Raw genomic sequence first — 239,882 nt, forward strand, 5'->3', positions numbered from 1 at the left:
TAAAAACTTGATCGTAGATAAGGATTGCAACTTTGAATTGAAAGTGATCTGAGCTTGACAAAACGATTTTGAACTTTAAATGTACTAAACCCTGTGGTATTGACAGTTTTGATGGGAGATTCTTGCAGCTCACAGCCACGGTCAACTGAATTTTCCATCAAATGATGTTTTCATCAGTGTTTTTCCACGTTTATGTAAGACAGCCACTACCCCAAAAAAGTAGAAAGCAATTTTCATGACCAAACACTAGACCATTTGGTATTCTACCTGCAACTGTAAGGTAAGATCTCTTAATGATGACCGGTTAAAACATCTTGATCAGAAATTAATTGTAGGCTCTGTACTTTTACCGAGTTTAGAGCAGATTTTGATATTATTGATCATGAGTTACAGAAAAAAAAAAAAAAAGGGCCCTCAGGTTCAAAACTACATCAGTAGGTTAAACCTCATGAGAAGCTGCCTATCAAACAGAAATCAATGTTGTTTTGTCTGATGGCACACTATCAAACATTACTCGAGGTTGACTTGGACTCTCTTTTATTCCATCTTTGTGAATGCCATACATATTTAAAAAATATATGTACGTATATAGGTACAACAATATTGGCAAATAAGACGACTATGAATGTCCTTGCAGAAATGATTGCGGGCTCTTAACGGAATCAATTTGGATTTCTAACTGGGTTGATGAGAACAAGACTCCAAATATGTCATAATGTCTGATTCTAAGCTGTGCCTCTCGGGAATACAATATTGAAAAGAGAAATGTTCACACAATCACCTTTCTTTAAAATAATCAATGAGGGTAAACTATTTTGTGTTTCATGGGGAAATCACAACTTCACTCACTAATATGAGGAAATGCCACAAGTACACGGTAAGCACACATACTTGTACCACGGCACTGGGAATGGCGTATACAATCAATTTCTTTGATAACTGGTAAAACTACAGCATATTTATGTAACTCTTCATAAAACAGAACTTGCCGCACAATTTTTTTTAATTTATGCCATGTGTGTATGTTGCCATGTTCATCCCAATTGTCAAACAATGACATCAGCTTTGTATTGGCGGCCGAGCATTTGTTTTGCACTCGGACTGGGGAAAAAAAAAACTTTTAAAATAAATATTGGTGCATCTCAATGCATCACGCAAGACCAGCCAAGTGCATGGAGCTATCAAATTGAGTTTTCTGGTAATGTGCCATTAGCCATTACAACCAACAGAGGTCGCGCCAACAACTTGCATCTCGCCGTCTGCCTCAGTGACGTCATCGACCCTCACAGCAAGGAAAATGGCGTCCGACTCGTCTCGTAATCCTCCTCCTTTCCCTGCAAACGACGAGCCAGAAGAGGAACTGTCTGACTTGGTAGATGGAGACAGTGAAGAGGGAGAAGATATTTTCGTCAATAATGTAAGTTTGCGTGTCCTTTTTTACCTAAGTTGCCCAGTCATTGATAACTGGTTGCAGCTATGCTTAGCTAGCTGACTTGTCTCAATCTTGATTTGTCTAATTTTTGCCATCTAAAATAATATCTCTGCTATGTTGCCAATGGTGGTAATCGTGGTAGTCCACGTGACACTGTAAATGTAATCAAAAATCCAAGCCAGGGCCGCGACCGACTGATGTGGTAACCTCAGATGAACTTCCCATGATACGTGTGAGCTCGAACTCTTTAACTTTGACTTTGGTGGTTTCTAATGGCTTTGATTCACAGAGGGCCACCCTCCCCAATATCCACGTTTCTAAAGCGACGCTTTCAGAATGTCTTTCTGCCCTTGACATAGGTGAACACCTCTGTGCAGACTAATAAATCCATGAATCGCGGAGTATATCAGCGAGGTAGCGAGCTCCCCTCCGGTGATGCGAGCAGCCGCACCAGCGCCCAGTCCAATGGAGTCCACTCTGACGAGGACGACGATCTGTTTGCCGGTAAAAGCCCTCCCTATCCTTACAGTTGATATTATCTTTAAAAAATGAGAAGACAAAAAAGGTGATGTTGGTTTCACTAATCAATGTCACGACAGTTTATTTTCTTTACCTTGCATTTCTCAGTTTACAGACAGGACTCACAATGAGCTTTGCGTAGTTAAAGAAATAGTTGTTTACGTTTATGAGCCACAACAACACAGTTATTACAAGGACAAATTACTCAAAGCAAAAGTGATCCGAACTGCATCATAAAATTACAGAAGAGGCATCTTTCACTTCTGAAGGAAGTTCATTCCACAAATTGACTGACCTCGAAGGACTGCAAGGCTGTATCACATTTAGTTTTTGATCTCTTTTGAGGAACATTCAGACAAAGGCCATAGGCGTGACCTTGCAGGACAATAAAACACGTAATCCACAAAGTATGGAGGTGCTTGACCGATCAGCGCTATGTGGTTCAGTTCAAATTTGGACTGAATCCTAAAATGATCACAGAGGCTGCAAGGATGAGATAAAGAGGGACATTTTAGAAAATTAGAGTGATGAGGCTCAATCTATGCGCTTGAGACAAAAATTGGCATTCTGAGCAAACTGAAGATGTTCGAATGAAGTTTTGTCCATGTGGATGAAGAGAAAAATCAAGTCTTTTCACCAGTGTCATCAATTTTAACTATCTGTATGTATTGCTTATTGTCTTAATTAGTTGTGGTTGGATTTGCGTGCGAAAATATGAGTATGGTAATGGTGAGATGGTGGAACAGGTCCTACCTAGTATCTACCCTTGGTGGAGTCTTTAAATAAATAAATCACCCTTAAAAGGCATTAATTTTCTCTGTTCCAGGATTTTCTGGTATTCTTAATTATCAAAGTGAATAATATTAATGAACAAAGACTAAAACATTTTTTTTAAAAAGGCTAATAGGGCAATTTTTTTTTTCATCCAGGTAAAAACTATGCCTATGATTGTCTTTCAAAGCATTTTGATAATAAGTTATCCCAAACTATTTTTTTGCTAAGTATTTTATTAATTGTATCTAATTTTCTTTTATTTCTTTACCTTGCTAACCCTGCAACTGCTATAGAATGTCATTACAGTATGTGTAGTACATTGAGTTACCTCATGTATGGAATGCTCAGTCAATAATTCACACAGTGATGCTGCAGAAAATTACAAAATGTCACTTAATTGTAAAGTGAAATTATTTACAGAATTTATAACAAGTCATGCATCTTTGTCCATCTATTTATGCCATCGACTAATGACAAACAGCACAAATAAAGTAAATTCTGTTAGAGCAAAAGGTTTTATAATTGGCATGCGTCCACTTTTTGTCACATTTTCTCTTTGGTGGTATGCCGTAAAATTATTCGAACTTAAAATATGTACCTTGTAACAATGCACACTTGGCAATTTGAAAATTCCGATGTCTTTTTTAATTTGATTGTTTGTTCAGCCCAACTAAACATTAATTTCAGATGGCAGGTAATTCACGCCTCTGAAAATAAATTTGTATTCCAGGCAGACCGTTATATAGTTATTTAGATAATTGGACATGAATTTCCTAAGCAAAAGATAAATAGTCATATTCGAAAGGAGCATAGCCTGCGGTGCTTAAAAAGTGTGCATTCAATTGCTCCAGCCAATTGAATGAAAAATGCTGATGATGAACTTTATTACCATTGTAATTCTTGTTGAGCAATACACACTTGTCAGCACGTGAATAGAGCCTGCCGGAATGTGGGTGTATAGAAGTACTAAATCTGACAGTCTACCAAACATTTGCCGTCCAGTTTCCAACCGACTTGCGGTGCAGATGAAGTCAAGGTGAAATAAAATCTTTTGTTCATTCATGATCACATTCTCTGCCTAGTTCACCTGCATGGCTAATGAGTTCCAATGCAAGAGCTCTATCAAAGTATTTGGCCTCAAGAAAAATAATAATGCTCACTTTTTTTGACTGTCGGACAGGTATTAATTACAGTTTGTCCCACTGGGTAATGTGTAGCTGCAGGGATACTTTTATGTGCGGATCTCATTGCATTTCTTATCAGGAACAACACTTGCAGCTGCTTCAAAGCTGATGAATATGACATCGCACAACATAACTAGTCATCCACTTTTGTTCGGGCATGCCTTAGCAAATCCAATTATGTGTTAGGAATAGAATATATTTTGGTAGTGTATAAGTGCACTGTGTCATCTTCTGAAAGGGTTTTTTATTTTCGTCTTTCAAAATTGCAGTGCAATGCAATTGTGCAGCACTGCAAAGTCAACTAAATAACGTGCTTTGTTAAGACTGGTTTTGTCATTTATTTGTAGACGGACCGCGTTAGTTTTTCCAGAAGTAGCCAATGATGTACCCACCATGTAACAAATCCTGTAATTAAAGCGAAAACACATGAAAGGAAAGAAGGATGTGAAATGTCTGTCATTGAATAATCAACAGCACAGACACCGAACGGGTCGGTCAACCGTACTTAGCACTGTGCCAAGTGCTGTGTAAAACTACCTTAAGGCGTGCACTTTAATATGCACAAAACATACAAATCTATATTTTTAAAATATTATCTAAATGAAATCTATTGGAGCAGGCAGCAGATTCTGGCACCAAATATATTATGGTATATTTTTCTGAACGGGTTTTGTTTTGTCAATGTTGTTCTGTTCAGTGAATCAATTTTGTCTGTATTTTTGGGCAAGAGAAAAAGACTCCTTTTCTTTCCGCAGATGCCCAACTAAGCACGGACAAGTCTGGCAGCTCTGGCCAAAAAGAGCTCTTCAGCTCCTCTGGGTCACGTCCAATATCCTCGTTTTCTCCAAGCCCTGCTGACATGCCAGCCCCCTCCTTGGAACAGGTACAGGCCTCAGCCCTGCAGGATAGCAGGAAAAATTAATTGCCAACACGCTTTCCCAGTGCCCACTCTCCAGTTCTGTACTTAAATTGGCAAATGTATTTTAAGAACTGGAAACTGACAACACATGTTTGCAGTTGGAGGAGGAAGAGGAAAAGGATACTTTTGACGTGGATGTGGCTGTCACCAACCCCGAGAAAGTCGGTCAGTGTTTTTTTTTTTAAGACTATTTATTTCTGTGTGTGAAATAGTGACCTTTCAGCAAGTCTGAGCAAATGTTTGTTTTTCTGCATCCAATTTGCTTTGTTTCCATTCTCCCAGGTGATGGCATGAATGCGTATATGGCCTACAGAGTATCTACAAGGGTTTGTAGCTCTATGAGTATGTTCATGACTTCAAGTTGTGTGTAATAAATATCTTGAACAAAGTATCTTCGTGTGGCCCTCCAGACCTCCTTGCCCATGTTCCGGAATAGGACCTTCTCTGTGAGAAGGCGCTTCAGTGACTTCCTGGGACTCTATGAGAAGCTGTCAGTCAAACAGTCACTTCATGGATGCATCATTCCACTGCCACCAGAGAAAAGTGTTGTAGGTGGGCCTTCTTTTTATTAGATGATGTTGAAAAGCAGCTTTGTCACAATGCTAGTTTCCTTTTTTGTGCTTTATTTCCCTTAAATTAGCGTCATCCATGTCACCTCTGCTTCTTTTAGTAACCCAAAAACATCAAACCTTCTTTAACCTATTAAACATGTCTTCCCACAATGGAAATGCTTAAATCAAGGTAGCTGCCTCTTATAGATCAATTAGCTCAGTGCAGATTATGTAAACAAAATATGAGTGGTGTGACTACTAGTTTGCCATGTACCATCAATTGAGTGAGAATTCCATTGACAGGAATGACCAAAGTGAAAGTGGGGATGGATGACCCGTCATCAGTAGAATTTGTGGAGAGACGACGAGCCGCTCTGGAGAGGCAAGATGTGCACACGTTTGATACAGTGATTTTATTGAAGGGCATAAGTAGTATGCCGTTTTCATTGTTGTGTGCGCTCTGGGTCTTGTTTCAACTGATGTGTTCTTGTTTTGCAGGTATCTGCAGAGAGTTGTGTCTCACCCTTTACTGTTACAAGATCCCGATGTGCGAGAATTCTTGGAAAGAGAAGATGTGAGGGTTCTTTGACATGCTCTCCTACTTTTTTTCTCTTAGAATGATGAAAGTGGAGAATCTATGTGCTTGTCTTTTCAGTTACCCAGAGCATCAAACACGCAGGCGCTGAGTGGAGCTGGCTTCCTTAAAATGATCAATAAGGCGTCGGAAGCTGTCAACAAGATGACCATCAAGATGAACGAATCCGACACTGTAAGGGGATGTGGTGTGTAGATGCGAATAGCTTTATTTAGAGGTGAAAGCACCTCATCACTTGAACCACAAGCTTAGATCAGTGTCAAGAGTCCAAAATTACTCATTACTTATGTAGTGGATATGGTAAAGACAGCCTGAATTTCAGTATATTGTGCAAATGTCCCAAATTGAGTCACTGCTAAGTACATGTCAAGAACTATGCCATTCTAAAACTAACACTGGCTATATAGTAGTAAGAAAGAATGAGAAGTACTTTTACGTGTATCCATCCATTTTTACAACAGCTAATTCTGTTGATGGTTGTTGGGAAACTGGAGCCTATCCCAGCTGACTTGAGGCAATAGGCAGACTCAAGCCGGGGCTGGTCGTCGTCCACTTACAGGGCACATTGAGACTGACTCACTGTCACTGAGTGGGAACTGAACCTGCATGCTGACAAATATTCCCGTCCGGTCGATAATATGCATTCCCGGTTGGGGCATAGCTGCGCCGCTACAACCATTAGGGCAGAAAACATTCGGCATCGGGGCGGTTGGAGTTGCTGACAAATTACAAAAAGAAATGTATATACAGGTCAAAAGATAATGCATCGCAAGACATTTACTGCAGAGAGTACAATGGCGATTTGGATTTGGATGTGTTCAGTTTGGGCAGATATGCTAGCTTCATCCTGTATTCCAAAACCATGCATGTTTGGTTCATTGATGATATATTGCAAAATTGTCCTTAGTGAGAAGCTTTCTATAGCTGTGTGTGCCCCGCAATTGGCCAGTGAGTGAGCCATGAGGGTTATTACTACCAACAGTCTCGTTTGCACTGTACCACTTTGAGATTTGGTGTCAAATGTAAAGTGCGTTATAAATCAATGTTTTTATTAAAACCGCCACTCGTCCAAAGCCAGCTAGGCTTATACACTAGCATCAATATTGAGCATAATGGGGTTGGAACTTTCTAGACTGACTTGTACTTGAACTTCTGTTTTGCATCAAACATTTTTTCCCTGTTGGCAGTTGTTGAAATATGAGATTCATTTCTCACTTAGTTTTGCGACTTGTCTTCTTTTTCAGTGGTTTGAGGATAAGTTGCAAGAGGTGGAGAACGAGGAGCAGCAGTTAAGGAAGCTCCATGCTGTGGTGGACTCGTTGGTCAATCACAGAAAGGGTGAGCCACATCTGCATGTCTTGTCAGGAATTCATTAAAAAGGGTCAACAGAGTTAAAAAAAAAAAAAAAAGGGGATGGGGGTGCCCAGATGTTTCACGTCAGTCTTCTGAGAATTACAGAGAATTACACGGATGTTCTCACCCACCAACACCAGAGCTATGCGGAAACACGGCAGTATTTGCCAAAAGTATGGCCATGCTGGGGAACTCTGAAGAAAACACCGCTTTGTCCCGGGCACTTTCCCAGCTGGCAGAGGTCGAGGACAAAATGGAGCAGCTGCATCAGGAGCAGGCTTCCAGTGACTTCTTCATTTTTGCCGAAGTGCTGGCTGACTACGTCCGTTTGCTGGGTGCTGTGCGGGTAAGACAACTGGGCAGTCTATGAAGACTTTGGCGTAGGCTCAGGAAGCATGTCAAAGTTACATATTTAAGCATATAAACAAAACTAACTCATCCAGAGATAGTGAAAATAAAGGTTTGGTTTTCCAACCTTTGTCAATGTATTGTGTACTGTGTTGCTAAGAAAGATAACTTTGCCATTTTCAAACCGGTTCTTGGATATTAGGTGTCACGCTGGCTTTTGTCAACCACACTCTGGCTGTCCACAGGGCTGTTTTGACCAACGCATGCGGGCGTGGCAGCGATGGCAGGAGGCTCAAAGTGCACTCCAGAAGAAGAGAGAGGTGGAGGCAAAGCTCCTGTGGGCCAACAAGCCGGACAAATTGCAGCAGGCCAAGGAGGAGATCGCTGAGGTACGCACACAAACAAGTTGTGTCTTTATGACTTGTGAATAGCATATATGCTGTATCATCACTGATTTCATTGTGTGTTGTCGGCGTGTGCGCAGTGGGAGGCTAAAGTTACACAACACGAGAGAGATTTCGACAGAATCTGCATGACGGTGCGCAAGGAGGTTCTCAGGTTTGAGGTAAGTGTTTCAATTGCCTTGCTTTAATGGTCAGAAACAGCATTACTTTAATTAGCAAGGAATAGAAAAATCTAATTCATCTAATTTTGCATTTGTAGAAAGAAAAAAACAAGGACTTGAAGGCCCAGATCATCAAATATTTGGAGTCGATGCTTCAGTCTCAGCAAAGGGTAATAACATCAATCATTTATTTGGCTTTCACTGTTTTGTTCCGTATTGTAAACCATCTTGTCATTCTTCTCCTATTTCTATTCCAGCTTATCAAGTTTTGGGAGGCTTTCCTTCCTGAAGCCAAGGCAATAGCTTAACGAAGGAGGATGGACATTTTTTTACAACCCATCTGCCTTTTCTGAACATGTTACCTCTACCACAAACTGAGAGGACCATTTTGAGACACGAAACAGACTTCCATCTGCTCTTGTATTCTCGAATCTTGTACAGTTTAATATTGATGCACTGCATAAACCTTTGTTTATATTCCCCAGTTTAAAATGCAATGAATGAGATTCAGGAAAGATGAGCCAGGTCATAGTATTTGTAAAGAAAACATAATTAAAAGTCTTTCACAAAGAGGGAGGCGTGAGTATACAACGTAAATGTTTACACTGAGGTGCAGATTGAGAGTAACACTGTTCCTAGTTTACATTGAAGGTCAAACGTATGACAGACATTCCAGTGTAGCCATAGATGAATTGTCAGATTATGTTTTGATGCAATTGAATGCATTGCACTGGGTAGAAAATTATTTCTTAAGTCTTAAGCCGCTATTGACGGGCTCAATTAAACACCTAGCGCATTGCTACTGGGTATCACATACGACCTATGTGAGCCGATAAATGTTAGAATAACAGGGTGACAATCTTGTCAGAGCAGTTATAATTGGAGGAATGACAAGTCAGTCACAACTTTGTTCGGACTGGATGAGGAATTCTTTGTCAAGATATTCGTCTTTTGGAGCTGATGCTGGCGCATATGGTTAAACTTTTTTGTGTAAAGCAACATATGCAACCGACAAGAAATCGTCCAATCACTATTGACTTATTAGTCAGAAAGCATACTTTGGTCAAGACATGGTATTGATACACTAGTTAAACAGTTGGTTTTTGCAACTTTTGTGACTTGGGTTTTTCTGCCATATTTCCATAAGAGTGTGCTTTACTTTTGTAACCACTTTGCATTAGCACGTGTTTTTTTGGAAATGCTATACAGATGGTTGATTTAAAAAAAATAAAATAAAACATCAGGTTACACTTAGTGTGCAGTTTTTTTTTGTATTTTTACTGAAGTCATACTGTCAATCTAACAGTGGATGATGACTAAAGCTGAGCAGCAGCATTGAGCATTGGGTTTTAATCTGAAGAGTGTGGACAGTCTTCCAGCATATCAAAGGTCTTCCCTTGGGCCACATGGTGGGTTGTGCTCATAATACCTCTCAGAGGCAACCCAAACAGACGCCTGAACAATTAACCTCAACAAGTATGTCCTGATGCGGAAGAGCAAAATATCTATTTTGTGGCCCTCCCAGAGATTGAACTTCCCACCCTGCCATATCTGTTGAATTTGTTTTACACTGAACTTGTATATGTCTTAAGCCATGTTGCAAGAACTTAGTCCTGTGCTACCAGTAAAACTTGCTCCCATCAGCAGAATAATGTGAAATGCCAAAATTGATGTAAATATGAATTCTGCTTTCAGCTTGGTCTTTCCAAACTGGTACTTTACGTGTGTTGAATAGAAAGAAAAAATACTACAATTGCTAAATTAAGAAAATTACATTACAAATTAAATTCTGTTAAGACCACCCTGTAATTTCCAACAATGGCCGAATCCCGTGCGTTTTCTGAATTGCGATTATGTTGTGCGTTGACTTTTTATTTGACGACTTTAGCTACGTGAACTGGAAAAGAAGGTGCAAAGTGGAAGAGTTTGTGAGCAAAATAAGACAAGCCTGCCATGTGGCAATGTACACTGTTAAGCCCGGGGCGACTCCTTTCGTCACGACCCCTCCACTCACTGATTTGTCATTTATTAAAAAACCCAGAATCACTAAATCAGTGTTATGGAGGAAGGTGACAGGACATCCCAGGTTGTATCCACAACTAAATGAACTCGTATCCGTGTGACCTGGAAGTGTGCGTGTGGAAGCGGGCGGTGCCGTTTTTCTACATCCGGTGTGTTCGAACCTCACTCCAGCCAGCAGCGAGCGAAGGCGGACTCCTGAAGAATAATAGAGAGGGCTCCCACTCTGTTGCTAACATGAAATATCAGCACCAACAAGTAACACCGAGAGCCTTGAGTCAAGACTGGCTCTAACATTGCGAATTCGGCAGCAACACATCTTACGGCGCGTGTCCTTTTCATCTGGCTCTATCGCAACCAAGGTGAGCCTGTTGTGTTTGTTCGCGGTCAGCCACAAATCCGGAATTTGTCGGGGCTTTTGCTTGTTCGTTAAGATTTCCATAGCTGATGGGGCTAATTTCCTTGTTGAGCTTGGTGCAGCTGTCACTCAGCCATCAGTACATGTTAGCGAAGGCGTTTACGACAAGCTGCCATTAAGGCTTATTCGAGTCTTATCGTTCATAAACGCGTCTCGTACGCACCGTGAAAATACGATTTAGAAATAGGAGTAACTCGAGGTTTCTCCACATCTCTTGTTTTGGAATAAATTGGCCCAGACGATGTGGCTGGCTAATGTGGCTAGCGTTAGCTGTGCGGCAGGTTTGTCAGGTTTTCTGCTGGCGAGCTAACTTGGCTAACGGTGTGTTCGTCCACTAATCGATGTGATGACCACCAGCACCAGACTGAGGTTGGACCCCCACGGATGGCGACTTGCTTTGTTCGTCAAGCATTGGCTCGTTTCCTTGTTTTGAACCGCGTTCGGACCCTAAAGTCTCTTTACCGCTCAATTCAAGATTAACCCTCGCAGCTTCAACAAAGCGCTGCATCTCCAAGTATTGTTTTGGATGGTCCGTACGATGCAAAGATAAGATAGCACATCGTTTGTTTCTATCATCTCGGGGCCTCTACTCGATGTGGTGGCTTTTGCTGGGGTTGAATTGTTTAATTGAATTGAAATTGCAAGACCTCACCTTGCAATCACACTTAAGTCGATCCCCATCGTTTGCCCACACATAAGAAAAACGAGGAAAAGAATTGCAACATGGCATTTGTTGTGCTACACTTGGAATTTGAGCTCACCTTGGGCAAAACTTCCTTTCCTTTTCCACTGGTAATGTTAGCTGACTGTCACAGCAGGAGTGTGGACTATTGGCAGGCCCCCTCTCAGGCTGCTCTTTCCACTGAAGGTTAAATCACTCTACTCGCAGCCTTTGTTTTTATGTGACAATCAAAAGATGCCAACAGATTAGTTAGTTGGTACCTCAGGGCCTTATTGCCTCGTCACTGTTACTGAAAACGTTCACTTGGGTACTAGTAATAATAATCCATCCGTTTTGTATAGAACTTCTCTTAACGTAAAAATGTTCACAATGCATTTTAATGCAATTGTGTTGTATGTTTTAACAGAAGACATGTATCCTGATTTGTCAGTGTTTCATATTGTTGTAAAAAAAGTAATAATAGTAATACTGGCTCAAACTCAATCTTGTTCAAAACGTCGTAGCTCGGCTTCTGACCAGGGCAAAGAGATCAGAACACATTACTCCAGTGCTAAACACTTGACACTGGCCCCCAGTCAGCTGTAGAGTAGATTTTACAATCATTTTACTGGTCTTTAAATCACCAAATGGCTTAGGTTCCAAATGCATTAAAGAAATGCACATGGAATATAAAGCCAGAGGGTTGTGAGGTCAGCAAAGTCAGGAGAATTAGTGGGGCCACAGCGGTCAATGCAAACATGGTGAATCATCTTTTAGCTGTTTTGCAGCATGTAAATGGCTAAGCTGTCAACAAGAGTGTAAATGTGTTTGAATCCAATTTAAAAACTATGCCCCCATGTTCTATTAGAGCACTGTACATTCAGTTGGTAATTTTAGTAAATTACATTATTCGTTTCTCTACATTGCTTTTAAATCTCAAATGTTTCAGTTTTTCAAATGTCTTTCAGTCTTTTGCATTCAAATATTGCATTTACCCTTTAAATACTGTCCTTACGTAAATGTTGTTTTGTAACTATATGAAACTCATTGAATTACCGTGTGTATGAAATGGGCTCTATAAATAAAGCTGCAAAACTGTCATGTCATCAAAATCACCCAGAATGGATAAATCCACAAGAAAGGAATTGCACATGGGTTTCGTTCAATTATCAAAGTGACCCATTTGTTTTGACTGACTCGTAATGTTTTTTTGTTTTTTTTTTGCCTCTTTTACTAACCAAGCATAGATAGAAAATAACATAGGCGGTCACATTTTCACCCACTTCGCTGTCCCTAATGGCCAGACCCATCTCCTTGAAATCATCACAATTGGTGTAGTCTTGTAGTTTTTGAACAATGCACAAGCGTGAATCATTAGTTAAGTTTGACTATTGTTCAGCAAAATATTTTTGTCCTGAGTATTCTTTTGACGAATGCCATCATTTTGCATGGTGAAAGACGTAGCCGATGATACCAAGCGTCATCCATAAAACGGGAAGTCCATGGCCGCTATCTTATCTGTTATAATTTACTATACTGTCAAGACAACAGTTTTACGTACGTATGTATTCACAGATTTTCCATGATGCTTTCCTTTAGTTGAAGTGGATGAAACATGTTTGCGGTATGTAAGCTGTTTGTAACCTCAAAATGTCATGAGGTCAAGACCACCGACAACCCCTGGGAGTGTGCAGACATTAATTTTATTAAAGCTATCTTATTGTTGCCTCGCCTCTCGCGCATTATGCATCCAAAGGTTTATTTGCTCCCGTACAACCTTGTCTGGAGTTCAATACTGGGGATTTCCCCACCTTCTATCAAAATGAAAGAGCCCACAGAGCCTTTAGGTAACCACAACGTTTAGGTAAATAAGATGAGCATGTCACAAAACAAAGTCTGCTGCCTCGATTATTTTCATGGAAAGCACGTTCAGTACAGGTATACTCTAATATGTCACACAGCACATTAAATGGAGTTACCATGAAGCACAAGCAATATTGATACTCCAAGCCCAAATGGAACAGAGTTGTCCTTAATATGAACCCCCCCGCCCCCCCACATTTAACTTTGTTCGATTGTAACGTGTGTAAATGAAGACGGCTCAGTTTGCTACATGTGGCCTAGCTGTACTCAGTGCTCCAGGCTCATTCATCGGGGAGTGGCCTGGCTCGGCAACGTGCCCAGTGCAATCTGGTCAGTGAAGGCTTTCTACCTTTTGAGCAAGACAATTGTTTTCTCGCTTGCCATGGTGCACCAATATGTACATAATGGATTCATTTTATTTTTTTTCCCAGCAGTGAAGCTCTTAAGCGAATGCTCATGCAAGCCCCGGTATCTCATTTGTATGTTTTGTAGAAACGTCCAGACATGTCTGAACATGTTCAAATGCAGTGGTGATGCAGTTATGCAATATGAATGGTCGCAAAAAAGTCAAATTTTCCCTCCCTTAAGCCCAGAAATACATTTCTATTTAACTGTCCCACTGGTGTGTTTTCCACAAATAGATCCTTAAGGGAGACTCTGCATTATTGTGAGTCTGTCATTATACTTTCTAGCACCAATTTTTAGGTTTAGTGACACTGATGAAAGGCACTTGAAATTTACATTCCATTGATTATTTTCATTCAAACGTGTCAGTTTTTGTGTTTCTTGAATGTCATTTAACTTTTTAATCTACCTTTTGGCTCCTTCAGAAAGCCATCAATCGTTAATTAGTTTGTGTCTTTTCTTCTAGAATGATTGTTCAGAGAAACCAGTTGGCATACAAGGAACGATACACTCAAGCTTAATATTAAAAACAAATAAATAAAAGTAAATTAATTGTCAGGAATGTTCCTAACAACCCAAAAGTCCTTGACTGGGTCATTTTTCACTTTGTCAATGTGTATAAAATTAAAAATATTAAATGAATGACATGAAACCAGATTCCTTTTAAAAATTTTTAAAATCCTTTAAATTCCTGTTTCCATAGCTAAAATGTGCACGGTAAAGATTCCACTCCCCCCAAATGTAAAAAGTTTTGGTGTGAATCTCGGGCCTTTTAAATACATTTCTAGCATTTTTAGTCAGGTTTGTTTTCACAATTTTGAAAATTTGAATAAAAAATATGGGTGGATAGAAAACCACTTAGTGGTTAATTCAGCGTGCTCGCTTGGAGGGTTTTGCTTGCGTCATCACAACATCCTGTTTTGGCCATGTTGTTTCGGACTGAAACCCAACACTTTTGCATAATTTTATGCCCCAAAATTTCAATCGCTGAATTCTTGGTGCATCTCTAAATAATACACTGACAGTGAATTTGTGATTGAAAGAATACCGATCTACTAATGTATTGTTTGTTGGAAGGCGTGCAAATTCAAGGTTCTTCATTTTTGCAGGAACCATACAGTGTTTAGTTGCTTTTGTATTGTTCATTTTGAGTAACAGTATAAATAATATGTAAGAAAGAAAAAAATATTTTTCACCCTTAATCAAGAAAATAGTGTCATTATTTCAGCTGTCATTAGGATGTAGTTCAATTTCTGAATAGTTTGGTAAACGAAAATATTTAGAAGCCATGCAAGAGGGTATATTATGTCTAGAATTATTTTTTTAAATAAATCACATCTTGTAATGTCTTGACACTGTTATCTGTGGTGAATACAACAAACAATGCAAAAGTCCTTTGCAATCAGACTGGATGTGTGTGGGTTGGTCATTGTTAGTCCAGCTGCAATCCTCTTTTCGGATTAAGGTAGTTCACTAATGATTGTTTACACAACAGGAAGAGTTCCATCTTGCCAATGGTATTTACTGTAAACCTGTTTTAGAGCAACCCAAGTCGGTTCCTGGTTTTACGTAATAGTAATATTGCACGGTTGCCCTTGAGAGCAACTGGAGGTGTCTTTAATGCTGAGAACTGTGCAGGCAATACCGAGCATGAGTCATCCGGAAGCCCACACACACAAATACATGGTACTTATCTGCAACAGCCTCTCCATGCGCAGGAATTACAACATTGTCATCAACCTTTTAGTTAAATTGACATGTAGGCTTTAATAATTAATGCATGTGGTAAACTGTCAAAATTTCATTAACATGTCCCACAAACAAACACTGGATGTTTTTTTTAATCTATCAATTTGAGATGACACTGTATGATTGCTTGGTCTTTATTTGATTCCTGGTGTCATAATTATATGTGCATCTGTGCACTTGATGTGAACAGATGAGCCTCCATCAATGTCCCTGGGAGTGGACAGCGTTTATGTAATTGTTTACATAATATTCTCCACAAAACATGGCCCGTTTGGCCAAGGTTGTGGGCGGAAGATGATCTTGATAGTCACTGTTGGCTGGGATTCTTGCACTTATCTCAACAGCACCCAGCTGACGGTAAACTACGCCGTCCTTATCGGGCATTGTGCTCTTGTAAACAGTGATTAGTCCAGCCCGTAAAATTCACAACTATACTGTTTTTACAATTAATTTAAGATAAAGTGTTCATAGTTTTTACAATCCCCAAATTGTTGAAGGAATGGGGGGGGGGGGGGGGGGGGACTATTTTGGTGCTAGATGAGGAAAATGTTGTGATTACAGAGTTAGGAGAGAAAACGTGTTTAGCAGGCAGTAGTAGTCTGCCCAAGCTAGATGATAAACTTGCTACCGCTAGATGCGGCAACGTCTCTCCTCGACCTTCCCAGTCGTACTACTCGGCTCCAGATAACATAAGCAGCCTGGCAAAGCTTTTAGCTGCCATTCAGTTATCACAATAGCTTAAGAATCTGTGAGTCTTGGTATTGTTTTTGCTTTGTGTGGAGTACCCACTAACCAGTATGCCTTGCTTTCTTTTGGATTTTATATAGAAAATAAAAAAAAAATAATAATATTAGTGTTAGGAAGTTTATTCTTTCCCAAAGTAGTGGTATTCATTATTTGCATTCACCCAACTCTGTATTTATTTTCATAACAATGGATGGGTGATTATTTTAATTTTGGACCATTTCACTCATCTGTTTTATTTTTTGTTCTTTCTAATCACTATTTTAATCTTTTCTACGGAATCTTCTCTTTTAGGGTTTTGACCTTCTTACCTCCGGTGATCAATGTTGAGGCCAGAGTGAGGACAGAAGAGTGTCCAAACCAGCTTTTGTCTCATGATTGTGTGTGCAACGTCCAGGCACTGCCAGTGACCAGGGCGGTGGCTGTGGTGGGCCCAGCCCAGGGGGGCTTTGTACACGTCACTCCAGGCCCTCGTTGAACTGTGCCGCTTACACCATGGAACCACAGAGAGACAAATATGGCGAGCGGCCTGCCAGGAGTACTAAAGTTTCCCAGGGAAGTCGCATTGGACACTCGTCCCGGCCGTCGGGCTCCTCAAGCTCCTCTGGGGTTCTCATGGTGGGCCCAAATTTTCGTGTAGGCAAGAAGATTGGCTGTGGAAACTTTGGGGAATTGAAGCTAGGTAAGTTAAAGAAATGAGTCATAGCAGTCTCTCTTCTGATAATTATTTTTGCAAGCACAGTCAAAATTCGGAACAAACAGACATACGTAACTTTGTGGTGTGGATGTACAAATATGAAGATGTAAAATCAGAGTTGGGCACCAAATTGTTTTGTACCTTGTGTGATGTTCTGTTGGTGCCACAATTTATTCTCTGTGCACATTTATTTTGTTAAAATGGCAACAACATTTCACAAGGCAGAATAACATCAAACAGGCAACAACATATGAATCAACTGTGTTCTTGTGTTTGTTACATCCTTATGTGCATACATATAATAACATGGTGAGATGTCTTTTAACATTTTTTCTCTCCTCAGGTAAAAATCTCTACACCAATGAGTATGTAGCTATTAAACTGGTAAGTTGACATTTTCTCTCTTTTATCAAAACTCGGGTATAAATGGTTGTAAACAAGATGCATCTTAGTCATCTTTGGGTTAAAGTCTCACCACCTTTAGTAATAAGTAACAAGAGTGCAAGTGTTTATTAGTAGATAATACAGTCAGATCTCTTCTCATGCTGCACCTTATTACTTGATCAAAGAAACACGGTTGCTAATATTAGTCTGTGCCATTGTTGTCAGGCAGGAAACATGTTTCATTAGACAAAGGGATTGCTTAATGTATACACAGATGTTACCAGATTCGTCACCACTCTTTTCATACGCGCTAAATTAATGTTACCCAACAAATGATATAGCAGGGATGCTGTTAAGAAGCCTAGATGCTGGCAAAGTGACTCATCTGTTATTCCACACAGGCTGAGGAAATGTTAGTGTTCAGCTCATCCACCAAAGTAGCTGGTGCAACATATTTGGGCAGAGTGTTGCCTTTCCAAATATCAGTGGACAGTGAAGTCCATTTTTCGTCTGCCAAATCTTTTTCGCTCAGTGTCAGGTTAATAAAATTAACCTTGAAATGTCAACAAATACATTTGGATTACAACATAAAGGACAGTGTCGGGATTATTAATAGATAAAGGTTTAGTGCTGTTGCTTATGTTGTTGAGTTTGTAGCCCTGCAGTATATTTGGCAAATTGTATATCTGTCTAAGTCATGTTGTCACCTCAAATGTTGATAGTATGTTTTTGTGCTCCCTTTTGTGTCAGATTGGACACACATAAGGCTGAGCCAATTGTCCCCTAACAGGATAAAGCATGCCCCTCCCCTGCCCTCCCCCATGTACCTTGCCAGCCGCCATTCACAGTCTTTTTATATTAAGCAAGGGAGTAGTAAGGCCATATTGAAAATAAATAAGTGACTTAAGCCCTTATCTCGCTGAGTGGATTGGTGAGTGTTTACGCACTGCTCCAATGTAGATTTTTTGCATCGGGGTTGTTCAAGGTTGCAAACGGTCACAAAGACATTCGCCAGAGATGTGGCAAGATGTTTATTCAACTGTATGTAGGAGTTAAATTTAATTATATAAGTATTGTACTATCATTCACTTTTCTACTTGAAATATTTATTCTCATAAAAAAAAATGTTTCACATGAAATCACAGGATTCTCCTAAATTTGTTCTTATGTACGGTACTTTTTCTTTAAATGTGTAGCCCATATATGGTACTACTTTATAGAATCCTGCAAGTTGGTGATAATAAATCATATTCGTGCCAAACTATAATTGATACAGTGCACTTCTATGCAGTGTGCTTGTGCACAAGCAGCAAAATTACACTGATTTCACCTGTAATGTTGTTGGCATTGTCTCAGACTTACTTTGCCTGTTGTTTTTGCACAGGAACCAGTAAAGTCAAGGGCACCACAGTTGCATTTAGAGTACCGGTTTTACAAAACGCTGGGAACTACAGGTAGGTCAAACCAACAGACTTGGCTGGTATTTTGCCCTTCACTGGTTTATTTGATGTCATTTGATAAGCTGATTGTATCATTTTACACAGTGGGTGATCGGTATCCTTGTGTAGCGAAACAATCACATTGGAGGCAAAATAGGAGTTGTGTGCAATTAAAAAAAAAAGGGGGAAGAAACTTGTGGACCCGACTATACAGTAATCGGTCTTTATATTGATTGAAATAAAGTATCTCTTTGACTAAAACTGAATCTGGTACAGCCACGTGTCTGCAATCCCATAAGGAATTTTGATAAACTCTGCTATGAGAGGAAATGGATGGGGACCATTTAAATAATAGCTGCAATTTTAAAGAATTTTTTTAGTCTGAAAATTTTACAAAATTATAGTAATTTATTGAGAATACCACGCACTTGCCTAATACATGAACAGTAACGCACCCCAAAAATTGTCCCTCAAAAGCTGATTTACCTTTTGCACTCCCATTATAGTCTCTCCTGATTTGCAGGTGTCTACACAAAAAAAATATATATCTGCATAGTAATTGTACAGATTTGAATTTGCTATTATTATTTGCACAGTAATTGGACAGATTTGGATTTGATGTGTTCAGAAAACACTGGCATCACCGGAGCCTTTGTCAAAGCTATCGCCACTTCCTGTTATGAGACGCAAAGCCATCTCGTGTGATCACACTTGATCTCACAAAAAGCAGCAGCAGAATGTCGAAGATATGCGCCAGTGTTAATCGTGTGGCGAGATCGTTGTATCGTTGAGCACTGTGGCAAAAAAGGCTTGCTTTGGCAAATACTTCTTGCCGTCTGGGAAACCCACTTTTATACAGAACATGGCATTGAGCATGTTTGTTTTTATTTTTGGGTGTTTTCGCCTCCCTCCAACTTACCCCTTTTCTAGACCGTAAAGTTTTCGTATTACATTGTGTGTTAAATGTTACCTAGTCAGCATTTATTGCAGCCTGGCGGTCCTGCAAGGGAGATCTTCCCATCTGCGGTTCCCCTCATTTCTCCCCACGGGGGTCGCGGGCTGTATTACATATTACGTTACATATTGTATTGGAATGAAATTACACTTGTTTGTTTTATTTTTAATTTTTTTTAAACAATCCCTAGATTTCACCTGTACAAGGTGATAAATCTGTAGTTTCGGGCGTATTCGTGTATAATACGCTCACGGCTCACCCTCGATTTTCTGTGGTTTGTTTGTTTGTTTGTTTGTTTGTTTGTTTGTTTGTTTGTTTGTTTGTTTGTTTGTTTGTTTGTTTGTTTGTTTGTTTGTTTGTTTGTTTTTCGCAAAAAAAGTCTGTTCTTAGAATTAGGGAATTTGTATACAAGTTAGTGTTGGAGAAGGGGATAAGAGAATTTGCGATGCTCAGTCTTTACATTTGGAAGCTTATACGTTCTCACTATTGTTTTTGTAAAGCTGAGGAAAGGAAAAGGGCAACTGTGTGGAAATTCATTAAATATTTACAGAGTGGGTCTGCCTTTCTTAGTACTAATCTGACTCTCGCCTCTCCTCCAGACAGGATAATATGACATCATTGCAGCTCCAGATTCTACACAGTCGATTCTGTTGTCATCGTGCTTGTGGAGCTTTCAGAATTAATGTGCATTGACACATGGCCAGTCAGGAGTTATTTTCTGTCTGTAACCAACTGTCATTGGATACTAATGATGATTATTATCAGTGATCAGTTCACTTATCAGTAATCACGGATTTTTAAAATTCTTTTCAAAACCCGTGAGGACTATTTTTCCATGCAAATCTGTAAGTAATTCTGCTACCATGTCGTCACAAGACTGCAAGATTTGGGGTAATGGTTGAGTGAGTATTGTTTAAGGTCAGGCGCACTGTGACCGGGTGTTTGCAGTCATGAAACATAGTTTCTTTGTCACTGTAAGGACAATTTGAAAATCTCCTGGATTCATGCAATTCATATTGAAACAATTAATGTGACAGATGAAAGAGATTTTGTAGACTATTTTGATCACCCCGTTTGTTTGTTTGTTCGTTTGTTTGTTTGTTTGTTTGTTTGTTTGTTTTTCTTTCCTTCACAATAATGCAGCCTTTTGGGGACTTTGATTATGCAGTTTTGTGGAAAAAATATTCACCCCTTAAACTTTTTAAACCCAATTTTTTACTCTAATTTAAATGTTTTTTAATGTGCATTTTATTTGACAGATTTGCACAAAGTAATCCTAAATTGTAGTGTGAAATGAGAATTTCATAAATATGTAAATAAAATATTTTATATTACAATAAAAAAAAAAAGAAAATTGTAATTTGCTTATGTATTCACCCCTTTATGAAGTCCCTAAAAAGCACTGATCCAATTACCTTTAAAAGTCGCAAAAGAAAAAAAAGTCCACCTGTGTCCAATCTAAATGGTAGATAATCTCTCAGTACACCCATGGGCCGTGGACAAAATTGTTGGTACCACTCTGGTAATGAAATAAAAAAACACAGGTCACAGGAAAAAACTTGAATATTACACAGTGATAATAAACACAAATATTATGAAAATTAACCAAAACCTTTCTTTTGAACTCTGGTTTAACAAAATTTAAAAAAAAAAACAAAGTCACTGGCCTGGACAAAAATGATGGTAACCCCAAGAAAAGATTGTAAATAACAACCAAGGTGTATCTTCCAACTAGCATCGCCGGTATCTTCCAACTCTGGTTCTCTGTGTGAATTGTTTTCGCAAAAGCTTTGTACATAGTAATAATGAAATTTTCTCAGGAGGTTTGAGTGTCTATCCGCCCATACACCATTATAATGCGTCTATACTCTGTACATAGAAGGTATTGGACTTTCTTTTGCAGATAATGATGGGTCTACTGTCTTGAGTTTTCGTTAGTTCTTTAAAAGTCCAATGTTTTCTGTTGAATAACCCTTCATCCACTTACATATTTACACTATCTCCAAACCGACACATTTCAGGCCTCCCACGGACACGGGGTGCCTGTAGTTCAATTAGCAACCCACAGCATTGGATAATGGTGTCCAAAACACAGGATGGAGCACGGCATGACTCCTACTATCTCCATATGCTGGCAAGAGCTGCCGTTCATTCTGTAGGACAAGTTAATTTGTAGGCATCATTGCTATAGACCACTGCATGAACACAAGTCATTAATGAACATTAATGACTTTAAAAAAAAAGATACTAGTTCACTCAAAATTATACAGTTGCAAGAAAATAATGTCGGGTTCCCTCGGTTTTTGCGTGAATTGCTCCTAAAATGTGATCATATCTTCATCTAAGTTCCAACAAGAGAAAACCAGCACTTTGCTTTTCCACGTTTAACAAACAGTTGCATGGGTAGAGTGTTGCATTTTTTATTTTATTTATTCATTTATTTTTATTTATTTTTTCCAAAGACCGCAGTGTGTTACTAAAGTGTTTCCACAACATAGCTCATCAAGAGTAGATCCAAGAAAAGTATGGGATACCAAAGTTGTCACCATCCATCCATCCATCTTCTTCCGCTTATCCGGGGTCGGGTCGCGGGGGCAGCAGCTTTAGGAGGGACTCCCAGACTTCCCTCTCCCCAGCCACTTCATCCAGCTCATCCCGGGGGATCCCAAGGCGTTCCCAGGCCAGCTGAGAGACATAGTCTCTCCAGCGCGTCCTGGGTCGTCCCCGGGGTCTCCTACCGGTGGGACATGCCCGGAACACCTCCCCAGGGAGGCGTCCAGGAGGCATCCTGATAAGATGCCCGAGCCACCTCATCTGGCTCCTCTCAACGTGGAGGAGTAGCGACTCTACTCCGAGTCTCTCCCGGATGACCGAGCTTCTCACCCTATCTCTAAGGGAGAGCCCGGACATCCTGCGGAGAAAACTCATTTCGGCCGCTTGTATCCGAGATCTCGTTCTTTCGGTCACGACCCATAGCTCGTGACCATAGGTGAGGGTAGGAGCGTAAATCGACCGGTAAATTGAGAGCTTTGCCTTTTGGCTCAGCTCTCTCTTCACCACAACGGACCGGTACAGGGTCCGCATTACTGCCGACGCTGCACCGATCCGCCTGTCGATCTCACGCTCCATCCTCCCCTCACTCGTGAACAAGACTCCAAGATACTTGAACTCCTCCACTTGGGGCAGGATCTCATCCCCGATCCGGAGAGGGCATTCCACCCTTTTCCGATCGAGGACCATGGACTCGGATTTGGAGGTGCTGACCCTCATCCCGACCGCTTCACACTCGGCTGCGAATCGTTCCAGCGAGAGCTGGAGATCACGGCCTGAAGAAGCCAACAGCACCACGTCATCTGCAAAAAGCAAAGACGCGATGCTGAGGTCCCCAAACCGGACCCCCTCAACGCCTCGGCTGCGCCTAGAAATTCTGTCCATAAAAATTATGAACAGAATCGGTGACAAAGGGCAGCCTTGGCGGAGTCCAACCCTCACTGGGAACGAATCCGTCTTACTGCCGGAAATGCGGACCAGACTCTGGCATCGGTGGTACAGGGACCGAACCGCCCTTATCAGTTGGCTCGGCACCCCGTACTCCCGAAGCACCCTCCACAGAACCTCCCGAGGGACACGGTCGAACGCCTTCTCCAAGTCCACAAAACACATGTGGACTGGTTGGGCGAACTCCCATGCACCCTCGAGGATCCTGCCGAGGGTGTAGAGCTGGTCGACTGTTCCACGGCCAGGACGAAAGCCACACTGCTCCTCCTGAATCCGAGGTTCGACCTCCCGACGGACCCTCCTCTCCAGCACCCCTGAATAGACCTTACCAGGGAGGCTGAGGAGTGTGATTCCCCTGTAATTGGAACACACCCTCCGGTCCCCCTTCTTAAAGAGGGGAACCACCACCCCAGTCTGCCAATCCAGAGGCACTGTCCCCGATGTCCACGCAACGTTGTAGAGGCGTGTCAGCCATGACAGCCCCACAACATCCAGAGCCTTTAAGAACTCCGGGCGGATCTCATCCACCCCCGGGGCCTTGCCACCGAGGAGTTTTTTGACTACCTCAGTGACTTCGGCCCCAGAGATTGGAGAATCCGCCTCAGAGTCTCCAGGCCCTGCTTCCTCAATGGAAGGCGTGTAGGTGGAATTGAGGAGGTCTTCGAAGTATTCTCCCCACCGACTCACGACGTCCCGAGTCGAGGTCAGCAGCACGCCATCCCCACTGTAAACAGTGTTGACGTTGCACTGCTTCCCCCTCCTGAGACGCCGGATGGTGGACCAGAATTTCCTCGAAGCCGTCCGAAAGTCATTCTCCATGGCCTCACCGAACTCCTCCCACGCCCGGGTTTTTGCCTCAGCAACCGCCGAAGCCGCGTTCCGCTTGGCCATCCGGTACCTGTCAGCTGCCTCCGGAGTCCCGCAGGCCAAAACGGCCCGATAGGACTCTTTCTTCAGCTTGACGGCATCCCTTACCGCCGGTGTCCACCAGCGGGTTCGGGTATTGCCGCCACGACAGGCACCAACGACCTTATGGCCACAGCTCCGGTCGGCCGCCTCAACAATGGAGGCGCGGAACATGGTCCACTCAGACTCAATGTCCCCCGCCTCCCCCGGGACGTGGGAAAAGCTCTGCCGGAGGTGGGAGTTGAAGCTCTTCCTGACAGGAGATTCTGCCAGACGTTCCCAGCAGACCCTCACAGAGCGTTTGGGTCTGCCAGGTCGGACCGGCATCTTCCCCCACCATCGGAGCCAACCCACCACCAGGTGGTGATCAGTTGACAGCTCCGCCCCTCTCTTCACCCGAGTGTCCAAAACATGCGGCCGCAAATCCGATGACACGACTACAAAGTCTATCATCGAACTGCGGCCTAGGGTGTCCTGGTGCCAAGTGCACACATGGACACCCTTATGTTTGAACATGGTGTTCATTATTGAAAATCCGTGTCGAGCACAGAAGTCCAACAATAGAACACCGCTCGGGTTCAGATCAGGGGGGCCGTTCCTCCCAATCACGCCCTTCCAGGTCTCACTGTCATTGCCCACGTGAGCATTGAAGTCACCCAGTAGAACGATGGAGTCCCCAGAAGGAGCGCTCTCCAGCACCTCTTCCAGGGACCCCAAGAAGGGTGGGTACTCTGAGCTGCTGTTTGGTGCATAGACACAAACAACAGTCAGGACCCGTCCCCCCACCCGAAGGCGGAGGGAGGCTACCCTCTCGTTCACCGGGGTGAACCCCAATGTGCAGGCGCCCAGCCGGGGGGCAATAAGTATACCCACACCTGCTCGACGCCTCTCACCGTGGGCAACTCCAGAGTGGAAGAGAGTCCAGCCCCTCTCAAGAGGGCTTGTACCGGAACCCAAACTGTGTGTGGAGGCTAGTCCGACTATATCTAGTCGGAATCTTTCTGCCTCGCACACCAGCTCGGGCTCCTTTCCAGCCAGAGAGGTGACATTCCATGTCCCAAGAGCCAGCTTCTGCAGCCGGGGATCAGACCGCCAAGGTCCCTGCCTTTGGCTGCCGCCCAGCTCACATTGCACCCGACCCCTTCGGCCCCTCCCACAGGTGGTGAGCCCATGGGAAGGGGGACCCACGTTTCCATTTCGGGCTATGCCCGGCCGGGCCCCATGGGCGAAGACCCGGCAGCCAGACGCTCGCCTTCGAGCCCCACCTCCAGGCCTGGCTCCAGAGGGGGGCCCCGGTGACCCGCGTCCGGGCGAGGGAAAACAAAGTCCATTTATGGTTTTCATCATAAGGGGCTTGGGTGAGCCGTGCTTTGTCTGACCCCTCACCTAGGACCCGTTTGCCATGGGTGACCCTACCAGGGGCATGAAGCCCCCGACAACATGGCTCCTAGGATCATAGGGGCACGCAAACCCCTCCACCACGATAAGGTGACGACTCGCGGAGGGGCAAAGTTGTCACATAAAATCAAATGTTTTGGTACCACAGCGCATCTTTGGGACTGCGCAAGAGTTTAAGAGGTGGCGCTTTTCCATAGTGTACTTGAACGCACTAGTGAATACACATCAACACAATGATGTCACTCAGTAGCTGCCATTTGGGTTCTAACAATTTGTCTTTATATGTTTTAGCTGAAGGTGTGCCCCAAGTCTTTTACTTTGGACCATGTGGGAAATACAATGCCATGGTTCTGGAGCTCTTGGGCCCGAGTCTGGAGGACCTATTTGACTTATGTGACAGGACCTTTTCATTGAAGACTGTCCTAATGATCGCAATCCAATTGGTGAGTTCTTCACTATTTCAATTCTATCGGTGGCTATTATGAATTAGTACTTGTATGTACTTATATGTGTTTAAAGTTTGTATTATGGCAATTAACCCTGAGGTTTACCTGTGATGAACCCTAGTGCATGGTAGATCTCATTGAGTTTACTTTATTAGGTGGGGAAGCTCATCCATAGGGAAACAGACTAGCACGTATAACTACTTCTTTGAGAGATTTTTGCTTTCATCCTCACTAGTGTCTGGGTCAGGGGGAACTAAGTCCGGTCCTCAGGATTCCTGTTGTTACACTCTGATTTTTATCCTTTCTCTACAGATATCTCGAATGGAATATGTGCATTCTAAAAACCTTATCTATAGAGATGTAAAACCAGAAAATTTTCTCATTGGACGGCAAGGGAACAAAAAGGAGCACATTATCCACATTATTGACTTCGGCTTGGCCAAAGAATACATCGACCCAGAGACCAAAAAACACATTCCATACCGGGAGCATAAGAGCTTGACTGGCACTGCCCGCTACATGTCTATCAACACGCATTTAGGGAAAGGTATGCTATCACAACTTTGGAGTTTATTTTGAAGTCTTCTAAGCAGTGGTTCTCAACTGTTGTCATCCTGGGACTCGCATCTTTGTGTTGTTACAAAGTCAGGACACACTTATGAAAGTTAAGAGCAGTAGGGTATTTTTTGTTTGTTTGTTTGTTTGTTTGTTTGTTTGTTTGTTTGTTTAAAAAAAGCCTGTGATAATACATGTTCGGCATATGTTCTTATTAAACACTGTTGCAAATAGATTTGACTATTCCACCCAAAGCGTACTGCTTGCAATGACCCCTGCTAGCCAAAGTCGGAGCTGCACTGTTTAACGGCGTAAACTAGTGACTAGACCAGTCATTTGCCCATTTCCTGTCGCTTACCTAATGTTTTTTAAAAAGAGAACACAATACAAATACAATTTGTATTCTTCTGTATTTTTACGAGCTGTCCACAACCCACTCAAAATTTGTAAACGACCCACTTTTTGTTCCCAACACACCATTTGAGAATCATTGCTTTGAAGTGTTTCATGTTAGTTAGTTTGGCTCCTGAAACTAGTTTATCAGAGGAAGTTAATAATTTTTTTCATATAGAGCAAAGCCGACGAGATGACCTGGAAGCCTTAGGTCACATGTTCATGTATTTCCTTCGTGGGAGTTTGCCATGGCAAGGGCTCAAGGTAACATATAAAAAAATTTTCATTTTGTTTCCATATTGTATTCATTGGAACGTGTTTTTAATTCATTCATCCACTGTGCTGATAAAATCAAGTTGTAAATATAGGTCTGCAAATAAAATGGGAGATTTTGTTGGAATCCATTTAAGTCACTGGTTATGAAAGACAATATCCTAAACTGACCCAAACACCGTGTCAGCTGATCAGTTCTTCTGAATTTTGATTCATTGTACCCAAAATTTGGGATAGTTAGCACAAGCAAGGCTCATAACGGCATCAATGCTTGGAAGGGAATGATGTGAAGAACAAATAGTCCTTAACCTCAATCCCGTGGATCTCTTTTGAGGTATAAACTTGAAACCAACCTCAAAAAACAATTAAGAAAAATTCCCACAGACAAGAGTGCAAAAGTTAGACCAGTCGTAAAGTGAGTGGGTGTGGCGCTATATGAACACTTGATTTCCCATCCAACCATCATTACGCTGTAGTACAGTAGTCATTAGAACTGCTTCATGTCACGTGCCGTGTGTTTACTCTCCCGCAGGCTGACACACTGAAAGAGCGATACCAAAAAATTGGAGACACAAAACGAAACACTCCCATTGAAGTCCTGTGTGAGAACTTCCCAGGTATTCTGCTTAATTGCTCAGCATAATTGACAGTTTTGCAGTATAATACAAACATCATACAATGTATAGCACAGCTGCAAGTTCTGTTAGCCATCTTGAATTCTTAGCCCTGTGACGTTGTTTCATTCAGAGGAGATGGCCACCTACCTGCGATATGTAAGACGGCTAGACTTCTTTGAAAAGCCGGACTATGAATATTTGAGGACTTTATTCACTGAATTATTTGAGCGCAAAGGATACACCTTCGACTACACGTACGACTGGGTTGGCAGGCAGATTGTAAGTAGCACACGTCAAATGTGAACGAAGGAAGATCAAGTGTGATGCATGTTTATGAGTTGTCTTTCCTCTAGCCCACGCCAGTGGGGTCCGTCCATATAGATTCGGGGGCATCTGCAGTCACAAGAGAGAGCCATCCTCATAGAGACCGGACCTCAGCACACCCACCAATAAGAAATCAGGTATGAAAGTATGAAATCTGGGACCCTTCACACTTCAGGTTGGGCCATTCAAGTGTACAGATGGCTCAATTCAGGAAATATAATGCAATAATGAAAGGTTTTTGTAGACCTGTGGTGAATATGAGTTGAGGGCAATGAATGTTCGTAAATCACTAAAGCCACCGACAACTACTAGTATAACAAACAAAATTGCGTTTTTGTTAGATATACACGACATAACAAGCACTCAACAGAGGAGGCGATTGAACGTTTTAAGATAAATGCGGAATGTGCCTTGAATGCCAAAGTGAGTGCATACCATCTCAATTGTATATGTACAAGTTTTTGAACAAACAAACGGGCTATTGAGGAATTGCATCTTATAAAATGTTCTATTGCAAATGGTTTTATGTGAACACAAAGCTTACCGTAATTTCCGGACTATAAGTCGCGCTTTTTTTCATAGTTTGGGTGGGGGGGCGACTTATACTCAGGAGCGACTTATATATGTTTTATTTCACAAATTTTTACTTGAGCATTAAGACATCACTTACTTACAAGTATAGTTGACCACTTCCCATGTTATTTTTAGTATAGTTGATCACTTCACATGCTTTTATATCTTTATCTTGAACATATTCAAAACATAAAAAATAGAGAAAACATCAAATAAAGCAATTAACACTTTAAAGCACCATATCCAAGTCCACTGTCTGCTGTATGTACACTTGCTCTATTTTTGCTCCTCTTATATTTATTATTATTATTTATTATTATTTGGCCCGTTCTCAGCTCTTTGTTTGTGTTTGTCACGTTAGCATACCTATCGTTTAGCCTGTTGTTGCTATTTAATGAATTGGAGTGACACCGATGGTTTTATAAACATGTTATTCATGTAATAGTTGTCCTTAATCACTCTATATGTTACGTCAGGCCCGTTCTCAGCTCTTTGTTTGTATTTGTCACGTTAGCATACCTATCGTTTAGCCTGTTGTTGCTATTGTTTAGCCTGTTGTTGCTCGTTCATGACTGTTTTTGGTGTGGGATTTTGTCGAATAAATTGCCCCCCAAAATGCGACTTATACTCCGGAGCGACTTATATATGTTTTTTTCACTTTTTGGGGCATTTTATGGCTGGTGCGACTTATACTCCGGAGCGACTTATAGTCCGGAAAATACGGTATATGGTATTTCTGTTAAATAGCTCAGTTCAAACCAATTTTAAGTGGAAGGCAACCCCCAAATTTTAATGGCAATAATATGTTCTGTGCAGTCCAACTCGTCGAAACACGGTGTTCTGATTAATGTTTACTTTGTGGAATATGAATTAAACAGGAAAACAATCCACCTGTTTTTATCCATTTCAGGGGGCGGCCATTTTGCCACCTGCTGTCAATGTGATGTCATTTTCAGTCAACAAGTGACAAAATGGCCGTCCCCGAGATAGCAAAACGGGTTGAATTTGCTTCCACGAATGCAATATTGAGTAGAATGCTGTGTTTAGAGGAATGGGGCTCATACAACATATTATTGTAATGGGTGTAATTGGCTGTTGACTTCCCCTTTAAGTATGCATTTCCATACATATAATGTGACAGGAGTATAGTTTAAAAGTACACTTTTGAGTGGCATGGATTAAAACTAATTAGATTGCTGTCATAGATTTACATCAATTCTTATTTAGTTGTCAGCTCTGTCATTGTTATTCATGGGTTCAGTACGATTTTCTATTTGTTTTGTTTTTAGTCAAAAGCAACAGTTTTAGACACGTTTTTGGTTTTGGGCACATTTGTTTGTTTTTTCTGTCTGGCTATAAGCCTTGCTTGGTTTGGTTTGACGATTATTTTATTCTTCAATTTTCATGGTGCTTTGCATGAACCTGGCCTGGCACACTGGAATACCCATCTTTCCTAATGCAACTATACCATAATTCCTCCCTCTCTCATTGCACTCCCAAACCCACTTCTTCTCCCTGTCACTTGGCTGGCATCCCCGACTCCCGGGCAGACAGCAGTCTCTGATCGACGAGGAGCATGGGAGGTGCAGCCCACTCGCCAAGCAAACTCCTCCTATCTGACCTCCCACCTAGCAGCGGACAGGCACGGGGGCTCAGTGCAGGTATGCACCCCTCACCTGTTCAACCAGTCACACCCCGTCCAGGTCTGAGGCCCTGAATCTGTCTTGCAGCACCTCATTGGCGTTGTCACATGCTCAAGTGGCCTCTATATGTTAGAGCACATTTCTTTTTCCCATTTGACATTCTGATAAGTGAACAGAATTCAAATAATTTTAAATTTTATTAAAATGCTTTTGATTTCCTGAGTTATTTGTCATCAGTGTTATAAAGGAGATTTTAGAGGTATTTCTCCAATTTAATTTGTCTCCATAAATTGAAACGAAGTCACAGCTCAAAATTGATCATAAATGATGTGGTCTTAGACATGTTATGGTCTTGTCACTCTAAATTATCTAATGATTTTCCAATTTGGTAGATGAGGTGTCGAGACAGATATATGATCATGTTCGTCTCACAAACCTTTGGTCCTCTGGCAGGGGAATGTTTTTTTTTTTTTTTTTCTTTTCCCCCCCCGCACCACCATATGCATGTTGCCCCGCCCCACAAATGGTAATTATGCCATGGAACAACAGTCTTTGCTCTCAGGTCTCGCTGTACTCTTCATGGCATCTTTGTCTGCCTCATGAAAACACGAAGCTTCATGCATGGCGAGATTACCTGAATTAGTGCATGTGCTCACGGTCCTTCTGAAATGGACTTTAAGAGGAATATCTATCCCCTGTTAGAGTGGGTCGTGAAAGGAATGGTGACAATCCATTTCACAATGCTGGTTGACGGCCAATTTGTGCCGATTTCAAAGCAATTTTGCCATCAGCTACTGCGGAATATCATTATGGGGTCAAACTGTTGATGTTTTACGAGCGCACAAGCCACTAAAGTATTTATGTAAGTACAATATTTAAGCACACCTAATTTTAATGATTAACGAGAAGGAAGTAATAAGTAATGTTACTGATTCACCTCACGCTACGACTTTTCTTAATTTAGAAGTACAAAATGAGATAACCTTTAATACAATGACTAAACACTTTTGACAGTTCTTCTCTTAACACCTCTTGTAAAGGTTGGTTGTTCTTTTGAAACCAATGCAGGGAAAACTATAAGAAGCTAGCTATCAAGCGGGACAACCTATAAAAAGCTATCTAGCTACCTAACGTTTTATATTTTTGTGCAAAAAATACATAATTTGTTAAAAAAAATAGTTAATTTGAGCATCTCAGCATCTAGCAATCAAAACAATCATGCATATGTCCCCCAAAAATCTGTTCATTAATGCAGAAATGTGTAGTTATTTGTATTCATATCATATATGATGTGGTGTGTTTGTGTTTAAAATGCTTTTAAATCCATCAGTACTTTACAAAATGTCACTTGTGTGTTCAGTTGCACAGTGAGGCACACCAGACTGTTATCATGAATTAAAACCACTTCCGGAACTGTATCAAATCTTGGCCACTCTGCATAATACATTAATGTAGTCTGTCTTTTGTGCTATTGATGTGCGGCTTGCCCTTTGGTCGCAATGTTGCATTTTCTTCACACGCTGAAATATTGCTGCAGTTGTTGTCTGGTTGAGAGTACAAGCGGACAGATGTGATGTGAAGACGTGTGTGTACTGCATGTGCCGCAGGTGGTCAGCTCAACCAACGGGGAGCTGAACGCTGACGATCCACTAGCAGCTCATTCCAATGCGCCAATCACCGCCCAGGCAGAGGTGGAAGTGGTGGAAGAAGCCAAGTATGTGTCATGCAGCCGCACCTCTTCTCTTCCATGTCCTTATGCTGCCCCCTCTCTTTCCTGCTCTTCCTCTCCACTTCTTTTTGCTGCTTTACCCTCGCTGCCGTTTGCCGTGCTGTGGAATTGTGACATCCTTTATCTTAATACGACCACGTGTATCTCCTTTCTGTCTGTTGCTCATCTTTGACTATTTGTTTGTCTATCAAATTTTCATGTGGTTCTACTTTTTAAAGATGTAATGCGTCAATCAGACTAAGGTTCTCATTTTGAGCCTCTACTACGCTTTTTAGTAGGGATGTCCCAATCACAGTTTTTTTGCACCCGGGTCTGAGTCACCTGTTTTTCAGGACTTGCTGAAAACAAGTCCCGATCTGATATCTCGGCAATGTATTAAGAAGGGAAGAAAAGCCCATCCAGATTGTCGTTTGTTTTTTTAACAATAATATCCCATCATGACAGATTTTATATGGCTAGTAGAGCAGTATCTGCTAATTCTCGTGGAAGCTCACTGAAAAAAAAGAATATAAAGTAGCAAATACTTATCTCCCTGTAGCAGTGGTCCACAAAATACTAAAATCAAAGGAAAAGTCAACCTAAATAAATAAACTGGGTGACCTCCATTTCAGTAAGTTACATATGACAGTGGCGTCTCAACCTTTCCCAACTGGCCATGAAAGATTCAACAAAAGATGAATTACTTCTAATAAATCACTTTCATTTGCAGTCATTTCTATTTTTGTCTAATGATGAGACTTCCTTTATTGGCGTCACTGTTGGCAGCTACTTTGATGGCCCTGCAAGCATGTCAAACCCAACAGAACTCGTGCTGTTGCCAGTTAATTAACAGTGAATAACAGTGAAATGACGTTGCGCATCACCATTTTTTAGAAGTTATCATCTGACCTTATGCGATATGCCTTTGAACAGTGGTCCCTAACCACCAGTTTGCCCTTTGGTACCCGGCGTCACCTTCCCTGGCATTTAGTTTCTGCTCCACCAATACTATAAATCAGGGATTGTCAACCGATGGTCCTCGGCTCTCTAGTGGTCTGTGGCGGTATTGCAGGTGGGCCGGAATTGGAAACAATTTATTTTTCAGCTCACGTTTTTAGTCATTTACCCATCCTAATTATGTCAATGTAGCTGAGAATCACAAAATAGACATACAGATGCAAATAAATAAGGTGGCCGTCAGGGGATCAACAAAACATTTTTGTTTTCAAATTCTTCAAAAAATGCTGATAAAGTTTCTTAACATGTTCCCCACGTGGGACTCGTGCAAATGTGGAAAGAAATTCTCAGAAGAATTGGAAAATACTCAAGTCATTTTGGTCTGGCACCTGGATGGGTCCAAGTGTATTTCAGGAGGACCAGTGCCCCCGTGGCCACCACTCTAGCTCCGCCAGTGTTCTTGACTGCATTTTAATGCGGAAACGTTACACCCAGTACTGTAGTGCCAGTATGTCGCTTTTTTGGCTTTTCCCTTTATGAGTCAGACTTTAAGGTCAACGATAGACCAATTTTTAACATTACGTATGAAACCTTGACATTGCACCAGCATTTACCGAGATGGGGGAGTACATGGTAGGGTTGGAAGCGGGGATTATGTCATCACAGGAGTGGTCGTGGTTCATTTCAGATCTTCACGAAGTATTAAAGACTGAATTAATGCAAATGCAGTGTAAACTTAATCACTTTTCTATCAACCTCCATCTACAGCTCACATTTGAAATGTTGAACTTGGCTTGCGTTTCCTCCATGGGATGTGTAGGAGATATGACGATAGCTGCGTCACCTACATAGTCAGTGTGACATCATGGCAGCAAGACAGAGTGGTTACCTGCTATTGAATTCAAATCGACAAGAGGAGCTGGGTGTGTGGGTGAAGGCGTCTTCTCATTCCATCCTCCATCGACCAATGGGCAGACTGCAATGCATCTCGCTCCCACCATTCGAGTATCACTTAACTCCTGTGGGTACTGAATGCAATACAATATGACATGAACTTCCTGAGACATAACAAGCGATCCAGAACTAGCGAGTGGTCTAGTTTTCCCCACTCAAGGCTCCCTCCCCACTGTGCTTGTCTGTTAATGTGTGCGAGTGTGTGTGTGTGTGTGTGTGTGTGTGTGTGTGTGTTGCATGCGCTCTGTCCTCCTCATCTTGTTCTTGCTGTAATAATCTATCTTTCTTTTGTCTTTACACTCTTTGTTCTCTCTTCTGTAGCTGCGTGAAAATGCTCAACCTGTGGTGAGTCCCTCTCTGCTCGTCCACCTCAGCCTCATGGGACAGGGAGTGGATCAGCTAGGCTGGGCCCAACCCACTCGTTGGGTTTTGAATCGGAAATGAACTCATTAGAACGCCGTGATATGTGGCTTAGATCCTGGCAAAGCAAGGAGGGACAACTTTGAAAGTGACAGATTCAGATAGTTAACCTGATCTTTCAAATAAGAAGGACCCAGTCATGTCATAATCGACAGCATTGTTCTCTGTGTTATTGAACCACTGGCCCATCATGTCTTGGCTCTTTGTGTGCACCCCTTCATATTCTTTCCCCGGGACCAATATTTCTTTCTGTATGCTTTTGTTTTGTTTTTTCCCCCCTAGTAGTTAAGTGTTTCAGATAATTGGAAGCAAACGGGCCCAAATAAATATTGGAATTTTTCAGCTCACACTACAGGGACAAAAGTGTTGGTGCTTCAAACTGCAACATGCGGTAGTTGGCTGCTCGTTGGCAGCTATATCAGCCTTGTAGTTGGACCTGAAGTCTGGGTTCTATGCTAATTCTTACACCAAAGTATAAGCATGGCAGTCAACCCCCATTTTTTTTAGGATGCTCTGTGCAGCTCAACTGGTTGAAACAGTGTTATGGTTTATGTTTTGTTTGTGGAATATGAAGTAAACAGGCCAGATCCATCTGTTTTTATCCATCTCAAGGAGCAGCCATTTTCCCCACTTGGTGTTGACTGAAAACGACTTCACAGTTGTCAGGCTCACCAAATTTCTGAAGTTGAACGGTGATTGGTTGTGGCCTGAGACCAGGCAACTCTGATGTCATTCAGTCGATAGGAAGTGGCAAAATGGTGGCCCCCAGAGCTAGATAAAAACGGGTGCATTTGCTGCTCAACTCATATCCCACAAATGCAATGTATTAATCAGAATGCTGTCTTTAGACTAGTGGGGGCACGTACAACATAACATTATAAAGTCAAAAATTGGGTTGATTTCACTTTAAATGTAAGGTTCTTGCCTAACAACTGAGTATAAGCACTCTTGCCTGTGTTGTATCATTTGCCTAAATGTTAGTTGAATGTGTGTTTCTGTCCGCAGGTGCTGCTGCTTCTTCAAACGAAAACGGAAGAAGAACACACCGCGACACAAATGATGCTCTGCGAGCAGCCTGAAACGCTCCGGCTCAGTTGATTGTTGCCGACAGAAATCGGTGAAATTCCATTCAGAATACAAGCGCAAGAAAAGGAGAGCTCTTGTTGGCAGCATATTCTGAAAGGACCAGTGAAATGTTTTCTGGACTTTTTTTTGTCATTTGCTGGGAATCATGTTTTAATTTTTCATCCAGGATGTGCGGGGTAACATTTTGTTGGAACTTTTGCCAAGCATAATTTTGGTCAAGATGCATTTTTCTCCTTTCGGCATCTCCCCCCTCATTTACTTTATGATTGGTTGTTTCACTCGCTAAATGGCATTTTCATTTCCACGCCGCTCTTTTTGATGATAAATCCCATTTTGGGTATTCTTGATGTGGGACTGAATGTAAAGCATGACACATGAGAAGTCAAGAGCCTAAACTGCTTGCATTAGCTCCTGCACTTTCTGCCTCCAAAGAGGTGAGCCCCGAGACCAGAGGGCACAGGGGGAGAACACGCACACACGCCGCCTGCCCTGTGCTCCCAGCGGAGAATCGCTCCGGCTCCGAGGTCAAGTACCCCTCTCGACACACTACAACCCTCCAAAAATCTTGTCCTGGTTTTTGAACACTCTGAGAGGCTGGAAGAAGAAACTATTTATGATATTTATCTCTCCGTTGCCACCAGTTTTCTTAATAATTCTCTCTCCCAACATACACGCTGAATGTATATGAACCGAAAAGTAAAAGACTTCGGAGCATTTATGTCATTTGTCTGCGCACGGGTGAGACCAAAACTAACGTGGAGAGACCACGTGATGTTCTTGAGATGGCAAATGATGGACTCTGCACCAGTAGTTGCTTTGGAGCTTCTCAACACTACTGTTCTCTGCCTTAACCCCAAACAACCACCTCACTTGACTTGTGTAAAGAACGCATCCTGATCTGATGGTTGTTAGATTAGCAGCAGTTGGAGGGGTTAAAAAATGTATTTCAAAAAGGATGGCAAAATGGGGCAAAAAAAAAAGCCCAAATTTGTGGACTGTGAGCGACTGATGGATTCCCGCCCGACGCCCCCCGCACTGCAAAGCACTGCTCGATGATCCCGACCGACTGTTGTCAACTCGCAGAGCGATTGTATCCGCATCATTTGTGTTTTGACGTAGTGTCGCGGAGGGCTGCCTTGAACGTCACCTTGCCTATCCTCCGAACACAGTTTTTATTTTTTTATTTCATGTCTTGCTAATGTGAACATTTGTAAACTCAATTGTTTGTTCAATCCAAATAGCCATGAGTAAGGAAGTGGTAGCAACATGTGGAAAACAAAAAAAAAAAGCTTGAGATCATGACTGCACTACTACATTTGTTGACCCCAGCGTTCCTCCTTTGTTCATTCTTAAATCATGTGTTTGACATCAAGTGTGTGCCAGGTTTCCGTAGAGGTGCCGGCAATGCACCGTCATTTGTCTTTTTTTTTTTTTCTTTCTCCTCTTCTTCAAAGCAGTGTGCCATGCCCCATCCTCTCGCCACCGCTGCATGTACGTACACATGAATCCACTCTCACTGGAGTCCTGGGTGCAGTTTTAAGCGGAGCTGCACCCACATCTGTTGGAATACAGTGTGGTAGATGTTGGTAATTAATCTCACTGAATTCATATATGCTTGTTGCGTGTATTTACACTGTATAGCTTTTGGTTTTTGTTCTTAGCCCTCACCACTCACGTGAGGCCTAAGTGATGTTATTGAAAGTACTTGAATATGAGCATCTACGGGACCTTTTCTAATAGTTGGAAGTCTTAACTGAGGGGAATAGGTTATTTGAATGCAGGTATTCAATTCCTTCCTTTTGGGGACATACTTGTGTCTGTTGACTGTGCTGAACAGCTGATGTTCAGCTGGAAACATTTTTGACCTCTGACTCCAATGATGCCACAGTGGCATCAGGCAGGGCCTCGACATTGGGCTTCTTGAGAAAAATCGAACATGGTTCCTGGTAGTGCGATAGATATCCGGATTAAATAGCCTTTCATGTTGCTTTGTTTCATGTTGCCGCTGAATTATGGATTCCCCTGGTGCCATTCCTGAGACTACTACTACAAGTCCATGCCTTTGACCTGTGCCAGGAACGTGGATTTTATTTTTTAATCATCTCATTCCACCTTGTGTCCTTTGTTAAAATGTTTCCACCATCATTTAAAAAAATAAATCCCTGCGCCTGGTAGCTGAATTCAGTTACCAGGAAGTGTTGAGCGAGATCTAGGAACAGTGTAGTCACATGTCCACACAGTTTTCTTTGCTCCTGCCTCTTCCTTCTATTTAGGGTGTTGCAGTTTTTGACGGCCTTTTTTATTTATCCTTTGCATCTGTGGACCTCCTGCAGTGCAACTGTATGGTTAGTACGCGCATGGCTTATCCAGGGATGACGTGCTCCGTCTCCTGTGGAACACGTCTATTGTCGGCTCTGTGAGACGTTATGGCTTCCAGTCACCTATATGAACTTGGGAGGAAAAGACATTCCATTTACTTTCCGACCAATTAAGTTGAGCTTATCCTAGGTTTTGTTGCGTTGGACTTCAGGTTGTGCGTGACATCCAGAGCTGTGGTGTCAAAGATGTGTAAAACAACGCTAAGGATGGTTCAAGTGAGTATGAATGGCTTACTTTTTGGGTTCTCTGGCACTTTTCCTCGTTGCTGTACTGTACAATTGTCTTGGACTTACTGTGTTTTTCTTTGAAGAAGAGGGTGACATTTACTGCAATGTTGTGATGCTTATTTGAGAATTGTAAATTGTACAGACTTCGTAATTGTAGTCTTGGTTCTTTCTGTTGGGATTTCATATAAAGGCTGTAATCAATTATTTTTTTCACCCTGCCTTTCAAACTGGAAAATATAGTTGTACAGCGCCAAGACTTTATTTTCCCCTCGACGCAATCCTCCCCACACCCTCAGAACTATTATTAAGAGAAATCTCAAAACTGTAAATAAGTATTATTGTGTTGAATTATGAATGTCACTTCAAAAATTTACTTTGAGTTAGTCAAAGGGCTTCAAGAGTGAAGGACCCAAGTTTCCTATTTTTATTGTTTCCAATTTTTAATTTGTTGAAAAAGCTTAAGCTCCTTTCTTTCCTTTTTTTTTTTTATGAATGAAATGCCGGTTCTTTACTGGAATCATCTTAAACGATTTGTCCCACATGAAAAAATCACTTTTTATTCCCTCCATGCCTAAAGGGAAGTCCAGTTTGCACCCTTTTTTATGTAAAATAAAACATTTCTCCACCTTTTTGTTTGTTGTTGGTATTCTTTTGGTTATTTACATTATACAGCTGCCTTTGAATAGCTTCTGAATAGATAAACAATTTTATAAAGGATTGTCCATTTTAACCTAATATTTAAGTCAACGAACCATTAGTTTTTTTTCCCAGCATGTGGGAATAAACCCCTAAAACCTTTTGCTGGGAGAAGTCCATCCATCCATCCATTTTCTGAACCGCTTAGTCCCCACGGGGGTCGCGGGCGTGCTGGAGCCTATCCCAGCCGTCATCGGGCAGTAGGCGGGGGACACCCTGAACTGGTTGCAGGGCACACAGAGACAGACAACCAATCGCACTCACACTCACACCTAGGGACAATTTGGAGTCTTCAATCGGCCTACCAAGCATGTTTTTGGAATGTGGGAGGAAACCGGAGTGCCCGGAGAAAACCCACGCGGGCCCGGGGAGAACATGCAAACTCCACACAGGGAGGGCCGGAGGTGGAATCGAACCCGCACCCTCCTAACTGTGAGGCGGACGTGCTACCCAGTGCGCCACCGAGCCGCCGCTGGGAGAAGTATTAGTTTCATTTATTATGCTTTTGGATGAGAGGCTAAAACCTCTAAATAGATCAAATAAATCTAATTAACATTATCACTACATAGAAATTGGATAAACAAATTAGTATACAGTTCAGAGACTTGCCACACTAGCATTTGTGTGGAGAATGCAATTTTCAAAACATAATACAAATGCATCTTTGTATTAGTTAATAACGTGTTATAATGCACATGAGTCTGGTTGGCCAATAAAAATAACCGATAAAAAAAAAAAAGTCAGTGTTCTAATCACCTCTAACCGCACGGGGACAGTGTGTTTTTCAGCCAATTAAGGTAACCGATTTAAAAAAGTCAGTGTTCTTATCACCTCTGACCACACGGAGGCAGTGTGTTTTTCAGTACATAGTGTAATTAGGCCATGTTGTACACTATAAACTTCCGGTTCAAAGTTGATTTCGTCCTTTTAACCAGCCGAAATCATCATGGTGGGTATCTCCTCTACTGGAATCAACACCCCGTAGCAATCGCTCTCAATCATCACCTTCTGAGGGCTCACTCACCGGTGAAAAGCGTCGTTTGTTATACAAACGCCACCAATAATTCCATCTGACACGACATTTTTCCGTTGGCCTGGATGGAGGATGGATTACAAAATGAATGAACTCTAAGGGAAACAGTTAGTCGCTACTGGAAGCTCAAATTCCTCTCACTATTTTAGTGCAGACATCGAGTTTGGTATAGTTAAGTTTTTGTCAGTAAGGAAGCCAAAATTTAGCATTGACTTGTTTAAGTGGAGAGGACGGCTGTGTGCTTTGGGACTGCGCTTGTCTGCCATAGTGACGAGGGTTTGTATTTTGGTTGTCATCAGGGTCGAGTACGGACGAAGACTGTCAAGAAGGCTGCCAGGGTCATTATTGAGAAGTACTACACTCGTCTGGGCAATGACTTCCACACCAACAAGAGGTTGTGTGAGGAGATCGCTATTATCCCCAGCAAACCTCTTCGCAACAAAATCGCTGGGTGAGTTGGAGATGCTCCCCTTTGAATTTTTTTTACTCTCTTCAGACGATTCAGATCTGGGTGATCTGTTGTGGTAAGTGAAAGGGACGTCATTTGCTCCCGACATAGCGCCGTGCAATAAAAGGTAACCAGGTGGATTTGCCAAACTTTACAAGAGCCCCTATTTTATTTTATTTTTTAAAGGGTTCGGTAGTCACTTCACCTCTAGCCCCTGCATTGATTAATTCCTCATCCGACTTAGTATGCCATTTAATGGGTCAGAACATATTTAATATAAAGCGTTTAGTCTAAACAACTTGCTTGTGTTGCAGTTACGTGACACACTTGATGAAGCGCATCCAGCGCGGTCCAGTGAGGGGCATCTCCATCAAGCTACAGGAGGAGGAGAGGGAGAGGAGGGACAACTATGTGCCCGAGGTCCAATTTTTAAGCTTCTTTGTGTAATTCTAAACTTGATTATTGAGTCGCATAAGTCACAATGTGCATATCATCCTCCAGATCTCCGCTCTGGACCAGGAGATCATCGAGGTGGACCCAGAGACTAAAGAGATGCTCAAGCTGCTTGTAGGCGCACACACACTCCTACTGTCTAAAGTTGAATTGCAAGTGACGTTGTGATAGTCAGATGTTGTCTTCTTCTTTGCAGGACTTTGGTAACATCTCAAAGCTTCAAGTCACTCAGCCCGTTATCGGCATGAACTTCAAAACCCCACGAGGACTGTAGAGCCTGTTGGTCTTTTTGCTAATAAAGACATGTCAATGGTGGTTGATGTGCACCGTCTCAATCTTTTCCATTCCCAGCAGCCACGGTCACGGGTTATCCCTATTTTGTTATGGAAGAAGAGGGAGCAACAGCAATGTGTAAATACTCTTATTAATTTATAAACATAGTTGCTCCATCAGGCACAGCTCATTAACGTCATGACACATAGATACAAAACATTCAGACAATCAGGTGATAACAGAACAAATGTCTGCCTTATGAGAATATGTTTATCCTTCTTTTCCCCTTCCTTTTCTTCTCTTCCGTATTCCTGCTTGTGGACAGTATAAAACCTTCTGATCTGGAGTCTGACGTTTCATCTGCTGAAGTGCATTGTGTACTGGCTGCTGTAAAATAACCCAAGATCTTGCAAATAAAGAACCAACTATTACTCCACATCTTTGTTTTCCTTGCTCAATGACAGACATCTTGAACAAAACGCAACAATATACTCATACATATAAATATACTCATACAATCAAGTGTACACTGAGCCATACACACATACAATAAAACACACATCATACTCTCATATGTATATACACCCATACTTCTGGTCACCCTAGTTCAGTCCTCGAGGGGCCACGTTCCAATATGTTTTCCGAGTTACCCTCGTTAAACACACCTGTGTGAAAAGTTCAGTTCATTTTCACGTTCAGCAGGAGCCTAACTTTTCACACAGGTGCACTTAACGAGGGAATCTTGGAAAACATGTTGGAATGTGGCCCCGAGGACTACAGCTTGACACCTGTGACCTTTGACCATATTTCCCTAATAAAGTGGCTTGTTATTTTTTACACTTGAAAATGGTGGTGTACCTAATTGAGTGTCCAAGTGATGTCTCAGATCAAACAGCCAATCAGAAAGTGGGGGTGAGGGCGGGTGTGGCACTTTTCACTTAAACCAGGGGTGTCGACCTCCAGTCCTCGAGGGGCCGCGTTCCAATATATTTTCCAAGTTACCCTCGTTAAAGACACCTGCGTGAAAAGATTTTGGTCATTTTCACGTTCTGCAGGAGCTAAAACTTTTCACGCAGGTGCACTAACGAGGCAATCTTGGAAAACATGTTGGAATGCGGGCCCAAGGACTAGAGCTTGACACCTGTGACCTTTGACCATGATATTTCCCTAATAAAGTTGGTTGTTATTTTTTACACTTGAAAATGGTGGTGTACCTAATTGAGTGTCCAAGTGATGTATCAGATCAAACAGCCAATCAGAAAGTGGGGGTGAGGGCGGGTGTGGCACTTTTCACTTAAACCAGGGGTGTCGACCTCCAGTCCTCGAGGGGCCGCGTTCCAATATATTTTCCAAGTTACCCTCGTTAAAGACACCTGCGTGAAAAGATTTTGGTCATTTTCACGTTCTGCAGGAGCTAAAACTTTTCACGCAGGTGCACTAACGAGGCAATCTTGGAAAACATGTTGGAATGCGGCCCCAAGGACTAGAGCTTTACACCTGAGACCTTTGACCATGATATTTCCCTAATAAAGTGGCTTGTTATTTTTTACACTTGAAAATGGTGGTGTACCTAATTGAGTGTCCAAGTGATGTCTCAGATCAAACAGCCAATCAGAAAGTGGGGGTGAGGGCGGGTGTGGCACTTTTCACTTAAACCAGGGGTGTCGACCTCCAGTCCTTGAGGGGCCGCGTTCCAATATGTTTTCCAAGTTACCCCCGTTAAAGACACCTGCGTGAAAAGATTTTGGTCATTTTCACGTTCTGCAGGAGCTAAAACTTTTCACGCAGGTGCACTAACGAGGCAATCTTGGAAAACATGTTGGAATGCGGCCCCAAGGACTAGAGCTTGACACCTGAGACCTTTGACCATGATATTTCCCTAATAAAGTGGCTTGTTATTTTTTACACTTGAAAATGGTGGTGTACCTAATTGAGTGTCCAAGTGATGTCTCAGATCAAACAGCCAATCAGAAAGTGGGGGTGAGGGCGGGTGTGGCACTTTTCACTTAAACCAGGGGTGTCGACCTCCAGTCCTTGAGGGGCCGCGTTCCAATATGTTTTCCAAGTTACCCTCGTTAAAGACACCTGCGTGAAAAGATTTTGGTCATTTTCACGTTCTACAGGAGCTAAAACTTTTCACGCAGGTGCACTTAACGAGGCAATCTTGGAAAACATGTTGGAATGCGGCCCCAAGGACTAGAGCTTGACACCTGTGACCTTTGACCATGATATTTCCCTAATAAAGTGGCTTGTTATTTTTTACACTTGAAAATGGTGGTGTACCTAATGGAGTGTCCAAGGGATATCACAGATCAAACAGGCAATCAGAAAGTGGGGGTGAGGGCGGGTGTGGCACTTTTCACTTACACCAGGAGTGTCGACCTCCAGTTCTCGAGGGGCCGCGTTCCAATATGTTTTCCAAGTTACCTTCGTTAAACACACCTGCATGAAAAGTTCAGTTCAATTTCACGTTCGCCAGGAGCCTAACTTTTCACACAGGTGCACTTAACGAGGGAATCTTGGAACACATGTTGGAATGCGGCCCCCGAGGACTGGAGTTTGACACCCCTGCCCTAGTTTATATAGATTTTTGTTTTGTCCAGAACTTGTCTATATTCAAAATCTGTGAATAATACATTTTCACATTAAAATATTTCACATAGGTTAGGTTGCCCTCAGACGAGCTTCCATGTAGAAGCTATACATTGTTAGTAATGACTGTGGGGCGCACCTCCTCACAGCATCCCCAATCCAAAATGCCGAGTGTCAAGCAGGGAGGTATCGGGTTCCATCTTATAGTATGACTTAGCCAGGGATCAAGCCTACGATCTCCCAGTCTCAGGACGGACACTCATACCACAAGGCCACTGAGCTGGTTATACACAAGTACATAGTACATACGTACATACATACCGTAATTTCCGGACTATAAGTCGCGGTTTTTTTCATAGTTTGGGTGGGGGGGCGACTTATACTCAGGAGCGACTTATATATGTTTTTTTTTTCACAAATTTTTACTTGATCATTAAGACATCACTTACAAGTATAGTTGACCACTTCCCATGTTATTTTTAGTATAGTTGATCACTTCACATGCTTTTATTTCTTTATCTTGAACATATTCAAAACATAAAAAATAGAGAAAACATCAAATAAAGCAATTAACACTTTAAAGCACCATATCCAAGTCCACTGTCTGCTGTATGTACACTTGCTCCATTTTTGCTCCTCTTATATTTATTATTATTATTTATTATTATTTGTTTATTTATCATTTATTCAATACTCTTATTTATTCATTGTTAGTGCCTTCTTGGTTTTTTTTGTGTTGCTTGTATGCATATGTGTACTATCTCACCGAGGGATAGTGGAAATGTAATTTCTATCTCTTTGTGTGTCTTAGTATATAAAAAAATATATCGACGATAAAGCAGACTTTGAATTTGATAAAACAACCAAAAAAAATTATATTTTCAGACGAAACTGGATGAGGGCGCTCTAAATTTTACCGTTGGCCGTGACTCATCAACTGGGTGGGCTTAAGAAAAATGGCACCAAAAAGAAACTCATATTTTGCAGGTTACAAACTTCAAGTTGTAAAATATGCAGCTGAAAACAGTAATCGAGCAGCAGAAAGAAAGTTTGGAGAACCGTGATGTACCAATGGATTACTATTTCAAGTGACGTCAGTAGCGCGGCGCGCCGGTTGTTTACATACAAACGTGCCCACACAAGGACTACCATCATTAGCGGTGATCATTTCTAAGTGACACGGAGGACAAAGAGTTTGAAGGAATTAAGGATTTGGAGTGACATAGAAGGTTTGAAAAACTATTATGGCTTTTACGCACGCCCGGTCTCTACTGAGTCGGGGGCCGACGCTCGGCCGAGTGGCTGTCCGCGAACGGTGCGCGGGGCTCGGACATGGCCATTACGCACGCCCGGTCTGTCTGGAAGTCCACGCCGCCACACGCTTGGAAGTTTGTTTTGTTTAATAAAGAGCCGTTTACCAAACCTACGTCGATCCTTGTACTTTGTTAACGCTACAATATAGTTATATAGTAGATCTGTGGAATAAAGACGAGGCTGACGTCAGGGCGCACGCGCGGCGATGTTGACAAAGGACGAGGAATTTGATCGATGGATTTAATGGAATTAAAGTGCACGGATGGTTTGATAATATTATTGGCTTGTATTATAGTTATTTAAAATATAGTTTATCTATCGTTATATGAGCCTGTGGAATATTTTGAAGCGCAAGCGCCCTCAGCCGTGCGCACCCATTGTTGACAAAGAACGATCGATGGATTTAATGAATTGGAGTGACACCGATGGTTTTATAAACATGTTATTCATGTAATAGTTGTCCTTAATCACTCTATATGTTACGTCAGGTCCGTTCTCAGCTCTTTGTTTGTGTTTGTCACGTTAGCATACCTATCGTTTAACCTGTTGTTGCTATTTAATGAATTGGAGTGACACCGATGGTTTTATAAACATGTTATTCATGTAATAGTTGTCCTTAATCACTCTATATGTTACGTCAGGCCCGTTCTCAGCTCTTTGTTTGAGTTTGTCACGTTAGCATACCTATTGTTTAGCCTGTTGTTGCTATTTAATGAATTGGAGTGACACTGATGGATTTATAAACATGTTATTCATGCAATAGTTGTCCTTAATCACTCTATTTGTTACGTCAGGCCCGTTCTTAGCTCTTTGTTTGTGTTTGTCACGTTAGCATACCTATCGTTTAGCCTGTTGTTGCTATCGTTTAGCCTGTTGTTGCTCGTTCATGACTGTTTTTGGTGTGGGATTTTGTCGAATAAATTGCCCCCAAAATGCGACTTATACTCCGGAGCGACTTATATATGTTTTATTTCACTTTTTGGGGCATTTTATGGCTGGTGCGACTTATACTCCGGAGCGACTTATAGTCCGGAAAATACGGTACATACATACATACATACATACATACATACATACATACATACATACATACATACATACATACATACATACATACATACATACATACAAATAGACGTATACATAAACTCAGACATACACTTATAATCATTCATATACTCATACGTACAGACATACTACATTCACTTATAAATACACTTATACATTGTTATACTCATACACACGCACATACATTCACTCATATATACACTCATACATTGATTTACTCATACATTGATATACTCATACACTCATACATTCAGTAATAGACTCACATACATACACTCATGTATACACTTATACATATAGTCATACATACAGTCATATTTAGTACACATGTACACTCATACATAGTATAGTCAGACATACGTACACTGAAACATACACTCGTACATACTCATTCATGCACTCATACTCACTCATACATACACTCATCCTCTGATATACTCAAACACTCATACATTCAATAATAGATACTCTTACACATTCATTCATACACTCATACATATCCTCATACACTTGTACATACACTCATGCACACATACACTTATTAATACGCTCGTACGCATATAGTACATACACGTACTATATATACAGTCACACTCATACACTGGTACAAATACTTATACATGCACCCATGCATACGTATAGTATATTCCCATACATATACCCATACACACACCATACATACACTAATACACACACTCATACATACACTCATACACATATACTCATACATACTCATTCAATCATACATACACTCATACCTTCATACACTAATTTATAAAGTCATACATACACGTACAATCATACATACACTCATATTTACACACAGGCACACTCATACGTACGTATATTTTCCATACACTAATATACACTCATATATGTATGTACACTCATACATGTACTCATTTAGGACTTCGGCATCATTTACAATATTGCTTGCATGGACAACTCAGAAGAGAGAAGATAAATTGATTGCTGGTGGGAATGATAAAATGGTTGGTTTACCTGGAACCAAGAGTTTAGGGACCCAGGAGTAGTAGGCGGCAAGCTTATACCAACGTTGGTCAGATGAGGACTACTGCGACAAAGTATTTTGGAACTATCAAGAGATTTGTACATATTTGTCCTAAGAAGGCTGGCATTGTTTATGATTTGTTTTGTATAAGAATATTTCATTAATTACAAAGAGTAAAGTACTTTAATGCATTCATCTTCTGAGGTCCTTTACTCTCACGAGGGTTGAGGGCAGGCTTGAGCCTATCCCAGCAGTCTTTCAGCGATAGTTGGGGTACACCCTAAATTAGTCGCCAACCAATCAAAGGGCACACGTCGACAAACAACCATTTACACTCAGAATCACACCTACGGACAATTTGGAGTGGTTAATTGGAAAGTGTGTGGGCAGTAACCATGCAAGTATGAAGTAAAACACAAATATAATTTTCTAGCGTCCATTGGTTGTTGGTGGACTCTGATGTCTCAAACAAGGAGATCCTCAACTTCATTAAAAAAAAAAAAAAACTACACAGAATTCCATAGTGAAAAAAAAAGACCACCTCCAATTGGTGAACCTGGTTGTGGCCATGGCCCCCCTTTGAGCTACAATGGTTAATGGAAGGGTAGAATTGCTGTCATGAGCAATAGTCAATCATACTAAGCACAGCAAATACATTTCTGTCATGATCAATTAAAACATTATGTCATTGTCTTTGTTTTTATTTCCTCTTGTTTCCTTAGTGTTTCTCATTACAATTACTTATAGGTGCAACTGATGACATGCAGTAAATAGCTGAATATTGGCAGTCTTCTGTTTTGTAAAGGCCATGTAATGCACACAAAAAAAGAGTTTTTTAATAATACATAAAAATTAGAATTGGTCCATATATGAGAAATATAGTTTAGCTGGGTCCCTACGTTAAGATTTTTTTCATTGAAGATTTTAGACTATCCAGAACTTGGACACCCCTGAAACCAATAGTTTTTTAAAATGTTTTTAGACTTTTTAAAAAAAATAACTAAAAGAAAAGTATCTGAAATAATTTCGAGCTCGCCTTATTTCCCCCGCAACGGGAAAGTTTTTTCCACGATTTCGATTTGCGCGGTGAGGCCTTTGAATGCGATCACGTGACCAGACGGCGGCTCCTGAGGCTCGACGTTCAAGTCGCACGTTCACCATATTGACACTAATTAGCACCCTCCTTAAAAACATGATCTGTTATTGCACTTTCTCGTTCTTAATGATTCTTTCGGAGTAGCATAGTCGACGCACAATGGCTTTTTCTTTGGTGAGTATTCGAACAAAACGAGAAATGACAATTCGACACGACTCCCGACTGTCTTCATTACGTTATTTCGGGAGCTTTGGTGTCACCAAAACCTTTGTCTTCTATCCGCCTGGTAAAAAGTGTGTCATTCTCGAAAATGTTTGAAGGCGCCTAGTTTGACTGCCTAGCCTAGCGTGTGCTGCTCTTCAAATGTGATATGAAAGAAGGTTTGATTTGTGTTCGGCACAGAGAAACGATCCCGCCAGCCCCGAGTCGGACTCTCCGGCCTTGTCGACGTGTAGCAACGCGGACATCTTCCGCAGGATGAACACCATGCTGGGCAACGCTCTGGATCTGACTGGCGTGTGCACCACTCCCAACAGCACCAAGGGCAAGGCCGACTTGCTGTGCGGTAAAGTCAGACACATACAGTGCGGCCATTTAGCTCTGGTGGTTGATAAACGCTTCCTTAATAAATCTTTTACACTTGTCAATTGGTCCCATTCGGGTGGGTTTCTTTAAATGTATATTTTTGCTAGCTGTGCTCAGTAAATACTGTCCCAGGCAGTTGAAAGTACATGGCAACACATTTGAGATTTTTGTCAACTGTTCAGGACGTTTTGAAAATGTAATTCTCATTTGTCACACTCTAGCTGAGATGGGTAGACTACCTAAAACTTGGTAAGAATACTGTGACTTTAGAATGACTCAAGCAAAGAATAAAACTCTGTGCTCAAAAGTACTTGAGCACAAATAAACAAATGTTTAGTGGATAAGTAACTAGATAGTAGCTTATAATATAATAAATATAAATCAAGTAACGGTGGAATTCGTTTTTTTTTTTTTTTTTTTTTTTTTTTTCATAGGAGGTTCATCGGGTGAGAACTGCATTCTATGTTCAGGTTAACAGAAAAAGTACCAATCAGACTACAGGCACACAGAGATAGTGGAATATTCTGTGACCTTCAAACTAATGTTGATGCTGTCTAACAGAATTAGTTATTTTATTCACCAAAATGACTAAAGTATCCTATATACATTTTTGTGATACATTATAGGCTTCTAGTAGCTGTTTATAAAACATTTCTGTGTTCAGGTTGTTGACAGAAAAAGCATCAGAGGCTACAGGCAGACAGTTAGTAATCTGTGACCTTCAAGCTACTGTCAATGCTGTCTAACAGAGGAAAGTTATTTTATTCCTCAAATTGAAGTCTCCTATACACAGTTTTGTGATGCAGTATAGGCTTCTAGTTGCTATTTATAATTTTTGCCTTGTGTCATACAATGTAGAAAGTAACACTTTGAGTTAAACATTGTATTCTTATGCCTCAGCTGAAGCAATAAAATAATATAGCTTTAAAATAAACAAATGGGTATACAAACTAACAAAAAAAATCCTTTGCATATCTTACGCAGGTATATAAATTTTAAATGTCACGGACAAAACACTTGGCAAGAAAAATTGAGGGGACCATTTATAGTAGTTGTACTTTTAATGTGCCGTCTGAGCTTTGAGGTATTTAAGATGACTCGTGGCTGTTGAGATTTTGAGGTCATTCAGCTTGGAAATTACTTAAAGGGCCAATCAACTTTGTTCTATGTTGTGTGTGTGTGGCCCCTTCATTGCATTTGTGGAATATGAAGTGGCAAAATACTGTTTTTTTTTTTTTTTTAAATCCATCTCACGGGAGGCCGTTTTGTCACTTGCTGTCAACTAAAGAGAATAGTTGCTCAGGTTTGCGGTCGAGGCTAACCTTTCAACCATTTTAAGCAAAGTCTCAAACGGTTGATTATAAAACAATTCAAGGTAAATAAGATGTTGTCTTCCCATTTTTTTGTGACAATTGAATTTGGTGTTCTGAGAGTTTTGGTAAAATACGTATGTACCTTGCAACAAATGCTGGGAAACGTTAACCTTTTGGTCATCATGACAATAGTGATCATGACTGAATAGCTGATTCATGCTGCATCACACTGGTTTACGGCATTGCAGCACTTTTTGGGGGTACCGATTGTAAGATTTGCCAAGTTTTACATCAGCACAATTTCTTGTTTGTCTGGAATGTCGTTTCAATGAACAATTTACTTTTGAGGTTAGGTAAAAACTTTGCGTTGTGTAACTTGTTCAAACTATTTATTAAACATCAATATACAAAAGTATAGCCACTCTCGAGCCAAAGCCCAGTTAGGCAGTTGCTGAATCAGGGCTGTAGCTGGTGTTTGGATTCTCTCCAGGGAGAGAAAAGGGAGGAGCTGGTGGACATTGCTCTGCTTTTTTTTTAAACATCTGATCTGTCAGCTGCTCCTTTCGAGCGAGGCACTGTCACCCGCTAATTTTTTTCTTTTTCTAATGTGAAAGCGAGACTGTACCAAATGGTTATCAACTTGAAACTTCTCTGCTTTTTTTGAGCATCCTTCAAGTCTAAATACTTTTAAGTCTGCTGAGTCATGATGCCTGCGTGCTCAAGCTCCCTCCCCCTCCCTTGCTGCCTTGGTCAGCTGGCTCAGAAAACAGGCTAGTAAGTGGTAGCTGCAGTGTCGGTGGTCCTCTGCCGCCTGATACCTCCTGTACCGCCAGAGAAGGGGGTACCCACTCGCCGGTACTGCCAGCAATTTTTTTTCCCCCCCTTAAGAAGCAGGGAGGTAGGGAAGGCTGATGTCATTAAGAGACCGTGAGTGCATGAGCAGTCATGTCACATGCTGCTAGGTGGGTCAGTCATGCAGATGGAGATGCATGGCACACGCACGGGGCGCAGAGGCAGCAGGTTAGCTCCCCCGTCATCCAGGGTAGGGCAGAAAACAGACGGTCTCTGCTGTGGCTGTGAGGGCATTTTTGTGGCTGTCTAACACTCTCCTTTTTATTCCTCTCACCTGGACCTTCACCTGTAAAGAGTCTGGCTTGGCTTCAGCGGGCACCAGGAGGATGCTCTTTGAAGGCGTGCCTGAGATGCAGTCGTCCCGGGTAACGCAGAGTGTGTCAGACTTGGGCTTGGGCCTTCAGTCTCTCCGTTTGTCTGGCTGGGACAGACCTTGGAGCAGTCAGGAGACTGAGTCACTCTCCTCTCCCTCCCAGGTTCACACCAGTTCACCTTCAAGTAAGTACAAGCTTTGTTTCCCAGCCATGATGGACTCTCAGACACTCAGTCAAATTGGTGTTTGCTGAAATGTGATAGGAAGAACAGTGTCGCTACAAACTGTCGCATCACGGGATGATTTGGCACTTCAGCTTTGCTTTGGCAGTCCACAAATAATTGACTCCTTATTCCCTAAAAAGCGTAGCAGTGTAAAGTTATAAAGACAATGGCTAGTGCATTTCAGTCCGTGCACAAGTGAATTTCATGCAGTAGTTTGAACCAGGGGAACATTAAATGTCTTCCAGTGACTTGCTGCTACAATTGACAGATTTGTTCCGACCCGCTTGTAGTGCTGAAATGGCATCACGGCTTGTTCCGGCATAACTACATTTAGAGGTTAACTGGGGCCACAACAAAGTGAGGCAGAGCTTTGAATGTCTATAGCTGAATATATACCCCTCCCCTTACTTTCACTATCCCATTGCGCTACATGGTGGTGGTATGTTTTATAAATACCTAAATTTGGATAAAGTACTTTAAACTTGAACTTTCATAGCAGTAATAGTATAATTTTCTTAGTAAAATTGGTTTATTTGGATGACAAGGCATTAGTAAGAGAGTGGAATGCCCCGTTTCTCCATGATGGAACCCTGTGAATCTATCAGAGTGGTAACGTTGACATCATTCATTTTTGCCGGAGTTTGTTTTAATTGATTTCTATTCACTTGATGTCTCATTTACTAAATATGATCGGTGAAATGATGCATCCTGTGCCCAAACGCCGCATAGATGACATTCCTGTGTCTGCTGAAAATGGTTCTGCTTCTGTCTACTTCTCCAGTGCTGGGCATCCTGAACAGTCCCTATAGCAGCATCCTTGGAAAGCCTCCAGCTTACCCGCCCTCTGAGTCTGTAAACATGACTGCTGACTTCCTGGAGAAGTTTCCTGGCATGGCTCGCATGGTGACCCGTTTGGACTCCAGCTGCTTTTTGGATTCGCGCTCTAGCAGCCCTGAAGATTCAGAGACGAGTGGCTTCAGCTCTGGTTCTGACCACCTCTGTGATGTGCTGGTATGTGGAAGCCACACTTTCTCAGTTCTTAAGTTAGTTCTGGTGCACACTGATCTTAAAAAGTGAACTCTTGTAGACCTCACGTTTTTAGCAGTTTTGGTTGTACTGTGGTGTGCCTCCCATAATCCTAACATAAACCCCCTCCACAAACCTTCTGTTCCACCACCTGTTTCAAAACAATCCTCTGAGGCAGAAATCACTAAAGGTCTAACAGAAAAATACCCTTCACTGCCAGATTTGTTATTACAATGTTTTAGAAGAGGAAAGGAGGTGGTAGTATGGCAAGATGGCATTGACTTCAAGATACTTGCATGGGTAATACTTCTTGCTATTCGAGCAACCCAACCAGGATATTTAATTAGGGAAGGGACGACACAAGATGTCTCGAGCAAGTCCTCAAGAACGAGATGAGATTTTCTTGAAATATCTAACATAAAATAACGTCTAATATAATTTTTTCAGGTTTTTGTTTTGCAGACCAAGAAAATGATCTAGCTCTAAAGTACATGTGTGATGGTCACAAGAGTTACAGGCTAATTTTTCAAATCTATCTATCTTACTGAATAATTTAACATTCTTTTTAAAGTGCTAATTTTCAAATGTTGCTTCAATAACTGTTGCAATTGACATTTTCTCTGTTAGTGAATAGAAGAGACATAGAAAAGACATTTTTTATATAGTTCCAAACATTAAACAAATTGTCAGCAAACAGTTTAACTTGTTCCCTGCAAATTTTGAGCGTTTGCCGCATCCACATAAGTGGACGTTCATCACTCAGTGACGTTAGCCTAACGTTACTCTTAACTTGATCGCCTACTAATAACTTCCACCTTTGACAACTTGCTGACTCAATTGAGTACCCAAATAGAAGACAAAAAACAGACAACACAGTGAAAAAGATTGGCAGCAACTGCCTGAAAGTTATTACTGTTTGACCAGAGTGAAAGAGAAGAGGCGGAGCTCAAGCAAAGCTTGCTAGGGAAAAACAAAAGCCGCGGTTGTTTTATGGGTGTTCTGCAACATTTCTGTCACTGCCATGTATAACTTTGGATCCAGCCTTCCTGTTCTGCGACCCCCATCCCCCAAAAAAATATCAACAGCCTGGTTTTTCTTTGGATAAACTTGTAGACAACTTTGGACATTTTAGACTGAGCTTGTTGCTGATTAGGCCCTTTTGGCTTCTTTTTAAAATTAGTAGGGTTAAACAGATTGAAATTAAATTAAGCAAAAGATAATTGCATTTGAAAGAGTGGTACATCTCTGATCTCTTTTCCTTCAGTCCTCTCTGATCTCTTTTCCTTCAGTCCTCTCTGCGGATTTCGCCTCCCCTGCCTTACGTATCAAACATTCAAAAGGATCTGCTGCGACTGGGCTCCCGTTTGGACCCCCAAGACACTAGCTCTCCTCTCACGCCGCCATCCAGCGCGAGCCCGGCCGCCTCTGCTCTATCTCGCCGCTGGCGCACTGGTTCTCCGTGGCCTGGTGTGGACATACTGGACCAGCCGGATGAAACATTTAGCATTGAGAGGGAGGCGCGCCTGCATAGACAGGCTGCAGGTAATTGCACGAAAAACAGGTTGTGTAAACTATGAATTGCATCAACTTAAAACATTTCTTTGCGCAAAGCTGTGAATGAAGCAACCTTCACCTGGAGCGGTCAGCTGCCTCCCAGAAACAACAAGGATCCTCTCTACTCCTGCAAGGTCTTTCTTGGTGGTGTACCGTGGGACATCACAGAAGGTAATTGTTCATTTGCATGAGTGTATACATTACTCTTAAAGTTAAAGTCTCAATGATCATCGTCACACACACATCTGGGTGTGGTGAAATTTGTCCTCTGCATTTAACCCATCCCCATGTGATTTTGATCCATCCCCTGGGGGAGAGGGGAGCAGTGAGCAGCAGCGGTGCCGCGCTCGGGAATCATTTGGTGATCTAACCCCCCAATTCCAACCCTTAATGCTGAGTGCCAAGCAGGGAGGCAATGGGTCCCATTTTTATAGTCTATGGTATGACCTGGCCGGGGTTTGAACCCACAACCTTCCAGTCTCAGGGCGGACACTCTACTACTAGGCCACTGAGCTGGCTTCCAAACAGGCATGAGCGGAGGGCAGAAGAAGTCTAAGATAACTGCAAATATCTGCCTCAGAACTAATCATTTAAAAAAATATTTGATGCCTGGAACCATGTTTGGCCAGTTTTGTTTACCACTGAACTGTTACAGACTCACTCAGTCAATGGGGACTTTCACTGTTGCCTTAAACCAGTGGTTCTTAACCTTGTTGGAGGTATCGAACCCTACCAATTTCATGTGCGCATTCACCGAACCCCTCTTTAGTGAAAAAATATATATATTTTTTTCAAATTCAAGACATCAAAGTCTAGTACTGGTGCACAAAATGAGCCGTGCATGAACATCACCTTGTTCTAAGAACAAAACAAAAACAGTGCATGAACTCAAAACAAATTACAGACCTGCAAATCAGTGTGACTTCTGCTGTTGCCTTTGCGAGGCCAGTTCAGATGTGCGTTATCACGAATTTATTAATCAGACATGTTCGGACTTCTGCAGTGGAGGCTCTGCCGAACCCCTGAGACCGACTCACTGAACCCCTAGGGTTCGATCGAACCCAGGTTAAGAACCACTGCCTTAAACTGCTTTAAGGACAAAGGTTTTCTGTAATTACTGCAGAGCTTGGAGATGGGAACATTACTCCATAGCTAAATTAGGATCAAGTTTAGAGGCGCTACAGAGGACTACAGGTGCTCCAAAGACCGGAAGGATGGGGCTCTATGTGGAGGCTCATTGGAAGCTGTGTGACGGGTGTAGGAACACTTGGCACTAAAATTAAATGTATGCAGGAAGTCTGCGAGTAAACTAAATCTGATGACCGTTACGCAAATGATGAGCCAAAGCACAGGAGGAAAAGATTGTAATAGTAAGATATGTGAACTTGGAGAGTTACAGATGTTGACAGCGTGCTTCCCACAATGCACTAGGCCAAATGTTAGTTGCTTTGGCTGTATAGAAAATATATTGTTCCTTTGGAGTATATACAAAAGCCACACTTTGAGAAGGGTAGACAATCAGAGTGGGACAAAAGTGATGAGCACATAACCGACTACCAAAACAAGAACCAACACGTTGAAAATGGATAACGGGCATAAAAATAGGAACAAGACGTCCAACTGGGATTCTCAAAGTGGAAGTTACTGCCTGTGAAGCGATCACTTGGTATCAGGTGAGTCAATTGCTCTCAGTTTAATCATGGAGATGTAACCTCATTGTGTAGTTCACTATTAAATGTTGTAAGATGTGATCTCGGTGTTTCCCGCGGCTGGGGAGGGTGCGAGCACGTCACTGCTTGCCCTTCCGGCTTGTTTTTTTAATTGTTACTATTGTTAAAGGGGACCGTCTAATCTCCATAGATTTGCCGCTGGTCTGCTCTCCGCCTGACATTTGTCACAAGTGTACCCCACCCCCCTCCCCATGTTTCAGCTGGACTCATCAACACGTTCAGTGGCTACGGTCCTCTGACTGTGGAGTGGCCTGGTAAGGACGGAAAGCACCCTCGCTGTCCTCCCAAAGGTAATGTGGCAAAAGGTAATCACAAGTCGGTAGGCCTGTTTTTTTTTGTTTTTTTAATCAAACTGGTTTTAGGGTGGCACTATGGTGGGCACATTGGCATGGCATAAAGTTGCTGAGTAAGTGGAGCAGCCCTAGCACAACATTCTTTCTCCTGACAAGCCTATTTAGGACTTAATCAGCAAAAGGTACTGGCATTCTGTACTTGAGTAGAAATAAAACTATTTGTAAAAAAAAAAAAAAGAAAGTACAAATACCAATGATGTTATTCCAGTCAAATACCAGTGCATTTTAAATGCTAGGAGGTACCCGAAGTGCTCAATGCAAATTATATTTTGGCATTTGCTGAGTAGTGAGAGCACAGTCCAGTATACATTTTTGTAGAGCGTCTTGTCCCAGAGTTGAAAAGGTAAGCTGCAATATACTTTGTTTCCATGTTGATCCTTCTCTGTGAAGACGAGACACGCCAGCACGCCATAACAGTTCTTCTGGCCAGCAAAGGCAATGCATGGCCATAGAGATGAAGTCTTAGCTTTGGTCTTTTCTCAATCAATTTTAATATGGTTTCCTTTTGTTGAAGCCAAAAGCGCATGCTATAAATAACTTATAACAAAGGCAAACTATGTATAAAGTGACTCAACAGCGTTGTATGCATCACAGGATACGAGCATCCATGGTCTGATCCCCCCACCCTCATCCACACAAATTACTGTACTGGCCACTTAAATGGCCTAGCTTGCATTGCCCTAGGCACACCTACTGTTGGGCTGTGCTTCATGCTTCTATGTTTTAGCAAATTGAATGTTATGTGCATCTTGACATGGAGCCAATGACAAGCTGGCTGTGATGTAGACTAATCTAAATTGGTCATTGTCATGCATTAGACTCTGAAGTAATGACCCTATTTTGAAAATGTAAAATTGATACTGGTGTTGAAATGTAAAAAGTAAAGGTTAAAAAATATACTTAGTGAAGTGTTGGAAACTACTCAAGTATAGTAATGAAGTATCCGTCACTTGCGTTATACAGTACACCGGTGATCTAGCAAATAGAACAAGGTTCATGGTGTCCCTCTCCCACTTTGCACAACAAACCTGTATCTTTCACTTAACGTTAGATAATTTTAAAAAAAATCCACAAAAGTAAATTGTTAGTTTGTTTGATTCTGTTGCCCTGCTGATGTGTAGCTTCCACATTCTAAGTGATTTCAGACTAAAGGTTTGCTGTCCTTGTAGGCTATGTGTACCTGGTTTTTGAGAACGAGAAATCTGTGCGGGCTTTGCTCCATGCCTGCTCACAGGACCCGTTTCACCCAGAGGATAACAGGGAGTACTACTTCAAAATGTCCAGTCGACGAATGCGTTGCAAGGATGTGAGTAGAAACTTGACGTTGACAAAATTACTAATTGTCATACTGTATGCATTTTTTCAAATCTCCCATAGCTTGGATGAACATGAATGAATGAAGATCCAGTTACTAGTTTGCATCCTAAAATGTACAAAGTAAAAGGAAATGTTTGTGTTGAATCAAAAAACAGTTGCAAAATTAATTCTTACTTAAAGGACTATAGAAATGAGCTGTTTGCTGCTGAGGCTGAAATTCCATTAAGTTGATATGGATTAGTTGTCCATTTATTATTGCAGTACTAGATAATACAAAACGGCTGCATTGAAACACTGAAAGCAATTTAGTCAGAATACGATAACGGAACTTGAAATACAATGTCAGTTTAATGCGGAGCAACGAACATTAACAAATGTGACCGTGTTTGAAATACTTGAAAATGTTTTCATTTGATTGCCCAGTGTCCCTAATTATGTGGCGAGTGAGTGCTGTACTGCAAACAGCTGGGGAATTGAGTGTGGGTTCCTTTTAAAAATTCAAGTGTTCTGTTCCTCCAGGTGCAGGTTATTCCCTGGGTCATTTCTGACAGCAACTACGTGCGCTCCCCTGCTCAGCGTTTGGACCCCAGCAAGACGGTGTTTGTGGGCGCACTGCATGGCATGCTGAATGCAGAAGCGCTGGCTAGCATCATGAACGATCTGTTTGGGGGAGTCATGTATGCAGGCATTGACACAGATAAACACAAATATCCGATAGGTAAGATCCTATGGGCTGGCTTGGCGCTTGTATCGCACCAAGCTTGTATTGCCAACTTGAGTCTCAAATGGGAGGAAGTGTGATTTGGAATCCTACGGCGAGTTTTCAGACACAGTGGCACTAATGAATATTCTCCATAAATGCTCCAATGAGGTCTAATCAACATCACAGATTGACATAATCTATTTTAATTTTAAAAGGCAAAAAGCAGTTCGAGTCGCTACAGTTGGCAAAAAAGTAAAGTGCAACTCAAATGCTCAGCAGCTAATATTGAGGCCTTGTGCCCTTCTGGAGCCTCCTGTTGTGTGATGTCCACATGCTGCTCCTGCTGCCACTGTTGTGTTCTCTCATTCACAGTATACATTTTCACAACTCTGATTTGCTACTATGTGGCAATTGGCTAATTAATGGTTGTCTTGTCTGCAGGGTCTGGACGTGTAACGTTTAACAATCAGCGAAGTTACCTGAAGGCTGTCTGCGCAGCATTCGTGGAAATCAAAAGCTCCAAGTTTACCAAAAAGGTGCCACAAAAACAGTCTGGGTGCAAGTCAAATCCAAACTTTTGTCTATCTTTCTCTTCAGGTCCAGATTGACCCTTACCTGGAAGACTCAATGTGTCAGGTTTGCCTCCGCCAAGCCGGGCCATTCTTCTGCAGAGACCAGGTTAGCATTCCGGCAAAATAAAAAACATTTGTTTGGTGGTCTTTGAACCCATATTGAAATGTGGGAAAATGTCTTGTGTGCAGGGGTGCTTCAAGTACTACTGCCGCACTTGCTGGCATTGGCAGCATTCTATGGACATCCTGAGCAACCACCGGCCTCTTATGCGCAACCAGAAGAATAAGGACTCCAGCTAGGAGGGCCAGGAGTCAGTCCCCCTAGGGGCCAGGCCGTAGAGCACAAGCCGTCTGGACGGCTGTCGGCGTGTCGCGCGGGGAACTCCACCAGGCACGTGGGTTATCACTGTTGGAATGTTCACTTTTTGCACTTGCTCTATTTTTGCTGTTCACAGTTGGCACTATGCACCGTGACCTTGTTGGGAGAGACAAGGGACCGTTCACTTTCGAGCATTTTCCTCAAACGCCAGAGTTCGTTGAAGGGTAGGAAGTGGAGGAAAATGCCCCCCCCCCCCAACCCCCTCTTCTTTTTTTCTTTTTTTTTTTTGTAGTTTACATGTTGCATAGTGAAGAGCAGTCACGCAAGTCTCATTGCCGTTCATTGGCAAACGCCATACAGTGCCTTTAAAGTTTTAGTTTCCCCCTCCCCTTCCCCCAGTTGGTGTTTTTTCCAGTGCGAGCCAACTGGTGTTTCTTACTTTGGGAGTTGAATGTTGGGCTTCATTTAACCAGTCGCATTTCAGACTTTTACGCAGTTTTTTACTAATTTGTACACACAGCGGTTTTAAGTCATGACATGAGAAATTTGAACAGAATTCTACCCGGTGGCTGTTTCGGAGAAAACCTTTTATTTCCCCCCAAATCCCAGTCCATTTTTGTTTTTCTGACCGCATTTTATTTGCCCTGCCAGATTTCAACATGAAGGGCACAGTTTGGAAGTCCCACCTAACTTGCTTTGTTGCAGTTATGTCAAATGTGGGTTCCAGTAGTGTTGGATACTGCTACAACTGGTTATCCTTTGTTTCAATCGAATAGACCTTGTGTGAATGTTTTTTGTTTCAACTTTTTTTAATTTGCACTTGTGGAGCGGTGGCAGTGGTTTTAATCACATTATTACATTAGAAGGAGGATGTGGCTGTGATGGAGCTGCTGGCCTCCTGTTGAATGTAAGAACTTCCACTTTGTTGATCGAATTGTCCACCCAGACCTTGAGTAGACTCCAAACGCACACTTTGTAAGCCTCGTCTGCCTTCCTCTTGCGGATGGATGTGATTGCATAAGCAGTGTGCCAAAGTCTGTCATTACTCTTGCTCTTAAGTTCTCTTCACCCAGCTGCTTTTTACAGTTTGCAAAGTCTACCTCATTGTGGTCTGCCAAGTTTGCTGCTTACAGTTGTGGAGTATGTTCAGATTGGGCACAATAAAGGTGTTTAAGCATTAAACTGCACTGTCTGGACTATTAATGGAAGGCCATGCAAATGAGCAGACGCTCTGCTTGACTGCCCACTTGCCGGCTTCAAAACAAAATTAAGTGGTTATTTCCAAGTCTGCCTATTTTAAATTAAGGCTTGGGATGAGTTCAGTTCATCAGCATCATCACCACCAACATTTAACTGTCCTCACTGAATGAGTTGTGGATATTACTGTAGAAATAGGAATATATGACTGATCTGTTGGGTTGCTTTGGAAAAAAAACAAGATGGTGAAAAATTTACTACTTTAATGAGCGACTAAAACTTAAAATCAGAATGAATGCTAGCCCTATTACACTTTTTCCATCTGAATCAATCATCTGCTGATATTGTTTCTAATCCATTCTGCAATGCAATTCAGAGACCACATTTTACTTGTCTAATTTTTATTTGAATATAGGTATCCATGATCCATTTCATGTAGTTGCAAGTCAATGGTTTAAAGCTAGTAATTTTTTTCTTAAATTTAACCCAATACAATCAGTTAAAAACCATCATGGACCTCAATTTCAGATTACGTCATTGCTCCAGTGCATGTACTAGTGCCTGTACAAGTGTATGGATAGACTTGAGTGTATGTGTAGGAGTATATCGGTGTATGAGTGTGTAGTATGTCTGAGTAGTATGTATGTACGAGTTTAAGTATGATTGTGTACATATGAATGTAATACAAAGCACAGCCTTGAAATAAACTCTGAATCAGTTGGAAGCTGTCTGATTTCCTTGGAAAACTCTGCACTCAATATTACTTTTTGTGACAGACATTTTAGTTGATACGGGTAGACGCCACCATAACTAGCAGAAGGTGCATTATCTGTTTTCATCTGGTTTAGCGCTGCTGCTTCTGTAAAGGTGCACTGGTTGACCCTGACATAAATAGTGCACTCCAATCGGATGTTGTAGGAATAGCATTTTATTAACGAAAAAAAATCTAATGCTTTTTTTGCATTCATTCTGCAGACTGAATTGGGCCCCCTGCTGGCCAGCTATTGCCCATGGGCCTTATGTTTGACACGACTGTCGTAGATGCTCACTATAGAGAAAAAGCCTAACATGGCTTAATGTTAGAAAACTACAACCAATCGTAATGATAATTCTCATGCACATCTCTCCATGCCCACCTCAATCTTCGAAAAATCAAAATAAAATATCTTAATATACTAAATGCTTTTATGAAATCATCTGGCTAGATACATTTTAATACTATATATACATTTAAAAACTATACATCTACTGACAGATGATTGCAGTTTACTATCATTAAGCTACATTAAACTCCGTATTACTGTATATGTCTATGGAGACTGTCGGCAATCTATTTTTATAATTTATACGGATTCAGATGAATATATTTTGTGCATCCACTTGATGAAAGAAAACAAAGTCAATATTTTTTTTTCCAGAGTACTTTAATGGTAACCTGTATGACTTTATTACAAACAAAACGACATCAGCCAAAAAGCAACATTCAAGAACAGAACCCCAATTGGCTGGAGGACCATAACAGAATGTTTACATGGTAGAAAAAAAGAAGCCAATTTTTCAAGTACAGCTGAACTTGAACGTGTCATATTTTTGCGGTAATCAGTCTCAACAGTATCACAATCTGTTGAAATTCACTTTAAATGATGGGTCATCATCCTCTTTGAAACTGAGAGCTACTTCTTGGGGTTTCAATCTTTGGGCGGTAGGGTTGCTCGCCAGCCAATCACAGCGCACACGGAGACAAACCATTCACACTCACGCACCTACGAGCATATCGGCGTCCCATGCATGTCTTTGGTAAGTGAGAGGAAACCCACACAGGCACAGGGAGAACATGCAGACGCCACACTTACCGAAGCCAGAATGGAACCCTGCACCTCTGATCTGAGGCTACGTGCTATCCATTGCCGCACTGCCTGCCCAAATTTAGTTTGTTTCTTATAACCAGCTCAAGTGGCCTTGTGGTATGAGTGTCCTCCCTGAGACTGGGAGGTTGTGGTTTCGATCCCCGGCTGAGTCATACTATAAGATGGAACCTGATACCTCCCTGGTTGACACTCAGCATTAAGGGTTGGATTGGGGATTATGTGAAACTTTTTAATGTGAAATGTGAAAATGCATCATTCACAGATTTTGAATATAGGCAAGTTCTGGACAAAACAAAAATCTATATAAACTAGGGCAGGGGTGTCAAACTCCAGTCCTCGGGGGCCGCATTCCAACATGTTCCAACATTATTCCCTCGTTAAGTGCACCTGTGTGAAAAAGTAGGCTCCTGCCGAACGTGAAAATGAACTGAACTTTTCACGCAGGTGTGTTTAACGAGGGTAACTTGGAAAACATATTGGAACGCGGCCCCTTGAGGACTGGAGGTCGACACCCCTGGTGTAAGTGAAGTGCTACACCCGCCCTCACCCCCACGTTCTGATTGGCTGTTTGATCTGTGACGTCACTCGGACACTCCATTAGGTACACTGCCATTTTCAAGTGTATCTAATAACAGGCCACTTCATTAGGGAAATATCGAGGTCAAAGGTCACAGGTGTCAAGCTCTCGTCCTCGGGGCCGCATTCCAACGTTTTCCAAGATTCCCTCGTTAAGTGCACCTGTGTGAAAAGTTAGGCTCCTGCCGAACGTGAGATTGAACTGAACTTTTCACGCAGGTGTGTTTAACGAGGGTAACTTGGAAAACATATTGGAACGCGGCCCCTCGAGGACTGGAGGTCGACAGCCCTGGTTTAAGTGAAAAGTGCCACACCCGCCCTCACCCCCACTTTCTGATTGGCTGTTTGATCTGTGACATCACTTGGACACTCAATTAGGTACACCGCCATTTTCAAGTTTACCTTATAACAGGCCACTTTATTAGGGAAATATCATGATCAACGGTCACTGGTGTCAAGCTCTAGTCCTCGGGGCCGCATTCCAACGTTTTCCAAGATTCCCTCGTTAAGTCCACCTGCGTGAAAAGTTTTAGCTCCTGCAGAACGTGAAAATGACCAAAATCTTTTCACGCAGGTGTGTTTAACGAGAGTAACTCGGAAAACATATTGGAACGCGGCCCCTCGAGGACTGGAGGTCGACACCCCTGGTTTAAGTGAAAAGTGCCACACCCGCCCTCACCCCCACTTTCTGATTGGCTGGTTGATCTGTGACGTCACACGGACACTCCTTTAGGTACGACACCATTTTCAGGTGTACCTAATAACAGGCCACTTCATTAGGGAAAAATCGCGGCCAAAGCTGAACTGAAAGTGAAAAGTGCCACACCCTCCCTCACCCCCACCTCCTGATTGGCTGGTTGATCTGTGACGTCACACAGCCACTCCATTAGGTACGCCACCATTTTCAGGTGTACCTAATAACGTTATGCTTTTGTTTTTTGTACGTGTCAAGAATGTGTATTTGACTACTTGCTCTTTATTTTGGGGGACATCAACACATTACACAACGTATAACACATACATATTGTCATATAAAGCAGTTAACCAAATGTCAGATTTGTTTTCATGCCCAAAAAAATAAAAAGGAATAAAACACCAGACATGTTTTAACAGGTTTTAATGTTTATTAAAAATAATACAAGTAAATTTCAACCCAGCAATCTAATGTGAAATTGCAGTGGATATATTGGAAAAATATATCCAATATATATTGCGTGCGCGTGTACGTGTGTGCATGAGGAGGATGTAGGCAAGTGCTTGCCAGCGAGTGGAGACAATGCCGAAACGAAAATGCACCTTTACGGAGGTATTAAAAAAAAAAAAAATTGCGTCCTTTCGCCAGGGTTATGATGCATGTGAAGCCGAGTGCCTAACCTAAGTGTCCGTCGCAAATAAAGGTTCTGGATTATTCACCAATAAATGCAATTGATGTCAAATTTGCTGGATAAAATGACTACAGTAGATGTAACAAATGCTGCTCACTTGAGAATGAGTCTACTAGAAGTTGTGGTGACATTTTGATTTCACCTCTGCTGAAGAAATTGGTGGTAGGCTTGCGGAGTGTGGTTTTTGTGTGCTTCAAAAAGAACACCCTTCGAAGTCATTGCATTCTATTAGTTGTCCACTAGATAGCAGTGAGAAATCGAAGATTTCTACGCACCGCCTCTGTTAATGAAATTGCCAATCAAAAGTACATTTGAGTCATCCTTGATATTTACATTTGATTGATGTTCTTATTTTGCTTAAGTTGGCAAACTATGCAAAAAGAAAGAACTTGAGATTTGGCAAAGACTTCCATGGCACTGTGCACATAGTTAAGAGACAAAAATGTTGCATGTTTAGAATTTCATATACTTACAATGAAGGCTGTTATTATTCTATCCATTTTCTTCCACTTCAGATCACGGGGTCAGCAACCTAAGTAAAGACGCCTGAGTGCCCTTCCTTTGCATGCAGTTCGTTTCAGCAGGTGTTAGTCAATGTCCTCCCAGAATGTAGTACCGCAGTCAAACAGGAGATGGCAACAGTGATCTTCACTAAAACATTGGAGCTGCCTCATTCGCATTCATGGTTGCTTTTATTGCTGAACTAACATCCTTATTTACTCGGCCAATAAGTCCGCGTTGAAATGTATTCCCAAGTTAGTGTAAAAGCTTTTTAATGTACTTTTTTTAGTGCTCAAATTTTGAAATAAGTGCATTTTCTACATACATTTGAGCATATACTATTAGTGCAAAATAGGAAAAAAAGGCTCCTCTAATGCAATCAGATGTTTGTTTACACACCACATACATTAAGACATTCCTTTAATCTGATGTTTTTGCTCTCATAAGATTAAACCTGCTGAAGTCAGGCTGGAGAGGGAAAAGAAAAGAGCAAGAAAATAGTCCGCTTTCCAGTCACACATCTTGGCAGTACGTATTGATTTCATGTCAATCCAGATCAGTGTGAAAGTCAAGTTAAATGAACCACATCACTTTATATTTCCACAAAGGACAGAAGGGCATTTCCTGGGCAAATATGCTGTCCATAGGAATTGCCTGCAGTTTTGTTTTCAACCCTTCTCAATTAAACTAGATCTCACAGCAAGGTCTTCGGTTTGATCGAGGTCCTGTGTGTGTTCTGTTGCAATAAGCTTACTTTCCTACCAACATGCTGACTTTGGCTCACCAAAGAACGGACCACCAATGTGCAATGGTCTTGTCTATCACACCTTTGATTTCCTGGTGATCAGTCCAGTTTGAATGATCTCAAATCAAATAGGACAGCCTGATCTGGATGATGGTCAGACACTGATGGCAAGTATATGTGCACTCGTCTATAACTTTGAACAGTATCGAGCAAATGTTTATAGTTGGGCAGTATAATTAGGCAGCCGCCATACTGAGAACAGTCCCTGGAGCCATTATGGTTGGTTGAGCAGAATGTCTTACCCAGCTTAGGAGGTCAACCCCACACAAGAGGCAGAAAGACACTAATGCATTGGTGCATTAACAAATGAATAGCCGGATTCATTATTGATACAAACATCTGCTGACCATACAGTGTAGTAAACTGTATGCATTTGCAATCTTCTAAGTGGCTTGTCAGAAAGAAGGGATCACTAAAGAAATGCATTAACTTCTTTTATTCATAAGATGGGTATTTTTGTTTACATCTTATGCACAGCAGATACAGAGACAAACATGTTTCTAAACCACAAACTAAATTCAAATCCTCTTCCAATCCTGCGTCGCTTTTTCAAAACAGCCCCCCTCTAAAGTTTGTAGTCCAGTTTCACATTCTGAAAGATCATTTCACAGCAATCTCATTTTAGCAGAACGGCACATGCCATGTTCAGAATACTTGCATTTATTTTTGGACAAATACCCCCACTTCCCATTAAACAAATTGCACTTTTCTTCCTCTAAAACTATTCCAACAGGATTACAGGAACAAAAATTACCACCAAAAACAAAAGACAACTAAACATTCAACGTATACATGTTCATTTAGTTGCACAAAAACGCATATACACACACATTACACAAAAAGTACAAAAATACTTGTACTTTATTCTGGTCAAATAATGACAATGATATGATCACGGGAATAGGATTGTCAGAACGAGAAGATTCCTTCACAAGGTCCATGCGAGACAAGCCACTGAACAAAAAGCCAAGCTTTGACAGAGCTAAGGCCAAGGAGCTACAGGAACAAAAGGTTTTGCTGCTCAGACCAAAGGAAAGAGGCAACACTAAGAAAATTAGGATACACAGAACTGTTCTAAATTCATGCCAAAAAGACTTGTACATGCAACGTCTTCACACTTCTGAAGGTAGTTGGAAGCCACATTGGGACTCCTACAACTATGGTGTTTTTTTTTCCCCCCTCAGCAACGATGAGCCATGGAGCTTTGACTAGCTTGCAAAAGGTTCTATCAAGTGCTAAGATGTACCGCAAAAAAGGGGGCACAAGAGATTGTCAACAGCAAGATGTTTTTTTTCTACTCTGACTCCCCCCTCAAAAAGACAATTGGCAAGGATATAAATACTGATTCTAATGCACATTTGTCCATTAAATAAACCTGATTAAATTAATGAGCTTGGCAAACCTCACTTCAACTGGACAAAAGTGTGGTTTCCGGGTGCCTGCAGAAAACAAAAACATGTTGGCCCAAAGTAACACTTTGCATGTTCACTACACACACGAGTCTACAGTTAAGTACTGACAAATTTGCCCTGGGTAGTCTTTGACATAATTTGTTTTGTAATAAAAAAAATTTAAATGTGCAAAAAATCTAGAGACATGAATTATTATTTATATATATATATATATATATATATATATATATATATATATATATATATATATATATATATATATATATATATATATATATATATATATATATATATATCGAAAACTAAAGACCCAAACTGGTTTGTATTTCTATTAGACTTTCTATTCCTTTAACACCAGCCTGTTTTAGCTCTTGTTCTAATTTGAATTGACATTTTGCGATCAATTTCTTTGTTACTGTCGACAAGCTTGTATGAGATTATTAGTCACAGAAAGGCGGACCGTGAAATCTGAACAGGGTTTAACTAAAGGTCACTCACCAATATCTAACAAAACTGGCGGGACTTCCATCCAGGCTGAGAAGTGTCTGAGGGAGTTGGGTACCAGCGCATCTAAAGAAACAGTCATGACGAAAATGAGGTGATTCAAAACTTGGATTTAAGGGTTCATTTTTCTTTTCAAGTCAAGTAATTAGCTTATCAGAAATGTCTTGTTTGGCCACAACATAAGCAAAATTCTGAAATCTCAGATTGCAGTTAGACGGCACCCCTCCCCTCTTAACTTTTTCGAATGCACATATTTTGGCTACATTAAGTCAGGAGTATTTGACCAAGTGAATAGCAAGCATTCCTCAGCCTCAAGTGGCCAGCACAAGGGCCCAAGTCATTGTGCTTTGTGATGTAGCATTCCCTTCCTTGTGCTCCAACAATTAAATGGAATTGGCAAACAATTGATTTGAAATGACTCAGATGATACATGATTGTTTTAAGCCTTAGACACTGCCAGCAAAGCAGGGAGCTTAAAACTTTTAGGAAAATGTTAGACTACTAAAAAGCACCTATGACTGACAGAGGTGAAACAAGCTCAGTACTAGTTCAACACTACAGTATAGCAGATCCCTTTGATTTAACAGAGCAATGTCAGAAAGCTCATCATTGATACTGGGAAATACGTAACGAAAGTGAGCATTTTAAATCAGGAAGTGTGCAAGATAGAAGAGAGACACACACCGGTTGGTCCCTCACCTGGGCGTGGAGGGCTGCGGCAGCGGCGGCCGCCGCGGGATAAGTGAAGGCCGCATGAGGGAGGCCAGGGGTCAGTTCTGCTGTGTACAATGGGTAAGGGGTCCACGCGTCCGGTGAGGCTGGGATCAGTGCTGCCCCTGTCAGGTCATCTGAGGGTGTAAACAGCACACGTTGAAATGTCAATGCAGCAAGCCTGGAAAATTGACGTTTTTACAACCACTCTAAGCGGCCAGTCATCTTACTCGAGTGAAATACCCCGTTTCACCAAATACAAAAGAAACATGTTTGTCCACTACCATGTCTAAAACCATTTAGATGACTGTTGGTTGAGAAAGTTAATTCATTGGAAAAGCAAAGCGGCTAAAGAATTGAGATGCATGCATGTGCAGGGTGTGTTAGATTTGTTAAACACTTTTTAACATCAGTACTGCCATGACGGCACTGGCCAAGTGAGAGGGAACGGGAGCCTAGAGGGTGCAGCCGTACGTACAACTTACATGGGTCCCGTGCAATGAAGTGTGCTCCTAGAGCAGGGTGGATATTTGTGGGGTTCGGTGTGGCCATCAGCTTACTCTTTGCCATCTTCGTGTTGGCTTTAGCAAACTCTAAGCGCAGGGTCTGAGGGCTTTCGGGGTCAAAACGGATACCCTGAAGGAGAAACGGAGGGGGACATTGGATCGTAAGGGAGGTGGGCTGAGATTGCGGGGCTTTAGTTGACTCTCGCGCCATCTCCTTTCCTACAACCATGTTTCAATACTTCGGATGTATCCTTCTGATATCCCGTGAGCCCGGCCGGCACTGTTCTGCTCTCACATGGAGAATGCAGCCAATATTCTTCCTGACTGCACTGCACCCAGTTAAGCAGAACAGTTGAGGACGTCAGGACATGCTGAAGGATACAACCTGAAAGTATTTGCAAACGCTTTCATCTCTCTTTCCTCAGAATGAAACCATGAGCTCACATGACTGGACAAAATCCAGCCACAGGAAGTCAGGAGGAGAAGGAGAGATGAGGAAAGGGCCGACGACAAGACCAAGTGGCATCGTAGGGGTGGTTTTACCTTGCTTGTGTTTTTGTGCCCTAAGCGCTGTGCCCACATGCAAGTGAGAAGTCTTTTGAGTGTGTTTGTGTGCGCGCCATCTGCTGTGTCTAGGAGGTGATGCTCATAAGGAAGGCTAGGCTATGAGTGTGTATGTGTGTTAGACACTGCCATTGTGGCCTATGAGTGACAAAAATAAGGTTATTCTACTGAAGATGTGTTCAAATAACACTGAAACGTGGCTAAAGAACACGTATAGTAAAGCAGTGATATGCAAAATTAGGAAAAGCTACACCAGACTAAAAATGGATGTGTATCAAGGTCAAAGTAAACTACCGTAATGCTACAGGATTCTCCCATCTTTCCAAAAAAGTCCCTGCCATTGAATTATGAAAAGACAGAAAGAGTTGACTTGTTGGAAAACGGATGGGAAAGCTCTTCAAAACACTCCCGTCTCTTCTTACATTTGTTAGAACAACAAAAATCAATCATTTAAAAGAGACAGTAATAAATCAGAATACTTGCATTTAGAGCATTTTTTGCAGCTTCGGCTCCAGATCGACTGTCAAATGTTACAAACCCGACAGGCTGGAAGACAAAAAAATACTGAGGGCGTCAAGCACATTTATTTGACAGAACAAAATCAAATAGGAAAGGGAATTGACACAGACCAGACAAATAATGACTAATCCTCCACTAACATTACCAAAAGAGTCGGAGTGCTTTTTTTTTTAGCATCATCAGATGGAGACTCACCTGTTTTGATGTTAACTTAATCAGTGACCCTTCATAACCCTGCAGAGAAGAAAGACAGCCAATTATCCATCGTGGAGTCACATGCAAGGAATTCAGGCATGAAGAAAGAGAGACCTGCTTCTGTCAGCCATCAGCAGGAGATCAGTTTGCAGCCAGCATGGCTCCTGTTGCATTTCTTATGCAAACATTACGACTACTTATTTGAAAAATGTAAGCCCTGACTGGCGTTCCTATTGGGGGAAAAATTTAATTTGTTGCAGAAAATTCTTGACAGAGCATAGTTGTACCGGATATTTTTGGAAAGCAAAAAGTTGCCTGAAACCTCATAAGAAAAGCATACAAGGAGCCTGCAGCCAGTCGGGAGGCACGCGGCAATAATGTCAGAGGAGCTACCGTAACAAAACTTTAGCCATTTCGCAATTTGTTGGAGGAAAATATTTCCCTTTCCAGTGAGCAAGCTGGGTCACACACAGGGTTGGTCGGTCGGTCAGTGACGAGGATTACTCATTTACACATTCCGCAGGATCATCCATGTGCGAGGGATACCACTTCCAATTTGGTTAGTTAGGACACAAGTGGGAGGGCTGTTTTGGAACCGGATGAACACAGCCGTGGATGAACAATGATGCGGCCTCATTTCCATATATGCAAATATTTGGACTCATTACTAGGGAGATTGTTGGATTCCAGCTTGAACAAATCGTGTTAGAGTGCACATCTAGATCAGTGTTTCCCAACCATTGGACCAAGGCATTCATTTTACATTAAAAAACGCAAACAATACGACAAAAATAATAGGGCAATCGCTACTGAATATTTTCCATTTATACTGTCCTTTATTTGGTATTGCTTAGCGATAAAAATGATGAACAATTAAACAATAGCACACAAAAAGGATTAACATTGTACTCTCCAAACCTTTCTCAATTGATTCAATCACTAGTGCAGTTTTTGTTTTCCGGAGTAAAAGCAGACGTTTGCATCTTGTTTTGACTAAACTCAAGATAATCTGTTCTCATGAAAGAATGCAAAAATTAATGAATTGCTGTTGAGGCTGATAGAATATTTGGCCCACTCCAAGGTAAAAAGTAAATCTATACAATTACTTTATTGTCAATAATCGATTCAATTAAACAGATTGCTGAAATATTTGCAGCAACTTATTGTGTTGAATGAATTAACAAAGATAGCGTCACTCCTGATCTCACCATGTAGGTCAGGAATCATTGATCTAGAACGATGAAAGTAAAAGATGTAACTAACTATTGGTTAAGGCAAATCACCTTCATTTTCTTTATTCAGCTGAATCTTATTTCACAGGTTTACAACAAACATTCAACATACCTTGAATGGCCTGAAGAGAAGGTACAGTTCTCGTGGTTTGATATCAACTGGTAGGCCGCTGACAAACAGTGTCCGTACCTGAAATTTGGAGTCATCGTTAAAAAGCAAGATGAGACTTCAGCCGACAATTTTTCACAAGAATAGCTTCAGACAATTGGAACTTTATATTTCCTCTTAAGAACGATTGTCACTTAATGAGCCAAAATCAAATCTGTTAACCTCTCATAGTAGCATGTCAATACATCTATATCTGCTAAACACGGCAACTGTACAAACGAACCGCTCCAGTTTCAAAGAGGCCCTTATAGAAAAGTGTTTATTACAGCATGTTTAGACAAATCCCTTGACAATATTGCAAGTTACTTTTGGATTACCATTCCTCTAACCGGACAATCAGAAACTAAAATACAAAGTGCTGTTCACTTCAACAAGCAGGTCACCCATGAATCAACCCTTAGTGAAAGAACACTCATTGTGATGTCCCTAAATGAGCAAAAACCAAACAAGGCTCCCATCCTGCTAGGCGTGCACAGCTCATTGAAGGCCGATGCCAAGTGAAGCCCAGAGTGGCTGTGGAAACAAACAGTGCGTGGGGCCCATTAGTTCTCAGCTGGTGGGGAGGTTTCTGCTACAATGGGGCCGCCAGAGGAACAGCGCTGGACAACAGTTCTCAGCGTGACACCATTTCCTTCCTCTGACCCCTACCCTGCCACCGCTCGGCCATTTTTCAGGTGCCGCAGCACCAATTTCCTTCTATGCAACAACTAAAAACATGCCTGAGCAGCTGCTATTACAACCGAGGATGAATTAAGAAACAGCCATTGCTTTAGAATATTTAGATAAACCAGAATGCATCCTCATCTTACATATGTTTAACAAATGAAAAATCAACACACAATATTTGTAAAAGCTTCTTCCTTTTTCCCTTGATCTACGAGAGTCACAATTAAGCACACAAACTTTGATTGGGATGAACAAAGGGGGGAGGGGGGGAGGTTCACGAACAAAAGGGCCGATGCAGCGCTCCCCTCCTGCGTGTCTTCATTAGTCCAAACTATGAAACAATTGTTGCTGGCAGCAGGAATAAATCTTCCTATTCACACAGTAGTCAAAAACAGTTTTGAAAGAGATTTTTTTTTTTCTAAATCCTTAAAACTGAATTAGGGATTGAGACGCCGTTTACCCATTAAAAGTCACTATTATACGAGCTGCTCGAAAACGCACGCCTATAAATTATGTTTCAATTTTTAAGTTATGTCAAATACGGATTTAAAGTTAATCGTTCCAGTTTTGATTTCACACAATTTCGAAAAGCAGCGCTCAGTTCGAGAAAAGAAAACGTTAAAATTCCGGAGATATTTATTGACTTGGTTTAATGAACAGACAAAGTGAGGGGAAAAGGTGAACCTGACCTCCTCCTCCATGGAGACATTGTTGTTGGGCTCCGGGTCCGTCTTGAGGCTCATGTTGAAGATGCTGCCGCGGCGCCGAGTGCGTTCTGCCCGGGTGAGAGTGGCCCAAAGTGGGTTGCGGCTCCTTTGACAGTCCGGTGAAGATCGCACAACTCGAAGTGGCGTGGTGCGGGGGTGAAGACGTTAACCGTTAGTTTTCTTCTTCAGAACAGCTTCGATTCGAAAAGGACGAATGTTCGTTCCCCTCCCTAAAATAAGTTAAGGGAAGGGGTGAAAAAAGGGAGTGACGGAAAAGTAAGCAGTCGCGCTAAACTAAAGGTGAGACGGTGGATTTGTGCTCCGTGTGTGAGGGTGAAAGACGGGGGAAAGAAGTGCAAGTAAAAAGCTGAAAGCCTCTCCGGTCACATCAATGCCCTCAGTTGTGGAACTACATTTGAACAGGAGGAACAAGTCAACTTTTCTCCTCCTCCTGCTCCTCAATTAGGTCATCAATTATGTGTGTGTGCGGGGACGCAATCAGGCTGTAGATGCGCCTCAGCTGTGCCATCCGCCCCCACTGCCTCGCCTCGCCCCGCCCTCGTCGGCGTTCCCTCACCCGCTCAGCCAATAGGCTGGCACCGTTGACACTGACACTTTATTATGGACACTAACAATTTCTTTGGGATTTTTTAAAGATCTCTTTTGAGAAAAGAAAAAAATAATAATATAGTCTTACCTCGGAATAATAGAACAAGCGAACCTGTAGACTGAATAAAAACAGTGTAAAAGATTATTTTTATTGCATGACTTCATTTTAGTTAAAGTGCACGTAGTGGTGAATTTAAAGGTAGCATTTTCGTATGTGTAAAATTTAACATGGCATTTTAATGTCCTGTACATGAAGGAAAACTGCAACATTGGTCACAACAGGCTTATATAATTCATCTGACTCTTAGTTTGTCCAATTATTAATGTATCCTAATTGTGATTTCAAGACGTATTGTTCTTTTTGTTATTCTATTATTTTGGATTATTTATGATTCATAGCAAAAATATGAAAATAAAGAGGAATATATTGATATTATACGTTTAGATAATACACAATACAGTATGCTATATTATAAAATAAACAAAGTGTGCACTTTTATTTTTATTATCTGCGCTGTTTCAGAATACAGGACGTGTGCTTCATACGTGTGTGAATTCCAAATTGAAACGTCTGATAATACAAATGTAATGCACAGTGACTTTCCGAGCAGCTATATTAAAAATGATAAAATGACCCTGTATTCCATGAATAAATATTTGTGTTTTACTTAATAAATATAGAGAATGCTCTCTGTACATTCGTTCAAATATTTTCCCAAATGTATTTTTATGCGTTCTTGCGCGCGTACGTAAACACATGTTCGTTCTCTGACTCATAAAATACAACACGCCGATTGAGCTGTCATTCTTTTAGTTCCTGAAGGATAAAAACAATGCTGTTTTACACGAGGCGAAAAGGGCCTGTTTGTGAAGTGACGCGGCCGTGGACTTGAACCTGGACATGTGCCCGACCGGCATGCAGTGTGTTTCCTCCCAACGATCAGCTCGAAAAGGCCAGACAGCTTCCGGACTTTGTGTAGAAACACAATCAGACCTGCAGGACGAGGAGGGGCCGTTGAAGGGACGCATAGTGTTGCTGGCCTTCCGCAAGCATCTCGTCTAAAAATAGGCAAGTCATCATGGATTTAATGTTGTCGATGTGGACGAGTGCGTTCGTGTCTACTTGAGGCAGCTCAAATGAGAAGCCATTCATCACACGTTTTGCAACAAAGATATGCTGTCTAAAATAATTTTGGGGCGCTTTTTATGTTGTGTTTTATAATGTTAAATAGACATTTGTTCATCCGATGCAATATTTGTATAAAAACGTGCAAATCATGCTCCTTGTTTGGTATGCCGTCTGTGCAACTGCATTATAACATGCTGAAGGTTGTTTCTAATGTGTGTTTTTTTTTCTCATTTAACTAGGTTGACGTTCCCAGACATACGACACTTTGAGATTATGTCATTACTTACCATTCTTTACATTGTTGATTATTATGAGAAATCATTACTAACATGATCTTACATCCACTACCAGCCAAAAGAACATTCTCTCTTTAATTTTTATTTTCTTTGAATACATTTGACAGCCAAACAGTATGTAACCTTTTCAAAGGATAACGTGCAAACAATTAATGTCAACTAAATTCTTGCCAAAGGAATTCAATTCTTGCATGTTTTTTTTAAAAAGATTTCAACAACAGTTGCATTTAAGACACACTAGACTACAGCCTTTTGTGATCTATACATGATGAGGTTTCAAAATAATGCCCCCTCTCAAAAGTCACAAAATTATGAAGGTTAGTTTGTCCAAATGATTTCTCATTATTATCACATTAATGAAAGAAAGGCAAGTCAGGTCACGATTTGGAGACAAGACCAAACAAAACCTTCAAAAAATGATCTTGAGTGTTACAATATTACTTTCTATTGCTATTGAATGAGAGTCTGTGTGCAAACCTTTAAATGGCAGTGTAGCTGAGTATCATTCATTGCTTTGAACAAATTTGTTATTTCAAAAGTGTGTAAGTGCTTTCAAAGGGTTGATGACCCCATCATCTACATGCATCTAGCTCTTTTATTTTAACATTACTTACATTTAAGCTTTTAAAGTCATTGCAATGTAGGGCTTCACTTGCCTCACTTTCATTATAATAATTGAAATTTTAATTCTGACCTCATATTCTTTGTTTGGTTGTCTAAAAAGAAACTGAATCCAAGGTATGTGTACATGAGAAAACCCAGAGAAATGGTCTGCAGCTGGCAGCTGTATTGTTTAAAAATGGGAGGGAATGACATCTATTACGCTCTGTTTGTCATTGCAGCAACACTCGCAGCGTATGAAAAATTCAATCTGCTGCAGCACGATCATGAATTTATTCAGCAAGTACAACTTTTACATGGTGGAAGTTTTAACGTGAACCAAGGCCACCGCAAGTAAGACTAATAAAAAGTTGAAGCCGATTTTACATAACAGAATGATCTCATTTTATAAATTTGACAGCAAAATCACAACATGACTCTTAAACATTGGTGGTTCGATATGACTATATTATATGAATGTGTGTGTGAGTGTGTGTGCGTGTGTCTTTTAGCACCTTTAATGATAAAGACTTCAAATCCTACTCAATTAAGTTGGCTTGTCTGTGGCAGTGGACAAAAAAACAGCATGGCGGCTGGCCAGTATGCAGGCATGGCTCCTGGATTTTTTTTTCTCTCCCAGGGCTAAAGGGAACCTGCGCCGATACATAGAGGAGCTGAGAAAATTAATTAATTAATAACTATAGCTGAGAATATCAAATAAAATGCTAACGGGGTTAAACCGGGTCTAGATAGATTTTGGACCGTGCGTTAGCACCCCCTCGCCTATGTGGAAACATGTTCTCATTTGCAAAGACAAACTTTTGAATAAGTTTTAAACGTTCACTGTTTCTCCAACCATGAGATTTTCATATTTGTCGCCTTATGCAACAATGGCAATGGTCCGGAATACATGTAAATACAATTTTTTTTTTTAAATACATCACATATTACACACATATTCTCTAAATTTTGTGTTTGATGAAAGTCTTCTTTCTGTAAGACTTTTGGATCATTAGCATGACAATGTCTTTTGAGATGTACACTATTGAGAACATTGAGAATCAGTGCTATCTTTATCTCATGTACAGAGTGTTTAGGACGAGCGTTTAAAAGGCATCAGTAAAGTGCTGAAACTTTTTTTTTGTCAGCGACCTTGGGTAAATGTTGTTTTATGTTTGTGCACTCGGTGCACTTACTATATGTTTTATTTATGCGCCTTTTCACTCACATTTTGATGAGCCAGTTGACGTCATTGAATGCAAAAGTCAGTCGTCTGTGGTTTGTTGGCTCTGGCGCTTTGCACGCTCAAGACTTCCACAATAGAAACCATTGGAACATTTTACAGATGGCATTATGTACATAATAATCGCAGTACATTGTTTTTTTTAAGTACATGACAGCATTCGGTCCATCTCTGAGATAAGATCTATATAAAAATGTTGTATTTACAAAAGTAATAAATCTCATTTTTGTTTGACACTATTGTATTGTTTCTTATTTCCTAGTAAGTTACAATAAAATTGTGGCTGTAAGCAATACATGTCATACTTTTTCAACAAGATCTGTTGTACATTTTGGATTGAATACTTCAACGCTTATTGAGGAAGATGCCCTACTACTTAAAGGGAAAATGGGATTTAAAATGCTTATGTTAGTTTTTGGCAATGAGGAGCATCAAGCTCAAATACACCATGCTACTTAATTCCTATTTAATAGCATTTTCAGCATTTTTTTTTTTTTACAATGTGTTTAATCAGAGCAGCAAAGAAACTTCTCAGAATTTGCTCTTGTATTTTTTTTTATCTACCACATCAGAGTTTCAGGATAATAATAATGATATATGTAATATATTTATGAATTAAAGATTAGTTTCAGCAACAGGTGGATTTTTTTCTGAAACATCACCACTATAAATTATCACTCAGGCTAAGATACGTATATCGTACGTGTATATCTAAGATGCGTAAGCTTTTATTGGTCAAACGTAAAAGCAAAACATGAAAGCGTCTCAAAACTTACTATAAAAGAGGGAAGATTCAGTGTCAAAAATACATTTAGAGGAATAAATAACTTCTGATTAATATTTGCCTGGCGAGTGTAGTTAGCACATTGCCTTTTCAAGAAAACCCAACAAAAACAAAGTAAACTCATAAATGCCCTCCATTGTATCCGCTGGCTTATCAAATGACTGCAGGAGCATTAAATCACGTTGTTGCCCCCCCCCCCCCCCCCCCCCAACACACACACACACACACAAACACATCCTCCCCACACCACCACCATCACCTCCTCTCGAGCCAAACACGTAAGAGAAGCCAACAGTGAACATTTTGAGAAGCTCTGTATAGGGCTCATGTTTTATTTGTGAGAAGCGGGTCCATTGTCCCATAAGTCACCTCACACAGCACTCTTCCTCTTCACGCCACACTGAGCTTGTCGCACTGAGTTAGAGTCACACGCTGCTAAAGCACTTAGCTTGTGTTCCCCGCGTCCTCTGTGGTAGGGCCAAACATCCATTTGGAGGCCCTGGGAAACTTTGAAGCTTTTCACCCAAACATGGAGCGAGGGAGGCCTGGGACACATTAATGACGTTGCGCCAATAGCTGTGCTGATAAGTCTCCTTCCTCATGAATACATTAAAGCTGATCAGGGGACACATGTACAGCTCTGAGATGAAACAGTCTGATCACTCAGATTCCTTTCTCTGACTGCTGATTCACAGAAAGGCTTTTGATTGCCACGTTTTATCAGCCTGCCATCGAGGCACAACTTGTCACACCTCCAGCAAGCAGCAAGGACAGAAGAAGGGTGACTTTTGCTTGAAATCAATGAAACTCACACTCCATTAATGACTTGTGCACAAAAATTCCGAAGTGGTTATTTCTGTGTACAATGCAAGGCAGTGATGTCTGTAAAAATACTGCGTTTGGCTGGTGACCTGTTTAGGATGATTCAGGGTTCCTCTCACCATATGTCAGCTGGGTTAGTCCCCAGCTCACCTGTGAAACGAAGAAGGACAAACGTTATAAAAAATGGACAGAAGTCATCATCACATTCAGCAAAGTCAACAAAGTCAAGTCGGTGCAATGCTACATGCCACATACACGTATAACAAACTAGCATCAGATAAGTTCCACTTTAGTGCGGTACTTTTGGTATAGAATGGCAACAGACTTAAATAATTAACGCTTTCCTCTCTTTATGATTTCTCTCTAAAGCAGTTTAACCAAACTGTCATCTTCAATCAGGGGCAAAGGTGTGAGGGGCTGTTAGGAGTAGGTATACTCTCAATAAATTATTTATTCCAAGTGACTCATTACAACATTCAGTCATTATAAACAGATGTCATTAGTATTTACTGTACAGGCTATATCACAGGTGGCCTGCGGGCCAGACACGAACCGCCACATTATGTGGCCCGCGAAGACAAATTGTGCATCAAATTCGTGTGTCATTACTAGAATTGTAAATTGTCTTTACTTTCAATAAACTTTTTTTTTTCAAATATTTGACCAGTTTTTACTCATCTGATTTGAAAACGAGTTATTTGTCAGTTTGTTTTGTAGCTTTTACTGTATATAATATGAGGTGCTCATACATTTATTTGGGTTGACAGTCAAAATGGGCCTCCGAAAGAAGCTATGACTTCAATGCGGCCCGCAAAAAAAAAATGAGTTTGACACCCCTGGGCTATATGATTATCAGCACCAGCAGTTATGGTTTTTACCAACATTGTCATATTAAGCTATAAGATGAAGGTTAAAACTAAAAACCAGCAGGACATCTGACATTGTGCTCTTGTCGCGTGTGCGTGTGTGTGTGTGTGTGTGTGTGTGTGTGTGTGTGTGTGTGTGTGTGTGTGTGTGTGTGTGTGTGTGTGTGTGTGTGTGTGTGTGTGTGTGTGTGTGTGTGTGTGTCAAAGTCAAAGCCAAAGCCTCCTTTATTGTCAATAGCTCCGCATGTCAAGACACACAAAGCGATCGAAATTACGTTTCTCACTATCCCAGGGTAACAAGACAGAGTTCACAACGCACATACAAGTAAACAACACAGGAAAAATAAAACAAGAAGATGAACAATAAGAGTGATAGCACGCTAGCCGCTCCCGATCCACAGCAGAGTCCGGAAAGATGACAGTCAACCAGGCCACTGTGAACACGAGCACACAGCAGGCACGCACTGTCCGGTTCGTGGATCTTATCAGGCGAACGCAACCCATCTTGTCGTCCCGCGAACGAACGTACGCCAGTAGAATGGAAGGCACGGCTGGGCGAGGTGGGGTGGCCGCAAGCCTGGCCCGATGTCTCCGCGCTGGCCCCTCTCCCGCTGCCTCGCAGACCCGCTGCCGACGCATCCCAACAATGCTCCAGGACGGTGTGTGTGTGTCTTTGAGCTTTGGCAATGATGTTCCATGTCAATCACATGCAAACCTCACTGGATCGCTAATCTTAAATCAAAGCATACATTTTTTCCCTTGATATCTCATCCAAGACAACTGAGCTAGCCCATGTCATACATAGGATAGCGACATGTTTCTTGTTGCCACTTAACTGTGTCAAATCAATTTTCTTCAAGGTTGCAGGTACCTTTGCTCAATATTCCAGCCATAACACTAGAATTTGAATATTATCTCAAGTATAATCAAGTGTGCAATGTTGAATAAGACTTGCCTCCTCTTAATAATACTTAATATGCCATATCTTATATCAGTCTGGAAATACAACAAACTTGAAGTGAAGTTGAGGATGTGAGTTGTAGACTGCCAGAAAGGAGTTAAAGAAATACTAAACGGCCTTACCACATGTGAGATTGCACATCACGGATGATGTAAACCAGCAAATATGAGCAAGCTGCGCTTGCGTTCAGCACGTTAGGATGAATCATTTGTGGAGAAAACACTCAACTCACACATATATTCCATCCATCATTGACTAGCGAGACCTTTCAGACATACACTGACAACTAAAGTGTAAGAATACAATTTTTTTTTTTTTTTACTGAGGCAAGAAAACAACAAACAACAAACAACAAAACGTGGATCACTAACATGATTGTATGTTTCAAACTTCTTGGCTTTGGAGAAATTAAAATGAAGGATGCGCTTGTCCTTGATCTTGTAACTTGTGGACCATAATAAACATTCAAGTATTTCCTTTGCTTGGAAACATTCCCACCACTAAGGGCTATTTAAGAGGAAATGCTGCAGATAGGATCCACTGGGACCATCTAAACAGATACTCTTTTCTCTTGAGTGGAAACTTGTAGCTCCGCTGAGATTTACCACAACATGGGAAAAATTTACATATAAATGTCACCTATTTTAAAAGACCTAAATCAATCCACACAACAAAAATGTGAGCTGTGCCATATCTTTATCTCATAAAATTACTGTGAACTTGGTGAAAATAAACCCACTCACTACATCCTTCCGAGGCAAAACAGCCTCCACTTCCTGTTTATTTATGTAATATAGGACACAGGGGGTTGTTCCGTTTCAAGCAAAGGGCAGCAGATTCCCAGCTAGCAGACACTGGAGGGATGTGAGACTGCTGTAGACTTCTCTAGGGGACGTTCAGTGGGTGGGAAAACTCAAAATGAGAGAAAACAACATAATGATGCAGAGGAGGAGGGAAGGAGCATAATTACCCCGGGAAATGCTCATGTAACTGTGGGCCAGATTAGATGCCATGGTAATCTGATACATTAGCAATTAGGAGACCAAGGAATATTTTTGCATTTGTATTTGAGTTTAAATTCATTTGTCTGTAGATTGCTTGATAGACACATTTGCATTTTTCTCCTTGTTTTACTAGCACTCTGTTGTGCTCCAGAAAAAGTTCTTTGTATAATGACTGTACAACTTTTGTAAAATTGTGTGTTTGTTTTGACAACATTTTATCTAAAAATTGAACAAAAATGGCAACACTTACAAGTTGAAATATGTTTCTCTAATCAATGGATCTAATCAAAATAACCCTACTCGCTCCACTGAATGAAGCAAATGTCTGATCCAGAGAGGGATCGTGCACAGGGATGGCCAAGGTTCTACCAGGAAATCTCAGGTGCAGGAAGTGCGGCACCACCGACAAATTGACGTTGGACTGGGTCTGCAGGCGCTTAAGACTCAAGCAAATCTCACTGATGTTTGGACACTTGGGCTCAGTGGACGGGATGTGCACACGTTCAGTTGTTTGTGCAGAAGCTGTGGAATGTAAACTATCCGCCACCCACTTGTAAACACAACACTTCATAAGAACTGTGTTAAAAAAGGTTTGTTGCCTAATCAACATCAGCCGAATACTTTGAAAGGCTAATGTTAAATTCCACAACTTCTCATAGCCAAACTTGACGTAATGACTTGGATGCAATCAAAAATAGCGTCATCAGCCAGCTGCTCTTTTTACATGACTGATTTAGTAAATGAAGCCTCTTTGAGTTTTGTCAACACAAACTGGGCCCTTGTGTGGTGCTCGCCGAACATGAAGATATATTCGTACGCACATTGACAGCACCAAACTCATTCTCAGCAGAGATAAATGATTGATCCTGACAGAGCGTTATTAATTTAACATTTTGTTTATATTTTCTCATCAGTACAAGTCTAGGCCACGCTGTTTGTTACATAATGAACACAATTAGCTGTCTTGTTCAACCAAGAATTGCATTTCCCTTTGGATTTAGTGTCCAATCCTATGTCTTCTGTGTGTATGTGTGTGTTGTGTTATAAACGTATATATATATATATTTATTTTTATTTATATTTTTTTTTTTACACCCCATGTTGACCTGCAGCTTTTCTTCAAAAAATCCCCAGTGGTAGCACCCCAGCGCTGCAAAAGAATTGGATTGAAATTAATAAAGCCATTACTAAATTGACGAGTCACGGTAGTTGAAAGAATAATGACTCGTAAATATTTTTACGATGCAATCTTCCTTGTGTTTCACCAGCTCAAGATGAGACTGAAAGGAGATGATCTCATGGGTTTTTAGTCCAAAGCAAAAATAGTAATTGAGCTAACACTTGGTATATTTTTAGAAGCAATAGATTGATATAGATAGATAGACAGAGTCCACACTAACATTTACATTGTACCTCAGTAAATCTTTGCAAGGTAAATCTCCTAATGGCACAGAGTATCAATCACAGGACTCCAAACTAAACATGTTAATCGCACATTCTTCTCTTCCATTTGGAGCAGCACAGAGCGAAGGCATGGTTCTCATCCAATGTACAATAACAAGGCACTTAATAGCAGCGAGACGTTAGGTACGCCATTCAGAGTCACTAAATCAGTACGCGCCATGTAAACACCGGGATTTTGCTCTACTCGCTCATCCAAAAAGTTGACTTTGTGGCATTTGTAATTGATTAGAGTATAGTGAGGAGCATAGAGAATGATCTACCTAGATTATAAAACCATTTTGCCTGTTGAATAGTGAAGTAAAATAGCTTTTCTCTTACTTCTGCAGTGTTTGGTTTATCTCAAGTTGCATTGTTCTTACAAATGTCCTGTTTCGAGAATTAATTTTTACGTACAAAATGTTAATGTTTACTTTTCCCACGAGATGATTCTTGGTGAAAACTGCTCCACACGAGTCTTATTAGATATTAAATGACAGAGCAATATGTTCGCTGTGAAAATTGTATGTTCTTTTCAACTAGATTTAAACTGACATTGAATGCAAAGGAATTGTTAATGAAAAGGTGGGAAAATATGTGGTTGGATTTGCAAGACAGAAGTAGGAGAGCAGAAGCAGTGAGCAGAACTAATTTCATCAAATATTAACCTTGGTTAGAGACCGGCTGGAAAATCTTAGAGGCCCAGTGGGATTTCCTTGCAGTGAGACTTCTCCAAGAAAATGATGGATGACATCATTTTCAAATGTAAAGATGTAATTCATTGTTGATAAATTTGTATTTTATCAAGCCCTAAATGAAAAAAGAAGAACCTGAGAAGAATATCTATTGAAAGGCTGAGATTAGTTAGCAGTAGTCACTTGTAATCATTAAAATTAGGGTGTGTTTGAAGAGTATTCTCAAGTTTTTCACAGTTTACTGCCGATTGCTATGGACTTATTTCCGCCTGTACTTGAATGTTGTACTTGAATGACAGCTGTTACTGTTGCCTTAAAATGTGTGTTGCCTGTAAAGTAAAAGGACTGTGCAATGAAATATTCCACACTGTGAGATGTTTAGAAAAATTCAAAGTCTGAATTTGACCTGCAGCACTGCAGAAATTGCAGTCAATCTTAAAGATACTACTTGACATAAACGATTTCCTTGAAACTTGAAGGGCCCTTTTAAATTTTGGGGGAAATCTGGATACATCAATGAACCTGGAAAAAAACATTTACTATAAAGCAAAAACATGCTTGATAACTAACAAGGGACGAAAGAGAACATAAATCGTCTTCGCTCTTCGTCATAATTTTCTGTATTTCAAATGAGTTGCTCGCAAGTCCACAGACTTCCGGTCCACAAGCCAAGTCCCGAGAGCCAAGTCCTAAAAGCTTGAGACAATGCTGCCCTCCATATTGGAACTCTTTGCTGGGGAACCCCCACTCACCCCATCCTGTGCGACAGCTGGAGATGCAGGCCACGATAAAGCATGGCCACGTGACCATATATGGTTCAAAATATGTTATAGGTCTGGGGGAATAAATGGGCTATCCATGTTACTAAGGTTAGCCCCAAAAAGTTTCTAAGAGAAACTTTTGGTCCCCGCCCACATCCATTGTCTCAACTGGAGCATCCTCTTCTACCCCATTTGGATAAAACTCCCCCTCAAAGCCAATCTGCTGCAATTTTGATAAAACATGAACTTTGAAAACAGCGGGTGGCATTTAAATTATGCAACCGTTGACATCCTCTTAGGAGCTAAAGTAGAGTTTGGCTGACTTGTCAGAGGGAACGGGCCATGACAGGCCTGAGCGAGGGGGAGGGGGTGGAGTGGTGATCATGCATTATGAATGGTGCTAAGTTGGCCTCAGATGCTGCAGCGGAGTGAAGGTGATAGAGAGCGATAGAGTAGTGCCAGCTTATTGGCTGCCTGCAGGTAATGCAATCCACCCCCCTCCGTCAAAAAATAAAAAAATGTTGTCTCCCCATATACGCTCCACCCATTACCGGCCTCGTTTCGCACCACGGGACCTGTTGTCAGCCTAAAACATTCACTCTCCCAAATAAAACCTATGCAGTTGTCTTGCAACACCAAAGGAGTATACCGAGGATGACTAAAAGATTTTAAAAGACTGCACTTTGGCATTTCAATTTGGGTAGGGTTTGTCCCACACTTTTTAAATTTGATTTCAACACGTATATAGTTTTTTTTTTTTACGATTGCCCTGCACAAATATAGAACCAGATTGTTGTCTTAAGGAGGGCAGAGTACCAATCCAAATGTAGATTATGAAGGCGCGTACTATAGAAAAAAAAACTGTGAAAAGGAAGTCTGCTAGTTTTTATGGTTATAGTAGATAAGGAAGCGGCCTGGTCTCTTCCAGAGGCAATGGAGACCAATTAGTGTGTTGTAACAGATTAGGTATGCTGAAAAAAATAATAGCGTTTCATTTTATTGGTCCAAAAAACAGTGCAACAATTTGTTACTGTATCTTATCAGGTACTTTATAATTTTGTCAAGACATCATTTTTTAGCCACCCTTGCTTCTGTAATGGTTTCATCCTTTCTATAAAGTCAAAAATGTTGACACCACTTAGAACTCACTTCAGCTTTTTTCTTTCTAGTGTTGGTTAGAATTTTCAATTAACCTCACATGCATGTTTTTGGAATGTGGAAGAAAGCCACACAACATGGAAAGTCCAAACAGGGAGGCCTAAGCCGAGATTTGAACCCAAAACCTCTTGACTGTGAGGCAGAGGTTTATCTCCATGCGAGTGTTTATCACCTTTCTGATGCATCTTTCTTCACCTTGTGAACTCATTCACCTTGACCGGCTGTCCACATCGACTGCTTTAAGTATTCCTATCAACTTATGTCAATGGGCCTTTGTCTTTGTTATCAGTGAGTTGTGCAGGCACGCTGCAGTCATGCAACTCAAAGTGATTCATATTTTTTCTCTGCTCTGAAAAGTCAAACAAGATTTGTCAGGCAAATGATGAAACTACCTAGTCTTGCTTCACTTGGCACCTTAGTTTTACTGTATATATATATATATATATATATATATTTTTTTTTAATGATCTCATGCACTTCATCAAGAGAATATACTAATAAAGGTGCTCCATTTTGTTATAGTACTATGAATTTCATATAATTATGTACTGTATCTGCACATCCATTGTGCATTTTTCATGGGTGAGCCACTTGCCACGACCAGGATTTGAACCATAATTGCTGTTTCCAATGTCAGCAGTGCTACTTATTGAGCCATTCGGCCATCACCGGCACGTTACATTAAATTTACTTAACTTCAGTTCATGAGCCCAAAATGGCATCTATCTCCAGCCCAATTGTCACCCTCATCTGCTTGGTCAAAATAATTATCCTTTCTTGAGGGTGGATTGAAGAAGACCAAAGATGTGGTGCAGAGGTCAGGGTAAATTGATTTGGGGGGAAGAGGGGTGGAAGTCAATTGGGAAGAGTAGGCGTTTGATGATGGAGCTGTTCACTGGGTTGCCAGTCACTGCTTTTGAATGTGTGTGGAAAAAAAGCGACTTTATGTTCAAACCTAGTCATGGTTGGCCTCCACAATTTGAAGGTAAATCAGGTTGGTGGGTGAGTGAGTGAGGCTAAGTTATGAGGAAGGAAAGCCAGTCCCCAATAGTGACCCCAAGCCAGTGAGGGTCGAAAAATCCCTTTTGGCCCTCTACTAATTCAATGTCAGAAACTGAAGATACTGTTTTAAATTATCTTGTCAGACATGGTGCCTTATAATTTGCAAGAGCGTTTGTTTTGAAACAATAAGGGCCATGATATTGTGAGTATAATGTAATATAACCAAAATGTTATGAATAGAGTGCTCTATAATTGCACCATTAAAACCACAGAACATTAAGATCCCTGCACGATTGCAGTTTGAATGAATGTCACTATGTCGTGCTATTTTGTATCCAAAGAAATATTAAATCTAGATTAAAAAAAAAAAAGATAATTACACCAACAAGCAGTAAGTACCACCAAAGCGTGCCAACAAAAAGACAAGCTTCATATACTTTCCTTAACAGGCCATATGAGCACAGCTTAGTAAGTACTGTTTACAAAATCTCAGCTCCATTTATGGTGAAGTCAGCCAGTGATGTCTTTCAAGCAATTGCAGGCTGCTCACAAAATGACTGTCATGGATGAGAAGACTGCATAAGGGCTCGTTCCCCTGTAAGGTCAGTCAGTTCTTTACAATCCACTGAGTGAATATAATTGTAAAACGGTGGGAAGTGTGCAGTAAAGTGCACGCTGAGAGGGAGCAACACGCAAATTCTTTAAGTTTGACTGACCTCAAATAAATATGACTTATATGGAATCTATTTGGACTGTTCACTTTTTGCACATAATGTCTGTATATATACCGATAGCAGCAGTTCATGGTTTGTAAAAACAATCCGAGTGGACCAGTGACTTTGAGAGTGACTCTCCAATGTTTACAAGTCAAGTTTGCTTGTTGACCTTAAAAATGTTCCATGGATGAGATGAGTGAGTCACAGGAAAAGTTAACTACGTAATTTAAAGACACAGCATTGTTTTGTTTACTGTTACAGTTATTGATAATAGTTTCTCAGTCACCGTTATCTATTGCTATGAATTTTTTTTTTTAACTTTCTTTGCAAAGTTTTCTTTTGTATTTGTGAGGGGATTAAAAATGACAGATGTGTCCCAATGAGGCAGTTAGTACAACCGAATTATTTCAGTGTAAAATTGCGGCGCATACTCATTTAATACTTGTAAATTTTCAAATCTTTAGAAAAATACCTCACCATTACACCTCATTGAGTGCAATTATTGAGATAAAAACCATGCTTTGACTGGTTTGTCCTTGATTTCAATTTATACTGTGCGCTAGTGTGTTTGCATTGGCGCCGCGCGATCAAATAGAGAACAAAGGTGTACAAGCTCATCCGCAACTTGAAGATGAAAATGGCTGGCTGTTGTGTCGTATAATTCCTGCTTGCACTGTGCTCGCTCAGGAAAAAAGTCATCCCTAAACTATTTATATCTACGAATGAATCAAGATAGGAGGGAATAATAACAATTGTCATTTTTAGCCTTGTTTTCAAAGTGTCTTTCTCCTGCGAGTCTAAATAGGAGATGGCCAGATGATCGCGTTGCATTGATGGGGCACTCCCACTCGTTCCTGTCTGGCTTGTCCCCATTCCTCCCCCTTCTCTTTCATTTCGCTTCCTCCCAGTGCCAGTGAGACAACATACTGCCTGCCGCTTGTTTGGATAAGTTAATGCTGAGATGTCAGCCTTGATTCTGATGTATACCACCTGTCTTGGCCTCTGGCTGACCTCGCTCTCCAGCTCCCCCCCTGCAGACATTCCAACACTTTTTTGGAGGGCTCTGTTTACAATACAACAGGCAGCCCCGTGTTTCAAATCTGCATGTACAATGGCAGGTCTTCCTGAAGAAGAGGAGCCTGTAAAAAAGCAAGCATTCCCAAAAATGAAAGTCAGCGTGAGTGTTATGTTTTTACACAATCGGTCTAAAATAGCAAAGGACGGGGTGGTCTGTACTGAGGGGGTCACTCACAACATGCCAAGATCCTCCCACTCAAGCCAAGCTCATGTGAACACCATGACCTCACTGCCTGCGGCCTTTCAATGAATTAGTGATATTGATTTATAGGCCGTGAAAGACCTCAAAGCAAAGGTTGGCGTCAAATAAAAGCAAGTTTTCAACTAAAGTCGTCACCTCAGAGTTATGCCAGGTGTTAATGGCTTTACTACATCAAATTAGAGTTTACACTCACTGAAATGTTCATTTCATCACATGACAGGCCGATGTGAGTGAAACTTGCACACACCATGTGTACTGTATAACATCAATAAACAACTTGGTTTGGTTTTAATACATTTGAATATGGAAATTTCCTTCTACAGGCAAGAAAGTTGGTCAACTATCCAGTTCATCGTTTTCATCTTTTAAAATCTGTTGAACTTCGAGCACTGAAAATAAGCTATATTGTTTTGATTACAAATGACTAATGATTTTACATGAGGCATGTTAATATTCCTAAATGCACTATATAAGCATTTTCCCCAGAACCTCTCTAATTATTAAAAAGGGTCTTTCTCCATTGTCTATTTACATGCAGAAAGATATTTCAGAAATGACATGACAATAACGTGGACCTGATCCTTTTCAACATTATGACTAAACACTATCGCCATCATGTGGTAACTAGAGCACACAACACATTAGAAAGAAACTATTCGACCTGTGTTCTGAAAAGCGTGAACCAGTGACGTATGGTGAGGTTCATGACTGGGGAGGCACTGACGTCAGCCATATTATCAATTCAACTTATAAAAGTGTGTGTAGTTTGTTGGCAGTGGTGTAGAGGTGTTCAAGTGAAGGGTATTAACAGTTTGCATCTCATTGTGCTAACTCAAATGGCATCCAATCATTTTTCTCATTGTGAAAATGGGCTTCAAGATTACTTGTATCTCAAGTCAACTATATTTTATTTTCTTCTTCTATTTTGCTTTGAGCAACATGGAGATTAGGAAAAATTTCCACTAAAGCTGCATTGTCGTCCTGTATTGAAACAGGTGTTTCCTCGCACATTTATCAAGTAAAGGATAAATGACCACAATGTAACCATTTCCAAACTTTTAATGTAAAAGACAAAACAATACAAGGTTCTCTGACATGATGGAATGTCATATGGTTCATTTATCCTTTTCCTTCTGCTCCTTTTCCTTTTTATCTTTCTCAGCCTTGGCCTCCTCAGCCTCGTGTTTTTTGATCAGCTCCTCTACCTCTTTCTGTTTCAGCACCTTGATCTTTGTTTTGCCGTCGTCCCGTGTTAGGGTGGCGATCTCCACTGAAATAGGAGCGCAATCACACCAAATGTGAAATACTTTTGTTTGCGGGGAAACCTTAAATGGTGTATGTTTTAGGTGTGGGTGGTTTGCGCTCACCTTTCTCTGCAGAAAGCTTGCTGACATCCATAGTTTTGTTGAGAACTTTGACGGCTAGTGCCAAAGCTGAGGAGAGGGTCATTTCTCCTTCTTTGTAGTCTTGCTTCAACATGGAAACTGCAGCCTGAGTGATATAAATGCAGAAAGAAATAAAACCTAACATTGTACAATGTCTCAAAAATGACTCTTCTGTTCTGAGACAGATGACAGTTGAAAATTTGCAGTCATTACAGCGCTGTTGTTGCCGATGCATGTTGCCTTCCAGCCGCCGTAGTTGCCACTGGGGTCACTTTGGTACAACTGGAAGCCGTAGTGTTTGTCCCAGCCCATGTACAAGAGTGACACTCCAAATGGCCTCTTGCCTGCGAATGGAAACCAAAATAAATCTATTCATAAAGACATTGCTATCTGAGCATACAGTGTACATGCCTGGTACATGTACAAAAATTGTCAGTCATTTTTTCCCCCTTATGTGTGGGGTCACTCACATGTTAAAAATCTGAAACTGTGTACAATAACATGGAAGTATTGGGGTGAGATAGGGAAAGAAGGTGTAAGTGACACCCCATACCCTTAAAGATGTTCACAATTCCCTGTTATAATAGCTCAAACCTTGAAAATATCACAAACTATGACCCCTAAAAATAATGAAATACGATTTCAAAATCCTTTTACAACATTACCTTTAAAACTAAATGCAGATCGACTCTCTGACATCAATCCTTATTTATTTCTATTTGATGTAATTTAAGGAAAATTTATAAACACAGTAAGCAAAGAGTAAATTCCACAGGAAAAAAATGAAAAAAGGTGAATTTCTGATAGTTGAACCACTATTATGCGAGGGATTACAGTTGTCCAACTAAGGTTTACATGGGTTCATTTGCAGATGTATTAACAAGTTGTGCAATGACAGACCCTCCAATCAAACCCACTGCAGTCTTCATGAAGATCTGACCAAAGTTCCTACCTCCAAACTGGGTGTAAGCCTGCTTGATGTCACACAGTGCTGTCACCAACTGCTCACAAGGGATTGGCTCTTGGTACTGCAATAAATACCTGAAGAGAGAAGAAAATGCCTGACAACAATGTCTAAGACTTAAGAGATGCAATGTTTGCGACCATCAACATAAGCCTAACCTCTGTGCAATTAGACGCAATTCATTTGTCAGCACATTAGCATCTGATGTGATACCAGCAACACTGCAAGCCATGTCTCTGGAAAAACCACACAAATGGGAATTACGATGACGACATTTTTATCTGTGAACTTTCACAGTGGTGAGCAACAAGAACTCGTGCACTCACTCATTGAGCTTGTAGATCTTCTCAGAGAAAAAGACCTCGTCCAACAGTTTGTGGATGTTACGTCTCTCTGCTGCTAGCAGCACCCCATCGTTTGCCAGAATGCCGAGACATGTTCCGGCATGGCCGATTGCTTCCATTGCATATTCCACCTGATACAGGCGGCCTTGAACGTGGACATTTAATTGAAAAATAAATCATACAGATTCAACATCACACCTTTGCAAAAATCCAAGAGATGAACTACCCACCACAATGCACCAAAACTATTATTAACAAACAAAGAAATGACACTTGCCTTCAGGAGAAAATATGGTTGTCCGGGAATCATATCTGCGAGACTAAACATCATGCAGGAACAGAAATTATTAGACAATCATACAAAAGAACTAATAAAAAAACATAATGATGTAACTTACCATTTCTTCGTCAGCAAATAACTACCCTGCGGATAAGAAATTAAAGGTTAGAACAAGTCAGAAGGTTAGAAAAGGTCAGAGTCACGAGAAGTGATGAGCAATACAAATAGTAACAAATAAAATGGTAACACAACGTGATCAGTAATATTATACAAATTGCTGTAGCAATTTATTAACGGTTTTGAATTGTGCCACATTTGTTATTTACCTAACTAAGGACTTCACTAATCTTTTGACACGCATTTATATAGCGCAATGGTGAACTACTGTGTCTCCGTGTGACAACCAGCTAACAGAATGAATCTGCAATATCGAAGCTAAGCTAACTGGCATGCTACTTCATAATAAAAGTGTACGAAGAAGACAGTCAAACATTCAGACTCTAGACACACAGTCGAAAGCAAAGTTATTAACGCTACTGACAACGTATGTTTGTAGTACCTTCGATGGAAAAGCGTAAATTGTTGGAGTATCCAACGAAGAGAATTCTTGTACTTTCTGTTTGGGGTTCTTCTTCGCGTGGCGCACCGTTGAGAGAGTTGCCGCTACGTTGAAACAGTGGCCTAAACAGCGCCACCTAACTGTGGGAGGACATCCAGGGGACATCCTACGAATTTGTATGGACGTCGAAACGCGCCATAGTCGATCAGGAACCCACCAATGCTAACTCAGTAGTGAAGTCACGATAACTTCATTTGTCTAGAAAAAAAAAAAAAAAAAAACCCTCTATGGCTATTTAGAAAAAAAAAAAGTTGTAACAAGAAACTACGTAAGTACGTAAAGTACGTACGTAAGTAAGAAAGTACGTGCGCCACTCGTAACCTGGAAACAGCATGTATCCCATATGGTGTTCTGCAAAGAAAAGTCAATAGTGACTTCTACATATGCAGTAGAAAAGCAATTAATCATATTAAAAAAATGTTTTACTTCCAAACCAACCTACACTTAAATTCAAATTGGAAAAATGATACCTCCTCAAAAAAAATACATACAAAAAGGGTCAGATCAAGGATGGTGCTAACTCCAACATAGTTTTGATATTCCAAAATATATTTAAACGTTATTTTATTTAGTCATCTATATGCATAACAACATAGGCATGACAAAGAAATGTGTATTAATTTGTTAAATTACTGCCATTTTTTTTTTATAATGAAAGATCATAACACGAACGAAGGATCTCTGAGTCAATCAAGACGGCGCTATACTGTATAATGACGCACAAATTTCAAGTTAAGAAAAGAAGAAAAAGAAGGACGCGTGTCCTGATTGGTTGTGACATCACCACTGTTTTGAATGGAAGCCGGAAGTTGAGATGAGATCGGAGGTCGCCAAGCCACCTTTTTGTCAAGCAGTGATCTCTTCATCTGGTCAATGACGTTACTCTCAGCACATTTTGGTGTGGCGTTTCAAGTCTTTCAGGGCATGGATTCAATGTAAACTCATGTTCAAAGGGGTAAGACTGGATTTCTGACGGCTATGCTAACGTATTGCTAACACAATGAAAATGCTGTGTAGTACGGTTCTGTATTTGGGGTTGTATTTCGATGGTCACCTTGGTTCGAGCATCACAGTAGGGTATCTATCTGCTGTGATACTTAAACCGTGTTTTTGACAACACATGATTAGCGTGAAGAAACACCAAAGAATACACAGTAACAACAGTCTTTGTTTACTTTGCCATATTCTTAGTTTTTACTTATTTTTAGTGGGCTAGTTGGAATGTAACTTGACCGGTGAACTTTCTCACTGCTCTATTCAAAGCTATTTGGACATCAGCCAATGTTTGAGTAAAGAATCCATACCACAGTCCTTGATTATTATATTTATGACATTCATTTCCTCTCCTCATTAGTGTTGAAGCGGGGTACACCCTGACGCTGCAAACAGGGCTTCCAACCTACTGTGCCTGGAATACCATCAAATGCTCTGAATACGTTGCCACTAGATGTCAGACATGAGTCATTCCAATGAGGATGCTCCTCCAGCCAACACCATGCAGCAAAAGAGGAACATCCAGATCATCGAGTGGGAGGACTTGGACAAAAAGAAATTCTACTCTTTTGGCATGTTCATCACCTTGAGCATCAGGGTCACAGTCTACCCGGCCACCCTGATCCGGACTCGGCTGCAGGTGCAGCGTGGCAAATCGCTTTACGCCGGCACCTTTGATGCCTTTGTTAAGATCCTGCGGGTGGACGGCGTTCGGGGCCTGTACCGTGGCTTCATGGTCAACAGCTTCACCCTCATCTCTGGCCAGGCGTACATAACCACCTATGAGCTGGTGAGGAAGTACGTCTCCAAGTATAGCGATGACAACACGGTCAAGTCGGTGGTGGCGGGCGGCTTGGCTTCCATGGTGGCTCAGAGCATCACTGTCCCCATAGATGTGGTGTCACAGCAGCTGATGATGCAGGGCCAAGGGGCGCACCTCAGCCGCTTTCACCCTAATGCCTGCATGGAGGCCGGCAAGCCCAAAACAGTGTTCGGCCAAACCAGGACCATAGTGGCCCAAATATTTGCTGCGGATGGTTTTCCGGGTTTCTACAGAGGAGCCCTTGCTTCTTTACTCACCTACATCCCAAACAGTGCTGTATGGTGGCCTTTTTATCATTTTTATGCAGGTAAACATAAATTCACATTCAAGAATACACTGCTCACAGAAAGTTAGGGATATTTGGCATCAGGTTGTAATTTCAGGATGAATTATAATGAGCCGCAGTATAACCTTCACAATGAACTCAATTTGATCTCCTCAAAACTTAACGCACATTTTATTAATCTATTCAGTGGTTCCGTACTTTTTGCCACCCACTTAAGTGGTTGAAGTGCAAAAAGGGTGTTTGATGCATAAATCAGCAGTCCACTTTCATAAAATATTTTGGCCCAAAAATTTGAGACAGTGAAATGAAACATTTCTCTCATTCACATTCATATTACCAATGAATTTGCTGTTTTTTTTGGAAAATTATTTTTTTGTTACTGACAAACTTCTGCTCTACACTTTAGCCTATTTGTCAGTAAAATGGTTAAAATAAGTAGAAATATAAATATCAAGTTTAAGAATTTTTTCCCGAAAGCCAAATATCCCAAACGTTTTGTGAGTAATGTATGTCTAGTTCTGCATTAAATGAATTGGTCTTCTTCCCAACAGAACAGCTGTCAAATCTGGCCCCCTCTGGCTGTCCTCATCTGGTCCTACAGGCCATGGCAGGTCCACTCGCCGCGGCCACTGCGTCCACAGTCACCAACCCCATGGATGTCATCAGAGCTAGAGTGCAGGCAAGTCCACAGATAACACATGGCTGCACACATTCCAAATGATACAATTAATGCGTTTGTGGTCTGTCCAGGTTGAAGGTCGCAATTCAATCACAGAGACCTTCAGACAGCTTATCAAGGAGGAGGGCTTCTGGGGAATGACCAAAGGGCTGTCGGCCCGGATCATTTCATCCACCCCCACTGCCATCGTCATGGTGGTGGGCTATGAGAGCCTCAAAAAACTAAGTTTGCGGCCGGAGCTTGTGGACTCCAGACACTGGTAGAAACAAGCCATCGCATGCATCATGTCAGCGCTGAGCCAATGAGGGCATGAACTGATTCAGAAGGACTGTAGTAACCATTGGGACACACTCCTGTGCTGGTGAAGAGTAAAGAAGAAGAATTTTAAGATTGGACATAAAAATAAGAATACTTAGCTTTTTTTTTTTTTTTTTTTTAATAATAGAACTCTTAGGAAATGATTGCAACTTGATTTTATTTCCTGCTTCTGAGCATGAACTACATTTATGAGGAGAGTTGTTGTAAACGTACAGCAAATTGTGGGCCTACATTCAAACCTGACGAGATGGCAAATTCCATACAACTGACAAACGTAATATATTTTGTCATTTAAAATATTTTATGGCTTTAAGCATAAAACAAACGGTGCATTTATTGTTGGTCTTAAAATAATCTATCATGCATAATTAATTTTTATTGTATTTTGGTGTTGCTGTTTTTTGAAAATGGGTTGTTAACAGCTCACAATTTGTCATTTATATTTGTGATTTTTGTGCACAATTGTCTAAAATGTTTTTTGGGACAGTGGCAATTTTAACACTACTGTATATTGATGAGGTGTATGTAATCGTGTCACTATGTGAATTGAGCAAGTTAAGAATTTATCATAGGATTTAATGAATGAAATTTCCTATAATGAATTTATCAAGAAATGTGATAACATTTTGAGGATTATTTGACATTTTATTTGGATAATGCATTCTTATGAAAAATGTATATTTGAATTCTGAACACTGCATTAGAAACATTGCAATGTGGTCTCTGATACGTATATTATCTACAGATTCTCTGCACGCTCGCACTTCAACAACAATTCACTTTTATCCAGACTACTGAATATGGTACAGTCCTTATGTTGAATCGTGCCTCAGAAGCCATTAATCATTACATCATGAAATCATTTTTCTTTTGAGTGTCTATGCAGCAATTTCTGCGTCAAAGATACCCTTTGCTAAACTTGAAGTTTTCATTGAGTTACCAAATCTCAAATAAAAACTACTGTGAACTATTTTATGAACCATTTGGGTAAATAATGTTTTTTGAAGGGTTAGGTAACAAGTGTATGACATATAACCAGCCAATTACCCACAGATTTAACAGAAGTGATTATTTAATAACATCTGTCATTTTTTTCATGTTTCTGCAATGTCAATACAACATTATGTAGATTGTGCAGTTATAATTATTGCATTCAGAAAAGTTCAAATTGAGAAATATACTGAAGCACATTACTTTCTAATGCTTCTTCGAATATCAAATTGTAAAATGCATTGACTCATTCTTGCTGAATTCTGACTCCTCCTCGCCCCACTGAGAGTTCAAATGTGTATGTGAAAGGTGATTTCATTTTCAGTTCTCATTCCTCTCCAATACGATCATGAGCTTACTAATGAGTAAGTAATTCATGATGCTGAATGGTCTATCACAAATTGAAGATGGTGGTCTAACAAGTTTGTTAAGCACTGTTTATGTCCATGTTTTGGGAACACATTTCAATAAGTTTGGCTCCTCTAGAGCAAGTACATTTTAAGTGTGTCTTGTACTGTAAAGGTCGAAAGATGCCCTGTGTTGAAGTGTGAAGCACCTTACACCCCCACTAACACAAATTTGGGCTCACAACACAAAGCAGATAATAAATAAATAAAAATGTGAACGTGCCACTATACTTCATTGTGCATTGTTTGTAACCTCGAAACATAAAAAAATATCTATTATTGTAAACAGATAACCAACTTCCAATATATTTTTTTTCTACCTGACTGTGATCCAACCAAATCATCTCAGCACTCTACTGCCCTAACAAAAAAGTCAGCTATCTACCAAGACAAAAAAAATAGTCACCCAATAATGTGTTTTCCCTCAATGCCCGCCAAACCCGGAGCCGTCTATGCGTTTCATGGAGGTGACCTTCATGACACCTAAGCTCATAGCTCATTATGTCAGACAAAAGTCCACACCAAAATCAGGTTCCTGGATGAGTGTCAGTACATCCACTAAAACACCGTTCAATATCTATTGATGTCCATCTTTACTCCACAAATGATTTTGCTCCTTGAAATAAGACCAACACAGAGCAACAAGGGAGGACGTCTTTGAGCTGACACTTCCTGCTGGGAAGACAGAGTGCTCACCGCTCGACTCCACGCGTTATTTATCAAAGCCTGTCTGGAGGAGCGCTTTGTGGAAAAAGATGGATGTTTTTGATGTGTAACGTGGCCGCAGTCTCGAAAAGGAGGAACCATGAGAGCTATTCTCAAGGGGCGGGGGTGAGGGGTTCAGGAGGAGGGCCACATTAATGAAGATTGTGAAATGATGGGAGTGTACTGATGGGATAGAAAATCGGACATCTTCTCTGTTTTTATGTCAGTGTTAGTCATCAAATTACCAGCACATTTGGATGAGACATTCAAATCAAAACCTTGTTTCAAGGGACAAACACATTGATACTTTAATGACACAATTAATAGTGAAGTATGTGGCTGGCTGAATGGGTGTGTGCGTGCGTGATACAAGGGAGGAGGTGCAGGGGGTTTGGCTCTTCGCCTAGGATCATTAAGCACACAAGAGGAGCGGCAGAGGGAGGAGGACGCTTTGGAGGGAGAAGAAACAGTCGAGACAAATACTGACAAAGTCGGACACGTATAGAGGAGAAGAAATGCCCAATTTCGCAGGCACCTGGAAGATGAAAAGCAGTGAGAATTTCGACGAGTTACTAAAGGCGCTGGGTGAGAATGTTTTTCTGAGTAACCTCAGGTGGGAGCTTTGTCAGTGAGAAAGCGGGCTCTTGTCTAATGCTGATGAGGATACTTGCAATACTAGAATTAGACTGGGACTAATTCAACAGTATTATAGTAATGTGTAGTGTTTGAATTTGTTGCAGGAAGTAGAAGTATCAGCTTTTACAATATATTCACTTATTTGCTTTAGATGTCCATTTGTTTACGTTTTACCGCTCATTTGCAGGATGAAATACATTATTATGGACAGTAGAGTTAAACAGGGAAAAGAGGGCCAATATTCCTCTTGTTCGTTTTCTTCTCACTGCATTCAACATTTGCTGAGCGCAAACACTGCACTTCTTTACACTGCGCTTCTTTACAACATAGTTTGTCTCAAAAATGAATTTGTTTCAAATTTGGCACCCTTCTGCTGCTCTATACCTCAAGTATCAAATTTGAGACCATTACAAAAGGGAGTGAGGTGAGGTCATGAAGTTTTGGGATGAACTCCTGTTGTAGTGAAGTTGGGACAATGTTACTAAAACAGAATACAATGATTTGCAAATACTATTCAACCAATATTTATAAAAAAATAAAAAGACAAGAGATCTGATGGCCAAACTGATAAACATATGGGAATGTTTTTGAAAATATTGACTCCTTTAGAATTTGTGCCTGCAATGCATTTAGATTTTTTTAATTTATTTTAACCTACAATCAATAAGCATTAGTTTGAACATTAAATATTTTGATTTGCAAATCATTGAGGATAAGTGGTTCGGATAATGTATTTGGGCTTTCTTATGCAACTTCACTGGAATTGGGGTTGTACATTCACCTGACTTGGATGAAGGTAACGTTGGTTCAGTTCCCACTAGGTGACAGAGTGATGCGTAGTATGGAGTATTTTGGCCAACGCCATCTGGGATAGGCTGCAGTTCACCTGCAACCCTGAACATGGAAAGTTGTCAAATGAATTAATGGCTAGATGGAATAGATAATAATAATAATAATAATAATAATAATAATAATAATAATAATAATAATAATAATAATAATAATAATCAATAAGTGTAACACATTGCAGTTTCTTAAAAACAAATGACATTTGCAACGAACTAGATAATTACCAACAATTTATACAGTTTGTAACCGGTAAAGTAATGATCCCATGGCATCCATTCAATTTCAATCCTGTTTATCCTGTTATGGGTTGCAAGGGTTTGGAACCTCAGAATACTACTTGTCGCCAGTCAGCCACAGGGAACATATAGAGCAGTGGTCCCCAACCTTTTTAGCGCCACGGACCGGATTATTGTCAGACAATATTTTCACTGGTCCACTTTTACGTGGATAAATACAAAATAAAATAGGACCGGCATAAAAACAGTTTTATTGTGGTGCCGAAGGAAAGGACATGCAGGCGGTGTCGCAAAATACTTTAGGAATAGAAAGAACGGAAGTGCGTTACCACATGAATACCGCGTTCGCAACACCCTTTAACCTTTAATTCCATGCGGGAATTATGTATGCGAACATCACAGTATATTATAATAATAAACGTGGATCCACTGTATACTTTGCAATTTTAGCAGCGTCCTCATAACATTGCGCCAACTTTGGATGGATGGATGGGCGTTATTTATGTTTACGAAACCGAGAGAATCCGGTCCATTTTTCAAAATAAAAGATTGTTGAGACTCAGATAAAACGGAAATAATAAAAATATTTATTCTTTTTTGTGCGGCCCAGTACTAAATGATCCACAGACCGGTCGAAACTGGTCTGCGGCCGGCTGGTAGAATACTCCCACTCACAGCATCACTGAGGCGGCGCTGAACCCACAAATGCACTACTACACCATCAGTGACCTTTACTTCTTTGGAATGATTAAGGACAAATTCACACGAGACAACTCGTAAGGTGCTTCGGGACAGTTGGTACATAAAGCTGGTCTGTATTCTCAGGTGTGAACTCAATGCTGAGGAGAGTGGCCGGGGCGGCCGCTTCCAAGCCTCATGTGGAAATCCGGCAGAATGGTAGCCAATTCTACATCAAGACTTCCACCACGGTCCGCACCACAGAGATCAACTTCCTCATTGGCGAGGAGTTCAACGAGGAGACTGTGGATGGAAGAAAGTGTAAGGTAATTTCATAAAGAGTTCAACAAGGAGACTGTGGATGGAAGAAAGTGTAAGGTCATTTCATAAAGATCACGTAAGAGCCATCATGTGAACAAGAAATAAATTGAACTGTCATGGGGAAAAAAATAGCTAGAGACAATCTGCTGAACTGACAGTAAATCATAACATTTTATTTTTTTCCCCTTCCTTACACTGACATTTCGGACACAATCCCAACTGCGCTAAATTCAAATCAGTGTGCTTCATCAGTAGTTCACTTGAGGACAGAGTTGAATGATGTCCAAAAACATAATGTGAGACATGACTCATTCTTACCTTTACAGAGTTTGGTCACTTGGGAGACAGAAAACAAAATGTATTGCAAACAGACTCTATTGAGTGGCAATGGACCAAAAACCTTCTGGACCAGAGAGCTCAGAGGGGATGAACTCATTCTGGTTGGTATTTGATTTTTTTTTTTCGGTTGCTATTATTTTTTTCAATACAGTATTTTGTTCAGATGCACATGAAACAAGTGCATCAGTCCAAGATGATTAATGCAAAGTTTTGACTGTGTCAAAAAAGGTAATAATTTGACAAACACATTACAATGGAGCCAATCCTAGATTTTGAGCGAGAGGCAGGGTACACCCTGGGCAAGTCACCAGACGATCACAGGACATGTACAGTATAGATAAAGCATTCACGCTTAAATTCACACCTATGGAGAATAGAGTCCCTAAAACCAGCATGCATACTTTTGGAATGTGGGACAAAGCCAGATTACAGAATAAAAGGAGAGCGCATGGAAATACACCGCAGGAAAGCAGGAACTGAGATTGGAACGGTAAATCACAGTACTGTGAGGCAACCAATTATCTATTGTGCTGACTCAAAGTTCTGCAAAATTTCAATTTGGACATCAGTGGTTGTCACTGGACCCAAATGCAGAGAATAAGGTTTGCTCTCAATAAATAAATTCATTAGAAAAAGGCAAAAAAAAAAATCTACTGGGAGGAATCAAAGACTAAACTAGATAAGATTGAAAATAACAAACCAAAAACTAGGCATAAACTAAAAAAGGCTTATTCGTCTACACAAGGGGCGAGGCTGATGAGAACAGGAAGAAACAAAACCTAATGAGCAAGACATGCAACCGACAAAAAAAAAAAAAAGACACAATGTGAAAAACTCAATGTAATATAAAATAATAAAAATATTGTAACAGTGGTCACCTGAAATTATTGACAAAAAGGAAATAAATTCATCAAAAATAGTTCTGTCCACCAATTTGTTGCAGTTTAAGAGAAGGAAAACTCAGCTTGTGCTTTCCGAGTAAACATCAGGGCCCACTGGACATGATGGACCAGATGGGCTACAAAATCCAGATGACAAGCTCCTCTGTACTGACTGTGACTAAGCATCAATCACGTAAATATTTGTGAAGAGATGTAATTTGGATCCATGATGTGCTTTCAGCAGGACAAAATCTGTTTTTATTCAAGATAAGGGTGTGGGTGTCCATGTGGAGTATTGGACTGTAAAACGATAGGCACATGGGGATGGATCATTGGGAAAAAAACAAGATTGTTTTAAATTCACAGTGTGAGTTCTACTGGGCAGGAGATGGATGATGTGAAGTTAAGTCTAGTATCACAATGTATAATAAAAAGAACACTAACACCATTTCTAATAGCAGTCATAATATTTTGGAGCATAGTATAGCAGTTTACACATCAGCCTCACAAATGGATGGATTGCTAATAACACTATATTAATAATAATTTAATAAACAGTAATCAGGGAAAATATATTAATACTTTTAAATGCAAATGAATTCATCAATGATTCTAGAAATTATTTAATAGTGACAGCTCAAGTTTTCACTTTTACACCAGTCCCCTAAGATGATGATGTCCAGTGATGAAAACCGGTTTGACACCCAATGCAACAAAATGAGAATTGAAAGCAAATATAGCCCAATATACGGAATCTTCACAATATTGCGCAATATAGTTTAGCATCAGGTCAAGAGTTTCCAGGATAGTAAGCTAAAAACAGAGTTCGCAAGTCATCTTTTTATTGTGCCAGGGTGCTCCCTCTGCTTCCATTTCTACAGCAGACATGGTGGATTACAACCGCCCTCAGTGTGATTGAGGACGGCCAGACTTAATGACCACTTTGAGCCAACCCTTAAAATGATAAGTGGCAGTGTGGAAAAAAATATCGTTATTCTTCATGACGGGAAACTCCTTCTTGCTTTAGATTTGAGAGGAAGAGTGCAGGCCTCTAATGGGCACTTGGAGTTGAGAGAAGAGTCAGGTGAAAATGTGTGCCTTTGATAATCCTTCGCTCTCCTTCACCGTCTAATTGGCCTCATTGATCACGGTGTGGAGAAATGCAAATGAACCCTGACATTAGCTTTACTTAATGCGTCCCAGAGCAACTGGCCATGTGCCAGATGGACTCGTTGGGCCAATTCATCACTAACTCGGGCATCCGTTTGCACGCTCTGCACTGCAGCGTGGCCTGAAATAATGATGTGTGCTGCTGCAGTCGGCCATAAATATTTTCTTCTCTGACTTCCATAAATCTTAAGGCGCTAAACACGGGTGCCTGGGCCACTAATTCTGTATTCCGAACAGTCAGACTGGGAAGTTTTCTTGGACTCAAGACTGGAAATTGGGAAATGCGGTGCAGAGAAAAGGACTTTATCTTGGCTCAGTGATGTTGCATATTTTATCCTCAAACCTGTTGAAGTAGTACCTTTGAACAAGAAACTTAAATTCTTTCCATGATAACGGCCAGTATCATCATCTATCTTAGGCCAAGAGTTGTAAAAAAATTTTAAGATCCTACGGGACCTCTTAAAGGGGAGACATTCTTTTTCCAAGAATCCTCCCATAAACCTGATGCCAAATTCAACATAACCACCACCTGTACCCATAAATGAACATATTAAAAATAAATTTAAGAAAACAGTAAGGTCCTATTCTTCTAAATTGTATTCATTAACAGTAAAATAAATAAATGTGACCATATAACTGTGTTCACAGCAAACCAATTACGTTCCATTCAAACTCAAGTCAGAAGACAGCTGACTTTCAAACTGTTTCTGATTAATCCTACCCAAAAGCTGAGCTGTTCTTGATATTTGTGTATTCACAACTTACAGCACCAAGCATGATCCACACAGCATCAGAGATATCATTTTTTCAAAAGGTATCAGTCAGGAACTGAGTAAAAAAGAAATTCCAAGGAATCAAACATATCATGGACACAGTTATCTAATTAGTAGTTACGCAATAAAGATGGAAAAGATTCAAAATATTCTTGCTTATTTTTTTTTTTACATCAGAAAAACTCAAAAGTATTGATTTTTCATAACCTACTGTATTTTTGTAAATTATACATTGTGAATTATATATAATATATTTATTATATTGTTTGTTTCAGACTTTTGGAGCGGATGATGTGGTGTGTACTAGGATCTACATGCGAGCATAGCAGCAAACTGACAAACATGTAAAACATTCAACAACCTGTCAATCAACAATCTGATCATACCGTTTCACAACTTCTTAAAACACTTGATGATCTGGATGTATCGGCAATATCTTTTAGCAGCATTGTGCATTCAATTTCACCGTATAGTTGTGTTTTGTAATAAATTGGTGAATACTGAAGTAATAAAATGAGGCTTCAATTCAACTTTGCATTGTGTGCACAGGCTGTTTTTTAAGTGAAGGATGCAGTGAATGCATGAAACAAAGGATGAAAAGAAAATGTAAGTATTTCTGTCTATAAAGGATTGTTTAATAACAAACACCTGACTACCATGTACACCAAGAGAAGAGAATAGACACAGTAAAAGATACAATGAATTTGTTTACAATCAGCTCATCTGAACTGTGCGGCGTTTTAACCAAAATACGCACAGTGAATACATATAAAACTAAAACCCAACTGCAAGATAGCTGGTTCGGTATTCTTCACTTTAAAATTGTGGTATATCTTTTTTTTCCTCTCAATCTTTCCTTCAGTGTCAAACTGTGTTCATGTTGTATTTCATTGTAATTCATTCTTAATGGAAAATGTATGAAACCAGAAGTTTACATACGCTATATCAAAAGACAAATGCTTTTTTTGTCCTCATTGTCTGACATGAAATCAGACTGAATCTTTCCTGTTTTGGGGCAATTGCAAATAACGTATTACATACAGTCAGGGGTGGCAAATCGACATTTGGGGAGAAAAAAAAACACACCATTTTGGCTTTGGCCGCATTTGTTTCTACAGGTAAGGTAAATGAGCTTGTTTACCTGGTGGTTGAGTAGAAGCACCTGTGGCTAAAATCAAATCGTGCCAGTCTATTTCCTTTCCAAATCTTGATTTCTCATCTCTGCATACAATCAAGCTCAAAATTATTCAGATGTACCTGAGGAGTACGAAGAATTTCAGGCTTGACTGGACATGTGGCACATTGAAGTTGGAGTGACAGGCTGAAATTCCACGTCCTCCGAAATTATTAATAAAAACCTACTTCTTTCATTTTATCCTACGATAACTACAATCTGAACATCAATGTTAGCACTTTCGGATGAGTTTTATAGTGGGTGGGCGGTCAATAAGAATTAACATTCACAGTGGGGTATAAGTATTGCTGACTGGATTACCAAATACTGGACATGGCTGACATTCAGGGATAGAACTACTATATACAACTGTGAGAGGAGGCATCCACACTGAACATGGGGAGAATTCAGCCATCCATTCGTAAGCAGGTTTCACCAATCTGTCACACAGATACGGATCGTTTTGACAAACGTAAATACAAAGAGCGAGCCGTTGATGGTTCATTTCAATCTTGAAAACTGTACTTTCCAAAACAGATGAATGAACACTGAGCGCACCAGCACAAAATGCTGCTTGGTAACAGTCAATCGTTTTTAAAATCACAATGTAGCCATGCCAGACAGTGTAAAGGTGTAGACAGTTCAGTCTTGAAGGGCATATAAATTAATTGCGTAAATCAAGGCTTGACGTTCACCAGACCACTAACACAAAAGTCCCTAACCCGACACCCCCCTGTAGTGATTTAAAAAAAAATACATTTTGCATTCAGTTGCAACTAGCTAAATACTGCCACTGTGTCATACAGGGCATCAGACATCAAGAATGACATTTAATGGACATCATTTACAAAAAAAAGTGGTTGGCTTGTCCTATTCGAAAAGTTGATTCCAGAGTTATCAGCAAGGGGAACATTCAAAACCTGTTCACTTTTAGAACTGGAAGCAACAGTTTTCTCATTACCCAAAGAGCTTCTGTAGTTCACTCAAAAGATTTTCCCATGGAAAAGAAAACCTTTTTTTCTGAATAGATTTTCCAATATTGAAAAGTATTAAATTGATCTAAATTGAGTGATGAAAAAAGCAGCCCAAAGTTGGCAAAAGAATAGGCAGGGTGAAGAACAAAGTTCCATCCGTTGTCCTTGGACAGTCCTACTTGCGTGGTCGCTGACAGGATCATTGGCTACTATGTTTTGTACTTGACTCGGTACTTGTTAACAGTGAGATAATGCAGCACCTCTGGGTTGCACGTTGTAGTACAGGGCAACAGGCCTTCTCGTCTGTCTCCCACCAGCCAACTCCGGCAGTCGTTAGCCATGTCGCTTGTCACATGCTCTTTGGCCCAGGTGTCCAAGCGGGCTTGAAAGCGTCTGTGCAGGCGTCTGTGAACCCGTTTATGGGACTGCAAGACACATCCATTTAAAAAGAAATAATTATAATAATGAAATGGACTTCAAGTTATAGTATTCAAAATTAAATCGATTAATCAACAAGTAATCGATGATCAAATGAACCGATGACTATTTTAATAATCAAGTAATTGTTTAGAGCCACAGTTTAACTTAAAATTGTCCAAATCTTCTTATTTCAGCCTCTCAATAGTAAATATTCGCTGATTTCTGTAACTGAACCTGTTTCAAAAAGGTTAGTGAGTAGAGTAAATCAGTCACTCTCATGTAATATTGCTTAATTGTGAGTTGTTTTTTAAAACCACTAAAGAAACAATAATTGGTTGTAGTGTTGTCATGATATCAGAATTTCAGTAGTCGGTACCAATACCTGTGATTTACCACGATTCTCGATACTAATTTGGTACCACGGTACAAAAACAACAAAACAGAATCCACTTATTTTTAAAATAACTAATTCAATTAAAACTGCTAAACTGAATAGTAAACTTTATACATTAAAAATGAGCAGCAGTGGCATGGAGCCTTCAAGTCACACATCAATTAAAAACAAGCAAGACTGATAATAAATAACAATATTCAACTATATACATTAAAAAAAGAGCAGCAGTGGCATGCAACCTCTCAAGCCTCAAACCTCTCAAACATTATTTGCATGTTGGCTTCTTCGAATCTATAATTGCTCTGGTTGCATCCGCCTTGAATGCAAAATATTTCCACACACGACTCTTTGAGCGACCTAGCTTCTCAACAAGCCGGCGTGTTGGACTTCCACTCCCACCTGTTGAAGTCATTGTTATGAAAGACCGAAAGTTTTCTTCTTCAGCGCTGCTGACTGCTGCTCCATGCTGCTCGCATGCGTATACTGCCTCCTTCAGTTTCGGCAAGAATCAACGTAGCTCGCCGAGTGAAAAGTTAAATATTCGGTAGTCGGTACCACAAAAAGCAGGTATCGACGTATTTTTTGTGTGTTGGTACCAAATTGGTATCGAAAGTATCGGTTCTTTTGACAACACTAATTGGTTGATAGCGTAATTAGGGGCAACGGTATTGTAATACATTTTAATGCAAAGTGAAATCATCAAACAAATAATTGATAGGATAATAGATCCTAAAAATATTCTACTTCAGAGGACAAACAGTCAAAGAAAATGTATTGCATTTACGTGTGTCAAATTAATGTTTAGACCCGTTTTGTGTTCCAAGGCTGTAGCTGACCCAATATCCAAATGAGAACAAGTGGGACAAAAATAAAAGGATAAAGAAGAAAAAACTGTGAGTGTGGCTCTTACCTGATGAGCGCGTGTAAGTGCAGTGTGCCTGTACATGAAGTCCTCGGATTTGCAGACATACACCATCTTGTAGGAGTTAAGCTTGAACATGCACTCCATCTTCAGTTTGCTCTTGTCACCTTGCAACTCGTCCGAGGGGCCTGTGGTCATCCTCTCCTGTTGCAGCTGTTCCCATCCTCTCTGGCACTTCCTGATTCTCCTCAGATTCCTGAAAGCCAAACAACGGTTGACAGGAGTAAGACACGATGACTCAAAACAGTCAAACAACACCTGAATAGTTAACATATCAAAAGTGCATCCTGTTTACGGGTTAGGTTCAAAGGGTATTTTTATTGAGTTCAGCATGTCACATGCTATTTCACAGCCTTGTACACACTGAAAAGTGCTGTCTAGTCAAATTTGAGAAGACTGTCCCTTTCAAGAACAATGTTTACACCCATGCATTGCAACTCACCAAGGAACAGAATTAGATAGGAGGTCAAATCATTCGGGATATGGGGGATCTATAAGAGCAGCAGAGGCAGCAGTCGTAATATTTCCAATACAGTGACATTGACCGTAGCACAGGGACAGTGAAAATTCGCACGAAAAAAGGAGAACAAGTCATTTTAGTGAGCCCGACACTTTGCAGATACGAAAATAATCACCCCACCGCAATGAAAGTTTGAAATATGTACTTACCGCAGAGAGTATGGGTGAGCGCAGACTGAGTGCATGAGGCTTATTTTTGCATTCAGGGCTCCACTTAAAAAGACAAGACACAGTCTTTCCAGGCCAATTTCGGGTCAAACTGTTAGAAACAAACACTACAGAATTGCTGCCTTGTTGAATACCAATCCCAAATATGAGCGGAGATCACTTAAGATGTTCACATACTGCCACCAACAATGCAGTGTTATGATTATGAGATGAGAACCAACCGAACGAAATCTGAGAAGAAATTGGATCTGTGCGGCCACTGAGGTGATATTTTTTTTTTTTGTGAAGAGGGGCAGAGTTTTGGCTGTGCTGCTGACATCTCATAGATTTAGTGGGGAGGCTGGGCAGGGGATAAAATGATGTAGGCGAGCCCAATGATGAATCATAAATCAGAGAAAGCAATTTGTGCAATGGGTTGAAATAAGGAAAGACAAAGCAAAGCACAGAAACTGGTCAGGTTGTTTGAAGGCCTTTTGAAATGTATATGGTTATGGACAGCCATCTCAAAAGACAAAAAATACTGAGTGCTCGACTTGACAAGACAGGCTTCACATGTGGAACATGAAGACAAACCAGACATTGACAGGCCCTCGTGCACAGCTCAAAAGTGTCAAGAAAGAAATAGACCAACATATGAACATACAATTTAGAGGATCATTTTTATTGACAAAGCCTATTCCTCTTTACAAGTGATGCAGAAAATGTGCTTCACCAGAGTTCAAAAAACAAACTTGAGCACAAATCTCTCAAATGGTGGTAAAACCTCACCCACAACAACAACAGGGTCAGGGAGTGCACGTTCCCAGTCCTTACAAACGTTAACACTGAATTGAAACAAAGGGACGTGTTAGGTTGTTGACAATTGAATTTGCAAACAGAGATGAAGTCACGTACAAGACTCTTGCTTTGAATACAGTTGCAAAGATGGCATGATACGCTCAAGATATTTTTCACAAAGTCCTGATACAATAGCTTTCATTATTCAATAGTCAAAGTCGTGCCGAAGAAATTGTAAAAAACAAAACAATGCGACATGGAGTCTGCCCCATTTGTTTTACTCTGTTTGTGATTTTCCAAACTATGTCGCGACGCCACACACTGAAAATCGTTTCAACTCAACACAAGCAAACTCGTAATCAAACCAAAAGTCTGCACAAGTTGGAATTCCAAGCCATGATAAAGCCAAACCCTTCTTAAAAATCTTTTAACTCATAAATAAAAACCCATTTAAAAAAGGAACTCAATAATTGAATACATAATTCCCTTTTGTTAAAAGAATGACTATGTAAAGTGCAATCTTCCATGAGAGGCAGAGGTCTGAAACTGAACAAGCTTCCGTTGCAACTGTGGCATCACATCTTAACTCTGCCTAACTGTGTTGTCAGTCCATTACCACGCACCAAAACCATAAGAGAGACTTTTTGTTTCCCGATGTGCTATTGCTCTTGTTTGTGAGGAGTTGTTTGGCACATCAACAGCTGAGGATCAGGACGGAAGTTGAACGAGAGCAGACAAGAGGGAGACATGGCTGGGGCCTCACCTGGGCAGGAACACTGGTTTCTGGGCCAAATGCTCACGCAGCTCTGCAGAAGTCGCATCTGAGTTCAGGTATCTGCCCACATAGTCCGACCACCTCTGTCGAGTACATGGCAGAAGAACATTACGACCTCATCTAACGTTTAGTGACTATAAATACTAAATGTTTGAATTCACATACTAAAATGATCGTGCTTGATTATTTGAGTACTTGCCTCTGCAGGCTCATCAGAGTTCTCCTCTTCTGTGTCCAGCAGCTCCATTCCCATACAAACAGAGTCTTGGTTCTTCATAAACATCAGCTGCACCAAACAATAAAAGATGAGAGTTCTGTGTGCATCAGAGAGTATGGACAAGCTTGGGTTTACAGTACCTTGAAGCAGTTCTCTTCAGACATGAGCTGTTCTGATTTGCGCTGGTAGGTGCCCTCTGCTGTGGCCCGGGACGCCTGAGTGAGCAGGGAACCACCCGTGGCTTTATTGGCAACCTCACTCAGGTACAAGTCCATCACCCGCACACATGCGTCATCAGTGACGAGGTGTTGGAGCTGTAAACGACAATGACTTTGCAGTAAGAAGACGCAATTCACCATATTTCCTCGATCGACTATGGGGGAGATTGAGAATAGAATCAGTTGTGTGGCTGCACAGACTCCATTTTTTTTTTTTTTTATCTATTCTTGAGCTACATGTCAATAAAAAAGGACTATGCCAACCTGCCGGACGATGCTCTGGATGAGTTTATCCATTGTGAAGGCAATGTAGGCATGGATGGTGAACATTTCCCTCAAGGAATCCTCATACTGAGCTGGTTCCATGTTACCATCCAAAAGGTTCCGCACCATTTCCAGAAAGACGGAATAATAATCCTCTACTTCAACATCCACTGGAAAAGGAACAAAAAGTAAGTGGTGGACATTTTCTTTCATCACAATATTGTAAAATTGAGTGCGGTTTCAGTACGGCACACTTACTTGGCTCCCTCATCTTAAGTTGGAAGGCTGTATTGTCATTCTTTTCTTTTTGGAGGCCAAACATTTCTTTTTCCCAGTCTCTCTCACGAGCATCTTCTTCAATCTGCTTCTCAGCGTACCCGTAGATTCGCAGCAAACGAGAGCAGAGGATGTGATGAAGGCGCAAGAAGATGTACCAGTAGTTATTCACATAGAACAAGTTATAGGCCTCATCGGTGGCACGCAACTTTTGAGCTGCCATGTTGCTGAAGAGGAGCTTGGACTTTGACGGGTTGCTGCCTGGCAGGCCATTATGTTTTTTGCTGCCATCTAGATCTGCATCCATATCCTCCACTTCCTCGTCATCCTCCTCCACATCAGAGAGCTCGCCTCGCCGGGCGAAAAGCAGATCGGGGATGAAGTGGCGTATGATCTGTTTGATCTTGTACTTGTCATCTTTCTGGATGCCAACTTGTCTCTTGACATGGTGAATAATGAGGGCCGCGGCATCTTCTAGTATTTGACTGTCTTCGTAGGCCAGGTTCATGTGTGGGCCGCTAGGAGGAGGAATGGCAGGATCCTCTGCGGCACGCTCCTGACGCTGCCACACAGCCACAAGTTAATTTCTTAGACGGTCACGTAAATGTTGGACTCATTTTGTGTTTGTATCAATCGCTTACCTCATCATACAGCATTTCTATTTCACTGAGCAAGGTCTTTGAGCGAAACACTTTGGTGTCATTCTGTTTGAAGTTGATGCCTTGGTGGTCGAGTGACTTCAGATAATACTTTTCATTCTGTTCCCGCCAAATTTTGTTGAAGCCTCTCTGGGCTTCTCTCCACTCTTCTTCTTTGATCTTTAACCTGAAGCCATGAACGAAAAGGCAAAGGCTCAGTTCCAGCGCGAAACAAATGTATTGAATTTAAATATTTTGAAAAATAATACATGCTATTAACCTTTTTATCACTATGGGGACACACACAGTTGGGTTCTTCTTAAGACCATCAATGATGTCGTTGGCTCGGTCTCCGTATATCCTCTGAATAGCTTTGCGGTGAATGACCTCTGAAGAGCTGCCCAACGTGTTGTCCAGCTTAAAGCGCAGCTGCTCCTCCGCAGACATTCGCGAAAGCCTCTGTTGGACTGACTCGAGAGCTCGAATCGTGGCAAGATTGGTCTCCAACACAACGTCAAGCTGAGGGGATGCAATTATAAAAAATTGAATGCAGACCCCAAATGGTGAGAAAATGGGCGGCCATTACAAGTTGCGTCAAAACTGTCGAATCATTAAAATAATGAATGAAATTAATAATAGAAAAGGACATTGTTATATTTGGGCTCAGTTCTTTATCTTTATTGCAAGCTACATTAATAGTAATGACCAGGAGGTTGCCTTCTCAGTTTAACTATTTAATGTATGCCAGAAAGATTCAGAAACAGCTATGGCGCTTCCTCTGCGAGATTGCAGAAGAAGGCCTAAAACCCACCTCCAGGATCACTACTCTAATACTCTTGGCCGCCCTCCTGCAAGGGGGAAACTCTGCCTAGCCTGTGTGATAATGTGTGAACTTGCAGTCTTCACTGAGATCAACTCATACGTGTGTGAAAAGACGTCATAGAGAAGGGAAAGCCAGTGAAAGCAAGAGAAGGTTAACAACAAGATAACAGTACAGCTCAAGCTACCAAGATAATCACATGTGCCCAAGAGGCCAATTCTAACGGCACCAAACTTGTATAGTCTTGCAATACAGCATCAAGAAAAGCATGACAAACAGGCACATTTGTCTTGTATTTTAGAAGAAACGAAAATGTGACCATGTGTACAATGGATGGAAAGCTCCTGAGAAGACAATTGGAAATAAATTCATCTTGCAGAGGGAGAAAACTGGGCCTCTTACCTCAAAACGCTCATCTTCACATCTGTAAATGTGCTCTTCATACTGTGTCTTTTTGGAGCTTACAAAAGTCGAATCTTCAGACCATGATGGAAATGACACCCATGTGTCATTCAGAACCTGAAATAGGACATTGATTGATTGATTGATTGATTGATTGATTGATTGATTGATTGATTGATTTATTTATTTAACCTTCACTCTAAAGAGATCAAAACCCAAAAGGAGCTGATGGTCAACTTTTGACTAACCTCTCTACATAGTGGCGTCCTTCCGGTACATTTAGGCTGCTGATAGCTCTTAGGGAGAGCTCTGTAGCTGGAGCCCAGTCTCTTGCAGGACGCATAGTCAATCTCCATGGCGATGCCCTCCGTTGCCCGCTCCTTGGGTAAACTCTCCGCATGGCTCGACTCACCCTGACTTGATTCTCGGTAGCCCAGGAAGTTTTTAAACCATGTAAACAGTTCTGGGAATTTTCTGTCAATTGTGACATAATTTACGTGGAATACAACGTTAATACAAATAATATACTGTAACTCCATATATTGTTTGAAGAATTAACATCTAATTTAAGTGTGCAGCATCATTGAATTCAAGTTAAGTGTTTTCAAAGTTACCAATTAATGAAATCAATCAGAAAGGTAATATGAACTTACCCAAGAAATGGGATGACTAACTGAACCAATTCAGCACGGGAAATCACCTCCTGGTTGAAGATGTGTAAACAACGCAGGAAGCTTTCATATGCCTCAGAGCTCCTGAGAGCTTTCTTGACCTGTTTGCAATGACAGTCAAAAGTACTTTTCATTTTATGCTCACATGAAAAGAAAATACTTAATGAGGACAACCATACTGTTTGTAACAATTTTACCTTGTCAAAGAACATGCTTTCAGTGCTGTTGCTGTGCTTTCCAACTTCGCCAAAGCCATGATGGTCCTTGCCGACTATTTTGGGTTTCTTCTGCAAAACATCAAATAAATACAGCTATGTTAGGTTGATATATTATTTTAATGATAGTCTTGTTGATAGCACATAGAACAAAGCTATGTCATTTTAAAAAGCAGGGATTATATGAAGAGTACATTTACCTTGAGAAGGGGTGAGACTCCCACAGCTCCGGGTTTTTTGACAGTCAGCCCATTGTGGCTTAATTTCTGTTTATTGTTTGGTACTGGTCTCTTTACTGTCCCGCCATGATCATTACGCACAGAGTCTGCCCTGTCAGGTGCAGTTTTCCCAAGCAGCTGAGCAGAGGAAAGAGCATAAATATCGCATTATACAAATGTTGCAATCATTTTACAGGACACATCTGGCTTGGAGAACAAAAAGAAAACGATTTTACAAACATCCCTGCTATTTGTGTATGCTGCACCCCAGAACTAATCTGAATTGGAGTCAAAGACAGCTACTGTTAAAGCTACAGACGCCAATGGGTTTTGGTCATATTAGGAGCTGATAAACTACTCACCATTGAGCTGTTGGCATCAGGCAGGAACTGTCCAAATTCTGACAGCAGGTCTTCCTGATTCTTGAAGAGTCGCGCCACTTGAGTATAAACCTCCTGCTCAGTCAGGGCTGGAGTGTAATTGCCTCCTGCCTCTTTGGCATTTCGCTGCTCTTTCTGCAGTCAATGGGCATTTATTAACTAAGTTGACAAAATATACAATAGTGCTCATACAAAAGGTTGGAGCGCTTCCTGACCTGGTATGTATGCAGGATTTCCAGAAAGGATTTGTAGATGTCTGGCTGACCCTGGAAGCGATTCTTGATCTTGTTGACGTAGTTTATCGCGTGGTTGAATTCCACTGGCTGATTGTTCTGTGGAGGCGGCCCACCAGACGGTGTGCTGCTTACTGGTGTGTGAGACTGAACTGAAGGTGAGCGCGGTGAGGTGTAAGATGGGATGGATGGGTTCGGCTGGCTGGTGGGCGTGTGGACTGGAGACTGCATGGCCTGTTGGAACAAAAACACATGTGGAACAGACAACTATTAGAAAAACCTAGGACATATTTTGTCCAAGTCATGAATCTAATGGAACTAACCTTGTTGACTTTATTTGCTGCAGGCTGGGTGGGGACAGGTGGGGTGACAGTAGCAGTGTGTGGGCCAGCCTGTGGCACAGTCTGGTGCTGATGCTGGTTTAGAGGCTGGCTGGGTGGTGCACTTACGGGGGGGATGTTTTGAACAGATATACCGTAAGGCGTGATGTAGTGAATCTGGCCTGGCGTGGTCACGTTGACCAGATCGTTAGTTTGAACCTCAATTTTATATCCAGGTGGCAAGAAAGTATTGAAGCCCATAATGAGGTCGGGATGGCCCTTGAAGAGTTGCGACACGCGACTGATAACACCTGGAGTGTCTATGCTGTGATTGAGAAAAACGTTTTTTCTTGATTTAAAAAGAAATATATTGATGCAATTTTTTAACATATTGTGTAGATTACTAGAGCTTACCTCTGCGATTTAAATTCTTTCATAATATCCAGGAAATCATTATACACTTGAGGCTGATTTCCAAACTGAAGCTTCACTTGGTCAAGATATGACAAAGCATCTTCAACCTAAAACAGAAATTAGTGCACCAACGTTAATGACTGAGGTTGAAATGACAATTTCTCCATCATTCCCAGTAAATCATAATGTCTCATCACTGGTGAGCTACTTTTAGAACAAGCCCAGGGGGGGTTTACTTATGTGGTCCTTGGACGTTACCATAGGCACCAGGTTGTTGACGCCTGGTATAGTGTATCACGCAACCAAATGCACACACATTTAGCCATTTTCAGATTCGGTCCTCTTTTCTTACCTTCAGACGCTGAAACTGCTGCTGTCCTTGTGCTGAAGTCATGGGCGCAGTTGGATGCACATGACCTTGGACCACCCCAGGGGCCTGGGATTGGACTGCTATGCTGTGTGCATGGGCTCCAACATGTTGTGCAGAACTGTTAAGTCCGTGCCCACTTGTGCTCTGGGGCATTGTCGGCACCTTTTGGAAAAAAAACAGTTTAGACCCGTCTCTAAACGGGAAACTCAGTCAGCAAGAACTTTAGCTTGAAGACATCTGAGACTCAGATCGACTGGGAATGATTGAGTGGTACTGGGTGGTTTGAATCTGAGTTTCCTTCGTGCTCTCTTAATGTTGTTTGACAGCTCTCCCTGGACTTGTGTCAGTACTGGCTTTGTCACATAGTCTATTTTAAAACATATCTGTTAGGGCCAAACAAGTTGTACACTGGTTTGCTTTCCTTGGTGATCATCAACAGCAATTTCAAGTTTCTCTTGTTATCTCGTTGATTACTGGGGACGCTAAAACAATATGTAACATTACACTATTGTGTCGGAAATGTAGTCGACCTGGGATAAAGTGTTTGTTTTCAATCCAAACCGACAGGAATATTATTTTTAAATTTTATCTCAAGTGCCCCCACCTTGACCCAAAATTGGCTCTATCAAACAAAGAAATTATTCAAACAAAGGATTGTTAGGATCGCTCCACTGGTGGTAATGTTGAAATATGTGAATGAGTGACATATTAATAAAAAATTCCATCTGCATCGCACCTCCCTTCCATGAATCTACTCATTAGAATGAGGTTGCCATTGGTAAAAGTAATCTATGGAAATACTTTGACATAAACCATTGTTCCATGGGATTACAAAGCATCTGGTGGTGGCCCTCAAAATATGACTGCTTGCCACAACTTTGTCCTTGAACACCATTCAAATACAAAGAGGAGGGGTTGCCTACAGACATAAAGTGTGGGAAATGGTCTTAGCGGAGCCTGCTGTAGCACCATACCTGGTAACCCTGGGGTAGAGAATACTGGATGCCAGATGATGGCTGCATATTGTCTGTAGCTGCCTCTATCACAGTGGTAGTTGGGGCTAAAGCCCTCTGTTGGAAGCTTTCTGCAATGCCCTGCACTGGGGTATGCGGTTGCTGGGGTGCAAATATGGGTTCCTGGTCCTCCACATGCCTCTTCATTGTTGAAACATACTCAAAGGGGCTACAGGAAAAATAAATAAATAAATAAATAAATAAATAAATGATGAAAGACAGTGTTTAACTTATATTTGTTACTGAACTTGCTTTGTGGAGACTAGAGAGTGGTAAAAATAATAAGAAAAAACCTGATCAGGTAAAAAAAAAAAAAGATGAGGCAGTTTAACTTATATTCATTAGAAACTAATCTTGTTTTGTGGAGACTAGAAAAAAAATGCTGATTAGGTGTATTTGCAAAACAAAAGACAAGTGATCCTAATAAGGATAAGGTTATAACCAGAAGAGAATGGATGAAAAGACAATTGGATAGTAACCAACCATACTCTCATCTGTGCTTTTAGTTTAGTTAAAATGTTCTCTTGAGTATGTGTTCTACCTGAAAATATTATCTGCCGTGTTAGCACACAATACAATTACAATTCTTTATATCATAACACAAAAATGTCTTATAATTTAACAATGGAACATTTTTGCGAATGATCAACGACTGCAAGATAGCTTTCAATTTGGACTGTAACTAAGACACTAAATCAATCCGTTGTCACTATTCATTGGTTACACTGGTGTAGAGAGGCAGAGCATCACACAGAGGCATTTTAAATATTTTACACCCCTCTAACAAAAGAATCTAACCAAAATGTTGTCAACACAGCGTTGTACAATGTGGTCTACTTCAGACTTCGCCAAACTTTTTTGAGCCATGGAACATATTATACATTAGAAAACTCTCACGGAATACCATTAAATAAAACATTACAAAAAGTGAATCATCTAAAACGCATTTACATTACCCTTATGAGCCCTCTTTTTTTTTTTTTTTTTACCTTAAAAGCCCCTTCGGCACCAGCTTGTGGCATCTTCTTTCAGAAAGAGCACAAAACAGCAAATAGGTAAGTTTTCAGTGACTAACAGACGTCAGGTCCTAAAAGAGAAAACAAAATCCACGTGAACATATGAATAATAAACTTTGACTTTTTTAAAATAGGTTGGTAAATACTGTAAATTGAAACAATGGCGATTTTGTCTAATTCAATCACAAACAAATGAGAAATATGGGCATGTTTGAACACAACACTCCCATTTGTATGGATGGCAACAAATGCCATGTAACTGAAGAGCATTTGATTTCTATGGCTATCATTACTTGTCGGAGATCGATACATATTAAGTGACAATGAATCATGGCAGACAGGTGGTTGGGAAAAAGGTTCTTTTTATGTATTATTTTAAATAAACGCCGCTCATATGCATTTCATATTATTGCAAACACCAGGATTTCGAAAAAGTTTCATTTGTTGACGCTCCCTGAGCAGGCAGACGTCAGAGCCTTGGGTCGGTTCGGGAGGGAGAGGACGCGAGGCGAGCACAGTGCCGCTTTGTCGACTCGCTGCTCTGCACCAAATTGGGACAACACGCAAGCGGAGCGCGCGGTGTTGAGGAGCAGGGATCGTGTCAGATTCATATCCAGTCGCTAGTATCGTCGCCCAAAAGGCTCAAGGAATTTGCTGATGAGTTAAATACAACGAAGGTGGCTGTGTAACGATTCCAAAAGCTCCGATTTGCTGCCGTGTCGCTCTTGTTGTTTCGCTGCTGCCGTGAGGCCGATCCTTTTCCCCTCCCCCTCCCAGTAAACGCCGACTTTAACTCATCCGTTGTCGTCGAGCCGACCGCTTTCGCTTGTGATGGCTGACGTTTGCATTCGCCCGAAATGAAGTTAGGTGGCGAGCAAGCGAGTCTTTGCCACTCTTAAGAGTTGGCGATATAGGCGATCACCCTCGACAGAAGGGACAGATGTCGGTGTCTTATGGCAAGTTATCGCCTCCATAGATGACAAACTCAAAAAGACGAAGTGAATGTGCTGGGTCGTTACCCTTGCGCTAGCTTCCACGTTACGACGAGTACAGCGTTAAGTTTGGTTGGGAATTCACAGTGCTGTCAAGTAAAAGGCTTTCACGTTGATATAAACGCTTGGCTCACAAAACTTTGCAGCGCACGCTGTGAACTAGATTGAATCAAAACGTCTTGCCAAGTCCTCCTTTATGCTGTTAGCCTGACAGCTAAATCAAGCTCAGAAGAGCAGTCTTACCTCGTTAGCCTTACTCACAGTAACTTAATAGTAAAAGTAAATGCCCAATACAAACTTCACATTTCAAACAACCGGAAGACAACAATACATAAAAACACTGCCAACAAATAATCGGCAAGCGCTCAAACGCTTTCCTATTTGACAAGGTTATGTAGCCGCTAATGTGCTACGTTAGCACAACAAGCACCCTCACCAATGCAAGCTATGGTCAGCTAACTAGGATACTTAGCTTACCTCGCTGGGCTGCCTCCAGCAACAACGCTGCCACATCAGTGACAAAATTTCCCCCCAGCAAACCTCACAGGCGCATTAAGATGGCAGTGAAAAGACGTACGCTTTTGACTGCTTGTCCACGAAAATCGACAAAAATGAAATAGTCCGCGCCATTAACAACAGGGTATGTATGAAGCGGCGTTCGTTGAACATTAGGGGCGTGACTCTCATGGAGGAAGTTTCCTCCCAGTCTTTACTCTGATTGGTTACTTGAAAAGATGAAAACAAATACATACACTGAAGCGAGAGCCTGGTCAACTTGGAGGGTGGAGATAGATAGATACAAGTGTTGAACTGGTTTTACTGTACTGTCACATGGTGTAGAATTAATAAAAAATATTTAAAAATTACAATGATTCATTTTAATCCCTCTATTTAGCCAAATATGGTAGAATCTGCTCACAGTATGATCCAGAGCAAGCAATGCTGCACTGCAAAGAACAATAATAAACACATGGCTTGTATCACTTAACATTATATAGAGTCAACTCCAATAAGGGATTTATGACATAAAACTTTAAAAATGCTACTGATATTTACTAATGTGAAATGTGGAGATACATTTTGCAATCAAATCTGAATAAAATGGCATCACTCAGACACATCACTACAAATCTTTGCCTTTCTAGAAATAGAATTAACTTGTTTCACAATAAATGGTAATATTTTATGGATCCTTAATGATTGATGAGTTACTTTCACTACAGCAATTGCCATATAAAGCTGTTTCTATAATCATATTTGGGTCTACTAAGAAGAGTTTAGATATTTAATTACCATAATAATAGTAAAATATTAAAAACAAGTATTTTAAATCGTTTTATTTTGTAAATAAGCTGGTTAATCGACTATAAACAGATCAATATATACCAAAAAAGACTTAGAATGAGAATCTTTATTGCCATTGCTTAATTATTTTATTACACCTGTCAGTTAATAATAGTTCAAGTCTAAAACAAAGGGTAAATCAATGAAAAATAAAAATTCCCAACAAAAGGTCCAAAGTAGCATCTGACTAGGCAAAAGACTTTACTGACTTAGTGGCTTTTGTCATAATCAGCTTCATCATCTATTATTCTTGTACAGACAGAGACTATGCTAAATTTCCCATCAAAATTTAGTGAATCAAGGAGTATTGAAGATATATGCAGAAAATATTCAGGATCAATCCCACTGCCATGAAAGAGACTTGCCCTGGAGCTGCAACACAAGAGAGGAAATACTGATGTTGGACACTGGTTACATTCAAGAACATTTTAATTCATACTTTCATTCCAGATGACAGGTAAAATGAAGCCTATTGCAGTTGAATCGGGATTAGAGGGAATGTACACAAAGTCGCTGATGGTGTAGGGGTACACACGCCTGACTTGTGTGCGGTCAGCATGGGGTTGATTCTCACTCTGGCAGTGTGCATGTGGGTGTGCCTGGTTGTTTGTCTCTATATGTGCCCTGCGACTGGCTGGCGACCAGTTCAGGGTGTAGTCTGCCTTTTGCTGGATGGATGGATGGATGGATGGATGGATGGATGGATGGATGGATGGATGGATGGATGGATGGATGGATGGATGGGAATGTACACCTTGAACTGGCCTACCAATTGTAGGGCACAAATAGACATTAATGTCATTCACAGATGTGCGAGACACAATTTCACCATGCTGCGTAGATTTTCATGCTCTACAAAAGATTACAAACTTTTTGTCTCACAAGACTAATAGGTCCCCAATTCCCTCGTCTTATGCTGAAAAAAGGTTAAATGAGGTGCGTATTCAAGTGCATCTTACCACTTGCGGTGCTGGTGACTTCAACTGCAGCACTTGTAAACGTGGCAACACTTGAAGATGGAGCCGGTGTGGTTACTACAAGGCTCACAGGTCCTGACCTGACGGTGAAGGTCTTGCTTTCCACAGACGATCTATTTAAAAAGCTTTGGTTGCACTGTCTTGCGCACTTTTGAGAGGGAAGGGAGCTAATGCACAAATCCAACTCACACTTCACGTACAGCTGTGTGACAAGAGAAAAAAGGAAAGGTTTTTATTTCCCCCCCCCCCACAAAATTACCTTATTACTTTCTTGTGAAGCACACATTTCTAAGCAAACATTAATCAAGTATGTTTCCAAATAATGATAGAGCAGAATTTAAACTAAAATGTATGTTTAGTTTGGGAGTAAGATGACAGCGCTAATAAACAGCTTGATACTAGAAACAAAAAAGTCTGGTATTGAGGGAAATTGGGTCACTCGTATGTCAAGGCATCACTGGAATGCTTAAAGAATGGACAGAAAAAGTGCAACTGTAAAACAAAACGACTGACCATATTTTGTACTGTAACCAGGTTGGACAAATCAAGGCGAAAGATTCTTGCATGGCTTGTTGCTCGAATCTCTTTTGTTGTGCTGGAAGCTTTGCACCTATAAAGAGATGTGATGGACTTAAAAAAGATTCTGTATGCGATTCAGGTATTGTTCATTAAAGTCTCATGTCACTGACCCATTCTCTAAAATAATGCTATTTTCAGCAAAGTCATCAGTCCCAGACTGCACACAGCGTTTGATATTAAGCTCAGCTCGCTCCACAGTCGTGTTGGACAGCAAATGGAGGTCCAGCTCTTTAACCCTGGACCCAAGTTGCGCTTGGAAAGCACGGCTATGACGCACTGGTGCTGAATCCCGCCGCATTCTCCCTGGCAAAAGACCGAGGGGTTTGAATTGTGGATGGTTTGTGTATATAGCCAAGGGACCTTCTCCTGGCAAGTGAAATTCTAGCCGAACATCAGCGTCATCAAAGACTGTTGTGGGCACAGCAATGTTGAAATTTGGGCCTCTGGCTTGGACTGCAGGGATGCGGCAGGCCAATGGGACAATGAGGGAGGGCCGACGGCTGATGATGGAGTAAGGACGGACACTTTTCAAGGTGTTGGTGTAGACCAGCTCTGTACCAGCATGCTGGAAAACAGGAGAGGATGTGTACGTTTCTGGATTGGAACTCCAGAGAATAAAGTGGGATAGATTAAGTAAGTAAAAAACAAAACCCTCCCCAAAAGGATCACGTCAGCCTTTTACCACAGTTTTGGTGCCACAGCCATCCAAAGCAATGCGAGCAGTGAGATGAGTGTCGTTGAAGATGACGGGACAAGCGGGGCTGTTGAGCTGAAGCTCGGTCAGGTTGATGTTACTCAGTGAGGCAACAGGAAGCACCAGTGTCATCTCGGTCTTATTACAAATCAGCTCTGGAGGCAGACAAGATCACGTTTTAAGGTTAACCCATAAACAAGTGACAGTGTTGAAACAATTCAACCAGAAAAATTCATAGGTGGAGGGGAGGGAGGGATCCTAACCTGTCCCATCAGGAAGTGTCCTCATTTCTCCTGCAGTCAACAAGAGCAACAGCTTGAAATATACATTGCTACACTGAAAACAGTAATAATGATAACAATCATAGCCTTACTTTGATACAACCACACACAGTGAGGCTCTGACTGTAAACTAGAAAGAAAAGTGAAGATGAGACCTTTTAACAACCATCCAATTAACGAACCAACTGCTTAGATGTGTTATCTTTCTTTCTTTTGTGAGACTGTGAACATTATTAATATTTGTTTCACCCAACTATATTTGTACTTCTGTGTTGATTTATTTTAGAGTATCTGATTTACAAAATGTGGCATCAGTTCAGTTTACATACCTCATGGAATTGGCAACAAAGCAGATAGGAAGAAGATGAGAGAGAGTGTTTTCCCCACGGACCCAGGACATGGAAATTTGTGACATGGCACCAATTGAAGTGAAGCCATACACAATGAGTCCTGGTTGGCCGACGACTGCTATTTCTGAGACACTGCAAAGCACAATGAGGACCGTTAAAATGTAATTGCTGCTCACAAAACACCAACAATGTGGAAATTAAGAAGATTTATCATCAATGACACTAAACAGATTAAGTGCATTGTCATCATGCCAGTTACTTTTGTCTCATTCCACTCTAATGAGGGTGAGGCCTTTAATATTTGAGAAGTGTAACCTTTGGGTATTCTTTTGAATGAGGAATTCTGCCAATAACTTTTGGAAGAGCTCATATACAAACAACCCAAGATGGCTGACTTTTGGGCTATAATTGGTTCACAAACCATGAGAGTGTCACTACATTTGGAGTTCAATGCATTCCATCAGCGTTTCATGAGACAAGTATCATCTCACAAAAAGACATCACAAATGTACTCCTCACTGTTAAATCTGGGACTGTTAAATTGGAACAAAAGGTGGATTTACAGGTCAATTGGATCTTCTGTGATCTAACTGAAGGGCATTTAATTATACTGCCTGCCAATCTAAAAACTGAGTGATGGGCTCAACGATGCAGACCAATTCAGTCTTCAGAAATAATGTTCGGGCCAATGAAGTGAAAATCGATAAGTTTCCCAATGCGCATTAATCACTGCGTGACATGACACAATATATATTAATAAATAAATATATTAGTAAATTTGAACTGAGAAAAAAGTAAAGTAAGGTTTCTTCCCGGTGTCATCAGCTACCAGGAGGGCAGCTGATTTTTAATAATAATTTAAGATATTAAATTAAAAGTGTAAGTAATTGATGAATGAAGAAGCGTTCAAAAATATTTCTCCATTAAGTGTTTGATGCAAGAATACAATCCGCAACAGAAATAAGGATTGTGACAGACACACCTTTCTTTTTGGGACATGAATTCGGCCGCAAACTTCACATCCTCGAATGGCAGGACATTAAATGTTGCATGCTTTCTTGGGGTCTTTCCTGTTGCCACAGGGTTGCCTGTACAGCTGGAGGAAGACGGTTCCACTGTAGATAAATAAAAGTACATCAGTCACAGTACATAATATGGAACAAGTCTAAAGACAACAACATAGTTTTAGTCTTACTACATGTTCCGATATAATAAAATGGACAAAAATAGGACACTATTAAAGTCTAATCCAATAGTGACAACCAGCTGCATGTTCAAACACACCGGTGAGGGACAGGTGCACCGGAACGGAGCTTAGTGGATGGCTCTCACTGGTTTGGCTCACTTTGGGGGTCGGAATGAAGTCTTCTGCCATCATGTAGATGGAATACTGCCCAACTGGTGCTTTTTCAGTAAACGTCAAAGCACATGCATCCTAGACAAATTCAATGTGAAATGTGCGATAAAGACAGTTGACCAAGATTGAAATGATTAATTTCATTTTTGCCTTTTGAATGACCATTAAAAATGACAGACAGCGAATAATATAAAATAAATAATTATGATGATGAACTGGCATGGCTTGTTTGTCCTTGTTTGTATGTTATTTTCTCAGTAATTAAAAAATGCCATAGTGATTCAAATTGTGAATACTAACTGCACGCACACCAAACTGTACTGCCCTCTTGATCCATTCATTAATCCTATACAAAGTTTTGTTTGTAAATTTTGGGGAAAAATAATCTGTGGCTATTTTGATCAACAAATATCCTCTAAAATAAGGTCATTAATTTAACAAAGCGAGTGGTAAAGTGTACGTACATTCCTTTTTTCATGTAGAAAATCATGCACCGAGTTTAATTTTCAAGTCGTACTGACCTCGTTTAGCTCGATAAAAGAGTGTGGAGAACAGTTGAGACACTCTCCTTGTTCTTCCACAGCAAACCGGCATCGTACCCTGTCACCATCCGGATCTTTCACTGACAGTTGGATGTGGTGAGGGCAGTTCTCACGGGTCCTGCTCCCAGAAATTAAAAGGCATAATCTTCAGAAATCTTACGTAAAGTAGAAAAGATTCCTTTGAGATGATTTGATTAATTAAACTGGTACTTTTCCGTTTTTCCTGATGAATATTTGTATGATTGTGTACATTACCTTATTGGAGGAGGCAATGCAACAAAAGCAGGTTGATTGAGTTTCCCAGAGTTTGCGCGTATATGTGGTCCTGCCTTCACTGATACATAAAAGGTGGTGGTGGAACTAAAAAAAAGAAAAGGCCAGATTCTAAGAGCTGAATATGTAAATAACAATAATTAAAAAATAGGAACATCGAAGCTGGCAGTGTTGTTCAGTCTGTTATTTTTACACTACAAAAAAAGACAGTTGTGTATCAATAAATTGAAAAAAAAAAACAGTGAACGAGGTCTCATACCTCAAACTGATTGTGCTGTTGTAGTTACTGGGGACCACTTGCTCCCATTGGCGAACGCACCATCCCGAGTTGGGTTTGGCGCCACTAAAGGGGGAGGAAGCTTTGTGAAGGGTGCAGTTGTCCCCTTCAGTACACAGTCCAGTTAACGGGGGGCATGGATTGGATGCAATCACGGTAAAATGAGCTCTCGCCTGCAAAAAATCCAAGAGGAGAAACAATGTCAGCTTTTTACAAATGTAGCTTGATGCCAGTACTAAAACCAATACAAAAGGCGAATTGAGCAAATGTTACCCACAGATTGCCCTCCATCACTTTGCAAGGGCACAACGTGGACAGTGAGGCCAAGGGAGGAGGCTTCACAGGCCGGCGCTAGCCAGAGGAGAGCCAGCCTCTGCACCACGATTGCCAATGTCAGTCTGTCAAGCATCTCAGCTCTTCATTCATACAGCATTGTTACAGCTTTAACAGACAGCAGATGTTTTATCAGTTAAGAATCCATCACAGCAAGATATAAGTGGTACTTTGCAGAAAACATGCTGACAATCTAAAATTCACATTAAAAAAAGAAGCTGTCATTTGATAACTGCTAAGCGGTGTTACAAATGCTACAGAATGTGACAATTCTTCTCGTGAAGAAAATGAGTGTTGATGAATGACAAGAATGTAGGGGACAGGTGCAGGCAGGTATTTCTTTCTTTTCATGGGAATGCAAATTGCTACGCCATCAATGTCCACCGTAACGAGAGTTGTAAAGGTTAAAAAAAAAAAAAATTGAAATCAACTCATTAAAAATATACATACATTTATATATATATATATATATATATATATATATATATTTTTTTTTTTTCTTTTTTCTCACAAAGAGTAACTTTTGTTGAATGAAAGCAAGTAACATCAAAATATAGCAAACAGAGTTCGGGGCTCCTCGACAGGTTGCAAGTCCTCGCTGACAGCATTGGAACTACAAAATCAGACTGATATTTATCAGAAAGCCAGTGAGATTAGACCGTGTGTAGTGTGAACAGTCTAGCCTGAGTGACTCCTGATGCCTAAAATGCCAAAAGAAATACCAATAAAAATACATTGTTTTCTACACGTTATCTTTATTATGCTCGTCAGCATATTCCAGCATATGTAACAAATTAAATGAATGATTACCTGTCATCAGCTCCATCATTGGACCTAATAAAGTCTCACCTGGGTTAAGTGAAGAAGTAAAAACTCACACATCTTAACGAAAGGTGGAGTTAAGGAAAATTTGAGGCGATAGAGAATGAAGTTAAACTGGCTGGACCATTGACAAACACTGCATGACAGGAGGAGGCCTTACATAATTGTTTTTCTTTGTTTCCTCACAGTTGTTTGTCTGACGTTAAGTTGTTACCCCACATGAACAAAGTTGATAACGCCTTGAAGAAAAACTATGCTCAGTGAAGGAACTCAAAATGGAACCCTTGACTAAATATTAACGATAAAAAAACATATCGCTTTAATTATGTGATCCAAAACAATTTTATGAGTCATGATTTGTTGCGGCTGAGATCAGAATTTCAGACACTGGCTAACACATTTCACTTCAGAATAGACTCTTGAGATTTCATTGTACTCTGCGTAGATATAAAGGCTCAATGTGACAATTTTTGCAAAGCAGCCCCAAAAGACGCACATAATCTGTAACGAGGCCATTATCCCAGCATTGTGCCTAGTCAAAAAAGATGTGCAACGTGGAGGGCATTTTGTTCTGGGACAATGATTGGTACAATGTAATATTGAGTAACTCTGGGGAAAGTGCACTGCCAAATGTTATTCAGGGTTCTTTCAAAGCCAAAGAAGCTGATTGCTCATGGGGCATGAGCTACAAATCCTGTTTAGAGGTGGACAAGTCTTACTTACACTTACAGAAATTAGCTTTGTTGAGGAACAAAATGTTCATTTTGCTACAGGCCAATTTTATCCCCCGCCCCCACATAGTACAGTAATTCATTTGGACCACACAAATAAACCAAAACAGGATTTTCATAAAAGTTTTATTGCGGTACATTTGACTGTTGAAAGTTGTTTGAATTCCTTCTTTTAAGGATGACTACCAGCAATTATAATTAAAATAGGGTATATTCGACAGTTGCAAGTTGTTTGAATGACCCTTTTTTTTTTTTTTTTTAAAGGATGGCTACCAACAATTATATCTACACGTACATACAGTATTTAATTGGAACACAAGAGGGCAACAATTAAACTGCTTAGAAATCATATTTATTATATTTCTTGGCAAGAAAAACAGAAATTTAGGGATGGGCGGTACACAATTGCTTCATTCATTGATCGTTAATTCAAACACTGGTTCTTCTGGTTAAATGTGTTTGTGATCTAGAACTAGTCGTCTCATTATGTAACTCTGGAATGATTTATCCCCATCTTGTTATGATTCCATAACAGAAGCATTTTATAATTGTTTGGTCACATAAAACTTGGCTCCATCCAAAGATTGGATGGGAGATAGTCTTTCTTTCATGAGAGAGTTTCCTGATTTTGGTCAGATGGATTGGGAATGTTTTTTAGTGCTTTCAAATGTCTCATATGAAAGCTGAGAGTCATGACTCTTAAAAACTTGCATCAATGCAGCAGGATATTGCCTGTGTTTTACTGACCATTCTTAACTTGGAGCATTTTCTCCTGAAATGACAAATTAAGACTTGTGAGCAAACTGTGCAATAAGCAAAGTATTTTAAGTCAAGACTTACTTTGATCATTGTTTCCAGCTTGATGGCGTCCGCAGCGAACTTGCGGATGCCGTCAGACAGTTTTTCAACTGCCATGCGATCCTCATTGTGCTGCCAGCGGAAGTCCTTCTCATCCAAGTGGACCTTTGGCAGATTGCAATTCTTTGCTGTTGATGCAAAATTAAGTCAATGTGGAAATTCCATACTTGGATTGTGAAACGCGCAACAGGCCAGGCTATTGCTAATACTAACTCAAAACCCAAAAATCAAGTGACGGGCTTTGTTCTTTTGTTTCACTTTTTGATGCACAGTGCATATGATATCCTAAGTAAATCAGTTTTCTTTTTTCAAAGGGAATGGTCCGGACTTTTCCACAAGCACAATGAAAGATACTTGCTCTATAATATAACTTTAGCAACTTTTAAACTTACACCCGGCCAAAAGAACTACATACGTCAGTCTGCCACCACCAAAGTGGAACATTGGTGGAATTTGAAGATGCATTTTTTTTTGTTTGATGTAGGCGAGCACTGCAACGAAACAAACACAGCAGTACCTGTGTCCATGGAAAGTGTCTCTGCGACAACGCTGTGGTCCTGACTGAGCTCTGCAAGCAGCCCAGGAGAGATAGTGAGCAGGTCGCATCCAGCCAGGGCTTTCACTTGTCCCGTGTTTCGGAACGAAGCACCCATGACCACAGTGCTGTAACCAAATTTCTTGTAGTAGTTGTATATCTTTGTCACACTCTGAACACCTGGGGGGCGAAAACAAAATATCAGGAGAATGAGGAAGTTAGAGAAAAGAAAACTACAATGACATGGTTTGGCGATCATGTCATCATCAGAAAAGCAGCCAGACCAGATTGGCAATTAACTGCCGCTGTAATTTCAACAAATCTATATCCAAAGCCCTGTTTCCTGTGTTAATGGCAGCAAACAAGTTCCGGTTGTAATCAAAACGTATTCTCCTAGCTACAGAGAAAAACATCTTTTGTGTTTAAAATGTCTTATTTTAACTAGAATCCTACGTCACATTTTGGACAAAGGTAAAATTATTTTTGTGTGATAAACAAAAAAATCCCTGTTGAGGCAGATACCGCATGCCAAACTAGCAACGTGACAGTAGTTTTTAGATTCAAATCATATAATCAATGAATATTGTTGCACAAATTCCATTTCAGAAGTTGGCGGTACTGCACTAGTCATGCCAACTAATGTCATCTCTCATTTTTGTGGAATAGCTGATGCAGCCCAGACACAGCTAGATTCCATCTCCAGCAGGCGCCATATAAATTAAGTTTGAGAGCCTGTCCGCAGTGACCAACATGGGTTCGGAACATCACAAGTATGGTTTTGAAATATTAATTTTAGTTATACATTTTTTGTGTCGACAGGAAAAACATCAGTACCTGGATCTTCATGGGGCTCGTAGGTTTTGCGGTCCGTGTTTTCCTTGTACCAGTCGAAGATGCGCCCAACAAAAGGCGAGATGAGCGTTACCTTTGCTTCTGCACATGCCACTGCTTGTGCAAAAGAGAAAAGCAGCGTCATGTTGCAGTGGACGCCATGCTTGGCTTCAAGCTCCCTGAAACAGAGCATATTTACAAAACACTTGTGACTGACTATCAACATTAGTCCAACATTGGCACTCTTCCACTGGACCAAAATACAGTCTTATTCAATTTTGGCTCCTCCTGTAGGGAGTGTGACAGAAATTAAGCTGATGCAAACATCTCACACTCACTTGCCAGCTTGGATTCCCTCCCATGTGGATGACAGCTTGATGAGCACCCGCTCCTTGCTGATCCCAGCTTCCTCGTAGAGTGCGATAAGCCTCAAAGCCTTGCTCACCATTTCGTCTTTGTCAAAAGACAGTCTATGAAATACAATTGTATTTACAGTTATAATTATTACTCTTGGTATATGGGGGTAATTGTATATCGATTGATAATGACTTAAAAGTCAAAGCAAAACCACAGTTTGCAAAAGTTGCTATGTCGTGTACAAAAGGGAAGCTTGACCTCTCACTCAGACATCATGACCTTAAATGTTCAACACAATTACATTCAAATAGTTGTGTCTAATGTACTGCATGTTCGCTATAATTCATTAAGAGGAAGTGACGAAAGAAAAGCAAGCTACAGACGGCAAGCGAATGTGATTTTCAAGTATTAGCTTCTAGGTTCTCATTTCATAGAAAAATCTGTGCATTTTTTTTCTCCCAATGTTTCAAAAGACACCACTTTTGATTGTATGTGCATGTACCTGGCGTCCACCTCAGTTGAGACCCTGCCTGGGACCTTCTTGAGGATCTCAAGACCAAAACTCACAAACAGCTTGTCCATGGTGTTGGCAATCTGCTCGTTCTCAGTTCTGGCCAGCAAGGAAATAGGCAGGAAGTTTTTTTTTTTTTTTTAAACCGGTTTACAACTACAATCCTAAACATGCGCTATAAGATGTGCAGATTGCACAATTTGAGCTCAAGCTCTAACCCACCCGCCCTTGGCGATCCCGTATTTGATGGCCTGATCCAACAGGCTCTGATAGGCTGGCATTTTGGCAGCGGCAAGGATCAGAGAAGGGTTGGTGGTTGCATCCTGAGGCTTGTACTCATCAATGGCTGCAAGATAATGAATTGGAACAACATTAGAATGTGGATTTTTTTTTTTTTTTTTTGTCCAGTTCAAACGAGTTGACAAAGAAAACAGCACCATCTTAAGTATAAATTTGTCACAGCACTCTTTAAAACCTGCTCGGTCAGTTGAAGCAGGCTGACAAACCGTTTTGATAAGAGTACAAGCGTACAATACTGATCGGAATTTTTTATGCATGGTTCAGTATCCAAATGTTTAATTTATGTTTATGTGAATCAATTGAACAAATGTAGTTTATTATCGTGTTTTCATACTCAAGGGTAAATTCAGTTTCTCACTCTGCCATTTTAGCATTGAAATAGAACAAAAACAGTAACATTTACAAAGAAAAACTCTGTATCAGGAAATAAACGATTGGAGTTTAGTTTTCTTGATACACAGGTCCTAGTGCAAATAAAAGATCATTTGAAGAGCTACATTAACTGGAATCAAACAGCCAGTGATAGTTTTCCAACAATGAAATGTACAAAACAGCAGTTTTGAATGCTGTGTGCCTTCCTCAAATTTCATACAAGTGATGAGCCTTTTCATTCAGCTTGTTGTTTGTCAGCTTTACATTTTGGCAGCCTAGTCAGAGATGCCAACTCTCCAGAGAACAAACACATCCCTGTTCTGTTCTGGCGAGTGTTCTAACACGTTTATTCTTCCAATAATAAGGAAGTATCCACAACATTTTTCAACTGTGACATCACAAGACAGCGGCACAGATATCACATCTATCTGATTGCGGGATCCTGTGTACCAACCACCTTGTGAAAGCATACACACTTGCAAATTCCTACTTTGTTAGCTTCCGGGTAACAAGCTCAAGTGGATAAATGCAAGCCCTTATGGCGGATCTATGCGTAAAAATGTTGTTCCGTCATTTGATATACTATAAACTAAATAGGCCAAGCCAAAGAACATGCTAAACACACACAAATATATACAAGACGGAAACATTAATGAAATTTCAAACACTAACTTTCTGTACAATGTCATAAAATAATCATTTTAGTGGACACCACCGAACAGATATGAGAACTAATAACAGTTTTGGATAATTGTACAATACACAAGTCAGTTTTTTTTTTTTTAAGTGAAATTACTTCAAATTTAAAACAAAAAAAAAAAAAAAAAAAAAAAAAAAGATGTTGCATAGTTTGCAACATATCCTACAAGCCTGCCTTACACCATAAACACAAGTTAAGAAAGTACCTGATGTTTCCACATAAGTAGCCATATACAATTGTCCTACAAAAGAGAACTTCAGTGCAACAGGTAACAAGTAATTAATGAAAGAATTTTGCAAAGAAAACTGGCATGAGATCAGTCTTGAAGATACCACTGCTATTCATAATTGTGTATCGTTTTATTGTCTCATTGTTCAATGAAATTTCAGATTAGTTAAAAAAAAGTTTGCAAGGGGAAAAGTGTTGGTAATTTAAGTTTTGCATAATTGTTATAAAATATTTTACATGTCACTTGGTGATCAAGTCATTATTAAAATAAAAATGAGGAAGAAGCTGGTTGATTCCTAACTAGTGTGTCCACCTAAGACGTACAAACTTGACATTGTGAGTCCCAACCACTAGACACATTAGAGAGCCCTGAGAGCTCACGCGCACCACAGACACTGCTCTGGAAGATCACATGAAAACTAATTTATTTCCTTCAAATTGCATGTCTTTGTTTATCGATTTATGCCAGGGGAAACAACCAACCTACTTGTTGCCATTCATACAACAATAAACATGCCTGGCTTCCAATCTGAATGAAAACATTTATGGGCAAATCATCATTGTTTCAGTATAAATACTTGTGACATTTTAGTGCAACGGTTTGCATGAGCTATTTCTAATGTAAACAATGGGTTTGAGGTCAGTGAAGGATGAATGATCGGTGTATTTGAAAGAAAAGTAGTTTGAAACAACTCTTGTGCACTGTAGTCTGGCGCTGACATTTTTTGGAATAACGTAATAAACTTAATTCAGCTACGGTTCTCTTATGACACAAAAACACTGGTTTTGTTTCCCAAATGCAGTTTTAGTTTGCAAACTGTTATGTCATCCTGACTGTGCAAGCCATTCTGCGTTTGCATCACAATTACGCCACTTATTTCCTCATCAGGAAGTTTCATGCATAGGTCAAGGTAAATCAGGAAGTATAAACTATATAAATGTTATTTCACAAATAATTTGACATTTTTTTATCCACATATACTGTTAAGTTGCAGTATAACGTCAGAGTTGTTGAAATACATGTTTCTTTTAACCAAGCCACGCGAAAACATTTTCTTTTTTTAAAGTGCCTCCATAGCGACGCACAGAACTAGTCCACTTTCAATTCGGTAACCTGACAAATTTAGCAGATTAATCGGATTAATCAAACTTGAACAACAAGTAGATACAAACAATACAAACTTCCAACAAATATTAGAGTTGGCTGGTGGAACTGCACGGGCCTTGTTCGCGCGATACGAGCATGCCTAGCAGTCCCGCTTGGGTTGATTATTTACGCGGCGGTCATTCACATTATCCATGCAGCACTCCTGCCTACTTAATCCAGCACGCTAACCGGCTAGCATTAGCCGCTAGTGGAAGCGCGCATTTTACCGTTAAAGTCTCCCGTGTCGGCCACTACTACGGTGTACTTCTTCAACTGGTTGAGTGCCGACTCCATCTTTCGCCGCTTGTCCGGAGACACACTGAGCATGCTGAGCAGCGACTGTGAGCTTTTTATACACAGAAAACACGTGAGCTCAAACGGAACGCAAGCGTTACGGGAGCGCGCAGCAAGTCCAGGAAGCAGGAAGCAGCCATCGGGTGCGCGCACGCAGCGCAGTCATTAACAAACGCACACAGAGATATCAGCAGCCCCCCTAAAACAAAGAGGCTTGTTATACAATATATACAATTCCTGGGTCAGTCCAATTTTTAACCCAAATTGGGTTCGTTTTAACCCAGAAAAGACATGACGGGAATGAGCCAGCTACATCACTTAGCTTGATTTGCTGAAAAATAAAAAAGTGACTTAGAACCAGAGACTGGATATCTCTGGGTCTACTGTAAAAGAAGCCCCCCGGGGATGCAAAAGACATGAGTCAACAAAGAGACTGCAAGGGGGCACCCAGATTTGAACTGGGGACCTCTTGATCTGCAGTCAAATGCTCTACCACTGAGCTATACCCCCTGCGGTTGGGCCTTCGATTACTTGACAAATAGATTGATGACTAGGAACCAGAGCCAGCTGAAATGGGTACCTGTTGCTCTACTGTAAACTGGGTAGATAACCTACATGAAAGACATGCCTGGAAAAACACAGTGAGGGGGTACCTTGATTTAAACTGGGGGACCTCTTGATCCGCAGTCAATACCACTGAGCTATACCCCTGTGTCATTTAAGGGTTATTTCTTGACAAATAGTGACTTAGAACCAGAGACATTTCAATGGTTATTGCTGGCTCTGCTGTAATAGAAGCCCTTCAAGTGGGCAAATGACTTGTACCTGTGGCTCTGCTGTAAAAGAGGCTCCTCGAGCAGACGACATATACGGAATGGGCCAGTGAGGGGGCACCCAGCGTTAAACTGGGGACCTCCTGATCTGCAGTCAAATGCTCTACCACTGAGCTACACCCCTTGGCTTAATAGCTTTGATTTCCTAAAAAAAAAAGTCACTTTGAACCAGAGACCCGGTACTTCTGGCTCTGCTGTAAAACAGCCCTCTGGGGGGTAAAGGACCTGGGTCTACAAAATAGTCTGGAAGAGGGCACCCAGATTTGAACTGGGGACCTCTTGATCTGCAGTCAAATGCTCTACCACTGAGCTATACCCCCTGACATTGAAAGAAATTTTCTGTCACACACACAAAAAAAAAAGGCTTAAAATCAGCCACGGCTAATGGGTGACTCGGGCTCTGCTGTAGAAGAAGACTTGTGTCTAGAATGAGCCAATAAGTGGGCACTTAGAATTGAACTGGGCCTTCGAGTGCTCTATCACTGAGCTATATACCCTGGCTTGATTTAACAAAAAATAAACAAGTGACTTAGAACCACAGACTTGGTACCTCAGGCTCTGCTGCAAAAGTCACCCAATGAGGAGCAAAGACGTCGATGAACAAAGAGTCTGCAAGGGGGTACCCAGAGTTGAACTGGGGACCTCTTGATCTGCAGTCAAATGCTCTACCACTGAGCTATACCCCCTGACTTTGAACGAAATTTTCTGTCAGACAAAAAAAAAAAAAAAAAACACTTAAAATCAGCCACGGCTAATGGGTGACTCGGGCTCTGCTGTCGAAGAAGACTTGTGTCTAGAATGAGCCAATAAGGGGTCGCTTAGAATTGAACTGGGCAGTCGAGTGCTCTATCACTGAGCTATATACCCTGGCTTGATTTACCAAAAAATAAACAAGTGACTTAGAACCACAGACTTGGTACCTCAGGCTCTGCTGTAAAAGTCACCCAATGAGGAGCAAAGACATCGATGAACAAGGAGTCTGCAAGGGGGTACCCAGAGTTGAACTGGGGACCTCTTGATCTGCAGTCAAATGCTCTACCACTGAGCTATACCCCCTGTGTTCTTTGTCATGGAGCTATATAGCCTGACTTGATTTACAAAAAAATGAATACCTGCCTGTACCTCAGGCTCTGCTGTAAAAGACACCCAAAGAGGGGCAAAGACCTAGATGGAAAAAGAGTCTGGTAGGGGGCACCCAGATTTGAACTGGGGATCTCTTGATCTGCAGTCAAATGCATTGCCACTGAGATATACCCCCTGTGTTCTTTGTTACGGAGCTATATACCCTGGCTTGATTTACAAAAAAATGAACATGCCTGTACCTCAGGCTCTGCTGTAAAAGACACCCAAAGACGGGCAAATACCTTGATGGAAAAAGAGTCCGGTAGGGGGCACCCAGATTTGAACTGGGGACCTCTTGATCTGCAGTCAAATGCTCTACCACTGAGCTATACCCCCTGACTTTGAAAGAAATTTTCTGTCAGACAAAAAAAAAAAAAAGGCTTAAAATCAGCCACAGCTAATGGGTGACTCGGGCTCTGCTGTAGAAGAAGACTTGTGTCTAGAATGAGCCCATAAGTGGGCACTTAGAATTGAACTGGGCAGTCGAGTGCTCTATCACTGAGCTATATACCCTGGCTTGATTTACCAAAAAATAAACAAGTGACTTAGAACCACAGACTTGGTACCTCAGGCTCTGCTGTAAAAGTCACCCAATGAGGAGCAAAGACGTCGATGAACAAAGAGTCTGCAAGGGGGTACCCAGAGTTGAACTGGGGACCTCTTGATCTGCAGTCAAATGCTCTACCACTGAGCTATACCCCCTGTGCTCTTCATCTCGAAGCTGTATAGCCTGGCTTGATTTACAAAAAAATGAACGCCGGTAGCTCAGGCTCTGCTGTAAAAGACACCCAAAGACGGGCAAATACCTCGATGGAAAAAGAGTCTGGTAGGGGGCACCCAGATTTGAACTGGGGACCTCTTGATCTGCAGTCAAATGCTCTACCACTGAGCTATACCCCCTGACTTTGAGAGAAATTTTCTGTCAGACAAAAAAAAAAAAAAAAAAGACTTAAAATCAGCCACGGCTAATGGGTGACTCGGGCTCTGCTGTAGAGGAAGACTTGTGTCTAGAATGAGCCAATAAGTGGTCACTTAGAATTGAACTGGGCAGTCGAGTGCTCTATCACTGAGCTATATACCCTGGCTTGATTTACCAAAAAATAAACAAGTGACTTAGAACCACAGACTTGGTACCTCCGGCTCTGCTGTAAAAGTCACCCAATGAGGAGCAAAGACTTCGATGAACAAGGAGTCTGCAAGGGGGTACCCAGATTTGAACTGGGGACCTCTTGATCTGCAGTCAAATGCTCTACCACTGAGTTATACCCCCTGTGTTCTTTGCCACGGAGCTATATAGCCTGGCTTGATTTACAAAAAAATGAACCCGATGCATGTACCTCAGGCTCTGCTGTAAAAGACACCCAAAGATGGGCAAATACCTCGGAGGAAAAAGAGTCCGGTAGGGGGCACCCAGATTTGAACTGGGGACCTCTTGATCTGCAGTCAAATGCTCTACCACTGAGCTATACCCCCCTGACTTTAAAAGAACTTTTCTGTCAGACAAAAAAAAAAAAAAAAAAGGCTTAAAATAAGCCAGCTAATGGGTGACTCCGGCTCTGCTGTAGAAGAAGACTTGTGTCTAGAATGAGCCAATAAGTGGGCACTTAGAATTGAACTGGGCAGTCGAGTGCTCTATCACTGAGCTATATACCCTGGCTCGATTTACCAAAAAATAAACAAGTGACTTAGAACCACAGACTTGGTACCTCAGGCTCTGCTGTAAAAGACACCCAATGAGGAGCAAAGACGCCGATGAACAAAGAGTCTGCAAGGGGGTACCCAGAGTTGAACTGGGGACCTCTTGATCTGCAGTCAAATGCTCTACCACTGAGCTACACCCCCTGTGTTCTTCGTCATGGAGCTATATAGCCTGGGTTGATTTACTAAAAAATGAAGCCCAAACTACCTGAGGCTCTGCTGTAAAAAGACACCCAATGAGGGGCAAAGACCTCGATGGAAAAACGAGTCTGGTAGGGGGCACCCAGATTTGAACTGGGGACCTCTTGATCTGCAGTCAAATGCTCTACCACTGAGCTATACCCCCTGCATTTCAGCCTTTGATTACTTGACAAATAAATTGATGAATAGGAAACAGAGCCAGTTGTAATGGGTACCTGTTGCTCTACTGTAAAAGAGGCCCCGCACTGGGTAGATAACCTACATGAAAGGCATGCCTGGAAAAACACAGTGAGGGGGGTACCTTGATTTGAACTGGATGACTTCTTGATCCGCAGTCAATACCACTGAGCTATACCCCTGTGTCATTTAAGGGTTATTTCTTGACAAATAGTGACTTAGAACCAGAGACATTTCAATGGTTATTGCTGGCTCTGCTGTAATAGAAGACCTTCAAGTGGGCAAATGACTTGTACCTGTTGCTCTGCTGTAAATGAGGCTCCTTGAGCAGATGACATATACGGAATGGGCCAGTGAGGGGGCACCCAGATTTGAACTGGGGACCTCTTGATCTGCAGTCAAATGCTCTACCACTGAGCTATACCCCCTGACTTCAGAAGCTTTGATCTCCTGAAAAATAAAAAGTGACTTAGAACCAGAGACGCGGTACTTGTGGCTCTGCTGTAAAATTGCCCTGTGGGGGGCAAAGGAACTGGGTCTACAAAAGAGTCTGGTAGGGGGCACCCAGATTTGAACTGGGGACCTCTTGATCTGCAGTCAAATGCTCTACCACTGAGCTATACCCCCTGACTTCGGTTTCATCTTCCTAACAGGCAAAAAAATAAAAAAAGACTTAAACTCAGCCACTTCTAATGGGTACCTGTGCTGTAAAAGAAGCCCCTCTTGAGGCAACAGACTTGTGTCTAGATTGAGCCAACAAGTGGGCACATAGAAATGAACTGGGCAGTCAAGTGTTCTATCACTGAGCTATATACCCTAGCTTGATTTACTAAAAAAATCAACAAGTGACTTAGAATCACAGATTTGGTACCTCAGGCTCTGCTGTAAAAGTCACCCATTGAGGAGCAAATACCTCGATTTACAAAGAGTCTGCAAGGGGGTACCCAGAGTTGAACTGGGGACCTCTTGATCTGCAGTCAAATGCTCTACCACTGAGCTATACCCCCTGTGGTCTTTGTCATGGAGCTATATAGCCTGGCTTGATTTACAAAAAAATGAACGCCTGCCTGTATCTCGGGCTCTGCTGTAAAAGACACCCAATGAGGGGCAAAGACCTTGATGGAAAAAGAGACTGGTAGGGGGCACTCAGATTTGAACTGGGGACCTCTTGATCTGCATTCAAATACTCTACCACTGAACTATAGCCCCTGACTTCACAGCTTTGATATCCTGAAAAATAAAAAGTGACTTAGAACCAGAGACGCGGTAATTGTGGCTCTGCTGTAAAATTGCCCTGTGGGGGGCAAAGGAACTGAGTCTACAAAAGAGTCTGGTAGGGGGCACCCAGATTTGAACTGGGGACCTCTTGATCTGCAGTCAAATGCTCTACCACTGAGCTATACGGCCTGCCTTCAGTTTCAACTTCCTAACAGGCAAAAAAAAAAAAAAGACTTAAACTCAGCCACTTCTAATGGGTACCTGTGCTGTAAAAGAAGCCCCTCTTGAGGTAACAGACTTATGTCTAGATTGAGCCAATAAGTGGGCACATAGAAATGAACTGGGCAGTCAAGTGTTCTATCATTGAGCTATATACCCTAGCTTGATTTACTAAAAAATAAACAAGTGACTTACAATCAGAGATTTGGTACCTCAGGCTCTGCTGTAAAAGTCACCCAATGAGGAGCAAAGACCTCGATGAACAAAGAGTCTGCAAGGGGGTACCCAGAGTTGAACTGGGGACCTCTTGATCTGCAGTCAAATGCTCTACCACTGAACTATACCCCCTGTGTTCTTCGACACGGACCTATATAGCCTGGCTTGATTTACTAAAAAATGAACCGCAAACTTTGTACCTCAGGCTCTGCTGTAAAAGTCACCCAATGAGGAGCAAAGACCTCAATGAACAAAGAGTCTGCAAGGGAGTACCCAGAGTTGAACTGGGGACCTCTTGATCTGCAGTCAAATGCTCTACCACTGAGCTATACCCCCTGTGTTGTGCAACACGGAGCTATATAGCCTGGCTTGATTTACTAAAAAATGAACCCCAAACTTTGTACCTCAGGCTCTGCTGTAAAAGACACCCAATGAGGGTCAAAGACCTCGATGGAAAAAGAGACTGGTAGGGGGCATCCAGATTTGAACTGGGGACCTCTTGATCTGCAGTCAAATGCTCTACCACTGAGCTATACCCCCTGTGTTCTTCGACATGGAGCTATATAGCCTGGCTTGATTTACTAAAAAATGAACCCCAAACTTTGTACCTGAGGCTCTGCTGTAAAAGACACCCAATGAGGGGCAAAGACCTCGATGGAAAAGGAGACTGGTAGGGGGCACCCAGATTTGAACTGGGGACCTCTTGATCTGCAGTCAAATGCTCTACCACTGAGCTATACCCCCTGACGTCATAGCTTTGATATCCTGAAAAATAAAAAGTGACTTAGAACCAGAGACGCGGTACTTGTGGCTCTGCTGTAAAATTGCCCTGTGGGGGGCAAAGGAACTGGGTCTACAAAAGAGTCTGGTAGGGGGCACACAGATTTGAACTGGGGACCTCTTGATCTGCAGTCAAATGCTCTACCACTGAGTTATACCCCCTGGCTTCATAGCTTTGATTTCCTGAAAAATAAAAAGTGACTTAGAACCAGAGACGCGGTACTTGTGGCTCTGCTGTAAAATAGCCCTGTGGGGGGCAAAGGACCTGGGTCTACAAAAAAGTCTGGAAGGGGGCAACCAGATTCTAACTGGGGACCTCTTGATCTGCAGTCAAATGCTTTACCACTGAGTTATACTGACTTTGAAAGAAATTTTCTGTCAGACAAAAAAAAAAAGACTTAAAATCAGCCACGGCTAATGGGTGACTCAGGCTCTGCTGTAGAAGAAGACTTGTGTCTAGAATGAGCCAATAAGTGGGCACTTAGAATTGAACTGGGAAGTCGAGTGCTCTATCACTGAGCTATATACCCTGGCTTGATTTACCAAAAAATAAACAAGTGACTTAGAACCACAGACTTGGTACCTCAGGCTCTGCTGTAAAAGTCACCCAATGAGGAGCAAAGACCTCGATGAATAAAGAATCTGCAAGGGGGTACCCAGAGTTGAACTTGGGACCTCTTGATCTGCAGTCAAATGCTCTACCACTGAGCTATACCCCCTGTGCTCTTTGTCATGGAGCTATATAGCCTGGCTTGATTTACAAAAAAATGAACGCCTGCCCGTACCTCAGGCTCTGCTGTAAAAGACACCCAAAGAGGGGAAAAGACCTCGATGGAAAAAGAGTCCGGTAGGGGGCACCCAGATTTGAACTGGGGACCTCTTGATCTGCAGTCAAATGCTCTACCACTGAGCTATACCGCCTGGCTTCAAGCTTTGATTTCCTGAAAAATAAAAAATGACTTAGAACCAGAGACGCGGTACTTGTGGCTCTGCTGTAAAATAGCCCTGTGGGGGGCAAAGGACCTGGGTCTACAAAAAGGTCTGGAAGGGGGCACCCAGATTGGAACTGGAGACCTCTTCATCTGCAGTCAAATGCTCTACCACTGAGATATACCCACTGACTTTGGTTGCAACTTCCTAACAGGCAAAAAAAAAAATGACTTAAACTCTGAGCCACTTCTAATGGGTACTTGTGCTGTAGAAGAAGCCCCTCTTGAGGCAACAGACTTGTGTCTAGATTGAGCCAATAAGTGGGCACATAGAAATGAACTGGGCAGTCAAGTGTTCTATCACGGAGCTATATACCCTGGCTTGATTTACTAAAAAATAAACAAGTGACTTAGAACCACAGATTTGGTACCTCAGGCTCTGCTGTAAAAGTCACCCAATGAGGAGCAAAGACCTCGATTAACAAGGGGGTACCCAGAGTTGAACTGGGGACTTCTTGATCTGCAGTCTTAATGCTCTACCACTGAGCTATACCCCCTGTGTTCTTCACCACAGAGCTATATAGCCTGGCTTGATTTACTAAAAAAATGCCCAAAATTTGTACCTCAGGCTCTGCTGTAAAAGACACCCAAAGAGGGGCAAAGACCTCGATGGAAAAGGACTACGGTAGGGGGCACCCAGATTTGAACTGGGGACCTCTTGATCTGCAGTCAAATGCTCTACCACTGAGCTATACCCCCTGCTTCATAGCATTGATTTCCTGAAAAATAAAAAATGACTTAGAACCAGAGACGCGGTACTTGTGGCTCTGCTGTAAAATAGCCCTGTGGGGGGCAAAGGACCTGGGTCTACAAAAGAGTCTGGAAGGGGGCACCCAGATTTGAACTGGGGACCTCTTAATCTGCAGTCAAATGCTCTACCACTGAGATATACCCACTGACTTTGGTTGCAACTTCCTAACAGGCAAAAAAAAAAAAAAGCCTTAAACTCAGAGCCACTTCTAATGGGTACCTGTGCTGTAGAAGAAGCCCCTCTTGAGGCAACAGACTTGTGTCTAGATTAAGCCAATAAGTGGGCACATAGAAATGAACTGGGCAGTCAAGTGTTCTATCACTGAGCTATATACCCTGGCTTGATTTACTAAAAAATAAGTGACTTAGAACCACAGATTTGGTACCTCAGGCTCAGCTGTAAAAGTCACCCAATGAGGAGCAAAGACCTCGATGAACAAAGAGTCTGCAAGGGGGTACCCAGAGTTGAACTGGGGACCTCTTGATCTGCAGTCAAATGCTCTACCACTGGGCTACACCCCATGTGTTCTTCAACACGGTGCTATATAGCCTGGCTTAATTTACTAAAAAATGAAGCCCAAACTTTGTACCTCAGGCTCTGCTGTAAAAGACACCCAATGAGGGGCAAAGACCTTGATGGAAAAAGAGACTGGTAGGGAGCACCCAGATTTGAACTGGGGACCTCTTGATCTGCAGTCAAATGCTCTACCACTGAGCTATACCCCCTGACTTCAGAAGCTTTGATCTCCTGAAAAATAAAATGTGACTTAGCACCAGAGACGCGGTACTTGTGGCTCTGCTGTAAAATTGCCCTGTGGGGGGCAAAGGAACTGGGTCTACAAAAGAGTCTCGTAGGGGGCACCCAGATTTGAACTGGGGACCTCTTGATCTGCAGTCAAATGCTCTACCACTGAGCTATACCCCCTGACTTCGGTTTCAACTTCCTAACAGGCAAAAAAAAAAAAGACTTAAACTCAGCCACTTCTAATGGGTACCTGTGCTGTAAAAGAAGCCCCTCTTGAGGCAACAGACTTGTGTCTAGATTGAGCCAACAAGTGGGCACATAGAAATGAACTGGGCAGTCAAGTGTTCTATCACTGAGCTATATACCCTAGCTTGATTTACTAAAAAAATAAACAAGTGACTTAGAATCACAGATTTGGTACCTCAGGCTCTGCTGTAGAAGTCACCCAATGAAGAGCAAAGACCTCGATGAACAAAGAGTCTGCAAGGGGGTAACCAGAGTTGAACTGGGGACCTCTTGATCTGCAGTCAAATGCTCTACCACTGAGCTATACCCCCTGTGTTCTTCGACACGGACCTATATAACCTGGCTTGATTTACTAAAAAATGAACCGCAAACTTTGTACCTCAGGCTCTGCTGTAAAAGTCACCCAATGAGGAGCAAAGACCTCGATGAACAAAGAGTCTGCAAGGGGGTACCCAGAGTTGAACTGGGGACCTCTTGATCTGCAGTCAAATGCTCTACCACTGAGCTATACCCCCTGTGTTGTTCGACACGGAGCTATATAGCCTGGCTTGATTTACTAAAAAATGAACCCCAAACTTTCTACCTCAGGCTCTGCTGTAAAAGACACCCAATGAGGGGCAAAGACCTCGATGGAAAAAGAGACTGGTAGGGGGCACCCAGATTTGAACTGGGGACCTCTTGATCTGCAGTCAAATACTCTACCACTGAGCTATACCCCCTGTGTTCTTCGACATGGATCTATATAGCCTGGCTTGATTTACTAAAAAATGAACCCCAAACTGTACCTGAGGCTCTGCTGTAAAAGACACCCAATGAGGGGCAAAGACCTCGATGGAAAAAGAGACTGGTAGGGGGCACCCAGATTTGAACTGGGGACCTCTTGATCTGCAGTCAAATACTCTACCACTGAGCTATACCCCCTGTGTTCTTCGACATGGATCTATATAGCCTGGCTTGATTTACTAAAAAATGAAGCCCAAACTGTACCTGAGGCTCTGCTGTAAAAGACACCCAATGAGGGGCAAAGACCTCGATGGAAAAAGAGACTGGTAGGGGGCACCCAGATTTGAACTGGGGACCTCTTGATCTGCAGTCAAATGCTCTACCACTGAGCTATACCCCCTGCCTTTGAGCGAAAATTCCTGTCGGACAAAAAAAATGACTTAAAATAAGAGCCATGGCTAATGGGTGCCTCGGGCTCTGCTGTAGAAGAAAACTTGTGTCTAGAATGAGCCAATAAGTGGGCACTTAGAATTGAACTGGGTAGTCAAGTGCTCTATCACTGAGCTATATACCCTTGCTTAATTTACCAAAAATAAACAAGTGACTTAGAACCACAGACTTGGTACCTCAGGCTCTGCTGCAAAAGCCACCCGATAAAGTGCAAAGGACCTTGATGTACAACGAATCCGCAAGGGAGCACCCAGATTTCAACTGGGGACTTCTTGATCTGCAGTCAAATACTCTACCACTGAGCTCAGGATCACTCAAGCCAGTGCTGCTTTCGGGAGACTGAACGTGTGGGAGTGAAGGGGACTCAGTCTGTCCACCAAGCTGAGGGTCTACCACGCAGCGGTTGTTTACGCTAGCGAGACCTGGATGGCAGACACGTCCGACAGCTCAACCATCTCCACCTGAGTTGTCTCCGCAGACTCTTCTGCATTAGATGGCAGGACAAACCAAAGAGTGTGCAAATTTAGCTGATAAAGGCTCATTAAAAGTTTGTGTTTGAATCTTGGTTCAGATCCTTTCTGTTTCCCATGTGTTTGATATTTGCCTTCCTTTTAGTTCGCAGTCCAAAAACAGTTCAACAGAGGATTGGAAAGAAACCCTTCATGCATGTTCTCTGTGTCAGCCCTGTGAGTGATGACAAATAAGTGTCGTAATATTTCACCATGAACAAAATAAGTGGTGTAGAACATGGATGAGTGCAAATAATGAGAATGTTTGGCACCATATTATGGTGTCACAGTCAAGCTGTCCATTGACCTTTCCGAAATGAGGAATGTTTTTTTTTATATATGTTCCACAGAGGGGAAATGCAGCTAGTAAAACAATTGTTCAAATGATTGTGATGAGTACAATTTCTGGTTGTCGTATCCTAAGAGAAACAAATAAGTAGGAACAAGACAAATCTCGTGCAATAGCACTCACACGGAATCGGGTTTATTCCAAAATGGTAATGTTATTCATTTCAACACTCAGGAAGTATTTAATTCCAAATGGTAAAATGGTAAAAAATAATTGTAACATATAAGTCCGACTTTTCTTATGGGAATTCAAACTCTAAGGCGCACGGTGGCGCACTGGGTAGCACGTCCGCCTCGCAGTTAGGAGGGTGCGGGTTCGATTCCACCTCCGGCCCTCCCTGTGTGGAGTTTGCATGTTCTCCCCGGGCCCGCGTGGGTTTTCTCCGGGCACTCCGGTTTCCTCCCACATTCCAAAAACATGCTTGGTAGGCCGATTGAAGACTCCAAATTGTCCCTAGGTGTGAGTGTGAGTGCGATTGGTTGTCTGTCTCTGTGTGCCCTGCGATTGGCTGGCAACCAGTTCAGGGTGTCCCCCGCCTACTGCCCGATGACGGCTGGGATAGGCTCCAGCACGCCCGCGACCCCCGTGGGGACTAAGCGGTTCAGAAAATGGATGGATGGATGGATGAATTTAAACTCTGAGACGATTATGTTCCTTATTCATTCAGACATTAATGGTTCACCATTGTATTCCAGGTCTTAATTTGTCAATCACAACCAAAGATATAATGAAATGCCATCATATCATGGCAGTCGCAATAGTAATGTGAAATCTTTCTGATTTTTAGTATATGGCCAAAAACATATTTTGCGACGCTGAAGGTAACCCGTAATTCTGACCACCAAAATGTTATCTGTAAATCTGCAGTCCAAGTGGATGTTTGGGCCAGATATAACGATTCCCTCCAAGCATTCCCGGTGCCAATATATTGTGTTTGTGAGATTGAGGTAACCTCAGAATAACCCCGAGATGGATGAGCAATTCAAAATTATGATGCCTCTGTCCACTGTTGTAACTGGTTTGGGGGCTTGAAAAATAACTAAATCCCTGAACAATGCAAGAAAATACCACCCACGCAAGATTGTCAATCACTGCTAGGTTAAAAAAAAAAAACATTGTTGTCAATAAGTATATAACATACTGTAATAATGTACATCGAACCTGATGACCCCAACTGAATGTAAAACCCAAATGTATTGTATGCTAAATTGCTGGTGTGCCTGCTTCAGCTGAGAGGTTCTGAGTACAAATGCACTTTTTGTTTTGCTATTGTTGGGGAAAGTGACTGATTTAATAAAACTGTAATATACTCAATATACCCTTGGTATTGATGCAAACAATATTCAAAGGCACACCGTGGAGTAATGTTTAAAATTATACCGTCCACCATAAACAAATCCTCAATACAAGCTAATTGTACCATCCATGATTGCAAATTTCTCATTTCAACTTCATTAATATATTAAAAGTAATTTGAATATAAATAAATTATCACTGTGCATAGTTAGTATTATAATATTACTAATATTGGGGGAAAACTGCAAGTAACTCATAATATAATATGAAATATACAGTATTACAACTTGGAAGAAAAAACTTGCCCAATATTACGCCTGACCGTCCTTCCCTACTTTTATGTTTCACACTTTAAGTGAATTTCATTTTCCAAACCATCATCGCAAAGGACGATTTTTATAGCGCTTTAAAATGCTACAGATTTCTTTTGCCACTAGATGTCAGCATTTGTTTTTACAGGTCGAATGTCAGTCACATGTGCCCCCATGTGGCAGGAGGGAGAGAGAGGCTCTTTGGAAAGGAAAAAGCTTGGGAAGTTTTGCCACACTGCAGGAAAGAGAGAGCAGCCGGTATAGAGAAAAAGAGCCATAAATAAGGGTGAGTTTTTTTTTTTTGGGGGTCTATTCAAAATTATTACTATTAATAGGAAACGCGCATTTATTCTATAATTCAGAATGCACCGGTTTTTGAATTTCTCTTTTGGTCAAGTTTTACCATGTGGGTGTTCTGGTGTCAGACAACTTGTTTAACTGTTTGGTGAAGGGAATTGCTTGTGTGCAAATGTTTAGTTAGGGTGCGTATCTGTACCATTTCACTCTTCACATTGAAGTGGATTTCTTGAATGAATGTTTCTCCTGCTTTACATAATGAAGTTTAATGTTCACAGTCGCAATGTTTTTTTTATTTTTTATTTTTTTTTACATGCTTTCACTAGCCACGTTTTCACGTCTCCTTTTGTAAACACATTATGATGGTGGACATTGTGAGCTCTTGATAGTCTAGACCGCGATGTAAGCCAGAAATAAACTTGTGGATAAGTCCAACATTTCAAAATACCAACCATTCCGGGGAGTATTCCCTGCCTTTACTTTCTCTTTTCAGAATGGCACAAAGGAACTTTGCTTGTCCCAGGACTTCTAAAATATGTATTTCAGTTAAATTCACCACCTCACAATGCGTCTTTATGTTGGTGCAGTGAAGGCAATAAGCCATGTTTAAAAGTAAGTTCTAAGATCTGGCACTTATTACTTTACCAAGGCAAATACATTTACACTTCCATTTTAACTTGCATTGATTTCTATACAATATGTATTTCTAATGATTATTATGAAGATCATATTAACTGAATTTCATTGCTTCCTGGTCACGTTACCTTTAGGTAAACACTTCAGTCCGTCAGGTGCGCACGCACGCACACGCGCACGCACCCCTCACGCGCGCGCGCACACGGAGCAAAAAAAATCTGTCATTGTCAAAGGCCAACAATTTTGCCACCATTCTATATTGAATATAAAATACCTTGGATATGCAAAGAAAGGAAAACTGCACCATCAGCTGAATCCGGTGGGGCACGGCCTTGCTGGCATGAGCCCAAAAAGAACCTAATATATTTGTAGCACTCACTTACATTTTAAGGCTTCTGGTAGGTTGAAGATTTAATCAATGCTTTTAGTTTGTTTATGTGTGGTCAGGCAGACTTCACACTGGTTTATTCCTTCAAAAGTAAAATTCTTTTTTTGAGGCTTGAAACAGCTTTGACTCTGGTCGTCATGGCAATATAAAGAATAACGGTGAGCTGTAGCTCATTTACATAAGCTGATACAACGGTTTGATTTCAAAAGAGTGGTTCATAGGCGATGATAAGTACTGCATGTTGCAATTCTAGATTCTTGCAGTATTTTGGCCAAAGCATGTTGGGAAAATGAGGGGCAAAAAAGCACAAGACATCTCTGAAGCATGCACATTTACAAGTGAATTCATCACACTTAAAATGACAAAAAAACCTTTGTTGGTTATTTTGGTAGCTACCATTAGGAGAATATTTAGCACCTAATAATTAAATTGCATCAATGGAATGGCAGCGAATATGGTAGTTACCTTAAATAAGTGGATGAGGCTGTTATAGATTTAAGTTTAAGCATTTACACAAATTGCATAAATCTTCGTACTATGTACAGTGTTGTTTTTCTTTTGTGTTCTTGTTTTGTATGGGGCTGTCAATAAAGGATTACTACATTGGAGCATATACAAACGTATATGCACTTTACTGTATCACAAGGCCCATTATTTCTGTCCAGAGCTTTGTACGCCACTTTATATGAGAACTTGGTTTCCATATCATTGACTTTATTTTCTTTTTCATGAGGCATAATACGTGTAAAGCATTATTGGCATTATTTGTTCATGTTTTGGACACAGCTCGAACTAAATGACTGCTTCATTTCCTATAAGAGCTACTTAGCTTGTGCTCTTTATGGAACCAAACGACCACTCATAAAATCACTAGCTCGGCTTGACACTTTCCAGGATGTGCATGGAGACAGTTACGAAAAAGGAGGCAGCTTCCTTTTCCCGTGTCCTCCCATAGTTATCAACTTCAGTGTGGCTGAAATGAAGTGATGGCTCATGGCAGTTGGCCATCATAACCCGCTGTTGTTTAAATCAGTCTGCACACTGTAGTCAAGAATAATACTATTACAACATTCTTTACGTGTGTTGTCTGTGGGTAACATTCCGTAAGGCCTCATGCTATTCACAAGGACACGGTGGAAAATATAGTTCAGTAGAGAGGTGTGGGGTGTTTTCTTGAAGAGTCACAGCTAGTTGGTGGTGTTTGCCCAAGTGCACTTCTGTGGTTCACTTGTGGGCTTCTCTGGGTGTGGTACCACTCCACATATGTGCCCGAAACACTAGCTCTACTGTAAATGGCTTCGTCAGTGGTTAAGTATACTGCCCCCTAATGGTGTATTTGTGTTGTGCGTGCACTAGTGGGTTGATTGACCCTGAATTTTACTGTGTACTTTCGTCGTACAAACCACATAATAGTTTTCCAATTTATTTTATTCTGAAACACAGCAAATATAGTAGCACCGTCATTAGCCATTATCCAGGCAGAGCAGACAGTTTCAATTGGCAAAAACAAAATCTTACGTGTTTTATGATGTTACAAAAAAAAAATGGAAAGTTGCACAAAGGATTTATTTTTGAGCTACCCTGACAAATAAACAAGGACAAATCATATTATTGTTTCATGTTTTATTGTTCGACCAGACCTTTCAAGATGTAAAGCACTAGCTTGGCCTTGTACATTTTGAAAGGTCTATTTTGGCTCCTCGATGAGAACTGCTTAGAATGAAAACCACGGTATGTAACCACAGTCTTTCAAAGCCACTGACTCCCACTATCACACCCAGTTTAAAAATGACAAAAAAAGAGCATGTTTTTCCCCTTCTTTGCTTAATGTTCACTACCCTCCTCACATTCTCATATTTTCAGATCATCACAGCTATCAAAAAGCTTTCCTAAATGAAGCCCACAATTATATGGTCTATTGAAATATTTGTCAGAATGTGTTCTCTGTGTGTAGTGAAAGTAGCAACAGTGATTTTACACAGCTTGTTATTTTTAGTTTTCTTGGGTGATGCAGGAGCTGTCTAACCTATACATAACCTTCAATTTCCATTTAAGATAAAAAAAGCATACTGTTCCCTCTAATTTGTTTGCAAAGCTCCAAAAATCCAAGCACCTTGTGTACATTTGTGTTTTACTATGTATTTGTGACATTTGATAATTAGGGTTGTTCCCTAAATTGTCTTCTAGATTCAAAAGGGTTAGAAATATATATATATATATATATATATATATATATATATATATATATATATATATATATATATATATATATATATATATATATATATATATATATATATATATATATATATATATACACACATGAAGGTTTACAGTAGATTCATAACTGCATTCGAATGTGTAGTATATTCACATACATACATGTTCGAGTGCAGCTATGAATCTACTGCAAAGCTCTATGTTGTGTTTTATGCTGAGTAATTTGTGGATGAAATAACATCTTGCTTGCAGATGCGTGTGTGGTTGTTGATCTAATTTTGATTCAATTGTTTAATCTTCACTGTTTCTCTGATCTGATTAAATTGGATTAATTCAGGATTGATTTTTTTGGCCTGTGCCTCACTTATTTATACATTCGGTGCAGCTGCGGCTGTTTTGTGCTATGATTCTGATGTTGCCTGCAAACTGAAAAGGCCTGTGGAACTTTCAGTTTAATTTTGTACGTAATCTCACTGTTTAGATATATAAAATATAAATTATGCTCCACTGAGTAACATAACATAGATTAACAGATTGCTGGAATTAAGCGCCTATATTCACAACCAAACACACTGGAATATTTTGAAAGGCAATCTTAGAAAATCACACTAACAAGAATGAAAACATTTGCATTTAAAAAATATTGTCAGTTTTTGTACTAGTTTTATTCTTGTTGCACTCTAAGGGCAAATAAGAAAATGGAAATGTGCCCTGCAGTGCACTGTTAACCACGCCAGGTTGTATTTTGCCGAACGCCGTGGAGACTGTTGAACTTAAGCTCTTACCGCTACCATATTTTCTGGAGTTCTGGCGGTGCGAGGTTGGCCGGTTGATTTTCGTTTCAATGCTGATCCACTGGCTCAGAAGTTAGTAACCCTTAACAAGATTGAGTTTCAAGCAGGTACGGGATCATGTCTCCCAAGTCTGAAGTGCAAACCGAACGCTCGTTGCAGTTACAGATTCGTTCTTGATAAACGTTTCCACGATGAAAGCGTGATGCTCACCGGTCCAATTCATAACAAAATATTATTCGAAAATGTATTTGCATTTTATTAAACCTACAGGTGCGGTTTATAGTCCAGAAATTACGATACAAATGTACATACATACATACATACATACTACATACATACATATGTACGTTACGTTACGTTACGTTACGTTATGTTACGTTACGTTACGTTACGTTACAGACAGAAAGACAGACAGACATTTGATTGGGGATAAAAATGTTCTCATTTTAATATTGTTATGCAGAAACACACGTGACCAAGGACAATTGTTCAAACGGTTTTTAAATTGTGGTGAGTGCTATGATTAACATTCTTACTGTGCCATTCTATACAATTGTCATATCATCAATCGTGAAGTTAACAAGGCACCTTCAGATTAGTTGCCATGGAGACAAAAATGGTGAAAGTCACGAGCAATACTCTACAGATGCCTATTTTCCTCGTCTGGTTTGCAAAGAAGCCTTAAGTGTATTGCTGATAGCACCACTTTTGCTTTTTGACGTTTCTGAGTTGACAGAAGAGCGTCTGTAAAAACTGCTTCCCCATATGTTTGTTGTTGACTTTCTGACTTCCACAAAAAATGTATAATGTCAAAACAAGATAATCCATTTAGAATAATGGTTATTCTATGATACATAACCAGCTAACTTCATAATGAATTATTCATCAAGATGAGCTACAGTATGTTTGCTGCTTATTATTGCAGGCGACAGTGCTTGCACTTTTTTTGCGGGAGATGCATTCCAGAACCACCTGCGAAAAATAAAAATCCAGGAAGTAGCTACGTATATGCATTATTTCAAGATTTAAATGCCAGTGTATTGAAATATCAGCCTCAATGTGCTGCCATGTCAATGTGATCTGTGACACTCGTCATCAACGTAATTTAACAACTGTAATGGATAAAAAAAAGTCCACACATCCCAGTTTGCCAGTTTTTGAACGGTTGTGTGCATTATAGTTAATCAGAGACATTTTTCACCAACCTGTGCATCTCAATAAAAAACTATTTTTTTAGCTAATGTGTTTGGACAACTGTTCGACTGTATTGGAAACTATACAATCACACGTCAAGTGGAGTCAGTGCACATGAGCAACCATTTACAGTGCCTTTGATTAATTCCATTCACAATTCAACGTTTTCAGTAGGCTTTCATAAAAAAAATATATTTTCACTCACAGTTTACCACACAAGACACAGTTTGCAGAAAGCTTATAATGCATATTGTTTATTACAATTATAAATGGTGCCCTGGTTGTAAGGTTCATGCTTTTTTGTGAGGAGCAGTAGAGCTGAGTTTTGTCCATGGAAAATGTGCCTCTTTTTTTCTGCCATTGTTGAACATTCATTTTGTTGTTGTCATTGACTCTTCTTTGGTGGATTGGATGATTTAAGTTTGAATAAAGAAGACATATGTATTGAGAAGGTAACAGTTTATTCATCAAATGTTGTCATCTTGGAGGATAGAGTTCAGTCCCTGATATTTCATCTTAATATCTCTGCATTGAAATCGCTTCCAATGAAGACAAGCCTCATTTAACCAGTGTGGGAGAAGCTGCCCCACTGCCTCCTCCAAAAGATTTTACTCCATCAACTCATCAATCAGTATGGTGTTCTCAGCGCCGTCTCCACATTTTGACCCGATGACCCAACTGCTCTAGGCAGAATCTGGACTCATCAGTGACCATAATATTTTCAGATACCAGAAGCGCAACAATCGTCAATGGCAACAGCAAAATAAGCTGTCTGCCATTGGCAGAGATGATTTTGCTTCTTTTTTTTTTTTCATGGGCCAACCCACATATTCAGCTCTGCTGCTCATTCCTCAAATGCAGATTATTTACAAATGTAGCACCGTTTACAAGGGACACAAACAGGTGTTCTAACAGTGTAACATTTATTAGCAGGAAGCATTATTACAAAAAGAGAATAATCTACCAACCATAAATTTTGTTTGGGTTCCGTTTATGAGGAGTGTCCAACAACAGATATAAGAGACGAACGGCAGATTACGATGTAGTTATATTATTTTGTAACGTGGGTATTGTGGTTGCTGGAGGGAAATTTTCCTTGTTTGAGAGGGTTGCAAGAAAATGAATGCAGCGTCCAGGTGTCCAAGAAATGAGGAGTAAGCAGAATGGAGAACAGGGCAGGGTAGCGGGCCGTGCATTTCACATCTAGGCCTTCATTAGTGCTCCGGCTGAATCAATCCAACCCTCACTAACTATCGCAATGAAAGGAAGCAAGACAGACCATTTGGAATTATTTAATACATATTAAATAAATTTTAAATACATTTTGTCCATGAATACGTATTAAATTTATTCATAGACAAAATATAATTAACATCAATCTGTGATTCAGATATTTTTAGGCCAGCAGAGAAGGCCTTGCAGGCCCTGACGGCCCACCACTGGTAAATACAAACTAGAACTTTCTTAATGCCTGGATGCAACTAGTAACTTGACAAAGAGTGCTGACGATCTGGTAGTGTAGTGCGGTTCAAGAGGTTAAACAGGCATGTTTTCGTAATTCTTTTTGAATGAGATACAGATGCCAGTTGGCTCCAAAACACCTGTCGTATCTGTAATTACACACACATTTAGGGTGTCCCCCGCCTACTGCTCACAGTCAGCAGGGATAGGCTCCAGGATAAGCTGTTCAGATAATGGATGGATGGATGCAATGCTGATGGATGATGGTTTCTATAATCATGGCCTAATAGTGGTGTTACTTAGAGGTGGATTATGTCGATAAATCCCTTCGAAGGTAAGGTTAAAAAAAAAAAAAGCCCACGAGTTAACCTTGACAAACCTAATGTTGAACACGTGCTGCAGATGTTCAGTGACATGCTTGTCTAATACGCCAATATTCTCAAAATGAGGTGCAAAGCAGGTCGTGCCGAATTATTTTGATCATCTATGGTATCTGATGAAAACGATAATTAGTTTTTGAGTGTAAATAAATATAATCATTCAATCATCACCATCATCATCTCCGTTCACAGTCACTAAAATCTACCCATCTTTTTGTCAAAAGCGAGCAGCCTTCTACAGACGTCACATTCAGATAAAAAATTATATATTTTTTTATCAACAAATAACAAATTTTCAACCGACAGTGTTGTGAATAATTGGACCGAGACACATGCTGTGCATTTCAAAGAACAACATCCATTTTTCTACTTTCTGTAACATGGTGACGGCTGTTGACTGCCTCTAGTTACTTGTGACAGCACAATACAATAGGCTGCAGATAGGAATTCCAAATATTTATGTTCAATAGCTGAAAGTGATGTAATACGTTTGGAAAAAACATCCCTGTGAGCACGTAATGTATGTGTGGTCTAAAATATTACACATAAAACCAAATTAAACTCAGTCAGTTTTCATTTTCCAATTAATTTACATCATAAAATATCATATTTATATCTTAATTGCATTTGCACAAAGTACCAGAGTGGGCTTTTGGCAGGGCGTACTCAATTTTAACTTTGCAAGAAAGTGTAGCAGCCCTCACACTTTCAGCATCACAAAGGGTTTGTGCAGTATTTTGTGTGCAATTGACACAAAGCGTAAATGTACATCCTTGTTTCCGCTTCAGCTAATGCTCTAGAGATTGTTTCCTCCTTCTCATGTGCTTTATTTGATAATGCTTCTTTTTCATGACATTGTTTGCCTTTTGAATCCCCTTCACTATCTTTTGCTGCTCCACCCAGTAAAAATTTCCTCTTACAGTTTGCAATGGTACAAATCAAATTGGAAAGATAAAGCTTTCATACCAGCACAATAGCTTCTAATTTTCTAATTGATTAAACAATTATGAGAAACTTGGTACAGTAGTAAATGCTTTGCATTAACTTTATCCATAAATAAGATGCGCAAATGGTGTAAAGTTTTGACATTTCATTTAAAGATAGATGTGACTGTTCTCAATCAACCAGAGCACTGTAATTAGTGGAGTCGAAACAAAACACACCATAATATCGGAGTAACATACCATATGGAACTGAAATGGAGAAATGGAAGGAAACATAAATGTCCACAATGTAGTTATGGCGCTTGGGATGTCATGGTAGTGGTTCAGTCATGTGACTTTATTGTACCATATTTCACGCAGGTTTGCAGGTTTGTTTTGGAGGTATTTGGTGGATCTCACCATGTTTCTATAGCTTCTTCTTATAGGCAGGTTCTTCATGTAAGAGTCGACCGTATTCATGTTGTGGGTCAGTGCCTTGTTACAAACGTATTTGGCATGACTCCACAATGGAGGCAGATTTGTTCTCTGTTCATTGTCACCAAATCTGATAGTGAGCTCTCAGCATTCAGGGATTACATGCTTTGGTGAAGCAACAATTTACAGAATTCAAATGATATATACTTTAGCTTGATAATAGTTTTCAGTCAGTTGTCAAACCTATTATTTTCTGTCAGAACAAGAACCCTTTTGATATTCGACAAAATATTCTGGTGCTTATAATTCATGTTTTTAGATTTCACTCAACAGCTTTTTTGTTTGTTTCCATCATCTGTTGGAAGGTTGTTTTTTCAACTATTGAACCTCAAACCACCTGACACCCACGTTTTCATTTGAATCTTTTCAAGTTTAAGAGAGGTCACACACGTACGTGCTAAAATGGGGCGTAAGGAGCCAACCTTCCGTGTGTCTTGAAATGATGATGACAATGTCAGCTCCAGTTTAATATGATGCCAGAACACTGTCATGAATTAAGGTCGATCTCGTTCATCATTTTTTCTTTGTGTGGTCTTAGGTATTGCTGAAACATTTGAACACTATATGATCTTAAACTATGAAAACAGTTAACACTCTAGAGCATTTATTCACAATTAATTTGATCAAAAGTAATTGGTTACATTTTTTTGGGAAAGCAATTAAACTAGTACTTTCTCGTTCTGCTGCTATTTTGTTACTGTTACATTTCCAAAGTATTCTTCCAACACTGTTGGTATCATAAATTGAATCATCTGACTTGGCGTAAAGTAAGTCATTTCACGTGCTCCTCAGAGATGTGCTGTTTGTTATGCCCAGTGCTCTGTCTTCTACTGTAGATAAATCCCACACACAGGACCTTACAGTATGAGAACACTCCATTGAATATATTAGTTCCTCTGGGATTTCACTGATAGCTTTACATTGTGTTGATGGGACTGGTCGAAGCTGACAGCAATAACTATTTATCTCTTAATCTTGAAGAAAAACACTGGGAATCCTATATGATAGAACTTATCTCATGCACTGTGATTTCACACCCTTTAAAGTCAGAAATGAAAGTTTAGTTGAATTTAATTGTGTTCCAAAACACTAAGCATATGCGGTTTTACTTTCTTTTCCTCAACAGTGAATCTAATTTATAGTGAATAAACAGTTATATTGGCTTAAAGATTTTACTGAACAAAATGATCAGGATGACAACAATATTTCTTTTGCATAATTTGTGAACTTCACCAGGAAAGAAAACCAGAAAACGTTCATTTTTTTTCCCCTTAAGACCTATATGTGTTAAATTTCAAACAAAGTGCAGACTACATTTTACATAACAATGGAACAGTGTGACTCAATTGGCAGTCAGAGTTTACTTAAGTTCTGTTGCAAACATTTGATACTTTCCAGTCTGGAACCACATGGAAATTGATTTTCACAAATCACATTTAAGACATTCATTTGATATGTGTCTGACTTTGGCTGCGTAAATCAAATTTCCAACTGTTCTGCGTGGCAGGGAATGAATTTCAATGTGGCAATCCAATTTGCTTTTCACTCAACTCCACTAGATATATCGTCTCCACAAACACTTGTATTCTCTCACCACACACCAGTCGGTTTCATCGAGGAAACTGCATTGGTTGGATCATTTCAGTAAATGCGGATTGAGTTAAAGTCATCTGCAATGAGAGTTCTGTGTCTGACCTGTCAAATACTCGTCTCCTTTATAAACCAGTCGGAGTTGTCCATCATGCATATGAGTCCCTGTCACTGTTTTTACATGCACGCAATGCACGTTTGTTCTATTATTCCATATACTGTACTGCATCTCCCTGCTTTTTAGCTATAGGGGAGTATTATTCCTTTCATATCTATAAATACACACATAGACGGAGAACATATTTGTGTTTTCTTGGGCAGAGTTTGACTGGCACCCCCCTGCCCCTTCTAGCAGGGATTAGCCACAGAATGAAAATAGATGGAACACAAATGAATCTGCATTGTCAGGTGCTCATACAACAGATATGGAGCACAGATCATCAGTCTGTCATCGAGATACTCGCACCTCATCGAGAGGAGACATGTGAGTGGAAAGATAAACTGATGAAAGATATTCATAGCTGTAGATCACTGGAACAGACTTCCCCTGACACAGTTGCAATCTTCTTATCAGTTTATAAGGAGGGTAAAAATACCACACGATAAGGTTGGATTGTTAAATTCCTCGCATCTGCGCGATCATCTGTGTTTCGTAATTAGCTCTCACGAAGACGACTAATGAGGAAGCCACTCCAGAGTGAAAGTAATAGTTTTATCGTGTGAACAGATTGGATGTCTTGACGCTACCATAATTCACATAGATGGGCCCAATTCAAATGATCTATAGGTTGAAAGCACGACGGCCATGCTCCCTAGTGAACAAAGCGTCGTCAATAGCGGCACGGTTGGATCAGTTTGGTGCGGGAAAATTCGAGAGCCCATTATAAACACTGTTGTGGAACTGGTCCTTTTCATCTAACATCTTGTGGAAAGTCTTCTTTAAATGTAGCACAATGAACAGAAGCTTGTCTTGAAAGGCACGCCAAAATTCTTCCCCCAAATAGTGTTGCATTGAATGTGAAAACTGAATAATTGATTGACAAATAAATTATGAATATCCAGAATGTTCAAATGTCTTAATGGTACCATCATCAGCACTTCTACTGGATGTCAGCAATCTGTAGAAATGCACCCAACATCGTAAAAGTGATGGATAGCTAAATGGGGAGGTATTTGAAAAACTGTCCCAGTTGAGTAGACTATTTACTGTACGTATATGTTATTTAAAGATCGGCCCAGGAAAGGGTGTCAATGAAGAATCATTTTCATTTTCACTTGTCACAAGATATTAATTAGCCAGTTTAACAGATGTCACAAGCGCTCCCTTACATTGATGGACTAGAAAAATGTTTGACATGTTTAATAATTGAATGCATCCTTCTGTACGCCGTGGTTAATGCCGTCAAAGGTGTTTTTTATGTTTTTTTTTTTTTGACAGACAGTTTTGGAGATGGTTTTAAAAGAAATCTTTTCTCACTTTGGTCAAAGGAATGCACAAAGAATAATATTCACGTGTCTGATGTCTTTAATTATGGTGCTATTTTTTTTACCTAATGGGTTTCTGAAATTTCTGAAAGCAAAAGTTAAACCAAACAAATGATCATGCTGTCATATTTTGATTAGTGCATTTTAGCTTTGGAAAACAACTGTGCGAATTTGCTGAGAGCACATTATCTCGGGAAAATTAAAATATATTTTCATCTCAAGTGCTGGCGCAAGCTGTATCTGATTGAAACACCAAAAGAACCAATTTATGTTTGTGTGATTCAAATCAGTGATGAACTCTTGAGGTCACCTAGTAATATTGCGAGTTCTTATGTAAATATACCCAGTTTGATTATCTCAGTTTCCACATTTCAACATAATTTAATCAGATGCTATGGTGAAGAGTGAAATTTACTTTTTTAAGAGAAGCCTGCAGTGAAACAACACAATTAACTAGAAAGGTCAGTTATAGAAATCAGCCATCCATCCATTTTCTGTACCACTTATCCTGTGCAGGGTTGTTAGGAGTTGGAGTCCATCCCCGCTGACTTTGTGCAAAAGATAATTTGCACCCTGGACTGCATGCCAGTCACTCACAGTCATATAATATTGGTCACATTCACACTGTTGCTGTGTGGGAAGTGACTGCCAGAACAGAAATTGGGGAAGCGAATCACTACATTCTCTGTGACTTAAAGAAACATGTGTATGCATTTCAATGTATTCTTGGACAATCTTTGAGTACAGTGAAAAATTAGGTTGGAACAAAATTAACTTGACTGAATAATAAAAAAATAATAATTAGAATGAGCCGACTTGTTATAAAAGAATCTATATGCAAACCCTTTCTCGTCAAATGAAGCTCATGCACAAAACTGAAAACGTGGCATAACAACAACCAATGTATATCTACAGATCTTGCTTAAATAGCATCATCTTGCAATTATTTTGTAGTTGCATGTGATGAAAAGTATCAGACAAACATCTGTGAATGATTCAAAGTAGCACTCTTACATCTGCAATTTTTATTTATAGAGATAAAAAAAAGCACATCTTCAAGCTCATTCTGTATGCTTAACGTTAGGGGTGGCGTAATGCGTATACAGTTTTCTGCCTGGCCTGTTTTGTCATTTAAATGAGATATTCTCAAGAGCCCCGTATTCTATCTTTAAACAAGGAAAAGCGAGGTAGCCCCATAGCCCTTTACAACTGCACAGAGGCCACAGAGCAACACGGTGCACTTTGTTTAGCTTTCTGAGGGCTGCCCATTTGCCTCTTGCTCCGACATAGGCATTCACTAGTACGTTAATAGGTTCTTTTATCTGGGAAAGATCATAGTGATGAATTTCATTATGCAATGTGTTGACACACACACACGCACGCACACACACACTCAGCGAGAGAGCGAGAAAGAGAGCGAGAGAGAGCGAGAGAGAGAGAGCTTATCGAAGGCAGAGAGCTCATCGGAGGCGTCGTGCTCGGCAATTTGGCAATAAAATGAATGACAACATAGTCAGAAAAGTATGATCCAGTTTCATTCTTAATGAATTTCCTACTGTTTAGTTGAGCCCAGCCTGTATACTTTATAAAAATGAAGATTATTGCAATTAGTATCTTAATCAACATATAAGTGGGTCACATTTCTATCATAGAGTCTCAACTACAAATACAGATTGGGAATAAATATTTGAAGTATGGCTGTATCTTCGTATTATGTGTAAGAATATTCCAGTTAATGAAAAAAAAATCTTATTTTTCTTGAATGTATTTTCGGGAATGCACCATTGCGTTTTTTAAATCAAAATATGACGGGATTTGTGTGCATAGTGAATGCTGTTTTTTTCATCAGGGTCACAAATGGTTGTTTGGCAACAATTTTAATGGTCTCTCACGCTTTTTCTTGTTCAATGGCAACAAGAAAAACTGTTTGCTATCATTAAAACTGTTTGGGAATGTCTTTGCAGTTTACAAGCTGTTTGCAACTGAGCTCTGGACATTTTACCATTTTGAAAGGGGGTTCATTAATTGTTTGTATAAAAATAGGCACTGAGAGCCTGCCCATCCATCAAATGTACAATCAAATAAAAGATTAACTATTTTTTCTTTCCTTATTTCCCAAAAGTGTATGTGTAAAGGAGCCGTATCACAGTATCTTGCAATATTTTCTGATTCCATTACTGAGTGAAGTCAATGGTAGAAACAAACAAAAAAAAAGCACTAAAATATGGAACACTTAATTTTTTTTCAAGGTAATTTATCTTTATATTATGAAACTGAACTCAGACAAACTCCACACACACAGTCTTGGAGTAAATATTATGTTAATATAAGTCAGATGACTGCCCCAATGCCACAAAAGTTTTTAAAAACATCACCTTGATGTCCCTCAATGCTTGTTAAAAATAATTTTAATAGAAAATGCTACCTAATGGCCATGAAACATAAATGTCAAAAAAAAAAAAGTATCAGGTTCATCTATGTAATAATGTCCTCTGCTTCCATCAATATTCCTCATGCGGTAAAAAGGCCAGTCCGTCTAATTGCTAATTACCATTTTATCACTGACGTCTGTCTACACGGAGCTCAGGAATGTTTCATGAGAAAACACCATTAGTTCAAATGTCACACGTGCAAGTCGCATTCAATCGACAGATGAGGCATGACAGAAAACCATTACATTTTTAATGCAGTCATGAGTTAATTCTGAAGCTTTGAAACATCCCTTTAGACCCGTAACGCAATCGACACAGTTGTGTAGAGCAAACGTTTATTTTAGTGTGAATGCAAGCTGCAGTGGCCACTTTATATTTATGTCGACATAATCACGCTTTGTGGTGCGAATCTGTGTCGGTTGCAGCTCGCCGGATGCTGCATGAGCTCGGGCCATGGGGAGAAGGGAACATGATTGAAGTCGAGCATGCACAGAGTGGTGGGGCTTGTGTGCAACAACAGCGTCTGCATGTGGAATGAGTTTTAGACAGGAAGTAGAGCGCAGAAGAAGATGAAGCACTAGTGCAAGAGCAGCAGCTTTCTCAAGGGTGCTATGTCAACAACATGCACACCAGTTTCTGGGTGTGCGTGAATGTGTACTTGGAATGCACGTGTATAATTGAGTAGAGATGCCCAGCCAGGTATGATTGGCGTGTGCTCCAGGGATGTTGGTGCTGCAAGACAGCGATTGGCTGTGCTTGATAGTAAGGAGTGGCTGGAATACGAACGTCTGCTCCTGCCTTTTGCTTGGGCAGGTTTTCGGGACAGTTATCGAGGAGACGTGGTGTTAAAGTGATTGCGCATGCCGAGCGCCGAGCATCTCAGCTTGTGAGAGAGGGGACAAGAGAAAAGGTTGGAGGGAGGGGGGAGCAAGAGAGAAAGAGAACAGAAGCTCGTGAATAGAGAGGGCGGGAGCTTCAGGCAGAGAGACCGGACCGGCGTTCAAACACTGCAGTCTTTCTTTTGCTTCTGAGAAGAAACTGTCCCTCTTTCAACTGCCTTTCAGCTGCTCAGCCATGACCCCACTGGACGTCTTGTTCTCCATGCCCACCTAGAGAGGACGAGACAAACGCTCTCTGGCGCGGGAGGGAGGCACCAGAGGACGGGACACTTACTAATTTGGGTCTGGAAATTAATTAAGCATCGTCAGCACTGAGGGAGAATATGAGGGAGTTGAAGAAGACGACTTGATACGCCGTTTGCGTGGACAGAGAAGAGAGGAGGAGTTACCGTGAAAGTCTTTTCGGGTAGAATTGGCAAGTTAGGGCAGAGGTAAAAACAGAGGAGAGTAGATTAGGGATTTCAATCCACAACGATTAGTTTGCTCATGTACATCATCCATCTATGTGTGCTTGTTAATGTTCCATTCATACTCCCACCCGCAACCTTCTCTTCGCACTGCATGTCAGCAAAATCACGTCTCACACATGCACGCTGCTGAGCTCTGAGACACAGCGTGCGCGCATGTTGAAGAAGTTGCAGCAGGAGCCCGATCAGCAACTTCTCATGAGACCCGGCAGGACATTTCTGGATCATTTTGACAGCCCAAAGCAGCTGGGCATGAAGGAACGGGTGGTGACAAAGCTCTCCAATTATCTGCCTGATTAAAGTGATTCGAGATGAACCTGCTAGCCATCTTATCTGCCAGGGCACGACACCTGCGTTTGAAGGATTAGAGCGGTGGGAATCAGGGATGGTCAGATGTGTATGCTTGGATTAGGCTCTAAACACACAAGAATTACACAGGTGTTGCGGCAGGATTATGCAAACTCTCCTGCTGTATGCAGTGACATTATAGGATTTAGGAATCAGGTGAATGACAGAGTATTATCCCCAGCAGATTAATTCTTATCAAGCTATGACTCTTTGGATATAATTGTATCAGTTGCTCCAGGATTTAAAAGGTAACCTGAGGATAGGTGAAAGCACTTTCAACATCACCCCTCAATGACTTTGGCTCCCTCATTGTGAACTTTGCACAGTGCTGAGTTAGGCAGTTGCTGCTTAAAACTTGTATCATGAGACGCTCGAGCACCGATGAGACGCCGTACCGGCGAAGTCCGTCTCTGGACAGCAAGCCTGACACACCGCCGTTCACCTCTGGCTTCCATCGATTCAGTGGAGAGTTTGAATACAAGCGGCCACCGTTTGCGTTCGGCTTCACCACCACAAAGGGGCCACAGACAACCAAAGGCCGCTGTGCTCCAGGAAAGAAGTATGTGGTGTTTTACCTGGACCTCTCCTTCATATTCCTTCTAGAACTACGACGCTGCAGGATGGCTGAAGGTTGTATGATGGCACTGCGTTATGGGATGGTCTTCTTCAACCTCCTGTTCTGGGTAAGACAACATTTTGTTTACTGTCTGACTTACCAACTATTTTTCAGCTTGTTTGCTTTCGATTTCTTGCTTCTGTTTACTCTCATACAGCTTTGCTTGTTTGTGATGTGGTAATGATGTGAGAGGAGAGGGCGAAGGTGGTCCAGATCATGGATTTCGATATGCGCTATGCTCACTGTGTGGGTGATTCAAGCGTATTCTTCTTACTATAGCATACTTAAAGTGTAGGTGTACGCTGACTTGTTCACCGTATTAAGCTTTGGCTTCCTTGCAGCGTGTTTTTTATGCACTTAATCATAGTGTTATTATTATTCAGTAAATCTTTCCCTGGCTGTGCTTTGCCTGCCTGCGTGTGCACCTCAACGTTTAAACATCTAAGTGAGTGTCAGTCTGCAGTAGCTCGCTGATCATATCAGTTACCCATGAAGTTGTTTTGTCTGCCGGTGTCACTGGCACTCTGATAACACAACAACAGGTCACTTTCACTCACACTGTTAAAAATGTCAAGTTCCTCCCAAGTGGATCCGACTTGACTATTGTGTGTTTTGGCCACAAACTCCCTTGGGAAATTTCTTGTAACTCGTCACATAGTTTGCAAAGGATTCTGGTCCCCATGGCTACCTTGCTGGCACTTTCTTTGATTTGCCGTATTGTTCTGTTCTTCGTGGTAATGGAATGAGCTGAATCTCGAAATACAATCTAGTTGCCCAGATGCAATCTCCCTTAGGCATCGAGCAACCTCTTCACTCCCATATCTTGTGTCTGCTATAAAACTCAGTGGAAGAGAGGTCACAATTTGTTATTTGCACAGATGTGTGTGTGTGTGTGTGTGTTGGCGCCATGAGAAAAATATTGACCACTTGACCACACTGAGCTATTGGCCCTCTCCTCTGCAGTGAAGCCAATCATGTTACAAACCTCCAGGTAAGAATTGGCAATATGGCGCCTGTCTTTTTATCGGAGTCACACATATTCATCCAAATCAAACCTCATTTAACATTGGGATTATGTTAGTTACTGCAATTCAAAAGTGAATACATTTGGACTGCAATTTAATATATGGATATTGGAAAGTGTAACATACAACCATTTAATTTATAATTCACACAGGAATTACAGAATCCGCTGATGCCTAATGATGTGTTTTGAATTTTTTCTAATATTTTAACAATGTAATACAAATACTACAAATACTACACTAGATACATACATACGACATCTACACATAGACGCTAACACGGCAGAAAGGACAGCCAAGCTCTAGATTTCATAAATATAGATGTATGAAAGGAAATATAGAATAGGAGGGAGGGAGCTGGTGTATTAATCAAAGCTTAATCAAGACAGTTACAAATGAATAATATTTTGGTTAATAAATTATCATTTCACAAAGAGAAATCACATTAACGGTTAATTTATTTTTAAGCAAAATGGCTGATTCGTGCTTGTCTCCACTGTCTAATATGTAAATATTTCCTGTTTTACTCCATCATAGTTGAACATTCAATTCAAGCAAGAAAAACATTTACATGGTCTATAATTACCGTTTAAAAAAAATAATATTGGCAACCTACCAACACCAATAGTGCAGGCATAAATCATAAATAATTGACCCAACAGAATTTATAAGATGAGCCAAAATATATCATGCTGTCTGGATTCAGGCTCAGTTTTAGGTTAATGTTAACAATGTTTTCATGCACTTTTTATCATCTTCCTAAATGCTGTTGACTGTCCAGTGAAGCCTAAAATGTGATGAGTAAGCGAATGGTTTTAAGATAAAATAATAACAGGTGTCTTTGGTCGAGCTGTGTGTTGACAACAGTTCTTCAGTATATCAACACAAAGAGCAAAGAGTTGACATTTTCAGTTGATAAACACCACTGACATTGAGAAATGGGAAGCTCAGAGGAGGACAAAGACAATCTTAGCAAAGTCAGACTATTATTTTCTATATCCATGTGCTAGACTTCTGATCACTAGTGCATGCTAACTGAGCTCAGCCTATTTGCTGTCATATAACATTGGTGTTAAACTTTCAAAACAAATGCTAGAACTGGTACATTGAGTCAAACTACAATTGAATGTTATGACGACGTGGGTCAGACTTGCTGCGCTGAGGGCAAAAACGAAAAGAACATGCGCATGGTTATGTTGACTGGAGAAGGCTGACAGCTCATTTGCACCCACACACCAGTTGCCACTTTGCTCAGGTTTTGCTGCAGTAGAAAAAAAAAAGAGTGATAGGAAGATGCACTACATCAGAACTTTGAAGCGGCACAGGGGATGAATGGTTAGCATTGCTGTTTCAAATCACGTTCAAGGTTTATCTCCGTTTGAATCAGCATTGGGAAGCTTTCGCTGGGTACTACACACTGTCCAACAAACATTAATTAAATTGTTAGTCCTGCAATTAACACCATGGTGTTTAGTTCAGTATATACCCCCCCGTTTCTCACATCATAAGTAAACATTAATATACAACATCCACTTAAACTCTCCAAGCCCTGATAAATCAAAGTGTTGCTTCACGAATGTCATTCAGTGTATTGATCAGTCTCTATAAGCAAAGGGGCAATTAAAAAGGCACACAGAGTAGTTGTATGTATAATACTGTTATAGAAACTGTCAAATAAATAAATAAATAAATAAATAAATAAATAAATAAATAAATAAATAAATAAATAAACTAAAATGATTAAATGCAGCTAGCTGTTGGACAATACAGTGAAACTCCCTCCGTCCTGGGATTTAGCAAATTTGGCATTTTTGGTGCAACGTTTTTTCTTTCATTCATTGATTCTGATCTTTATAAATGTATAATATGTTCAAATGTGCTTGTATTGTTTTAAATGTGTGTTTAAATGTTTTTTCCAAGCACCATAAATTATACAATAACACCCCTGCGGTGTATTTTTATGCCACGGATTTCACAGTGTTGTGGAATGTAACCCCTGTAACACTTATCTAAATGGAATTTTGTTTCATTTAAATATATTTACATTGAATTATCTAAAAACGGTCCTATTTGGATTCCTACAATCAGAGTGGAAGGCAATGTCAGAGTGTCCACTTCCACCTCTGTGATCTCTCTGGCCAACATTGCATCATCGAACCGAGGGGCTCTGCTTGCAGTTGCTTATAACTATACTTAACACACCTCAACCTGCCACAGGACCTAACCTAATTATTGTCTTCTCCCTCAATGCCAAGGAATATCAGTACTTCTCTTGTGCACAGCATTTAAAGGGGATGAGAGAAGCAGCTTTTATTGACAGTCTCTTGTGATCACACCCACAACGACGCTAATCACCCTGCACCTTGGTTAATAAGGTGGTCCTGTTTTTGGTTTGCTTTTAGTTTAGATCGTTTACGCCATCATAATTTCTTTATGAGGCACTACTTTGTCAAAATTATAAAATAGATTGTACATTTTTACTAAACAATTAATTATTAATATTGATTATAAAAATGTCCGTAAAACTTTTTGGGGGAGTTTTCGTTGATAAAAACTGGACTAAAACTATTTAATATCAAGATGGCAAAATATATAATAAACATTTTCATCCAAAAGACTGAGACTAACACTAAAAATAATTAGTGTGTATATGAATGACATATTGGTTCGAACCTAATTGGGTTTGAAGCTAAGTTACATTTTTGCAGATGTCAGTGTTGCTAATAAGACAAAAAAAAAAAAGATTTTCACAGCCCAGTGTGGATCTTATAAATAATTACACTGGAGGAAGACAAAATAATGATGCGGTTACATGTACCAGTGAATTCTTTTAGTAGACAACTATGAATTTTAGCAGTCTTTCCCAACCTTTAATTGAGCCAAGGCAGAGCACCAAACAAAAATCCATCCCATCCATCCATTTTCTGAAGCGCTTAGTCCCCACGGGGGTCGCGGGCGTGCTGGAGCCTATCCCAGCCGTCATCGGGCAGTAGGCGGGGGACACCCTGAACTGGTTGCCAGCCAATCACAGGGCACACAGAGACAGACAACCAATCTCACTCACACTCACACCTAGGGACAATTTGGAGTCTTCAATCGGCCTACTAAGCATGTTTTTGGAATGTGGGAGGAAACCGGAGTGCCCGGAGAAAACCCACGCGGGCCCGGGGAGAACATGCAAACTCCACACAGGGAGGGCCGGAGGTGGAATCGAACCCGCACCCTCCTAACTGTGAGGCGGACGTGCTACCCAGTGCGCCACCGAGCCGCTATCCAAACAAAAATGTCACAGAAAATATGAATTCTAAAATAATGATGAGCTCATCTCATTCTACCCACAAATTGACTCCCATTATTCTGTATGTTGCTGGCTAAGATGGAAAAAGGTACACATGTAATTAATAAATCCTCTTAGGACCAGTTAAATGAAACTGGATAATTTCTTACTTACTGGGCTAACCTCTGATTTCGGTTATCGTATTTCGTTCCATATCATGTGGAAATGTATGACAATAGAATTCCTTGAATTACTGGATGCTTGAATAATATCTCACAGTGCATTAGTGTCACAGCACCCTGGCTGGCAATCACTGTCTCACCTGCATGCACTGAATGTTCATCAACAGAAATTCATGGACCAAAGCACCACTTGGGTGAAACGTATTACGACATCCTAAAATGTTTTCATCATAAATGAATGGAACAACATGGACACTTACACAAATTGCAACCAATTTGGTCACAGCCTCGAGCCCTGACTCCATAATACACAAAGTAACACAGTAATGACTAAGCACGTGCCAGTATTTTAGAAAAATAAAACCGTGGTTTTAGCGTCTTTTACGTTATTTTCAAGTAAACTATCCCTGGTATCACATATCCTCACCCACCATATATGCAAAGTGCTTGCCACCCAGTTCCAAATATGGTCAGGCTTTAGCATGCAGTGGGATCAGGAGTTCCAAAACAAAAATTCCAACACTATTAAGACTTTTTAAGTCAATATAAATATAAGTAAATTTTTCTCCTTTGAAAGTAGAATGGGAAGAGAGGTGAAAATAATCTGGAGAATGTTGAATTTTGTTATTACATTCCGAGCGGTATTGGTGCAAACTTTGGGATGTATTTTATATTTTGGTAATGAAAAGACATTGCCATAGAAACACATTCAATCGGAGCTCTGCTTTGTGTTGCTGTGTGCGTACATCATACCCTTGAAAAGAAAGTCAAACACTGAAACAGGAGTACTACCAATGTGTGAAGTGTTAAATAGGCTTAAACCTTGGCTACGAGTGTTAGAGGGGGAAAATATTGCGTCTTCCCAAGCAAACAAAAAAGCTAATAAGCAAAGACTGTAACCCAAGACAAATGCTGATTATCCCCTGAATGTAGTCGTGATGACTTTTGCAGAAAATTGCAACAGTACGATGCTAAAAAATATGCAAGCGCTTATAGTTGCAAATCACTACAGGGGCTGGTAAATGGCTCAGCGTGGAAAAGAAAGACCAAAACAAATTTTAATTAATTTGGACAGCACAAAAGGGCTTTTCCTCACTTTTAGAAGAGTGTTGAGTAGGTGGGTGATACCCTTTTTAACAGTGGCTGATTCTGGGACAGAGATGCAAGAGATATGATTGCAGGCTGTAGGAAGAGCCTGAAGACATGTTCTCTGAAGTTGTGTTTACTTGTCGTCAGAATGTAGGTCAGAACCCAGTGGAAAATCCAGAGATTGCCAGAGTTGTGAATGGATTGCATCCGTCTCCAACGATTTTAACAGATCAATAGAAATTGCCCTTCTACTGATCTGAGTTGTGTCTGACCTGGCCTGCTCAACCCCTGCTGCCACACAATCCATCGATTCAAAGCAGGATACGGGAACGTGCGTGGCATGAGAAGCTCATTTATCAGGGCCGCACTTTGCATTTGTCGAGTGAGACATGTTTGTGCACATAAACTCAAAGGCAACAATAGCACGTTGTGTCTGGCTTTTGCCGAAACCTGGAAACGGAGCCGCGGCACAAGGGATCTTTGCATTGTTTATTTTCATGATTGCTGTGAGGTGAGACCAGCTACCGTGTTTGTATTTCTCTTCACGATCAGTAATCAAATCAGGTTGACATCATAGGCCACAGTGGGACACTCAACTGGACGTTTAAAGCCAAATAAATCTAAATATTCACACTCGCACAATACACCAATATTACCACTTGAATATTCACCTCAGGTTTTCCCTGGCTTCAGATAGATCATTAAGGCTGACCACTGGACTATGAAATACAGATATATGGCCTGAAGTCTTCAGATGCACCTCTTTTAATCAGTTTCTTAATCAATCATGTGTTGGACTAGATGCCCCCTAAATCTTAAATCTTCAGCCGTCCCAACCTTTCAACTTTCTGGAACCTGTTTGGAAAAGGTAATTTACGGTTCCATCTTAATGCACATTGCACGGCTGAGACATGTTTGTTTTTTGACTTGTTTAACAGTTGGTAAAAGTTTGAAGTGCAAATTACATGCAGGATGTTTCAGTAGCTTACCGCAAATACCTTCAGACAGAATCGACACTGCCTCTGCTGGTTACAGCCTTGAAGGGCTCTCCTTCTTGCATCAATTGTTTTTGACATTTAAAATCAATACCAACACCTCCTTCTTGCATCAATTGTTTTTGACATTTAAAACCAATACCAACACAATCTGTCAAATTCTTCACAATCAATTACTTTTCAAGTCCGATGAGCACAACTATCCAATCCATTCTCACTGGCACGTTAATTTGAAATATAAACATTTAAATGACATAAAATTGGGATATAAACTGGAAATAAAAGTTTACAACACCGAACCAAGGCAAAACCAACAATTCATTCGGCGCACATCACTAAAAAATACATTGAGCTGCCAATAAACTAATTGCTCTCCTAAGTTTTTTTTTAGCTTCACTTTCATTGGACTGAGACAACACAAATTAAACTAACCCTCGAAGGATTTAATTACAATGAAATCCAGTGTGCCCGTCACCTTTAATCACACTTGCAAAAATACGGAGCCTCCGAGGCTTTGACAGATTTGTGTGAGGGGACCTGTTACAGGCGCTCTTAAAAACCCACTACCACTAATGTCTACATACATAACAAACTAACAAGTCACTTAGAAAAACATGACTGGTCCTTGGCTGTCTACACTAAATATAGATTGATTCAAGATAGATCCTGTTAAGGGTTTGAAAGATAAGCTGCCATGGAGGTCAAAAAATGATTTGGAAGAAAAAGTCGACAAAGTATGGGATTTTTTTCACATCACATTTGTTGTCGAAAAACTGAAATCGCCTGCCCACTCGAATTGCCGTTACAGTAGCCACTCAGACCAACTCAGCCAGTTACCAGGCATCCACAGTGAAAAGGGTCAAAAACACCCCCAAGGTGCCTCAGTCACACACAAGTAAGTGAGTTCATTTTGAGTAGGTTTTCATTTTAGAAATCCTTGTTGCACACCCCCCCCCCCCCCTCCCCCCAATAATCATCAATCATAAATGATACTGTAACTGAAACCCTTATCTTCCTCTAGCTGTTAATACTGAGTGAGTGAGCCTCCACCAAAGACTCCATCAACTTTCCACATTAGCCTGGGGCATGAATGCATGGAGTAGAAATAATCAGTGAGCAATGTGCTGACTCTTAGTATGTCAGTGTTGGTGTGAGAACATACAGTACAGTATTTCTTTCACCGCATCAGCCTATCAACACTTCTTTGTTATTGTACAGTTTTTCTCAACATGCATTTAAAAGGATTTGTAATCAAGTCAAGCACCGACACAGTATGTAATATAATATATCCAAACAATGTCTAATTACTGAGAACAATGTGTTGAACTCTTTGTTTGTCAATGTCTTGTTTTTTACTCAACATTAGGAGTTATGCTGTATTAGGATCATGTAAATAAGTGAGATGTGAGGTGTTTGGCCAACTCCTGTTGTTCACTTAATCTAGGGGTGTCAAACCTTTTTTTCACGGGCCGCATTGTAGTCATAGCTTCTTTCGGAGGGCCATTATGACTGTCAACCCAAATAAATGTATGAGCACCTCATCTTATATACAGTAAAAGCTACAAAACAAACTGACAAATAACTCGTTTTCAAATCAGACGAGTAAAAACTGGTCAAATATTTAAAAAAAAAGATTAAAAGTGAACAATTTGCAATTCTAGTGATGACACACAAATTTGATGCGCAATTTGTCTTCGCGGGCCACATAAAATGATGTGGCGGGCCGTATCTGGCCCCCGGGCCTTGAGTTTGACACCTGTGACTTAATCACTTACTAAAACGCGCTCAAATTTAGCGGCTAAATCAACTGCACGGAGGAGAACGCATTTCAACATCATAATGCAAACAAGGCTTTATTGATTCCTAATTAGCAAAACATTGTTCAACATTAATATTTAACAAAAGGCAAATGCCTGTATGTTAATCCAAGAAAATCAACATCTATTTAAATTGGGTTTTGCTTGCCCGCATTATTGATGAAATGCTGATTGACAACTGGGTCTTGCAGGAGCATGATAAGAAATGTGTTGGTTTCCAGCAGCATATTGCACTGAGTCAGCCAAACAACACAGAATAATGTCGTCTGTGTAAAGACTGGCATGACAGTCTTTTAGAGAGGAGCCTCTTACAGTGCTGTGCTATAAATTATAAATAAGACAGGTCTTAAAAATGCTCCGTGTTGAATATAATTTTGGACTGGATAAAATATGTCCCTCCTTGACACACTGGGATATTTCAGAAAGGTTAATCAAAATCACATCATATATCCTCCACACACCGAAAGAAGTTGGCAAGGCAGTCATTATGCTGCTTCAATAAAGGTCAGGGATCAAATTCAAACACCAAAGTTTAGTGGGCGCAGAACATTCTGATTTATGAAACTTTACTTTGTCAATGTGTCTCACAGAATCCGTGTAGGTTGTTGTATTAAGTGCACTGGAACCTAAATGGACCTTAAATTTGAATGGGAGTAGGCTGTTCAAACCAGCATTTGCGCTTTAAACTTGGGCTTTGTGGGGCTCGACAAATGTTCACTCGGCATATCAATCAATCAATCAATCAATCAATCAATCAATCAATCAATCAATCATATGCACAGAATGTGTTTGTGTGTAAATAATAGAAAACACAGTGGCATACACCATGTATTGTATAAAAACAAGAGCATGCAGCAAACTGACTTTTATCAAAACGTTACTCATCAGTCAGAGGAGTGGCAATGCATGGATATAACTAGCGAGCTATACTGTAAGAAGCAATGTTTCTGCTCTATTGTTGTCTTTAGAACGCTTCTCTAAAATTTTGCTTGTGAACTTGGATTTGATGTCATTAATATCTGAAAAGAATGACTTGTTGACCCCAATTAAAGCAGTCTGGTGAAGATCTTGGTAATTGTCTGGTTCTATCAAACTTCAGAAATGCTTCCGGGATGTTACCTGTGCATCTGTTCTTAATCACATCGGGGTCAATGTCGAAAAGTTCAACCATCTATTCTGACAACTCATTGATGTCCACATCAAGAATGGGGTTAGCAATAAAGGTCACGCAGGCTTCCAATTTCCTCTAAGTCACAGAATCTGTCTGAAAAATTCCCGATCCCTCATGGACAACAACAGCCAATCAGCACTACTTAGTATTGCCGTATCCTCTATACTCATATCAATGAAATTCTTGCTGTCATCAAGCAAGGACAGAAAATGTATTTGCTTAGCCATCTGAGCTAAATGTGACTGACTGAATCTAACGCAACATTCCTCCAGAAAATCTCTGATTGGACTTGATGATTTTAACAACCCGGCTCTTGCACAAGTGCCTGTCGTTGGATGATACAGTAATAGTTCACAAATCAAAGTACTCACTGATCCACTTTACAGTCTGCAATAAATTCTGAGTGTGGTGATGTCATCGCAGGTGTGAAATCATTCCTTACTAAAATCTGTTTTTTTAGTGGGATACTTCTCCTTCCCTCAACAATTTGTTACAACATTGTTGTAATACTCCCTGGATGGTGGTTCTCCGTGGAAGCGATGTTAAAAACTGCTCTTTTGTACAAGTCAACGAGCACTATCCTTGCGAAAACAACAATCCGGGTTCCAGCACTAGAGACCACAGGCTCGTCACACTGTCAAAACACCTGAGCAACTATTCATGTCCAACTCCAGCGGTTTCATTGTATCAGCAGGCAGCGCATACCACAGTGTTCACACCTGGCTCGACATCGGCAATAATGAACAGAATCTTATTATTAGAAATCATAATTCTGCCATTAAGGAGACTATGATTGTGCCTCATTAGTTATCCAATTATCGGTAAAGGTTTTTTTCTGCATATTCAGGATGTCTTGTCTTTTACTGGTGAAACTGCTGCTGTTTTTGATAGCCAAGCTCAAAAGATCTTGGGAGGGGGCAGGGTACATTTTATTTTGATTGAGTGGGAATTTAGACCAGTCCAGTGATCATTTTTAGTGACCGTTCAAATTTTTGCTATTGTTTTTTTGAGTCCTTTGTAAGCGACTGGAAAGGGGCTGGCATGCTACGGTTAGCTCTTGGGTGATGTGTTGGAGATAATTGATTTAGTGAGCTTGGACCCATAGAAATAAGCTTATTCATTGTAGGATCATAAGGTTCGAAGATTTAAGGCCGCACTTTACAAAACACTCTTTTACGCCATACCAGAAAGCTGAGAGTAAAATTAATGGTCATTGAGTAATCCATGCTGACAGACCCGAATTGTGAAAATCTTAAAATATTCATAGAGGACACTTGAGGGCTGAATGTGTCAAAGTGATGTGCGATGTAGTGGAAAAACAGCAAGTGGGTGTTGAAATCAGCACTTCACTACAGACATCCCCCCTCAATTTTGTCAATGGATCATTGAGTCACATTCCGTACTTGGTGAACCGCAGCTCACTTCAGGAAGTTAACGGATTGTTTGAATGAAAATTGATCTACTGAGTCATGCAGTTGTAAAATCAGCGCAAACAGATTCTCATGACATGAATAAATTCCCAAAGACAGCTGTGATGTGTTCAAGATACATGCATATGTCCAAGAATGAACATCCTGGCAGCCTGTCTTATTACAGATGGTGACCAGATGGAACCAGTCAGCTCCCTCGCCAGACCAACTCTGTTTTAATAGGAAGAAAAAAAAAATGCTTCTTGACACATCTATTTGACGGAGTGGTTTCATGCCAGACACTTCCTTAGGTTTAGGGTGTGGCGCACTCCCCACTGGAATGCATCCAATGTGAGATTCTGTCTGGATTTTGCATGTTGTCCCTCTTGCGGGTTCCTTCCACATTCCAAAATGTGTAGCCTACAACAGGTTCATCAGACCACTGGTGTGATTTTATGTGTGAATTTGTTAATATGTGACTTGTAATTGACAAGGGATCAGACAGACATATTCGGACAGGAAAGTCAAAGCTGCTTAAATTTTTTTTAAAAAGATCACATGTACTCAAACACCATAAATGAGTATTGTGAAAAGATAGTTTTAGATTCTTAGCATTCTTTTGTAGTGCATAGGACATTTCTGAAACATATTGTACCTTGCCACAAAAAACACTGTACAGCAAAATGGAGTTGAATTCAATTGATAGGGGGATTGTATTCTTTGGAAACTGTTTTTCTACATTAACAGAGAGACTCTGTTTGCTGTGTAATTCTCCTATGTAATCCTCTTAGTCAACTGGGATAGGCATCATTTGTTGCCATAACAGTGAAAAGAAAATGCTTCATAAGAAAGGCGTCTTGGGGATTTTCAGAATGGGATGAAGGAAGCGCATATAGGTCGTTCGGTATTTAGAGCCAAGAAATGGGCAACTTTATCGAGAAGATAAGCACAGTTTTGACATTCAATGGTGCTGTGGGAGTCTTAGATTGTCATTTGTCAGTCGTTTACAATTGACATCCACACAGTGTGATGCATGGTTGTGAAAGTTTCATTCTCATAGGGTCTCTCTTTCTAAGAGTTCTTATTTTCATTTTTAAGTTGCTATCACCCTGGGTGAAGCCGAGCATTACCTTTTATCATTCAAAATAATTTTTGTGCTAGTTTACCTAATTGAGTTCAGGGCACGTCTCAAGACACGCCGCGGTGATTTTACGGAACGCTCTGAAGTGAAAAAATAATCAGAACAGCTCTGTCCACGGCGGGATGTTGAAGATTCCATGTGGTTTACTCATTATAATATCTGTAGACCTTCACCAAAAGCCACTGGAAAAAGAAAAGTAATTTTTACTATTCGAGTATATTGGTTTGAAATTTTCTTTGGTGTGATTGGTTGTTTTGGATAACTTACTACTGATTCTTTTATTTTTTTTATTTTAAAAGCAAATTATTTCTAATAATGCTAAATAATACAAAATATACAACATGTTTGCAAAAGACAACCAGTCCCACCATAGTAATCTGATAGTGGCACCAGTTAGTAAGCATGAGTGTGAGATTTTGATCTATGGTCCAGCTTCACCACTTGCTATGAAATTGAGACATCGCAAACAAATCAAATAAAACAAATCAGTGTCAAGAGTCGTTTACATTTATTATTCCCATGTGCATCGTGCAATTTAGATAACAATTCAAAATTCTGCCATTCCTGTGCCCGCCTAATATTTGTAAGCAAATATATGATTCCCTCCACACTGACAACTGTTTCTTTTCTACCATTTCTGAATAAGATCAACAGAGTGAATCCACAGGCACTGTGATTTATATGGAAATGAGCTAAATAGATGTGCGTGAAATACCAGTAAGAATTAGTAGAGACAGTGACAGTTCACAGTTTTTGCTTTTGATAAAACAAAGCCTTACATATGCTCTGCTTTTTAAGCCAGATAAAAAAGCAATTAGGAATATTTCTGTTTTTCTGTCCATGCTCGCTTACACTTGAACACACAAATACTGTAGTGCTGCACTGTTTCATTCGTCCCTGGCCGGTAACATGGCCCAAAGCCCAACTAACCTGATGAGATTGGATTATTTTGACACATCTCCGGAACCAAAAACCACACAACCGCACCTGGGACTCGTAAACAGACCTAGCACGTTTAAACAATAAATTTACAAAGATATTCAAAGCAGACCATTATTGGGGATAAACATTCTATCGTCTCAATATTCCTTCTGAAGGATTTGTGTGAATATCAGCAATGAGTCAGAGTAGACGTCATATGCAATCTAAGTGTGGCTCAGACATAGCGCACACTCAGCCACACCACCACAAGTGAGAAACATGGAAAAATGCCACATATGCTGCTTGGAACGACACCATCACACATACCGCATAGGGTCTTTGAGAGGACAGGTACCGTATTTTCTGAACTATAAGGCGCACCTAAAAACCTCCAATTTTCCTCCAAGTTTTTATTTTATTTTTTTAAGTTTTAAAAGTTTTAAAACCTCCAAGTTTTAAAATGGGCCATTCATTGAAGGTGCGCCTTATAATCCGATGCGCCTTATAGTGCGGATAATACGGTACTCAATTTCTATTGAGTTGTTACACAGAGGAGAACTTTTTGACTTTGTAACTTCACCCATCTGGAAGTGTGAAGGTTGAGCTGGTCAGATACAAATCTTAGCTGCTCCCCTATGCTTATAGTAATGCTTGTTTTATAGTCCAGTGACTCCAAAAAGGTAGGTCTTTAATTTAGATAACACATGAATAACTTATAGGATTTTACTATCTCTGGGCCTGGTCGGCCCGCACCACATTTACATAAACAAAACTTTGCATCTCTTCCTTACAGTTGTGAGTTCTGGACACACACCGTCCCCCTCACACACAGACACACACACATACACACGCACGCACACATACACGCATACACACAATCAAAAGCAATTGACTGTGACTAGATACTGGGGAAATACATCTTTCCAATAAAAGATGATTTGATGTACGTCTCACTTCGAGGATGTTACATTTTAAAGTGGAACGACTTGTTTCATCAAAGCAAAGCTCAGTTTGAGAGGGTATCAACAGGTTGTCATTGTTAATGAGAAAGTGTTCTCAATTTACCTGGTAAAGTATTGAAGAAATAGAAAAAAATGAAATGCGATTCTTGTTGAAAGTAACAATCATTCATTAATTTGTCACAACAGTATATTGTCACTTTCATAAAAGAATGGCCTATGTTGTTTTTTTCCCAATTATTAAAAAATGAACCATATACACAGTCAAAATATGACTTTGGTCATCATTTTACAAGGGCGACAATATGTGGTATCTCTTTAAAAGGAATTTCTCAGACTTCAGAAAAAATGTATTTTTAACTTATGTTTATTAATATGAGCCATCGACCGGTTCACATTACATTGAGTCTTATTAATTAGTCCATGCTCGCATCTTTTAAAGCTAAATCGATTTTTCTGATACAAAACAATTATTCGTTACTTCTCTACGAGATAAAAAGATGATAGCCTGCTATTTTAGTAGACTGCAAAAATAGTCTTTTTTATTTAATTTTCTTTTGACCAACAAACATAAAAAATCCATCTGCTTACTAAGAGCAAAAAGAAAATGGGTGGGAGGATTTTTCTGGTGCACCTCATGGAATACAGCACAGAAAGAAAGAAAGCAAAGAAGCTATGTAGGGGGTGTATTTAAATGAAACCCAGCAAAATGAAACAGCCAGATGGCTTGGGGAAAAAAGACTGGGCATAGAGTGATGGGGAATGGACACTAACTGCCAGAGAGGATTTGGGACGCTGAGAGAACAGACAGATGGGGTGAATGAAAGAAGATGAGGGGTTGTGGGTACTGTTATCTTCATTACCCTTCTTTGTGTAATTGAGGTCCAATTGCAGTAGTGTGGACTCCATAGTGATGCAGCTGAGAGTCCAAACAGGGTAGGTGCAGAAAACAGAGGATGCCTGTGTACCTTGGGACCTGTGCTGAATGCATGTAGAGTGGTGCAGAGCCAGAAGAGCTGGCGGTGAAGGGGAAATGGAGCGGCGATGCGGAGGTTACACGAACAGGTGGGGTAACAGCAGGTGGCAAAAGGAAAAAATATCTCATGGCTTGAGCCCAAGCATTCTTAAGCATGCTGTGAGAACCTATTTGTAGTCAAATCATCCAGATTTTGAAATTAAACAATTCAGACTCGGCAAACTGACATGACTTAACAAAACAATAACTTGACTGACTGACCGGGACTTGAGACAAGAAGACAGCCGGACATGACGACAACAAGACAGTACGACAACAATGATCCGACGGGGAGTGAGGGGCAGACAGGACTTAAATACAAAACAGGTAACAAGAGGCAGATGACTGTGGTTACATTGATTGAGATGACACAGGAGGGGAGGGGCGACGCGAACAGAAACCATGGCAACCTAGACACATAGCAAAATTGGGGATGAGACGTGACACTGTCAATAGTGGGAGAATGAGAGAAACAGCTGGGATGACTGTTTACATCATTAATGTATGAACAATAGTGATTTTCAAGAAGGTTAACACTGACTTAAAACTGGACTTCTTCTGCTCCTAAGGCTAAGTAGTAATCAAATTTTAAATGTGACGATGATTTTGGCTGCTACGAATAAATGAACCTGATCACAGCATTTACGTTTAAAAGGTGGGCTCTGGTACATACGCATATCTAATCGACACTTTGACAACTAGTACTCAACCAACCACCAGAGGGCGAAAGCATGATTGCGGCTTCATTAAGCTTCCTAAATAACAAGCGAGTGCAAGCTGCAGGAGCAGTTAACAGCACAGCGCCACATAAAATTATACAAGTTATGTATTTTATTGTTATCTATCCTGCCATCTGGCACAATTTTTAAACCGTAATAACACACAGAGGCAAGTTAGAGAAATTGACTCTAATGATGTGGACACTAAATCAATCTATTTCTGCACGAAAGGCAGTTTCCGCCATTTATTTCTTATTTTTTTACATGAGACATTTCTATCAGTCTGCGCTTGTCAGGGCTACAGTTAAATTTTCAAATCTGCCTTGATCTGCCATAATCAAACTCTTTTCCATTGGACTAACATTGTTATTGCTTTTTTATCATGTCGAAACCATAGCAAGGGTACAAATGAGAGCTCAGAGGCCTTTAAGGCAACTTTGTCAATTGTTAACAAGGTAAAACATGCAGACCAAACACGAATGTTCTCATGAAATTTGCATTTCTGTAAAGAGACGCAGGCCATGTTTAAAAGCCTGCATGTGCAGCAAGAACCAAAACATGGCCCGCTTTGAAAACTCTCTGGAGTGCCAGGGAAGTGTATGGGGCGTTCAAGCCAATCTTCATCTGACGCTGTTACGGAGCCTCTTTTCAGATTTTCTGTACATTTCCTATACATAATTGACCTCAAAACGGGGACAGCAAGATAAATCAACACATTCCTCAAGATTAGTGTTATGCAAGTGCCGTAGTACGCAGAGCGACATGTACAAAATAAATGTAAGTTATTATCATTGTGCTCTGCTACTTACTGAGGCATGATAATCAGTCATCAATCTTTTTGCAATTATAGACACTGTTCATCACTAGACTTTTAATTTGAGTCAAGATCCTGCCACTCTTGATGCAAGTAAAAAAAAAAAAAATCTCTCTCTTCATAAGTCTTTGTGAAACTAATATCTTTGCAAATGATTTGCTCTAGTTAAATCGTATTAAATGCATCAAATAAACTTTAGCAAATTGCTGTATGGAACAAGATGTCAAATAACATTTTAGATGTGATATTTGCATTTGTCACAGTCACCAGCAAATAGACCCAAAGCATTTTCTTATCGAGATAATTACAAGAGAGCTCGGATATTCAGGTGGGGTTCTTTAATTGGTCCCTCAATTCACATCTTCAGACACTGACCTATGAACTTAAATACAGAGCTCTGCCTTTGGCAAATAGATGAGAAGTTATATTCACTGTAAATGGAATCAGGGCAAGATCAAACAAGAAGATCAATTGGATATTTGATACATTATATATACACCTACATATACTCTATGTTTAATGGGCAACACTACGCTACTGTAAAACAGGATCAACTGTGCATTGCGAAAACCTCCAGGAATGATTTTCTGCTTTGTTTTGGAATGGTCATTGTTGTTGCTGAATTGAATGAAAATAACCTTCTGTTTTGAAATACGACAGCGTGAGAACGTGGGCTGACTGACAGAAAGAAATCCAAATAGCAAAAATTGAAGGAAAATCTTTCCAGCCCTTTAAGATATGTCTTGATGTGAGTTGAGGTGGCATGAGTCAATACAAGGTAATTTCCAACCGGTCTACAAAGCCACTAGTTCTCAGCACAAATGCTGGCCAGTGGTGCAGATGTGGTGGATTATGAGTGGGATTTTGAATCGAATCGTCCGTTGTGTTTCAAACGTCCCCCTTCATGGATCCCAACCGCTTTCACGTTTCTCAACATATATTGATGTCATCTTGGTCCCCATAGTCTCTCATATTGAAGCAGTACTCACCAAGTACTAAAACCTCATGCAGCTTCTTATTGGTGGGTGTGTGCGAAAGCATCAATACTGGATGAACTGTAAGTGTTGGCCTTTGAAGGTATAGCACGAGAATGTGAGGCAAGTCTTACAACCTCTTTACACACCACTTAATGTCAAACTGATGGACTGATTGTTCGTTGAGCTGGATGTTCTAATTACCCAGAGCTCAGACTCCTTTTCTCCTGTCTTTTTCTTGAACCAGTTCTTATTAGAAGGATCTTTTCCCACAGGCATTTGTTTACAAATCTATAATCCATATCACAGTTTCTTGGATATCTTCTCAGAATAAAATTACATCGTCATTGTGACAGGCTGTTCTGCCAGGAAGACTGTAGAAATACATTCATGCTCATAGTAGACATAAAATAAACATCGGCTGCACCTGAATTCCAGGGAGTAACGGCACATATTGGTTGTAGCCCAAGAACACACGCTCCCCCCGTCTTGCCGGTGGCTTTGTTTGATCTACGCACTCGTTCTTCCCATGTACAACTTTGATTCCAAAGCCATTTCATTCTCTAAAGCACAGTTCATAGCAACCAGGTTTTATCCCCTTGTTTTCTGGTTCACTTCCCTGTATTTTATGCACAGGCATTTTGAAATGTTCAGTGCACAACCTTCATTTCGCATTGGTGCTTCAGACCGGGTGGTGGATGAGCAGAAAATAGTATGGAATCCTCCTTTTTGTTGTCAATACCCACTTCTAACAGTAAGATTGGTTTGGTTGAGCCTGCTTTATGTTTACGTCCACCCCCTTAACCACACAGCAACTGAGAGGATTGCCCACATTGAGGAAGCTGTTTGACATGGTAGTGATGATGAAGAAGTGGTTGCAGGTCTTGTTGTTGCTCAAGGATTGCAAGAGACTCTGGCAGCCGCTCAGTCCCCTACTACTTAGATCTGTAGCGAATGCAATTCTCCATCGTCAGGTCAGAAATACATTTAACCATTTCCACAAGACTGCTTTCCATTTCCGATGTCAGCGTAGTAAAGGACAGGTCAAATCACAGTTTGAGTAATTCTATAAAGGTTAATTGGCAACAGAACTATCAGGAAAATCAATCATAAAGGGTGTGAGATTTTTTTAGGTGGGTTAAGATTAACTATCGTACCTTGATTCCAAGTGTGCTATGAATTATGACATTTCTGGCCGGATGGTGGGGGTTTCAGGTCTGCAGAGACGTGGTGTGGAGACTTAGAAGGGAGAACTTCCCTACTCATATGTAAGGCAGATAGCTCAGTGGAGGGAGGATAGATGACATTGAGGATGTGATTGTGAGTCTTGACAAGAGAGTAGGGAGAGGGAGGATGGTAGAGACACAGAGGTGATGTGTTAAAAAAAAAGAAAAGCAACACAATCAACAAATTACAATGTCAGAGAAGTCAACTGGGAGCATGAGAGACCCACCTGAAGGACAATTAATGCTCGTATGTAGTTGTGGCATGAAAGAAATAAGCACACGAGGAAGTTTGGGACTGTCAAATTTTTTGGGAGAAAGTGGAGACATGTTTGGCCATATTGTAGACTACTGATCTTTTGTGTTTGATCTTAAACAAGCAAATTTGTGTTTCCCAACAATGACTTTATAAGCAAACTGCACTGACTGTGTCAAGCACAGACAAAAAAGATTTCCTCACTCGGAGTGGGAAAAATGCTAGCTTCTAATTAGATTGAATTGTAATAGCACAAAATGATCTTAACAAAGCAGCTCAATCAAGGTGCTATTTTCTACAAATGCTCTACACTCACCCCCAGGAGATTAGGTCAAATGGAATTTAAAAAAGTATTTAGTTAAATTGAAAACAATAATGTCAATATTATGTTGATGCTACGATGTCCTGTGAAAAGGATAGTGTCACTGTCATTAACCATGGTGGTTTTGAATGGACTTATCGCCCCCTCTTTTCACTTAATAGTACCTATTGACATTGGACTACTCCCTACTGCCTCTTTGCTTTGGGAAAACCAAGTGTTATGAGGCACAAGTGGGTTTCCAACTATCTGATACCGTGCGGGTGATTTGAAGCAGTGCTTTGATGTTGCCTTTTATGGACAAAATGGAAAAGCAAAAATAAAGAAAAATGCTTCCATTAGCTGACCTTGCTGCCGTGCCTCATGTGTGAACACGACAGTATTTTATTGTTACACTTTCCACTTTACAGTTTGATTGTGTTGTTTCTTGGATCCCTTAGTCTTCCCTTGAATGAATTTGCCCTCCAATCTGTAGCTTGTTGTTGAAAAGTAAGGAAGGTTTCCATTTTCAATCATTGTTCCCGTCTATTTGTGCGTTTTATTCCGAATGTGGTGTGATTTTCACACATTCCTGCTCCACTATTTACAAGTGAAATGCCATCTGCTTCGAAATGAGTAGAGCAATGTAGAACAGAGGCAAGCTGGCGCTGTGCAATGTAAAAGACCCTAATACTAATGGACCCGCCTGATGGGTTTTTAGTGCATATGTCTGTCTTAACATTTGTGTCGTTTACTGCTAATTTACAAGACAAAAACATAGTTGAACTGCCAGGTTAAGTCACTTTGTGAAAGCCCTGCACCAATGCCTTCTAGTCTGGGGATGGATACATGTGCATTGCAACCAGAGCTGACCTGCAAAGACAAATGGCAATAATCAATCAATTGTATCAAAATTGAGTTTCTAGTCTATACACCTGAGACATCCAACAACCATGTATCAACGTAGTTGTTTAAAAGATAATTAAATACTTAAAATGGCTGCTGAAACATGGGTGCTCACCCATGGAATGGAATGAAGAAATGGCATCATGGAAGGCCAGTTTGTATCAAATGTTGAGCAGCTCATAGCCACACAGACAGGCCAGCACATGGAATTACCTGCCCCAGGGCCGACACAGGCAAAAAACTAAGGCCAAGACCTGTCTGCCCTCAGGGTCAGCACTGCATCTTCGGTAGCCCATCACGACGCCGATGAAGAAACACTGGAATATAAAATCAAAATAAAAAAAACAAACAGCTAAACTTAATAAAAACCAAAACATTGAAGGCTAACAACAGTTGACTCTCTGTGCAATGTAATGTGCATAACAGCAGCCTCCTGATGGCCATTAGTCACTATTTACGTCCATGTCTTTACGTTTTTGACACTGATTATTTTTGTCATGCTTCTTGCTCTCCCTCTTTCACACTGGCCTTACCGCTCTGTCCCCTTTTTGCTCCTTTAACCCCCCCCCCATCTTCTCCCCTTGACATTCATAATTTGTCATGCCACAGTGGTTCTTCTTGGTCTCCTTCTCTGTCTCCTCCACTTCTGATTTGTTATGCCAACGACATTCCCCTGTATAAGTCTCATTGGTCACTGTCCGCTGAGTTTTCTATTAGGCTCTCTCACTAAGCCCTCCTGTTCACTTCCCTCCCCATGTGTTTGATCTCATGCAGTCAGAAATTTGTTTTCTCGACAGCATGCTGCTGAGGTGTTTTTTTTCCCCCCTCTGCAACATCTTTATCAGCAGAGAACACAAAGAGTGCACATCATCGAGGAGCTTCATATACGGTTCGCAGCTTTGTCCAGGTTTTAATTCAAGAGAATTTATTTTTTTCTGCGTGCACCTTTCATTGCCTGTATGGAGCCTTGAGCTGAAGCCAATATTAGGTTATTCTCAGAAAGCAAAGGCACTTTTCCCTGTGTGCAATACTCATGTTCGTTGCCAAAGGCAACAGTGTGTAATGTGTCATTTACACAGAGCAGTGAAGAGACAAAACAATAGAACTGGCAGATCAAGACAGACAAATTGCATATCGTAGTCAACAAATGCCTCCGAGTTCTTCATCTCAGCACATACGGGAGTAAGTGCTGTTGATACATGTCAAGTATATCATCCTGGTGTTGCTCTCTTATCGTCGGTAAACTGCAGTGCATACAGTATGCTTTTTCAACTCACTTTATACTGCAGACTTCATCTCATTAATGTAGTGTTTGTTACATCCCGCTATATATTAAGAGCGAAAACCTTTTGATACAAAACTGGTAAGTCACAGGTAGCCATGTACCGTATTTTCCGCACTATAAGGTGCACCTAAAAACCTCAAATTTTCTCAAAAGCCGACAGTGCGCCTTATAATCAGGTGCACCTTATATATGGACCAATATTGAGCCACTACAGCAGGTGTGTCCAAAGTCCGGCCCGCGGGCCAAATGTATATATCTTATATATGGACAAAGTTTTAAAATGGGCCATTCATTGAAGGTGCGCCTTATATTCCGGTGCGCCTTATATATGGACAAAGTTCTAAAATGGGCCATTCATTGAAGGTGCTAAAATAAAATGCAAGTTAGTTAAAAAAAAATAATAAAAAGCCATCCGGGCCAGCAAAGTGTTCTCTGCTGGCTTAAACACTTAAAACACTGATCAAATTTTACTACCTAAAAGTTTGGTTTTCTCTTCATTTTGTAATGTTTGATGGAGTTTCTTTTGTCCAATCAAATGCCACCCTGCATGTGTTGCCATGTCACTCATGGAATCTGCTCAAAGGACTGCTTTTTTTTTTTAAAAACAACTCTGATAGCAAATCTGTGAATCTCTTGTGATCTCCACACATCAATACGTACATTAAATAATCTAAGGGAATTATTTCTGAACAGTATGACAGTATTTATTTTTTGGGTTTTGTTGAGTTGTGGGTACAAGTATATGGATAATAGACAAATATTGATTGTGAACCCAAATCCTACTTGGCATACGTGCATAATGTTGCATGGATTTTTTGTGTTGTATGAATGCTTTCTTTGATTGTGACAGTATTGTGGTGAATGAAGTCATGTTAGTCCCAATTGGAGCACTAAAATGCACTATCCGCCACTGGTAAAAAAGCTGGAATCTCAGGTTAAACTTACCTGCAGTGCTGAAAAATGCATCAGAGCAGGTTTCCTGTTGCTCAGTGATGGTTCTGTAGCGCGTACTTAGGCTCTCTATATCAGAACTCTGTGGGTCATAAACTGCGAGCTCTCGTGGCTCTGCGACAAGGTGATACTTCATGTTCCTCGACTCCACATGTGGCCAACAACAAATCAAAAATATCCCTTAAGGCACGTTTCATATATACTTTGTAGAATGACAGACAGCATTGTCGGAAAAATCCTGTTTTTTATTGTTCTGCAAAACTCACCCATTTCATCAAGCCAACAATATCACAGTGAGACATCCTAAGGATTTATAAATTGCAGTTTCTAAATGGGGGGGGGGGGGGGGGTACAAACTTATTTGACCCTCTGTGAAAATGTAATGGCCCCCTGAAGCTAATAGTGAGTTGTGCCGCCTTCGGCAACAATAACTGAAATAAAATCTCGATATTTGCGGAAGAGTCCTTCACACCGTAGTGGAGGAATTTCAGACCACTCTTTGCAGAATTGTTTCAACTCTGCCATATTGGAGAGTTTTTTGCACATATTGCCGTTGTTAAGGTCACACCACGGCATCCCAATTGGATTTGAATCCGGACTTTGACTTGACTACAAATGTCGTTTTATGGTGGACGTGCTGGTGTGTGATGGATTTTTGTCCTGGTGCATGATCCACGAGCGTTTGAGTTTGAGGACACAAACTGATGGCTGGACATTCTCCCTCAGAATCTTCTTCTCATACTGCCACCACCATGCTTTACTGTTAGAATTCTGTTATTTGATTTAAATGTTTAAAAATAGTCTATTGTCATTTGGTTTGATAATTACGCTCTATGGTCGAATCAAGACATCATTGTGCAAGAGCAGTTTATACCACCAGCTGTATCTTGAAGTGCTTCCCATCGGTGCTCTTATAATCTGTAGAAGACTTGGATTACAATTTAATTATTCCACATTGAAATTCAAGGGCACTTTCCTGAACACTTAAGGGAAGATTTACTCAAAGGCTTGCAGATGAACAGGTGTAAACTTGATTGAGTATGTAAATAGTTGAAGAAGCTGATCTACTAGCCGCGTGTAGTCTGCAAAACATTCAAATTTGACACGCTACTCATTTTGCGCATTTTGATAACCCTGCAAGTAGATTAAATTAGCACACGCTTGTTTTGAGAAACCTTAGGCGAAGGGTAACGGCTGCATTTTAAAAAAGTCCAAAAGGCAGGTGCAAAGCAGAAAACAAAGCGGTGTCATCATACGTATAGCAGACAAAAAGGAAAGGTGGAGCAATCGACTTCTTTACCGTAACACTAATATTTGTTTCCTTCTTCCAGTAACACGTTTGTCATTGGGATAGTCCAGTTTATATTCAAAAACTTGCCACATAATTTTTGATCAGGAAAATATGAGCTTGCATTCACTAGTGCATCAATTTGTTTTGAAGCGATGAATCAATAACTACTTTCAGATTGATTCATACGTGAATTCTTCATAGCATTAACCTGAACTAAGCAAACAGAAATAATGTGAATGCTGGTGTCAGGAATGAGTTGAGCCAGGGCGACCAAATGCAGCTTGAACCAGGATTTATTGCAGGGAAAAGGAGTTGGAAGGGAGGCAGGTGGGGAACGAACGACACAGACGGGAGGAAGACTCACGGCCAGCAAAACAGACAGACTGACCGACATGAAGTCCCCTTGGACAAGATTAAAATTCTGACCGTGAGCCTTCAGACAGACCGAGGGAAAACCAGATGACACGAACAGGAACACTGGGCACGAACAGGAATGGACACAACAGTAGACACCGACAGGGAGAAACACACGGGCAGGGCTTAAATACACAGGGTAACAATAGGAAGCAGGTGACAGACATTATGGTAACGAAAGGGGTGTGGCCGAGCGAAGTGGCACGGGCGTGACAGTACCCCCCCCACAAGGGACGGCTCCCGACGTCCCAAAAAAGAAAAAGTCCAAGACTGTCCAACAAGAGCCGGGAGGAAATGGGGAGGTGGCCGCACGTCACACACCGCCGAAGGCCGACTGGGTGACGGCCGCTGGATCCACGCCGCCGGAACTGGTGGCGGCCGCAGCATCCGCGCCGTCGGGACTGGATCGGGGGGCGGCCGTGCGTCATGCGCCGTTGAAGCCGACTGGGTGACGGCCGCTGGATCCGCGCCGCCGGAACTGGTGGCGGCCGCAGCATCCGCGCCGTCGGGACTGGGTCGGGGGGCGGCCGTGCGTCATGCACCGTTGAAGGCCGACGGTGACAGCCGCTGGATCCGCGCCGCCGGAACAAGTGGCGGCCGCAACATCCGCGCCGTCGGATCTGTTTTGGGGGGGGGGCAACCGTGCATCTTGCGTCGCTTGAACTCATCTTCTTGGCGACCATGCAGCAGTTGCGGGAGCCGGCAAAGGTTGGTCCAAGCGCTGGTCGCTGTGATGGTCGGTGTCTTCTGTCAGGAATGAGTTGAGCCAGGGCGACCAAATGCAGCTTGAACCAGGATTTATTGCAGGGAAAAGGAGTTGGAAGGGAGGCAGGTGGGGAACGAACGACACAGACGGGAGGAAGACTCACGGCCAGCAAAACAGACAGACTGACCGACATGAAGTCCCCTTGGACAAGATTAAAATTCTGACCGTGAGCCTTCAGACAGACCGAGGGAAAACCAGATGACACGAACAGGAACACTGGGCACGAACAGGAATGGACACAACAGTAGACACCGACAGGGAGAAACACACGGGCAGGGCTTAAATACACAGGGTAACAATAGGAAGCAGGTGACAGACATTATGGTAACGAAAGGGGTGTGGCCGAGCGAAGTGGCACGGGCGTGACAGCTGGTCTCTCAGTATTCAGATAATAAAATCAATAATGTGCTTCTGTCGTGAGTTGATGCCAAGGTGTGTGCATATATCTACCTTAAGAATGTTTACAGTGTGATCTATGGACATTTTCCCACAGTTGACATAAGGGAAATAAGCTAAAGCATATTATGTGTTTGTAAGCTAGTCCCTCCACTCTGACTTTGCAGTGGAAGTGGAGGACTGCTGTCACCATGTCTGACAAACCAGGCGCCGCGGCAACAAATCAGTCTCCACCCAATCCCAGTCGATATAATGAGACCAGACCTGTAGGCAGCTGGAGGCATGCATGTGTGTGCATGCGCGCCTTTCAAGGTTTATATATGTGTGTGTTCCCATCTGCACAAAGAGCTGAAGTAGGGAATACTCGTGAGATTAGAGATTTATTGATTACCCTTTGCAGCCCCCCCCCCCCCCTCCCTTATTTCCCTCTCTTTTCCCCTTTCCATCTTCTATGGGCCTTCTATTCTTTACCAGTTAATTTATAGTGGAATGTGGAAGGATATGTTTTGGGCTCTGCAGGTTCTTAGCGCAAGTGACTTGTCTCCTTGTTAGACATAGTTTCAGGGGCATATTGAGTGCTTAAAATGTGAATATGAAGTCAACAACCACTTAAAGCAAGAGGGGAGGTTTTTCCTTCAGTTTAAATGCTCCATGACACGCTCCTGTTTACACACCATTAAAATGTAAATGCAGATTCTCCACTGGCTGCTGCTGTTCTAGTAATTATGTTCTGATTGGCATAAAAAAGCAAGACATATAAATGATAAAGCAGATTATGGCAGTGTGGTGAAAGTGAATGCCGAGGAAAGCAGGAGGTGAGCACGTAGGTATTGGCTTGACAGTTTCTCCTCAAGTCTGCTGCAGGCTGCTTTTCTTTCTTTTTTTTTACACCATGTGTTTCTCTGGTGATTTCCCACAGAGTCTAACCTGCATTGTATTATGGCTTCTAGCTGTTGTGATGAGCAGCAAGTCTTTAGCACTGCCAACTTTTCAACAGACTGGCACCCATATCTATATCTCACACACACCCACACACACGACTAGAACCTCTGCTACGGTGCAAAACGTCCAAATTTAGATCAGCACCAAATCATCTCTTCACCGATGCCACTGATTTATTCATTCATTCCAATTTGCAACAATCTGCCGACCTGCATTAAAATACATAATGGATTCGAAAATGTACTTTAATGTCACATTTTTTTTTATCATTCTGGAATAGTCTTGATCGCGCATGGCGTGCCATGAAAAACATTACTGTCCAAGATTTACATTAGCAAAGCATTAACATGAGTTTCTCTCTTGTGTAATGGCAATTGTTTAAGTCGTACATAAGGGAATATCTCCAGCTTCTTTGGGAATTGTGTGTTGTGATCTCCATATCCTTCTACAGTATTTGGCTTCGAGGCCAAACACTGTTCTATTATAAGCGAACTGCCATGCCATGGATCTACATTCAAATATCTGGTGGAGGCTAGGGTAGCTATATTTATTAATCCAACTGCACCTTTTTGCTAGATTAAAAGATATTCACGACTATAAAGCATATCTGAGCCTGCTTCTGAGCAGAACACGCACAGTATGTAATTTACATTCATGAATTATCTATGTGCATGAGCCCCATCATAGAATTCAAGGGGAAAAAGTCTATGTACATAATTTAATAGACCATTAATATACATCATACTTTGTATATATTCTCCTTTATTGATGTCAAAGCCCCAACACACATCTGCATTATTATCCAGGCCTGTATTTAGTAATTGCTGCATTCATGTTTTTCAGGCTGAGATTAAATTTGACGGATAAGAAAATTGTAACATCCATGAAATAGTGACCACCTTGAGAGTCAACTACTCGCTGTGCAGTTTGACTTCCTAGGTTAATACTCAATTCACACGGAGGAGGAAATTTAAGGATTATAAAATCATCTTGATCCTTTTGGCTTTTCTTTTGTTTTTAATCCCGCAAAACTCAAACCCTAGCAAAAAAATCTTAGTCACTTTTAAAGTCCGATGGCATTTAAGATTTTTCCGCATTCATTGCAAGGTGTCAAGAAAGTGAATTGGACTGAGATGTAAAAGCTTATTGGAGGTCAGGGGATCATGACAAAAGTCTGACTGCCGTTTTATATTGAAATATTACTCATTGGAGCATTCTGCTGTCATCTCCCAACCCATGAAATCTGTCTGGCGACAAGAAAGGCGACGTAAAGAGACTTTTAATATGTTTCTCTCCAGTAAATGGAGGAACAGTAATTTCCAGAATGAACAGACATTGTTAGAATTTTATTACTGAAAGTAGGTCAAGTGTGTCATTTTCCCCCAGGTGAGGCTTGGCAAACAAATGAACAATAAGTGGCAATGCAGTTGACTGTCTGCTGGCTTTGCAAGCTAGAGATGGATGGTCATGAGGAAGTTAACATGTTTCAGTCACAATCCAGTATTGCTCCCTGAGATGGGGAACCTCAGGCCTGCGGGCCAAGGTTCAGTGAGCGCAAAATATGAGATTAAATGCTACATCATATAGCGTGAGTACGAGTGACAGCATGTTCATGCTGCAAAAATTGCCCATTTCAATTTTTTTACCTATATGTTAGACATATCTTCTTTTTGAACTACACATATCAGACCAAGGCTACTTTCCTTTGCTTACCTTTATGCACTTCTATTATATGTATCCTTCCCTATGAGTTCACCTTGTTGGTAGCCATACTGTGAAGGACAGTTCGGTGTGAGGCTTGCTAGTGAAAGAATTCAGGAAAGAGTATTTCAAAAATTCTCGTTATTGGCACATTTAAAAAAAAAACATCTATTTGATAGTGCAGGGAATATTAAACGTACATAGAGTGTGTGAATTGTGAGGGCTACAGGTAATGCTCACGAGACAGTGACCGTGAGAGAATAACTACATCACAACAAAGTTCATGACAATGCACCTGAATGACTTGATCTTCAGAAGTGATCTCAATGGCGTCTTGACTTTGTTCTCCAGCTGTGAAAATTAATTTCCAGCCCACAATTACACAGTCAATGACAATACTCTGAATCCTGTTTAAAAATGGAGCTTTGACTGGCCATATTTTGTGCTGTTGATCTCTGACCCTCAGAGATATGTGGAGAATGCCAATATGATGGCCTGTTATAATGAGCTGTTGCAGCTGGTGTTTTAGTTAAATAGCACATTTCATATAACTCAATGTGCAGAGCTTGCAACACACAAACAGGTGTGTGCTTTAAAGCCTGCAGTGTGAACAGAGCCCATATGTCATGTTGTCATTTTTACAAATATTTATTTGTCCACTTATGTCAAGGTAAAAGCAGTGTGGCCGGCTTACCGAGGCGATGAAAAAGTCCAATCTCGAGTCTCATTACAGTTTGAAACACACTGAAGTGGATGGGCTAAGGACAAATACGAAGCAGTTAAAGTAGCACTCTATGTCTGAGTGTGGGTGTCCGACTGTCAGCTTCTATTAGACCACAGAATGACAACGTTGCAAGGGCAAGTTCTGTGGTAAACAAATTGATAGCTTACAAGCCAGAAGTTTGCGGAGGAGCGCATTCTTATTCCCGTGGAGCTGCTCACCCACAACAAGCCTGACTGGGAAATTGTTTTACGAATTAGCTGCGAGTAGAGCGTCATCATTATCGCTGATATCTGATGTCTGGCCAAGAAGAAGCACTTCATCCTTTTACTTAAAAGGAACGATAAGCAACGTAGTGATTAGAGACTCTTTTTTTTTTTAACTCTGAAATTTAATAGTAACAATTATATTTTGTGGCGTAGTTGGTCGAATGTGTTAATAACACAAGGAATTGATTTGCAATAGGTAGTGTTACTAGTAATACGACAAGAACAAGAACAACATTAACAACGACAACTAAATCTACATTTAATATGGATACATAAAAGAAGTGAAATTGCAGTTGTGCTGTAATATTGATCAAAAACTGAAGAATGCTGCTATGTAATAATAGCACAACATAGATGTGCAAATAAAAAGTGTTTATGCTACAGGCCAATTGTAGTAGTAACTTTCTTGATTTTGAACTCCCACTTCAGGTCCTGAGAGATTGTACTTTTCAGGAAGCTCAACAGTTGCCACAGGGCATTTAGGAAAGGGGAAGGTGTTGTGAAGGATTTCCCTTGAAGTCCACAACCTGCACCAGCATGGGCCTATCGCCTGTCGATACGCAAACCCGTACCATCGTCAATGAGGCTGAGGAGTGTGTATTCTCATGCACAAATTTCAGGAGCTTAACAGCCGGATATCTTGAGGACCAGTTGTTTGTAGAAAGAAGGAAATGGAGTGGACAGAGGAGACATCCTTGGGGAGGACTCAACAATGAGTTTTGCAAGCTTTGGTTCGAATTTATTGTATTCTTTCTACAACAACTTTCACCTTGTACCTGGTGACACAGCCCTATTCAGAAAAGAAGAATAGCAGGACATCAGGAAAAGTACATTGTCCAGTGAATTGGTTAGTTGGGTCCATGTAACATTGTAAGCACCATATAATGTTCCAGATGTACTCATGGACTTTATTCATTGCCATAATGCCTCAAAGGTTTTTTTTCGGATCAGTACTCAAAGTGACTTTTATTGACTGCCACCATAATCTACATTTCAAGAATAAAATGGGTGATAAAATCACATTTGTGAGAAGACCTCCGCAGCACCTTGATTTTGCTGCAAGAAAGACTCTAGTTATATATTTCTTTTTTTATCTAAGGGTTTAGATCAGAAAGCCTTTTTGTCAGTCGGGGTTGTTGTTCAGGTGGCAGATAAATAATGAGGATGGCTTTAAAAGCCTGCAAGTGGTAGCTTTGATTTGTCTGGCCCTTTGACATCCCTTAAGTGCTTATTGGTACAAATGATGAATGTGCTTTTTTACGTAAAGCAAAAATATATGACACTTTTACATCCCAATCAGGCAGGCAATCACAAATGGTTAAATTCACATTCCTATTCGTATTATTTTTACTATGATTATTGTTATTGAGGAACTACTGCAGCCTCCTGCTGATGAGGAACAAGGGCAGCGGCTTGTCCCAAAAATATTATGCGTGGGCAACAACTGTGTGATATTGGTTATTTGCTGTATTTTTCAAATCACAATAAACATCTTTATGACACTGTGTCAAAAGATTTTTCACAGTACAATATATGCTGCAAACACATGCTATCTTCACATACAAAACATTACAAGAAAAATGCTTAATTTTTTTTAGCCTGACTATGATGTTCCGTCTTACACACGGAACACAAAGAAAAACAAACAAACAGCTGACTCCTTTAAGGGAAAAAAACATGTGCATGGATCCCACTAGTTATAACTACATTCAGCATAAAGGTGAGTTGTACTTTTCATCATTTGTTTTTATTTGCTCATCTTGGTCTGGAAAACCAATTCTTATGTGAAAGCAGTGCGTGCTCTAAATTGTTCTAAAAAATCTGTAATATTATACCTTTCCAAGGCCCTTTGCAGCTGAATACCTACTTAAGAACCTGGATAATCACCCAAAAAGTGTTTTTATGAAAATCACAACACAACCTTGTGAAAGGCCTTAATGCAAAGAAAAAAAAATCAAGGTTACAGTTGCGAAAGACGCTACTGGCCAATATTCATTCCAGAATCTTGTGAAGTTGATTTTTAAAGCAGTGAGCTAATGCGGTATATAACTTGTGTATATATATATATATATATATATATATATATATTCCTTGTTCAAAATTATTTTGTGGGTAATTTTTGGTGCCCTTTCATTTATTTACTTTACATATTAAGCATATTGTCTGTAATCTTTTTAATGATATAACTGTTACACTAATCCATTAAATGTTATGTAATTTGGACGGAAGTATAATTCTTTACACAATTCAACAAGAACATTGTGAGGGAAATGCTTATTTGTGTGTCATAATAAGCCGCTTAAGTGAACACATTTGGATGATGGGTTGTGGCATGGCATCTTGGGCTGACACCACACAGTGATGTGATTGATCTTACATTGAGTGGTTGCTTTCCCATTTAGCTTCATTGTGTTGCTTGAATGAAGCTTTGCTATAATGAAAGGCATTAAGTTGCCTAATTTTCATGTCCAGATGTCTTGCTCTTTGGAAATAGACATCACTTCTCCAAAGATTTTCTCCCAGAAAAGTTCAACCTATCTATTAAGGGTGGTTGTGTCGTGTGCACACAAAAACAAATGGCGTATCAACCAAAATATGAACATCTGGCAAAGGAGATGAAGCATACTATATGGAGAAGGCAAATTTTATACCTGAGACGACTGGAGCCGTTGTTTTACACAGATGCATTTTTTTCTTTCTGGATTAAAATGCTCATTAAACGCTCATTTACTACACTTGTATAATTTTACAGGTACTATTCTGCACAACATTTAAACATTTGGATGCAACTCAAAAGGCTGCATCCACATGAACACCGCAAACCTGTGAACATGTAAATACTGTAGTCAAAGGAAACGGCTGTTTAGATGCTTATTTAGATTGCTTGAAATGAAGGTGAATATGCATTGTTAACGATGCACAATGTATCAGCACGTGACTCCTCTATTCTCCGTAATGTCAATGCCAGTTTATGACCTATTTAACGTATCCTCAATTACATATTCCACCCACCTTTTATTCAAGGAATCATTACAATCGCTAATAAACAAAGAGGAATTTAAACCGCTTGACACTTGAATGCCCAGCATTTACTTTTGGTGCCAGAACAGTGTCAAAAGACACCGACATTCTTAACAACAAAAGAAAAATGAGCTAGTACACAAGCAAAAGCTATGGGAGTCGAATATCTTCTGCTTTGCCTTTCTCTGCATGTGAGTTGCCCTTAAGAGATACCAAAAATAGAGAAATTGATGAGAACTCCATGGGAAATGATACTGTTTTCCTCTCTCATTGTGGTTTGATGGACTGGCAATAGTGTCAAATCTTTCTATAAAAACTCACCCATGAATCAGTGTTCTTTCCATTGTACCGTCATCTCCGTCTGTCCGTCCGCCCGCCCGCCCGCCCGCCCGCCCGTCCGTCCATCAGTCCGTCCGTCCGTCCGTCCGTCCGTCCGTCCATCCATCCATCCATCCATCCATCCATCCATCCATCCATCCATCCATCCATCCATTTTCTGAACCGCTCATGATGTATGTAATAATTACTCTGTAACCTTTATGTACTTTTAGTACAGTCTTTGTGAATGCAAAAAAAAGGTGATACATTTGATATGGAACATTTTTTTTACTTGAATAAAAATGCGCTGCACGTTTGCGGAATATGAGTACCACCCATGTTATTATACCTTCTCTGATGAGCACATGACCTCGAAATGTTCACCGTCATCTCGTCCCATCAATCCCTTTCATCCTTCACCCATCACTCGGTAGCCAATCTTCATTAGACAACACACTCTGTGCTGTAATAAGCCTTTGTTGTGAGTCACACTAACCCCAAGACCCTTAATTTGCTGTCTGATGAAATCTCCAAACTTTGGCGGATTGTGAGTAAAATCAACCACAGCGGCTACTTTAATTTTCACCTTGCCCTTCTTCCAGTGAAAGAACTCATTAAAAAACAACATGTATTAAAACTATGAATAAAAGAAATAGTGGGAAATAGTAATCATGTCTTCAGTTCCGTAAATCTTACAGCCTTCTAAATCTTACAATCCGTAAATGATGCACATCAAAAACACACAGCTCCCCCCCCAAGATCTTCTGTGTTCCTTACAAAATGGTGTGCCTAATAAAAATATATAGAGGTTAGAAAGATAATCAGCTCCAAGAAGTGATTTGCTCTCTGAGCAGCTGGAGTGTCCACATACTGCTTTTAAATTTTAAAACCAATTTGCTCGTTAGTTACATTTTTGATGGGAAACTCATTCATGTTTAATCTGAAATTAAAACCCTGTCGGGAAAGTCGGAAGGGTCCAAAGCATGTTTGAATGTAAACGTGAGAAAAACAAAAGTCAAGTAAACGTCACTATTATATTATAAAGAATGCTCTTGCTCAGCTGATTCAACTTCTTCTGCTTGTTAGTAGTAGCACAACAAGCTCCCAAAACATCCAAGACATTTGTTAAAGCAATGAGGGCTAATGATCGCATAGAAAAGGGGATGTTGAAACCGTTCAAATATACCACTCCGTGAACTGAAATTCATTAAAACCAATGGGGCCATTTTACTGGAAGTTTTACCATAAGTTCCTCCCACATTCGTCCCCACAGGACAGGAATAAAGTGGATATACGTATATGTGTATATAATATAAACTAACATTATGTTTATCCTTGAGTCTTCAAAACCATTGTGATGGAACAATGCCTTGTAATGAAGAGAATATTCTCTCTGCCATTGCCATGATTTCTTACAATCGTGATGGATTAAATAAAGAAATAAAATAACTTTATTTACTTTTACATTCATACACACAACTAGAACATGCGCCAAGCACTGTGAGAGTTCTGTGCCTTTCTTAAGAGCCCCTCCATAGTGAATGTTGACCTAATGTCCACACTTTGGATTTTAATGGGTCTCCTGCTGCAACTGGATGGCAATCAATGCAGGGTGTCCCCGACCTGTCACACAAAGTCAGCGAGTATATGCTCCAGCTCCCTTATAACCCTAATGAGTATAACGCTACAGAAATTTGAAGGATGGATGGATAGATGGGTCATCTTCTGAGCTACTTATCTTATCTGGGTCTGACAGGTGAAGGTCAACGTCAGACGTTAGGTCTGTTACCTTCAAGTTGCAAACTCAACGACTTGTCTAATCATGCATATCAAGTCAAAGTCAAGTCTTTCAGAATCGTTTGCCAAGTAAGTCGAAAGTCGTAAAATCAGCAACTCGAGTTGGTATGAGTTCAAGTCATATGATTCGAGTCCCTCAACTGCTCTGGTAAGATGTCGGTCAAGACTGATCTGTGCGAGGCAGCAGCATGCTACCACTGGTAGTAGAGAGTGATGAAAATTATTTTAAAAAAATGCAAGAGAGGTACTAGAATACATCAACAAATATAATAAATACAATTGCACCTCAAAGTTTTTGGGCCACTGTTTTTTCCATATGATTGAGCAATATATTTGAACGACCGCAATACATTTGAATGACAAAGGAATTCTGAGTCTAATATGCTAAGCTGACTGTTAACTTATTTGGTAACTATAATTGGGTTGTAAAAGTCTTTTTTTTTTGTGGTGAAAGACTGAAGTGAAGTGCAAGTGATGTTTTATTCTAATATTTTGACTTTTCATGAAGGTCATCACAGACAATGCACCTTGTTAACCTGTCACTGTTATTTTTTTTTTTTTCAAGTCACCAGCTGTGAACTTTTCTCTTTGTTGCTCTGCTGACAGTGTCATGTCTCTTGTGGTCCCTGTACAGCTGGGCGGATGTGGCATACTGGGGGTTGGCGTTTGGCTCTCAGTGACCCAGGGCAACTTTGCCACCCTGTCGGCATCTCTTCCCTCCTTGTCGGCAGCCAACCTTCTCATCGCGCTGGGAACCATCATTATGGTGATTGGTTGCCTTGGCTGTGTGGGGGCCGTCAAAGAAAGCCGTCCTCTTCTGCTTGCAGTAAGTTATTTGTCCTCACGGCACCTGCTGCACAGTTGACACATTGGTACGCTTTGCAAAGAGAATGGCGATTCAATGGATCATAACACTCATGACGTGTTTTAAAAGGTCTCACATTTAGTCTAAAGTGGCCGCTCTCTGGGTGACAGCATGCTTGTCAGAAAAATGACCTTGTGCTTGGATAAATGTACACATCCATTTTAAAAGTCTGGTCTGTCATAAAATGCAAATTCCTATCCTAGAACTACTAATAGCAGGCCAATGTTAACTAAAGTTCCAAATGCTGTTTTAGCACCATTTAATATAAATGTAAAGACTCTTATTCTGTTTATGATCATCTTTACGCTGTAGCGTATTTCAGCCAGGTTTGGGCAAGAGGCAGAGTTGAAACGGGTCCTTGCGAGTTTGTAAAACTGAAAACCATTTCTTCAAAGTACTTTAATTTACCTCACTAATGCTGTCTTGGCAGCCCCCTTGCAGGAGCGGGTTTGCCAAGTCCATGTGGCAATGTGTGACCCGATGGTCCCAACTGGATTTAACAAGATGTGTTTCACAGAGTTCCATACATAAAAAAGATACGCAAGAGAGCAATCTCAACAATACAATGGCCTCATGTCCATTTAATCATCCGTGCCAAAGAGGCAGCATGTAACACTGCCTTTTCTAAGACTGGAGAAACTGGAACACTATCATATACTCTTATCCAGAGCATTCCAATCATGAGTGATGAGTATTCTGTCCATGGGAAGGACTGTTTTCATCTACCAGGAATTGTGTACCGCTCTTTGCGACATGTTATTATCATGCTTCAACGTGAGGTGATTGTGAATAAAAGGCACACCATTGAGTCTTAGCATCTGCATGTCCAGCATCTTCATCTCCAAAGATCAAATCTCAGGAAAGCTCAATTGCATGCCCGTTTCCCTTATTAAGGTCTTGAAATGTGTGAGCACTTGCTTACATTTGATTTCTTATGACAGTCTGGAGAGATCTTTCTTTTAAGAATCAATTTTGTCACTGTGTATAGGTCAGATGGCAGATGGCTGACATTATGTATTGTGTGGTTGAGTGGTTTGCTGATATGACCAACTGCTCCAGGGTGGCGGTTAGGTGATAGTATGGGCCGCCATTTGTAATGGACATTGAGCACAGGGGCATTTTATTGATGGCATTTCAAATGTGCAGAGATACGGTGATGAGATTCAGGGGCCCATCACTGTGGCATTCATCCACAACTATCAGTTTATGTAGCAGCATGCTCATATATAAATCTGGACACAATTCCTAGAAGCTGAAACCATTCCAGTCATTGCATGGCCAGCAGACTGAGCAGACATGTCCCCCGCTGAGCATGTTTGTGATGCTTTGGATGGGCCAGTATGAATGTTCCAGTTCCTGGCAACATTCTGCAACTTTGCACATCTATTGATGAGGATTGGACTAACATTCCTCAGGTTGCTATCAACAATCTAATCAATCCTTTGCATGAGAGTGTTTTCAGACACAGTACACGGTGGGAACTTTTGACCGCAAGAACAGACACGGACAAGACAAAAATAGGAAGTGTCGATCTTTTTCAAGGATTTTAATGTAAATCAGCAGTCTGAATGTACAATTTCATTTCAAGTCATTGGCTTGCCTCCATTTTAGTCAACCTTGCAAAGTGATTGAATTCCGCTAATGCAGTGCAACGGTAAACAGCTTTAATGTGCAACGAAACAACGGATGACTTAATCAAGCTGATGTTAAGGGTTCAGATTTGTATTCAAAATACAGTGAGTCTGCTACCCTCCAGGTAACAAACTGATGAAAAAAAATCTAATTACCAACCCAGTGAACAGGTCAGTGATAAATGTGTTCTCATGAGAAAATAGTAAGAGATGAGACAGAAATCAAGGCTCGGGCTACAGAAATCCCCACGGCAACAGAAATGACAAATTGCTCATTTCAAAGCATCCACCAAATATGGGAAGTCTTGCCGCAACATTAACTACATTAAACTGCCATGTTTTTTTTGGTCTCATTGATAAAATTGCGAAACCTTGTTAGTAGGGTGACCAGGTGTAATATTTTTTTAACCTAAAGAGCCACAAGGATTTTATCACCTCAGTCTGAATGCCTGTGAATATTTTTGTTGATTGGGGTCTTTATATTCTCAGAGAATTAAACTGGACTGTTTGGATTATTTTAGAGGATTTTTCACCTTTCAGTAGGCTACATAGGAAGGAGAGCCCTAACTTGACTGATGGTATGGAAGCACACAAGTCAGCCAATAGTGGCTTCACTTGTAAATATTGGTGAGTGGCCTCTGCCAGCCAACATCGTTTGGTTGGAATTGCCCTTGTTAGAAATCTGGCAGGGTCACCCATGGCAAAAGGGTCCTAGGTGAGGAGCCAGACAAAGCACGGCTCACAAAACCCCTTATGATGAGTAATACAAATGGACTTGGTCGACCCAGGACACGATGGAAAGACTAAGTCTTTTGGCTGGCCTGGGAACGCCTTGGGATTCCCCGGGATGAGCTGGACAAAGTGAGTGGAGAGCGGGAAGTCTGGGCGTCCCTCCTAAAGCTGGTGCCCTCGCGACCCGACCCTGGATAAGCAGAAGAGGATGGATGGATGGATGGATGGATGGATGGATGGATGGATGGATGGATGGATGGATGGATGGATGGATGGATGGATGGATGGATGGATGGATGGATGGATGGATGGATGGATGGATGGATGGATGTCTTTCAAATGTCACCGCTTCCTAATGTCCACTTTTGGAAAACCAAAATATGGCCACTCTGTTTTGTTATTCATTTTGGTATCCAAAGACTCCAGTGAAGGGTTTGGAAAGGACACAAAGCATATCCTGTTCATACAGGAACTTCTCAGCTTGATTGAACAACTATTGCTGACGTGTTCGACAGTGATTGTGCATGCTCCATTAGCAAAAAAAAAAAAAAAATCAATGTCAGCATTTATTGAAGACACTTTGTTTTCTATAGTTTAGCCACCTTAATAGAATGCTTCACATTGTGTGTTTTTCTTGTCATCCAGTGGAACAAATAATAGGAGTCACATCTCTGTGAATGTGTGGAAAATGAAACACCTCATGCAAAGAAGAACAAACCTAAAATCCATGTTCAATATATAGTTGTTCTGTAGGGCTGAGTAGGTGTGGAGGAGGCAGAGAATGATTGATAAAAAATGGGACAGCAGGAATAAACAATTATAAACAGTATGGGATTAAGATTGATTGTGATTCATGACATTTGCTCTACCAGTGGCCAGAGCAATTTCTCTGATGTCAATATAATGAGAGCAAACAAGTTATGAGTTGGCTTTAATGAGTGGCAGAGCACTTCTCGGGAAAGACACTTCGCTTCTCGTTCACCATACATATTAGGATAATTAGCATTGAGATGGTTGATGAGGGACACCCACTTTCGATGCGACAAATGCTTGTTGGCTTTGGTGGTTGGATGGTAGCTAATTTAAAGCTTTCAACATTAGCGTTGTTGCTCTACAGTTTAGTAAATCAGCATTTTAGTTGTGCAGCTCAAAAAATAAAATAATTGATTATTAATAGCAGTAATAAATTCAAACTCACAAATCTGCTGAAGGTCACTGTGTCGACTTAAAAGTAATTGCTCAATAGTGTAAGGTCCTAATCAAGTAGTGATTATGTTCAGACTCATTTCAATGATGAAAAGAAAATTTGTTTATACACATTTTAAGCAGTTCTGCAATATAAATCAAAGTAAAACATTGGAATGGTATTATTGCCTTTTAGAATCGCAACGCTTGTCTCTTTTCAACCAGTGGCCTGGTTTTCCCTCCCGGTTTTTAAGAATCAATCATTAATTCTGTCGTAGGCTACAAAGTGGTGCTCCGATCGAACAGCCACTATTTGTGATGGAACAATTTCCGTGTTCGGCATATGTTGATCAATGCCTTTCATTGCGATCACAAAAAACAATCACCTGCAGCCAACTACAGACCAGCCTGTGTGCAATGGAGCTCAGCACGTTACGGACCAAACCAGTAACTGAATCAAGTTTGTGCATTTTCTGCAGTCAATTTGAAACTTTGTCCTGTTTTTGTATACAGTAATGAAGGGATGGAAGTTTGGAAGTTTTTTTTTTCAGATTCATCAATTAAAGCATAAGTAATTCACAGATTACTCGATTAATACAACGGTAATTCATGAGCAGCTCTAAAATTGAAAAATGTGTGGCGATCAGTAGTTCCTGGTTTATAGTGACATGTTTTGCTAAAAAGTTAATCAGATTTGTCCTTGGGTTCAAACTAAAGCAAAACCCTTTTTTTTCAAATCTGTTGACGAGGTATATTTAGCTATGACATTGTTGCATAAAACGTGACCTAAATGAATCTTATTTCCCATGAGGCATACAAAAGCTCGAGAAAATCGGTGGAACAGTGGACCACTGGTTAGCACGCCGCCTCACAGTTCGGAGGGTGCGGGTCCAATTCCACTGTTAAGTTTGCATGTTCTGCAAACGGTGCCCGCGTGGGTTTTCTCCGGGCACCCCGGTTTCCTCCCACATCCCAAAAACCGATTGAGCACTCCAAATTGCCCATAGGGGTAGGTGCGAGTGCGGATAGTTGTTCGTCTTTGTGTGCTCTGCGATTGGCTGGCAACCAGTACAAGGTGTCCCCCGCCTACTGCCCTATGACAGCTGGGATAGGCTCCAGCATGCCGCGACCCCCGTGGGGACAAGCAGTACAGATAATGGATGGATGGATTTTGTTTTGCATGGGGATACGTTATGACCCCCTCTACTCTAATCTACGGTATTTATATACATCCATATCCATCCGTCCGCCCGCCCGTCCGTCCGTCTGTCCGTCCGTCCGTCCGTCCGTCCGTCCGTCCATCCATCCATCCATCCATCCATCCATCCATCCATCCATCCATCCATCCATCCATCCATTTTTTATCTGCTGTTTAGGTTTGCAGGGAATTGCAGCATTAACACTGACATTCACTCTGTCACTGAGTAGGAACTGATTGCAAGTCAAGCAGTCAATAATGCATCTAATCTAACGAGATCCAATACCAATTTAAAATATATCAGTTTTCATCATAAAAAATATTTATTTGGGTGTAGTTTATCATCGCTCTGAATCATCATGCCTCACTAATACACATTTTTTAACCACAGCTCTCCCTGTGATGCAACGCAGTTTGGACACCACTACAAACTATTATCATAATAGACATACTGTTCAATGAATACCTTAATGTTAAATGTTACTCAAAATTGAGGGCTGTTATTTTTGCAAAGGTGGAACTTTTGATGCAGCCCTTGTATTAGATCTCATTCAACTGCAGATTTTCATAATATTATAGGTGAATGGATTTATTTCCCTAGGGGATATAGTAACCAACAGGAATTCAATTTTATATATGTGATATGAAGGAATGTTTTCACACCACTAAATTCCAACTGTCAATATGAAAGCCAGTTAAAAGGGGCATGGAAGAGCTGCAGCGTGTCTTTGATGGAATTTGGTCCTACTCCATCAATCTAAAGGAATGCACACTGTATTGGATGACACTTGAAACAAGGAGGCAAGGAACCTCGACTGTCTGTCAGACTTCATCTGGGACCTTCCATATGGTTGCTGTTCGCTATCAAGCCAGCCAGCTGTCAGCTTGTTGCCAACTCTAGCTACTCCTTCGTGCCTTAGAAGGAAGAAGAGCGTTTAGGGTGGTATCTTCCGGCATTACAAAAAGAACACAAACATACATGGATAGGTGTGAATAGGTGATTTCTTTTTCAGCAAATACTTATCATTAGATTCTACAAAATATGTTTGTTAGCAAGTAAGTTTGTAATAGGTTATTTGTGAATTAACAGAGGGTTCACTGCACTTAATTTATCTGTATATGGAATCTTGGAGTATCTTTTCGTATACCTCATAGTATAGCCCAAGAAGAGTTGGCCTGAGTTTTCGATATTGTATAAATTGGGTTATTATAATCATTGTATCATTATACATCGCTGTCGATGAGATTATGCTTCATGCTAATCTATATATTTTGGAGACCTGACTTGACTAAGGACGGTTGATATAAAATGGCTTTAGATGCACAAAATTGATGTTCTAATTTTCTAAGTTTGTAGAATCAGTTTTAATGTCTGCTTCTAATTTTCTTCATTATTTCCTTATTTTATTGCATACTGTACCTAATCACATAGCAATTTATTGAATAGAGACAATCTGCTGTTTTAAAGTCATTAAAAAATAATGCAGACAAAGTTGTTTGTTTGGCCCTCGGCAAGCGTTCCAGTTTCTCATGTGGCCCCTTTGCAAAATTAATTTCCCACCCCGACGTTGCCTTTCACAGTCGATGCCCAGCAAATAAATTCACTTTGGGTTGAAATAACGTTGTTAATAGCACAGCTCGAGTTGCTTTGAGGCACCGATTTGCGAACTTTGACCTACAACAACAAAACAGCTCTAAGAGAATGCATCTTTTAATGAAATCCCACATTTTCCACTCCATAAGGCACTTAGGTTTAAAAAGCGCGGACTCAATTGCGGGTTCTATTTTGTATTTAATCCACACATAGGGCGCACCGCCTTATAGGGCACATGCATGCCGTGACTTACGGTAAACAAAAAACCGTCACGGGAGCAAAACAGTGAGTTCAGTTGTGCTTTATTCTACTGTTTAACCATGTACTCACATTATTGTTAATTGATATTCATACGCAAATCCGTCGAAGTCCTCATCTTCTGTATCCAAATTAAACAGTTGGGCAAGTTCGCCATTAAGCATGCCAAGTTCCCTCTCATCATTGTCTCGTCGTTGTCACGTTGCTCTTCTGCAATGATCCTTCATTCATTGCAAACATAGAAACAATGCTCTTAAACAGCAAGATTCCACTGTATTGTATTTCTTTGAGACTTCACGATCATTGTAAACTGCAGTAGGCAGTACCTCAATTGGGTTTATGTGTGTTTTCTTGTAGCCAATTTCAGGAATGTCAAACAACTAAAAGCCCATTTGAGTTTCATATATAATAGAGCACAGAGTTCAAGGTTGAGCTCAAAGTGATGTGGTGTGAAAAGAAGGCTTTTTTCTTTTCTTTTTGGGCCACAGTTTTTACTTTGACAACACTGAGCGTTAAAAGGAGTCCATTGCATTTTCTTTTATAATTCAAAACACTTTGCAAACAATAACATTAATAACATATCTGTGCCATCATCAAAATAGCCCATGAATTAATAATTCTGAGCATTTCACCACATTATTTTAGGGGTGGATCAGTCTCATGCATTGCGCCAGCCTACATCCCACCTTAATATTGTTGGGCCAATTATGAGCCCGGCTTCCGTTGGATTGATAATTGAATGGATTTAATAATTTTTGGCTATTTCCTCTTGTGTTCATGGTTCAGTGCGATGCCTGCTTCTGCTCATCAAAGCAGAGCCCGCAGAGTATTCCATGGATACGATTGAAGTCGTGTGTATGTGGCACTTGGACAAGCCGCCCCTGCACTGGCAACACTGACAGCATTAACTGATAGTCTGTGCATACATTTCATCAGCAAGGCCCAGAAATACACGTGTCAGTTATTGTAGCGGTGTGGCACATGACATCGTCAAACACACGTGGCACATGACATCGTCAAACACAAATATATTATGACTTTAATTTCTCAGCGCTAATGTTGGTAACACTGTTAGTTAATGCTAATCTGTGCCATCACTGCAGCTCTTCCGGCTTTGGCATGGTTTTACATAGTGATTCATTTGGTCAGCCAAGATAATAAATCATTGTCACAAAAATTTGTTTTGGCATTGGTTATTGTATTAATTAGGGTGGAAGTGAACACTGGCTTACTCACATTTCCAAAAATGGGCAAAATAACAGAAGAGTTTATTTGGTGGTTTATTTCATACTTACTTTGTGGGCAAGCACGCCAGAGAAACAACTATTTGTGTACAGAATATTAAAAAGTACAGCATATTAAAAAGGAAATTTTCCATAATATGTCCCCTTGATGCCACACTGGTGGAACATAAATTTGTCAACATAGACAACAAGGTTAACTCACTAAAAAAAGCCATAAGCATTTGGTACAAGATGTTAAATGATCATACCATATTTAATTCTGGGCTGGGGGAAATGCTTTGAAATCGTTGAAAACGCAGAAACAGAAAATGAACTTAGTTTGCAGTTCACACTTTCTGGTCAAATAAATAATGCCGTTCTATCCCACACATTACTGGGTCCAAAGTTGCATTTCTTGTTGACATTTATTAAGATTTCAAAATGGAAACAATTATTCAATTCCCATGCAGATGGCTAAATTAGCAGACTGATTTTCATTTTATTATACCCTTTCTACCGAGATCCAAAATGGATTTTGGTCATTTTCAGTTAATTTCAGCAATCTAATCCACTTTGATATGAGTAACCGGCAGTTTACAATACCTTGAGGTACAACCAGTAATTTGATAGCCATCTTGTGATATATACAGCAATAACAGTGGGCTGCTATCAAATCATCCCACTTACTGGGGCAAGGACCCGTGGTCTAAAGATGAGTTACGTTTCTTATAAAGACCAAATTAATGAGTGAAATATTCACAGAAACACAGGGGAGTATGATGTTTGTTTTTCAAAAGGGTAACTAGAGACAGACATGGTAAAATGATTTCTTTTTTTGTGTAATTGTTGCTTTTATCTAAAGCAATCATCAGAAGATGCGAGGGTGTAAGCACTCATGTTCAGCGTTCAGACAGAAAAGTCAAACAATAGTTTGTCCTCATGTAACTTAATGCTTTTCAGGCTATTCTGTAGGGATCAATAACATTTCACTCAAGCAAATATTTTGCAAGATTTCATTTACGCTAGTCTTAATATGCCCACATCACAGGGGAGCATATTTTCATTCCCAAATAGACACCTGGATATTCAGAAATGATTTTTTTTTCTTGCCAACTACATCAATTTAGAAAAATGGTAAATACAGTCTTAGAAAAACCACATCTTTCATTCATAGGGCCTTACATTGTGCACAATGTGGGCTGCAATTAGTGTGCGGACCAGTCAATTTCTCATCCATCAGTGTTGTTGCCACTGACATCTTTGGCATTTCCACACAGAAACCCCCATTTCCACAAAGCGACACAATTTTACATTGTACAGTATGGTTTCCATTGTTAGAACATCAATTCTCTGTACTCCACTGTGATTAGCGTTGCCAAAAATGGCCCAGTTGGATCCATTGTAGCGTGTTGAGATTTATCATTTTTGTGTGACAACAATAGACTGGGAGGAACACAATACACATTTGAGACATTTTCCTCATGAAAAGCTTGTCTTCTTCTAATCAGCGGGGAGGTGGGTGGTGGGGGGGGGGCGGGGGTGAGAGAAAGAAGACTCGCTCTACGTTGTCACACAATGATGGTGTACATTGCTAGGTAATCTAACTGTTCATTTAAACAATGAATGAAGACACAGCACCAGATATAAATGGCATTCTGTGCCTTGAACAAATGGTTGAACTGTTTGCGCTGTTGAAAGTACACGAAGGAGATTCACATCACATTTAAATGTCAAACTTCATTAACTGCACAACCGGGTCGATGTATGCATCTATCTATCTATCTATCTATCTATCTATCTATCTATCTATCTATCTATCTATCTATCTATCTATCTATCTATCTATCTATCTATCTATCTATCTATCTATCTATCTATCTATCTATCTATCTATCTATCTATCTATCTATCTATCTATCTATCCATCCATCCATCCATCCATCCATCCATCCATCCATCCATCCATCCATCCATCCATCCATCCATCCATCCATCCATCCATCCATCCATCCATCCATCCATCCATCCATCATCCATCCATCTATCTGTCTATCTATTTGTCCTGTCCGTCCGTCCGTTCGTCCATCCGTCCATCCATCCATCCATCCATCCATCCATCCATCCATCCATCCATCCATCCATCCATCCATCCATCCATCCATCCATCCATCCATCCATCCATCCATCCATCCATCCATCCATCCATCCATCCATCCATCCATCCAACCCCACCCACCCGTCCATCATCTACATCCACGTCAGCCAGCCAATATCGAATTTGATCTCAGGAGTGAACCGCTCCAGCTGTCTCAGGTGCCTTTTCCAAACTGCCTGTTTCAGCTCCATCCTCAGATTTCATAATGGGATTCAGATCATTATCATATAAAAGGCCACTTCAGAGTAGTTCAATGTTTTGCACTTAGTCATTCTGGGGTGTTTGTAGCTGTGTGTTTTGGGTCATTATCCTGTCGAAGAACCAATGATCCTTGGCTGAGACCAAGCTTTTCGACAGTGGACAGCAGATTTTTCTCCGGAATGCCTCCGTAGTCTTGAGATTTAAGTGTTTTGCACATTTTAAGCCCCCAAAGCTTTTGGAACAAATTGGAACATTTTTTTTTATATTATGATAAAACATTATCCATAAACGTATCTGTCTCCCGGCAGTAGACTTAAATAAATAAAGCACTCTGCTCCTACAGATGCCTCATGAGCGAGAGCAACCCATCCTTCACATCTATAATCTGATAATCACATCTTTCTGTGACCGTCTAGAACTTTTTATCGTTTCGGAAATGTTGAACCCCTCCCGGCGTTGCTCAGTAGCCCATCTTGAGTAAGTGGTTGATGGATGAGCTCAGAAATGTTTCAAGAAGTCACATGCGCCCACAGGAAGAAGATGTATCACCCATCAAGCAACTCATCTTCACTGTAATATGAATTAACGCTGCAGGCGGGGACCGGTGTCGAATCAGGAGAAAAGTAAAACGTTTGAATTCCCACGCTGGAATAATTGTTTATTCTTCAGTCGCTCATACTTTGCTAACTACTTGACACTATTTATCTTTCTCTTTTTTTTCCTTTTGCGGTTCAAGACTTCATTATGCTGCTGCTAGTCTTCTTCATAAATGTAAACTTTGTTCACTCGTCAAACAGATGCCTGTAATCCCTACTGGTGATGCTTCCCTTCCATTGTAACATGACACACTTTTCTTTGTGTGCCCCCAGTTTTTCATCCTTCTTCTCGTCATCTTCTTCCTGGAGATCCTGTCCATCATGCTCTTCTTCATCTACCAAGACAAGGTAATCCTGTTTCCTTTGAATTTTCTTTGCCCTAAAGTAGCAGGAATAAATATTTCTTTTCTGAACTGCATATTAGCCTTGATAAAAGTGCATTTACAGGCAATTTGTTCACTACTTAATACCTCATTTTTATCTATTTGAATCTTATTATTTTTCAAAGCATCAGCCTTTAAGTTATATGACTATATTTCGTCAATGAAGGAACTGTTAATGTCAAATGTATGGCAAATATCCAATGTGCAATCCTGACTGATGTGCAGGGAAGTGACAAAGACACAGCTCATTATTTACATAACATCACATACTAAACATTATAACAACAGAGCATTCATGTTTTACGGCACGTCTATCAATTAACATAGCCGAATGATTTCAGTGTGCAATAAATGTTGATTTATCTTGGATAGTTTAACTGTGACCAACTTGAAATATAAACTTTAGCATCACTACTGCTTGAGTGAACGTGATTAGATTAACTACTCATGAGTTGAAGTGTAATTTATTATTGATACACTGGAGGCTGAAATGTGCTACTGTGTGCAGAACTTCTGCGAGACCGAAATCTTTTCAGGCCGCATTGCTTCTGTCACACCTGACAATGAATGTATCATCTGTTCAGTCTATCACACAGAGTCTTGGCAATCCAATTGACTGTGTGAGATTACTGGGTGCTGGGGGGATGCCAATGCACGTAATATGTCTGGGTTGATGGATCCTAGTCATTTCTGTCACTGGTGAATCATGCCTCGAAGTTCAATGCCAAAGCATAATTATGTGACATTGTGATGCTGAATTGATTGAACCCCATTCAGAGGGCACATCAAATCACAAGCACCACAATCTCGATAAACGTGACGCTGACTATGAGAAATAATAAAATTAACTTGGTATCTTGAATCCCAGATAACACACAAAGCAGCAGTTATCATGTCTGCTTCTTCTCAGTATTTAGCTATAAAGTACAATATGAGTTGTGTGTGTGAGCACTGATAAGTTTCCTTTCTTGGTAGACTAATTGGTCTTAGACCTCCTGTGACTAATTTTATTCTGCCAGATATTACAATGAAATATTTAAGCATCAGTGCATGTATAGCGTGACTCAGCAAAACCTGGAAATTTTGTCCAATATCCTTTAAAAACAAGACAACAATCATCTGTGTAAAGTAGCATATTATTAGAAGAATTGTTTCAGAAAAGTCTGAAAGTCATTAAAACTCTTCTGGTGTTGCAATCACCCGACGGCACCAGTAGTTACACTGGATATAGAATAGCAGTTGTCCTCCAGAGGCAAGTAATGACCACAACTTTTGAATTATGGGGGCTGTTCATAAATCACGAGCAATTCTAAACCACCGGTGTTGCATTATTTATGTGCTGAGGCAAAACATGTTGTCTCCAAAGACAGTAGCCAAGGCCATGCTTGTGTGAGATGCCTTAATGTAGTATTTTAGTAAATAACAATGCACTGTTGTACTTTGTTCATCTACTACCATAGACTCTAGTTCACTATAAGGTTGGTCCTGGCATCTCTGGTTCAAAAGGTCAATATTTTGTTTTCTTCTTGCATTGGTGACTCCTAAATAAGTTGTCGTGAACTGGCAAGTGTATTCCTCGGATTCCAGAATTTTGTTGTTTACAGTTCATTGTACTTATAACAATGACATTATATGCATTGTTTTTATTGATGTCATTAGTCTGTCTGTCCCAAATCTATTTTTGCTAAACATCTGTCTTAAGAAAACATTTAAAAATGTTCAAAGCTACATCAAGTTTCTTGAGCATACTTTATTGAATTGATTTAAACCAGCACTGTCTATTTTCTCTTATCATACCCACACAAGGCCGCCCCGTGACAAAATTGGGGTGCTAATGAAATTGTATTTGGAAGGCTCATAGGTACAATGCCATCCATCCATCCATTTTCTGAACCGCTTAGTCCCCACGGGGGTCGCGGGCGTGCTGGAGCCTATCCCAGCCGTCATCGGGCAGTAGGCGGGGGACACCCTGAACTGGTTGCCAGCCAATCGCAGGGCACACAGAGACAGACAACCAATCGCACTCACACTCACACCTAGGGACAATTTGGAGTCTTCAATCGGCCTACCAAGCATGTTTTGGGAATGTGGGAGGAAACCGGAGTGCCCGGAGAAAACCCACGCGGGCCCGGGGAGGAATCGAACCCGCACCCTCCTAACTGTGAGGCGGACGTGCTACCCAGTGCGCCACCGAGCCGCCCGGTACAATGCCATTTGACATACAAATTCAAGTAAATTTTGATTCTTTAGGCCACACGCCCATTTGATTTTGTTGGATTTTGTCCACAATTTAGGGAGCGCGTTATCTGCGCCTCACGGCAAAAGCCATTGCCAATCACCTGTTATCCAATTTACTCACTGCGTGCTCGTTTGATTTCTTCTGATTTAGGAAAATGCTAAGACACTGAAGCACAAATTAGACTTACACAGGTTGGTTGAGTTCAATCACAATTCTTGTTCAGAAAGCTCTGTCTTCAGGAAAGTACAATACAGCGCTGGGCCTTTCAAGAGCGGAAAGTCTCCATTCAGAAAAGGCAACGTTCAAGGTTCTTTGATTAGTTTATATCAGCTGCACATGCCAGTGTGGGCCGAGTTTGATGGGTGATGAGTCTTTGGGGTGGGGCAAGTTCGCCATGGGAGTGGGTGCTGGTTATGGGCGATTCGGTGTGCGTGGGGGCTGTTGTCTTCCATCCCGTCTTTCGGCCTTGGCGATCATCTTTGGCCGAGTCCTTGGCTGGCTCCCTCTGGCACCTGCTGGTTTTATCTCCACGTGACCTTCCTGTGAACATTCTTCTCCAATCTTGGACATACACTGTCGTACCTCATTCTTTCAATTTTGTCATTTTGTACAAAATTATGTTAGCTTTTGGCTGTGACATCATTAATCTATTGCTGTTCCCTGACTATGTAAAGTTTGTGCTTTTGTTACTTCATGTCTTTGCTTACGTCATTATATTCTTAGTTTAATCATGCTTCCAACCGTATCTTTTCTTTGTTAGGCAAAATATTTCCCTCTGTGCAGAGCGTTCAGTAGTAATCAAAAACTGGCGTCTAGCATTAGTCAAAACATAAGATACAATCAAGTAGTGAACGGTCAAGACGACTCTGGCCGTGTCCATGATTTAGAGAAAAAATATCAGGCATGCATTCCACAGTTCCTTAAGGGTCATTAAGCTATTTAGGCAATATATCAAAAGTCATTTGTTATTTCAAAGTGCTCAGAAATATATATCAGATCATAAAGTTATAAAAACCTTTCTCATCACCACTTATCAAAAATGTCTAGTTATGTCTTCTTTATTGATTTGGTGTGTAGGTATAATTATATGCTTAAAATTTTTCTTTTATTGATTTAATATGTGAATATACTTGTCTGCTTATGTACTTTATTCAATGAGGTTTGAGCACATCTGTTTTTGTAGCTAGGTAGGACATTTTGTATTTCGACCCCATTCCTTCAATTTTACTCAATATCCATTTAGGAAGAAGTAAAAATACACAAATAGCAGTGAATTTAGACTATTTTTAAATACCTAACCTTGCCATGTAAACATGTAGCATGTTATATATACAGCAATAAAAAAGTTTTTGTTTAGTTTTTACAATTTGCATTATGTGTAGATGAAGTACAAAATAAAAAATAACATGACAGCTAAGTATTTAAAAATTAAGTGCATGTAAATGTAACATTTATTTTCTTTCAATGATACAATAATTGATAATTATGTATGTCTGAAAGTGCAACCGTCACATGCAAGAGGCACTCTACTGACTTGAACAATTCTGTGTACAGCTTCAGGATGGCGATTGTGGTTTGAGTGTCTGTGCCATCTTATTAGCCACTGGGCTACCATGACACTGTACAGTCCAAGGTCCTTTCATACGAATGCGGCCAAAGACGTCGTTATCCACTGTGTGTGTACAGAGCTTGGCGGCAATTTGCAGCGACATTTATGGAAAATCCAACCCCCCCCCCCCTCCACTGGCTGAGGGTGAATAAATTCAGAGGATTTACTCAATTGACAATGCGCTGATGAATCAATACATATACCCACCCCTACTGTATATTATTCTGTTGCGGGAAAACAGCTCAACGACTCCCAAGGATAATACAGCTACCACCACACTACCAATGTTTTTATGTTGAAAAAGTACATGCCAAAAATTTCATCAATCTGATATTTTCCCAAGCATACACATTACCTCATGCATAACAATATGTCTTTTTGTTATATAAGCTCGATCTGATCTTCACAGCCCTGATCCTAAGGTATTCCCTGCTCCATCCCCACGGTAACTCCTGACAAGCAGCGCAACCATTGTAATGCATTTAAAGCCATGTGTGCAGCTTTACAGATGTTATGACCTAAAAAAGGAGTCTTGCAGTAGAGTCCATTCAAAAAATTGGTGATAGACACACTCCACGACCTCCTTTTTTATGCCTGCTTTAGGTCTAATGAAAGGCACCGTCACACAGCTGGAAGCCACATCAAATGGCTCCTAGATCTTCCTCACAACTATTTGTTTCATTTCGCTGGCTCCTGGCTGGCTGATGGCAAGTCTTGTGAGGTTAACGCTAGATGACTCAGTTGTGTCAAAGCAAACAGAAGAAGGCTGACTCAGTGGTTCACTATTAAAAGTTGATGGATGTGTTTTATTCCAATCGGCTAGCCTTTGAATTTACTCTGCATGTTTTCACCACCGCCGACTATAAGAGTTCATCAACAACCTGCCCCTTTAAGTAACTGACACAGCCATCAACTGGATCTCCTGTGTTAATATTGATGTCGAATTGACAAAATTGATATAATCAACAAGACGGAAAATAAAATCTTACCACAAGAGTTCAATGATATACACTTTATGCCAATTGTATTGTAAAAGTGAGGCAATTTTCTCTCTTTTTTTTTCTTGTTCACTAAAAATAATTGGGTTTGTCATACAGTATAAAGATAATTATGTTGTATCGCAAGTCATTATTTCCTTTTAAAAAAGAGCATTCAAGCAACAATTCGGTTCCTTTTTTTTATGTGAACTATGAACTGAAGTAATTAAAAAAATTCTGAAATGAAACTTGTTCATGTAGAAAATTAACTCTTCCAACACTGTGAGACAAGAGATAAACATTTCAGATTGTATTTCCAGATTTTTACATGTACATTAAATCCCCAATTTTGAAGATAGCAGTTTTAGTAAAGAAACCATGCCTTTCAGCTAAGCATATATGATGACAGATTTCTTGAAGGTCAAGGTCACCTGAATAATAGTATCTATTTATTTTTTTTGTACTTCCGTGTATACTTAGTTCACGACCTTATCAATGTTGTAAAATTACATGTAGTCAAAAAGCCAATCATTCCTCCAATGATTCTTATTGGTTATTCAGTTATTCTATCTGGCACAGGGTGAGGGTTCAGCAGCTAAACGCCAGGGTAACACACGGGCAACAAATCACACGCTATTTAGAGTCTCCAATTAACCTTACCTCGATGCTGTTGGTCTGTTGGAGGAAACTGTCACCCACAGAGAAGCCTCACAAGCTCAGTGCAAAAAACGGCACTTAAACAACACAAGCCCATCCGCTACTGAAAAACAATTTCTATAAATACCACTAAAAACATTTTGCTAACATCATTCTTGGTGACTAATGTATTTTTATTGCTGGCAGTGTTAAATATTGTAGTGATGGTCATTTCACATTTGAGGTAATTCACTCATGAAAATGCCTGCAGGGATTGTAAAGGCTCCTAACAAAGTACAATTACTGAAGATGGAAACCGAATGAAAGCGCTGACGGCGAACAGATCAATACAAGATCACAATTACGACATGTTCCTGCGTCAGATAAGTTACCCCGAGGTCGTCTCTCAGAACATTATATAACAATATTGATGCATTTAAAGGCAGTTAGAGTACAGTAATGGTGTAAAACTAAAGCTATATGGAAACAAACAATATTTCCACAAATTTTCTCTCAGAATGCCAGTAAGATATGGGAGAAGGCAAGTCTGAGAAATCAATATTAAAGGGTCTCTGTTGTGCTGCTGCTGCTGGCGCAGTTTGTGTCCTCACCTCCATATGACATTAGCCATGAGGTCAGTGCTGCATGAGCTGTTTCCTCTACCAGGATGTGTCATAGTGAGGCTGTAGGGTTTGATTTGCTGTCGTTGTGCTTTGGGACAAGTCAAGGTGAGGTCATGTTCCAGTAAAACACAAGCGGTCAGGAGTTATACCTGTGTAGGTTACTATGAATTAAATCTTAGTTTCTTGGGCTCGTTTTTGTACATATTCATATCAATTGAATGAATAAGGCCACTCAGTCCAGCTGAGCAAAAAGAAAAGTTTTGAAATGTGTGTCATTGTGTCTTAAGCTCTTATTGCACTGAGCGGAAAAAAAGCGAATGTTCAGATTTTTTCAGAGTACGCACAAGGTCACGAATTTCAAAATCAAAAATAACGGCTGTTACAAAGCGCTTTACAGAACATAAGACAAAATGACAATACAACAAAACGCATCACATAAAATATTGGCAATAATACAAACATAATTATTTCTACATACGCCTTGTTGTTTGATAATTCTATAGACAGTACTAATGATGATGATTACAAGATACACATGAATTTCAAAAGCGCTGTAGGTACAGATGTGTCATGGTCCAAACACTCACTGTCGCCAATACACTAATGTACATACCAGTCTTGATTGTAAATGGAAAATCTCTACAAATACCTTTTAAGAGCAGCAACCATTCTGTAAGTGATGTCACAATTACGTGGTATGAACCCATGTTAAACATGTAGGATAGTTTGGTGAAGAGAGTGAAGGCGACACATTTATTAGTGGACTGTGTGCTCATACTAGGCGCTGCATATCTGTAAAGCTTGAAACAGCCCACCCGTGAGACTAGCTAGGTTCCATTTCAAGTGTGATAGCTCCCTCTTTCCACATCATTACTGTTGCAGCAACAGACGTCCGACCACTGGGGCTTGTAAAGATATGACGTGGCTGCAACTGTCTGAATATTTTCCAGCTTGAGTAATTTTCATTCCTCATAGAATGCAAAATGAAATTAGACAAGCAGCACTGGCTATTCACATCAGTAAAGTCTAAACATATTAAGGAAATATTCATACGGGAGACAAATTGAGATCATTTGGCAACAAGATATTCATTTGTGGAGACGTGGATAAATGTGACAAGTGAGCAGTGACAGTTTGACACTTGCGGATAATAACGTCGGAAATGATTAACATACTTTCAGTAGCAATCTAAATATAAGGCAAAAAGAGATACAGGAAAAGTCCATCTTAATTTATATCGCATGTTTTAATAATGTTTAAGGTCTAAGTCCAAAAAGACACCTTTTTGTAGTTGCTTGAGGCTGTCCTTGTTTACAAACAGGCACTTTTGTTTCTGATTTTGATACATGAAAATGGAACGGATCTCATCATCCTCCAAATGCTTCACAATATTTTTGGACCGATCTGTACCTGCCATTAGATGATGAAATGAGTATAATAATTACATGACACAAGGTGGATTGAGTGGTGCACGAAGAGGAATGGCTTGTAATGCACTTAACTGAATATTCAGTCACTCAATTGCCTCTTCTTTTACAAACTTCTTCTGAGATGAATTTGATTAAAAGAAAAATCTGGAATGTCAAGTCGGTTGTGCTTCTGGCTTGAAAATATTCCGTCTGCTTAAGGACATCAGAAAGAGCTCAATTGGTTGTTCAGAGATTATTACGTTCCTTTACAAGCACCTTCAGGGGAACTGTGTGGGGAACGTGATAAAAAAACAGATTGGGGTAAACTGGCAAAGATGCTGTTTTTTTTTCTCTCTCTCTCTGTTCCTGATGCATGAATTTAATTAAGCAGTTGTGGGGTGAAAGGCATGTACTTGAAATCCGACATATGTTTCGAGGCAAAGGATGAAATACTATTTTCCGACCTCGTGCTGTCAAATGTTAGCCCCGGGTGAACATCTGCGATATTACAAGATCCTTCAAGGATTGTCTGGGCTGCTGCGACAATAACGGCAGGGGACTCATCTCGACTTTGACTTTGCGCGTTTTACTTCATTTCTCCTTCTGTGGCTTAGACCGTATGCAGCATTTTATGAAATCTTTACATTTCATATATTTGCTGCTCTTAGTTTTCTACAGATGATGCATATATGATATCACCATGGCGGCACGGTGGAGCACTGGTTAGCTCCTCTGCCTCAGTGCAGAGGTTGTGGATTCGATTCCGGCCTTGGCCCTCTATGAGTGGAGTTTGCATGGGTTTTCTCCAGGTACTCCGGTTTCCTCCCACATTCCAAAAACATGCATGGTAGGCTGATTGAACACTCCAAATTGCCCGTTGGTGTGAGTGCCAGTGTGGATGCTCTCGTGTCCAAATTTGCAGGATGCATCCTCCAAGGCCAGTTTAAAGGCTCGGTTCTCCGCAGCCCATTTGGACATGCGGAATAGCTCCATACAAATGAATAGGCAACGTCCTTCAACACAAAGTATGGTGATGACGTGGTGTCATTTCCGGCGCAACAAGGCCGCACCACTGGTGTCCAAATTCTCGCAGCCTACAACAACCAGCTATTGAATCTGGTCTCGTTTCTATGGAGACCTGCAGTGGGTTAAGGCTATGAAAATGTGACCTTCGCAGACTTCATTTTGCCTGTCTCTTCTACATTTTCCTACCCTCTTCTCGACGCTTAATACGTGGAGCCACCCAAAGACCTGATTGGTCAACCAATGACACTGCACTTTTGTAAGGAACTTCAAACACCGGAAACACTGAACAAGAGCTTTTTCATCTTCGTTTCCGACAGCTTGGGCAAGTGGACGTGTCAAGCATTATTAAATGCCCTGCTGTAGTAGAGAGTGGAGCAATGTGGGCATCACAAAAGTCTGCTACAAAGCCCCCATCACAAATATCTTTTCTAACAATGAAGCGAACAATCGAGAGAATCAAAAATACTTAAGTGGTACCCATGCAACTAATCTGAACAAATATATATTTCTACGGTATTGCTAAGATAATGGCATGTTTTTTTTTTAAATATCGATACACTAACCAGAAACCTAATTTATATGTGTAACTATTGGTCAAGCCACAAATTCCAAAGCACACAAAACCTTGTACCGTATTGGCCCGAATATAAGACGACCCTGATTATAAGACGACCCCCTCTTTTTCAAGACTCAAGTTTGAAAAAAGACTTTTTGAACACCAAATTTAATTTTTATACAGAAAATTATTACATCTGAAACAAATGCCGTCAGGTCCCTCCGGAAATTACGTCTGTAGATAGAGCTTGGTTCGAACCGCCGACCCTCCGGTTGTCATGTTTTACTTTTATTTTTTGCTGTATGATAACTTTGGCCGCCACCTTACCGCATAAAGAGTTGGACTGTTTTGTGATTTTCTTTATCAAAAATAGGATTTTCCCCCCCATAGTGTATGTCAACTGTGACCTGCTTTATAATGTGGAACAACCTCATTTGATTTTGTTTAATTAGGCAAAGATGGAAAACTATCAAAGCTATTTGACAGATTAATGACGTTCAAGCAATTTGATTCTACTCTTCCACTTCCCTCATCTTCCTTCTTTAATTGTCTTCTTTCATGGCCGGCAAGTAGCAACCATGACTTGATTAGAAACAGAGAATGGAAATGTGCAGGTATTGTAATTCATTCGGCCCCGCTAATGAATGAAATGAGTTGCTTAAAGAGGAATGCAGTCGACTTTATGCATGTTCTTGCTGTGCCGCGGGACTGAGTTAAAAGTCAAACTTTTGATTTTGGACTCTGGTCATTATCTGAGGAGCTCTGCAAACTTCAAATCCTGCTTTAAAAAGGTTTGTACTTGAATTTAGTGATGCTGTGGAAGTTCACAAGTATTGACTGATCTGTCCTGAGGCAGGAAAAGACTATATGCGGATTGTCTACTGGAGAGTGTTCCCCCTGCTTGAAATGTACATCAACACTTTAAAGCCCACATCCCAAGCCAGGGGGAAAAAGTGCAGTGCAGTCAAATGAAATGCCCTTGAAAAGTTCGACTCTGACTGCAAATGGGCTTGTAGTCAAGGGAAGTTAATCCGGGTTGTGGTTCCCTTGGGGCGATAATGTAATTAAAGTATTCACAGGATCCAGGTCCTAGCAGTATGGATGGACACCCAGCATGTGAGAAAACCAGACAAGTCTGCAACTCCAGACGTAAACAGAGCACCACACGTAATCACTGAGTGATTTACTTTGCTTCCAACGAGCAGTATTATTTATTAATAACTTCCAAACATCAAGTTAGCAATTCAGGGCATGAATCGGACATGTTTGTTTGATCCTGTTGCGGAAAGGGACCATTGTTTTTTTGTTTTTTTTAATCGCAGTCTGGCATATTGTAGCTAAGTAATGTGTAAATGATCACTCGTTTCAGTGCCTCCTCGCGTATGCCTTTATCTGCCACTCTACTGTCTGCGTGCTACATCTATGGCAGGTGATGGATCTTTGGTCTTTGCAGAGAGCTTATAATTTGAGGCCTTTTTCATGTCATTATGTATGCGCTTTTAATGTGTGGGAGTAGATTCTTTTACCTTGCTGCTGTATTAGCACTGCATTCAAGTAGCGACATTGGCCGTGAATTCAACTCAAAACAAATGCATTGTTGTGATGAAGCTGTAACTTTGTTGTTTTACTTTGATATCCATCATTTTTACATTTTACAGTTTTAAAATACAACGATGAAAGATTTGTGACCATCTATTCCCAAGTTGATCAAAGTGTCACCTTTATGGATTTGAATTTTGCTTTACTTTTGTTAACTTGTATTCTACTATGTAGTTTTATTCAGGGAAAATGTCATTTTTAAACATTAGAATGGCTGTAATTTGTAATTCCACATTCGTTCGTATGTATGTACTTCTCTATTTCAAACATTCTAACTCTATTTCAAACGTTAGAATGGCTGGAATTTGTCGTTCCACAACATGCGGTCGTATGTACTTCTTTATTTCATCGTTCTAACCTCTCTATTGCTTTCTTAAAAGTCACATCATTGCGTCTGTCCTCACATTGCCATATACATCTCATCTTACATCTCTGCTTGTAGTCTTAGCATGTGAATAATTGATGCACTATCTTGGACTCGTCTGGTGCAGTTAAAAGGCGAATGTAGTCCCGAGGACGTCAATACAAAGCTAAAAGTAAAACTGTGGCTGTTGCTTGCCTGGCTGACTTTCACAGTAGTCACGCTTTACTAATGACCCACTTTAGAAGCATCTTTTTTTTTTTTGTCATTTGCACAACTTCAGGCTTTTGCAGTCTATTCGAATCTCATATAACAGCTGCTCGGGCTAAATTCTTGCATCAAGACAGAGATAGCTTGCATGCAGCCTGCCACATGCTCCTGTTGTGATGTCAAGAAGCAGTATTTCGCTGGGCTCCATTTAGAAACCAGAACAACTGCTCTTTAAGGTGGCAAGAAATTAGATTCTACGTCATCCTTTCATTCAGAATTCTCTTTCAACTCCATCTTTCCGTGCCTTTGAGCCAAATGATATTTTATTAATGTTTTGCACAATAGCTAATTTTATGCATTTTTAATAAAATCCCGTGTGTTGCGTTGCGTGCACGGTCACTCCCCTTCAGTGATTGAAAACCTGATAGTTTTGTACTCATTCTTAATTTGGGTTACCACCTGATTGCTTTTGAATAATTTTCATCCATGACAGGAAATCAGTTGTGTCATTCAGCACGGGGGGGGGGGCTGCACCTGCAGCAACATATGAATGTCTTCCGGCCTTATTGACTAGCCTGACGAAATACTTGAAAATCCATCCTCTCTTTCTGAAGTTATTCCGCCAGGTGAGAAGGATTTAAAAAAAAAAAAAAAAAAAGCAGAATGACCCAGATACTTGTGTCGGTGGGTGGATGTCAGAATTACATTCATCACGTCGGCTTGTATTGATTCACATCTGTTTGATATGAAGACAGGAAAACACAAAAAGACACATTGGTAATGCTATATGTTTGCAGCAAATGCATTTGAAAATGGGAGATTGTAAAGGAGAAGTCTGATAAGTTGTGAAGAAGTCAGTGCACTTGGTAGTTGACACATTGTATTCCCTCTGCTGCTTCCATTAAGATTTTTATGAGTTTGTTCCATGAGAATGGAATAGAAGCTTGTGCAAATAATCATTAACTATAAAAGAGCAGAAACCTTTGCTGTATTTCCTTGCAATAATTAAAAATATTTAGATTTTACTTTTAATGTTAACATGCTCTCCAAGAACCTCCAAAAACATACACATTGAACATTGCACATTGTCTGAATTGCTGAATTGGGTATGAATCGGAATCGTTTGTGGATTTGTGCCCTGTGATTGGCTGAAGACTAAAACACCACTTGCCTAAAGTGAGCTGGGATAGGCGCCACCTCACCAGTGAGTGACACTTAAAAGGATTAGTGCACTATGGATGGATAACATATTTTATCCAAGTAATGTGGCCATAGATTTAGCAAATAAATGTATTTTTGTGATGAAGTGTAGTGTGTTTCAAGGCCGATTGGCAAACCTGTCCAATGTTTGTAAGCAGGCCTACATATAATAGTTGGGGGGGGGGGGTACTGTTCTTTCTTGTCAAAAACAAGTTGTACTGCTTTTCTTCCAGAAAGCACAGTTAGCGCAAGGTTTTTTTTTTGTTTTGTTTTATACACGAGTTCCAAAGCAACTGAGGTCTAAATCTTTTTTTTTTCGTTTTTGTTCGCCAACACCTTCAAAACTTTCATTGCAAGATTTTTTGTGAGCTGGACAGCAGACATCACCGTGCAAATATGGTTTTATAACAGCAAGATGAGACATCTCTACAGTTACAAGTCTGCTTCTTACCAAAGTCTGGTTGGTTTTTTCCTAACCTAAGTCAACATGTGATGAAATGCAAATACATCCTCTTTTAGTGCAGAAAATTTATTCCACCTTACCTTGGCAAAAATTTGAATGATGAAATTTGTTCTAATTATTTGATGATCGTGAGGACAATATGAAAGCCTCGGTTGCCCTTCACCTCTCCAGAGCGTGACTCAATGCCTCTGAGAGTGTCATGGATCGGAATGGAGCAGGGTGACCAAATGCAGCTTGGACCTGAGGGAAAAGGTAGTTGGACGGGAGGATGAGGGGAACAAGACAAACAGAACCGGTAAACTAACATAACTTAATGGACCGACCGAAAGACTGTTCTACAGGGATGGCAAACAGAAAACGACCAAGGCAAAAACAGAATTACAGGAACGACGAGAGACAAGAAATAACCCGACAAGGTTGTGACACCGACAGGACTTAAATACGCGACAGGTAACAAGAGACAGGTGAGAATGCTCACACTGATCACACAGGAGGGGAGGGGCGAGCACACAGACACAAGGACAGAAACTATGACAATATGGACACGATCGGGGACGAGTCGTGACAGAGAGATTTTCAGATCAATATGCTCGACTGCTTTTCCCACCAACCACATTCAAATCCAAAACGGAGGAAATATGATTTCAAATATTTTTTTCCCAGTGTAGTTTCTTGTAGACACTGAGCAACACCACCCACATGCATTTATTATTTTTTTGTCGATTCTCATGGCCCCAGTGCAGCTTTTATTAACAATGATTCACCTCACCTCCCCACCATGAACAAGTCACATTGCCATGAAAATCAGTGGCCTCGGGGCTCAGCTGGTTACTGTGGTAACAAGAACATTCACCTGGCAAACTTTTCCTCGGGGTCAAAACTGTCAGATATTTAATATTCATTCATTGTCATACACTATTGTCAAAGGTCAGTTTCAAAAAAAACATTACATCCCAAAAACCAGATGACTTGTTTTTAATGCATGAGGCAACTTCACAAAAAAACAACATTTTAATTGCACTAACTTATCAACACATGTAGAATGTAAGATTGGATTTAAAAAAAAACGGTTGAATTCAATATGTTGTTTGAAATTGATTTTAAAATTAATGATTTGAAAACTCCCAATAGAATGTGGTTGAAGCACATTTTAATTGTATTTTTTTACATCAAGTGATCGATCTCCTGTAATGCGTGAGGCAGCTTTTTTCGTTTTCTTTTTTTTTCATAATGAGACACAATCTATCAATTATGAAGTAACTTTATTCCAACCATCCGAGGCAGCCTTGAATGATGATAATTATAATGGATTATTCTATATGAGCACGTATCTGTAAATTTTCTTGTTAATGTTGCCTTACCTGTTCCATGATTGCAGGTAATTGAATGTCATTTGCCATTGAAATGTTAGTCAAGTAACTGCCGAATGTTGATTTTCCCTTTTTTTTTTTTTTCAGATCGACCACTACGCCCAGCGGGATTTGAAGAAGGGCCTACAGCTTTTTGGCACGGAGGGCAACGTGGGTCTGACCAACGCCTGGATGATAGTTCAAACTGATGTAAGACACAATGACCAGTCGTGGGCTCCTACAGAAATAGATTCATAAAGCTAATAGGGTCTTCAACTGTCTTGCTTTTGCACAGTCACTTGGAGGTCTCAGACTGCAATCATTTTTGTAGTTAACAGAATGTGCCGCTTTGCGGTCTCAGTCTTACCCCCTCCCCCCAAAAAAAAGAAAAACAGCTAAAATATCTCTGCCACATTCCCAACTTTAAAAGGCTGTGGTGAAAAAAGCTGACAGATAAATGGATCATCCTCTCTGAGAGGTAATCTTTGTTCTCAGCTTTCACTTTGATGTGCTTTACCCGAATATTTGTTTTAAAAATTAAAGGGAAAAGGAAGCAATTTGTGATTTTGAATAATGTGGTGAGGTGGGGGAGGATGTGTGGAGCAGATAGTGCGGATGGTAAATGCCTTCAGAAGACATCAAATGACATATCAGAGACTTGCGGGCTCTTTGGGTATATTTTCACATACACCATCGAGCATTGCGGTGAGCAGTTTTGTTCCATTAGTACATAATGACAGGCCAGTCCTGCGTATGTGGCTCCGCTAAGCGACATAGCATTTGTGTGTTTGCGCATGATCAAAGGCATTCATGCTGACAAGAGTAAATAAAATATGCAATATTGTGTGTCAGCCTTTGTGGGTGTTAATGTGCTGTTTTAGCTGCATGCAGGATGATGATGGCATAGGACAAGTCTGTCTTAACAGGAGCAGTTTGACATTATGCATGTTCAGACAAGAATACACTGCCGTGCCATACGGGTGCAGTAGGTTTGTGTATCCGTGTGAGTAAAGAAGCTCCATGAAAACTGAGTCTAGCTGAGTTAATGCCCATTAAAAAAAAAACACTTCATGTTTAGCTACAGCTCTCTTCACCAAGACTCCTCCATACATGCTGAGTCATTGAATAGATTAGAAGGAAGATGTCCCCGGAGCAGAGCCCGCTCTGAATAGTATTAACTCAATGAATAGCATCTCCATACACAAGAACAATACAATGTGGAAAGGCGTCCAAAGAGGTGCCTAAATTAATCGAATAATCGACAGTTAATGACAACTATTAGATCATCGAATAATTGTATAGAGCCATTTTTTTTAATCCCATATTGTCTAAATCCAGAGACACAATTATTCTTTAGTTGGATAACAATCGACAGATACCGTAACACAGAGCGCTTATCTTGTTCTTTCCATGAAATGGACTGATTTGCAAATGTGAAACCTTGTCAAAACATGGAGCAGCACAAAAGGAGAAGATAAAGAGATGATGAATTAAGGGCGTTAGGAAATGATCGTTGAAGCAAATGAGATGTGCACTAAAGAAAAGTGACTCTATTGAACTGTGGGTTGGCAAATTTATAGATTCAATTCATGGCAAGTAAATTAACTTTGCTCTCTCTGTGAGAATGATAAATACTCTTTTGTCCGCAGTTCCGCTGCTGTGGAGTGACCAACCACACGGACTGGTTTGAAGTCTACAATGCTTCCCGTGTACCAGACTCCTGCTGCCTGGAGTACAGTGACAACTGCGGCCTGGACAACCCGGGAACATGGTGGACAGCGGTAAGCACTGGCACGACGATCCATCTGTTGTTGTTCTTCTCAGTCTTTTAATCCCATCTTTGATCCCCAAACAATTAAAAAGCCTCTGCCCTCATCATTAATCGTGGCAGAAACCTCATCTAAGATGCAAAGAGGCTGCTCATTCCTTGCTCATTTAAGTCAGCCATGGAAAAGCGATTTGTTTTACGAGGTTTCCCGATATTTGAAGTGGGTCCAAGTAGGGAAGGCCACATGCATTTTGAGGCTGGGGAAAAAAAACTGATCTTATTAGTGAAAAATGGACCATCATGGCTGGATTTTCCTTTTATGTCTTAACTAAATATTCTTTTAGTTCATCATTTTAATGTACAGCAAAGTTTGTATAAACCTTGTTATCCAAAATGTTGGGAAAGAAAGTAACTACACTCATGTTGTCCCAACTGGTCAACCGTGTATACTATTATTATTATTAGCATTAAAGTACAAAATCCAAGGTTGTCAAATCAATAGCAGAGGTATTCTCCTTATACATACAAGCCCATCCTGATAAGATGATTTGATTCATAGCTGCTTTCTATAAAATTCTTGGCTTAGAAGCCAATTATTCCACATACGTATTGCTTGGATTATTCTTAAAAAAAAATCAAATTTGATCTAGCTGTGTTTTGTTGTCGTAAACATGCTGCAAAAGCATTTTTGGGCAAAATAATGAATATCATGAATGAAAATGAAATGATTCTCTCCCTGTTTTTGTGATCGTGACTTGAAATTATGATAAAGTTGCATAGTGAGCGAGTCAAAAAAATCTACTTGACCCTTTGCCAGGGTTGTTAATGATTAAACACCACAACCATACCTTGTAATACAATTACTATCTACCGTCTATGTTGCACGATACAGCAAGTTTGCACCTGAAGTAATTAATGCTGCAGAAAGATACGTAAGAACATCAAATATTCATTCAAAACAAACGCCACATCCCAGTGACCTATTCTTAACCTCTGCAAACTCTTCTGCACTGCATTTCTAAAATGGCCTGGTTGCTTGCGCTTCCTATTAACTTGTCACTTAATAACATAAGCGCCAATCTTTCAGTCATAAACTGAGCGGGAAAGTCAAGATGTTAAAGTTCTCCAACAGACCACCACCTCGGTGAATTCTATTGCAGTTTTTGCACTGTGAATTTACCAGTTGGAATATTGTTTTTCTCCAAGCTGATTGATTTCCATAAACAATAGTCTATTCTTTTAAAATCCCATTCGGCCTTGTCTTCATTACCTTCAACAACTAAATAGACACTGTGCACTGCCAAAAGGTTCCATTTTCACTACGTCAATTTGATTGACTAAATATTTTTATTGGTACTGCCATTAGGCTAAGATGCTAAACATGTGCGTAAACAAGCAAGTGGAGGCTCTGAGTTCACATTATTATACTAATGAATGTAACAATCAAACTAGTGAATGAACTAATGGAAAATTGTGACAAAAATGTCCTCCAAAAAAACTCTCAAGCACTCAAACCCACACAGTCACAGTGCGACAAACATGCAATTTGCACAATTTAATCTGCCATTGCTGAAAATGTGAAGCGTCAATAATTCAAATAATACATAAGGCCAAGTCACTCTTCATCTTCTTTGGGTTAAAAAGTTCCCCAAAAATTTGACTGGGATTAGTTTATGATTGTGACACAAGGTAGGAGGTTAGAATTAGAATGCACTACAATCATGGCTACTTCGGGTTTTAGAAAGAAAGGGAATGAAGATGTTTAAAGAAATGCTAAAGAACACAAAAATAGAGCGAATATAGTAACATTTGTATATGTTCCTGCTGGAACACATTTTCCGCTTTTCCTCTCAGCTTGCTCCGTTAGGTTCGCCACAGCATGTTATCCTTTTCCATCTAAGTTGATCTTCTGTATCCTCCTCGCTAACATCCGCTGCCCTCGTGCCCTCCCTACATCTACCAAACGTCTCTAAGGGCTTTCATCAGCTGTCACGGCAGGCAGCTCCATCCCCAAAATCTTCCCACCAAATCATCCAAGTCTGCCGTCCCTCATGACTTTTTGCTGCCCCTGCATTGAGCTCATATCTATTCCTATCCAACGTGGTCATTCCTACAGAGAACCTCAACATCTTCATTTCCTCCAACTCTGCTTTCTGTTGTCTCTACAGTGCCATTGTTTCTGATGTGTACATCATGGCTGGTCTTATAAACCTCCCTTTTCATCCTAGCAGACTCTTATCACACAACACTAGTGACACTTTCCTCCAGCCTGCTTTGATCTCTTTTTTTTATTTCCTTTACGACACTCATTGCTCTTGACTGTTGAACTCAAGTATTTAAAATCCTCCACCCTCGCTATCGCTTCTCTGTGTAGCCTCACTCTTCCTCCTCTGCCTCTCATTCCCACACATACTATATTCTATCTTCTAATAATCTTCATTCTTTTCCTTTACAGTGCATACCTCTACCTTTCTAAATATTCTTCCACTTTGGTTTCAGTTCAGATTACAATGTCATCTGTAAACATCATAGTCCACAGAGATTACAGTCTAACCTCATCTGTCAGCCGAGCCATCACTAATACAAAGAGGAAAGGGCTGACAACTGATCTTGATGCAGTCACACCTCTACCCTGAACTCTTGTCACATTTACAGCACACCTCACCACTGTTCTGCTACTGCATTATTCTCTGCGACGTCTTCATGTTGTACCACAGTTCCTCTCCGAGTGCCCACATCATAGGTTTTCTCGAGAGCCACAAAGAAACAATGCAGCTCCTGACTGACTCTGTACTTCTCCATGAACACCCTCAAAGCATATAATGCATCAGTGATTCTCATCCGAAGCATGAAACCATACTTGCACAAATAATCACTTCTGTCCTGGTTCTAGCTTCCATTACACTTTCTGATTTCTCAATAGGTCTATACTGTACTAGTTCTACATGGGCACCGGCACACTTTTCTTCCATTCCTTTCTGCCATTTTCTCACCTATTAGAATCGGTCAAAACCCCTGCATGCATCTCTCCATGATGCCTCAATACATCCACAGCTATGTCATCAACACCAACTGCCTTTCCATTTTTCATCCTCTTTAGTGCCTTTCTAACACTCCCTTTAGAAATCAATGCTACTTCCTGGTTCACTGCAATTGCCTGCCTTGCTTCCCATTTTCCTCATTCATCAAATCCTCCAAGTATTTTTTCCATCTATCTATACTGGCACCAATCAACACGTATCTATCTTTATCCTTAAACACCCAGCTTGCTGCATACCGTTCCCCATCTCGATCTTTTTCAGCAACCCTAGTGACGATAAGTGGCTGAGAAAATGGTTGGATGGATGGTTAACCTAAATACATCTTTTTCTCCATTGGCAGACCTGGCGTACATATGCTTCTTGTTTGGCCTTTGCCATCTTTGCCTTACGTCACCTCTCCTCATTCCCTTAGTATCTTTGTTAATTCTTCACACTTTTGTGCGTCGTATAATTTGAATGGAAGAAAATGTTACATACCTTGAACTCGCATATCAGTTCTGACTTTCCTAACATTTTTAGATGGACCACTGGGGTCCAACAGAAATCTGTTTGATGAATAACAGTGATGCAGGCTCACTGCATTACTTTCCATTTTGATCCAGCTGAGAATCACTTTACCTTGTGCTGAGAAAAATATATACCTTTGGTTCCCTGGTGTTTCGGGCAACTGCAAAATAAATCGTGTCTTTGGTTCATGCGCGTCTGACTCAGCCAATTGATTATTTAGATTATATAAATAGCAGTCACCAAATTGTGTCTGTAGCAATAAATTATTGAGTGAGAACACTGCCCCTGTATGGTAGCAGCACTTTCAGCCATTCTTCACTATGTCTCAAGATATTTTTTTTCACTGATCAGAAGCTGACACAACTCAATGTCTGAAAGACTAAGTTCCCTGGGGCTAACATTTGCCACCCGACCCTTCTTGCAAACCTTTCCCCCATCATTTGTAATTCAGCCTTTACCTTCTTCCTTGACATCCCGCCTCCTTTTTGTCACACCCTTCCATTTTTCACCCAAGAGGGCACTGCCCCAGTCCTCCTTATTGATATAACTATTCCTCTTCGTCAGGGATACTCAGAGTTTTCAAGTGTAATTGAATAAAAAAAAACAAAAAAAAAACATCTGAGACAGGCAGTATAAAAAGAAAGTTCATGCAGTTTTAAGATGGTGGTTCCTAACATTGTTGAAGGTACTGAACAGAAATACTCTCTCATCAGGACAGGTTAAATTAAGATAAATTTGTAGAGCGCTGTAAGAAGGGGCATTTTTAGAGAAGGAAAGAAGGCAAATTGTTGGCTGTATAATTGCCAATACAGCCCTAAACATCCGATGATACTTGTAATATTCTTCAGTGGCCAAGTCTGTGGCCTACTATATAGTTTGCTTTTCACTTGCCAATGACTAAAACAAATGTGAAGAACAAGCAGCGAGTAAAGGTCTGGCAAAGCATCTGCAGGGAGGAAAATCACATTTTAGTCAGGTACACGAACCTACTTGAAGTGTACAGACAGAATAAATAGACTAAAGCAGGGGTGTCAAACTCATTTTTGCCGCGGGCCGCATCGTAGTCATAGTTTCCTTCGGAGGGCCATTACGACTGTCAACCTAAAAAACTGTATGAACATCTCATATTATATATATATATATATATATATATATATATATATATATATATAGTATAGGTTACACAACAAACTAGTTTTGAAGTCAGAGACTCGTAAGAATTGTTCAAATTTTGAAAAAGATGAATGGTAATAAAAACTGCAAGAAAGATCTCCATTTTTTAAAAGTCAAGACAATTTGCAATTTTGGTATTGACAGTCGATACACAATGTAATTACACTGCGGGACTAAAGCGTCTATATGGCTGACCAGGGAGTAAAAATGACAACAAAATGTTGCACCCTTGACTATTCTCTGGGAATACTTGGTGCAACATTTGCGAGTCTCGGTGCGAGTATGTATCCGCTCATCTCGAAGAATATTTATGATGTCAGAGATTGTTGGTGAGATGGTCTGCCTCAAAATCTCCTTTTGAGTTGATCCCAAATGTGCTTGCACAGCCAACCTTTGCAACTTTGCACTTTATGAACCCTGCTTTTTACACTAGGGCATGGTTATGCGGGAACATAAAGTACCCTGCACCAAAATGCTGCCATTGAGCTATTGAAAAATGTCTTGGTGAGATTAAGCATTAAGATTGGCAGGTATATATGCACACTGAAATCATGAAATGACTGATGACAGTCCTAAGACTGCCGTTCGTTCGCCTGTTTAACGCATCTCCTGTGTGTGTGTCTCTGTGTGCGTGTGTGTGCGTGCGTGTGTGTCAACAGCCGTGTTACGAGCGGGTGAAGGACTGGCTTAATGAGAATCTGGTGGCCCTTTGGATCTTTGCTCTATGCACGGCACTTACTCAGGTAATTAGAGAGACTTCCATGATTTGTGAGTCACTTTTTGATATTTCCACTTGCATACAGACACTCTGACTTCTGGTTAGGTAAACCTAACATTTCCAGTGTCCTTTGAATTAAGTGCTGCCGCAGGATTTCTAGGGACAGCAAAAGTATGTTCGCACTGAAGACCATATCGGGGTGGGGGTTGACATTCCATAAAACTCTTTTATCTCCTTCGCGGCCGATTGCTACGTGACATGCCTGCATAACAGATAAAGTGAAATACTCCGTTCTTGAAGGCATCAGTCACGTGGCTCTTCTGCAGCTGCAGGCTCATTTGTAGTCAACCATTAGACTCTCAGCGGTGCTTTGAATCTTCTAATACAGCAAATGAACCAGAAAGTAGATGTAATCAACTTAACAGTGTTTGAGCGTGTGTGTAATTATGGCTCATGCAAAGTGATGCATTACCTTTTTTTTCCCCCCCAGAGTAACTATTTGGGAAGTACGCAAAGTTGGCCACTGCTCAATGAGCTTAAACGTAAATACAAATCTCCCTAATGATCCTCTTGAAGTGCAAAATTTGTGCAGAAAAGCACTTTTTTTTAAGTATTACATTAATGATGACTAAAGTGAATAAATATCTGTATTTTTTGATAAATCTCTGTGTAATGTAATGCTAAGTCAGCTCTACTCCAAGAGGTTTTATTTTTTTTCCAACAGTCGCCTTCGACTGCAAGAACAATGATTGTATTGGGCAAGTCATTATTTGGTCTTCAAAGTAATTCAAAGTACAATCGAAATGAAATTTAGAAAATATAGTATGTCAGAGAGGATATTTCTGTCATCCTTCGAACTATTATCTCATCCATTTATTGTTTTATTATGTCATGACAACATCAATGTTAGTGCCTACCTTTGCATAATAATGCATATTTCACATCAATAACAATGGTACCTTGGCTTTTACGAGTCTCCCTCTAATGAGATTTTTTTTTAATACAAGCCATTGCTAAGATGCGTTTGACAACTCTACGTGGTTCACATAAATTGTGAGTAAGGGTCAAGGAATCAATATGTGCCCTGCAATTAACCAGTCCAATTTGCCCAGCCTCTTGCCCAAAGAGATCTGCGATAGGCTTCGACTCAACAGGATACGGAAAATGAATGTTAATTTTATGGATGATGGGTGGATACAAATACTACTACTACAACTAATAATAATAATAAGAAGAAGAAACTAGAATAGAAACCAGAAGGAAAGGGTGAGCACTTCTCACTTAATGGTGGTCTTGAAAGCATAACACTGACCTAAGCAGTGGGAGAATGTCATCCAGTGTCTTGCTCAAGAACACTTTGCCATGTGAACAGAGAGCGGGAGACTAAATTGCTGAAGCTGCAGTTTAACCGACAACCTGCTATACCTCCAAGTCATAAATCATCTGAAAGGTCATGTATTACGACACGCTTGTGTTCCCTTTACTTCCCCTGGTGTTAAATGATTGTGATGAACTTGTGTACCTTGGGGTCTATTTCATGATGTCACTCTCTTTTATGTGTAAACCATATTAATAAAACCACTGGTGCTTAGCATGAGCTCACGTAAACTTCATTTTTTATGTCAAGAATGACGTACATCACATAATTCTAACGCACTTTTCTGTTCCTGGGAGCGTCAAGCATGACTCACTGCTCACGACATCCGATCCACAAATGTTGTCTTTGCAAAGATAACAAAACTTATTGCACATTTGACATTAACCTCTTATTACAGTTGCAGCTTATTGAAATGTAGAACTGCACTACAATGTTCAGAAAGCCGTTTGTCACCAAAGTATTGGGAACACCTGCCAATATGAAACAATGCAGCTCTGCATCTTCCGTCCACCATGCTGCCCCTTCATAAAAATGACAGTAAAGATAATAGTGGTTAGTGATAAACGGCTAGTCGCCCAAAGGGCAGCCAATATTAATTTGCAGTAAAAGGGAAAATATTGGCACATTTTTGACAGCTCATAGAATAGATGATGTAGTAATTGAGTGTGGATTAATTGACAAATCCTAAATTAAAATGAACATGAATAATGAAAGCAGAAAGAATTGATTAGACATGAACGTTTGATGTTTTCCAGATCCTAGGCCTGGTGTTTTCCATGACAATGTTCTGTCAGGCAGTCAAAGTGGAAACTTTCTACGCTTAACGCTGAAGCCTGGCGTCCGTGAGCACATCTGCAACGTTCCTGCACTCAAGGGGGGACGGATGCAGCTTTTCTCCTCCCGACGCATTCTCTTCTTTGTGACCTTCCTTCTCTGGTGACCTTTCGTCAGGGACGTTGCTCTTCACATCTTGCCTGCTCATTTTCCAACAAGCACAGTCTCAGTGTAGTACGTTTCCTATCATTTGCTTTGTGTCAATTACTAATTTCTGTGATGCATTTTACCTAGCAGTATAATGAATGTGTTATGCAGTGTAACCCTTTTTTAAATGTATTTGTTTTAAATTATTTTGTTTTTATGTGTTTACGAAAGGAGAGGCTCAGTTAAGAAAGTGCACTAGTGAAGTGCTGCAAGTGCATGTACCCTGTGATGGTGTGTATTAAATGTTTTGATCTAGTGAGCAGTCAGTGTGTCATTGCTCATCATCAAATGCTTGAGGCTTTTAGTGTGTATTCATGTCAAAAATCCTTTACGTGACAAAGACTAGTGCTGGTGTAAATAGAAACAATGTAGTACACCTAAAATAACTCCTCGGCTCGACAGAACGAAACATAGCATTGTATGGTGGCTTTGCATGAGGCAGCAGAATCATACCATTGTCAATACAAACATTCTCACAGGTATTTAAATTCCATAGCACACACAACACAGCCAAATGGCCCTAGGCTGTTTCTCCTCCAGCTCCGACGAGAGCGCCAATGACAAAGATTATTCTCGAGCCTTGGAACCCTCCATCAGGTCTTTTCACTTTACCTCAAATTCATACACTTATCTTTGGCTGTCAACTGTAATCCATACTTATAACACACTTGAGACAAAGTGAAGAAATTTTCCCAAACGCTTTTTCCCAAACGCTTCTGCAGTTAGTTTTGGCTGTTTTGGGAGCTCCCTTGAGCAAAAAACGCAGTCACGATGCCTCTGTGTACCATTACGCCTTTCCTTAATTGAACGATTTACTTGTGCTGTGAGCTACGTGTATGAAAAAGCAATATGAAGGCATTCTATCCCAAAAGAGACAGTCACTGGAAAAAATAGTGTTGAATTTACTCAATTTCATTTTCTCAAGTGTTTGCAAGAAATATCATCTAGATCCAGTTACATTTAATAGGTCGACTGCTTCTCTATGCTTTTATTTCATGCAAACTATGGCGATGAAATAAAAGTGAGTCCCATTTTGTTTCAGTCTAGCAGACATGCTAAAGTGAAGTATTTTGCTGTATCCACTAGCGCTGCAACCTTGCTAAGGTCATTTGTAAGAGGACAACAAGAACACATCTTCAAGTGAGTTATCCTTTGAATATTGCACACAAGTCACAGAATTACCAGCTGCCTCCATCTTTTCAACCAGCTGTCTTGCAGAAATGAGAGAAGGCACTCACACCGCTCGTGAGATAGGCTTGAGTGTTTTATTCTATTAGCAAGATGAACGTGACATTAATATTGAAATCCATTCAGTACACGGTGCGTGAAGCCCCTCACATTAGCTAGAAAAAAAAGAAAACTAAATCGTAATACTTTGTGACAATAATACTCATATTATCAATCCCAACAGTAACGTATGATGGAGGAGCAAAACTTACATGTCGGAATTAGCCACAAATCAATTGGATCCTGAAACCTGCCTTTTTTTTTCTTTCTTTTTTTTCTCACTAACCAAGCACTGCTGCACTCTCATATAGTGTGAATGTAAACAACACAACCCTCTGCGGCTTTGAAGATGTCTGGAGATGCTCTGGATAGGAAATCTACTTTATATGACCAGCTCTTAAAAGAAATCCCTTCCAAAGTTTCATAGCACCTACTGTACATTATGAAAGAAGAAATGAAAACGATAAATGAAAATGACACTTCACACCCTGCGGCTTGTGAATTTTCACACCAGGAAAAAAAGGAGGCAGCCCATAGGTCTGTCTGCAGAAGAGAGGCATATACACAATACCTTGGAGGATGAGGAGGAAGTCAATGAGCAAATGAATATATATTTATATATATATATATATATATATATATATATATATATATATATATATATATATATATATATATATATATATATATATATATATATATACACATACACATACACACACACACACACACACACACACACACACATAAATACATGCATATTAATATATGCGTATATATGTACCTATATGTATGCGTATGTATGTATATTGTCAGTTAAAACAGCAGGGTTAGAGACAGAGAGAGAGAGAGAGAGAGACGGCCAGACAGACAGTGAACAATTGCATTTTGGCCCTCATTAAAATATTGTACAGTGAATAAATAAATACTGTACAGTAAATAGACAGATGAACAGACAGACGATGAATAATTGTATATAAATACTGTACTGTGAATAACAATACTAAGATTTTTTTACATTTTATGATCCATGGAGAAGGTCCCAAAAAGCTTGATGCACCTGTTTTTATTGGGAAGGGGTGCAAAGTAGAAGGGGGAAGCAAATGGTCTGTCGGCTGCAGTGACGCGTGCCATCAAGGCGTTACAGATGCTCTCGTCCGACAACCACACAGGCGCACATACATTCCATGGCCATTGTTGTGGGCGGGAGATGTCAGAAGTTCAGAGCAGTTGTGGGTGGTGGAAGCAAGCCAGCATTTCTCAAAATATGTAACTGTTCCAAACTCTGCCCTACTTTGTCAGATCGATAAAACGTTTCCAGCTGTTTTGTGATCCATAACTGGTGTAGAATCTGAAAGCACTTAAATCCAAATTTACTAGTTTATTGACTAGGTCACTCAACATCCACTTTTTTTTCGGCTTTTAGAAAAAGCAGCACAGTGAAGTCATGACTCATGATCAGGAAGTCTGTCTCAGTCAAGATCTCCTGTGTGAATTATGCATGTTGTCCTCATGCTTGGGTTTTCCCCAGATGCTGTCTTCATCCTACATTTCAAAAATATGCATGTTGTCAACTGCAGACTCCTTACTGCCCATACACTACCGTTCAAAAGTTTGGGGTCACTTAGAAACGTCCTTATCGCTATTTTTTTCAATCCAGATAAACTAATCAGGAATACACGCTATGCATTTTTAATGTGGTAAATGACTATTTTGGCTGCAAACGTCTAGTTTTTAATGCCATATCTACATGGGTATATAAAGACCCATTTCCAGCAACCATCCCTCCAGTTTTCTAATGGTCCGTTGTATTTGCTAATTGTATTGGAAGGCTAATGAATGATTAAAAAACCCTTGAACACCCTTGTGCAATTATCTTAGTTTTCATGGAAAACACTAAATTATCTGGGTGACCCCAAACTCATGAATAGTAGTGTAGTTATGAATGAGATTGAGAATGAGATGTGTCGTGACATTATAGTAGGGTTGGCCATTGAGTCTGGAGAATCAATTGGAGCTGACTCTCACGTTCCCACTCAGTTTTGCAGTTTTTCTAAGGTGATGTGACGTTTTTTAAATGTAAAATACGCGCCTTGGCTTAATAAAGGTGGAGAAACACTGCGTCTGGTGTCTCAGTACACTTCAACTGAAATATTATGACACCCGACAACCTCAAGTCCCAAAAAACAACACAGCCCGAGTTGTCAAATGCTGATGGCCTCATATTTGCATCAATGATACCTGAAAAGAAATTGAAAAACAAAAAGTGTATAGTGACTTTTGCAACTCTATATGTCTCTGTAAGCATCATGGAAGATGGATCATCGAGTGATGGTGCTACTATTACACAGACTGCAGAGATTTGTACGCATCTGTGCACCAATTCCAACTGTAGCACAAGAGTTCCTGTTGACTCCATTAGTCGGGACAAGCAGAAAAAAACTCGGCCAAACCCCAGAGTCTCCTCTCATCCCCCTGTTGCCTTTCCAATTCACCTCATCGCTTCAGCAAATCTCTGTATCCTTTCCGCTCATCCAATACATTATTCATTCCCATGTTCGCGGGCTTTCTCCCATCTTGCGCTTGATCAATAAAACATACCTATGTGCTTGTTCCCTCACCTTTCCACCCACTTGCCTTCTTCCGAAAGCCAAATAGTGGGCCATGTAGAGCAGATAAAAAAAGCACAGATGGTCTTTTCAGAGTGGAAGAAATGGACTGCATTTTAGGCATGAGCTAGGTCTCTCATTTGGGTGTACACTGCCAAAGTAGTTTTACAACAAACCCAGGGAAGCTTTCATCTTCTGTGTGAAGTCATGAGAGAGAAGCAAACACACCCTGAACTTCTCAGTTTCATTTTCTCATTTGAGAAAATAAAAGTTCATTTGAGGGCACTGAATCGCCAACAGAACAAAGCGAACTGGGACATCACGAGGAGAGGACGAAGGATGTTATTCTATCTAAAGTGTGCAGACTTATTTTTCTGTGTAAAGTAAGCTTCAGGAGACATTTTGTCTTGCATGAGCAAGGGAGCGTCAGGACTTCATACTAAGCAGTGGCAGCAGGTGTATTTGCCAACTGGACTTTTAGTGGGGACTTACCTAACTTGATCCACCTTTCATACCACCACAAGAAACCTTTCACAAATTACAAACAGGACAACAACACCCACATTGTCTGAAGCAGTTCAAAATCAATGTTTTTTTAATCATCACTGAGTTTACTGTACAGTTTATGGTGGCTGAGTTAGAGAGGCACTTCCAAAGTTTAGTGTTATCAGGCTTGTCGAATAATCAACTGCATATTTAGAGTTACGTAATCAGGTTTCAAAGAAGGGTGCAGACGCAAGCTTTTTCAACAATACCACCGTCTGATGATCGGCAGTATGGGGGGGAAGGGGCTGGGGGGTGGGGGGGCAGAGAGAAGCTTTTCAAACTGTAAATCCATCAGATTACACACGAATATGTAAGGTGGTCTCCAAAGTCATAGGTATGTGATCTCCCAAGGTAACTATTTTACCCCCACCACCTCGGCATGTCGGTTCTGCTTGCAGTTCCTTAAAAATATTTTTGATTCAACTCATCAATTAATTGACAAAATAATGGACAGATTAATTGATGATTAAAATGATTAGTTGCAGCCCTAGTATTTGAGTGAAGCACAAATTGAGGCCCCAAATAAATTCGATGCATGCCTATACAATAGCGACAACTGTTTTCTGATTATAAAAACCTCACATCTATAGTTTAATTATGAATGTTGTTATGTAGGTTTATATATTTATTCTGCAAATCAATATATTTTCACATTTGGCAAAATGGGTTGGTACAAAAACGACACACACTTACAGGCATGGCTTTAAATCTGCATTATTTCTGACCTTACAAAGTTCTAAAGGGGATTGTTAACTTAAGACCTTATGTTAGCATTTTCCTGCATTACTTTAATGTTATTAACATAGTGCTGAGGCCGCTTAGTTCCTGTGTCCTTACAGCTAAGAATAATAACAAGCATCCCCTTTGTTAGTTTCCCGACGGACAAATTGAATTTTCTCCTCTCTTATAGAACATGAACATGCTACCCACACAGCATTAAAATTCATCTACAGGAGTTATGCAGCAATGACGGAATGTGGACATGCTACCCATGAATGAGCGCTCTGTGCAGTCCTTTGCTCAAGGGCATATTGACATTGCTCAGGATGGAAATTGGCTAGTCTCCAACAAGTAGTCCTAATTCCCCAATCCACCCGTCTATTTTCCGTATCACTAATCCAGTTCAGGGTGGCAAGGAGTTGGACATCGTCCGAGCTGACTGGGCGGGCGAACAACAAACTGCATCTTGGACTGGCAGCACATGCTGAGACAGACATCTCGTCAAGTTCAAGTTCACTGAGTGGGAGCTGTACCTGCCCTGCCCGCACACAAGTTAAGCGAGTAAACCACTACACCGCCTGTGACATTTCCCAGTCGACTCCTGATATAAAATGGTGGAAAAAATTATGCATGATTGCTTTTGGATGAGATTAACATCTGGACATGGCTATAAAAGAAAGGCTGCTTCATCAGACACATGCCTCTGGTGTGTATTTTTGTTTTCTAAAGCTTCATCCGCCAATGTAGGGCATATTATTAATCTGAATATTTTATGCCAAACATCAAAAGTATTGTGCGATAATGTGATAAGAAGCATAACGTTATTAACACAATGTAATGGAAAAGATTGTGTGTGTATACAGTCTCAAGTAAACTAGGAAATCAGGGAATTAGTTGCAAAACATCGTTCTGTAGTTTAAAACACTAACAATATAACCATGACCCCCCCCCAGAATTGCCAACCTATTACCACAACACAGGGGGGAAAAAAACATTCATACAATATACAATGTTTTTTTGGGTAAGTCTGCTTTGGTTAAATAAAAAAGAATGGTTTAATTACTAGTGCCATTAAAGGAATTGCAAGGTCTGACATCATGGTTAATATTATTGCCTGTATCTATAATTTTAGCCCAGAGCGGATGAGATAAAATACCAAATAAATTAAAACCACTAAAGATGTACAACCATCATTTAACTTTGAAAGGAGAACACATCAAATAACCAAAAGCCCCAACTATATAATGACATTTCATGCCAAAAGTGAGGATTTGTAAACTCGTCAACACCTGCACCTGACTGGGTCACCAACCTGCAGAGATGTAAAGTAACTCAGTCAATTCAACTGCTTCAGGACGTGAATCAACTGACAGGAAAAGTTATATGACAGAAAGTAGCAATTGCGCTGTTGCCTAATGCATTAAGCATGCCGCTTAAACCCATTTTTGTTCCTGAGGGAAAATACATAGTTCATTTGAGGACAGGTTTGAGTGACTCTATGACAGAATAACAAGAACTCTGCTTTTGCTTCAAAGAAATACATAAAATCTGAGCCAAGTCAAGTGATGAAAGTGTACAAATGTACATGTATGTGAAGATATTTTTGACAGTCTAGGGGTGGGAATGGATTTGCTTCAGTGGTCCATCACAGTAAGGTCGGAACCTTTCAGCAGCTAGGTCATAAATAAACTTGACCATGGCTTTAGAATATTTTTGTACGACATGTTGTTTTTCTTCCTTATTTGGCACGGCATTTTTAGCAACAGAAAGTCAAAACCTGAGCGAACCCTTATCAAGCAACTAAATCTTATTGGTATGTCTTTGAAGATATATTTGTGAATTCACAACAATATAGGATGTTAGTCATCAATATTGTCAGGAGACCACTGCTTTTAAGATTTTGCCATAATATCGTTTCAGTATCGGTATCGAGCTATTTTAATTTTGGTGTTGTGAGAACACGCAAGCGATGGATATTTTTGTAGATGTGAACTTGAAAGCGCATTATCATTAATCATCTACTGCCTTCAGAACATGAAAAACATAAAAATGGCACAAGGTTGATTTATAATTCATTTGGGTTTGATTTTAGAAGGACTAGAAATGTTGTTCTACATTTTACAGAGTGCTAGTGCAATAAAGTTAGCACCGGGTATATGATATTAGATAGATTTTACCATCTGGGACTTTGTGGAGCAGAGAAAATTGCAATAATACAGCCTTGAGATCACAAAAGTACGCACGGGATTGTGGGGTTAGTTTTTGCAAGTACATCTCTCGCGTTTCATGACAACTCAACTGACATCCTGTCCACATACTGCTTCACAGAACTCATCCACAGCCACAACAGCCTTGTAAATTTCATCATAATATTGATGTTTCACCATGCAACATTTTTTCAACATCAATGATTAGATGTGCCATCAGCAAAAAAGGCCGTTATAATAAATAACATTAATTGGAGTTGTTTTCAACTAGTGTCGCCATGAGCAATGTAATGAATCATTTAGATTAGACTCAGAGCACAGGACAAAGCTGAAGCAGAATGTCACTTCTTATTTTCTTTTTGCCCAAGTATGCACTGTGGAAACATTTGTACTGTATCTTAATCCAAAAACAATAGAGAACTCGTCCTTATTTCTTTAGTTACGATTTCATAGTTTGTGCACGTAAATCTGTGCTGGTAACCAGCCTCGAGTGAATCCTGCCTCTGGTCTAAAGTCACCTGGGATAGTGTCCAGCTCGCCGTGACCCTGAACCGGATGTGGTACAAAACTGATGGATCAATGATATGTTACACATTGCTATTATATATTACACAAGTTCTCTGTCATCAAAACTAAGCACGGAAGTTATTTGAAGTTTAGTGTATACCACCAAGAAAATTCAAGGTAGAGTCAGTGCAACAAGATGTAGATGTTTAATTTCAAACAGACATTGCTGAGGCCAGAGCCCTTGCAAGCCCCAAAGCGGTTCCTTTTTTGTTCTCCTCTTTCTAATCTTAGTTCTCGACATTGCAAATTTGTGATAATGCAATTTGTCCAAGTTATCTGAGGTAAACTTGCTTTATTGGTAGCTATTTTCCTGGGACTGCACATTATCACAGACATTCTCATCAATTCATTTCTTTTTTTGAATTTGCTCATTTCACACTTTGAAGTTGGGAGACACGGTAACTTCAGCATATCCTATCCTTGGAGGAAGCTGAGGAAATCCTTTCATTGCGAGATTAGGTGAAAAGTTGAATAGTTTATAGACGCGAGTCAGAGCGTGAAAATATTTGCAGTGGGTTCTATATATCGGTGACTCATAAATCAACAGCCTCAACTCGGACTGGGTAGCAACTTACAGTAAGTCTATCAAACGTTCACAACTATATGACGAAAAAGTAGTAATTGCCTTGCAAAACTGTACTGTCCTGATGAAATGTGTACAAGGTTCAGTTGATTAATTTTTCAAAAACATGACGTACATCAACTATCCATATGGCTGTCGACTCTCAGTTGCATTTTTACTATTTGGCCTATTTTTATCGACACGAGTGAGTGAGGTGTGTGGCTTCATGGAAGTTTATCTCTAAATTCCCAG

The 239,882-nt window shown here is 40.6% G+C and overlaps 11 protein-coding genes, 2 long non-coding RNA genes and 33 other non-coding genes across 62 annotated transcripts; 7 read left to right on the forward strand and 39 right to left on the reverse strand.

Moving 5' to 3' along the window:
* Window positions 1-1,250: 1,250 nt before the first annotated feature.
* LOC125967370 (sorting nexin-1) lies at window positions 1,251-9,494 on the forward strand. Of its 2 annotated transcripts, none has more exons than XM_049718404.2 (15): window positions 1,251-1,417; window positions 1,810-1,936; window positions 4,665-4,792; window positions 4,927-4,993; window positions 5,111-5,154; window positions 5,239-5,380; window positions 5,683-5,761; window positions 5,878-5,953; window positions 6,035-6,148; window positions 7,219-7,312; window positions 7,468-7,673; window positions 7,921-8,064; window positions 8,160-8,240; window positions 8,339-8,410; window positions 8,498-9,494. In XM_049718404.2, the coding sequence occupies exons 1-15, from the start codon at window positions 1,298-1,300 to the stop codon at window positions 8,546-8,548; spliced, it is 1,545 nt and encodes a 514-aa protein (XP_049574361.1). In that variant the 5' UTR covers window positions 1,251-1,297; the 3' UTR covers window positions 8,549-9,494. The 2 variants fall into 2 exon arrangements, with proteins under 2 accessions (XP_049574361.1, XP_049574360.1); XM_049718403.2 differs by having other exon boundaries at window positions 1,254-1,417; window positions 1,792-1,936.
* Window positions 9,495-10,389: 895 nt separating this feature from the next.
* csnk1g1 (casein kinase 1, gamma 1) lies at window positions 10,390-38,562 on the forward strand. Of its 4 annotated transcripts, XM_049718405.2 has the most exons (14): window positions 10,390-10,621; window positions 16,394-16,781; window positions 17,140-17,180; window positions 18,565-18,634; window positions 25,668-25,819; window positions 26,135-26,369; window positions 26,949-27,034; window positions 27,576-27,660; window positions 27,791-27,939; window positions 28,014-28,121; window positions 30,108-30,218; window positions 31,808-31,914; window positions 34,141-34,164; window positions 35,245-38,562. In XM_049718405.2, the coding sequence occupies exons 2-14, from the start codon at window positions 16,595-16,597 to the stop codon at window positions 35,297-35,299; spliced, it is 1,410 nt and encodes a 469-aa protein (XP_049574362.1). In that variant the 5' UTR covers window positions 10,390-10,621; window positions 16,394-16,594; the 3' UTR covers window positions 35,300-38,562. The 4 variants fall into 4 exon arrangements, with proteins under 4 accessions (XP_049574362.1, XP_049574364.1, XP_049574363.1 ...); XM_049718407.2 differs by lacking the exon at window positions 30,108-30,218; XM_049718406.2 differs by lacking the exon at window positions 34,141-34,164 and having other exon boundaries at window positions 10,391-10,621.
* An 896-nt stretch (window positions 38,563-39,458) lies between these two features.
* rps17 (ribosomal protein S17) lies at window positions 39,459-40,876 on the forward strand. The gene is made up of 5 exons (XM_049718415.1): window positions 39,459-39,576; window positions 39,960-40,111; window positions 40,423-40,528; window positions 40,610-40,675; window positions 40,758-40,876. The coding sequence occupies exons 1-5, from the start codon at window positions 39,574-39,576 to the stop codon at window positions 40,833-40,835; spliced, it is 405 nt and encodes a 134-aa protein (XP_049574372.1). The 5' UTR covers window positions 39,459-39,573; the 3' UTR covers window positions 40,836-40,876.
* A 2,909-nt stretch (window positions 40,877-43,785) lies between these two features.
* LOC137840276 (uncharacterized) lies at window positions 43,786-45,808 on the reverse strand. Its single transcript, XR_011086810.1, has 2 exons — window positions 45,578-45,808; window positions 43,786-45,271 (listed from the first exon to the last, which is right to left on the reverse strand). It is a non-coding gene; the product is annotated as an uncharacterized lncRNA (long non-coding RNA).
* A 2,107-nt stretch (window positions 45,809-47,915) lies between these two features.
* LOC125967368 (cytoplasmic polyadenylation element-binding protein 1) lies at window positions 47,916-59,959 on the forward strand. 4 transcript variants are annotated; one of them, XM_049718400.2, is made up of 12 exons: window positions 47,916-48,090; window positions 48,319-48,481; window positions 50,961-51,164; window positions 51,985-52,214; window positions 53,519-53,771; window positions 53,841-53,954; window positions 55,714-55,803; window positions 57,036-57,172; window positions 57,703-57,901; window positions 58,328-58,422; window positions 58,484-58,564; window positions 58,648-59,959. In XM_049718400.2, the coding sequence occupies exons 1-12, from the start codon at window positions 48,076-48,078 to the stop codon at window positions 58,756-58,758; spliced, it is 1,692 nt and encodes a 563-aa protein (XP_049574357.1). In that variant the 5' UTR covers window positions 47,916-48,075; the 3' UTR covers window positions 58,759-59,959. The 4 variants fall into 4 exon arrangements, with proteins under 4 accessions (XP_049574357.1, XP_049574356.1, XP_049574358.1 ...); XM_049718399.2 differs by having other exon boundaries at window positions 47,917-48,090; window positions 55,714-55,818; XM_049718401.2 differs by lacking the exons at window positions 47,916-48,090; window positions 48,319-48,481 and adding an exon at window positions 50,384-50,856 and having other exon boundaries at window positions 55,714-55,818.
* A 5,571-nt stretch (window positions 59,960-65,530) lies between these two features.
* On the reverse strand, window positions 65,531-72,797 carry LOC125967374 (RNA-binding protein, mRNA-processing factor 2a). 2 transcript variants are annotated; one of them, XM_049718412.2, is made up of 8 exons: window positions 72,277-72,797; window positions 70,865-70,942; window positions 69,521-69,559; window positions 69,290-69,352; window positions 68,222-68,372; window positions 67,710-67,873; window positions 67,020-67,091; window positions 65,531-66,548 (listed from the first exon to the last, which is right to left on the reverse strand). In XM_049718412.2, the coding sequence occupies exons 1-7, from the start codon at window positions 72,328-72,330 to the stop codon at window positions 67,026-67,028; spliced, it is 615 nt and encodes a 204-aa protein (XP_049574369.1). In that variant the 5' UTR covers window positions 72,331-72,797; the 3' UTR covers window positions 65,531-66,548; window positions 67,020-67,025. The 2 variants fall into 2 exon arrangements, with proteins under 2 accessions (XP_049574369.1, XP_049574370.1); XM_049718413.2 differs by having other exon boundaries at window positions 67,725-67,873; window positions 72,277-72,796.
* A 15,903-nt stretch (window positions 72,798-88,700) lies between these two features.
* On the reverse strand, window positions 88,701-91,342 carry psma4 (proteasome 20S subunit alpha 4). The gene is made up of 9 exons (XM_049718410.2): window positions 91,192-91,342; window positions 90,751-90,776; window positions 90,630-90,672; window positions 90,335-90,497; window positions 90,167-90,244; window positions 89,997-90,085; window positions 89,258-89,388; window positions 89,027-89,150; window positions 88,701-88,929 (listed from the first exon to the last, which is right to left on the reverse strand). Exons 2-9 carry the CDS (start codon window positions 90,751-90,753, stop codon window positions 88,775-88,777), a joined length of 786 nt encoding a protein of 261 aa, XP_049574367.1. The 5' UTR covers window positions 90,754-90,776; window positions 91,192-91,342; the 3' UTR covers window positions 88,701-88,774.
* Window positions 91,343-92,020: 678 nt separating this feature from the next.
* LOC125967372 (solute carrier family 25 member 44) lies at window positions 92,021-95,977 on the forward strand. Its single transcript, XM_049718409.2, has 4 exons — window positions 92,021-92,206; window positions 92,606-93,374; window positions 93,905-94,032; window positions 94,104-95,977. The coding sequence occupies exons 2-4, from the start codon at window positions 92,699-92,701 to the stop codon at window positions 94,293-94,295; spliced, it is 996 nt and encodes a 331-aa protein (XP_049574366.1). The 5' UTR covers window positions 92,021-92,206; window positions 92,606-92,698; the 3' UTR covers window positions 94,296-95,977.
* Window positions 95,978-96,729: 752 nt separating this feature from the next.
* LOC125967376 (cellular retinoic acid-binding protein 1) lies at window positions 96,730-102,865 on the forward strand. Its single transcript, XM_049718416.2, has 4 exons — window positions 96,730-97,037; window positions 98,999-99,177; window positions 99,499-99,612; window positions 102,611-102,865. The coding sequence occupies exons 1-4, from the start codon at window positions 96,968-96,970 to the stop codon at window positions 102,659-102,661; spliced, it is 414 nt and encodes a 137-aa protein (XP_049574373.1). The 5' UTR covers window positions 96,730-96,967; the 3' UTR covers window positions 102,662-102,865.
* An 83-nt stretch (window positions 102,866-102,948) lies between these two features.
* Window positions 102,949-117,916, reverse strand: LOC125967366 (paired amphipathic helix protein Sin3a). Of its 2 annotated transcripts, XM_049718389.2 has the most exons (22): window positions 117,613-117,916; window positions 116,117-116,214; window positions 115,089-115,296; window positions 114,097-114,276; window positions 113,745-113,851; window positions 113,334-113,655; window positions 112,993-113,244; window positions 112,760-112,912; window positions 112,380-112,535; window positions 112,162-112,251; window positions 111,947-112,065; window positions 111,542-111,767; window positions 111,294-111,410; window positions 110,352-110,590; window positions 110,075-110,258; window positions 109,416-109,995; window positions 109,158-109,327; window positions 108,816-108,989; window positions 108,658-108,744; window positions 108,447-108,541; window positions 106,208-106,415; window positions 102,949-104,908 (listed from the first exon to the last, which is right to left on the reverse strand). In XM_049718389.2, exons 3-22 carry the CDS (start codon window positions 115,272-115,274, stop codon window positions 104,693-104,695), a joined length of 3,861 nt encoding a protein of 1,286 aa, XP_049574346.1. In that variant the 5' UTR covers window positions 115,275-115,296; window positions 116,117-116,214; window positions 117,613-117,916; the 3' UTR covers window positions 102,949-104,692. The 2 variants fall into 2 exon arrangements, with proteins under 2 accessions (XP_049574346.1, XP_049574347.1); XM_049718390.2 differs by lacking the exons at window positions 102,949-104,908; window positions 106,208-106,415 and adding an exon at window positions 107,547-108,384 and having other exon boundaries at window positions 117,613-117,915.
* Window positions 117,917-118,526: 610 nt separating this feature from the next.
* On the reverse strand, window positions 118,527-131,945 carry taldo1 (transaldolase 1). Of its 5 annotated transcripts, none has more exons than XM_049718392.1 (15): window positions 126,536-126,681; window positions 124,087-124,250; window positions 123,792-123,982; window positions 123,515-123,619; window positions 123,239-123,377; window positions 122,645-122,795; window positions 122,343-122,475; window positions 121,340-121,492; window positions 121,103-121,140; window positions 120,993-121,022; window positions 120,718-120,884; window positions 120,146-120,600; window positions 119,970-120,066; window positions 119,439-119,658; window positions 118,527-118,851 (listed from the first exon to the last, which is right to left on the reverse strand). In XM_049718392.1, exons 2-15 carry the CDS (start codon window positions 124,216-124,218, stop codon window positions 118,769-118,771), a joined length of 2,094 nt encoding a protein of 697 aa, XP_049574349.1. In that variant the 5' UTR covers window positions 124,219-124,250; window positions 126,536-126,681; the 3' UTR covers window positions 118,527-118,768. The 5 variants fall into 5 exon arrangements, with proteins under 5 accessions (XP_049574349.1, XP_049574348.1, XP_049574351.1 ...); XM_049718391.2 differs by lacking the exon at window positions 126,536-126,681 and adding an exon at window positions 124,953-126,438; XM_049718394.1 differs by lacking the exon at window positions 126,536-126,681 and having other exon boundaries at window positions 124,083-124,244.
* Window positions 131,946-132,266: 321 nt separating this feature from the next.
* On the reverse strand, window positions 132,267-132,338 carry trnac-gca (transfer RNA cysteine (anticodon GCA)). Its single transcript has one exon. It is a non-coding gene; the product is annotated as a tRNA-Cys (tRNA).
* Window positions 132,339-132,909: 571 nt separating this feature from the next.
* Window positions 132,910-132,981, reverse strand: trnac-gca (transfer RNA cysteine (anticodon GCA)). Its single transcript has one exon. It is a non-coding gene; the product is annotated as a tRNA-Cys (tRNA).
* A 294-nt stretch (window positions 132,982-133,275) lies between these two features.
* trnac-gca (transfer RNA cysteine (anticodon GCA)) lies at window positions 133,276-133,347 on the reverse strand. The gene has a single exon. It is a non-coding gene; the product is annotated as a tRNA-Cys (tRNA).
* A 298-nt stretch (window positions 133,348-133,645) lies between these two features.
* trnac-gca (transfer RNA cysteine (anticodon GCA)) lies at window positions 133,646-133,717 on the reverse strand. Its single transcript has one exon. It is a non-coding gene; the product is annotated as a tRNA-Cys (tRNA).
* Window positions 133,718-134,047: 330 nt separating this feature from the next.
* Window positions 134,048-134,119, reverse strand: trnac-gca (transfer RNA cysteine (anticodon GCA)). The gene has a single exon. It is a non-coding gene; the product is annotated as a tRNA-Cys (tRNA).
* Window positions 134,120-134,413: 294 nt separating this feature from the next.
* On the reverse strand, window positions 134,414-134,485 carry trnac-gca (transfer RNA cysteine (anticodon GCA)). Its single transcript has one exon. It is a non-coding gene; the product is annotated as a tRNA-Cys (tRNA).
* Window positions 134,486-134,611: 126 nt separating this feature from the next.
* On the reverse strand, window positions 134,612-134,683 carry trnac-gca (transfer RNA cysteine (anticodon GCA)). The gene has a single exon. It is a non-coding gene; the product is annotated as a tRNA-Cys (tRNA).
* Window positions 134,684-134,981: 298 nt separating this feature from the next.
* On the reverse strand, window positions 134,982-135,053 carry trnac-gca (transfer RNA cysteine (anticodon GCA)). Its single transcript has one exon. It is a non-coding gene; the product is annotated as a tRNA-Cys (tRNA).
* Window positions 135,054-135,184: 131 nt separating this feature from the next.
* trnac-gca (transfer RNA cysteine (anticodon GCA)) lies at window positions 135,185-135,256 on the reverse strand. The gene has a single exon. It is a non-coding gene; the product is annotated as a tRNA-Cys (tRNA).
* Window positions 135,257-135,553: 297 nt separating this feature from the next.
* On the reverse strand, window positions 135,554-135,625 carry trnac-gca (transfer RNA cysteine (anticodon GCA)). Its single transcript has one exon. It is a non-coding gene; the product is annotated as a tRNA-Cys (tRNA).
* A 130-nt stretch (window positions 135,626-135,755) lies between these two features.
* On the reverse strand, window positions 135,756-135,827 carry trnac-gca (transfer RNA cysteine (anticodon GCA)). The gene has a single exon. It is a non-coding gene; the product is annotated as a tRNA-Cys (tRNA).
* Window positions 135,828-136,215: 388 nt separating this feature from the next.
* On the reverse strand, window positions 136,216-136,287 carry trnac-gca (transfer RNA cysteine (anticodon GCA)). Its single transcript has one exon. It is a non-coding gene; the product is annotated as a tRNA-Cys (tRNA).
* A 127-nt stretch (window positions 136,288-136,414) lies between these two features.
* Window positions 136,415-136,486, reverse strand: trnac-gca (transfer RNA cysteine (anticodon GCA)). Its single transcript has one exon. It is a non-coding gene; the product is annotated as a tRNA-Cys (tRNA).
* A 308-nt stretch (window positions 136,487-136,794) lies between these two features.
* On the reverse strand, window positions 136,795-136,866 carry trnac-gca (transfer RNA cysteine (anticodon GCA)). Its single transcript has one exon. It is a non-coding gene; the product is annotated as a tRNA-Cys (tRNA).
* A 328-nt stretch (window positions 136,867-137,194) lies between these two features.
* On the reverse strand, window positions 137,195-137,266 carry trnac-gca (transfer RNA cysteine (anticodon GCA)). Its single transcript has one exon. It is a non-coding gene; the product is annotated as a tRNA-Cys (tRNA).
* A 306-nt stretch (window positions 137,267-137,572) lies between these two features.
* On the reverse strand, window positions 137,573-137,644 carry trnac-gca (transfer RNA cysteine (anticodon GCA)). Its single transcript has one exon. It is a non-coding gene; the product is annotated as a tRNA-Cys (tRNA).
* Window positions 137,645-137,776: 132 nt separating this feature from the next.
* Window positions 137,777-137,848, reverse strand: trnac-gca (transfer RNA cysteine (anticodon GCA)). The gene has a single exon. It is a non-coding gene; the product is annotated as a tRNA-Cys (tRNA).
* A 132-nt stretch (window positions 137,849-137,980) lies between these two features.
* trnac-gca (transfer RNA cysteine (anticodon GCA)) lies at window positions 137,981-138,052 on the reverse strand. The gene has a single exon. It is a non-coding gene; the product is annotated as a tRNA-Cys (tRNA).
* A 132-nt stretch (window positions 138,053-138,184) lies between these two features.
* trnac-gca (transfer RNA cysteine (anticodon GCA)) lies at window positions 138,185-138,256 on the reverse strand. Its single transcript has one exon. It is a non-coding gene; the product is annotated as a tRNA-Cys (tRNA).
* A 126-nt stretch (window positions 138,257-138,382) lies between these two features.
* trnac-gca (transfer RNA cysteine (anticodon GCA)) lies at window positions 138,383-138,454 on the reverse strand. Its single transcript has one exon. It is a non-coding gene; the product is annotated as a tRNA-Cys (tRNA).
* A 485-nt stretch (window positions 138,455-138,939) lies between these two features.
* Window positions 138,940-139,011, reverse strand: trnac-gca (transfer RNA cysteine (anticodon GCA)). The gene has a single exon. It is a non-coding gene; the product is annotated as a tRNA-Cys (tRNA).
* Window positions 139,012-139,141: 130 nt separating this feature from the next.
* On the reverse strand, window positions 139,142-139,213 carry trnac-gca (transfer RNA cysteine (anticodon GCA)). Its single transcript has one exon. It is a non-coding gene; the product is annotated as a tRNA-Cys (tRNA).
* Window positions 139,214-139,705: 492 nt separating this feature from the next.
* On the reverse strand, window positions 139,706-139,778 carry trnac-gca (transfer RNA cysteine (anticodon GCA)). The gene has a single exon. It is a non-coding gene; the product is annotated as a tRNA-Cys (tRNA).
* Window positions 139,779-139,908: 130 nt separating this feature from the next.
* Window positions 139,909-139,980, reverse strand: trnac-gca (transfer RNA cysteine (anticodon GCA)). Its single transcript has one exon. It is a non-coding gene; the product is annotated as a tRNA-Cys (tRNA).
* A 125-nt stretch (window positions 139,981-140,105) lies between these two features.
* Window positions 140,106-140,177, reverse strand: trnac-gca (transfer RNA cysteine (anticodon GCA)). The gene has a single exon. It is a non-coding gene; the product is annotated as a tRNA-Cys (tRNA).
* Window positions 140,178-140,481: 304 nt separating this feature from the next.
* On the reverse strand, window positions 140,482-140,553 carry trnac-gca (transfer RNA cysteine (anticodon GCA)). Its single transcript has one exon. It is a non-coding gene; the product is annotated as a tRNA-Cys (tRNA).
* A 132-nt stretch (window positions 140,554-140,685) lies between these two features.
* Window positions 140,686-140,757, reverse strand: trnac-gca (transfer RNA cysteine (anticodon GCA)). The gene has a single exon. It is a non-coding gene; the product is annotated as a tRNA-Cys (tRNA).
* A 127-nt stretch (window positions 140,758-140,884) lies between these two features.
* Window positions 140,885-140,956, reverse strand: trnac-gca (transfer RNA cysteine (anticodon GCA)). The gene has a single exon. It is a non-coding gene; the product is annotated as a tRNA-Cys (tRNA).
* A 305-nt stretch (window positions 140,957-141,261) lies between these two features.
* trnac-gca (transfer RNA cysteine (anticodon GCA)) lies at window positions 141,262-141,333 on the reverse strand. The gene has a single exon. It is a non-coding gene; the product is annotated as a tRNA-Cys (tRNA).
* A 132-nt stretch (window positions 141,334-141,465) lies between these two features.
* Window positions 141,466-141,537, reverse strand: trnac-gca (transfer RNA cysteine (anticodon GCA)). The gene has a single exon. It is a non-coding gene; the product is annotated as a tRNA-Cys (tRNA).
* Window positions 141,538-141,669: 132 nt separating this feature from the next.
* On the reverse strand, window positions 141,670-141,741 carry trnac-gca (transfer RNA cysteine (anticodon GCA)). The gene has a single exon. It is a non-coding gene; the product is annotated as a tRNA-Cys (tRNA).
* A 130-nt stretch (window positions 141,742-141,871) lies between these two features.
* On the reverse strand, window positions 141,872-141,943 carry trnac-gca (transfer RNA cysteine (anticodon GCA)). Its single transcript has one exon. It is a non-coding gene; the product is annotated as a tRNA-Cys (tRNA).
* A 130-nt stretch (window positions 141,944-142,073) lies between these two features.
* Window positions 142,074-142,145, reverse strand: trnac-gca (transfer RNA cysteine (anticodon GCA)). Its single transcript has one exon. It is a non-coding gene; the product is annotated as a tRNA-Cys (tRNA).
* Window positions 142,146-144,828: 2,683 nt separating this feature from the next.
* On the forward strand, window positions 144,829-231,451 carry tspan4a (tetraspanin 4a). Of its 4 annotated transcripts, none has more exons than XM_049718138.1 (8): window positions 144,829-144,946; window positions 161,273-161,352; window positions 195,983-196,174; window positions 207,260-207,334; window positions 221,735-221,836; window positions 223,276-223,407; window positions 228,775-228,858; window positions 230,967-231,451. In XM_049718138.1, exons 2-8 carry the CDS (start codon window positions 161,290-161,292, stop codon window positions 231,033-231,035), a joined length of 717 nt encoding a protein of 238 aa, XP_049574095.1. In that variant the 5' UTR covers window positions 144,829-144,946; window positions 161,273-161,289; the 3' UTR covers window positions 231,036-231,451. The 4 variants fall into 4 exon arrangements, with proteins under 4 accessions (XP_049574095.1, XP_049574094.1, XP_049574093.1 ...); XM_049718140.2 differs by lacking the exon at window positions 144,829-144,946 and adding an exon at window positions 159,739-160,285; XM_049718136.2 differs by lacking the exon at window positions 144,829-144,946 and having other exon boundaries at window positions 159,693-161,352.
* On the reverse strand, window positions 220,096-220,782 carry LOC125967244 (uncharacterized). Its single transcript, XR_007480688.2, has 2 exons — window positions 220,601-220,782; window positions 220,096-220,517 (listed from the first exon to the last, which is right to left on the reverse strand). It is a non-coding gene; the product is annotated as an uncharacterized lncRNA (long non-coding RNA).
* Window positions 231,452-239,882: the final 8,431 nt, after the last annotated feature.

Source organism: Syngnathus scovelli, chromosome 4 (genome assembly GCF_024217435.2).
Source record: "Syngnathus scovelli strain Florida chromosome 4, RoL_Ssco_1.2, whole genome shotgun sequence".
Lineage (NCBI taxonomy): Eukaryota > Metazoa > Chordata > Actinopteri > Syngnathiformes > Syngnathidae > Syngnathus > Syngnathus scovelli.

Coding starts and splice junctions, on each gene's coding strand:
- taldo1 (XM_049718392.1), bottom strand. CDS start 124,218: ATGCTTGACAGACTGACATTGGCAATCGTGGTGCAGAGGCTGGCTCTC. Junction 123,378..123,514: donor GCATTGCCTCCTCCAATAAG/GTAATGTACACA, acceptor TTCTGGGAGCAG/GACCCGTGAGAACTGCCCTC. Junction 121,023..121,102: donor CTGTGTGTGGTTGTATCAAA/GTAAGGCTATGA, acceptor TGTTGACTGCAG/GAGAAATGAGGACACTTCCT.
- csnk1g1 (XM_049718405.2), top strand. CDS start 16,595: ATGGAACCACAGAGAGACAAATATGGCGAGCGGCCTGCCAGGAGTACT. Junction 16,782..17,139: donor CTTTGGGGAATTGAAGCTAG/GTAAGTTAAAGA, acceptor TTCTCTCCTCAG/GTAAAAATCTCTACACCAAT. Junction 17,181..18,564: donor AGTATGTAGCTATTAAACTG/GTAAGTTGACAT, acceptor GTTTTTGCACAG/GAACCAGTAAAGTCAAGGGC.
- LOC125967368 (XM_049718399.2), top strand. Junction 51,165..51,984: donor TCACACCAGTTCACCTTCAA/GTAAGTACAAGC, acceptor CTACTTCTCCAG/TGCTGGGCATCCTGAACAGT. Junction 52,215..53,518: donor ACCACCTCTGTGATGTGCTG/GTATGTGGAAGC, acceptor CTTTTCCTTCAG/TCCTCTCTGCGGATTTCGCC.
- LOC125967374 (XM_049718412.2), bottom strand. CDS start 72,330: ATGAGCCTCAAGACGGACCCGGAGCCCAACAACAATGTCTCCATGGAG. Junction 69,353..69,520: donor TTAAGTTAACATCAAAACAG/GTGAGTCTCCAT, acceptor TTTGTCTTCCAG/CCTGTCGGGTTTGTAACATT. Junction 68,373..69,289: donor CTGCAAAAAATGCTCTAAAT/GCAAGTATTCTG, acceptor TTTCTCCTTCAG/GGTATCCGTTTTGACCCCGA.
- tspan4a (XM_049718136.2), top strand. CDS start 161,032: ATGAGACGCTCGAGCACCGATGAGACGCCGTACCGGCGAAGTCCGTCT. Junction 161,353..195,982: donor TCTTCAACCTCCTGTTCTGG/GTAAGACAACAT, acceptor GTCCCTGTACAG/CTGGGCGGATGTGGCATACT. Junction 221,837..223,275: donor GGATGATAGTTCAAACTGAT/GTAAGACACAAT, acceptor TTTTGTCCGCAG/TTCCGCTGCTGTGGAGTGAC.
- LOC125967372 (XM_049718409.2), top strand. CDS start 92,699: ATGTCAGACATGAGTCATTCCAATGAGGATGCTCCTCCAGCCAACACC. Junction 93,375..93,904: donor TTTTTATCATTTTTATGCAG/GTAAACATAAAT, acceptor TCTTCCCAACAG/AACAGCTGTCAAATCTGGCC. Junction 94,033..94,103: donor TCATCAGAGCTAGAGTGCAG/GCAAGTCCACAG, acceptor TGGTCTGTCCAG/GTTGAAGGTCGCAATTCAAT.
- psma4 (XM_049718410.2), bottom strand. Junction 89,389..89,996: donor GGCTTACACCCAGTTTGGAG/GTAGGAACTTTG, acceptor TTCCATTCGCAG/GCAAGAGGCCATTTGGAGTG. Junction 88,930..89,026: donor CAAGCTTTCTGCAGAGAAAG/GTGAGCGCAAAC, acceptor CTCCTATTTCAG/TGGAGATCGCCACCCTAACA.
- rps17 (XM_049718415.1), top strand. Junction 40,112..40,422: donor CTTCGCAACAAAATCGCTGG/GTGAGTTGGAGA, acceptor CTTGTGTTGCAG/TTACGTGACACACTTGATGA. Junction 40,529..40,609: donor GGGACAACTATGTGCCCGAG/GTCCAATTTTTA, acceptor ATCATCCTCCAG/ATCTCCGCTCTGGACCAGGA.
- LOC125967366 (XM_049718389.2), bottom strand. CDS start 115,274: ATGAAGAGGCATGTGGAGGACCAGGAACCCATATTTGCACCCCAGCAA. Junction 111,411..111,541: donor GGACGCCACTATGTAGAGAG/GTTAGTCAAAAG, acceptor GTCCTATTTCAG/GTTCTGAATGACACATGGGT. Junction 108,542..108,657: donor ACTCTGATGAGCCTGCAGAG/GCAAGTACTCAA, acceptor TGTACTCGACAG/AGGTGGTCGGACTATGTGGG.
- LOC125967376 (XM_049718416.2), top strand. CDS start 96,968: ATGCCCAATTTCGCAGGCACCTGGAAGATGAAAAGCAGTGAGAATTTC. Junction 97,038..98,998: donor CGAGTTACTAAAGGCGCTGG/GTGAGAATGTTT, acceptor CTGTATTCTCAG/GTGTGAACTCAATGCTGAGG. Junction 99,613..102,610: donor GAGGGGATGAACTCATTCTG/GTTGGTATTTGA, acceptor TGTTTGTTTCAG/ACTTTTGGAGCGGATGATGT.
- LOC125967370 (XM_049718403.2), top strand. CDS start 1,298: ATGGCGTCCGACTCGTCTCGTAATCCTCCTCCTTTCCCTGCAAACGAC. Junction 1,418..1,791: donor AAGATATTTTCGTCAATAAT/GTAAGTTTGCGT, acceptor CCCTTGACATAG/GTGAACACCTCTGTGCAGAC. Junction 7,313..7,467: donor GTTGGTCAATCACAGAAAGG/GTGAGCCACATC, acceptor CACCAACACCAG/AGCTATGCGGAAACACGGCA.